Raw genomic sequence first — 288,358 nt, 5'->3', positions numbered from 1 at the left:
GGGTCATAATAATTTTAGGAGTAAGTGTCCTTGTTCTGAGAAGAATGTCACTGGTATTTAATAGAGATTGCATTGAATCTGTATATTGCTTTAGGTAGTGAGAACATTTTAACAGTGTTAATCCTTCTGACACACAAGGATGGTATATCCTTATATCTGTATCCTTTTCAATGTCTTTCTTTAATGTCTTGTAGGTTTCTGAGTACAGGCATTTCACCCCTTTGGTTAACTTTATTCCTAGGAATTATATGCTATTACTGATAGTCTAGCTACAAATAAAATATTCTAGAGGTGTTGGTTATTTCTTTCTGCACTTCAAAGGTAATATTTCACTGTCTTCTGCCTTCCGTTGTAACTTGAAAAATCTAATATCACAATTTCTTAAACATTTGTGTCTATTAATCATTTGACTTTTTCTCTCTGGCTATTGTTAGGATCTACTCTTGGTCTTTGGTGACCAGCAGAATTATTATATCTTACTTATGTATGTGTTTATTTTTTCTCAGTCTACTTAGAATTCTAAGAACCATGCCATTCCTCAACTTTGGGAAATCCTTTACCCTTATCCCTTCAAATTCATTTTTTTTGTTTTCATCATCTATATTTGCTACTTCTATGGATCTGTCTCAATATACCCCATGCTCTTAATCTTTTTTTTATATTTAACTTACATTTTAAATGCATTTATGCACATATCTATCTCAGGGAAATTACTAGTGCAAGTGTTTTTCAAAGATTAAAAATATCACCATGTGTCAGAGAGTAAATGAAATGCTTGACCTTGACTCACTAAATGTACAACTAATGTAGAATCTATAATATGAACTGCTTGAATGATAGTTAATAAAAATGAATTCATCAGTATTACAGAAATTATAAGACAAAATGAAATATATTGAGAATATAATCTTTCTGTGAGCAAAGAGAAAACATCAGCGATGGAATCTGATGTGTAGTAAAAATATGACACAAGTTAGTCATGATGACTCATATTTTCAGACTTTTGTGATCTAAAGGAACATACTTTTTAAAATAACAGGAAATATTCATTTGCATAATAAGCATTATAGAGTGTGATGTTTCACCATCAAATTACTGAATGGAAGGAAGGCTTATTACATAAAATGTTTTAAGTTGGCTCTGCTATTTATAATACTGAGATTCATATTGATAGTTTGACTGTAGTTAATTCATAAAAGCCATGATCAATGTTATAAGAGGGTCACAAATCAGAGCCAAAGAATAAGAGGAGTGTTCATGGTTCCTAATGAATTGCTCTGTGAGCGCTTGGCCACCCTTGCAGGTAATGATGTCACAAAATGATGAAAGAATAGCTAAGTAGCCAACAAAGTGCCAGTGCTTGGCGGAGGTACCGGTCATTGCGTCACTCCTGGCCTAGAGCCTCAGAAAGGTGAACGCAGCTATTAAAATAAAATGAAAATCCTAAGGATGCAAGTTTCAACTTGTAACACTTTTCTTTTCTTTTTTATTGATTTTTTTACAGAGAGGAAGGATGAGGGATAGAGAGTTAGAAATATCAATGAGAGAGAAACATTGATCAGCTGCTTCCTGCACACTCCCTACTGGGTATGTGCCCGCAACAAAGGTACATGCCCTTGACCGGAAACAAACCTGGGACCCTTGAGTCCACAGGCCGACGCTCTATCCACTGAGCCAAACCAGTTAGGGCATGTAACATTTTTCTTAAAGCTAGAGTCTATCAACACTGTAACTCTTAGAACAGATCAATAAAGTATTAGTGAAAAGAGTAGGCATAGCCTCAGCCAGTTTGCTCACTGGGTAGCGTATCGGCCCACGGACTGAAGGGTCCTGGGTTTGATACCGGTCAGGGGCACACACCTGAGTTTCCGGCTTGAATCCAGCCCTGGTCGGGATGCATGTGGGAGGCAACCAGTCAATGTGTGTCTTTTCTCACATCGATGTTTCTCTCTCTCCCTCTCCCTTCCACTCTCTCTGAAAACAAATGGAAAAAAATCCTTGGGTGAGGATTAACCAAAAAACAAAAAAATAGAAAAGGCCTATAGTAGCTACACAGCCATGTTAGTTGACATATACGACACACACCCAAACTTCCACTTCCCAGGCTGTGGTCTGTATCTATGAACTTCACACAAGCTTTTGGAAAGGGATGATGGACTTTCTGAGCAGGTGGACCAGAGGTACTATATTGCAATAAAGCTACTGGCACAACTAGTTAGGAAATGATCTAAAAAAGAGCTAGGAAGGTAGAGTGGAGAGATTTAGAAGCCAATGTACCAGAGAACTCGTCTTCAAAATTAAAACAAAAAACCCCGTGGACCACCGATTTGTGACATAACCTTTAGGAACAACTGAAGAATGCTTCACACAGGAAATTCCCTAGAATGGCTCCGTACATGAACTTGCTCCTGAATTCATCATTCCACTGCTTTCTCCCAACTTCATTCATTTTCACTCCTGCTAAAATCACTTTCTCACAGGCCTGACAATTGCCGAGAACTGGCATATTCTCAAGGCTTACGTGTTCATCTGTTTGCCAAATGGCTGTAATGTAATTCACAAAAGCCCTGTTTATTGAGTAATATTATTAATGGTTAGCATAATACTGTGAAATTGAAGACATTCTTTTTGGATTATGTCCAGATCTTTAAAAAGAACATTGGTTCCAATAGGAAATGAATGGCTTATCTTAAAACATTATTTTAAAAGGAAGGACAATGTGTAAAGCACTTGAGTAAGTATATTTTCAAACTATTGCAAGACAACTTTTTCAGATACATTGAGTCCCACATGTATTAAAATACTTTGAATGGTAACAAAAAGAGAATGCCATGCTTATGAATGTTTTATAAAATCATTTTTCATTTTCAACACCTTGTTGAAAATATAGGACTGAGAAATCACTCAACGTAACAGTCTATTGACTTTTTCCCTTCAGCTGCATTTGCCAAATTTTGCTAAAGTGGAAGCTATTTGTTGCTTTTATATTTATGGCTAAATTCATAAATTATCAAAAAGTGTCAAACAGGAAAATAACAAAAAAAGTCAACTTTTTGTTTTCAAAAGGCACTTTATGTCTAAATAAGAAGCATCAAAATGTATTCCCCACCTAAATTATGGTTAATTATTGCACTAGTTCATAATCTAACAGTCACCACCTGAGACCAAGTGTGAAAGTCCCAACGTGCCTTCTGTAACCAATCCCGAGTTGGGATTCATTTAACGGCTCTATTTTTAAGGGGAAGCATGAAATCACCCAAGAATCATAAAATATTAATCACTTCAATGTGAGAAATTCAAGAGAGAGAAAAGAGGAAATATGGATGGGGCACCAAGAGGGAGAGCGAGGAGAGTGGTGTTTGGAGGTGGGTGGGAACTAACAAGTCAAAATAAAACAGGAGAAGCGCAGAAAACAAAGTACCTTATCAAAGAGCCAGTTTTAAATTTCATTTTAAATTACAGTTAGCATACAATATTATTTAGCCATATAACTTAGATTTATTGATCATCCCAATAAATCTAGTACTCATTGACACGATGCATAGTTATTACTATTTTATTGATACTCCCTATGCTTATTACTTTATACCATGACTATTTTTATAACTGGCAATTTGTACTTTTAATCCCTTCTTTTTTACCCATTCCTCCCAACTCCCTTCCAATCTGGCAACCATCAATTTATTCTCTGTATCTATGAGTTTGTTTCTGTTAGGTTTTCTCATTTATCTTGTTTTTTAGATTTCAAATAGAAGTGAAATCATATAATATCTGTCTATCTCTCTCTGATTTATTTCCTTTAGCAAAATACCCTCTAGGTCTATCCATGTTGTCACAAATGGCAACCACTGCTTTATTCATTCATCTACCAAAGGACACTTAGGTCATGTCCATATCTTGGCTATTGCAAATAATGCTTCAATAGACACAGGGGTGCACTTATCTTTTCAAAACAGTGTTTTGTCCGTCTTCAGATAAATATCCAGAACTGAATTTGCTGAGTCATATGGTAGTTCTATTTTTAATTTTTTGAGAGACCTAGACATGTTTTTTTCAGTTGTTTTATGAATTAGGATAATGCTGATGAAACAAGAAAAATTAAGAAAACCCTCTGGGTTTATTTTTTAAAAAGAAATTTTCAACATTATTGAGGGTTATTGAGGGTTTTTATTTTTTTTCTTTAATTTTTTTCTAAAATAATTGACATTTTTAGATTCTTATCACATATTTTTATTCATACCCAGAAGACAGGCCAAAAGTACTAGTAAGTTTGAAGAATTTATATTCGCTATTTCTCAAGCTCCCCCTCCCCTTTGGGGGTTTCCACGCATGAAACAGCACTCACATGAAGTCCCCTGGTGAAGCTTTCCTGGGAGCAGAGGCACCGATAGGGCTGGCTCGTCATGTCACAGCTGTCGGCGTGACCGTGACACTGACACCTGCGAACAGGAGCATCCATCAGACAGCTACCAGGAAACAGCAGCTCAACTGCTATACGTCTAAGGACCTGGGTATATACCCACTGTGTGAATCCAACAAGGAGGTGAGAGTGTCAACACAAAAACCAACCTCTCTTTAGTCATGTGGATATTCATGGAAACTTGTATATTTAAAAAATTTATTTTCATTAATTTTTAAAGAGCAGTGGGGAGAGAGAGAATGGGAGGGAGGGAGGGAGGGAGGGAGGGAGGCAGGGAGGAAGAGAAAGAGAGAGAGAGACACACACATCAATGTGAGAGCAGAAGGTTGCCTCCTACATGTCCACTACTGGGAAGAGGGGTGGAGCATGTGCCCTGACCAGGATTGGAAAGAGTAGCCTTTTGGTACACTGGACATCGTTCACTGGACAACTGGGCCACGCTGGCCAGGGCTCATGGAAAGTTTTAAATTAATCATGAAGTATTGAAGGAAGTTTCATGAATATCCAAACCACAGTGATGGTGAAGGTAATTTTCAAGCCTACCTGGGTTGTGTACACCTATAAACACCACGTGGCAAACTTGCCCAGAGAGAAGACATTTAATAAAACTATTCAAAACTTATAGTTAAGACTAGCAGGTTTAGAATAAACTGCAGGTAGAAGTTAACAAACTTTATTTTTGTTTATCTTTCCAAAAATTGATTATTTAATAGTATTTTTTTAAATCATGCTGTTACTTAACAAATAAAGCTTATAGACTGGTATTCTGCGTTGGTTTGAAAGATGTACTTTCTTTACAGGGTACAATGTCCTTCCAGCACAACCCAATTCTGAATGTAGTCTATATGTTTACCATTTCCAGACTAGAGAGTATGCTGCCGGGGAGCTCTTCATCCATTTATTTAAACATTGTGAGTCTACTTTTCAATAATGGTCAGACAATTATAAATTACTTAAGGCATATTAGATTATTCCTTTAAAGGAAAACAAATATTCTTCATAAAGTTATGAATTGTGAACCCAGGGAGACCAAGCCCAGTACTTACAAACTAACTGGTAGCACCATTATAACTCAAAATCAAACTCCTTCTGTTTCATTTCTAGAACACTTGAAACTTACAATCCAGAACACACCAATCAAAATACTTGACAAGTTATTATTTTTTAGTCAGATCCAGGTTATCATAACTTCTAAACCCAATATTTTGAAAAGTGATTCTATAGAAATGTGATCTTTTAGACAGAAAAGACTCACATACAAACCTCCCACAAAGATCTTATCGAGTAGGAAAGCATTTTAATACCTGAAGCTGGGAATGTGGCTTGCTCTAAAATCTTAACTACCATAGTTTTAAGTAAGTCTGACAACAATCTGGAAAGCAAAATTCATCGTGAAAAGCTCACTGCTGTGAACCCTACCTGCCAGTGATGGTGACTTCACTGACCGCGTAGTGTCTGTGTCTGAGGCTGGCGGGAGGCTCGGTTGTATAGTACTGTCCATGAAAATGAAGTCTGACTTGGGTGGCTTTTACAAACTCTTGAAGAGACTGGGTGTTATAGAAGTCATTGTATCCAGGACGGTGATTTGGTCCAGGTGCTAGGAGACTAAATGTGACATTGCCACGGGAATATGGAGTAAAACTGTTGAGGAAAGATATTTGCAATCATGAGAAGTTATTCATATTTTTGACAAAACAAATCAGAACACCATATTCCGTAACAGCTCAAATTCTTCATTCTGGGAAAAATAGTCCACAGATTTCATGTGCATATAGGATCATCACAGAAAAACATGGTAAAACATCTCTTTGAGGACATCATAAAAATTCTATTGATACAGATAACTTGCTAAGCAATCTGAAAGTCAGATTATAAAGCACAGATGAGACTGGAAGCAAGAAATAGTCTAACATCTTTACAAGTAAATTTAAACATAATTTAAAATCCAATGTAGGAAGGAATCCTAGACCAATTTGCCTCAAGAGATGGTGGTAAGAGAAAGACTCTACCAGCCTAGTGACTTAAGTTTACCTGTAGGCTACTACTATCCCATAGTCTATGAGAATTAACTCCTCAATGCCTTCCCAGACAATGTTTTCAAAAATATTCATACTCTGAAAGCTGAAGACAGTTGACCGAATCTGAATTTTCCAAATTTCCATTGTTTTTCATCCCGAAAACACTGCAATTTCTAGCAAAATATTGCCAATCTTCCCAATCTAGGCTGTCTTCCTTCTTCCTCTGAATCCTTATTGCTGTTGGTTGTGGACTTAAGAACTGAACGATGATATAAAACACCTGGAAATGAGTAAGTCAATTATTACCATTGTTGTTTTAAGTTTTAACCCATCAGTATAAATCAAACAATGGAACTGGTGCATTCAAATATAATGTTTACTTCTCATAATAACTATAAGTACTCATAGACATTCAGAAATGCCACAGCCCTGCAGTAAAAGCAACACAACCTATCATTACATAGCTGTGCTTCTTCTCAAGGATTTTACAAATTTAAGTGGAAATCAATATGAAGTTTGCAATAAAGACATGAAAAAAAAAATTACTTCCATGAAATAATTGCTATATGTTCTTCTTAAGTAGTTATTTAAAGTAAGCACCTGTTTTTATTAATTTGGTTACTTAACAAAATGAATGTTGCACTATTTCATAGGATTTTTTATAACAATCTCTAAAAATTCATGCCCTGCATATCTACTTTTAGGTATTTTCACTTCATAAATTATAATATACTTCTTTACTGAGGTAATGTTCAATTGCCTAATTCAGGTTTTACCTTGTGGTACGTTGAATTCTGCCCCTAAATAGATGTTCAAATTCTAACTCCTGGTGGCTGTCAATGTGACCTTATTTGAAAAGAGGGCCTTTGAAGATGTAATTAAGTTAGGAGTCTCAATAGGAGATCCTTCTGGATGCAGGGTGGTCCTCAAAAGAGAAAGAGGAGGGAGAACTGACAGTCAGCAACAAGACGACGACCCTGGAACCTGGTGGCAGGGCCTGGAGTGATGCGGACATAAACCAAGTGACACCAGGAGCTGCCAGGAGCTGCCAGGAGCTGCCAGGAGCTGCCAGGAGCTGGGAGAGGCGGGAAGGACCCACCCTTACCCAGAGGAATGATTTCCTCCTTCTGATCTTCAGAGCTCTGAGAGAATAAATGTCTGTTGTGTCAAGCCATTAAATTAGTGGTCATTTATTGCAATACCCACAGGCAATGAATACACACCAAATTGCTTCAAGTTACCTGATACTGTCCATTTTCCAAATCTATTGAAATAGTCACTCCTTCATTAAGCTGGGTGATGTTTGTAAACACACGTGAGACCCAGGAAGTCTCAACGTCATCATCGTTGACAAAGGAGAGAGGGTGGGCCTCGGGGTGCAGCCGGGACACCCTGTCCCTGGTCGTGTCCTCCACATCGTTGGGAATGCAGAACCGCTGGCGCAGGGGATGGACCCGCGGGTGGCTGCCTGGGCAGCGGCAGTGGGGCTGGACATGCAAGGTGGGCAGAGCTCCAGCAGAGATGACCCCAATCTCTCTGTGAGGTCAAGAGGCAGATGATGAGGACAAATAGCTCAACAGACATAGATAGTCTAAGGCAGCGGTCGCCAACTGGTGGTCCGTGGACCCCTGGTGGTCCGTGAGGGCCGAAAGGTTGGTGACCACTGTTCTAAGGGATGTTACAAACGAATACCAGTATGTTGATGTTTTCATTAGTACCTATTTAGCTTTTCTATTTTTTTACACAGAACATAAAACCAAATTAATTCCTGGCCCCATAAACATACTCATTCTCATAAAATGAAACATGCTAATTTTATTAAAAAAAAACCACATTAAATTCTTAAGGACTAGCATTTTCTATCATGAAGCATGCACAATCCCTTGTCTGATTAGCAAGATATGTTTTAAAATAGCATAATATTTTATGGTGCCTATTTGCAAGATGTTTCTTTGAATCGCATATTTTACAGTGCCTACTTGTAATAAAAAGAAAGGTAATATTCACTTAGGTTGTTCAACTGACCACTGAGTGACCAATGATATGTTGAAAGTAATGAGTTATAGATGCGTCTCCAGCTCATCGGCGGGAAGTAAGAAAACAGCATCACTTCATCTGCTGCTGTTTCAGGGGAAGGGCCTCCGGCCAAGACCATTTGTCAACGGCTTCCTGTGACTCATCGGTACCAACCCTGGCACCTAACACGCTTCGATGGCTTCAGTTCCTATGGCAGCTGCCAAGAGCCCAAGAAGAAAGCCAATTCCAGGCAGACAGACTTAACTTTTCCATTAAGGGCAGAATACCTCTTCTCGAACGGAATTCGTCACTCTGTGTGTGGGCATTCTTCCACATGACACCGTTCCTACATTTGAGGTAGGCCAATGCCAGCAACCAGGTCTAAGGAGAGACAGACTCCTTCTCTCAACCCTGGTGGGGGAGTGGCGGAGGCAGGCAGCTATTCCGTTCACTAGATCACATGAAGTCACTTCGTTCGATCTCAATGACATCTTCCAGCTGATATCAGGTTTTAAGTGGGACCAGAAGTGACTATTCAATGACATCTTTGTCCCCAGGACAAACTTTATTCCCGCCAAATTACTATAAGACTGCTCTTCAGAAATGTATTTTTTATTTTATTCTTCCATCACCATTTATCCCCTCTATGCCCTCCTCCACCCTAACATTAATCTTAGTGCTATGCTTACTTAAGTGAATTCAGCATTTATGTTTATACTAGAGGCCCGGTGCATGGATTCGTGCACTGATGGGGTCCCTCGTCTGGCATGTGCCCCCTCGCAATCTAGGACCCCTTGGGGGATGTTGGAGAGCTGGTTTCGGTCCCATCCCCACAGGCCAGGCTGAGGGACTCCACCAGTGCACGAATCCTGTGCCTGTGCATTGAGTGTCTGCCCCCTGGAGGTCATTGAGCATTATAGCTACCGGCCAGTTGGCTGGTCACTTAGGCTTTTATATACATATATATAGAGAGAGAATTCTGGAGCTGTACCATACCATGTCTGCTTACCTGTTTGAAAGTGCCACTTGGTATAATCGAAAATCTTGCATTCTTCCAACAAACTGCTCTAAACCTACAAAATACAATCATGTACATAGTATGAGAAGTCTGATGTTATCAAGCAGTGGCTGACAAATATTAAAGTGACATTCCTTTAAAGCAAAACAACTTTTAATCATGTACGTATCACAGTCTTTTCAAACACTTAAGAGATCAATGTGTATATTGTGCTAATCCCACGTGAATAACATTAACATTCATAGTTATCTCCATAGACATTACAAGACTCAGGCAAAGTGGGTACTTGGGCCAATCTATCTCCTGGCCCAACTTGTGACCTCTCCCCAGAAGTCCCCTCCGCAAGTCAAACTTCGCTCCAGTTTACTAACCTGTAAATCGATCAGCTCATCAGCCCTAAATCTGATTGTCCTCTGCTCCCAAGTGCAATTTTCAGAGCATCTGCAGTGGCAAGGAGACTGCCCACTCTCTCACCCCACCTGAGTGATCTCCAAGCTCCAGAGCATCAGCTCGGGTCCCCTCCCAACGTAGATTGACACCTGGTCTAGGAAACCCCCAATGAATGAGGATAAACTAGAAACCTCCTACTCATGAGTTTGAATTATTCACATGTCAGTGGCATCCTATCATAGTCTCAAAATGCCACCACCTTGTAACAGTTCTTCTAAGACACCAGGTTCCAAGTCAGAGCTGCATTCGATTGGGTAACCTTCCAAGGTGGAGGTAGATATCAACCTCAAACCACATAACATTTCATTAATTCATTTAGCAAATATTTATTTAAGATTTACCAACAGGTAAGTCCAAGAAACTGGGAAGAGAAAAAAAGTAAAACTACCACCTCTATGGTTTCCGTTATGTTGTTAATGAGAAAAACTTAAAAATGGCAAAATTCTAGCTAGAGTTTGAATCATGAGGACACAACATGGGATGGGATGTAATGAATAATGCCAAATCAATAATTAAGTGGGGTTTTTCAAGTATTAAATTTAGACCAACGACCAATTCACCAAACGAGCACTTCCTCAAATGTGTTTGTTTCTTAATTATTCCCTTTTTTAATTTGTCTTATTAATAGAGAACGTGGGAGTGCTCGGTGCTGCAGCTCCTTGTGGTGCCGGGGAGGGAACTGGGGCAGAGTGAGGGCATCCTGATGAATAAGAGATGCAGAGTCAGCCTAGCTCACCAGATGGTCTGAGGCTGCTCTCGCGAGAGCTGGAAGAAAACGCTCTCCAAATGAACTGACATGTGTTGCTTGATATGGTCTAAGGCAGGGGTGGGCAAACTTTTTGACTCGAGGGCCACAATGGGTTCTTAAACTGGACCAGAGGGCCGTAACAAAAGCATGGATGGAGTGTTTGTGTGAACTAATATAAATTCAAAGTAAACATCATTACATAAAAGGGTACAGTCTTTCTTTTTTTTAGTTTTATTCATTTCAAACGGGCCGGATCCGGTCCGCGGGCCGTAGTTTGCCCACGGCTGGTCTAAGGTGTTCTATTTGTATATTTAAAAACCTGCCTGACCAAGTAAGATTTTCCCGTTGGTATTATATGAGTGTATTTCATATACATTATTATGTATGCATTATCATATTATGCATGTATGCATGCACTATGGTTTATGTATTAGTATACATATATGTGTGTGTACCTTACATGTAGACACACAGTATATGTCTACATATTCCATGAATATGTATACAAGGCTCTGTGGAAAGACAAGGCCAGCAGTAACAGGGACTGTCACTGGCAACATATTTTTCTAGAAAGTTATGCCAGGTAGTGATGAGACTTGAAAAAAAAAGTCTGTAGCAGCCAACACACTTGTGAAGACCGGGTGCAGACACGGGGAAACACGGAAGCCTGGCCCTGGTCTCCTCCAGGCCCTCCGTGGAGATCCCAGTGTTTGTCCGCACCTTCCCCGAAGCACAGACAGCCGGCCTGGCCCGCACAGCAGCACCTCTAATGCAGCTCGCAGCCACGCTGACCTCCCCTGAATGAAACCGTCTTGGGCATGGACAAGAGTATGGAGGGCAGTGACTTCACATTTTTATTTAAAGGAAAGGAGCGAGCAGGAGAAAGAAAATGACTTATAGTAAGTCCAGGGGAACATTCTGCACCCACCTCCTTTCTGATTAGAGAGGTGGCATAGGCCTGGCTCATTAGGCAGAAGTAATGAGCCAGCTATGTGCCATCTCTAATTAGAGAAAAGATACAGTAGGTATAACTGTACCTATAAATTGATGGAATAAAGAGAAAATTTATTTTTAAATGTTCTTTTCTCCTTCAGTTCTGTGATGCCTGGAACTTAAGGAGAAAGCCGTAAGAAGAACTAAGTAACATTTGAAATAAACCCTTTTCCAATGTTATATTTTCTAATCAGAAGTTAAATTTACTTTCACACAGTTTGGAAGTGACTAGCACACTGGCTCCGCACCACCCTTCTGAAGCATGGCTCCCACAGTTAGGACCCTGAAGTATGAGCAACTCATTTCAACCCCGGCATGCATCGCGGACAAATTTATGGGGCTATTGAATGCTTTGAGCAATACTTGAGCAATAAAACACTTTCAGAAGTACTAATGGGGATTAAATATTGAAACAAGGCTCCTAAGATTTAATGTGTTATTAAGAAATTCTGAATGCAGAGTACTTTATAAAATTCTTCAATATACTAATTACTGATACAGATGAAAAATTCATCAAACTGGCTCCTTCATATTTATGTGTTATGTTGCATCCAAGTTTACGCCTTTCTTAAAATTTTTAAATATTTTTAATTGTCTATAATGAAAATGTATCGGGCTACCTAAAAACTGGAAAAAAAGACATGCAGAGCATAACATTCTAAACATGTATGAGCTTTTACAAGTAAGTAAGAAATTCCAGAGAATGAATACAAACACACAACAAACGAAATGCAAACGAGAAAGACACGTGGAAAGATATTCAAACTTACTAATGGCCAAATAATTTAAAGAGACATCCGGCAATATTTTTCAATGAGAGAAATGGCAAAGGTAAAAAAAAAACACCAATAATTTGTAAGGTCAGCTAGTGTTTAAGGAAGAAAGTACTTGCCCATATTTTAAAATATGGGCAACAGGAAGTAGCCTGTTGTTATGCATTAGAGCAATCTGTCTAATATGCATTAAAATATAAAATGACCATATACTTCAACCTAACTTCTATGGACTTATGTTAGCAAAGCAAATATAATATTAACAATAGCATTAACTCTCAATATGGTTTCGTATATACAAGGCCCAGTTATAGTTATTCATTTATTCAATAAATATTGAACAACTACTATATGCCAAATGCTCAAAAAATAGTCATGCTTTTCATGATATACCTCATGTGATCCTCAAATGAAACTGTAATATCATTATCGTCGTCATCATCATTTTAAATTTGGAATAACTACATCATTTTAAATTGGAGACATTAAAAAGGTGACCCAGGTCACATGGCTAGTAAGTGAGGAGATGGTATTTGAATTCAGGTACAATAACACCAAAAGTATAAAGTCTTAAGGAACTCCACTATCAGACAACTGCTCAAATGTGTGTGCATGTATATGTGTACATATCATTGTGATTGTATGTGCATATGAGATCAATAGATATAAATACAGATACACCATGTTTTCTATCAAATAACTGCCAATATCAAAATATTATAAATAACATGCTCATCAGTAGAAACAAGTATAAAAAGTTTTTGTTATAGCTATACAATCATACACGCTGCAGCTATTTTAAACTAGAGGCCAGGTGCACAAAATTCATGCGGGGGGGGGGGGGGTTGTCCCTCAGCCCAGCCTGCACCCTCTCCAATCTGGGACATCCCTCTCACAATCCAGGACTGCTGGCTCCCAACCGCTAGCCTGCCTGCCTGCCTGATCACCCCTTAACCACTCCCCTGCCAGCCTGATTGATGCCTAACTGCTCCCCTACCAGCCCGATTACCCCTAACTGCCCTCCCCTGCCGGCCTGGTCACCCCGAACTGACCTTCACTGCTGGCCCAGTCACCCCCAACTGCCCTCCCCTTCAGGCCCAGTCACCCCAACTGCCCTCCCCTGCTGGCCCAGTCAACCTTAACTGCCCTCGCTTTCCAGCCTGATTGCCCCTAACTGCCCTCCCTTGCCAGCCTGGTCGCCTCCAACTGCCCTACCCTGCAGGCCTGCCCCCCCCCCAAACTGTCCTCCCCTGCAGGCCTGGTCCCCCCCCCCAACTGCCCTCCCCTGCAGGCCTAGTTGCCCCCAACTGCCCTCCTTTGCCAGCCCGGTCACCCCTAACTGCCCTCCCCTGCAAGCCTGGTCCCTCCCAACTGCCCTCCCCTGCCAGCCATCTGTGTCCACATGGGGGTGGCCATCTTTGACCACATGGGGGTGGTCATCTTGTGTGTTGGAGTGATGGTCAATTTGCATATTACCTCTTTATTATATAGGATGAGAAGGCATGTGAATATAAAAAGTTGTCTATGGATATATAGAGGGGAAGTATTTATTTTTAGAGGCCTCAAAGAAAGCCTTTGTATCATAATTTCATTTTGGAAAAATTATATTTACAACCATATTTCTAGGTATACGTATTAAAATTTTTTAAATATTATTTTTGACACAGTAACAATACAATCGAATAAATAATTTTCTGAAGGCAGAATCTTACCATTTAAACTCTGTCCTATCCGTGTAGCACCAGAGGCAAAATCTATAACTGAACCACTTAGAGTTTGCACATCAAAAGCTGTGCTGTCCTCCTCCAAACCATTGATGAAGAAACTGATTTTTGTCTGATGCACCTGCAAGAAATTATCACCGTCATTAGTTAAATGGCGTATCCTTTAATTTGTGATAACTACATTTCAGTAGTCTTTCTCAAGTTAATTTTCTATTTCTCAATTTTCTTCAGTTGGTAGGACAAAAATTTATTTGACTGGCTCAATGATGTATGTCTACATATTGTGGTTTTCACCTGTGATGGTACCTATCAGTGTATTCACAGGCTCACACAATTGTTTGTCCCATATATTTAAGAGCTCTGACGGCCATGCTTTCATAAATTTTTGAAGATATGTGGTTTCTTTAATTACTAGGTTAAATGTGGCATAGCCATATTTAAAAATAAACAAAAATGAACACAAAAGTGAGAAATGGTCACAACCAGACATTCTAAAAATAGATATATGACAAAGATATGATTCAATTTAAGTTGCTAATGCAAAATGCTTCATATAAACATTTACTTTCTCAGGTGTTAATAATTCTCAGCTGTACTCTCCCAATATAGAATAAAAATAAATTTGCCAATCTTTTTTTAGGCTAATTATTTTAGCAACCTAATAACTCTCTACACAGGCATTAGCAAACTTCCTCTGTAAACAGCCAGAAAGTAATTTTCTTTTATTTGCAAGCAAATGATTTCGTGGCTCAAACAATCCAGGTCACAACTGTTCAATTCTGTGGTTGTAATAGGAATCCAGCCATAGACCACACATCAATGACTGAGCACAATGTCTCCCAGTAAAACTTTATAAAAACAGGTGGCCAGCAGGTTTGTTCCAGGGGTTCTAGCCTGGTGGTCCCTTGATTCACACCACTCAACCTTATGAAATGTTTGTTTGTGTAAAGTGATCCCTGAGGAGCAATGCAAAGTTTCATACAGATTACTTCACAGATGATATCTCTAGAAAATCCTCAATGATTGCATCCTTCCAAATAAACTGATAGGCTGTTTTGACCTCAACTTTAGTCTCTACAAATAGTCCTGTTTAAGTGCTTTTAAGTTAAATGTAAAAGGAATCACTGACACTCTAATTAGTCCAGGGGCTGACTTGGCAAACAAAAGCTGGTGAGGTGGATGGGGTCGAGAAAGAGAAAGAGAAATGTAATGTCTTGCAGTTGAAATGTTTAGAGGCTGACATTTTCATAAGAAAATATATCAAATCATAGCATTCAAATGCTATTCTATTAAAATGGCCCCACAAAAACTGATGAAAACAAGTAATTCTCCAGCATCTTTAAATCACATGACTGCCTTAAGAACCTTTTGAACAAACCTCTTTCTCCAAAACAAAACAAACAAAAAATCTGAACATTAACAAAATAATGACTTGGTAATATTAATTTATAGAAAGTTTTCTACTCTGGCTTTTCTCCATTCTATCAGCCTCTTTCGTTTACACCAGGTTTTTCTTAAACCCCCTTTCCCCATGTTGCCTTTCACTTCATTGTAACACAAGCCTTAACATAAAGACCTAGACACACTCACACGCCAACTCCTGTGGGTCTGGATGTATACCTCTGCGCTGCGGGAGAAGGACTGTCTTTTTATTTATTTAATTTTTTTGCATCCCATTTTTTACAGCCTGTTACTGTCATTTGGTGTTTGACTGTTATCATTATAAAAGATACCGGCTTTTCTACTTTGTTATTTGTAGCATTATCTCATGTTTTACAACATCTTTGAGCAACACGCGGGGCACATGAAATATCACTCGTGGAAAGTTCTCGATGGTATTAATGCATAAAAAAGAATGTGGTTCCCTCTCCACTGTCTCTGCCCAGCGAAAAGCTGATGAACAGCCAATTTTCCTTTATCACATTAGCACAGCCATGAGGGAAACCCATTTGTTCTAGTCAGCTACACTAAAGATACTATTACCAATCTAACATATACATGTTTTATATCAGCAGTATTCTCAGAGCATGAGCGCGCCGGCCATATATTAACACTAGCATGACAGTTTATTTAAGAAAAGAAAATTGTCTCTGTAGAGGGACAGAAGTTAGAAATGTATGGCGAAAGCTCAGTGTCACTGGTCTAATAAAGGCAATAATTCTCCGGCTTGCTTTATGGCAGGTAACACTCCTGTGACGGTTCTGTCATATCATTCAAATAGAAATGTTGTCTTTTACAAGTTTAAGTGCACCTTTATTTGGAGGCAGATAGAAAGCATGCTTTTGATTTTCTGTGTTCACTGTATTATATCTGCAGTCAAGAGTTCAGGACCTTCTTCTTCCCTTTTTTTTCTTCTTTTCTTTTTTATCGACTCATCACATATTTGCTTAGTGGAAGGATTCGGTGTCACACGCAGTGAATCCCAGGAGGAGGTTTTCACTTCCCTGGTGCTTAAGAAATGATTAAGGATGATCCCAAGACACTCTGGGCCACCATTCCTTCCCCTACCGAGCGCCTTGCTGTAAAGTAGGATGACCTCTTCTTTGGTGCTCCGTGCTGTGTGTTACATGCCAATATTCTCTGAACGACTTTGCAATTCTGGTTCAGGGGCCCATCCCAGGAGAACCGAGAAGGCGAAGGTGGCTTTTTGCAATAGCTCATTCCGATGACCCCCTCGCCAGTTATTTAGGGGAATAGAAATCTATGCGATAGAATCCCTGATTTGTGAAAAGAAAGCCCTTTGCGAAAGCCCTTTCCCACCTATCTCATTCTCCGCCCCTGTGAGAATTAGGGGAGTTCACCGACATTCCTTGGTGTGGCTGGAAGGAACAAAGTGGTAGGATCAGTAGCAGCTGCAGAAAAGCCTGAGACCTTACATAAGAAATCCAAAATCATGCTGGAAATAAAGATACAGGGGAGCAGGAAATTCTCACGCCTTCATTCTCTCGGGATTTCACAGTTTAGTTTAACCTTGTCGGTCCAGTTTGTATCCCTGTGATAGGCCGTACACATTCCTTGAGCACAAGAGTGTATTAGATTTTTTTTTTTAAGTACAATTCCTGGCCATTCTCATGTGAGTGTAATTCACAATTCCAGAAAGTCATACAGTAGATACCTGAGAAACTACCAAGGGGAAAAAAATGCAACCGAGTCCACCTGTATTACAGTCACTGTGCACATCATCGGTGCCACTGAAGGTCAAATCTCTGTTGCTCTTCTACGCCTGCTGGCCTCCCTGCTCTGGCTTCCTTGCCTGGGAAATCGTTTTAGTTTTTCTGTCACCTGTATCCTCCCAATTTACATTTAATTCAATGAGGTCACCCCTGTACCCACATTGGCCCTATGAGTTAGCCCAAGAGAATGAAATCATGATCCTTTCTCTCAAGGAGCCCGTATGTATCAAGAGCAGAGTAAGGCTTCTCAGACTGCCCCTCTGCAGTGCTGTTACCCCAAAATGAGGACCCGGAGGTTCCATCGCTCCAGTATTCTGCTTCTGCGGGTTTGGGGAACCCTTTCGTCTTTGAACTGTGCTAGATGAACGGAAGGATGCCACCTTGGAACTTCAATGCATAAGCCCCAGCTCTAACCACTGAGATCTCACCCAACAATCCGTATGCCTTTTCCATGACAGAGTCTGTGCAGGTGCAAAGAGAGCTGTCCTTCTCCCGTGTCTTCGGGACATATGTGTTTAGTTTCTGCAATGTTCTCCATACGGCATGGTTTGGGGTCTCTCTCCTCTTCAAATGTGGCTCCAGAAATACACAAATCCATACGTGTGGTCTGACTTGCCAAATTAAAACAGGATTATGGCCTTAATCTAATCCAAAATGGCCTGTGAGATTTTTGGCAATGACATCACGCAGCCCAAAGGGATACATTAGGTAGAGCTGACTGTTGGCTAAAATACTGTCTTTCCCGCACTTCACTGCTGAGGCCCGGCGTCCCGCCCTGTCCCCTGTCCGTCGGCTGCTAGCTTTCTGGAGCCAAGGACAGGGCTTTATATTTATCCACCTTACAGTTCATCCTGTTCCATCCAGCCCATCGCGCTGGGCTGTCAAAATCTTTTTGAACGCTCTGTCTGTCAGCTGAGTATTTACCATCCACCCTGATCTGTGTCATTTGCAAATTTGATGAGCGTGCCCTACGTGCCGGGCAGATGCTCGATAACTACAAACTGATTGATTGACTAATTGATACTCCAAAAATAAAACCACCAACACAATCTTCGCTGGGTCACAATTCTGAGCAATAAAAGGGCACCATTTTTGAAGAGATGAAATATGTCACATGGGGACTCTTTGCCTTTGCAGAGTGACCTTGCTCCTCACTAACATGAGTCTTCCTCTAGTTATTAAATTATAAATAAATCCTCCAGTCTATTCCATTTCCACTATTAAGTCATATATATATATGTGTGTACATATGTGTGTATATATATGTGTGTGTATATATATGTGTGTGTGTGTATGTGTGTGTGTGTGTGTGTATATATATATATATCATTTATATTTATACACACACACACACATATATATATGGCTTAATAGCAGAAGAGGTGGTGGCAGTGAGTGGGATATACACACACACACACACACACACACAAATAATATAAAAAACACAGTTGACGCAATTAATCCTGAAGGTTGCTTTGGCAGAAATTAATCACAGGGGCTGCCCACAAATATCTGAGATGCGCACATGTCCTCATTACTACGCTGAATCACTGAACAACTGCTTTTGGCTTCTTTCTCTTTGACTGTAGGAAAGATGTATAGGAAATTGTCTTCATACACAGACATGGTCCTCAAATATGTATCTTATTTGTTTTTATTTTTCATTTCCCATGAGCCCATATATTTTAACACTCAGTCCTCTCCCTGGATCCCCTTCTCCCAGGACTCCTGTCCACGCACCCCCCCCGTCCCTTTCCCCCCGCCCCCCCCCCCCCCACACACACACTTCTGATTTTTCCTCTCTGAGCAACTCAGACAAGCCGGGACTGGGCAGTGATCTATGCCTAAGTGCGTTACATTTTCCGAGTGCCTATGATGCTCTGGGTTTGCCGTTCTCCCTCGGTATCTATTCAAGCTCTCCATATATGACAACTTCCTACCAGCAAGCCTCCAATGTAATCAATCTCTAAAAATTTAATAGAGGGATGCAAGTAGTTTTCTTTGTCCTGACTTGGAGGGATATGAAACTCTCATGACCGCTTCTTCCCAAACTATTAAATTCCTCTCTTCCTCTCTCTACTTCAAAAAAGAAAGGCTATTACTTTACACATACAGATGATGGAAAACCCGGCAATGGTCTGATTTACTGTCCATTTCCTAGGTGATAGAGAGAGACCCGAATCGATTTCTGTAGATACTGCAAATCCAGAGGAGAGGTCCTACTCTCAAAATAGATCCAAAATCCACTCCCTGCTCACCACCTCACCAGCTACAACCCTGGCCGGCGCCACCACCACTTGCTCCCCTAGATTTTTGCACTGGCCTCCTAACTAGCCTCCCAGATACTCTCTGTGAGCCCCAGTCAGCAGCCCGAGGGTTCTTTGCTAAACAAAATGAGAGCGTATCAGTCCTTTGGAAAGAGACCTCCAATGAGTTCTCATCCAGAGTAAAAAAAAAAAAATGTTCTACAATCCCTCTCCAGTCCATCTCCTGTTACCTCTGGCTTATTTCCTAGTAGTATGGCCTATGCTCTCTGTTATGGCTACACTTTCACCTTCAGATATTTCAGGCTCTTATTTTCCTCAAATCCTTGTATTTTTTATTTCCACTCCTTGACATTGTTTCTACAGACACTTGCTGGATTATTCCTTCACCTCCTCCAGATATTTTCTCAACTGTCACTTTAGCAGAAGCTCTCCTCGCTACCCGATCTAAAATTACAGCCTGCGATCCTTGCTAACCCCCTATCCTATGCAAGTATCCTCTTTATCCACACCTAACACACTGCATATTTTATTTATTTTTCTTTTTTACTGTTAGCCCCCTTTCCCTGCCCGGAATATATACTCCACAAGAAGAGGTTTTTCCTTTTCTTTCGCTGTGTTGTTCACTGCTGTTCCCTCATTTTCCAGAATAGTAATAGTAGCAACTTTTAGGAACCCATTAAATTTTCATTTCAACTCAGTCAAGTATGGAAGTGGGAGAAGATAGGGAGTTGTAGGAGAAGGGTGAGACACAAGAAACAAGAAAATGGGAAGATGCTTCAAAGTTACCCCAAGTCTTGCATTTGTGCTGACCACTCCCTCTGTGGTGAATTGTAAACCACCTCTCCCGCTGTTTCCAAATCTTTGCCAGTTGTTTAAATCTTTCAATTGTAGTGATAAAGTTGCATACAATTAAGTCAACTGAAGCCTGAAGAAGGATAATGAAGGTGAGTTTGTTTCCACTACCAGGGCATGAGCCAAGGCCCTGCCAGGATGTGCACTCACTCCTGACCCCACGTCAGAGGGGCATCAATCAAGGTCTCAGCACGTAGATGGACATACAGGAAATCATTCTGTGAAGAGTCCAAAACCTAGCCCGTAACAGGACTCGACTGATGTCTTAAAGATCCTGAGAGTCATTTGTAAGTTGAAATGGAGTCCTGCCACCAGTTAGTTTCCTTTCTTTTATCCCCTTCCCAACAAAACCTGAGATGGTGTCATCAACTTGGGCAAAGATTTGGGGAAAAGAGGTAATTTAAACATTCACATTACCATCTAAAGAACATAGTGCTAGCAATTAGATGACCAGATTCAAGCAATAAGCTTTCAAAACAATAATATGTAGCAGTTACAACAAACTCTGACATCCATTTTTTTTAAAGAAAATGTTTCATTGATTATAGAGAGAGAGGAAGGGAATGGGAGAGATAGAAACATTAATGAGAGAGAAACATCACCAATCAGCTGCCTCCTGCATGCCCTCTACTGGGGATCAAGCCCACAACCTGGGCATGTGCCCTGACTGGGAACAGAACCAGTGGCCTCTTGGTTCATGAGTCAGCGCTCAACCACTGAGCCACACCAGTCAGAAGCTGGCATCCATTTTTTAACGACTTTGTTTCTACTTCCCATTTTCACAATTTACTTGGATAAAATTTTCTTGGATAAAGCTGACCTGATTAAAAAAAAAAAAAAAAAGTCCTTCAATGCAGACCAAATTTTTCTGCATGGAGTATCCCATGCAAATTAGACTACCCAAGACCAACATTATGCCATTTAGGCGATTTTCTTCAGATACGGAACATTATATAATTACTAGAGGCCTGATGCACGAAATTTGTGCAAGAGTAGGCCTTCCTTCCCCCGGCTGCCAGCACTGGCTTCCCTCTGGCACTCAGCACCTGGGCTTCCCTCCGGCACCCGGGACCCGGGCTTCCCTAGCAGCCCCGGCTTCGTCCGGAAGGATATCGAGTCTAATTAGTATATTATGCTCTTATTATTATAGATTATTATAGATGAGACCAGGAGTTTGGGGTATAAGAGTGGTGGGAGTCCAGCCTGCAGTCTCCAGGCAGGCCGAAGCAGGTCAGCAGTTACTGAGGTAGATGCTGCCCCGGCAGAGATTTCAGCAGGCAGACACAGGATCTATTAAGCACTCAACAAGACCCTATGCAGATCCTCAAGTCTTAAAGTCTATTTTAAAGCAACACTTTCAAAATGTGCCACAGGGTTTCCAATGCCCTGTGCTAACAGAGACAGAAGTGAAGGACCTTATTTGAACATTTAACCTGAAAGGACGTCTCCACCCGCCCTCCCTCCCTCTTCCCTCTCCCCCGTTATTACACTGTCTGCATTAGGAATGAGGAGGCAAGATTCTGGTGTGAGAATCCAACGCCAATGTCTCCTTGAGTCCATCAGGCTCTCCTGGCCCTCTGACCTTCTCTTTTGTCCAAATCTCCTGAGAATCAAGCCTGAGTCACACAGTAACTAGCTGTCAGCCGAATAGCATTATGGGAAAAGGGGGAACGTCTTTGCCCAGAATTAACTACCTTCTGGCATGATCTAGTAACCTGGCTTTTTACAGTAAACACACACACACACACACACACACACACACACACACACACACAATTCTATACATTCAACTCAGGGAATATAATTATTACCATTATTCTCTTCAAAAAACAATCTAACTTTCATGTACGATACGGATGCCCAAAGTGTGTTTCCAAGATGATAAGTCAATGAAACAAATGTATGGCAAAGTACTCATAATTTTTCTTTTTTTAAAATTTCTTTATTGTTTAATGTATTACATAAGTCTCCCTTTTCCCCCATTGACCTCTCCCTGGCTGCCCCCAACCCCCAGCACATGCCCTCACCCCCCTGACCCCAGTATGTGTCCATTGGTTATGCTTATATGCATGCATACAAGTCCTTTGGTTGATCTTTTACCCCCCTCATCCCCCACTTTCCCTCATACGTTGGACAGTCTATCCGATGCTTCTACGACTCTGGTTCTGTTTTCGTTCATCAGTTTATGTTGTTCACTATATTCCACAAATGAGTGAGACCCTGTGATATTTATCTTTCTCTGACTGGCTTATTTTGCTTCTAGGAATATATCCCAAGAAAACAGAAACACCAATCAGAAAGGACATATGCACCCCCTATGTTCATAGCAGCACAATTCACCATAGCTAAGATTTGGAAACAGCCTAAGTGCCCATCAGCAGATGAGTGGATTAGAAAACTGCAGTACATCTACACACTGGAATACTATGCTGCTATAAAAAAGAAGGAATTCTTACCATTTGCAACAGCATGGATGAAACTGGAGAGCATTATGCTAAGTGAAATAAGCCAGTCAGAGAAAGCTAAATATCACATAATTTTTCTATAAATGTTTTTCATTCTCAGGTGACCACTCTAAGTGATACTTAAGCATCTCCTCCTTAAGGCTTTTATCTTTCACTGGAAATCCAGTAAAGTTGGGTCTTTTGGTTCTGCTGCTTTTTGGTTCTTGCTGACAGTAACCAACTAACTTGGTTGCTTTTGTCGTTTTGTAATGTAAAAAGTGCCCCACTCTTTCTTTGTACTTTAATATTTTGCCTTCAAATAGAAATGGCAAATGCACAAAGGGATTCCCAGTTACTTAAGACTCAGAGGATGCATTTTTACTGTGAACACAGTGAACAAGAAAATGCCTCACTTCCACCATGAAAGCAGCTTTCCGGCCTGTCGCCAGGCATTTGCACGGGCCGTTTCTCAGGCAGAGCGAGATGCAAATGCCATGTTAACAGAGAGAGGAATCAAAGAGTGACATGGAGGACAAGCCAAGCTACAATCTATCTACATAGTGCTCCACAGTCCACGGCAACGTCTACGCAGCGGACACCCCTGTGAAACTCCCGCTGCTCTTCTGTGAGGGAATGTCGGCCTTTTGTAACTTGTCAGGCAGGACTTTTCTTGCCTCCCAATGTATTCTTCAACCAAAGGGACAGTGAAATCACTCTGTTTAAACACAAATCTATTTGAATTTTCTCTGACAAATTTTCACAAAGCTATATGTGATTCAGTACAAAGGTAAGAATGTAAGAAGTAGAGACACAAGCAGAGAAAAACAATTAAGAGGAACTATGGCCCTATTTTTTCAGCATCTATTACATGTAAAATGAGGGCAAGTTTCTTGATGAAATTGATCAGTTTTAATTGCATATTAAAATCAATAAATTCCAAGGCTTCTACTCCCAGTGCGTGTGTGTGTGTGTGTGTGTGTGTGTATATATATATATACATACATATACATATATATATGGATAATATTGAGGTGGGAAAAAATGAAATAAAATCCTGTGAATACCATTTAAGTCATACATAAATGAATACTACCATTTATCTTATGTTTTATAACTCAGCTGTTACTTACAACATAGAGAAATGGCAAATCACTCTTTAATGGAAGTAAGGAATTAGTCCTTGTATGATAAAAGAGTTAGTCCAGGTTAACCCAACATACTTCTACCAACAGATAACTTGTCACACCCAATGACTTAGCTAACACTTCTTCAAGAGTTACATTTACTAAACAGGACTTTTCTAATTAGCATAAAACAATTTAAATCCTCATTCTAATATTTCATCAGGAGAAAATTCTTAATCAGATAGTAAGTTCTTAACCTGCTTCCTCTGCTCCATTTATAAACTCTCCATTAATTTCATGCTCAAAAGATTTATAGCTAATGGAACAGAAAGTAAATGCACACCTTAAATAATTGCCCTATTTTCTTCAATGCAAATACTAGTCACATCCCTAATGAGAAAAGTATGATATTTCTAAATGCACTAAAGTATTGCCTCTAACACATTTTTATTTACAGAGAACAGTTTTTCTACATATCTTCCCATCAGACCCATTGGAAATCATTTCGTTTTTATTTTAAAATATAGTCAAGCATTTCCACCTAATGCTCAGGTATCAGGTGGACAAAATAATAGTGACTTGCATTTACATCTTATTTCTCAACTGTCAGTACATTTACTAGCTGTCAGTAAAAGAGAAAAAAAATTGACTGTCAGCTTTAGAAAAGAGTGAGACAGAGAAAGTATACCAGTAAATGTGGAGAAAATAATTAATATATTTTTATCAACTTTTGCATGAGTGTTTCTTCTGTGTGAAATGCAAACTATATAATTTGAATTGTTTGATGTCTTAAAGTCTCAGATTCTAGAAAAGATGGAAATGCATGAGTAGAACAGGTTTTCTTTGAAATGACTACTTCAAGGAAGGGTGAGTCTGATGCAAACACAACTCTCATTCGCCGAGTTAAATAAAGGATTCCAGAGCTTTGCAGAGTTATTTGTACAGAACTTAGGCTCAGGTTATAAGATCTCTATGTTCTTTAAATTTCCCAGCCAGAATCTTAATGAATTTAACATAACTGAAAAGTTCGGAATTTAGTATCGTAAGATTGAATTCACACAATAAGTGCACCTCTTCCTGAACATAAAACCCCAAGTCTTAATTATTTTCCCTATCTAAATATTCAGAAACAGCAACAGTTTATTTGTGTGTTTGTAAAATATGTTTCTGTTGATTTCAGAGAGAGAGAAGAAGGGAGAGGGAGAGATAGAAACATCAATGATGAGAATCATTGATTGGCTGTCCCCTGCACACTCCCATTGGGGATTAAGCCCAAAACCTGGGCATGTGCCCTGAATGGGAATCAAACCATGACCTCCTGGTTCATGGGTCAATGCTCAACCACTGAGCAACACTGGCTGGGCAGCAACAGTGGGTGTTTTTTTTTTTAAAGTGTATTGGGTTATATGTATGTTATTGTTCAATAAAAACATTTCAGAATGTTTTTAAAACCATATTCATTTTAAAGGGGTAAGTATTCCTGAAATGGTTAATTCTATCCCTAAGGTCCAAGGAGAACAGAGGGACCTCAATGCCGACAGAAGATAAACAAAGAGCAATATGGCAAGTAGACATGGACATACTTTCTCGCTATTCACAATTACACACCCCATTTTGAAGACTAAGTTTTTAGAGATGTAAGAATTCTCCCCTCACTTGAGCAATTTCACGCTCTGGTGTTGCAACTGCTCATCAAGGAAACACTTTAAATTAATCACCACTGATTGGGTTTGGTGAAATTAAAGCTGGACTGCATGCAAGTTATTTTTCTTAAAACAATGAAATGGAGCCATTACAGCAGTCTGACCAGAGGTAACAAGTGGGCTGGAGAAAACATCAGCTGAGGATATATTTAAATACAGATTTACACATGCCGTATTGGGGAAGGTAAAAACAGAATATGAAATAAACATTAGGCATCAACTCAGAGCTCACTGTCAAGAGCACGCCCAAGCTTCTCGCCACCGAGTTCAGCTGAAGGTAACTATCTGTCAAATGTAATCTGTGCGAGTGAATATGCTTAAGCTGGGGCTATGAATCAACCAAAATTGCTCTGGTCTTATTGACATTCAATTGCGAGAAGTTGCAGCTCGCCCAGCCCACTAGACAGCCTGACAACACCAGGAGTGCTTCCAGTGACAGAAGCTTTAAATATAGATGCAACTATCATCAAAACACACATGGACCTGGACTTGACGATCCTTCATAGCAGCGTTTGAAATTGGTCAGTCAGTCATCACCTGGTCATGGATGCCCTGAGATCGCATCTCTCTCCTCCCAACATCTGCCAGCTTGCTCAGTTAACAAGCCATTATTAATCTTTTCTTTTTTTTAAGTGAATATGGGTTTGATTGGCAGTTGGAGTCCTCCTGGATTAGTGTGAGTTTCTGTGGCATTGTGCTCAACCCTACTTCCTCACTTAGCAGATCTGCCTTTTATCTCTCCTACCATTTGGGACTTGTCCCCGATACATCTTAATAAATAATAGCCAGGCAGCATGGAGGAATCCAGAGGGTCAATTTGAGACAATGCCTTGCGGATATTTTCTGACATGTCTTGAGTTTGCATAAGCACTGCATTAGACCAACAAGAGGAATAAGGTGGTGAGGTTAAGTGACGTGCTTAGAGTTGTCTTCCCTTAGGCGCTGTGACCTCTTGGGCAGATTCTGGGGTGCCCATGTACTCTCGTCCTTGGTCTTAATCCTGTATTGAACAGAATCCCCAGTCATTCCTTTTCTCTCAGTGCCTATCTTCCGCCAAGAATAATATGTTGACTGCCCATCTGCTTGTGACACTGCTCACCTGTTAAATAGCCCCACCCTCCCCGTGACTCAGTAGTCTCATCTGTACCTTCTGCACAGGGAACTCCTAAATATAATCCGTGGAAAACCCTGGACTCAATAGGAAACCGACTGACAATGATATGTTAATTTTTTAAATGATACCTAAGTACTGCCTGTCCCCTTAAGAGCTGTAGTCCAAGAGATAGTAAATAGTTAAGGATAAGTCTTTACAGGAAACAAAGACAAGTACAAAGCTTTCCACTTTATAAAAAAACAACAACACAACAATAAAGAAAATCAATCCAGAATGTAGCAGGATCCTGAGTTATCATGCTAGTTCCTTCTTTAACAACCTTCTTCATCTTCTCTCACCGACTCCCCAGTACTTCCATCAAGACCGACCTTGACCTATGAAGCTACGGAAATAAATGGTCGTGCAATGTTAACTTGAAAAAGTGGAGGGTGGTAGACAGAATTACATATGCACTAAGGAGGCTCAGTAGGGTTTGTCTTCCCTTTTTTCCTCATTTCTATGTATTCTAAAATTTTGGTTCTATAAAGTCTGTGATTTTTTTTTTAAATCTCTCCCTTTTTTTTTTTAATCTTTTCTTTTTTAAAAAATATATTTCATTGATTTTTTACAGAGAGGAAGGGAGAGAGATAGAGAGTCAGAAACATCGATGAGAGAGAAACATCGATCAGCTGTCTCCTGCACATCTCCTAGTGGGGATGTGCCCGCAACCCAGGTACATGCCCTTGACTGGAATCGAACCTGGGACCCTTCAGTCCGCAGGCCCGACGCTCTATCCACTGAGCCAAACCGGTTTTGGCTAAATCTCTCCTTTTATTCAAAAATTATTTCCTTCAAATCTGTACCCAACATCCAACCTGGTTTCTTTTCTTGAGGTCAGGGGCTCTGCCTTCACTCTCTTCAATGCCCTCAAGGCCTCATAACACGTGCTGCGCCTAGTAGGTGTCTGTGGTCTTTTATACTCACAAAGGCCAAACGCCTTAGGCGAGAGGATTTGACTTGTTTACTAGGGAACTGCACATGAGGTTCTCTTCAACTCCCTCCATGTAATCACAGAAGACACCCTGGCCAGTCCTCACAGTGGCACAGGACTGTCCATTAAGCCCACTGTGGGTCCTCTACTATTCGGTGGTAGCTCGTGTCACCAAAGAATACTGAATTAAAAAGAGGCTTCTCCATATGGTGAGAAAACATTTCCTTAACAACCTTATTTACCTCTTTTTTAAAAAGTATTATTTTCCAGCAAATATTTAAATTGAAAATGTAATTTTAAAAAATCCAAAAATACTAAAAGAATACATTAAAAAAAAAACAAAGGTAAGAATTAAATGAGAGTTCTGCGAGGTACCTAAGTAAGACAACGCCCATTCTAGGGGCTGGAATTCAGAACACACTAAATAGGATTCAACATATTAAGGTTTAGCTTTTCCAGGGTTTTAGGTCACTGGTCACATGACTTTTCACTTACTTCTGAAGTTAAAACAATCGTATAGTTTTTGATGTTTTTGTTTTTTCGTATGGAAAGTGGTAATCAGAAATATTCATGGATCAAAACTAATTTTTATAACTTTGCAAATTAGAAAGCACCACCCAGCTCTGATTCTGGCCCTGAAGGAGTAAGCCCACATCAGTCTCTCTCTCTCCCTCTCTCTCTCTCTCTCTCTCTCTCTCTCTCTCTCTCTCTCTCTCTCTCCCCCCCCCCCCCTGCTAATTACAACTAAAAAATCTGGACAGAATACAAAAAGGAACTACCTAAGGATTCTGAAAAATGACCCAAAGCAAATCCACTGTGGAGGAGAGTCAAGACTTGGAGAATTGAAAACATCTGATCTGGAAAAGAAGTGTTGAGAAGTAAAATAAGCTACAGCCCTGGCCAGTTTGGCTCAGTGGATAGAGCACTGACCTGCAGACTGAAGGGTCAGCGGTTCCATTCCAGTCAAGGGCATATTCCTTGGTTGCAGGCTCCATCCTCCTGGGCCCAGGTTGGGGCATGTGCAGGTGGCAACTAATAAGTGTCTCTCTCTCATCAATGTTTCTCTCTCTGTCTCTCCCTCTCCTTTCTACTCTCTCTAAAAATCAATGGAAAAATATCCTTGAATGAGGATTAACAAAAAAAAATAAAAGAAAGAAGACAAGCTACAGACTGGGAGAATATTTTCAATAGAAAGATATGTCATAGGACTTAAGAAAACAGGAAGCAGTACAAAACTGAGTCAGAATACAAGGAAAGCTTGAATCAAACTCTGCCTGTGAAGGACGCATTCTGGGTTTTGTTATGTGGCTCAATAAGCAAACCTAACACCTTTTCATTTATGCTAAATCTCCATGTGCATCTTCTATGATGCTGTTTGATATAGTATCTAAAATGTGTAACTATTAGGATGAGTGGTATCACTATACTTAAAAATTAAGCCAGCTATCATTAATGCTCAGTTACACTAGCGTTAATGATTTATCCCAGGGTATCCAATAGGTTGCAAGAAAAATTAACAAGAGTTCATAATTACAGATGCTAATTTGGATAAGCTCTCACTAATTAATAGAAGAATTTATCCTTGGTATTTATTTTAAACATGATCAAGCATTGCTTATTATTTTAATCACTACATGAGCCAGTTACACATGGTACAAATGAACGTCAAACTACATATGGTAACAGGAGGAACTCCTAGCGAGGGGCTCTGCAAATAGAGACAACTGCCTCTGCATCATAATGACTAGCTTCCCCCATTCACAAGTCAGGTGTAAGCCAAGGCCATGGTGCTTGTGAACATGGAGAGAGACACATCTTGAGGGTTCACAAGCATCTTTTCAATTATCAAGTGGATTCGGGAAGATATACCTGCCGAGATTAATAGAATCGACATGTAAAAGAGTACAAACGGTGTGATCTCCCCTCGCTCCAGAACTGTTTCCTATGAAACATCAACAATTTCTCTTTCCCCTGACGTGTTCATGGCCCTGGAAACTAGCTAAAATATTGACATGCTGATGCCAAGTTCAATGCTGCCCTTGCATCAAGTCTGTATTTATAATTGAAAATTAATCCTCTGCTTGCCCCCTCCCTCCCCTCCCCCTGAAAGGCAAGGCTCCCTGCCAATTGCAGTACTGATCATAACCTCAGACAGTAAAGGACACGCCTTGCTGGCCTGGGTAGTTATTCTACAGGGAACCACTGAGCCACACTGGCCAGGTGGAAGATGCTATCTTTTAAAGAGCAGTGGTGGCCATGTTAGAATGTTTCCGTGGGACTTATTGAAAGGTTTTATGCAGGAACAGGATATGGGGAGGGAGGCGGAGGAGGAAAAATGTATGACCTGAGCAGATTACCTGTCCTAAAGACCATTTTGGTTGCAGTGAAGAAAACCAACTTATATGAGGACAAAACTAAAGGGTCGTGACGTCACTCTCAGGGCCTCACTGAGCTATGGCCACCTTGCACGGCAGTGGCCATGGAAGGTATGCAGAGAAGTGGGCAGCTCGGAGAGCTGCTTAGGAATTAAAATCCAAGGACTTGCTGGTGGGAGAAAGGTGGAGATTGAGGACAAAGGACTTGTTGATAAATCCTAGTGACCCAGGTTTATGGCAATTCTGTATTTTTTTTCAGTTAAAGGTCAGCTGGAATTGTGCACAGAAACTTGAGACTAAATTTAGGCAGATAATTTAACCTCCCAAAGGCTCACTGTTCTCATCTCTGTAATGGGGAAAATATACGCCAATGTCACAGAACTATCATTAACATTTGAAAATTAAGCATTATGATGTTTAATACGGTGCATATAATCCGTACTTGATAATGGCAGCTGTTATTATCATTATTTTTAACTGATTATTGTGAAAAGCGTTGTTAAAGTCTATTGATCTTTACTTATTGTGCATAATTAAAGCTATTCAACTGACTTGGGTGATATTAAGCTGGCAGGGTACAAACAGAAGGCTTTGCACAAATTAACAATGTTTTACAAATACAGACACATACACATAGTTATAGTTAAAAACAATGAACAGTATTAATGCGACGATAGGGATTGGATTTTTCACGGGGTGGGGGCTGACATGGTGTTCCCATGGGAATCCCAGGACACACCGCTCACCGAAGGCTGCACGGACATTTTATGAGCCCCCAATCAATAGAGACATGGAAATAGTTTTACAAAGTGTGCACCTGGGCATATACTGCAGAGATTAATTGAGAGACTTGGTTTATCTATTCTAACAAATGTTGGTTAAATTGCATTTTCTTTTTCTCCAGAACTATCAATAGTTTTCCTTTTTCAGATTGAATACATAAATCAAAAGAACAGATTTCATGAACTACAATTATGAAACTCCTGTGCTTCATCTATCGATCCCCAAAACTTTATTTACCCATGCATTTCTGCCTTCTTTGTAACAGATCAGAACTGCTTTTTTTTTTATGTTACTGTAGTTAGAATCATCTGTGGCTCTTGAATTGTCAGTGTATCAAGTAGCCTTCAGAATAGCACAGGGAATGTGAACAAACCCACTGCTAAACCCTTTCTTATTTCCACATTTGCAGGATCTATCAGTTTCTAATTTTAGTAATTATTTTACTGCATTTCAGCATAATTACAATAAGGTTACCATACTGATAATTCTTTGATGCTATGTACCCCATAAAATGTGTGGAACTAGTTAGGGGAAAACAGTATTTTCATAGGACACTCTGAGGTTTTACTTTTAAATGATATGCAATTAAATATAATATACTTCTAAGCTGCTTTCTTTTTTCAACCAACACATAAGAAACTGCTCAAGTATCATCTCTTACGTATTTCAAACCATTTTTAAAAAAGAAAATCAAAACAGATCTCTTTAATATGCACAGCATATACTGATGTAATACAAAAACTGGGCTTAAAAATATCAGCCAATGCAATCAGTATTCCCTGTTTGATAATAAAAAGATTGAATTGATTTTTTCAAGTTTTAGGACAAAAAATATGACATAACGAATTTCAGCTTGATATAATTTGAAATAACCAATATATTAAAGCCCAAAGTGAAATTTAAATTGGCAATCACGTCAGATTCAAGTCTCTGAATATTAATTTAAAAACTAATCATATTCCAACAGGTGGAGTCTTCCTGATGCTGTTAGGTCCATTACTGTAACCTCCGCATTTTTGTTTAGGAAATTAGACTTTCAATGCTCAGAATCTCTGGCTCTCCCTGGCACTTTTTTTTTCTTCTTTTTTTGCCAAGGGATCTAATTAGTTTAAAAAATAATTTCTTTTTCCAAATTTGGAAAATTAGAATTCTGGTTTTGCTGATAGAAAGCTGATATGGAGTGAACTTCCTGAGGTAAGGTATACAGTGAAATCTATCCATTAATTTTATGTCATCAAGTCTCTGTAAGTTAAATTCAGGTTTCTGAGCCAATTCCACGAGTAAAGATGTGTTTTCTTTTACACACACACACACACACACACACACACACACACACGGGCACACACCCCCCATATAAATTGACTGACTTGTGGACACATTGGAGCATAAGTAAAAATATGCATACACATTAATTACAGACTTACAATTCGCAATTGGACTAAACCCAGACTATCAATTATGTGTTCTAGCCCATGCCTAGCAATGGTGAAAGTCTCTAATCCCAAAATCAAACAGAAAGTGCATATGCTACATAATAATGCAACAGTGAGTTACATTTCATATGAAAATATATTCTTTGCCGTTCTACGGTGAAACGATTACAAGCTGCCTTTGCCCTTATCTTGGCCATAAAATCTACTCCAAACAATGTTTCTGTGTAAATACCGGACAGCATGGGAAACCAGAAAACAGCAGCAGCCTGGTGTGGGCTGCGTGCGGAGCTCGCTGTCGCTTACACCCAGACACCCTGCCCAGCAGCTTTCCACACTTCCATAAACTGTGCCTCACTCCACAGTCCGCTTGTGTCTTTATGTAAAAGTCAAGGAAGCCTCGTTTAGTCCGTCCAGTCCAATCCCCTTATTACACAAGCACAGAAACCGAGTCAAGAGAATTTCTTACGACTACACAGTATGGGGACCCGACTCAGGTTTCCCTACTCCTAATCTTGCATCCTTCCTACTCTTTTTAAAACGTTGTAGGAATGAGCACATTCCTTATTCAATGCCTATAAAATGAATTACTATAAATTTCACAATATCTTCAAAATATTCAGACTGGTGTCCACTAAAGAAACCCTATGCAGATCTCCCATTAAGAATAAATAATTGCGCCTGCTCTCACTTTTATTTGAATCAAGATTTTCATAATGCTGGGATACCCCTGAATCTGTCAATAAAGGCCAGATGAATACATGGCTGATCTGCATGGTTTTTCTCATGGTCCATGACTGTTTACATGTATAGTTTTAACATAAAATGTAGAACGGGGGAAAACATATGTAAAAATAAGTAAATAGAAGTGTACAAATTGGAAAGGACAAGTTTTCTCTTGATAGTCAGGCAGTTAAGAAATAAAGTGGACTCATAAAGTCACAAGTACTTTAACCTTTCCTTAAAAGAAGGGTGAGATTTAAAGATTTATGAAGAAGTTTTGCCTAAACTAGGAAAGGCTCATATTTGACGTGTATTGAGAAGATAATGCTGATCTCAAGAGGCACTCTAAGAGCCTCTTACTCCCAGGAGAGGGACTCGGTCCTGGTCCCCTTCCCATTTAGATGGCTTTTAATCAACTGCCACTGCCAACACATGGCACAGGCTCACAGACAAGGCAACATTTTAACGGCAAGTCAAAAGAATTTTTTTATCATCGTTGATACCAACGTATGAAAACATATTGATTTGACATCTTCTGCAGATTCCCCTTCTTTGGCAGTTTCTATTTGCACATTTTTCACACTATAACCCAGTCCTGTGGTACTAGTCAGTGGCTAGAATGGACCATTTGAAGATATAGGACAGATTAGGCTCCTCTCTGCTAAATATTGAACAATGAGAGGTAAGCTCTGATAAACTGAACCCATCTGCTCTACAGTCCTAACCTGGGATTAGGCATTACCACCCCTTTGCAGGCCCTTTCAATGCTGGTGGCCTAGAAATATGGCTCCCTGCCAAGTGCATGTGCTAAACTCACAGCCTAACTAAAAGCTGAGCAGATAAGGCATAACATGCTGATTGACTATCACTTCACCAATACCTTCCTATAGAAATCAACCATTGTGGCCTCTCTGTACTGATATTTTAAACATTCTTCCCAAGGCTTTTCATGCACAGCTATGCAAACACATGGCATGATTTCATTTACAACCAGGCACAACAAAGATATGTACAAAGTGTACGTATATCACCAAGAACAATTTCTATGCTGAAACAGACTCTAAAACCCAGACCATAATCCTCAAGGGCCTAAGGAAGTCCACTCGCTCCCTGCTGCTGGGTGGGATAAAAATGTGAGAAATCAAATATTATTCTTATTTTAAAAACGGGGATATATATATATATATATATATATATATATATATATATATACCCCCTGGTGCAAATGCGATTCACAAGGACCACTGTCCGGATGCCCCGATGGGAACATATGCTGAGAACTGCACACACAGTACCTCTGGCATGAGAGGCAAAGCTGACTCTTAGCCGCACAGGCCCAGCCAATGCCTTGCAGACACGAAAGGATAAACCCTGTCTCTTTCGGGAACCATAAACTAACAGACATCTCACAGTTCTCTCAGCCTTTAGCAGCTTCTAAGGTTAATACAAACTGTGGCTGACAACTAAAGTAATCATATAACACCTTCCAAGTGTCTTATGTGTCAAGTTCATTAGTCCTAAGGTCAGCATTTTAATGCAACAGCCAAATTTTATTCCCATCTTCAGATGCTATCTGCAAAAGGCAGCTGCGAAAGCCAGGCAGGGCTTTCCACGCTGCCGCGGCCAGTAACGTTACTTCTAGACACGAAAAAAAGCCCTCACGCATTTCTGAACAAGAGAAAACATACTAACCAAAGGCAACAAAAATTTCATGAGGGTATTATTACTCGAGAAAGCATTGTCCTAAGCTTCCGTGGGAGTTTTCCCAGCAATTTTGAGGGGACAATGCTGGTCTATCAAGAGATGCATCATTAGGTCATTTAAATACCGATTCTCTTGAGTCGTCATTTGCACAGGCTTGAAAGCTTAAAAAGAACCCACTTCAGATCCTGTGGGGAAGATGCCATTGAAAGGAAAGAAAGGAAGACAGATTGGTATGTTTAACCAAATGTTAAATATGTTTTATTTTACTCACCTGCACACTCAGATGGATCCATTTCTTCACAAGAATTCTCCCCAGTGTCATTACTTTTATTGGAGGCTGCAAACCATTTACTGTGCGATAATAAAACGTGGTTTCTTTCTCCGATACTGTAAGTTTGAACACAATCTGCCCGTGCGCCATCTTCTCTATAATACACCTTGGGAAGCAACCGGAGAGAAAAAAGGTCAGCATCCGTCCAAAAGACAGGCGAAGGCATCGCACATTTTCAGAGCAAGCTTTATTCCGAATAAGAAGCCCTCTCATTTCAATTAAAAAAATGGAGTTCTTACTGATAATATATCCCTTAGAACCTCAGCACCCTTTATTAGACATTCATGGTGCAAACAGAAGTGGCTGAATCATCCCGCAAAAACTAACATTCAGCTGCTGGGTTCATTAGTTCCTCTGCTATTTCTTTTATAAGCAGCAGCACAATCATATACTGGGTATTGAGTCACCAGTGCACATCTTTTCTTTTTCTTAATGTAAAGAAAATTTACTATCCATAGAGGGCTCTAAACAGCTCCATTTATTTTTAATGTATTTTCATTAATTTCAGAGAGGAAGGGAGAAGGAGAGAGAGAAAGAAACATCAATGATGAGAGAGAATCACTGATCGGCTGCCTTGTGCTACTGGGGATCAGGCCCGCACCCCGGGCATGTGCCCTGACCGGGAATTGAACTGTGACCTCCTGGTTCATAAGTTGATGCCAGGCTAAACAGCTCTGTTTAATTCCCACGGTGAAATGGAGAACTGACCACTATAGTCTTTACCTCCTTGTTGGCCACCGGCCAGAAGCCAAAGCTGGTGTCTGTAAGATGACTGGCCGGCTGACCCTGACCACACAGCCCGTGGCACTGATCTTGGATGACGGATCATCCAATATTTGGAGAACATAGTGAAATAATATTCTGATAAATAGAATTTTCAGAAAATATCTAGTCTTCATTCAGACCGGTTATCAAATTATTATTATTTTTAAATCACTTCTATCCTAATCACAGTGATATTCTTTTCCCATCCCTTTAAATAGGTTTTGGCATTTTTATATTTTATCATTGTTATTTTTTATATTGGCTTATGTTCAATATAAAATTTTTTATATTAATTATATCATTGTGTATTTCTGGCCATTCTGGGTCCACTTAAGCCCCATTCCTCTCTATCATATTTCAACCTCAGCAAGTCAACTTTTTAGCAGAAAACAGATTATGAATGCTTGCTAGTTGCCTTCTAAGTGGATTATTCCCAAAGATCTGCTGTTTAAAGAGCAATATCACACCTGGCCAGGGTGGCTCAGTGTTTGAGCTTCAAACTATGAACCAGGAAGTCACAGTTCGATTCCTGGTCAGGGCATATGCCCGTGTTGTGGGCTCAATTCCCAATAGGGAGCTTGTAGGAGGCCACCAATCAATGATTCTCTCTCATCATTGATGTTTCTATTCCTCTCTCCCTCTCCCTTCCTCTCTGTAATCAATAAAAATGCATTTAAAAATAAATAAATAAAGAGCAATGTCACTGACAGTAGTCGTCATCATCTCCTGGAATGACTAACTGTTGAAGATGGTCATCAGCTTGCATCTCACAGATGAGAACTCAAGAAGGTGGTACACCCAGGTAGGAGAATTCCATCAGGTATTGGAAGAGTCTGGGTCCCTTTCTTCATGCAGCTGCCTCCCACTCGCCCGGACATCTCCATCCTTATGCCTGAGCCCTCCCAGGTCAAGACTGTAGAAGGGGTCTTCCTTTGAGCTCAATTAACACATGGTCCTCCCTCTCTAATAACACTAATCAATCTGTCTTCCTTTAAGATCGTGAGTTTTCTGAGATACGTTAAAGATTGAAGGGGCAAATGAAAGGTTGGGCCAACCAAGAATTATTGCTACAGATGTTTTAAAACATTCCTTAAATAGCACACTTTCACAAACTATTCCTTCTCACTTGCATTTATTATTTCCTAGAGTTTAGACATAAGAGTAAGCTTAGACAACACTTAATAGTCACTATTTTACTGCCATTATTTTATATTATTTTGTACATATATTTGGTGATAAAGTTGAGTAAATATATATTTTGGGCAAATAGATTAAGTTGATATAAATGTTTTATATAAAGTAGAAATAAGGTTTTATAGAAATTCTACTATGATTTAACCCTTCACTGGGTGGTTATTTTTAAGTCACTGGAAATGAAAGTCTCTCTTTATTCTATAATTCCAGGTCTCAAACAATCTAAGAAAAAAGCTGCCTCTATTCCTTTTTCTTGAGTTTCAATCTACATGTTAGCATTTGACCATTACTCAAAGATGAATTTACCAAATGCAGGTTTATTTCCCCAAGCTTACTAAAAATGCATTTCTTAATATGTTATTATCTTCCTTGCTATTTTGTTTGCTTGTAAACATGCTAGCTTTAGTAGATAATGAATGTGAGAGGAAGGCAGGTAGCAAAATATTTAGGAACTGGATTTATTCTGCTCCTGGATAAACAATAATTGGATAATCCGAGTTTTGTTTGTTTTACTTATCTAGTGCAACCACTCTGAAATTTCCCCAATTCCCATAAGTATTTTCATTTTGAGAATGGAAATGACCTTGATGCGTAGAACTCCCAAAACTGTAAGCCATGTGCTATGGCCTCTATAAATACTCCTCTGTCTTATTTATACAAAAGCGATGCCAATAGGAGATGGGTTTGGTACAGATATATCCTTTGGAAAAAAAATACTCTGTCCTACTCATACTTGTCAAGAGATCGTTTTTAAAGATGGTACTCTAGTTACATAAATGGAGTTGTCTGGACTTACTGACATTTCAAACAATAAGAAAGCAGGGTTTTCTTTTAGGGTGACACAGAAATTGAGATGATGGTTTCTGATGATTTTCACTCCCAAATTTTTTTTAATGAAAATATGCCAACTCTCACTTGGCAAATTAAAACCAAACACCCAAGATATCTAAAGCCTATTTGTTTACGAGACTGTAAGACTTAATCTGGCTTATTTCCCAAGTTTTTAGATATTTGGCCAACAGTCTCACACAATGGAAAGGTCACATGGGGAAGAGACAAAGGCCCTAAAAACAGCAGCGGTTCTCAACCTGTGGGTCGCGACCCTTTGGTGGCCGAACGACCCTTTCACAGGGGTCACCTAAGACCATCCTGCATATCAGATGTTTACATTATGATTCATAACAGTAGCCACATGACAGTTATAAAATAGCAATGAAATAATTTTATGGTTGGGTCACAACACGAGGAACTGTATTTAAAGGGCCAGAAGGTTGAGAACCACTGTCCTATGGGAAGACAAAAGATAACAGGCCTCCAGACTGTCCTACTTATTCCAATTTCCAGACTGGCTCTAGACACTGAGGAAAACACATTAGATGTCAGTTTTAGAGACTATTACAGAATGAAAAGCATGTGATCATATGAACTGATAAGACATGAGGTTAAGGAAGCCCCACTCCAAACTCACTGAAGGCATCTCTACTGGGATCCACAACATAATAGCTTTGAGAATCTTTCATGCTTCCCTACATATTTCCTAAGAGATGAGAACGCCACAAGGTAAAGGGCCAAAAGTTATGCCTTTTTCAAGGATGGAGGATTATTCCTTTATTCAACTCCTAACACTGGGCATTTCCCATGAGTCAAACAAACTTCTCTTGGGAAAGCCAAGATACCGGAAACAGACACAGATGTCTGAAGCACTAAGCTCTCAGAGAGCTACCTGCCTAATGACAAGTTCATACTCTGGTAGGAGCAGATTACTTATGCAAACTTCGACTAAAACTTTGAAAATATCAATTCTTTGTACTACCAGCCCCCATGTCCTAAAACTCACTGAGCCTGAATCTGCTCTGACGGCTAAGACAAAGGTGGAGCTAAATGAACTACCAGGAAACCCAGGAGTCAGGTGTGTAAACATGACTGCCTGCAATGAGCCATTTTAACATATGCTTTTCGGAGGCCTCACTTCATTACAGAAAGGAGACAGCACTTGTTAAATTTAGGGGAAATGTTTGCAGTGTACTCTGGAGTAGAAAAGACTACCATCGGAGTTGAGCTTCAAAGGCCTGGGTTTCACAGATAGAGCCTTCATTTCTGGTCTGGAATTCCAGTTGTAAGCATCTTGGCTACAATGGATTTTTCAGGCTCCCAGGAAAGCGTACACTCACTCGACTACTTACATTACACCTTCCCGCTCGGGTTTCAACCACACAGCCAACGTAAATGATGCCGCCAGCCTCGGAGGAGGAGGAGAAGAAATGCAGCTCGTGTGATTTCCGAACATAAAACTCGTGGAATTTTGAGGGGAGTCAGGGCGCAGATCCTGCGTGTCTGCAGCCACGCAGCCCCCCAGGCCTGTGGAGAAGAGGGCTGTGTAGGCTGGGGGTGCAGATCTGTGGGGGCAATCCTGAACGCAAAGCCTCTGGGTGCAGGACTGGAGACTTTCGGCGACCGCAGAGCTATGGCAAAACGTGCTGTGGTCTGGGAGTCCGCACGTGGCGTGGGTTGGCACGATGGACACGGTCTTGAAGGCTCCCACGTTCTCCAGCCTCGGGAAGAGGCCCTGCGAGTCAGCCCAGGAGATGAGCGCAAAATAGGCCACGATCAAGGTCTCCGTAATGCGCAACAAGAGGCCCCAGCTCAGGGAGAGAGCCAGGCCATTCATGTTTACAGAAAAGCATCCTCGTCCCGACAGAGCATCCTTACGTAAGTCAGGAGGCCAACGTCACTCGCCATCAACACACCAACGCCGGGCGCAGTAAGGAGCCTGGAGATCCTGCTTTTTTGGGAAAATGCAGAGGCGGTTTCACCCCGAGGTAACACCACAGACGTCCCGGGCGATGGGCAAGGCATGGGGAGCAGCTGGTGTCTGGGAACCAGAAGCAGAGTGTCAGGTGACAGCCGCATCAGTAGAACTTGAGTTCTTCCTGAGAAAGAGGACTTGGAGCCCGTGACAAGAACCACCACTGAGCTTTTTATAAACCAACAAACACTGGGAAGGACTTCCTTTTGGCAAATACTCATTCTTTGGGCCAATATCCTCATTTTGCTGAGCACATCAGGTACTCTCAAGCCCACAGGGCAACCAGACTTATAAATATATACACAGGCATCTATCTTTATTAATGTTTTCACCACAATAAACCCAGATGGTTACTCTCCCCCCAAGACCCAGCACTACCTGCTGCACCAGGTGAAGAGCCGGGTGGGTTTGCTCTGCGCACCGCACCCTGTGCTGTAACACAGAGCTGACTTGCTCAGGCCAGAATGAAGCCTGCAAAGTGCTCGGGGCCTTTCCCCGTTAGCGCCGCACATGCAGCAACTTTAAGCTCCCAGCAAAGCAGCTTAGCAGCCCAATGCCATCTGTCTGTCCCGGGCCTTAGCATTTAGCAAATGCTTACGCTCCTGTTTCCTCCTCTGACTACGTATGGAGAGGTTAAATACGGACCCCCTAATACTGTGTAAGTAACTGTATTGACAAATAAGCCCAGTTACCATTTCTTTATTGCATCTCAACTTGTCCCCTCAGTGCAACAAATGCTCTTCACAGGACCCCAGTCCCTCGTTGCCTGGCAACACCACAGTGACCCTCATTACTTCTACCAAATAGGCTGCAACGGCAGAAGGGCTGCCAGGAAGCTTTGGCTGCCCACTATGGAATCCGGCACAGCAAACACGGGGTTACCTGAAACAGCGCAGTCAGCTAGGAGGCCCGCCTGGAACTGAGCTCCCCCAGCTGCCAGCAGGTGCCTGGAGCAGGGGGAGGGACCTGGAGGGGCCAGGCGTGCATACTTTTAAAGTAACAGTACACCTTATCCTTTAATCCCCGTTGCCCCTCCTCCTTCCACTTTCATGGTGTCATCAAAATGATCTGGCACTATTAGCAACACAGCAAATAACTTCCGGGGTGCGCTCCCTCTTCTGGATACAAATGTATTGATCACCTACTAGAGGCTTGGTCCATGCATGAAAGTTTGACTATTCAGTTTCTGCATTCATTAGCTTAGATACCCTCCTCTAAATACACACCCTTCTCTACATGACCAGGAGCCTCTGATGTTATCTAAGAAGGTTGCATTTGGACTTGGATGATCAGGGATTTTAAGGGCATTGCAGAAGCAACAGGATGCCTGACTTATTGGCCACTTGATTGGACATAAATATGAGTGCATTTATGAATGCATGCTTGATTTCAGTCAGTTCTATGTAGTTTCTATTACATCCAAACTCTCTCTTTTGTACCACCTGGGATATCTCATCTTAAATGCGAAGTATTCTAAAGCAACTAATACTTCTCTCTCCATTTTTATGTTAAAAATAGAAAACCCATTAGAGAAAAAAATGGTCAATTGTGGTTTTGTTTTCTGGAAGTTATCATATTTAGAGAAATGTTTAGAAGTGGCAGAGATGTTTGTATGGTGTTTCTTGTAAGACAGCGAAACAAACCCAAAGTGACTTCTCTCACATCTTTCTTTAGTTTCTGTGAGAGATCTGAAAGCCACAGCCCTTGTACAGATCAGCTTCATCAATCAGCACAAGCTGCTTCCGGAGAAAACCTGCACCTTGTGTCACACTATCCTATTCTCTACTTGTTGACAATTACAATTTTGCAAGGGTGATAATTTAAATTAAAAACAAGCTTTAATATAAAAGCAGCTAATATGTAATATGTAAATTCGGAGAGCTGGGGAAAATAAGTTTTGAAATATACACATACGCACGCATATATGTTTATCTTCTATACTAATAAAAGGGTAATATGCTAATTAGACCTGGAGCTCTTCCAGGAGACCTTCCGGATGTCCTACTGGACAAAGCCATGGTGGCGGGGCCAAGGCAGAGGAGGTTTCGGTGATCAGGCCAGGAGGGGAGGGCACTTGGGGGTGATCAGGCTGGTGGGGGGGCAGTTGGGGGCGAGCAGGCCAGTGGGGGAGGCAGTTGGGGGTAAGCAGGCTGGCAGGGGGCAGTTGGGGGCGATCAGACCAGCTGGGGGGAACAGTTGAGGGCAATCAGGCCAGCAGGCAGAGTGGTTAGGGGCAATCAGGTAGGCAGGCAGGTGAGCAGTTAGGAGCCAGTGGTCCTGGATTGTGAGAGGGATGTCCAAATGCCAGTTTAGGCCTGATCCCACTAAACCGGCAGTCGGACATCCCCTGAGGGGTCCCAGATTGGAAAGGGTGGAGGCAGGACAGGCTGAGGGACACTCCCCCTCCCCATGCACTAATCTCGTATACTAGGCACATATACACACTAGTATGTGTGTGTGTGTATATATATGACAAGAAGACTTAAACAATGGATTATTCAAACCTACTATTAAATAGGAACTAATGTTTGTCTTCAAACAAGCTATTCAATGGCTGGCTTCTCTTTGTCCCTAGAGAATCCAAGGACTAACTTTATTTTTTTTAAATTGATTTTTGGAGAGAAAGGGAGGGAGGGGGTGGGAGAGAAAGAGAAACATCATTTTGTTGTTGCACGTATTTCTGCATTCATTGGTTGCTTCTTGTATGTGCCCTGACCAGGGATTGAATCCGCAATCTTGCCATGTCAGGACAACGGTCTAACCTCCTGAGCCACCTGGCCAGGGCCTAACGTTATTTTTTTTTTTTTTAAGATCTTTATTAAGCCATTCACGAATCAGCATCCCATCTAGCACCTAGAAGCGCTCTCCAATATTAATTTTTAATTGTGGTGCCTCTGTGTATATTTTGGGTCTCCATTCTGGATATTAGAATTTTCCTACCACGTAACTCCTGCTTTGTCATAGGAAGTCATGACTCAAAATAGGCAATCTAAGATTAGCGACTCTGCTCCATTTCAGAAACGCTGCCTGTAATTTGCAAAGGCAGGCAGTGGATTGACATCTCCCTCAACTTTCGTGCTCAGTACTATCAATCCTGGGGACACTTCTGGTAACTGAACTGGGCGCCAAAAGTTCCACCACCCCAATCAGTGTCTGAGAAATAAGTGCAGAAAAAGAAAAGTACCAGTGTACAGGAGAAAATGTTAGTTAAACATATGTGGCCCTGTGCTATTATTTTTTTAAAGATGTTTTATTGATTTTTAAAGAGAGAGAGAGAGAGGGAGGGGGGAGAGAGAGATCAATGTGGGAGCAAAACAGCGATCAGCTGCCTCCTGCATGCCCCCCATCAGGATGGAACCCACAACCTGGGCATGTGTCCAGACTGGGAATCATACCAGCAACCCCTATGTGCATGGGACAATAAGATGCAGAGACACTGGTGAGGGAGTATTTTTAGTAGACTTAGGGGGAAAAAAAAGGTCAAATGAATGAACCACATAGCCTCCATCACCCAGCCCATCGTGAAAGATCAGACTATTTCATGGTTTAGAAGCTCCAGAGAAAGTCTGGGTTAAATCCTGGTTTTACCCCCTAACAGCTGAGTGTTCTTAAACAGGTGATATAAGTAAGTTCCCTCTGCTTCAGCTTCCTCATCTATAAAATCAAAATATTTTATAGGATTGTTGGGGGATGAACTATAGAGAACACGAAGCAATGACTGGGTTTTCACTGCTAGCTCTCCATTATATATTTCCCAATTTATATTAGTGAGTTTTTCTGTAATTGTATATCCAAAGGCCACAGAGAGGAAATGCTGCCATATATTTCTCTATTGTGAACGTCTACCCAACACTTTTATGGATTATCTACTCTGATCTTTGTAACAACCCTACAAATGAGAGACAATACCACTCCCAAAATGAAGGCAATGAGAACTGGGGCTCACGTGGCTTTCTCAAAGTCACTTAATTAGTAAGCGGCAAAGCCTGACAATCGCCCCGCTGATCTAGACTGAGCCTACAACTCCTCATCCTACTCTGAAGGAGAATTGATCTTTCAGGGAAGGGATGGGTGCTGAATTGTGCCTGAGAGTCAACAGTGTTTGTGGAGAGAGAAAATGAGCATTTCAAGTGACAGGACAACCGAGTGAAGAAAGAAAGTTTGGAAGAAGCCTGCTACATTTGTGGGCCACATCTTTCCTGTAAAAATATGTAGACAGATACCATCCAGCCTCTCACATGAGGTTTATCAGATTTGTAATTTTTTTCTCTGAAAAAGTTCAAAGCTTTAACAAGGGTGTCAATGTAGTAACTTTTAGGAGCCTCCATTTTTATTCACTAAGTCCTAGACGTTACCATTCTATTGCCTGGATCAAAACTCCTGGACACGTGTTCTTATAAATTCTTAAATTACGCAAACTCTCCGATGATCAAAGCATCGTACTTGTCTGAGGCATAAAAGCTTCGCAGTGGCATTTCGGGTTACACTGGGACCCAGGAGAACGTGACACCCCTGACAGCATGTGGCAGGCTACCCAAGGCCCGTGCGTTCCTTCTCCGGAGCCTTGGCGATGGCCCAGACCCAGCCCGGCAGGTGAATTCAAAGGGGATTCCGAGCTCTGCCCCCGGCCGTGAAATAACAGCTGCCAAGCAGTGTGGGACAGGGCATGGCAGGCAAGGCAATGGCTGGTGAGCGGGACAAATGGGTGGGTGTGGCTCTGAAAATGACAATGACAATGACAATGCCTGCAGAAGGACAGCAGGCTAGCAGAGCGCAGGACTCCACTCCAGCCAAACAGGTGATCGGCGATCATTAAGGGTCAAGTTTCTCCCAAGGCCTGTGTTCCCTGAGTGCTGTGGCCCCTTTCACAAAGTGGGAAAGCCTCGGACTGCCTGCAACCCGTGGGTGTATGGTTTCAACATGTTTTGGGCAAAAAAGTGCCCTTATACTGAAAGCAGAAACATGGAGACAGCAGGATTCAGAGGATAGACAGTGAGCTAAGCAGCTTCAGTTGGTGTCAGAAACTCAACCCAGTTGAATCACACCTAAAACAGTGCCATAGAGTGAAAAAAAAAGTGCTACATTTAGAGTGAGACGGAGGACATAAAAATCATGATGGTGCAAAATAGTTTTGCTTAGGAGGAAAGGCAAACTGCGTTTCAAAGGTGTGTTTTTTTAACAGAAGGAAAACATGGAATACGCTATCAGTAAGCTCTGTAATTCTACTCTGTCATTCTCCGTGTAATTTATTTATGTGGTTTATTATTATCCTTTTTAAGTTCAAAAGCCAAAGGCTTCATAAAGAGAAGAGGGGAGAATTAGAAAAAAAAATGATTAGGGTAATAAAACTTGAGCAAATACATTTGCAGAACAACTTCTAAAACATATGGAAGCACGATCATTTTCAGTATAACTCAGTTTGAGAAACAAGAGATTTTACTTGGAAACTGCATAGATCAGGGACATGACGCTCAATTCTGTTGGGACTAATCATTGCTCATGCTTGACCAGGGACCCAGGTCTCCTGATTGGACGCCGGCGTCAGTCCCTCCACACCCATAGATGGAGTTGATAACTGTACAATCAAATCTTCATGAAGAAAGGAGTGAAGGCACAGGAGCATGTGAGCAGTCCTCTGAAGTCGCCACGATCCTGATGATAAAGTTAACCGAGTGCCCAGGATGTCGGGCTTCATGTTGAAAATACTATCTCATCTGACCCATACACAAACCTCAAGCAGTAATTACTGCTACCACTATTTTAGATGCCAGGATGCTGAGTCCTGAATATCAAATAATTTCTTAAATTCTGACAATTAATATTTAGGAACAAAAGCAAGATTTAAATCTAGCGCCATCTAAATATTTTCCACGATGTCAGAGTATTCCTAAAAGCAACAATCTCAGAGAACATTCTAGTGTCCCCCAGTTTCCTATATTCTTAACTTATCCTTTAATTTAGATAAAAGTACACACCTACGGTCTACGGGGCACTATGTTATGCTCATTGATGAATGGATCCTAATCCTAAGAACACTCTAGACATTAAGGACTGGCCTTTGCTTTGGAAAAAAAATAAAGGAATTTATTTTAGGAGGGAATAGAAAGCTCTTAGTTTAACTTGATCCACAGAAGCAGCCTCCTTTGACTGTTGTGTGTTCAGATGCCTCCAATTTTGTTGTTCTAGAATCTAGAACAACAGTAATAGAGCATGCTCAGAAGGATCATCTGAGGAAAGACCGTGAAGATGGGAAAAAAATGAGGAGTTAAGCACAGTTTTGAATAAGCACTTGGTAAGATTGAAGTTATTGGCAGTAAGGGAATCACTTCACGTAGGGGCAAATGAATTGACCATAATTTTAACCTAAAGTACCACTCCAGGGGTTGTAAAATGCTTTCTACTTGGATAAATGCAGTCTATTTGAATTGCAGCTTGCATTGAGAGTGCAATAAAGAGTAACCTAACTTGACAAGACACCAGACCACAAGAAAAGGGGCTCTGTTGTAGGTAGCGCAGGACTGGCCACCAGATTGAAATAAAACCAGGATGCCCTCTACCAAGGACCCATCTAAAGCGGGTAGCGTCCAGAGGAAATGAGTAAGTAGTATGGGCAGAGGCCCAATGCGACACACAATAGGTAAGAAAGTGGCTACAGTGAAGTCACTTGAAGATTGACTGTGGAACTGCTAATATGTTCTCAGGAACTCTCAAAGAGAGGGCCACCAGGTATGGTTGCATCATGTCCAACTGCACGGCAATATATGACTAGTAATTAATAACTTGTTGAATGAATGAATGAGTGAGGGAACAAATGAAGGAATTTATTTTAGGAGGGAATAGAAAGCTACAATACAGCTCCTGGTTGGAGTGCCAACTCATATGCTCAACAGCCATACCTACACTCTAATTTAGCTTTAGGGGGACATAGAGAACCCAGAACTACTAGTATAGCAAGACTAGCTCTGGGAGCTCCGGAAAACACCAAGAGGAGGAAGAGAGAGATGTGGAAAACTGGCGTGCAGTGGGAAAAAGAGAAACCAAAATATTCAGAGAGGGAAAAAAATGTTTAAAGAATTTGAAACAGCCTCCAAAGTTCAAAATGAACTTTTTCAAAAGTTAACATTCTATTCTTTGTGAAGAAGTAAGTTCTGCTTCTTGTTGTCAGGACAAAACATTGAAAACTAAAACCGACTGAGTTCGCCCCTGCGAGGAGAGATGACACAGGGCAGTGACTGCCCTGTGCCTGGCCCTGTCACTGCCTCCCTCCCTACACTCTGCATCTCATGGGGAGCACCAAGTGTTGCTTTTAAACACAAGTTCAAAGATTGCTAATTCTGCAGAACGCCGCAGATGCCTTCAGTAAATGGCTGCCAGTTTATGATGTAGCATCTCTCTGTCAACTTCTTAAAGTCAAGCACTACCTGCTATTCATTTGAGTAGCCCCGGTTTCCTGGCATAGTGCCTTCGCCAGCATTCTATAGCTACTACAATCAACGCCCACCCGAAGGCCTGTCCTCCAATGCTAACCGCAGCTTTATCCATACCAACCCAGAACTGGAAACAACTCACATTTATCCATTCCATGAGGTGGGGAATGGATAAATAAAAAGCAGCACTGCCCACAATTGAATACTACTCAGCAATGACAACGGGATATACTACTAATGCACACAACATAGAAAAATCTAAAAACCATACGCTAAGGGAAAGAATTTGGAAGTAGAAGACTAACATGAAATTATTCCATTATCATGATATTATGAAAAAGGCAACACTATAGAGGCAGAAATCAATTTGATTCCCAGTGGCGATGTGGAGGGCAAGGCATTGACTATAGAGGTACAAGAAGAAGCCTTTTGAGGTTACAGAAATATTCTGATCTACATTTTAATTGAAATAAAGGTTACATGATTGTGTCAATTTTTCAAGGTTCACAGAAATTTTTTTTAAAAGGGTGCATGTTACCTTATGTAAATTATAACTCAACAAATCTGACTCAAAACAATCAATCAATAAACAAACAAGATCACCTAATAACTAAGTACTGGATTCAAATTCTCTCTCTTCTAGTCAATACCTGCCTAAATTTGAACAAAGTAACCAAGCCTTTGCTTCTTCATGTGTAAAAGTGAGAAAATAAAATAGCAATAACTACCTTACAGAGATGCTGGGAAGACTAAATGAGATTACACGTGTAAAGTGTGTATACTGTGTCTGACACATAGTAGTTGCTCACTAAAATAAGCTATTAGGATTACTTAGGCCCAAGTGTAATGAATGATATATAAGTTAAAGGTAAAAGATATGGAAATAACCATTTAAAAAAAATGTGAGTGCTAGCTCTGAGCAGACTGAATATCAGGGTTCTAGCATAGTAGGTATTCACCTTAACTTCACTCTCTCATTCTGCAATAAAGCAAAATTCTTTCCAGCAGCTCAGTAACTGTCAGAAACTGATCTTGCACTGACTCTGGGACATAAACATAGCTTCCTCTCGGGCTGTTTCTTGACCTTGTAACCAACTTGACTGGTCATCTCATCTCTGGTAGCTGCAGCCCCTGCTGTTATTCAATTAAGCCTGGGTACTAGACCTGCGGCTCCCGGACAGAGCGTCCCCAGCCCGGATCCCCTGTGGGCACCGCACGCTGCTCACACAGGCAGAGCACAGCCACGAACAGTTGGGTTGGAGCTTTCTGGTTCACCCTGCACCGCGGGCAAAAGGCAGTGTTCCTCTGGGTTTGCATGGCGTCTGGATGGAGTGAGTCATGTAGTCACATGAAGCAAATAATATCACTTTTTAAATGAGCCTCATTAAACACATTCATAAAAGCGATTAAGATATCACACACAATACCACATGCAGATGATGTATTTTAGAATTGTATACCTGAAACCTATATAATTTTATCAACCAATGTCATTCCAATAAATTCAGTTAAAAAAAAAAAAGATATTTCAGTACCACCACAAAGCATGTATGATGAAACACACAGCGGGCCTGAGCTGGCTGGAATGCTGACTAATGGCTGCGTGCCTGTAAATGCTGACTTCCCCTCCAAGCTCTGTCACATGACCTGGGGAACTGAGGAGAAGCAGACCCTGCTATTCTCAGCACAGACTGACAATCAGTGCTCAATTCTAGCAAACTTGGGCATCTGGGAAAATGCCCACTCACAGCTAAGACTGACTCACCTGGCTGCTCAGAGGAGGAGATAAATGCCATTAGAGAAAGAAGTGTTCTCACCTCTCAGGATCCCTAAGGCTGTGACCCACCTCCACCTTTCCTTCCTCCTCTTCTTTTTGGAAAATAATCATGTGTTCGAATCTGTTTGTTCACTATTTTCTCTAGGTGTGTGCCTGACTTAAACAGGATACCTGTGTCTAACTTTGCAAGGTAGAATAAGGGGCAAAGTATTCACCTGGTATGCTAGGAAAGATTAAAGTGATCTTACCATCTATAATAATAAATGCATAATATGCTAATTAGACCGGACAGGTGAACGACCTTCCGGATGTCCTTCCGGATGACCTTCCAGACGAAGCCAGGGCTGCAAAGGCCAAGGCAAGCTGCCTTGGCTTCGAGGGCCGAGCCCCTTGCACAAATTTCGTGCATCGGGCTTCTAGTAGAGAACAATAGAGCAGCATTCTCAACGTGATCACCAGAGCATCACTGTGTCCTGAGTATTCACTAACTCAAATTCAGTGACACCAGCACATAGTATCACGTGCCGAGAGAGAGTGTTTGGACAGTAGGATAAGTGAAACACTCCAAACTGACTGAAAAAAATTTATATTTAGTAAGTTCAATAAATGGCATCGCTCCAAGTGTCCTGGTGAATGGATAAGAAATAGCCTTTGAATTTCTTCCTGTTCCTCCTTTGCCTCATGTTGTTCTGAACTCTCAGAGTATACTTTTATTTTACCTCCTCTTTGGAACTTCCTGTATATTTTTAATGACCCTCATCACCCCACCCTCAATTTTTTCTTCCTCAAATGTCTGGTGACTCCCATTTCTGTATCCTGAACCCCACCTTCCACGTGTGACTTCCAGACTTGGGTGTTCAACACCCTACAGGACATGTCTATCTCAAATTCCTCAAGGGCCACTACTCTGAACCCACTGCTCAGCCACTCCTCCTCTACCTCCCGCCCCCAATGTCCAATCAACCCACTGGTTCTGCTGGACACCCAGCTCTTTCTCTGCTGTATCTTGGACAAAACTCCCCTTAGGATGTCCGGGGAGATAATTGCCTTGCTACTTCAGAGCACTCCCTGAGCCCAGTCTCTCCATCATTCAGCCCATACACTTGCATCAGAGCTGTACATCTGGTGTCACCATCCTGTTTAAAAGTTTGTAATGACTTCTCTCAGTCTATAAGAGAAGACTAAATAGCCTCAGCATAATAGTTACTCCATCTGTCTATCCATTCATCTATGGATTTATTTACTCAACAATTACTCATTCAACTCCTACTGAAAATCAGGCACTGTTTGTACTGAGCGTGCAACAGGGAGTAAAATGTCCAAGTCCACGCCTTCTCTGAATCCTGGCCCTTACCCTACCTTCCAGCGCCAGCCCCAAACCCATCTCCTCCCCTCTTCCACTTGTGCCTACCTTCCATGCACACCAATTTCCCAGTTTCCTAAATGTGCTCTGTAGTTGTACCTTCATGCCTTTCACCCATCCTAGGCTATTTCTGAATGACCTTCTCCTTTTTCAATCTCTGAATGGTGAATTTCTAACAATACTTACAGACCAAAGTCCAGTGTCATCTCTGAGAAACATTCCTGGGCTGTTTCGGAGAGGGTGGACCTCTGCTTTAGAGCTACCAATAGTTTCTATGATTAGACCTCCTTTCATTAATCAACCTTTATTCAACATTTCAACATAGCCAACAGCTAGGCGCGAGATAACTGACTGCAGTCTATGTATTTTTCTTTTTCTAATTTTTAATTCTAGCACCTCACACAATACTCACTGAACATTAAATGTATGTCAGGTAAAAACAATTTTTTTCTAACCCCATTTTATACATGTAAAAAGTAGAGTAGTTTGGTTAAATGAATAGTCTAATTCTCAAACTGGAGACAAGATAAATAAATCTATAAAAAAAATACTCCTCCCATCTTTAGTGGACACGGATGACAGCCATTCTGCCTTCTGACCATTTCAACTCTTGTTATTGTTGTGATGACCCAGTTAGAAGGTAAATGAGCGACCTACACAGGAAGCGTGACTCGGTGAATGTACTGAGTGCGTCAGGGCTGGAAGGCGGGTGCTGGCCTCCCATGTGCAGCTTTGAGATACTCCCGGAAAACAGTGGGCTTCCCCCAAGTTGCCACCCAGAAGCTGAGGGTTTTGTGAGCAGCTCTCTAATTACAATTTAAGATGTGAGTGCGCGCCGTGACCTCTTTTGACCATATCAGCGGTAGCTGTCGAGTGCTCAAACTGCCACTTCTGGAAAGAACATTAATTTGTACCAATGGCTGCTCTGCACGGAGTTGAGAATAAACGTCTCCATGGTCCCCCAGAGTCACTCAGAAAACTGACAGCAACTTCTCCTGCCCAGTTTCTCCTTTGCTCCTCCACAGCCCCCACCCCCTCCGAGCCCCAAACCCTGTCCAAGGCACCCACATAAAAGCTGACTGATAACATTCTGTGTTCTTCACCGGTAGCTGCTCTATTATCTGAGGCTGGGCTGCTCGCTGCCGGGGGAAGTCCCAGGAGCACTTACTGCTCCAGCGCTCCAAGCCCAGCAGCCAGGGCTGCGGAACAGAGGCGAGGAGGACAGCAAGGGGCTCTCCTGGGGCCTCCGTTTCATGCAGATTCCCCAAAGCCCGAGTCTTCCTGGCTGCTTTTCCTACGCGGGTTCATTCTTCCTTAAAAAGATATGGCACAAGGCTTAGCCCGCAGTACAAGAACTCAAGCTGTTGGATCGCAGAGAAAGGGGGAAGGTGTTTTGTCCCCTTTTGAGATTTCTTTTTAAAATGTGACCAGACATTCATATACACGTACAGACTTCCATTGGAATCAGCAACATGCAAATTGCATATTCATCTGCCTAGACACAGGGCAGGCACTGCTCACAGAGATAGGACTGCACATTATAGGAACAATTCTGGGGAAAGAAAGTCTTTTTTTTTTAAGTGTTGCAGGTGAAATGAAACAAGTGCTATGAAAGCAAATACAGTTTGGGACTAGGACTTCTGAGGTGTGGATCTCATTTCTGGTTGCCTAGTAAAAAGCCAACCAAATTTCTCATAATTGTTTTTAAAATATCAGTACAAATTCCACCATAAGATACCATATGATTAAGGAAGAGGATTTTTAGGGCAACGGAAATACTGTTCTCACTGTATTTCAGCCTGTGCTGTAATTATGGATACACATTTGTCCAGGCCCATACAATGTACAGCACTAAGAGTGAACCCTCATGTAGATATGGACTCGGGGCGATGATGCTGTGTCAGTGTAGGTTCATCCTTGGGAAAAGATGTAGCATTTCGGTGAGCCATGTCGATAATGGGGAAGGGAGGCTATGCGTGTGTGGGGCAACAGGCATATGAGAAATCTCTGTTCCTTCTTCTCAGTTTCCTAGTAAACATAAAGTTGCTCTTTTAAAAAGTCGTTTAAGAAGTTACAAGAGTAAATAGTAATATTTTGAGTGATGTCCTGAGAAATGCCCAAGGTTAAAATCCGTCGGGTCAAAGAAACATGGAGGCCAATAGCTGCAGAGATTACGCCGGAAGCAAAGGAAATAATCCTCACAATTAGGCAACAGAGCCCTGCCATATTAACATAAATGATATTTAAAAATGGGAACATTAAGCCATAGTAAGCATAAGCTCCAATATTAATGGGGCACATAAACTTAAAAAAAAATGGTTTTGTGCTATTTAATCTCAAAATGGTTTAATGACCCTTATCTGATTATGAAAACAGCACAAGCAACTGTATTAGATAAATAGGACATTAAAAATACTGTTAACTGGTAAGCAGCTTGAAAATACCCAAATGAATGTATTTTTAAATCAAATTTAATAGTCACTGAAGGAATAAAGAGATGTCCTGGCTATAGCTGCAACAGTGGCCAACATGCACACCTATAAAGAAAGGTAAAGAAAAGCACAGAAAAACAGCTATGAAAACAAATCACAGAGTGAAAGTAAAGAATTTGGTTAATTTAATTTACTCATGACCCTGGCTGCTTCGTCTGCATCTATACTCACCGCAATAGAAATGGGGAATAATACAGTGCGGTTTTTTATGCATAATTACACCATCCTAACACTACACTCGTGTGGAACATTTTCTTCTGGAATCTGGTTGGCCTTACCTGGGGCCAGCTCTTCCACTGAACCGGGGAGAGCTTAAGAAGCCTCCCCCACACACCCTACTTGAAGCTGCCTCCCCTCTCCCCCACCACTCACCTTGACAGTAAGATTCATGATCCCTAATGAATGACCATCCTTCATCCTTCAGTATTTCAGTCTCAGTGTGTGTGGGTGGGGAGAGTGGATTGGGATGATTCCGGCTTCTATTCTTAAGTGATCATTCATCTGCCTTTCTTCTTTCTTTTTATATATATTTTTAATTTTTATATTTCAATTACAGTTGACATTCAATTATTTTATGAGTTTCAAGGGTACAGCAGAGCAGTCAGACATTTCTACAATGTCCTTCCTCCTTCTCAGTGTTCGTTTGCAGAAGCAGCACCCTGACCCAGAAATCAGCTTGGTGGCGGAGGGCTTGGCCAGGCTGCAGCCCCCTAACCTGTAAACGGAGATGATGACCTCTCAGGCCAGGGGCATGACAGGAGGGTTTAGCAGGTGCCTGGAGGACCAACAAGACCAATGAATGGCACTGGCCACTCTGCATTTCACACCGCAGCTCTAGCTCCTCAGCTCTGCTCACTGGCTCCCACCGCAGGGGTTAACCCTCTGCTGAGGGCCACCTGAGGGCTTCCTGATCGGAGCCCTGGTGCACCTAACTGCTCTCCTGCTACCACACTAGGGCACGTGAAATAGTTATGTTAGATAACGGCTGGAAATACAAAAGGAGACTACGTCACAGAGATAGTCCCAAAGGGGCCAGGAAATTACCCTAAACCATTTGTCTCCATCCCAAGAGCAAAATTAGAATCACTAGACAATCTCAGAGCCGTAACACTCACACCCTAGACCAGGGGTGGGCAAACTTTTTGACTCGAGGGCCACAATGGGTTCTTAAACTGGACCGGAGGGCCGGAACAAAAGCATGGAGTGTTTGTGTGAACTAATATAAATTCAAAGTAAACATCATGACATAAAAGGGTACGGTCTTTTTTTTTTTTTTTTAGTTTTATTCATTTCAAATGGCCGGATCCGGCCCGTGGGCCGTAGTTTGCCCACGGCTGGGCTACAGCCAGGAGGGTAATCTGACTGGTGTTAGCCGGGCAAAGGTTCTGCCTACTATACCGGCCACTGCACTGTAGGTTTTGCTCATGTGCTCAGCTCTGAGGGCGGACAGTGGGGTTGCAAAGAGATCTGAGTCAGAAAGGGCAGAGTCCTCCCTACCCGGCACTCAATGACATGGCACTCCTATATATTCCCGCTGGCCTCACGAAAAACACGATAGCCTTTTCTCTCCCCGCTGATCATGGTCTAACATTTCGCACTGTAATTTGGAGAATGCTGTGGAGGGCCAGTCAATAAATCCCATCATCTGCATATTCCTACAACTAAATGTAAAATTACAGATAATAAATTCAGCTACCTGTGACATCCATCTGATAATTTTGCAAACTCAGTTGTGTGTGTGTGTTTCGTTTCTTAACCTGTCTCTGGAACGACTCCTCCACAACATGAATTTATCCGAGTTTTCAACTCAACGCTATTTCCTATAACACCGTTCACAAAAGGGAGAAAATATGAGACTGTTCCACAAATGATAACTGGGTGTGACACTGTTCTCTTAGACCAGCAGTTGTCAACCTGTGGGTCGCGACCCCTTTGGGGGTCGAACTACCCTTTCACAGGGGTGGCCTAAGACCATAGGAAAACACATATACAATCACATATTGTTTTTGTGATGAATCACTATGCTTTAATTATGTTCAATTTGTAACAATGAAATTGGGGGTCACCACAACATGAGGAACTGTATGAAAGGGTTGCGTCATTAGGAAGGTTGAGAACCACTGTCTTAGACAGACTTTTCTTCTTAATTGACAATTACAGCTACAGTGCGTCCAGAGGCCCCGTGACAAATATCACTGCTCACGTGACCTCCCAAATATATTTGTTTGGGGAAATATAAATGACAAATTGACCTCCAGATTAATAGCTACCGTATTGGTAAAGTACAAATCACTTTTAACAGCCACACTGCTGCAGTAAGGAGAAGCCGACTAACGGCTCTTTAATTAAGTGCACTTAATGACCTTAAGGGGATTAGCAGGCTTGTCTGATAATCAATAAGCATGGAAGATTGCTGCCTCATAAACTGGGGTGTGAGGACCCAATTAATCTGCAAAGATTAGTTCCCCTCTTTGTTTGTTTGTTTGTTTGTTTGTTTGTTTTCCCTTTTAGTTTGATTCCATCCAACCCTTAGGAAGCATAATCCTGGGCAACAACATGGCAGAGATCCATTTATTCTAAAGATATGTTTTTATTTTCGCAAACGTGGTTTAAAAAGAATGCCAAGAATCTAAGTGAGAAACAGCAGCCCGTTTCCTGCAAATCCCTGCCCGAATAATGTTCCGATAAAATCCCCTGCTGCCCATCTTCTGAGTGACTGACTAATGAGTTATAACTAAACGTGCCACTGTGAGGTTCTCCTTCCTCATTTGCAAAAGGAATGAAGGAGGAGGCCTCTGAAGTCCTTCCAGTGTCTACATTTTATTTTTTGAATAGATGATAATTACAGATTTATTTTCTGACTTACCCCCCCCCCCTTTTTTTTTTTAGTCGCAGGTCAGCCTTGTTCAACCAGAGACTAAACTTCTGGACAAACTCTCATTTTCGTTTCCCTCTACCCGCTCAGCAAAAGCAAGCTTAGGAGGCCAAGGAAGAATATTTGAAATGCAGTTTCAAGGCAAAACAGGACAAATAAATAAAAGATGTGTGCAGAGTTTGATGTGGTATGGCACAAATGAAGACAGGAGGAGACGGGCGATGAGGTGGAATTAGGGATTAACAGCTTGGGAGCCGCAGATGTTTGGCTCAATTTTTATAAGATGCACAATCTTAGATAAATTCTTCTTCCCTCCCCGCCTCAGGACCCGCGTACAATGGGAATGAGAGTGCAGGTCATCAGAGTCACGGTGGGTAAATGACCTATGCACATATCACAATGCTTTCCCGACAGAGGCTGGCTTTTCCTATCCCATTCCCTGATGCCTCTGGGTGATCAATAGCTATCCCATGCTTTTCACATAAACAGGGTGTCCCAAAAAATGAGTACACACTTTGAATGCTTATAAAGTCAGTGTCTGTTAAACCTGAAAAGGAGTGAAAATTAAGTGAGTTATCAGTTGTTAAAGTGTGTATACATTTTTTTGAGACATCCTAAAATTCTATATGCAATATATATATATATATATATATATATACATATATATATATATATATATATATATATATATATATATAGAAGCCTAAGCGACCGGGTGACCGGCCCACCGACCAGTAGCTATGAAGCACACTGACCACCTGGTGGCAGATGCTCAATGCAGGAGAGGAAACCACAGGAATGGAAACATGGAACAGACTGATGAATCTAAGAGGGAAGGGGGGAGGGGGAGGGTAGGAAGAGATTAACCAAAGATCTTATATGCATACTAGAGGCCCTTGGCCTGGCCTGCACCCTCTCACAATCCAGAACCCCACTGGAGATGTCGGAGGCCGGTTTCGGCCTGATCCCCACAGGCCAGGTTGAGGGACCTCACCGGTCCTCTAGTATAAGATGCACAACCTTAGACAAATTCGTGCACCAGGCCTCTAGTATAATTATAATGTGATATATAAATTCTACACTTGTGTTTAAGTACCCATCCAACCTTTTGAAATAGGACTATGCTTTTGAGCTATGGTTTTCAGCTCCACACATCAATGAAAGTAAGTAAGTACCCTTTATAATAGTTTAGTGGGGATAGTGCCTTTTAAACCTGTGATATCTTTTGTTTTTATTTGTTTTGTTTTCTCCAGCGAGTGGAGGATACCAGAGCAACTAACCTACCTGCTAAAACTAATGTTTAGTATCTGATTTTTTTCTTTCAATGTGTCAGTGTTATCAGTGTTATGCACATCAGTTTCCTTATACAATAGTTAGGCTCTGCTGTGTCCCAGGTATTATGTGAAGAGTGTCAAATATTAAATGATATTAATCACAGAAATTATACAGGTATTTGATGTGCACATTCATATTAGGTAGGCTTTTTCTGAAGATCTTTCCATAGTCACATGTAACTTCTTACTATAGACATGTTGAATATTATCCAAGCAATACTGGTAAGACTTGCTGATAGGGAGGCTTGAAAGTGCCAAGCAAAACCACCTCACCAGCATGAGACAACCTCCTATTTATTAGGAATATTAAGATAATGTAATGAGAGCTACATTTGCCAGATAATCTCAGGAACTTCAAAAGCTATAAAACAAAAACAGAAACAAACAAAAAACCCTGAACTTCTAATAATATTGCTGATATGCCAGAGACTCCTTGTGAAGAATTGGCTATTAAACTTCTTAACAGTTAATCATCCAAGACACCCTTCTGTGTGAGCAGATTGCAAACATTTACAACAAAATCTCTGAGCAAAGGGAAGAGTCTTCTTTCTCTAGGTATAAGCCCTGTTACCTTGCCCCGTATTCTAAGAGTGCAAAATCCATACGGTTTGTGGTAACGGAGCCCATTCAGAAATTCTTATGTGAAATGACAGATTTTTAGCTTTGCTGCCGAACACGGTTGTCCATATTTTTAGAACCCACTGCAATGCAATATTCCCCAATTACACAAAAGTAGACAGAAAGGTCAGCGTGCCTCCAGCCCTGGAAGAGCCTGTAAATGCTTAAGGACTATTGTGTTTGTCTCCCGACAGCTTGTGTCTAGACAGACGTTTCTGAAGCCATGCCTCAGCCTGCTCACAGGCGCCCCGACGCGGCTGACCACGTGGGAGTGGCTTGGACACCTGCCCTTTCCCTGAGGACACTCTATGCAGCACCTGTTCTGATGAGCACACAGATACCACCGTCTGGACCCACTGCCGATGCCTGGGGACCGACTGTGTTCCAGGGGTGGCTCTCATCTGACCTGATCTTCTAACCGATCTCTAAAATGCTGAAATATGTATGCTCAGGGGGTCACTCAGAGAGCTTGATTCTCAGAACCATGAGCCACACTCTCCTGGAGGTCACCGATTTAATCAAGAGTGTCCTCATAAATCGCGCACTACTGTGCTTAACTGTTTCCCCATGGGCTTGCTGACCTCGGGATCTACCATCAATTGTGGTGGGTCATGAGATTTTCTGCATCTCTTCCTTCCTGAACACATTGCCATTAAACAAACAAACGTTAACCATTCACACTCATAAAAAGTTCCCTCAAAGACCCCTAGCAATGGGATAAAATAACATTTATAACATTATCCCAAATTTCCACTGTGCCTCCCAGTCCAGCCCTATAACATTAAAATGTCCAGGAGAAGTTCATGTGAGACCAAGATTTTATATATATGTCTGTGTGTGCGCGTGTGTATATATATATTTTAGAAAGGAAGGGAGAGGAAGAGAAGCATCAACGTCAATGATGGGAAAGAACCATTGATCGGCTGCCTCCTGCATGTCCCCACACTGGAGATCCAACCCACAGCCCGGGCCTGGGCCTTGACTGGGAATCAAACTGTGCCCTCCTGATTCATAGGTCAAAGCTCAACCTCTGAGCCACAGTGGCCAGGCCAAGATCTAATTCTTGATGTAGGTGAAATAATATCATGAAATATTATACAATTATAGGAGTATGATAGGGTATTATAATTATTAGTATGCCATTAGATGTTTGTAAGCAGTGAGAGAATGAATGAGGATAGAGCTGATTTGGCTGAAGAGTGATAGACCTACTAAGCACCCCTCCTCCTTTCTGACTCTTACACAGGATCTGCCTGATGCTTGAGAAGCATATAATTTTAGCATCATCTCTAACGGCCACAACTGAAAAGTCATGGGAGAAAATGCAGAGCAAGAGAAAAGCACAGGTTTTGCCACCATCATCTCCCACTTAGTCCCCATGTGGCCTTAAGCAAATCTCTATCCTTCTCCAGGCCCCTGTCCCTCTTCCATAACGACCCACCTCACCGGGCTCCTGGAAGAGTCAGAGCTCATCTATATAAAGCATGTAGCATCATGCTTAATTCAGAGAACTGCTTTTAATTTTTTTTAATATATTTTATTGATTTTTTATAGAGAGGAAGGAAGAGGGATAGAGTTAGAAACATCGATGAGAGAGAAACATCAATCAGCTGCCTCCTGCACACCCCCTACCGGGCATGTGCCCACAACCAAGGTACATGCCCTTGACCGGAATCGAACCTGAGACCCTTCAGTCGGCAGGCCGACAGCTCTAGCCACTGAGCCAAACTGGTTAGGGCCACAGCACTACTTTTAAATAGGAACATTAATTTTCAAAAAATAAAAATGGCAAATAATTCAGTGCCCTGAATGGGTGCCCATGCCCATTCATTTGGAATAATTTTATTAGTAGCAAAGAAGGACCAATGAGACCCAAATGGAGAGCAGAAGAGGTTCAGAGAACAAGATTTGTCCCCTGGGGCCACTGGGAATGGGACCTTGCAGAGCTCAGGGCAGCAGGAGGTTAAGGAGGGTGAGCAAGGAGGGTGCCTCCAAAGGCCTTTTCTGAGACATCAAACGGTTTCTTTCATAGATGTGCTCTGCACTAGCTCTGAGCGTAGACAAAGATACTCAGTCAGAGAGCTAGTAAGTGTTATTACCATGAAATGACAGAGTTTTACTTTGCAATAGTCACGTTTTCATTTCTGTTTCTCTCCCGCAGGAAACACGTTACCCTGCTTTTGCTCGAACTGGCATGGTTCTTTCTTAACTCACAGTGGTGTTGGAGGTGCCACTGATGGAACAGTGGACCCGACGACCTCGGAGGCGTGGTTCTGGCCCTGTGATTCTATTGGACATATTGATAAACGGATCTGAGGTCAAGTTGCTGATGCCTTTGCCAGGGATTATAAACCGGGAGCCAGGCCTGTGAAACTCCCTGCCAAGAGCATTCTTTTTATGTGTTTATTGCCTACAAAATGCCAGGAGAGCTTCCAAGTAAGAGCAATCACTGTTAAAGAAAATAGGACATAAAATAAACTGTTATTACCTGCAAAACAGCTGTATTTCCTTTTCTTCCCAGAGAAACACATAAACCCTCTGTCTACCCTGACAGGAAGAAATGGAAGAGAACTTTTATTTCTGTAAACACTAGATGTGTGTTCCTGGATGGGCAACATCCAAAAAAAGAAAGAAAAAAAAAAGTAAGTCTCAGAATGTTATCAGCTGTTCCATGATCATAAAATGAAAGAAGGGATCGCACCCATTGATCTGGTCCATTCTTGGTCTCAGACAGGAGGGTGTCAAGGTTAAGGGCAAGTGCTTTGTACTACGTCAGCCTGAGATCCGATCTTAGCTGCACCTCTTAGTACAGGTCACCTGACCGTGGAAGAATCCAGAAGAGTCTCCTCTGTCTTTGTAGGAGACCATCTCCCAGAGCTAAACCAGGGCACACCAGGGACATTCTCTGACTTCTGGGAAATAAAGCAAAAGGCAGGAGAATTTGAGTTTTGGTTCCTCCTCCCATCTAGCTCCTAACTGACTATAAATGGATGTATCTAACTCTCAGTTGTTTTGCTTATCAGCCACTGTCAACTTTTTCTCTTCATTTCGCATGGATACAAATATTCAAGTGTATTATTTGATTTAAATAACATTCCACTGACATTGTAATTTAATATTTAAAAAGCAAATTAAAATCTTTTTCGACATCTAGCAAGGTTCTACTCAGAAATCATACACGGGTTCCAGAATCATAACATTATAGGAAGAAAACCATTTAATTACCCATAGCAGCGGCATGCAAGCGTCACATGGAAGAAACCAACTATTGCCCCTCTGTTTTCTAGTTTCCCCGATTTTCATCTTGCTTTGCTCGTGCAGTTATTTGTTCCGAGAGGCTACTTGGCATAATGGGTAACACACAGCTTTTGGGGGCATACAGACCTGGATACAAGTCTCATTCCCTCCTACTTGCCCCAGATAATTTTTTTTTTTTCTGTTTTCTAACCTAAAAAAAAAAATGAAGATAACCACAGATCCCACAAGGGCCACGCTAGGAAGATTAATTGAAATAACTATTATTTTTGTTTTCCTTTTAAAAAAAATCCTTTAATTAAAAGATTTCTAGTCCCCTTTCCAATGATTAATCTTTTACTCTCCCTTCTTTGGCGGAAGACCGAAGAGGTATGGCTGTGGTGCGGAAGGTGTTCTACCTCGGTGGTGTCAGTTTGCAAGCAAGGGCGTGACGTTTTGAAAACGGCTTCTTACAGAACGTTATGGAAACTAGTTGCAAGTAAGTAACTTAACGCCTCTCCAGTTCCACTGGGTGTGTCTGCAAAGCGTACGTGGAACAGGAGATGATGCAGAATTACTTTCAAGAAAAATACCTCTGCTTTTACCCCTGACTCGAAGGAACATAAACCTTACACCGAGGGGCGGGGAGTGGGCAAGGGGTGAGGACGAACTCCCCGTCCACGCCAAGCATCTGGCACAAGGAAAACAGGAACGGGGCCAGATGGCTCCCAGCTCTGACACAGGCCCGGGAATGCTCGGCGGACAGAAGTGCCATGCGGATTTTGTGTGAGGAAGCACAAAACACAGTCTTAACAAATTAAAAATAGGAATTTGCGTGGCTGGGTAGAGGGAGAGAACTATTGTTCAGTCAGTATGCTAAAAGGATTGCTTTATAAGACCTTTTACTTATAACTCTATGTCTATGCTTTGCTTTAGTGCAAGGTATGGGGCAGTTTCAGTCTAGAGCCGTGGTCGGCAAACTGCGGCTCCCGAGCCACATGGGGCTCTTTGGCCCCTTGAGTGTGGCTCTTCCTAAGCCTTAGGAGGACCCTAATTAAGTTAATAACAATGTACCTACCTATATAGTCTACGTTTAAAAAATTTGGCTCTCAAAAGAAATTTCAATCGTTGTACTGTTGCTATTTGGCTCTGTTGACTGATGAGTTTGCCGACCACTGGTCTAGGCAGTTACACTGGGAATGAGTCAACGTAGTTTCACCCAATAAAGTGAGGAAGGACCATGAGCAAAGGCGGGAAAGGAGGAAGGAACAGTAGACATTCATGGCTTTGAAGACACAGGCGAGGATTTGATGTCAGGACATTGGAGACACGGCTGGCCTGAAAGGGGGGCGAGAGAGAGAGAGAGAGAGAGAGAGAGAGAGAGAGAGAGAGAACTTAGTGCCCGAAAAGAAATTTTGTGCAATTGTAAAAAAATATATATAAAGATATATTTTTAACTATGAAAGCATAATGGTGAAATGGATGAATTAGACTCTACAAAAATTAATGTCTAGTGGATAAAGACCAAGGTCGAAAATACTAGATGTATGATAGACTAAGAGAAGACATTTGCAAAACCTGAAACTGATGAAGTCAAAATCTTGAATATACAAAGATTTCCTGCAAACGAACAGAAAATCAGAGGCATCTGCATAGAAAAAAAAAAAAAAAAGAGCAAAGATGATGAATAGACGATTCACAGAAAGGAAAGCCTGACCTGGTACAAAAAATAAGAACAGGGATGCAGGGAAATGGAGGGCAAAACAGTAATATACCGTTTTTAAAATAATGCCAAAAACTTAAGAGTGAAATAAAATTATGTGTTGCTGAGGGAAGATGAAACCTGAAGAAACCGCTAGGAGGAGTTCCAACAGATCTGCTTCTATAGAGTAACTTTTTTGGAGTGAAAATAAAATACAAAAGGTCAGTAATTCAATAACCCTCTCCTGGGTATATAACTTAAAAAAAAAAAAAAAGTACATCGATCCATAAAGAGAAACATCCAAACACGTTCATTGTACGATTAAGAAATTAAAAGCAACCTTGTCGTTCATCACAAGGGGAACAGATAGAATATGTTTTTACGCAGATTTCCTCCTAAAAACGTCCTAAAAATTCAGTAAAGGATGAAAAGTAAAACACAAGATAGTCAGCACAGCACTACTTCTGCATATTACGCACACACACCAAGATTACATATTTTCCCAGGACTCACAAGGACACTTGCGACCGAGAAAGGAAGCGAAGGTGATAGCAGCAGATGGAAGGCTGTATTTCGGAAAAAAGCAATAGCATGAATTCAATCCTGCGTCTCCCTGGTTCAATTAAAAAAAAAAAAAAGATGTACTACTACTCAAATCTGAGAAACTATTAAATACAGGATGCAAGTTTTAAGACATGAGGCTTAGGAGACAGAAATGTAGTTGAAACGCGGACTAGCAGTATGGTCCTTGGACAAGTCATCGGACTTACCGGTCTCCTTTTTTTTCCGTCTCTGAAATGAGACATGAATAGATCCTGTCTCCGAAAGCTCCGTGAGCATCCCCTGTGACAAATGCACCCAGAGACCTCGCTCAGGGCCCCGCGCACAGGCAGGTGCTCGCTGCTTTCCAGCCAAACTGCACGGCACACACACACACACACACACACACACACACACACACCCAACCTTGCGCTCCTGCAGCTCTGTCCACGCCAGACCAGCGACCCCGCTGCCACAGGCTCCCGCACTTTGCAAAAGCGGCCTCCCGGAACCTTCCTGCACGGGGAGACGCCATGAAGCGAAGCAGCGAGGAGTCACGTCTAGGCAAGCTTTTCCGAGCGCTCCCAGGCCCCACGCCATGCAGGCACCACGCCTATTGTGCTCCCCGTGATCCAAGCCCGCCATTAAGTCTCACTTGCGATAAGCGCAGCGCCTGAGGGGCGTTTCCCTACCTGAGGGCGCAGGGCGCTGAGGGGGCGTGGAATCCAGCAGGAGGCAGCCTGGCTGCTGGCAGAAGCGCAGGGCCTGGCACCTGGCGCTGAGCTGGGCCCGAAGGACGGGGGCCAGGCCGCGTGCGCGGCAGCATGCGTGGCCGCGTGGAAATGTGTGCATGGCTGCCCACGTGGCTGCGTGGAAATGTGTAACTGTGTGTAAATGTGTGTGTAACTGTGTGTAAATGTGTGTGTGGCTGCACGCGCGGCTGCGTGTGAATGTGTGTGTGCCTGCGTGTGCGCCTGGACGTCTGGCTGCGTGCGTGCGTGACTGTGTGCGTGCGTGGCTGTGTGCGTGCGTGCGTGCTGCCGTAAAGCAGGAGCCCCACGCAAGTCTCACTTTACGCCTCTCTTGTCGCGAAAGTGAAAACTCTCGCGGGATTTCTTTGCATAATGAAAACGGGTGCGCTTGTCGGTCTTGCCTAAAAGCCACTTGGCAGAGGCCAACTTTCTTTTTTTTGTTGTTATTTAACTTACTGGGGTGACCTTGGTTAATGAAATTATATAGGCCTCGGGGGTGCAGTTCTGTAACACGGCCCCTGTGCGTTGTCTGTCCGTCACCATGTCCCCCCTGTGCTGTCCTCCACCCCAAAAACCCTCTCACTGTGGTCACCACAGTGACATGCACGTGAGGCCTTCCTGTTTACTTAGAGAAGCGGGGGGTGCTTGTTCTGCAAAATACCACGCATGCTTTGCCCCCACCCTCATGACTTTGTCGCCCAGTTTCCTTTGGCAAAAAGAAGAAAAAAACAAAAAACGGGGAAACCATGAATGTTTGCCATTAGTGAACAAGGTAAGGTGTTTCCTTAAACTACCTGCTTTAATTCTAATAACAACCCTTTGGTGGTATATTTATTCCGTTTATTGAAGTTGAATAGACTTGAGGAGCAAGGTCACGGAGCTGGTTAGCGGAAGAGCTGGGGTTTGAACCCCGTGGAACTGACTCACCGCCCACCCATGAAACATCTGTCCGTTTATCTATCATGTATCATTGCCCCCGGGCTATTCCAGCACCATCAAGTCTTAGTAAACTAGAGCAAGGAAGTCAGGTGCCTCCGAATTCCCCGAGTGTCGTATCTAAACGTCCTTTCTACACATCATTGTCCTCATGAGCCAGCCCAGAAAGGACGCTCAACCACATACAGGGGTGGGCAAAAGTAGGTTCACCGTGGTGACTTCATGAAAGTCCACGCTCGTATTATTATTGTGTTATTTTCCATACAAACAACTGTACAGGTCCGTTCCCTTTGGCCCACCGCTGCCTCTGTTTGTGTGGAGAAAGGGATTTCCTCCCCCCAATACATACAGTTGACAATATTTGCTATATCTCTGTTTTGATGTATTCACATAAAGTTGATACTCTGGGGCCTGCTCCGCTCATTCTCTGCAATAAAGGAAGACCAAAGGCAGATAAACCAGTTTAGTGGGAGATAACGAATTTCAGGGCGATTAATACAAAAGTGCCTGTAGGGTGTTTTCAAACATAAGCGAGCAGTGCGTTTCATGTATGGAATTACGGAATCACACACTGAAAGGGAATAACGCCAACCCTTGCGTAGCTCTAGACATCGTTTTGGGAAATGCTCTTCTTCTGACTTTGGTTTTCTGAGCCTCCCCCCGCTTTTATTATTATTATTTTTTCAATAGCAGCCAGTTCTTCACTTCCCAGCAAAACTGTGACATTCGCCTGAGCCTGGCCGATTGAGTCGGAGTGTGAATGGAAGGATTGAATGCTCCTGCTTAGTCTGCCAGCGTGTCCCTGTGAGGCCCTTTTAGCGACCCCTCCCAGCCGTGTTTGCATTTCCTAAAACCAGGTCTCCAAAGTCGTCCATTACGAAGCTCACAGGCCACTATGATTTTCACCAAGGTCACAGGCATTGGGGGGGGGGGGGGCATAAGGTCCAATTCTCATTTCACTGCCAGCAACAAAATTTGTATTGACATAAGCTTCACTGTTTTGGAGTCTTCTGTCACAGCTGTGGTATAGGGCCTCCAGCAAAATGGCCCAAATAATTCCGTTTGGCCTAGGACATTCTTTTCAATTCTTTTTAAAAATAATACCGGGAAAAGTATATTGTGTGCGTAAAGAGCCTTTTCATTCATGTTTTTTGGCTTCCACGTTGCTGGCTGAAAATACTTTTACACACACAGTCTTAAGTTTACATTGCGGGCAGATCAGGAGCATTCCCGTTTTCATATTACACAGTGTTTTACATAAGTGTTCTAGACACGCCTTAAAATTAAATAGCCATAGCATTTCGAAGTTATTTATTACATGTTCTTACAAGCGAATCTCTTTTTAAAGTACGATCCTGTGTAAAACCTTTTTTTTTTGTACTCGTTCAAGATAAACTTATCTGGCCACTGGGTAAAGCTAGCAACAAAACTACTAGTGTGCAATGTGTTAAGTTTAAAAAACACTTCTTTTTGGCACAGATTTTCTCATGGCCGAATTTCTGTGGCATGCTATGGCACTGCATTCATATATTGGGATGTTTTTCCTTTTCTACGGTTGTACAATGGATGCCATAGTTAATTACTAATCTGGCTGGCATCTGTAATGAAAAAGGGAGTTTTAGGCCATGGACTCAGTACGTAAATCTCTTGTGTGGCTGCAGTCATCATATTCCTGCAGCGATGGTGTCACCTATTGTAATTTTTCTGCTAATAAACAAATTTGAACTAGCCAGGAATCCTAACTTTTGAGGCTAGTTGTTTATCTCCAATATACTCCAGAGAAATACTAATGCAGTTCTGCTTTGAATTTAATTTAAACAGGAACAGGCAAAACAAATCTCTATGGAGGACATTTGACAATAATAAAATATTTCTCCCAGCGGGTGAGCTGGTAGCAATTGCATTGTTGCAATCCAAGCTCACGTTCCAGTAGGTCATTACCATCATAACAAGCCCTTGGACCAACTGGGATGGACATGCAACATTGAGCCCCTGATGGGCACATTATTTCAGACCTTTAACTTCACAGAGAACATGACAAATACTGCTGGGGAAGGGGGATTATATTTTGAAATTCCTTTCTTTTCTAGTTTGTTTCATAATAAGATGTAGCGTGCAATCAATCTACTGTTACTTGCTTGGTTTTGTTTTGTTTTTCTCCATAGAACCCAAGAGCATGAGGGTAGACTGAGAGATTGGAAAGGGTTGGGAACATTAATTTAAACACTAGTCTATCGACATGACTGTGGAACTATCCATTCAGTAGGTAAAACCACTGTGGGTGAAACAAAAACCTATCTTGTCTTTTCCAGATTAGTCAAAGATTAAATTTCACATTTAGCAAAGTGTACCTGAAGTTGTGACACGGGCCCAAGAGTGAAGGAGTCTACCTCCGTTCTGTCTCATCTCTACCTCTTACCTAAATCACCTTGGAAAATATGGGGAAGAGAGGTCATTCCAAGAAATCAATTTTGTTTCAGTTTTGTTGCTGTTTTTGCTTTTTAGGGAAAAAATGGTGTTTTGAACCACCCCTAAATCCATTTTAAAGCATATGAAAGGACCAAAGGAGTAGCAGTAAAAGTTTTTTTTTTTAAAAAAGATTGTGACCTATTCTCCACGAGTTTTTGAGCAGGTGTCTACTTTTCTATGGGGCAGAAGCAGAGTTGAGGCCTGGGCATCCACCAGCTGTGCCCTCCACGTGGGCTGGAGAAGCAGAGGGAGAGGAAGGAGGAATATGGGGGTAGGGAGTGTGAAGGTCAGAACAATCCAGGTTATTGCATTGCCTTTGGATTTGTGAGTTAAGAGGTTAAGTCCTTTAGTCTCAATACTTTTTTTTAGAAAAATGGTCTAAAACCCTCCGAAAAATTCAAGAGCCAATGTAGGAAAAGTTGTTTTGTGTTGTTTTTTTTTTTTCAATTTAGGATGTTCATGGCTGATTTGAAAAATGTATAAAATGTAAAGCATGGTTCCCTCCTGTCTTCACATTAGAATCACCTGGAGATTTGGGGGTTTTCCTTATTCCAGTGGCCAGGCCACATCTCAGACCAGTTAACCCCCAGTCTGTGGGGTTGGGGAATACGATGGCGTTCAATACTCTCCTGGGGATTCCCATATGCAGCCTCGTTTGGAAACCACTACTTAAAGGAGAAAAATCACTTACAAAAAAACAGGTGCAAATAAAAGTGATCCCTTGGACACACACAACAGAATCTATTGGTCAGAGTTACTCATTGTCTCTGTATACAACCTGATAAAATGGCAAACTCCGATTTTGTTATTTTTCTTTTTACACCACAGGCATCCCTGACCAACATCCCTGAGAAGTCGCTCTGTAATCATTCCAAATTGTAAAAATTGTGAAATGTCAGCAAGAGAATTCTGACATTTCATTTCTTAAAACGCATGTAACATAGATTCAGGGTGTCCCCAAACTGTATACCCACTTTGAATAAATTATTTATTCCAATGGGTTAAATCTGAAAAGAAAGAAACATCAGTTGAGCTATCAGATGCTAAAGTGTGTGTACCTTTTGGGGGACACACTATTTTTAAAGCAGGGCATCCCTGGAAGATTACAGGCATGCCTTTTCCTTTTCGGTTTGTATCTTGCAGAGTCTGTTCCCCCAAAATACTTTGTAAACACCCCCCCAAACACTGTCAGATGCTATGCTGAGCCATTGCAACTCACAGGACATGAACATAGGGGGGAAAAAGACAGTTTTGTTGCTAGCTCCTGAATCTTGGCGATTTAGGTAAATCTCACGCCCCTAAAGCTGTGTCATCGGCTGACTTCTCCTGAGAACTAGCCATCGCTGAAGGGCCAGCAGCACAGTGGGCAGACGCCTGACAAAACACTCAGGAGCTGGGCAGAGACGCCCGGAACTCGCACATCAGCACCTGGGCAAAGGCTGCAGGAGGGGCCAGTGGGCGCACAGCTTACCCCAGGCTGCGAGGGCTGCGACCTCCGGGCGAACCAGGCGAGGGGAGGCCGCTGGCTGTCAGCATTGCCGCTCACTCTTCTGGGGTTAGAAGGCAGCTCCCTGATCTGTGGATTTCTCACCCAGGAAATCTGGTCGGCAGCCCCACGGCTGCTCCAGAAAGCCCGCAGCTGGCTGACGAGCTCCGTGCAAAAACATGATTTAATTGTGGATGGAGGGAAATAATAGGTATCTCTGGTTTTTAATGTGATCTTAAAATAGGGGGGGAAAGTTTTCTGTTGTGACATTGACATGGAGGCGATGATTTTGAGTAATGCGGAATGATGTGGAGATGCTTGGAGATTAAGTAAGAGCTATATAAAGGCTTGTCAGAATGAATTCTAATGTGACACAAGACGCTTTGCATACTCTTAAATATGCAAAACGTCTCTCTGCGCCCTCGGAGTCACTCTGACAAGCCTTTATATAGCTCTTATTTAAACCCCTGCTTTATTTTTAGGAAACAGGTACTCAGAGCCACTCTTTCAATGGAAGCAACAAAGGGCGATGTTTATTGATTTGGTTCTTTCGTCTGGAGGGAAATAAAGAAACACCATACAGAAGAGCAATCAAAAGTGGAAGCTTGTTTAATATTGCTCTACCATCATCCCGAAAGGCATAATAATTTGAGTTACACATCTGAACTGATTGGAGTTACAGAATCATATCTCCTTTTTGCATTTAACAATATATACAATATAAAATAAATACATTTACACAAATGGACATTGGTTGGAGCACACGGTATGGTACACATCACAAAAATATACAATTGATTGCTTTACAGATGTGAGGCCCATCTACAGCTATAGACATGGTTTTATTATTATTATCATTATTATTATTATTCTTTTTACTATTGGCTATAATGCAACTCCTGGATTATTATTATAAGCAGTTTAAATTTTTTTCTTGTCCTTTTACGATCTTTGCACATAAGACTGCCATAAAATGTTTTCCTAGGCAGGTAAACAGAGACGCTTAAATAATTAAAATACAATCACCAACACCCATTTTCTCTTCTATAAGAAAAATAGCAGTTTTAAATTTTTTATATCTTTTATGTTATCATTTAAATGCAAAATAGTGGAATAAATACAACAATCTGAGCTGATTGAAACACAAGAGTAACAGCAGGTAGTCACACAATCATATTGCTTTAAATAAGAACCAACTGAAAAAGAAACAAAATCAAAATTAAAATCATATAGCTAAAACATATACCTTTACTTCCCAAACATAACTTCCCAAAACTTCACATTAAGTAAATGGTCTTGCCTGAAACTCGAAAAGACTTACCTCAAGCGAGGTTTTAAGCGGGGCATTTGCCCTAAAGCCCGTGCAGTACTTTTAAATCTGCATTGTTCGTTGTATTTCCTATTTATGGGTTACGTGTTTCACTTAAACTGAAAACTTAAAATTGTCCTCTCTTCTTTCCACATATCTCCATCTCCTGTTTTCAGTTGGTTGGCTCTTACTTCTGAAGCCCAAGTACTTTAATGTGATACAGTAAAAATGATGTATATTTGTATATATTTCATTTACATATAGTGTGGTTGAATAGTAGCAACTTAAACCCCGCACAGACTTTCTGGAAAATAATCTTTTTTTTAAACACTTACATATATAAATAATCTTATAGAATCAGCACCTTTTTTATTTTCCCAGGAGTTGGATTGTTCTTTTTCAAGGGATGTGCCAATTTCTGAACTCCTATCACAGCTATAAATTTCAAGTTATTGACCATCTGAATGAATTGCTAATGATGATTTATCTAGAATCACACTACAATCACTTCTCTACTGAGAAACCACAATCTACAATATAGTCCCATATAGCTAATGATAGATACACAGTATTTCTAGCATGAGGTTGATGAACCATCAACCCAAGGTATTTTGTTTAAAGCACACCAAGTAGCAAGAGTTTTGGAAACGTATCCGCACCAAAAAAGTTTTGCAACAACACAGAGCGAGTTAATAACAACGTTGTGGGAGAGATGAGTGAGTGAAAGCCATATATATACAGCATTTAAAAATTAGACTTATCTATATTCTTGAAATATTCAAAGTTTTATTTCTAAGCTATACATTGGTATTCTATAATAAACCATTAGAGAAATTATCCCTTGTTTTGAAAATATTATGATTTTTGATGTGGATCTGTTCATAAGGAATACTTGTTTGGAGTTTCAATCTCTTAATTCTTATTATGAAGAACCTTATTACGGGTAAGGAATAGAATATACTACGGTAGTCTCCTGAGGAATTGTACATCCAATATTGTCTCTAATTCTACCCTGTGTCTAAAAGCACACACCACGAGAATCCAAACACCACAAGAAGAACAAGACAAACAGTCTTTGAATGCAACATAAAACTCCGAGAAAGCACAGCAAACATGAAACATTGAAAAGCTGAACTACATCTCTTTTTGTTTGTTAGGATTACAATTTTAATTACATCTGTGTACATAGAAGAAGACTGTTCACATGGTACAGGGAGCAGCTACTAACACTGGTCCATTGGATAGCATCTGATGGAGGTTACTGTTTCTTGGGTATTCGGCGACTGTAGGTTTTGGGGGCATCTAATCGACTCCTTCATTAGATTACACCTCTCCACCGTCGGGAACCTGACTGACTTTCTGGTTGGGACAATACTGGTTGAAAAGCAGCTGTATTGGCTTAGCTCTTGGTTAAAAACCACAGATTAAACATTCCTAAATGAATCAACTCATACCAAGAGGTTTTAGAATTTGGTCAGGCATCCGTCATCTTTGACGGGGTTTTTTGTTGTTATTGTTCTTCCAACTCTGGCATTATTGCCTCTTGAATGAAGGCCGGCTCACAGCTCCTTCCAGGACAAGGTCTGTAACTTTGCAGATAGGCAGTAATGCATCCCTAACCACCGCAGCAGAAATCGTATGGCGATGGCACCTCCCAGATGGAGAGGTGCGCTTCGGAAAATGCTACAGATCTGGATTCCAGGCGCAGTGCTGACAGGTGACCACCCAGAGCCACTGCAGGTGTAATCTCATCCTTCGTGTCAGAGAACATTTAGGGAAACTGGAGCTCGCGTAAAGAACTTGATGTTTGGGACCAGACGGGCACACAACATAAATTGCATCCGTGAGAATATGCACCTTCCCTTCAACTATTGCTTGAGTAGGTTAAATTCCCATATTAATAAATGGCTGAGAAGTGGTAAAGCTGGTACAAAAAAAAATCTCCATTTTGTAAGAAGAAACAAAACGTTTTTTTAAAAAAATCTTCCTTCAGGATTCATGTGTCCTTCATTATTGTCCATAATTGTTCAAAACCAGCACAAAATTGCAGTATTCTTAATTTCTCTTTAGTATTGCGTGAATGAATAAAGCTTAAACTATTCCCTGAAAAAGTTACTTAGTAGCTAAACTAACAAATACCTGGAAGACTTTGAGAAAACAATTCAGGAATCAAATGGCTGTAACTGATCGAGATGGAAAAGCAATGATAAGAAGCAGCCGATGCAAAGTTGCTTAAGTTGTCTGATTAGGGGCTGCTCCCATGGAATCTGATACTGCCCTCAGTCGATCCGTTCATGTTGCACTGTACTTTAGCTACGTTGGTTCTTTCTCTTTGATTCCTTAGTCACGGGGGACGTTGTGGTTCACAATTAAGTTCACTGGCATCCATACTATGGATTTCCTTCCTTTGGCAGGGCTGGCTTCCACCTCTCTTGAATTAGAGACCTCTTTTAAAAGTTCAGCAGCAGATAGGGAGAGAGGAAGAAAGGGAGAGAGTGGGGAGGGAGGGAGTAAGGAAGGGAGGAAAAGAAAGGAAATAAAATGTTTCTTACTACTAGAGCTATTTAAAATTTAGAAGAAAAGGAAAGGGTGAGAAGAGAAAAAAAGGAAGGGAGGGAGCAAATGAGAGAGAGGGAACCAGTAATCAGGAAAGCCAAGAAATGGGGGAAAGGAGAAATAAGAGAGGGAATGGGGGAAAAAACATAAAGAAGAAGAGAAATGAGAAGAAAAAAACAGATGAGAAATCTGAAAGCTGCTTCATAGTCTTGCTGCTAAGTGATCAGTGCAGTCTTTGCTGATTGGGGATGGCGATGACTAAGCTCTACGTTTCTTCCACATTACGCTTGGGTTTATTTTCCCTTTCTTGGCGGGCGTGCAGGAGGAGACGGCGGCCCAGGAGGCCTTTAGTCAGACCTTGGCCTCCAGCATTTCCAAAAAGAGTTTGTGCATGGGCACCTTGCCTTCCAGTTTGATGTTGTAGAAGTGCTGCACGGCCTTGGTGGAGGTCTGCCTGAGCAGCGGCAGTGTCATCAGCATCTTGCCCGCCCTGCGCGGGTCCTCCACGTGCTGGCCGGCTTCGTAGTCCTGCAGGGCCTCGTGCAGGACGTCCTGGAGCTTCTGCACGGCCTCCACGTCCTCTATGTGCATGGAGTCTGCGCGACAAAGCAAAGGACAGAAACAAGGCCATTAGTGATCGTGAGAAGCCGCGTGCAGCAGTCCTGCAAGTTAACGGTTACCCGTCCACTCCTCTAAGCCCTGAAACCTCTAAACGCAGCGTCTCCCCTTTCCGAGCTCTTTGTGGGGTATACATTTCCCTAGAGTAGATAATTTTCAGTGCTTCATAAGAACATGGGAATGAGCCCTCGTTGGTTTGGCTCAGTGGATAGAGCGTCGGCCTGCGGACTGAAGGGTCCCAGGTCCAAATCTGGTCAAGGGCACATGACTAGGTTGCAGGCTGGATCCCCAGTGGGGGGCGTGCAGGAGGCAGCCAATCAATGATTCTCATTGTTGATGTTTCTATCTCCCTCTCCCTTCCTGAAATCAATAAAAAATATATTTAAAAAAAAAGAGCATGGGAATTACTATAAAAGTTTCATTACTGAAAGGGTGTGGGTATTTTTTTTTTCTTAAGGCAAAGAAAGAGAAACCTTTTAACAGATTATGACCATGGCGAGGTTATTCATTACCTCATTCACGTATGTATTCATTCACTCAACAATCATGGAAGGCCATCTAGGAAAAGTATTAATTTCGGTGCCATGGCAGTGAAGTTGTTGATAATCCCGACCTGACCCTGAAAAAGCTCACATATCCCAAAAGGCAAGAAACCTGCTGATGACAGAGATTTTTAAAACTCCATGTATATATCCTGGACCTACAGTGTGTTCCATTGTAGAATTTTCAGTTACTATTCAGGGTGCCTTAAAAGATCCTTACATAGTCTGCTTCTCTGCTGAGATACAAATAACACCTTTAGATTAATGAGTTATGAAATTTCACTTAAAAATCCAATTTGATCAAGCAATGAAAGGGTTAACAGGGTTGCCAGGATTATTCTTGGGAGGGGAGGGTATAAAAGTTACAGCTCTAAAAGAGACACTTAATTATATACAAGTTTGAATCATTTAGCATGTTTTATTGATTCTGATGACAGTTTATCTGTTAATTATACATAATGGGGTCTTTGGGGGGAATTCTGAATGTTTAATAATTCTGCTTCTCTAAGAATACAGAGTTCTAAGATATACGTAGTTATCCTAATCTTTCATATAATTCAAATATCAGATCACATGCATAAAAAGAGAAAATCTAATTTAAAATCAAGTGGCTAAGCGTATGATAAAATTATGGCAAAGTAATTAATAGATTGACTGCTATTGTAAGCGGTAACATGTTTTTAAATTTTGTGTTTTGCTTATTTTTTTCCTTTTACATGGTTATTTTTGAGTCATTTCACAATATTTTTGGTGAGCTATATATTAGGTGGTTAATGACACATTTCTTTGAAAGAGTTTTGAATAATCTGGAATACAGTTGTTTATATGTATTTACTGCTCAAGACTTGATTCCTGCCTGAAGGAGCCCAAAGAAGGAATTCTTCCCCGTTAGAAATGTTCATGTGGTGCCCTGGACTGGAACTCAAGACATTCTCTGCCCTGGCCGGTGTGGATCAGTGGTTGAGCCTCAACCTATGAACCAGGAGGTCGCAGTTCGATTCCTGGTCAGGGCACATGCCCATGTTGTGGGCTGGATCCCCAGTAGGGAGCATGCAGGAAGCAGCCGATCAATGATTCCCTCTCATCACTGATGTTTCTCTCTCTCTCTCCCCTTCTCTCTGAAATCCATAAAAAATGTTTATTTTTTAAAAAAGAGTTGAAATTGTCCTGAACCTGTCTCGTTCAACCTCCCGTCTTCATCAGGAACCTCTATACCACATTTTCACAAAGACATTTCCACATATGTAGAGCGTTCCACTTGATAAGGAACCAAGCTAATTTTTAGAAATGTCTTCTTCATCTTGTCCCCAATCTATCTCCAATGACCAGTAGTTGGTCCTGGGCCCGGCTACTGCGACAATACATGTCCTTCTACGTGGCAGGTTTTTATATCCTTGAAGTCAGGGCACAGTCACTTCCGGGCCCACCCCAAGCCCAACCTTCCCCACTTCTGGGGCCCAGCAGGAGATATATTATAGGATGTCACAGGAAATCAGGCGAGAACAAATAGCAGAGAGCTATGCTCACAAACAGCAATTAAGACTTCAAACTATTCTTTAAAGGCTGTGATTTAGCATGTGAGATTTAGAAATGATTTAATCAAATTACTGTGATAATTTAACTTCCCATTTACAGAAAAAAATTCTAAGTCATTTTAGCTTTGCCCGTTCTCGGATCTGCTAATACTTTAAATGCAAACTCACTAAATCTGAACTATTTAATTAGACCATGATTCAGCTGGCAGGCTGCTGAAGAAAATATTAATCTCCATTAGAGATCCCAGTTCAAGTTCTGGCTCTGTGGCTTTCATCCCTGTTCTGTTCTTTCGGCTAAATTTATACACGCGTGCCAGGCCCAATAGAAACGGCATTAATTTATGGAATTATTTAGCTCTGGTTGCTGGTGATGGTCTCTTTTTAACTTTATGTTTTTAATGGAAATAGCCCCAGTGTTCATGATATTGGAAACCAGCTAAAACTTAATAATGAAAATCATAGGTTTATGAACTAGATGGGGTGATGCTATACTTTTAAAACAATGGGTAAATTGGTAAAAAAAACAACAACACAAAAAAACATTAATATTCTTGGGCCCAAGCCTAAACATATTAAATCAGAAAATTGGGGCTGAATCAGGACATCAGTATTTGTTAAAATCTCAGCTATTCTATATATATTGCCATGGGGGCAGTGGCAATAGTTTCAAACTAAGTCTTAGACATAAACACTAGGACAATCTCGAGAATAGATCCCCATGATATAACCTTACCCAAAAGGCTTGTAGTAATATTTCATTGCATTTTCCACTAACAACATGAAATTAATTACAAAGGTCTCCACATGAAAAAAAAATTCTACACATGAGAAAATTGGTCCTATTAATTACAATGTTAAAATGGCGACTGCAGTTGTACTTTTAAAATTCCGCCTCAGAGAGGTGTGTCAATGATGCTCATCATTGTTGGCACTCAAAAGTAAGAGAATACATATTTTAAGCGAGTCCCTGCATTATTTTTTTTTAACCTTCAAATTTAATTAGAACAGTTATATAGGGTTTCCAAATATTTGAATGGGACAATTACAGTATTAGTTCATGATACACTGTTTCTTTGTTCTTTTTGTCATATACCTGATAATAGGTACTGCACAACTGTTCTGGTGTTCTAAATATTCCTGAATTCACACATGACAGAAACATAGCTACAAAAAATATGACAGTCATTAACAGGAAGCCAATTCCCTGTTTCCCAAGCATAAGCACAACATTTATAATTATTGAATAAAGACAGATGTTTAAAATAAGCTGAAATTTAGATTAATGAGACAATGCTTGTTAACACCTACAGCCACATGGGGAATGCTAAGATACCTATAAATTAAATGACACTGAAATAGATGATTTTTGGGGGGCACAAAAAGTCACTTAAGCTGATCTGAAATTTCTAAATACTAAAAAAGACGACCTATGAGCTTTTCAGGGTATCTAGGAATAGTGTTCAAATATTTTCATATTGACATATTTAAGAGCAGTTTAAGAATCACTGTATCTCAGCAAGATCAAATCTACAGCTTTATCACTGCCCTCCCAATAATGGTAAAAAATAAATAAAAAAGAAATGAATGACATCCTATGCGGTATCAAAGAAAATGACTTTTCTGCGTCATTTATCCCAAGCTAAAATGGTGGAGCTCACAGATTAGAGGAGAAGAGAAAGACCACATTTATATAACACAGTAGAGGTGGCACACTTAGGAATTAAAATGGTCCTTATAATCACTCCTCCTTTTTCAGGATGCTGACTCAACTTCTCTTCGTATTGAGAGACTAAAAGACTGTTAAAATAACAGAACATTTTGTGCCATGGAAAAATTTTCTTAGAAAACACAGTGCTACTCAATACTATAATAAGAGAAAAGGGTGGGGGGCTAATTAGTTATCTCAGGCTTTAAACAAGGAAAACAAACTAACTAGCTCTTTAAATACCCTAATAACCAGTCCCTGCTCTGAAATAGGTCAACCGTAAGCGAAGAGTGGGTGGGATTTGAATAGTTATCTATAAAAATATTAAGGATTATACTTCTCAACAACAGAGAGAGAAATGCATCAATTCAGGCACTCAAACTGTAATCCATAGCCATACAGTATGCCTCCAACTTCTAAAATTATAGATTTCAGCCATTTTGATGACAAAATCTTAGCACTGCTCAGCATTCATGATTAGTTAATTTATAAAAAAGCAATTTGAAGCATAAAGGATACAAAACAGGCTTGCTGCACTTTATAATTATTCTAAGAAATGTTTAAATTTGAATTACTTTGTGATTACCAAATAAAAATTCACAAATCTGCCATCTAATTATGAGAGGGGCTATAAAATGAAGTCTCTGCAAATTAATAAATTCTCAGAAAATTGCTGTCCCAATTTCCCACTTTGGCTTTCCAGAGAGCAGGACCAGGGGCCCTTGATCCTGCAAGAGCAACGCCATTTGTCATAATGAGTCATAATTTACAGTTTCCCAGGGAAACAGCAGAAGAGAATGGTGTGGTTAACAACTAAAAGTGCGAAATGCTAAACTCCATTATAAAGACCGATCGGAAAGTACAACTTCATTGTTGAAAACAATGTCCCTCCTATCCGTCCCAGGATCCGTGCATCAATATTGTAGATGAACTGTTAATGACAAAATCAATTAAAAAATTATTTCTAAACACAGTCACGCGTCCCCCGGCTCTCACGGGGGCAATCTGGGCAGAAGGGCTCATCTCCCTAGGACCGCGCCAAATCACCCCTCCGTCATCCCCAACTAAGCAAAAGCAATCTGGTTTTTCATTTTTCAGCGCGGCTGAGCCCAGCCTGAGATTGATCGTCACATATGGCCCCAGAAAGCAAACTGTCAATACCTTGAAAGCTGCAGAATTTGAACAAATAGCCGTCCGCCCATTCAAGCCACTCACTGCATCCCATTTAACAGATTTTATTGACAGTTTCCTCCTTGTAATTAAAGGGAAAACTACTGGCCGGCAACCAAGATAAAGTTCAAAGATAGGGTCAAAACAAAAGCAGATGGAGGGCCACGGAGTGACTGTCAAAGGGACAGAGCGGCCCGGCGTGTTATCGACGCGCAGGTATCTAATGATCGCCCGTCATTAAGGAGGGATCTAGCCTGCGCTCTATGCAAATGAGGAGACAGACTTAAGACCACAAGAAAGGGTTCAGGAGACACACGGGGGAAACCAACAAAGCGCCAACGATTTTTTTCACACGCCAGAGGTTGCCGCCTTTTAGTAAGTTTCAGTTTAAATGTAAAGGCTCTTCATCCCCATCGTGCTTAACCCTCACCGCACAGGTGGTGCCTATGAGGGGACTAGTCCCGCAGCCCAATTTGACTTTAGAGCACCCCAGAAGGTGAGAAAACAGAGGGTTCTTTGATAACCCAAATTAAAAACAATACTAAAAATGTGTTTTTTCCCAATCGCAAAATGTGCATTTTTTTGAGGAGAAAAAATGGTTTATGTGTATTTGTGACTCTCACTTATTTTCACTTGTGCACACAAGACAACGGGAGCTAATTTTGTCATGGGAATGTCCATGTACACTACAAACTAGTAAATGCATGAGGTGGCAAAAATCCCATAGCTTGCCACACACAGGCAAAGGTAGGGTGTCCCCCAAAAATGTATACACGTACTTTGAATAATAATAAAGGCAGTGTTTGTTAAAAATCATGTCATTTTCAAAATGGAGCTGTGAAGTGTGCATACATTTTGGGGGACACCCTGTATAATAAAAATAATTCCCATCACGTTGATTTTTCTTCCTTATAACTTTTCACCAGAAAGCTGTGATGATTCTGATCTTGCTGATTCATACAGAATTTACAACTGGACCCAGCGGATCTCTGAAGAAGTTAAGGGAAAGGATAAAACTGACATGTGAAAAAATGTAACAAGGACCACGTCAACATGCCAACCTGAATTAGCGAGAGCTATTGCTTTGAGGGTGACGAATTCCTCTTTCTCCAGCTTCATGCTCTTGTATTTCTTCACCAGCTGCAGGATGGCATTATTTAGGTCGAGAAGGCCTGCTAACTTGGACTGGTCTTCATCCATTATATAATCGTCTGCATAGACAAGTTCATCCTCGAATGAAAGAGATCGGTATACGACACTGAGGATCAAAATTTCCATCCAAGCACTCTGCAGGAGGCTCATCTGGTCCGCCAGGGACAGCGTGGAGAAGCCTGCATGGGGAGATGAGCAGATCAAGTTACTCCACAGCCATCATTTCATAAGGACACATTCGTTTCAATGGCCCATGGCCTCTGCATTAGGGCTGGAAATTGTGCTGAGTTTCCATTAGATGCTCTCACATTCCCCCCTGATCACTGCGCGAATGGCAAAGCAAAAGTCACCAACCAGCTCCAACACAGTGGTGTTCTTCCGAGCTTTCATAGACTGGCTGAAAGCAATACAACAGAGAATTCTGTATCTCTCACTTGAGAAGAAAATGCGACGAGATTGTTACATACGCTTGATTATCTGGCGGAAGTCCTAATGGCTCATAGGAAGTCAGATTTTCAACGACCTCAGGTCAAAAACTGCTATTGATAAACAGAATAAAAGTTTCTTTTTTTAAAAAAGCCAAAAAGAGAAAGGAACACAAATAATTTAGGTCATACGATTTAGAAACATTTCTATAATAGTCACAAGCACAGTGAACAATTAGTATGTTTACACTTCCAAGAGCCTTTGCAATTGGATATTTGTTCCCATCCATATTTAACATGAATTCCTTTTAAAAAGGGTGATTATTGGTATAAACGAGAGTGGGGTAATTAGCATCCTGGCCTCCTCCAAACAGAAAAGCAAGTTTGTTCTTCGTATTAAGACCCAGTTATTGTACAAGTTGAATATGAAGGCAACGGGGTTTTGTGCAGAGGACATGAGCAGAGCCAGATCAGAATTTAAATACTGGCTCCACTGGCTACTTACTGGCTGTTTCGTCTTGAGAAAGACAGTTTACTTGTACCTTAATTTTTTACTGGAAAGTATAAGAACCATCCAACAAAGCATGAACTTGTAATATGGTAAGTGTAGCTATATCAGGTATTAGTTTTATCTGAAATACCAGCATGACTGTTTTCAATTCTTTACTGAAACTCTATGAATGCTTATAGTCCCTTGTGAGCTTGCATAAACATATGAATATATATGTTGTAAAAAATGGGGTTCAATAGGAAAAATGAAGGAGTACAATTAAGCCTACTTAGGAATGAAGAGATTTATTTATAGCTTAGAGGGACTAGATCTAAATTTTGAAAGATATGTAAGGTCTTAGTGAATATACCTACTAATCAGCCAAATACTTCTGCGTTTCTTTTTTAAAACTTTACTTTCATTTCCAAGGTTCTGCCCAAGGAATCCCAAGGGTAACCAACCACTCCTGGGGTCTTGGCGGCCCATGATTTAAGGCACGACCACCAGTAATTCTAGAGAAGGGGACATTTTGGGGGCAATGCCACTTATAAAATCTGTCTTTACTCCCCTTCCAGACCCTGTTACCCAAATCAAATATATGCAGCGCTGCCCAGCCTTCTTAGGCTCTCGCTCTGGTCATTGTCCTCGACATTTTTACTCCTATCATATTGTCCATGTCCCATGTGGTATCAGGAGGGACAGCACAGTAAGAAAAAAGGTGAAGATTCCCTGGGCTGTTGCTGATAACTAGTAGCCTGCCATTTGGCACCATCAACTAGGAGAGTTTAATACAATCATCAAGAGGGATTAGGCAAGCTCACTCAGGGGGTCTGCAGGCATCTGTGAAAAGCCTTGCTTTCCTTGGGTAGCAAGCTGCTGACACAGGACCCGCAGATCTTCCTTTGGACCTGGCTGTGTCAGTCTTTTTTCCCCACTCTATGTTTTCGTCTTTGCAAAGTGGGTTACATTACTAATTATCCTCCTAAAATCAGCCATAACCATTGATAACATTTTAAGCAGACATTCAAAAGAGGAAAATAATGATCTGATGGGTCGTTCTGGCTCCATTTGCTTTCAATCAAAGGTTATCCTTAAAACAAACAATATCACTCTTCTTTCTGCCCCACCCCCCACCACCAAGCAAAAACATGCCATGCACACCCCACTAGCTAACTCGAGAAAAGGGGACCACGTAAGACTTTATTTCCTAAGTTAAACGGATGAAAAAATACACGTTCTTCTAGGAAGTTGTGAGCAAAAAGGCATTTTCCATGTGCCTCCTTCTCTCCCTGTTCACGCTCCCGTCTCTGCGGCAGCAGATGGGCCGAGCGCGTGGCCCGCAGCCCCTGCCCGTGACAGCCCCCCTCCCTCCCGGGCTCCGCTGTTAGTAAATAGATTTACACATTCCCCAATCTCCACACATCTTTTCTGCCGAATAATTAAAAGCAGGATGATTAGTTTATTGAGTGGAAGGAGGAACTTTTTTATTGAGGTCCATCCGCGATGTTATCAGGTCGGCCCTGTTCTGGTTGTCAGGAGGGCGCAGGCATCCAATTTTTCTTATCTGCCTGATTAATACAAACGCCGTTTCAGGACGCATTAATTAACAGATACAAATCTGCGTTCTCATGGAAGGATCGATACGGAGAAGAAAAGAGGCATCAATGTGAATTTAGTGCTGATGATGGAGAAGGCGCGCTATCGACAGTTACGTGCATGGAAACTTGAAAGTTGCGCAGGCCCCTTTGTCCCTGCGATGTACAAACGCACTATTTTCCACCCGTCACCATGTTGCACACGTTTCTTTGGGATTTCATTAAGCAGGAAAACAAACTACAAAAAAACAACAATAAAAGTTCATTTTCTAAGGTGGATTCTGCAATTTATTTCTTCTATGGTATTGGCTGTGTGTGTGTGTGTGTGTGTGTGCCTGTATCTTTCCTATAAACCTAACTTTACCCCTTTCCTCTTTTACTTCTTGATATAAAAAGAAGGGGAAAAGCAAAGAAAGGTTCGTTCTCTCTCTCTCTCTCTCTCTCTCTCTCTCTCTCTCTCTCTCTCTCTCTCTCTCTCTCTCTCCTTGGTCAGGGGGAATGGGAAGATGGATCTAACATGAAAGGTTTGACCATTTTGCTTACTTGCTATCTCGAGTCTATTTCAGCCCATTAAAGGACATTTAAGTTTGCAAAACGTAGGGAAAAGCAACCATATGCACTTTGCACAGTGTGAATACACGTGTGGGCTTGTATCTCTTCTTCGTCAAGAAATAGGTGAATCTCAACCCATTAACCCTTTCTGACCTCACCTCTGGCAAGCTGGCAGCTGGCACCCAGGCTCCCCCGCCCCAAGGCCCAGGTAACAGCCTTATTATGGGATGGTCCTGCTCACTGGTCCCTAAGAAGGCTGGATACATAACATTATATTTTCACTCCAGATTTCTTCCCCCTGCCCTCTGGAGTGTTAGCTGTATTTTACACACAGACACCTGGATACAATACTCCTTTTATCAGTAGATCCGAGCCAAGTACAGAAGCATAACTGACCAAAATCTAAATGAAAAACACATGTTTTAATAAACTGTGACTAAGGAATTTTGTAAAAACATGTTTGTTTTATCGGGGCACGTGCACACACACACACAAACACACACACATATCAGAATGGTAATCCCTGGTTTGTGCGTTTGCCAGCATTTATAGTGGTGTTTGCCAGCTAGCAGGCTGAAAGTTAGAGACACCCCCCTCCCCCAAATCTGTAACATTTAGCTCTCTTTGGAGAGAAACCTCTTCCCCAAGGGGAGTAAAATAGGCTTCCCTGTTGTGTCATTTGCACTTCATGTTTTGTACGGCCCGGATCTCAATCTCTGGTGTGTGACAGGTCATAGTTTTAAATGCTCGGCCATGTTACAGCGTTTGAAAATAACACGGGCTGTGCGTGGCCCATGCTTTGCTTCCCTGGCTACAGCCCATTCCACGCGTGTACCTGACAACTGTGATCTCCCTTCGTCTCCGTCCTGGGTTTAAACAGTGTGTCTATCTGCCATGCAGCGGGCTCCCAACAAACCAGATGACAGCTGGGAATAGCATCACCGGGAAGGACCGAAAAGAGGCAGGTGCCCCCGAAGTCACAGGCCCGGAGGAGTGTGTTCTGTGCCCACCCCCTCACCTCCGTCGCCTGGAAACTTCGGAGGATAACAGTGACGCCATGGGCCCTTGTCAAGTATTTTTTTTTTTTTTGAGCCTGGCAAACGGGTGCACTTTGCAGTCCACTTACACAAAAAGGCTAAGCATGTGAAAGTGTGAAGGGCAAGGACTATCTGATGGCTAGGCTTCCAAAATGCACTTTCATTTCAGAAAGCAGACATGTTTATTCCCTGCGAGGGGTGTTGACAGAAATAGGCTGCCGTGCAGGCATTTGGGGTTTAACCCCTGCGAGGCATGTTCCTCTTGGTGGCTCCCCTGCCACAGAGAGCAACCCTATACATCTTCAGGTGGCTGTTCCTATCAGTCCATCAGGCACTGACTGCGCCTGCTCACCGTGTTTGAACGGTAGTTTCTCTGCTCCACAAAAAAGAAATCAGAAATCCATTGGGGGTAGCTGACTGAGCGACATGGCAAAAGTGAGATACTTTCTCTCTCATGCACATAAACCCAATGTGGACAGGGATGGGGGAAGAGGTGGGAGAAAAGATTGTCAATGGCACGAACACTTGGTGCATGACCCTTGTTAGAGGCAAACTTGCTCTGGACTTTTAAGCCAGTTATTTGTTTCACAGGAGCAGACACGTGTTGTGTATGATTTGCAAAGCATACAGCTCTGGGCGTATAGTGAGTGTGTGTGTGTGTTTAGCTGTAGTGATGGACTACATGAACTAGACCTCCAAAAAGTCCAGAGTTAAGCAGCTACAAATGGTCAAGTACCAGGGTGAGAGCTCACATATCTATCTGGTACCAGTAGAAGCATTTTATTTAAAAATCTTCTTTATAAGGGATGGTGGTTATTCTCTCTTGATTTCATCAGGACTTAGGCATTAGATAGGATACCCACAGTGCTACCCTTTGGCTCTCTTACTCTTTTTAGACTGACCGTGATGCAGACTTCAACCATTTAGATTCAATCACAGTTGGTTTGGGTGAAATGGAGGAATACAGAAGAAAATGTAAGAATAACTGCCCAAAGGGGATAGCTCCCTTTCTTGCTAATTGAATCATGTGTTTTTGACTTCTGTTGATTCCTTAGGAAATGTGGTTTTTTAATTGTTTTGATCCTAGAAGCAGGGCTCACAGGGATTTTATGGAGCCATTCTTTTTCTTCTTCTTTTTTAAACCTCACCTGATGATATTTTTCCATTGATTTTTAGAGAGTAGAAGGGAGAGGGAGAGGGAGAGGGAGAGCAATGTGAGGGAGATGCATCAATTGGTTGCCTCCTGCACATGCCCTGACCAGGGCCAGGGATGGAACTTGCAACCAAGGTACATGCCCTTGACTAGAATTGAACCCGGGACCGTCCATTCTGTGGGCCTATGCTTGATCCAATGAATCACACCACCTAGGGCAGTGGAACGCTTATTTCTAAGTCGTGGTTGCACAGGACAAATGTGAAAAGCCGGAAGGCAGAACTCAGATTTGAAATTTACTTACTATCCAGGATGTGGCAGAATTGACCACCACCTATAAAATTTAGCAAAGGAGTTGGGGAGCGGAGACACACTGAAGGGGGTGGAGAACGGAATGGTGAGGTGACGCCTCCCAGTCCAAGACAGAATTATCACTCCTCGCCGAGGCCACTGGTGCACCTGGCAGAGGAGCTTACAATCTGCCTGCTCCGGGCTCAGGGGTGGAAACGGTGCCTCCCCGGCACTGGGGAGCAGCTTTCTTTAGGATCGTCCCTGCTCTCCCAGGCCAGCTTGCTGGAGAAATGAAAAGCATCACGGCAGCTAAGAAAAGGTATTCTCTCGTGGCAACACAGGAAGCCTCAAAATGATGACAAAGGGTCTTCTGTGTTTGTTTCTGTGAGTGGGCGGTTTTTAGCTGCCAACCTTGTTTGGAAAAAAAAAAAAAGGAAGGCCTGGCTATAGGGAAGATGAATGCAAAAGGAGAATGCTGTTTCTCCTGCAAATCCCTCTTCCCTCCCTCTTCTGAGTGAGACAGAGGATCTGAAATACCTCCCTTAGCTCTTCCCATGTTCCCTCGTACATGGCCTCAACTTAGCTTCTTCTTTCCCTTCATCTAAGCCAAGAAGAAAGAGATATTGTTGGACAATATGGAGGCAGGTAGGGGCTGAGCTAATGACCTTTCCCCCGTACAACCTTTATATTTTAGTAGCTGAAAACAAGAAAGTCCTACTTGGAAAAAATCTCCTTTTTGATGTGACTAAAAGTTGACCATCATGAAAAAAGGCAGGCGATGCCGTATAAGACAGGACTCTAAAAAATCTTAGAAAAAGGCATTTTCAGTCTTTCTTTAGGATTAGATGGATGCTGAGTAGGGAAAATCATTGTTTTGAAGCCATATTTCTGATCTGAAAGAACAAGAACCCGTGTTTGAATCTGACTGGCTCTACCCCATCACTGTAGAAGGGGTTAAGAAATACCATAGGTTGTCACAGGCACTGACCAGGAGTCCACGGAAAACCATTCCAGCTGGGGCGTCAGCTATGTGGGCCCTATCCTCCAGGAAATTCCCAAGCAGGCTGCATCAACGTCAGCCTTATACTTGATGTGAAATTTAAGACTCCAAAATAAATGCATACTGACTCTATCATGCACTTTGGGGATTTGTAAAGCTGACAGACAGACAATTCCATAGACATTAAGAGAGTCTGTGGGAAATATTTCATGTCAAATGCCCAAAAGCTAAGGGTTCCCTGTCCTTGAGAGAGACAGTAGTGACCTTGAGGTCTGGAGAGCTGGGTTCTAGTTTCACCGCGTCACACCCAAGGGTGTTAACTTGGGGTTGGACTGCATCTCTCCCAAGATTGTGCGTCTCTCCTAACCCCCAGAGCCTGTGACTGTGACCTTATTTGGAAACAGGGTCTGTGAAGATGAAGTTAGGACGAGGCCATTCAGATGGGTCCTAACCTAATATGATGCAACTTTACCAAAAGGGGACATTTTGACAGAAACAGATGCACACTGAGGGAAAACGATGTGAAGAAACACGGAAGAATGCCATCCTCAAGCCAAGGGCTGTTTGAGGCCACCGGGAGCCAGAGGAAGTATGGGACAGGCTCTCCCGTGTGTGTGTGTGTGTGTGTGTGTGTGTGTGTGTAACATATAACATTTCCTGAGGTAGCACAGAAGGGAAGATTAGAAGGAAAAGATAGACCCTCAATCCAGCCCATCTGATTCCGGAGTGGGCGCTGCCTACCCCAGGAAGGTGGGAGTTCCAGGTTTCTCGCCTCGTATCTGCTCGCAGGGATGAAGGCAGAGTTGCTGGTATTCAAGTCCCAGCATCCTGTCAGAGGAATCTCTCTGTTATCAGTTTCCCAGCTGTGACGGCCCTGCCTACACACATGAACACACAGAACGATGCCGGCGTTGGGAACACCTGGGTGATTTCCCGAGCTCACGGAAAAATTTGAAAATGTTATTTCAACTGCCAGTTACAGAAGAAGGGAGAATGGCCATCTTGTGGGTTCTCCCTGAGAGAACTAAGAACAGATTCCATCTGGGGTCTCTAAGAGAAAACCACTTTTAATTTCCATATTAATTTTCAACAACATGCCTTCAAATCTTTTCACATTTACCTAATTGGTCCCTTGGTATAGAGGCACAAATTCCAACAAGAGCAATAATGATTAGAACGTGGCATCTTTGGCAACAATATTAACATCACCCCTTCTCTCACTGTTACTAGTTGCAAATAAGCAGGGGCGGGGGGGGGGGGGCAGAAAATGCTTCAGGAACGCTTTGGTCAACTTTCTCAAAAAGCAAGACACCATAACTCAGTGTCTCCAACACATGGCCCAGAAGGAGGAGAAGCGGGAAAAAAAATCAGGTCTTCAGCATAAATGCAAGTTCAAGGATTTATAGCACAGACCATTAAAAACAAGGTGTCATATGTATTCATGGGAGAATGTGGAAGAAATATGCCACCCACGAGATGCATGTCACAGATATGAAATTCCGCACGCTGACCCTGAAACTCCGCATTCAAATGATATCAGAAACCCTCCATGTCTGGGCCGGAAGATGGGGGTGCAATCTGTGCTTGGGACCGCACGGCCAAAACTCTCCATTTCCGGCCCCCGAGTTCTGAGGAAAGTCAGCCGCCTGCCCTCTTCTCCTCTGTGGCTAATGAAGATCTGTTTCCGAATATTTACTCCCAAGTTCACGGCTGGTGTTTGCTGGCTCAAGCGGAGCGAAGTCATTAGGGCTTGGCATCCGTTCCACTGGGGAGGCGAGCAGTGCTCTTATTGACAACAGAGACAGCCCCTTCGATTCCTCGCCGCCTCCCCTTCTTTCTCTCCACGCCGCCCCCGATTTGGCCACGTTACAAGGACACAAAAGCAAAAACACGAAACGACACCGCTCTCGGAATGCCTCAAGCACACAGATGCGGAATCGTTACCAGAATAAAAGGCTGCCTGTTGTACGCACCGCGGATCTATAATACACACACCACGCCTGCGTCTCTCCTAATAACTCTCGCTGAGCCACTTCCATTCAAAAGTAGACGGCGAGGGGGAACCGGAGCCGCGGGGAGAGCTCTGGGCTGTCATTCCTCTCTCCTCCCTGAATGAACACAAACACCCACAGCTCGCTCTGCTCAGTAGCCCCCTCTTTGATCGCTTGCAAAGTATATTTATTTGTCTTTGCACCCCACCTACCCTCCTCTTTGCTGGGACCGGTCTGCCCTTTTCATGTCTCTGGGATCTAGTGAATAGATTCAGGAAATCCTAGAAATTCCCATATTAGGTTAATTTAAGGAAATAAGCCAAGGAAAACACAGGGGTGGCCACGGATGAGTCTGTTTGGAAGGCACACTGTTTTCTAACTGAATCTGAGTGGCATTAACGTGACTTCTACAATCAGATACTCTGAAGGTCTGCAAGAGTCCCAAAGAAAAGGGGAGGAGGAGGGGGGAGAAAGGAGGAACAAAATAAAACAAGAAAGAAAAAGAAAGGAACAGAAAAAGCTTTCTGCCTCTAACACACCTAATTAGCCATCGGCAGACTCTTAATTGCATACATTAGGATGATTCCATAGTGGAGATTAATTCTAAATACTCCCCAGCAGCTGGTTAAGATGCCACGGACTGCGGTGCGGACTGTACTTTTCCACTTAATTAGATATCAAAATTAAGCAGCAACAAGCATTTTGACATAACGGGGATCGAGCCGCCGCCCGGCCTCCCCGAGCTGCCGTGAAGTGACCGCTAAACAGAGCCTCACAGATGGAGAGATATTAAATGCCTCACTGGAAAGTAATTTCAAATAATAAAATATCAATATTTACATTTTAATTACCCCAACCGAGAGCGGCTCTGTCATCTTCACGATTGCCGACGCAGCAAGGGGTCCGGGGATGACATTGGGGCTCCGGCTGCAATGACTATTTTGTTTCCATTAAAGAATGACAAGTGTTTTAGAGGCGGTGACACTCGGTGTGTGAACAAGAATGACAGCGGATCAGAAAATTCCCATTAAGGGACTTAAATGCCTCAACAAGAGACTTTACGCCGAGCAGCCGCTGCTCCTTGAAACACGGAATCCTTTCCAAATGTTCTCCTGAAAGTTTATTATGGGGGATGCCCAAGGGGAGCTTTTGTCTCCCATGAAATATTTAGCTCCCCAAAGCGTTCTATGATGATTGTCAATTTAAAAACAATAACACTTGATGCGCACAAATATCCAGGAGTTACGTGTCAATCGCAACCATATTAGGGGTTTCTCTTTTTTTATATTATTATCATTGTTCTTTTTTCTTTCATATAAACAGACAATACCATTGATCATGTTTCCTTGAAACATATCTATTTCCTATGGAATACATGGATGAAAGCTTGGAGTATGGCTCAGAATCATCATCATAAAAAAGACTGAGTTTGTCTGCATGATCATTCCATTAGTTCTTTTATTGCACGCAGCCATCTCCATCAGAACTTCCTTGACGTGGGAAATAAAGCCACGCACGGGTGGCAATTTGCACGTGTCCACCCGCAGACATGTGTTTGTACACTGTCCATGTTCCTTTAGCTTCTGCGATTACTGAAAAACAGCCAATTCCTCGCCCAATTTAATTACTCTTTGTGGGGTGTGAGGATGAGATTATGGAAAAAAATAAATAAAAAGGTATATATTCGAGGTGACACGCTGCACTCTCCGGATAATAAATGAAAACAGTCAAGGCTTCCTTTGGGGACGAATGTCAAGGCTGCGGAGATCTTGAACAAATGTTAATGCCTGAGATGCGCGAGAGCATCTAAGAGAAACCCCACGGCCAGTATCCTGGAGCAGGCTGTTAACTGACCCCCTATCTCCCAGCCTGCATTTATTTAATGTGGAGAGACGAGCAGCCATAAATGTGATAAATGGCCACCGCAAGAGGCTGAATAGAATTTTTCAAAAAGGAGAGAAAAGGGAAGTTGGGGAGTTATAGAGGTGCTTAGCACTCTTCTTACCCCCACCCCCTGCTTTTTTTAAATATCCGTTTTGAGTTTAGAATAAAAACCTTGATAACAGGCATGATATACTAGTGCTTGTTGTTTCACTGGGAGACGTCCCTCTTAGCAAAAAATGGAAGTGCCCAGGAAGTATTTCTTAAGCGTCCCTAATGCTTTTAGGACAAGACAGGTCCCCATTTCTCAGCGCCCAGCACCTTTTAATTTCTGAAAAAGCCACGGTTGAAAATCTTAATTAATTGTTCCATACTGCTTCAGGATCATTATGCAATGTAATAAAGGCCGTGTAATTATGAAATTTTACAGCCATTACCAAGGCTGATGGCTCGTATTTCATCCTCAGCTGGACCCGATAGCTTTTAGGCACCCGGCTGCTCTTTGATGAACTACAGACAGATCTATCAGGCCCAAACAATATCCAGGCGAGGCGGCTATAATAGCTACCTACAGATGAAGCCGCAGATAAAGATAAACTATAAATCTACGCGCACCAATGCGGGAGCACTGCCTGGGGATGACGGAGACGGGGTGGGCCGCTTGGGGCAGGCGCTGCTCCCAGGAAGGCAGCCTCCTGCGTCGCCCGCTCATTCACTCCTGAATGGGTCGGGTTTCATAAAAGACAGAGAAACCCAAGTACACGTCTCATTTCTTACTCTGTATCTCGAAATCAAATGAGCGAAGGAAAGGGTGTGTGTCTGTCCGTGTGCTGTATTTACTGCATTATTTAAAGGGAAGAGACTACTCGGCTATCCCAACATCTATATATATTTCAGTGGTGTGTGTGTGGTGGTGGGGGGGGGGTAGATACCTGGAATGTTCTCCTCCTGAACATAGATAGAATTCTCCACTTTACCCAAAATAAGTATTCTGAAACAAATTTGATCAGAGCCCATGAGTATCTTTCTTATAGATCTTAACGTTTAAAAATAATAATTTGAGCAACAACACACATACCCATACTGAAATGTGGACAGGAAAAATAAAATCATATTCACAGATAACTCAAATGTTTGTAGCTCAGAAGTATTTTCATTTTGGAATTTATGAATTCATAGAGCAGAATCACTGATAAAAAAACAAACAAACAAAACAAAACAAAAAAACAAACTATGGTTGGAGTACAGCTGGTGTGGCTCAGTAGTTGAGCATCAACCTATGAACCAGGAGGTCACGGTTCGATTCCCAGTCAGGGCACATGCTCAGGTTTCAGACTCAATCCCCAGTAGGGTGCATGCAGGAGGCAGCCAATCAATGATTCTTTCTCATCATTGATGTTTCTATCTCTCTCTCCCTCTCCTTTCCTCTCTGAAATCAATAAAAACATATTTAAAAAACAAACAAACAGAAAACTATGGTTCACTTAACATATTTCCAACATGTCTCTTTTTGCAAATTAAGCATTTACGGAGATCCTTTTAAATATCAAGCTACATGGAGAAGGGCCATGTAGGAGGCTCCTTGGCAACCATAGTGCCACACTCCGGGAGCATGCCTTTGTGATACAGCAGTGGCTTCGCAGAGCTCCTGCCCGCAGTCCTGAGGATGGCATCAGCCTCATGCTGGCTCATTTCAATGAATATGACCAGACAGCCCGTCCGGGCCAGGCTCCTCCTGGAGAAAGAGCCCATCTGAGGGTCAATAGGATTCAAGCTGCAAGCAGAAATGGTGGACCACCCAGGGCAAGGAAGAAAAGCAACAGGATGCGTGTAGGTGGATCTGGAGAGTGAAGACTGGCCGGGGGGATGGTGTATGTGTGGGTACTAGGGGGTGCCTATAAAAAAGGATGTAATACTGCTTTAAGCGGCACTCGCTCTTTGGAAAGCTCAGCTTGACACAGTTCACTAAAAGTACAGATTAAGAGGGAGACACACTGGTTGTAGTAAGATCTCAGCTCCTCACTAGCCATGTGACCTTGAGCTAGTCTCTGAATGGCTCAATTTCCTTATCTGCCAAATAAAGTTGCTGCTGGCTGGAGGCGCCAGTCCACAGTGCACTCTGCACTGAACTTCCCAATGTCCCTGATGTTCTCGGTTTGGAGCAGGAAAAAGAAGTGTGAATCCAAAACACACCTTCCCCGCACGAATGGATGGCCTCCCTGCCTGGATCCCTTCCTAGCCGTGGCTGTAAGAATTCTGCCAACGGGACCTCACCTCCCACACTTTGGAGAGATGGAGACTCTTGGATCTGAACGTCCTAACTCACGTCCTCTTCCTGCTGGTCTCTGAGGACAAGGAACTGCTCCTTCTTCCCAGGAAGTCTTTCCTGTTCTCAGTCCCATCAGTTTCATGCTCAGCTCTTCTCCCTTCCTTGTCCTTGTGCCTCTTACTTTCTCCTCCTCCTGGGGTTTTGTGCCTTCATAACCTATTACCATAAAATCTTCCCTCCATACCTAATAGCTATCTCTCTGCCTGTGTCTGTCTGTCAGTCTCTCCCTTCCCACCCCCCCTACCCCTAGCCACTCACCATCAAAATTCCCGACTAACTAGCATATTCACACTTCTCTGCCACCGTTCATCTGTCACCCACTGATGTCCAGGTCCTGTCTCAGCAGCTTTACCTTAATAGAGTCACTGAAATCACCTAAGTGCCAAATCCTAAGAAGATGCTAACCATCTTCATCTTCCCTAGCTTAACGCTAAGCTACTGCTCCATTAGGCAGACCCAAGTCACAGCACAATTGTTTCAAGGCAACTCTGAAAACCTGAAGGCCATGGACCATGAAGTTGTCAGAGGTAGGTTTGAGAGCCTTCTCCCCCCATTAACACTTCTCAACAAAGCCAATGGCCCCAACACTTCATATATTACAAAATGAGTATACACTTCCATATTCTATGCAGAGAGAAACTTTACAGGTGAGTCATTACATGTATTTTCCATTGATTACACATTTTAAATGAGAACAAAAGTATGACTTCAGAGGCATAATTCATGTCTCCAACTGAAGAGTATGTGCGGCCACCAACAAAGGACCTCGTTTAATGTGTTGCCAGATCTATTACATCCCAAAGTAAGGGCTCAAATATTCACTGGATGCATACCCTCCTAAGAGACAGCTGTCTCTATCAGTTCACATCGGATTTGAAGTAATGATGTGTTTCAAACTTTCCATTTCTAAACTCAAAAATATTCAAGGAATTCCTCGGCATTTAAAAATCATCAGTAAAGCCCAGCCTACCTGGCTCAATGGTTGAGCGTCTACCTATGAACTAGAAGGTCACGGTTCGATTCTCGATTACGGCACATGCCTGGCTTGTGGGCTCCATCCACAGTGTGGGGCATGCAGAAGGCATCTGATCAATGACTCTCTCTCATCATTGATGTTTCTCTCTCCTCTGCCCCCCTATCTCTTCCCCCTCTTCCTCTCTGAAATCTATAAAAATATATTTTTACAAAATCAACAGTAAAAATGTAGGTGTAATGTCGCTATGTGCTAAACAGTTCCCACTTCTCTGTGTTCATTCAAGGCCTAGAAAGTACTTGAGTAACTGAACTATAGGAGAAACATTTAAGTAGAAATAAAGACTCATTCAAAGACAATTATATCCCAATAGGAACCTTTCTTCACTCTGGTGCGTTTAGGAAGGTGCTTTAGACAGAATAATTCCTATTGTGCTTGATTAGGATTTTCGATACTTAACATTCAACAGTTGAATAATTTATTTAAAAAATAAATCAAAGACTTTGCTTTTGTATTCCTATTGAAAACTGGCAGTTTTTCAAGAGGTCCCTTTATAACTCGGGGAAATGACATGACTAGTGTGGGAAAGAAACACGGATCCCTTTCTGAGGCAGACACACTAATAAGAAAGATATGGTTCAATGTGCTAGCTATTCTTCCAAGTTTTATTAATTAGGCAGAGAGCCTTTCCCACCGGAATAACGCAAGGTATTTATTAACACTTCTTCCCTCAAACAGAACAAATGAACAGCAAAGGAGGTAATTATTCAATACACCGATCCCTTCATCAACCTGGCAGGGGCCACCCCAAAGACGGTGGTGTCTGATTATGATCTTTTTCATGATATTTTAATTGTGCTTCTTAACCTGCTAAATTAAAAACTACAGGGCAATCTCCCTCCGATCACAGACAAAGGAGATCCTATCAACTTGAAACACAATGTATGAATGCTCCTATCTGCTTTAATTACACCCAGAATTTAACAGGCAAATTCAATAGGCTCACAGAAGGACTGAGAGCTAAATGTTATCTCTTCGCCAATGGCATTATCATCTCCCATACTTTGTTACCCATTATGGAGGGTGAACTTCTGTTTAATAATAAGGTTAGGAAATAATGATGTTTCAGAAAGAGAGGCTTGTTCAGATATTTCTGAGTCTGTTGGTTATGTGGTGATCAGCTACTCTACCCACCCTGACCATGAGAATAAGAGGAAGGATTATGAAAAGCAACGAAATCTCCCTCTGTCTTAAACAAGGTCAGGGTATGGATTCCAAATATGTTTTTGAACACTTAGTATATCCTAGGTCTGAATTATCTTTACAGCAAACTTCTGCCAGAATTTCTCTCAGCCAAACCTTTAGTTTTTCCTCAAACAGACCATTTACTTGTATCCTAAAATCTTCACCCCAAACATTCTGGTGATCCCCAAGTGTGATCACAGTTCCTGAGATTTGCAATGTCTTTATTTTTTTAATTGATTTCAAAGAGAAGGGAAAGGAAGAGAGAGAAAAACATCACTGATGAGAGATAATCCTTGATCGGCTGCCTCCTGCATGTCCCACACTGGAGATCGAGCCCACAACCTGGGCATGCGCCCTGACCTGGAATCAAACTTTGACCTCCTGGTTCACAGGTGGATGCACAACCACTGAGCAACACTGGCCAGGCTGGGTTTGTTTTGTTTTTCTTTCTAGCTACACTCTACCACATTGGGAGCCTAACCCAGGCCAATTCCCTGGCAATAAATTGACCTAAAACATACTCTTTGAAGAGATTCATGAGCTGGATACACTGCATTCTGTGGGTGTTTTATGTGGGGTTTTTTTTTTTGGGGGGGGCGGGCACAGAGATGTTGCTAACTCTACTGATCCTGGTTGATTATTCCCTACTCTTCCTATACGACCTGCAAAGGAAATCCTTCCTAAGGCTCACCCTCTCCTGAACCCCCTTTCATTTCCTCTTTCTGGAACGATTTTTATCTCCCAGACTGGGATCTTCCTGTTTAATCATGTCAGCAGGATTCAAGCTTTTTGCTTTCTCAGGCAATGCACCCCTTTTTGATCCCTTATGAATAGTCCTTAAAAATTAGTGATAGCTCTTTAATACACATAAATGGAAATTTCCCTCTAAAAATATGGTAATTATGGTTTGCCTTTCCTCTTAAATGATTAGAACAACAACTTAAGATTTAGAAAATGCCAGTAAGTGTTGAATTATATAGCATCGTATGTTTGCACATGATTGCCAAAGTATGAATACAACATAATAATGTATTTACATATAAATAGTTTTATATAGACTTTATACAACTCATTGACAAACTTATGACATACCCACCCCAACTCACCATTTCTGACTGTCCAGCTTGTTATGAACATATTTAGAGTTATTCTGATGTTATTTGCATATGTTCATATAAAATATGTCTGCAAAAAATTCCAATGTCTTTAAATATACCCAGCATTTACCTGAGTGCTTAGAGCACTTATCACTTAACATTTATACATTTTTATACACATTATTTACAACTAAATCACTAAGAAAAGGTTTCTGTTCGATGAATACATATTTACATATCTGTCACAATGCATATTGCTTACTTGCTGTGCTGCGACTCCTTTCTCACCATTATATGTGAATATGTAATTAGCCACATAATAAATATCTCCTTTAAAATGTCCAAGAAAGCTCTTAATTCAAATGTGCCATGGTCCCTGCTCAGAGTTCACTGAACTTTCTGGTTTGTTTGTAAACACCAACGATGAAACATACAACTCGGTCACAAAGTGCTGATGCAAACACACCTTGGCTGTCCAATAAATATTTATTGATCTTGTCGACGAAGGGGGCTTCTTGCAAAATGAGGCCTCCTCTTCAGTAATAAACGCACCATATTTATTTATGGATTAACTTATAAGATTTGCAAAACTGAAAGCTAAACTCAAAGACCTCACTGGGGTGATGGTTTACGACAGGTTTCTTAATTTCAACGCCACTGATATTTTAGGCGGAATAATTCCTTGTTGGGGAGGAAGGAGTAGAAGGCCGCCCTATGAATGGTCGAATGTTTAGCTGCCTCCCTGACTATGACCATCCATATTTCTCTAGATATTGCCACATGTCCCCTGTGAGGCAAAATTGCCCCTGGGAGGGAGCCACTGGTTAGGGATGATGAAAAATATCTTTCTCTTCCTATTCTTCATTTTTTTAACAAAATATTTTTATTGATTTCAGAGAGGAAGGGAGAAGAAGAGAGAGAAAAATTAATGATGAAAGAGAATCATTGATTGGCTGCCTCCTGCTCACCCCACACTGGGGATGGAGCCCATAACCCAGGCATGTGCCCTGATTGGGAATTGAACTGAGACTTCCTGGTTCATAAGTTGATGCTCAACCATGCAGTATTCATTATTGAGAATGACAGTGTTACAAATGTCTTGGCCTATGTAGCATTTTCCCAGACCTGACCATACACAGAATTCAACAAGAGGGCCTCCACTATCTGCTAAACTTGTCCCCATTGTCCACCTCTCAGAGCAATACTAGGCCAGCTTCATGGGTGTGCGACCCAGGCAGGGAGTCTCACATGGTTTAATCCTCTATCGTCCCCATCTTGAAATTCAAGATACATTTTTAACGATGAGTTCTGCATTGTCATTTTGAACTGGACCCCACCATTTATTAGCCAGTCCTGTAATAACTATCAAGTCAATATTACTGAGAAGTACCAGTGAAATCTATATTTTGATAGCACATGCATTTGAGGTCCTATTGTGTTAAAAAAAAATCACATGTAGGGAAAAACAAAAAGAACTAGTCTTTACCAGTAAGTTGGATTAGTCTAGTACAGTGGTTCTCAACCTGGGGGTCGAACGACCCTTTCACAGGGGTCGCCTAAGACCATCGGAAAACACATATATAATTACATATTGTTTTTGTGATTAATCACTATGCTTTAATTATGTTCAACTTGTAACAATGAAAATACATCCTGCATATCAGATATTTACATTACGATTCATAACAGTAGCAATATTACAGTTATGAAGTAGCAACGAAAATGATTTTATGGTTGGGGGTCCCCACAACATGAGGAACTGTATTAAAGGGTCGTGGCATTAGGAAGGTTGAGAACCACTGCTCTAGTAAATAAAAATCACGGTTTGGAATCTAATGGATCTGATTTTATATCTCACCTTCGCTACCTTACTGGCTTTGGGATCTGAAGCAAGCTGTTGGATTTTCTCTAAGCTTCCATTTTCTCCATTATAAAATGGTTTCAGAGCCAATTGTCAACTATAGGGTTGCTTTAAAGAATAACTGAGATAGCATTCCTACAACAACAGTGGCCTGGCACCTAATAAGTGCTCAATGAATGTAGTTCCATGAGTATGATGTGGCCTAAATCCAGTCTGGATTGGGATGAGAAAGTAACACTCGATTTCAAAAGCTTCATCGTACAGTTTTTATTGATTTCACAGAAGAAGAGAGAAGGAGGAAGAAAGATAGAAACATCCATGATGAGAGAGAATCATGGATCGGCTGCCTCCTGCATGTCCCTCACTGGGAATCAAGTGTGCAACCTGCACATGTGCCCTGAGCAGGAATCGAACCGTGACCTCCTGGTTCATAGGTGGACACTCATCCACTGAGCCACGTCAGCAGGACCATCATACAGTTTTAAAGGTATATTTCCAAAGTTCAAAATATTAGTCCTTCAGGTTGAATCATACTTGCCCAACATCTTCCCATCGCTATTCACAAAAAATAGTCTCCAGTGCAAATTTTTAAATACGCAAATGGAGACATCAAACCCGGCCCTGACTTTACACACCCGGGTCCAAGGATCCATGGAAAACCCATCAGAATGGGGGCTGCGCGTGCTGGACGTGGATGGTGCCAATGCGTGTGCTAGTACATCTCGTGCATTAAAGATGTAAATTTTATTCTTCAAGCTGAGTGCCAGGTGATTAATTCTCACTGCGTGGTGATCCATGGGTGCAGGTGCTCCACCTGTATTAGTGTTTGTTTGTGTGCGCGTTAGTCGCAGGAGCACACCAATAACACAGGTGTCTGCCACCGAGCGATGCGACCCTCCCTTCCGCCGGCAAACACCGGAGATCAGCAGTCGGATTGCACGTAGCACTGCCAATTTTTTCAATTAGACCCATTATTGATTTGATGAAAAAGCAAATTAAACATACCATGGTGGTATGTAAATTGGTTAGGGCGAGCGGCGGGTTCGGGGACAAAGCTGCAAAGGCATGCGCTGGGTAGCTCTCCTCAGTGGGAACTCCTAGGGGTTCCTGCCAGTGGCTGCTTCCGCTATATCACATGGGCGGTTGGCAAGACCATCCCCTGGGCAGACCAGAGCCGTATTTTAAAATTGCACAACAGTTTCTGCAGAAAGGAAAGGAATGCTGGAAACCTAACTGTGAAGAGATGTTGAGCTACAAAGAGGTGCAGAAGCAACACAATATTGTTTTCATGAAGTGATGGTGTATTTTTCCCGCCCAAATAAATGGCATGTGGAGTGCACACAATAAGGATACTCAGGCCCTAACCGGTTTGGTTCAGTGGACAGAGCGTCGGCCTGCAGACTGAAGGGTCCCAGGTTCGATTCCGGTCAAGCGGATGTACCTTGGTTGCGGGCACATCCCCGGTGGGGGGTGTGCAGGAGGCAGCTGATCGGTGTTTCTCTCTCATCGATGTTTCCAACTCTCTATTCCTCTCCCTTCCTCTCTATAAAAAAAATCAATAAAATATATATTTTTTTAAAAAAGGGTACTCAGGAGACAGGTGAGAAATTGATCATGCTGATTCAAACTGTTGCCCAGCCGGCATGGCTCAGTGGTTGAGCATTGACCTCTGAACCAGGAGGACATGGTTTGGCACCCGGTCAGGGCACATGCCTCAGTTGTGGGCTCAATCCCCAGTGTGGGGCGTGCAGGAGGCAGCTTATCAATGATTCTCTCATCACTGATGTTTCTCTCTCTCCCTCCCTCTCTGAAATCAATAAAAATATATATTTTAAAATGTGTCTTGACCACTAACCTCAGGCTACTGCAGGTTTTCACTGTCTACATTTGAGACCTCCTGGCCTGTTATCATCAGAATGTAATCCGATCTTGTAATGACTTAAAATTTGAAAGACTGGGCTTCTTTCTTCAAGGAACATGAATGATATTCTTCAGTCCTGCTAGCAATGCGGCAGATATATTGGAAATGGACCAGTTTAACCTTCACTATGGGTTTCACTGACAGAGGGAAGTTAATGCTTAACCTAAACTTTACCTCAATACTGCCCTATACTAGTACACTTATCCTCACCTGATCCCTACACAAGAAGCCTTCCCTGACCCCACACTTAGCGTTCCCACCACGATGTACCCGTAGTAGGCTGTCTTAAGATATGTTTACTAAATAATATTCCAAAGAATTTGCTCTCCTCACGTCTTGTTCCGGGTAGGCCAAAGGATTGGCAGTGCCACATGGTAAGCTCCGAATTCAACCGTAAAGAATATGATCACTTTATCAAGACCAACTGGAATCAGTCAATGACTACTGGCACTGCCACCAACATAAGTAGCAGGTGTACCACGGTCATAGAAATATATTATTCATATCTGATTTAGCAACTGACACTGGAGAGAGCAAGTAACTTCCGCAGAAGAGAAAGGGAAAGTACCAAAGTGACGTTAATAACTAGAGAAGGCGAACGTGAAAAACAAAAATCAAAGAGAGAAATGTTGCAAATTTCAAATATCATCAGATCAATGATAGGAAAAATTTTTTTTATTATTAGAATTTGGAAAAAGAAATAGATAAGGGAAAAATATTGAGACAGGGTGGAAAATTATGAATATTGATGGCACTGAAATAATCAAAGAGAGCCAAGAGATGACTGGGCAGGATTCTATACTTGTGAGAATTTCTGCAAATGAATGAATGAATGAATGAATGAGCAATTCTCACAGTTCATCAGAAGATATTGAGCTTTCAAGCAAGCATAATCAGGAAAGAAACATTCAGAGCAGATATCCCATTCAAACAATTTCATTTCTTGTCTTGTGAATTATAACATTTTATACATATCAATATTTCACCGTTGTGTTAAAAATTACCACACTCTTTCTTCCCTAGGCACATGAAGACACTGCAAAAGTGCACAGCATCACAGAGAATGGCTTAGGGGAACAGGTATACATCCCCAAACAGAGAAGCACTAAACACGTGAAACTTAAGAAAAATAACAAAGTTTCTGTTCACTTTTTCCCCCTGGGGAACCTATTCTGTCCAAACAGATGAGGATGAAATAATTCACCCGACGAGTTACTGGTTGCTTTTGTTTTTCTTTATTTTTACGATGTGCGAGCTCACTTTCCTTTTTCATAGAAAACAGAGAAGATTAGGGCTGGCAGTGCCCGCCATTTCTGATGGGAGAAAGCTTATGTTTGCTGTCATGTTGGCAGTGGCTGCCTCGGCCCCATGGAAGCCAGTTCAAGTCCTTACCTCAATGTTGGGGCCACTGGAGGGACACTGTTAGAAGTTGGAAAAAAAAAAAAAGCAATGTCCATTGGAAGCTCGTCTGTGAACTTTGCATGAACCGCTAGGAATAATGTAGTGTGATGACAAGCCGGTTATACCTTCCACTAAATTTGCTGTCTGGAATGAACTGAAATAGTGTTTGGTTTGTGTAATTACGTCCATCTATCTTTATATTCCAGCGGCATATCGCAAATTGAAAATACTAAAAATTGACTGTTGGTTCTGATATTTAATGATTGCCAAAGACAAGACGATGATTTATTGGTTACTTACTGATGTGACACATTTGCATCTTATTAGACGGAGATTACTATTCCTTAAAATGCGGACGAGGCCTGATCATGTCTGATGGATTGATTTGATTTGCAAATGTAATCAAACTAATAAGAGGGAAAAAATGAGCAATAATGCCTTGTTTTTCAACTGGCAATCACTCCGCTGCCAACAAGGCTGATATCCCTGACTAAGCAGCCTTTGCACAGTCTTCCTGTCGCCTCGAATAAACAAAGGGAGGCTAAGAGCTTGATGAGAGGATAACAAGGCAAGTGTGGATGCAACGCGGAGGCCGCACCTCTGAACCTCGCTGTGCGGGGCGAGGACAAAAGTTAACAACAGGAGATGCAAGGCGACCTCCAGGACCTCAGGAAGAGCCAGAGCTGGGTTCAGCCCTGTATTCCATGCTAATTCAAGGTGCATGAAGGACCTCGCGCAGTGAGCAGGCCTCTGCTCATGAGAGACTCAGTGTCTGAGATAGCCAGACTATTTATAATTCAAACGGGTTCAGAAAAACCACCTATGTATGGTTTGCAACAGCATCAGAAGCCTCTTGGGGAACTGCTGGCCCTCGATTTGGTCTGAGGAATAGCCCGGATGTATGGAGCGCAGGGAAATGAGAACCATGATCTTGAATGAGCTGCAGAGCAACGTTCTTGAGACTGGGATTCGGGAAGCTTTTTGAAAGCTGATCATGATGCCTCCCTTGTAATCATAAAGACTGTCTCTTAAGAACAGTTGTGGTGCAAGGACTATGCCTAGCAGGCTCTCGCTCTATATTTTGGTTCGGTGCATGAATGAGTAGGTATTAGCTTGCTACAACAATATATTACACATGATATTTTCACCGGGGAATTGAATACTACAAAGTGTTCAGGAAAATGTCAAACTGAATTTATAGAGCTTATTACCATATTCAGATACTACCTCAAATATTATCATAGTGGGTGTTTGGAAGATAACCCATCACCCACTCTCAGCCCATATAAAATTTATTCAACCATACCAATATGCTATGATCAGATTCAAATTAAATAATAAATAATTCTATTCTAAGTGTATAAAATTACCTTGGAAGTTTGAGTTCAAGTTTCATGGCAAACACAGAGATGTTAAAACCTAAACCCTCACTGAGTGTCAATGGGTTGGAGAACTGACCAGGTGAATTAAAATCCCTAAATTATTCACAAGATAATTTTAACCAAATGTTCTATGCCCCGACCCACCAAAGACATGATTTTCAAAGATCAGTATTTACATAGCAAGTATTCTCAGAGATGCTTCATAAATATAACATTGCCTGTATTTGGGTTATTTTATCCTTCTGTTACCTAGACACTTCACTCTGTGGCAAATACTGATATTTGCAACCACGTGGATGGACCTTGGGAATATTATGCTAATTGAAATAAGTTGGAAAAAATTGAAATAGGTTGGAAAAATCTAAGGACCATATATTTCACTCCTATGTGGGATATGAAACTGAAACTTGTGGACACAAACAGCAGTGTGGTAGTTGTCCGAGGGATGGGGGTTGGGGGGTGAAGAGGGCATAACATATGGTGATGGGTGAAGATCTCCTAACACCTGAAACTTATTTATATATATAAAAGGCTAATATGCAAAGTGTCCCCTTGGTAGTTCAACTGGGAGACTGGGAGTTCGATTGCTCACTATGACATGTGCTGACCACCAGGAGGCGGCGCAGAACAAAGGAAGGCCCCAGGCCCTGATCGCCCGGATCTCCAGCCAGGCCTAGGGACCCTACCAGTGCACAAATTTCGTGCACCAGGTCCCTAGTATGATCATATCAACCAATGTCACCCCATCCTGTCCTCTCATCTCCACTGAGCAAATTTTTAGCAAGTTTGGGCTGTCCGCCATGTTGGCCAACCTTCAGTCTTGGGCAGGGATTTCTCTCCACAGTTTCTCCCAGCATAAAATAGCAGGATGCTGAGCCAGACCTACAGATACCAATCCCTCAGGAAGGGCTCTGATCGGACATATCCAGATAGTACATTCAAGATGAACTAAGATGGGCCTATTGCTTCTAATCTGTGGTATACTATGTTTTTAAAATATACCACAGTCTGACCTGCATGGCTCAGTGGTTGAGCATTGAGCTATGAACCAGGAGATCACAGTTCAATTCCCAGTAAGGGCACATGCCCAGGTTGCGGGCTGGATCCCCAGGTGTGGGGCATGCAGGAGGCAGCCCATCAATGATTCCCTCTCATCACTGATGTTTCTATATCTCTCTCCCTTTCCCTTCCTCTCTGAAATCAATAAAAATATAAACAAACAAACAAAACCACAAAAATAGAGTGACACAAAGTTTCCTCTAGGCATGTTTCTCAATAAGCAAGCAGATTTAAAACACATTGTAAACTCTATCAAAAAAGCCCTTTGCATCAGAATAACAGCCACCTAAAGAAATGGGAAAAGCCTTGAGTAATTATGCCATGTTCTTCCATAAGGTTAACGGGAGCACCACGCACAGGTGAAGCGACCTTCTGGGTGGGTTCCATTTTCAGGTAGACAAGGCTGTGTTAGCGACACCCCGCCACGTGGCCCCGCCACGACACAGAAAATCACAGAGATGAGCGGGGTTGGATCTGTTCTGCCCGAATGTGCTGACCACATCAGGAGGAGGCAGAGCTTCCACGAGCCCCCAGCTGCTCCTTCTCCCTGTCTCCCTCCACAGCCCAGGCCACCATGTGCCCGGCCACAAACATGCTGACTGGCCAGGGGCCCCGGCGCTTCAGGTCATTAATCCTCGCCTAATGTAGGTTAAGCAGGTGTGAAGCCTCCTTCCAGGGAGAGCGGGGAGCTGCTCTGGGGAGACCCCCCTGGAGTTCTGGTATTTAATTGGGCTCAGATGACTCTACAATTGGGTAGCTGTGCCTCCAACCCTGACGAGTTCCCCACTTGCTTCATCTAAACCCAGGAGAAGGAGTTGGTCCTCTCTCCTCCTTGATCTTATTTTATTTTTTAATATTTTTATTGATTTCAGAGAGAGAGGAAGAGAGAGGTAGAGAAAAATAGAAACATCACTGATAAGAGAGAATCATTGATCGCCTGCCTCCTCCTTGATTTTAGAATAGAAACAATTTACAGTTAGGATTTAATGCCATTTCCTTGGCAAGGAAAATGTAATTCCCTTATTAGGAGCAAAGTGGTGTGATTAGCAGAGACTGGTAAAATTTCGGGATTAACTAGGTTGAATTGACTAGAATTACCAAGGGGTGGTATTTATCAATTATGCTTTTCTCTTTCACTAGGAGTACAATGTACTAGTATTTTTAATTCATAAAATGATAATGCTGAACTGCACCAAAAGAGATTCAAGTGTAAAATGAAAGCTGAATAGTGTCTCTACTTGGGAGTTTTGTGTACTTTGTTCATCATTCCTGACTCATGCTGGAGGAAAAAAATACTAATAATCTGGTAAAAATAAAAATAAATAAAAAATAAATAAAAAAATAAAAGTTCTTGATTGCTTCAGAGAGAAAAATATCATAATGGATTCTCCCCATCCCCGACTCCCCAGGGGAAAAAGAGAGACATTTCTTCATTTTTTTATTTTTAAATGTTTTTATTGATTTCATAGAGGAAGGGAGAGGGAGAGAGAGAAACATCAATAATGAGAGAGAATCATGGATCGGCTGCCTCCTGCACACCCCCTACTGGAGATCGAGCTCCCAACTGGAACATGTGCCCTGACTGGGAATCGAACCGTGATCTTCTGGTTCATAGATCAATACTCAACCATTGAGCCACACCAGCCAGGTGAGAAAATGTTCTTCTTAAGAGAAATATCAAGGTATTATAAACAAACAGGGGTATTATATCTGTTTATTATATAGCACACACTTCTTAGAAAGTTTGTTCAGTTAAAGTGATTTTGTCAGGTTAAATAGAATTTTCTAATGGGATTCCTCTAATAAATATCCATTTAGGACGACTGAAAATCGGTCTGAACTGGGGAGGAAGGAGGCTGGCTTTAGGGAAACCGCATGCCTGTGGTCATTCCTAGGACTGTGTTAAGATATCACCTGCTTGGTAAAATCTACTGACATGCACAGCCTGGCTGGCCTTGGACATGGATTTGTTGAAATTAAAGGAAAGGGAATAACAACACACATAGTTAAAGGGCGGGCAGTGGCTGGACTCTGGTGGATCCCAGCGCTGGTTTCACAGGAAAATTCATACTGAGCAGGAACGAGGTCAGTGAACAGCAGTCCCCGCTGTAGGTCCCTCCTCCCCGCCTCCTTCCTGCACTCTGACCACCTCTCAGCAGAGGCGACGAGACAGGCTGCTGATCTCAATGTGAGAAAATACCTCACAGCTCCCATCCCTCCCCAGGTGCCCTCAGAGTTCCGTCCCGCTCTCTCCCCTCTTGGCTTCCTCCTCACCAGCACCGTCTCTTTTCACACGTCAAAGCCACACGTTGTACAATGGTGACTTACACACTGAACCTTGGTCCAACAAGGAAGTAGGCTGACTTAGTCACAAAAAAAAAAAAAGGGCTGGGCCACAGTTGCTCAATGGTTAGTGTTGACCTACGAACCAGGAAGTCATGGTTCAATTCCTGGTCAGGGCACATGCCCAGGTTGCAGGGTTGATCCCCAGTAGGGGGCGTGCAGGAGGCAGCCAATCAATGATTCTCATCATTGATGTTTCTATCTCTCTTCCTCTCCCTTTCTCTCTCAAATCAATAAACATATATTTAAAAAAAAGAAAAACATGGCCAAGGATGACATTCTTGGGGAGGGGGGAGCATACCGAAGAGCCAATTTACATGGCTTTTCTCTACTCAAGTTTGTGATCCCAAATTAATTCAGATGCTCATTGTAGTGAAAAGCTCCATTCTTTCCAACACACACACACACACACACACACACACACACACACACACGCACGCACAGGCACACACGCTCCTACTCATGCCCTTCCGAGTTCACCATTCTCTTATATGTGGGATGACTTGAATATTTATTTTCCCGAGTAATTAGGTTACTTCCCAGTTTTCGGGAACTAAATTTGATATGTACGATCCTGTGTTACGCGGCTATTTTTATCTACAAAGATATAATGGATTGTACCAGAAATTCTGAGTTCAGCTGAGTAATACTTACACCCTCTTTCAGAAAGAAAACTCAGCAGTTACCGTTTTATTTTTGAAGAAATCACTTCCCTCTGTGTGTTTAAAGAGTGCTTTTAAATTGCTCTGGGTTCCACGGAAAACTGCTTCTGTGATGCCTGAAGTCTCCAGCTGCCACACAATTTATATCTCTTTCCTCTGCTCTTTGCTTTTCAGCCATTTTCCCTGAATGTCAAAGTCAATTTAGTGCGTTTCACTTTGCTGAATAAATCAGAGGCGAAATCCTTGCTAAAAGTGAAAATTTGATTTGCTAAAAGGAGCTTAGGGCAACTATTAATCAATATATCCAGAGTGTCAAAGCCAAGGCCGGGATAGACATGCATTCATTTGGAGATTGGCTGAGGCAGATAAAGGGGGACACCAGGGGGAGGGGAGGGGGGAGTGGCACCCGCCAGCAGAGGGGAGGTGGGGTTAGAGTTGAAGAGAGGGTCAGCGAGGAGCCAAGTGAGAAACAAAACATGTTCCCATCACACAGTGCTCATCCCCCTCCGATTCTTTTTGAGGTGGAGACAATTTTTTAATTAAGCATTTCTGGATTATTCTAATCATACCAACTTTTCTTATAACAATCCTCTCACAAGACGCAACAGCCTTTCTCTCTTTAACTCATCAAGCAGCCTTGAGGAGAACTGAACAGAATTCCAGAGCAGAAAGGCATGAACCAGGCCAGGTCTACAGGAAGCCAACATTTTGATAATCCTGAGGTGGGCTGCAGGCTAAGGCAGGCTGCTGAGAGATCATGATATAGAGTAAACGGAATGACTCACCTTATCATGCAAAACAGCTGAGCAATGACCAAGATCTTGTTGGAAATGATAACCTTTTAAGACATGGTACATAGAAATCTACAACACTTGGGAATGGAACATTTTCAAAAGTCCTGGGTCATCTTTCTCTGTATAACTTGCCTCAAAAGGTATGATTTTTGATATTTACAAAAGGCAGTTCCAACCCCATCATTTGGTTAAAAATGTCAATGGCTCCCCATTGCCTTGAGTATAAAATGTGATTTCCTTAGCATGATGGGGCCTTTGCCTAGGTCTCTGGCTCAGTACACCCTTCACCCCCTGCTGTTCCTTGCATGGGTCCATGTGACACTGTGTGACACAGCCTCATCCCTGGGGTACAGCTGTCTATTCATCTTCCTGAATCACCCACTACACTGCCAGGGTCTTACAGGCACAACCTGTATCCATGGGAGCACCCTTCATGCACAGTGCCTGGCAGCTCACTAGATCCCTATGCTGAAAACGAAGGAAGGAAGGAAGGAAGGAGAGAGGGAGGGAGAGAGGGAGGGAGGGAGGGAGGGAGGGAGGGAGGGAGGGACTGAGAGAGTAAGGAAGGAAGAAAAGGAGGGAGGAAGACAAGCAGGGAGGGAGAGAGGGAGGGAGGAGGAGAGCACAGGGAGGGAGGAACTGACTCAAGGTTAAGTGGCAAGTGGCGGGGCTAACGTTTTGATATCTGGTTGGGTGCAAGTCACTCAATGCACTTCTGTTCCAGTTTACCTGTACCTGTCAATCAAATGCAATGCCCAGTGAATCTGCACAGAGTCCGGGAAACCGTCCAATCTCAGCCACTCCTCACTGAAGGACGTTTCCCAGCCCTCCGATGAGCAGCAAGACAGTGATTGCCTCGTTCCAGTCCAATCTGTGGTCGGGGTGTCTAGGGTGCACTATCCATCCAGCACCTTGATTTTTACTGATTTGAAGATGTGTCCTACACTCTCTTTGTTCATTCATCTTCCTTGCCTTTGATCTATTTTGTAAGCGTGAGAGCACTATCATAGACAACATGTAAAGATAGGGCAATGTTTCATCCGGGTAGACTTATAATGGAAGGCAGGTCAGTAGTGTGGTACAAATGGCATGTGGGGGAAGTGGGTGAGGAGATGGAAGGAAGGCATAATGCAGTTAACCATAGTCACTGAAGTGTTCTGTGGGTATGAGTAACAGGATTAATAATGTGAGTCAAACTTCCTGACTCTCAAGTTGACTCATCTATCCAGTGGGGATAATAAGAATAAAACCTACCCACAGAATACCTACAGGATTATTGTGGACTAGAGGCCCGGTACACGCAATTGGTGCATAGGTAGGGGCCCTAGGCCTGGCCCGCAATCAGGGCCATTTGGTGCTTCCGGCTGCCAGCCAAAGCCTTCCTTCGTTCCGCGCCGCCCCCTGGTGGTCAGCGTACCTCATAGGGGGACACTTTGCATATTAGCCTTTTGTATATATAGATACCAACTAAAAGTTTGAAAGTGCTTCATAAACCAGTAAGTGCATGTACATGTATTTATGAAGACATAGATGCATGATCACATCACATGTATCTGTTATATTTCCTATAGTACCAAATGTAGTGTAGACACATGGCAGACACATACTTAAATTGTATCCATGATTGCTATGGTATCATGCTTCCTCTTCGATCAGAGGTATACAAAGGCATGGCTATGTGTGGATGGCAGAAGTAACGCTGGAATAGAGGTCACAGGGCGCAGGTAATTTAGCATGGCCACAGAACGGTGACTTAGGTCACACAAACAATGACACTGAGAGGTAAAGACAGATCTCTGTGAGCATCTGTAAGAACATTTGGGTGCCTCTTGAAGCCAGGTCTGTGTCTAAGAAATCTGGAAATTTGTTTGTTGTTGAAACTTGTCAATACTTTTTTTTTTTTTGAAATTTCTGGCAAGGTTAGCTGTAGAAAATGAAGGCGTCCTTAGGAGATGTTTCTGATTACTTGTTTCCACAGAATATTCCCCAACATAGTAGTATCTATGTCCATATCACAGTTATAGCTTCAGAAACTGATAAGCATTCGTTATTTTCGGTTTGGCCATGAGGATGGGCTAAATTCTTTAGGACAGAATGATGGCAATATCCATACCAGCTCCTCCTGGTTAATAAGCTCACCCCCTTTCTATTACAACAAGTATTTATTCTGAAGGTTTTTTGAAATGGCTTTTATGAACACTAGCTTTTTGGATCACTTGGTTTTAACTGCAACAAAATGACAACCTTTGTGAAGCATCTTAGAGACCAAAATGAACATTCAATATTTTATGTTTAGAACATGCTTGGTAACTTGCAAATAATTATACTTACGTGCATTTCCCCATTTGATTTTTATAATATAAGTCATGGCTACAGCCATTAATAATTTCCAAGTAATTACTCAACTAGGGCAACTCAGGTTTTCTGATTGTACTTGCAGAATCCTTCTACCCTTACAAACCACAGCTCCAGGTACAAAGTATACAACCACCAGATACACTAAATAGAACCTCCAACTATTTGGTAGTGGAATATACTTATAATGTAAGTAGTATTAAGTGCCAGGGCTTTGGTCTTAAATGTATATTTTCTCCACGTTTCTAAAAGTTTTCACAGTTCTGAAACCATTCAGTTACATGCACAAAAGGAAAATTAATCCTGATTAAAGAAGCTGTAATCGCTTAAATTCTTCCATAGCAAAACGGAAATTACAACTACGTGTAAATTTAGTTGAGATGGGGTGGACGGTGGGAGCTCAGAGGCAAGGAAGAGTGTGTTCTGGGCATTTTTTTCAATCCACTAATCAATAAAAACCTATCAAATGCCAATGATACAATCAGAAATAGACTATTAGGTGCTATTTATATATAATTCTCTTAGTCAACAGTGCCCTGTTTTCTACACTTCAAACCATAATCACATACTTACACACATGGAAACATGTTTTGTGTTACAAGTGGACTTTTAACCTTAAGATAATTATTTCCACTACCCTTTCTTGTACTTTTTACACATTCTAATCACTTAATGGTGCTACCAGTTTAAGATAAGTAATGGGGCCCTGCCAGCATGGCTCAGTGGTTGAGCATAGACCTATGAACCAAGAGGACATGGTCCAATTCCCAGTCAGGGCACATGCCCGGGTTGTGGGCTCGATCCTCAGTGGAGGGCGTGCAGGAGGCAGCTGATCAATTAATCTCTCTCATCATTGATGTTTCTCTCTCTCCCTCTCCCTTCCTCTCTAAAATCAGTTATTTTTTTCTTAAAGATAAGTAATGGGAATTTTTTTAAAAACTCTTCTGCAACAATGGTTGGAGGATGACATAATCTTAAAAATTGGCCTCTACATAAAATGCTCCAGAACAATAAATGTATCTTTAAGCAGCGTTATTAGCAACAAATGTTTCAAATTATTCTCCCACAAATGTATACCCTTATGGAGAAGTAGTTTACTCATGTTCTTGGAAGATTTCTGTCATTCCTAGAGAAGTCTGAATATTTCTGTTGAGAAATTTTAAAAGCCAATGAATGAGCGATTTTTTCCACTAAGGTTTTCACAAAATATGTTTCAGAATAAATGGAAAATACTGGCTCTTATACTTTAGATTTCTGTTTATAATGTGAATAACTATGAAAAGACTGTTTTATCTCATTATTTTCCTGGTGTGATTTTCTTTTAGAGCTTAGTATTTCCTGCTTTCATTTTGTCTGAAGCAAAATTATAGGTGTTGTTTTTTTCTTTTTCTGTTTGCTGTCATTACAATAGACACGACTTAAAAGATGTGACTAAAGGGCCCCAAACTTAACCAGAGTGTCCCTTCTTTAGCTGGTAATCATTTCATTTGTCATGTTCAACATAAACAAGCTGAGAAACGTGCCCTATTTGAAAAAGAACAAAACCGTCCAAAATGCATTCATTCACTTAACTGTTCAAATACCTCCCTATGCTGCTAAAAACTGTCAGGCGAGATCCATGAATGTATTTAAGCCACTTAGATAGGTCAGCTCATACGGGCTGTGCTCTCTTAAGGGCCACCTGACTCAGGACCCGCTGCCTCATGTAACAAAGGTACAGAAAATAGTAATATTTTAATCAACGGCAGAGCACAGTCACAGATCTGACTTGCAGGGCCGATAATCGTCTTATCACACCCCGAGAAACCTAGCTCTGATATCTACAAGCCTCCATTACTCCGCGGCCCATTCTCAAACAGGCCGACAATGGCAGGAGAATGAAGTGGAGTGCGCCAGCCTCCGTATCTACATAAAGGAGATTAGGGGCGACAGCGTTCCCTTTTACAGCTCAATCATATTGTGTTAGCACGCGCTTATCCGAGCGCGGCCGGAATTGAAAGAGAAATAAAAAAGAGGCAGGCAGATAGGAACCAGAAAAGCGAGGCGTGAGCAATTTCTAAGGATATAAAAGGATGCTAATGGCAGGGCCCTGTCATTCTTAAGAAGGGCTATTAGGACACCATCATCTGTTCATGTGCCCTGATGCTCCTCTGGCGAAAGTCAAGCGTTTTCTAAAGCCCTTGTGATCTCCCTCTCTCTCTCTCCCTCTTGTATTTTTTTTCCTTTAGATAAAGTATGGTCATGTTTCATAACACACTCTTCCATTTATGTGATTTATTTAAGTTAGTAAGACAACTAATTCTATTTACTGATTTAAAAAAGAAAAGGCCTACTCTGTATGTATTTTTCAGTGAGTTTCTGTTTTGAATTCTCCACTTTTTTCATGTAGCAAAAGCAAACAGGCAAAAGAGTACATTCTCAGTTGTGCAGGAAGATGGCTGAACTTCACTTGGATGTTAACCTTGATCTTTAAAAAGTGTGTGTGTGTCACCCTGGCTGGTGTGGCTCAGTTGGTTGAGCATCGCCCCGTGCACCCAAAGGTCTCCAGTTCGATTCCCACTAGCACATGCCCAGGTTACTGGTTTGATCCCTGGTTGGGGTGTATATGGGAGGCAACTGATCAATTTTTTTCTCTCACATCCATGTTTCTCTCTCTCTCTCTCTCTCTCTCTCTCTCTCTCTCTCTCTCTCTCTCTCTTTCTCTCTCTCTCTCCCTTCCCTTGCTCTCTCTCTCTCTCAAATCAATAAAAATACATTTTAAAGTATGTGTGTTTCTCTGTGTGTCATATTGCACAAACTAAGAACAGGATAGGATATAGAGAGAAAAGGCTTAAATTTTATTATATTAGAAAAGAGGGGTTCGCTAGTGTTATAAAAAAGAGTCCTTTCCTTTCTTTTTAAATTATATTTTTATTGATTTCAGAAAGGAAGAGGGAGCGAGAGAGAAACATCAATGAGGAGAGAGAATCACGGACTGGCAGAGCCTGCAATTGGAACTGAACCCGGGACCGACCCTTCAGTCCGCAGGGTGATTGACGTTCTAAGCTCTGAGCCAAACCAGCGAGGGCTAAGAGTTCTTAATTTAAGACCAAGACTGGTGAGATCTCAGTTCTGATTTGGCTTAAATTCTGGCTCTGACCCAGTTATCAGGTCTGGGTCATGTTATCGAGAACTCCATTCTACTTTCACCAAGGCAGAAATGCCACTTTAATCTTCATATTCTCTTTGTCTTTGCACCCCTAGCCCACACTGCCATGGCTGCTGTGCCCAGCATCCCTGAACCCAAGGTATACCAGCACTCCAAGAGCAGAGCATCCTTCTGCCCCAACCCTGCATGGCACAAAGCCAGCCAAAGAAAGACAAGTATCACATGATCTCATTCTCACGTAGTATCGAATGAACAAAATAAATTGATGGACAAAACTGATCCAGACACATAAAACCAGGGGTCCTCAAACTTTTTAAACAGGGGGCCAGTTCACTGTCCCTCAGACCGTTGGAGGGCTGGACTATAGTTTAAAAAAAAAAAACTATGAACAAATTCCTATGCACACTGCACATATCTTATTTTGAAGTAAAAAAACAAAACAGGAACAAATACAATATTTGCATTTGCATGTGGCCCGCGGGCCGTAGTTTGAGGACCCCTGCATAAAACCATGGAACAGACTGAGGAATCTCAGAGGGAAGGCGGAGATGTGGGTGGGTGGGGAGAGATTAACCAGGGAATTTATATGCATATACGCATAACCTATGGACAAAGACAATAGTGTGGTGAAGGCCTGGGGGAAAGGGTGCAGGGTAGAGGGTGTCAACGGGAAAAAGGGACATCTGTAATACTTTCAACAATAAAATATATCTAAAAATATATACCAGGTATATATTTTAAAAAGAGAGTTTCAGTTGATTCTTATTTTGCTAATCTCTTTCTGAAAAACCAAGATACTCCTTAAAATCATTTATTTTTTTAATATATTTTTATTAATTTCAGAGAGGAAGGGAGAGGGAGAGATAGAAACATCAATGATGAGAGAGAATCATTGATCGGCTGCCTCCTGCACACCCTACCCTCTATGAGAGATCCAGCCCAAAACCCAGGCATGTGCCCTGATCTGGAATCAAACTGTGACCTCCTGGTTCATAGGCTGATGTTCAACCACTGAGCCACACGTGCTGGGCTCCTTGCAATCATTTAAGGCACCCTCAGGGTGTCACAAAAACCCGAGCTGTGAGTCACCACTCCACAGTGACTGGCTCTGGCGTTTACTACAGAGAGAGAATAATGTCAGTGCTCACTAATGCTAAGCCCCCATTTAAGACTGAACACATAATCGTATAGTAATTGCTTCCACCACTGCAATTGCTGTTACTCATAGTTATTTCAAGTTACTGTCTTCCCAAAAGTCACCAGAGCCCCTCTATGGGGACAAGTTCCTGTGTAAGCTGACATTTCTACTTCGATGCATGACTGGTCCCACAATTCATCGCTGACTTTTTCTTACCAGGGAACATCAGAAGGAGATGTTGAGTTTTATGGGGCCCTATCATGGAATGTCTGTACCACACCCAAATACTGGTTTAACACCTCCCTGACACCAGGGAGAATTGGGGAGAGTTCTCTGAAACATAGTGGTTTGGAATCATGGTGACATAGCCTTTCGTGAGAATAACAGTATCATCATTATTATTTTGAAACTAGAGGCCTGGTGCATGAAATTCATGCACTTTGACGGGGGAGGGGGGCCCCTTAGCCCAGCCTGCTTCCTCTCACAGTCCGGGACCCCTTGAGGGATGTCCGCCTACTGGGAATCGGGCCTACGCCAGCAGTCAGACATCCTTCTTGCAGTCTGGGGCTCTCGCAGTCCGGGATCCTTTGCTCCTTACCACCTGCTTGCAGTGGAGGCAGGAGAGGCTCCCGCCACCACTGATGCACTCGCCAGCCATGGGCCTGGCTTCTGGCTGAGCGGTACTTCCCCTGTGGGAGCACACCAGGGGGCAGCATCTGCATTGAGCGCCTGTCTCTTAGTGGTCAGTGTGCATCATAGTAACTGGCCATTCTGCTGTTCGATCAATTTGCATATTAGGGTTTTATTATATTGGATAGTTCTTTCAACCAGGACACCAAAATATCCTAATTCAACTCCAGGAAGCAATGCTAAATGTATGCTTTGAAGGCACAGGGTACATTTGTGGACTGCGTACGTGTTTTCCCCTCTGTCTGCCCCAGATCTCTCTATCTGTGAATTAAGGGTGATAATAACCAATTCCTGGGATGGAACAATGGTTCTCAGTTGGAGACAGCTCAACTTTGCTCCCCAGAGGACATGCGGCAATGACAGTTTCAACATGCGAGTATATATGTGTATGTAGAAAATGATAGAATATATAAATATAAATGGCTAGATAGATAGATAATCTAAAAAAGTATCTAGGGAAACTTCAACAAATGTCTTTTTTTGTTTTGTTTTGTTTTTTTTAAAAATATATTTTATTGATTTTTTTACAGAGAGGAAGGGAGAGGGATAGAGTTAGAAACATCGATGAGAGATAAACATTGATCAGCTGCCTCCTGCACACTCCCTACTGGGGATGTGCCCATAACCAAGGTATATGCCCTTGACTAGAATCGAAGCTGAGACCCCTGAGTCCGCAGGCTGATGCTCTATCCAATGAGCCAAACCGGTTAGGGCCAAATGTGAGACTTATATCTTTTGGCTCTAAAACCCTTCCTAACACTTTCCTTCTGGGTAAGTTTATATTGATCATTCAAGCATAATCTGACTTGACTGGCGCCACAGACTTGACTGGCCACTGCCACTATTCCCAAATGTCTTAACACAATACGTGCGTGCGCACGTGTGTGTGTGTGTGTGTATAATATTTTTTGCTTTTCCTAAAAGTCATATAGATGTGATGACAACCCCAATGCAATGCCACCTATCCATATGATCCAATTCTTACGCTTTTTGTATGCGCAGCGACCCCTGTGTAGGTATCGTCTGAAGAACACACTCCAGCTCACCTATTTAACTAGTTTTGACTTAATTTGGGGTGCTTTATTAGCAAACAGTGTAAGACAGAGTAGCCGGTATAATACAGAGTGATGTTTAAATTAGTTTACAATTTGCTTGGCCTCATCGAGAACAGCCCCGAACAAAGCCATTCAGAAACGTCAGCTGTGTCGCTAACCACTGTAACAAATTGTCGCCTGAGCACTGCACACCTAATGACTTCAAATTAGCTTCCCTGCGATACTGCCTGACAGTTCGTTACGACTGTTAGCAACATAGCTGGCGTATCATGACCAATAAATTGGTTTCAGTGTGGGCTGGGAAAGGGACTTCCATCAATTTGATTAAAGAAATTACTGTAGCATTCAAAGCATAAAGACAAACTAGTTTAAGGAGACAGAAATAAGTTAACTGTAACCAGAAAAGCCCGGCTCACCATTCAAAAACTTCCTTATAAGCGATTTGAAGATCAACACTCAAGCAAACAAAAAATAGTAATTCTAGATGACTAGAATTCTCAGAATCTGTGGTTAGGCATACGTTTGATATGACAGGATGGGTCAAGAAAGAAAAGGAAAAGGCTATTTTAAAAGACTGCTTTGAAGTTACCATAGGAGAAAATTCCAGATGTCAATGTAACATTTCTTTTCATTAATTTCTGTATAAATTCAAGGTGGACATCTCATTGTAAACCAAAGCAAAGCTTGTGAATATGAATAGTATGTGAATAAACAGTATAAATAGCCACCATGAACAACAAAATGAGTTATTCTTAAAAAGAAGGAAACAAATTTACATTAGACTACTGGTGACAAAAATACCTTTTACCATGAAAATAAAAGCAGAAGCATTTCTTTAGAAGAAAGCTCAGAACTTTAAAAGGAATAAAGAACTGTGTTGTTGTTTTTTAAATTATATTGTCTTTATCTTACATTGGCAATAGTACCTCCATATAGGAAAACATAATTAACAAGAGTTCAAGTTGGTACAGATAGAAAAAGGTTTAGGGTTCTATGAAGATCAGCAAAGCTCTAAATTAAATATAATAAAAAAAAAAAAAACAACACAAAGGAAAATGTTAAAAAACAATCCCAAAGAGAAAATTTAGAATTTGCCCAAATGTGCATATACCACCTAGAGCAGCGGTTCTCAACCTGTGGGTCGCGACCCCTTCGGGGGTCGAACGACCTTTTCACAGGGGTCGCCTAAGACCATCGGAAAACACATATATAATTACATATTGTTTTTGTGATTAACCACTATGCTTTAATTATGTTCAATTTGTAACAATGAAAATACATCCTGCATATCAGATATTTACATTACGATTCATAACAGTAGCAAAATTACAGTTATGAAGTAGCAACGAAAATAATTTTATGGTTGGGGGTCCCCACAACATGAGGAACTATATTAAAGGGTCGCGGCATTAGGAAGGTTGAGAACCACTGACCTAGAGAATGAACTACAATGTTTTTCTTTTCTTTTTTAAAAAAATTTGTTTTCAGAGAAGGTACCTGGAATATGCTTGGCCCATCCAATGATCACCACCAGCTCTCGGTCGGCCAAGTCGCACAGCGTGGTGAGGGCTTTGATGTCACTGTCGGGGACGGTGGGGTCAGGCATGGCATAGATCTTCTCCGGTTCGGCCACCAACAAATGGGACACAATCTTGTTATCTGCAGGATCAGACCAGAGCACTGCGAGATCACTAGTAGCATCATCCCTCTTTTACAAACCTCAGAGCACGTTGGGTTTTGAGCAGGAAATCAAATCACCTACAAGAAACCCAGTGTATTCTGCTTAGAGTTCCCTATAGGCACATTAACAAGCTTCCAGGAACACACAGAGCGAGACAGAGCAGCTGCAGTCCCAACAGGTGCGCTCCTGTCTTGTCTTCTCCTTTGCTCTACCTGCCTTGGTGGGACTGCAGCCTCTCTCCTGGAATGAAAACATTTGTAGCAAACTGATAAAAGATAGATGCCCTTTGGGTTCACGCATTGAGTCTTAAGTGGGATTTGGGGAAGCAGATTAAGTCACAGACAACAACTTTAAGATAAAAAACGCACAGTCAGCCCTAACTGGTTTGGCTCAGTGGATATAGTGTCAGCCTGTGTACTTAAGGGTCCTGGGTTCGATTCTGGTCAAGGGCATGTACCTTGGTTGCGGGCACATCCCCGGTAGGGAGTGTGCAGGAGGCAGTTGATCGATGTTTATCTCTCATCGATGTTTCTAACTCTCTATCCCTCTCCCTTCCTCTCTGTAAAAAATCAGTAAAATATATTTAAAAGCAAACAAACAAACAAAAATGCACAGTCAAGCACTGAAATCTGGAATATAATGTGGAAGGCAAAGAACTACCAATGCCCATAGTCATCATGGGCATGAAAGTCCTTAATTGTCTTAATTCCTTTAAAGTAGAGCAATGGTCAGAGTCCTCCTGGTTGGGTGAATTAGGGACTCAATAACTCTATCTTTGTGGGATACACTAAATAGGAACTTTTTTTCCTTCCCCATATCCTTGCATACTAGCCAATCTCCTCAATACAGACAATATCAGTTTCCAGAAAAATAGTTCTATTTAAATGGTACAATGTGTTCTCCGTGGAGTGTCTAATTCTTCAATCCTCTATTTTCATCTGTTGTCTGTAGTTCATTTTCTGGTTCAGATTTATCTGTCTGAAAGTTATGATTTATGTTTTTAAAAACCTTCATAAAATAAACACTGGAGACGAATGAAAAGCATCACATCAAATGTGTTTTACTGCCCGGGGGCATGTGCGGGTTTATGGAGGGGGCTGTAAAGGCTCCCGGACGGAATGGTTTTTCTGCGTGGCCCCATTTTCCATGTCTGTGTGTAGCTTTAGATTTTTGTACTTTCTGCTAAGTGGGGAGATGGAAATGGGTAAGAATAAATATTCCCATGTTCTATGTACTATATGACTCTGGAAAAAAAAATGGGGCACTAAATGGGATTTTTGTGAGCAAAGCTAGTTTCCTCTCTGTTTACTATATCATTTTCCTTTCACTATAACTTTTTAACCCAAATTGAAAGACTTCCTATACATTTGAATTGAAAACATAACGTTCTTTGAATCGCCTTTAACATGATAACAAGATGCATCCAAACTATAAAGCATTTTTCCTGACATATCTTAAAATGTTATTACAGCTCCCATAGGAATTACATATATTGCCAATCATCAACAGAAAACCATTCATTGGCAGTAATATTCAATTATCATGAAACTGCAGATTTAGGAGAAAATATCCCAAAATGCCACGGTTTCTGGTAAACATTAAAGTTAAATAGAGATTCTTTTTTTTCTTTCTTTTTTTTTTTTTTTACTTTGTAGGATCCGCAGAGAATGGCACTGGCTTCCCGTGTGTGCTTAAGAAACAACACCCTGTAGTTTTAATCTCACTTAGAAAAGCCTCCACTTCCCTCGCTCTGACAACCAACAAAACCTTCAGCAACCACTGGGTTCCCAGACTAGAGAAAAATGCAGTGATAAAGGGCACAGACACGGACCCGAAGGAAACCCTGAAACTCCAGTTCTTATTTATTACAGGAAACATGCTGCCTGTTTCCGCCAAGCCAAGGGGCACTGGACTCGGGGTCAGAGAAATGGGGTGGAAGCTTGGAAACGCCCATCATTCCACAGACGGAATAGCCCGCAGCACTGCTTCTAGGTAAATCTTATTTAATGTTTCCCTAATTAGAATCAATAGAACCCAATTTCCACTCTGGGGCTTTTGCGCTCTCCAATCAGTCAGGTTCCAGAAATCTCCCCAGCCACTCTCCGCCGACGGCCCATGCACCGTCTCCTGACACTTATCCGACAGGATCTGAAAATTAAGTTTTATAAATGTTTGTTACCAAAACACACTAATTGGATGGACTCAGGAAAATTAGCACAGAGGCCTTGAGATAATGAGTAATGATTTATTAGGAACCCTCTTTATCTCAGACAAATGCAGCTCAGTGAAATTGCGGTAATCTCCTTAAAGGTACTTGACATGCCACTTCCCAGTTCCTCAGGTTTCCGCCCCAAACCATAGACATTCCTTTATCGTGGGCCGGTGTGCATTTTTCTCTCTGGAGAGGAACTTATCAATGGTTTTGGTCAATGTTTGCATAAAATGAATGAGAAATGGGCACTCTGTGTATTACCGAATCCAGGCAAACTAAACCTCTAATGAAATTAAGCATTAGTGTTTATTGCACTTTATTGTATTATCAGAAAGTTTTTTTTTTTATTATAATGTGCAAAATCTGCTTAATGCAGTCCGGGATTGTATTTGCAGAATGCCAAGGAGCTTATGCAGGCTGTGGAGAAGATGCCAGATTGGACAATTGAAGGTATAATCAACATAATGTTTTTTGGAAAGGCAAAAGGAAACTATGCCATATGTTCACTTAAGCTTTAATTTTATGTAAAACTGGTTGTTTTCCCTTTGACATCGTTGAAATGTCCTTTCGTTTACAGTTCAGGGTCTGTTTTATTTATTTAACCCATCCCCATATGCTCACTGTACGGTGCGCAGCAGCGACCCCTCCTGGAGAGTCTGAATTAGAAGCAGAAGCTTTTTTCTCTTCCCTTGAAAGCAGGTAACAAAATACCCGTGTCTTTTCTGGAACTGCTATCAATGTGAGTGCGTGCTGGGCGTGTCTCCTGAGACAAAGACAGCTGAATGCGAGCACCATCTCCACCAAGAGTCTTCTCAGTGCCTGATATGAACTCTTTGCATAAACCCCCTAAAATGCTAGGGCTGTTGCAGAGCAGCTGTGAACTGATTTTTCAGAAAATGGGATACAGTTATTGCCTCGATCTATATTCTAGCTCTTTTACTTAATGGCAAAGAGAATGGGGCTTGCATTTTAGCACCGTACCATCGCCCCTTCCAATGGCAACCTGGCATTAGGAAGCCACGGGCTCTTAAAAAACAATTCATGATGCCCATAAGGACACCTGAGACGGAACCATCAACCTATGCTTGTTATTAGCAGGGCCCATTCTTGTTTTAATCTATTGCTAGCTAGTGTGTTAACCTTCTCTAGCTCCAAATTAATGAGGCTCCTAATGTATTTTCATGGGGAGGTTGAGCAGTCAAACTCATTTAGTTAGCGACAACTACAAAAATCACTTTCTTGTGAAATCTGAAACTAACAGCTCCAATGAACTAATGATCACAGTATGATCCATTTGATGTACCTCTGAAAATAAAAGGAACCAGTAAATGTAAAATCCGCACTATATAAGCAATGCCTTAATGTGCTTCTGCTTCCACAAAATGACTAGGCGAATACAGGGCAGAGGGAGGAAAAACCATAGGAAAGAAAAAGATCATTAGGTGAGTGGCTGTTGCCTCTCACAGGCAATCCTTGGGATTGGAGCCATGGCCCCCCAACAATGACAAACCTCCTTGGAGTTGGTAGGGATGGGCATGCCAAAGTGATACAGGGAGCCAACAGGAGGGAGGAGAGGGGAGGGGGAGATTCTGAGTGCTGGGCAGCCAGACATGTCTGCTGTACTTACATGGCTTTTTGGCTGGCTGAACCAGCTGGGGGTTCAGGTAGGGGCTGTTCTCCGCATCTATTCTGCGCTTGTACTTCTGCCGGCCTCCACGTACTCTGTCAAGACGCACTCCTGTGGGCAAAGACAGTCACATGTTTAGCATGGAGGTAGATCTCTTCAAAAACCAATTCAATGCATAGACAGCATCACCCATGGGTGCTAGGCAAATGGAGAGGCAATGCAGAATGGTCAAGGGGTATGAGAGGGATGTAAAAATATTGGTGGCTACACCAAGATTGCTAGGGATTGGAATCCAAATCTTGGAGAGGATAATAAACCAGACAGACATTTTATGCAAGGCCATCAAAGTGACATGTACACATCAAAGAAAAGGCACGTTTCATGTGAATTAATATAAAGAAACTGTTTCTCAAATTAAAGACAATGGCCATTTGTATCCTCTATATCAGTTATCCCTGGAAGCTCTATATGTAGGATCAGGTAGACCAGTCGGCCAGCTACCCAACCCTGGGGTTACCAGAAGACACTGTAGAGTTGAATTGCATTGCAAGTACCTACATGCCATGCAGATGAGATCCAGGGATGGTCCCATATTAACATGTCTCAGAAGGAGAATGTTAGCTACATTTTGGGACACATCTGTATTTTCCTTCAAATGTGAGAAAGCTGGGAGTTGGTTTTGACTGAACCCAACAGGATGGAAAGAGGAGCTTTCTGAAAGGATCCAGACTAGGGTGTCAAAGAAGGGGTAAGTTCGCAGGGCAGAGCTGGAGGGAAAGTTAGGAAGCAGGCAAAAGTAGATGGGCTTTTGTAAAACCTTTTCCCAAAGAGTGATGGGTGGGGTCAAGATGCAGGGAGTTTTGCTGGCTGTGAGTTAAGAGATCAATAGCAAAAGCGAAAGGAAAGGGATGAAAAATAATGTTTTGTTTATATGAGGGAGTGGTGGGGAAGAGCTTGTCATTAACAACCTGGTTTCCAGTGGGACTGTAAAGTTTAGAACAGGACCTTATAAAACCATTGTCAAAACAAGGTTACTTGGGAGTAAGAATGAGGAGAGAGCCTCTTTTTTTTTGGTAGTAGATTGTATCTTAATTGATGAAACCGTGTAACATTCTCCATTAATAAATTCAACCAAGCAATGCATAACCCATATTTTGGCATTTTTCAAACTGTGTACAAAATAGATTTGGTTTAATAGCATCATCAGTTTTATTATTTTACTGAAGGGCATCTCAGAGCCTTTAATAAGCAAATAGCCTCTGCAGAACTCTCAGAGGGAGATATGGCCCAGACAGTGCTTTTGCAAACCAATCTAACTAAGGATCCAGTTTGGGGAATATTATTAATACTACGTGACATGTGAGTTGTGGGTTACCTGAGGTGCAGGAAACAGTTTGGGAAAGGCTAATATATCTCTAGGTGAATCCCCAAGGTCAGTATATATACACAAAAGGTAAGGATTATTAGTGATCCATAAAATAAAGAAACAAATTTTTTATATTGCCTTAATAATAAATACTAATTTAAGAGTTGATGTTCTTTTAGTGAAACACACAAACATACACTGGCTTCTCAACAAAGCCTGAAATGTCATATTGAAACATCAAAGCAGAATTTAACTCAAATCAGTAGACAACTTCAAGAGCAATGAAGCAGGTTTAGACAAATAAATATTTTTAAAAACAAAGAAATTGGGTGCACTAAGTATTCTCTGAAAATAATAGTGCATGCCACAAAAAGCTATATGCAATGGCACCATAAATTGTTCCTAAATAGTATATGAAGAGTATGTTTAAAAAATAAAGCATAATTTGCAAATCAGAATGGTTGAGTTTTTTTTTTTAATGACTCTTTCGTTAACTAGCTCTATAAACTTCAATGAGTTCCTTAACTTATTTCCTTTTCCACATATAAAATGGATGGAAAGACAATATCCTCTCCAAAGTTTTGCTGTGATGATCCAATGTTATATTAATATATTAATGCAATTGGATATTATACAAATGTAATACTAAAATATTTTATAAACCTTAAAATGCCAAGGAAAATAAAGTTGTCATTATCTCATAATTTTGTTGAAATATTGCTATATTATCTTATTTAAAGATATTTTACATCATGCTTATTTATTGAAAATCCATCCCCATGGAGTTTGGCAGTCTCAGTTCTGTATGCAAGCAGATTTGGGGTATGATAGAGTGGTAAGATAATTCAAAAAACACAAGCCAAATAATGATACTCTATGATGCCTAAGTGATTTATAGAATTATTTGCTATCCCATTCTATTTACTATTCACTCCTGTCACGAATAATATCATTTATGTATGTGATTACTTTACAATAGACAGAGAAACGAACCCAAATTCCATCAAAAAGAAGAATGTTTTCCCCGAGTTTGCTGTAAGCACACAATACGAATTTGAGAAGAGAACTGATAATTATCCAATTAACCTGGTACACGTAAAAGCCTCAAACTATTTTAGCAGAAACAAATAAACAAACAAAATAACAATATTTGCGATCAGGACCTGAGAAATCCAGATTTGCTCTAAACAAACACCAGTCTAATCCAAATATTTCCATGAAAGGGCAATTTCACATCTTTTCACATCTTTACAATCTTAAACACAAACAGCTTCTGTTTCGATGTCACTGGTAAGCCAGTTCGGAAAAAGTTTAAAAATAAGTTTTCTCTGAGGAAATACGATACCCACTGTATCCAATATTTGACAGGATTTGAAATTAATTAAAGCATCTGGATTTTCCATTCAGGTGGAGACTGCCCTTATCTATTTTGTTTTTTCTAAAAGATTTTAATAGTTGGCATTGCCTACAAGTAGAGCATTTCCTCCCACATTGCTGCCTCTCTCAAATACTGCGTGAGCCCACGTGGCCACAAGGGAATTGCAAATCTCACACACTGTCAGAATTTACAAAATTGGGAACGCAAGACTAGGGCAAGGAGGGAAAAAAAATATGCTGGGAGGCAAATAAACTCCAAGAGACGTAAAGCAGTTCAGCAGCAGGGCTTCTAAGTCAGCTAATTTTAAGTCTGCATTTTATGCCCTAATGCAAATTTTTATATGATATAGTCCAAAGTCAAAAGTATTGTTCGCATTTTTAACAGTGCAAAGTCTGAGGCATTTCATAGAACAGCAAAAGACCTTCCCTGCGGAGAATTACCCAGGATATCCTAGCCTACTTTCCCAAATTAAAAACATGCCTTAGATAATGTTCCCAAACAAAGGTTTGCTGTACACAGGAATTGCAAAGACAACTCCCTCCCCCTGAATACTTAAGATGCAAAGAGTCACATTAAAGTAAAAACACTTTTAAAAAAAGATAATGAAGTGAATGACTACTAAATCAAGAGTTTTATTAAATAAAAGTAATCAGGTCAGCCGGTATGGCTCAGTGGTTGAGCGTGGACCTATGAACCAGGAGGTCATGGTTCGATTCCCAGTTAGGGCACATGTCCAGGTTGCAGGCTCGATCCTCAGTAGGGGTGTGCAGTAGGCAGCCGATCAATGATTCTCTCTCATAATTAATGTTTCTATCTCTCTCCCTTCCTCTTTGATATCAATAAAAATATTTTTTTTTAAAAAAAAGAAACTTGAAATAACCACAGACAAAGTGTTTTGCAGGGGGCACACTGCTGCATGGGGGGTAAGAGCACTTCTTCAGAAGCACAGAGCCCTAATCCATGACACACAGGAGTACAAATTAGGTCATTGCAACAGGTGACATGTTTTAATTGAATGTCTTCTGTCTGTGATTCTGACAAAAGGTGAATGGAAATAAATGAGTCTGGCAAGACGGCCCTGAGCCTTACAATAGCCAATATCTCATTATTTTTAAACAGCTATCTATAAACTGATGCTGACAAGCCCTGAGCCTTTTATTTCTGCTCAAGATGAGGTAGCTGTGAAGGGGTGGTGGGTGGCGGGGAGAAAGAAAGAAAAAAGGGCACGCAGAACATTGCATTAAACATGCAATACCGACCACTATCGCTTCCCGATGTAATTAAAGGAAATCTCCCATTCGAAGGGCACTATTTCTTACTTTGTGTGATGTCAGAAAGAACGAGAGAAAGCATGCTTGGCCTGCCTTTGCTAAACACAGAGACTGCCTTTTTAAAAAGGAAACTAAAAGAGAGTATTCTCTTTCCTTCTTTTTGCCTATTAAAAATTTCATAAACTGCCTGGCTGGTGTAGGTCAGTGGTTGAGTTTCAACCTATGAACCAGGAGGTCACGGTTGGATTCCCGGTCAGGGCACATGCCTGGGGCTGTGGACTCGATCCCCAGCATGGAGCACGCAGCATGCAGGAGGCAGCCAATCGATGATGTTTCTCTCTCACTGATGTCCCTATCACTCTCTCTCTCTCTCCCTTCTCTTTGAAATCAATGAAAATATCTTTAAAAATAATAATCATAAACATTGGGGAAATGCATACTCTCGAGGCCAAAAAGAAAGCTGTGCATTAGAGTGCTGAGCCTGGTGGAGTCCACAGTCCATAAATTTCTTCTTAAATGAGGATGTGCAAAGAGTGTGTGGAAGAATACAGAAAACACTAGTGATATTTCCAGATGCCAAATATGCCGGGTCCCATTGATGGAAAGCCTGGACTTGAACCAGGTCGTGAAGTTCCTGGTATACCTCCTAGGGTGTTGCTGTTACGAGGCGGGTAAGAAGAGGTGGTGTAAAACAGTGCACAAGGTGGAAGGTACCACTGCATCCTAAATGGTGCCAACGAAAGACAAATGCACTTTTACAGTCACAAGGCAGATCAAGACCAGATGCTGGGAGGAAAGCCTCCACGTGGGATGCCCTCATGAAAGAGGAGGTAGAATTTCCAGTGAAAATCTCCTTGCAATTTCCCAAACCGCCTTCTCTTCCTCGTTCTTGCCCACAAGGTCTATTTACATGTTTGAAACGCAATCTGGGTTAAAATGAAATGTAAAGATATTTTATTTATTTTGCATATTCATATTAATTCCACAAAAAATTTGAGGGTTGAGGGCATGGTGAGAAAAGATACTTTAGTTGAAATAGATTCGAAAGATTAAAATTCAGCCAAACGATTTTGGTATATGTATTAATTATATATTACTCACCATGCACATGCCTGTCACTTAGAAGGCACTCAGAGATACGAAGTGAATAAATAAATTTACAATGTGCTTTCTAGCCATGCACTAATCAGGTGTTTTTCATTTGATTGCTTTTCTTTTGATACTTCTACTAAACCCAAAATGTATACACAAAAAGGTAGAAATCTCTTGTCAATAATTCTTGTGTATTGTTTTCCTTAATATACTAGTATATTCTAACTTTAGAAAGGTATACAAAGACTGCACTCATTTATGGAATATAATGAACAACATAAATTGATGAACAAAAACAGATCCAGAGACAGAGAAGCATCGATCAGACCGCCAAACCTCAGAGGGAAGGAAGGGGAGAGGGGTGGTAAGGGAGAAAGATCAACCAAAGGACTTGTATGCATGCATATAAGCCCAACCAATGGACACGGACAACAGGGGATGAGGGCATGAGTGGGGGAGGGGCAGTGGTGGGATAAGGACACATATGGAATACCTTAATCAATAAAGAAATTTAAAAAAGAAAGGTATACAAAACTTGAAGACAACAAAATAGCAGGAAGCATTGAAAAAATGTTGAAAAGGATGACAGCAGAATTTAATTTTTTTCAATATGCATCCTGAATATCATACCAGGAAACCGCGTTTGATTTTTCTGGAAATCCCTCAGAGAGAGATCCTAAGAAAAACTGACTGATGAGAATTAGATTTAGATACTGAATATTGAGCAAGAAAGACCATAGGTACCCATCCTTGGGAAATTTGACAAATGAAGGAAGCCGTTCCCTTGCTGAGGCATTTCTATTGCTCTCCTGGCTGGAAGCAGATGAATGAGTTGGATCACGTGTTGAGCTCTCTTCCAGCTCCGAGATTCTATGAATGAAATGCGGTACTTAAAATGATGGAATTGACCCATGGACTCAAAGTACAACTGCCTTGGCAGTTGGAAGCATCAACACACTTCATATTTTAAATCAGGGAAGACCAGAGCCAAATGGACGGCACTCATCAACCAGAAGGGCAGAAGGCTTTCTGGCACAGGTCTTCGCGCTCCCCTCCCGGTGACCTTGGCCAAATGCATTTCCTTTTGTTCTTGAGGAGAATCAAGCAAACAAAGTGCCCGTGTTTGAAAAATGCTTCTAGCTTATTACCGCATTAGAGAAAGATCGATGCCTGTTGCACATCGCCATGGAGATGAAGTATGAGAAATAATACAAAGCTTCAGATTTGATTTTACAACATATAGACTAGTTTGTGCCAAGGAGAAGAAAATATGACCTAATAACAGGTATTTTGAAGACAACCAATGAGTAGTGAATGGCTATTCTGTTATGTAACTGAATTGAATCTGGGGTTTAAAAATAAAAAGGCATTTGGATAGTCCAGCTGGCTTGGCTCTGTGGTTGAGCATTGACCTATGAACCAGGAGGTCACAGGTTCGATTCCCAGTCAGGGCACAAGCCCGGGTTGTGGGGGCTCCATCCCCAGTAGGGGGTATACAGGAGGCAGCTGATCAATGATTCTCTCTCATCATTGATGTTTCTATCTCTCTCTCTTCCTCTACCTTCCTCTCTGAAATCAATAAAGATACACACACACACACACACACACACACACACAGTAGCGATTTCATTGTATTCTGGTAAAGTAGCATGTGGACTTTGGGGGAGGGATTAGTGAACTGTAGAAAAGAAACAATGTCCCGAGGCTTCTCTGTGAACTTTCATTCCAATAGTTAAAGTGCATGTCTATCAAACCGCTTATGAGGACAAATTTATGAAAAACAACCAAGAGTAAAGCTTGGTTCTTATTAAGAAACATGAATATGTATGCAATTTTAGCCAGACTAAATGAACCCCAAAATGAATACATAAAAAAATAAGGACACTAATTGTCATAAGAGAAGGCTTGTCTCCCTTTCGGCTCTGGGAGCATTTATATTTAGAGTTTCAAAAGAGAATTCACATTTTTTTAAACACAACAATTCAGAGGGAGACAAAAGCAAAGGGATCTAAAATGAAACCGCTACAGAGCAAGAAGCATGTACAGTGTCTGCCCCGCTTGGTAATAAACCTTTTTATAGCAGAGATAGCGGTAGGCTTGCTAGGAACATAATACATGATAGTTAGTGTTCACACAATGGTATGTTATTGCTGAGATGTGTCCATTTCCTAAGCAGGACTCTACTTAGAAAGGTTACAGTGAGCCATTAATCCTAATTTTTCATTAAACATCTTTGGAAACTGCACAAGCTCTGAGCAGAGTAAAATCTGATGTTAGCAGCAACCGTGTAAGCATGAACTGTATCAAAGAGAGTTGTGTGAATTCCTCCGTCTTTGTAGGCATGGGACATTAACATGTGTTCCCCTGGCTAAAGCTCTATCATCAATTAATTTGAAGGAATACCAATACCTAAGTGGATTCCACCTGTGACTCCACCTTTATTTTCAGTCTAATGCTCTCATTCAATGGTGTCCATGGATCATTGGAGATTTTAGCATCTGAAATCAGTACTGTGTGAGTTTAGCAAACTTGCAAATTATGCTGCTGTTATCTTGTCTCCATGGGCTACTGTTTCTTCTACAACCTTTTCATATAGGAAAACCCATAAAATACTCTAAATGTCAACAGAGGTTTTGGAGAGCTTCCAAGTTGATTAATACACTAAGATGCTCAGAGAATGATGTGCCCAGAGAGGACACAGGGGCTCAGGAATCTCCCCCAGACTTTTCCTTATGCATTTCTTCATTTTGGCTGTTCTTCAGGTGTATCCTTTATAATAAAATAATAAGTGAAGTACCTTCCTGAGTTCTGTGAGACACTCCAGCAAATTATAAAAATTAAGGAGTGGGTATGGGAACCTTCCATTTATAACCGCTGGGTCAAAAATATGGGTGGACTTGAACTTGTGATCGGCAGTGGCGGACAGTCTTGTGGGACTAAGCCCTTAACCTGTGGGATCCAACGCTAACTCTAGGTAGGTAAGTGTCAGAATTGAATTGAATTGTTGAACAGCCAGCTGGGGTCTGGAGAATCAGAGAACCCATTGTTGGTGTTAGAATACACTCCAAAATGACAAAAACAAAACAAAACAAACATTCAATATCAAGAACGTCTAGATCTTGGCTTCTTAATGCCACTCTCCACCACAAAGAACTAAAGCTCCTTGGAGAAGCAGCCAACTCTAAGTAGAACATAAACCTCGGTTGTCTTTTTGTGCCAGAAATGGAACAAAGTGAACCAATGCCCTGGCCGGTGTGGCTCAGTTGGTTGAGCATTGTCCCTGCACTAAACGGCAGCAGGTTCAATTCCTGGTCAGCGCACATGCCCAAGCCGCTGATTTGGTCCCCCGTCGGGATGTTTATGGGAGGCAACAAATCAATGTTCCTCTCTCATATAGGTGTTTCTCTCTACCTCTCCTTCTCCACAGGGACAATGATAAACCTATTTTTGCCTCACGCTGTATTAGATAGAGTTTTCAGTAATGCCTTGAGCTTAATGTTTTTATTTTTAACATATGGCTCACTCTCCTTTTTTCTTTCCCTCTCTCATTTTCATCTCTTTTTTTCCCCAGACGCCAAAAGGTGAGTACTACCTGGAAGCAATATTATCCAAATGCCCCATTTGAAAACTGATTTCGATTTTCTTTTTCCATATCCTGAACTTGGATTTTTTCAATGGATTTTAATGGCACTGGAGTTAGTGCAAGTTCAGGACGGAGCTGCCATCTTGGTAACATGTCTCAGAGGCGATCATTGGAAAAATATCTGTGTTCTGCTTTGTGATTTAGGAAGCAGTTCACCTAGTTTCCATCATCAGATTCTCACATCCACTCTGAGAGACAGGAATTGCTATTTCCCGTTTTACAAAGAGGGAACTGAGGCAGATTCCATCCCTGACAGGGTTCCTGGGTGACAGTCAGCACACTGGCAACAGTACCACCTGGCTGCCTTCCTACATACCAGGCACTGTCTGCAGTCCAGCATTATGAGGAAGAAGAAGGAATCAGTTAGATAAAGAACTGCCCTGGAATAAGCCGGTATTGTTCCGTTTGCTCAATGTGGATGAGTAACAATCACGATGCCATCTCAACTAACGCACAGAGGGGCTGCAGTAATGTGTCTTCTTTCCATTGTCGCTTAGTTTCTTAACAAAAATGGACAGTCCTTTATTGTTAATTGTGAGTTTTCTTTTAAAAAAGAAAATGAACAAAATCAATTATAGTTGTTGGCGCCTTCCATCTGTCTGAGGCACAACTTTACTGTTTTAATTAAATGGAAATATAGACCCATTGTTTTAAAGGCATTAAAAAGACCATTCCAACCTTGATACCGCCCCCACCTCCCCGAACCCTGTCTTTTTAACTTGGACTGTGCCTGACAATGAGGCCAGCCACTGTCTAGAAGATTGGATTCTGATAATGGTCCACTGTAAATCCCTGCCTGAATTCTAATTGTGTCCCTACAAATCCTACCACCTTGTTGTACACTTTTGCAAAGTTTGAGAAGTGACTGAGTTTAAAGTTACTTGATAAAGTTAGCAGATTTGAAATCAGAAGGAACTATATGTAAGTTTAAATAAAATTCTAGGATTTACTAGGAGTGATTTCTAGGAGTGAATCCTCATAGTGGTAAAAATCCTAAAACACAGGGGAAAGGTAACACTTACTGGTGGCTTGCAAGTTTAACTTCATGAAACAGGATCAAATCCCCACTCTCTCACTTCCCAGACATGAGATCTTCATCGCTTTGGGCTTCAGCTGCTCATCATGATTAAATGAGAGAATCTGTCTCTAGTACAAAAAATGTCAGCTATTCTGAGTATTTCCCATTGCATTAAGGATACACTTTTATCATACTTTAGAGTTTTAGTTTTTCAAATCCTGTTCTAGAAATGAATGCATTTTATTTTTAATACAACAGTAATATTACTGAATACCTCTTTGAATAGTATCTCAAGTTGTAATAGTTGAAGGATAGCAAAATGTCCACGGATATCTATTGGTTCAATGGTTCCATCAGCCCTACTGTGTGGCCAGCCATCCAGTCTAGAGGGAAGACTTTTCACAAACCTTCTTCTCTCCCTTCCACCTTTCAGAGTGTTCCTCTGCCTCCATCCCACCAGAGGACCACAGCTCTCAGCATCCTGGAACCAGCTGATGAAATCAGCTGATCCCTCCATTCACAATAAAGTCAACTGGAAAAAATCACTGGTTTGAGTTTGAATCATAGCTCTACCCTTTCCTCACATTGTGGCCTTTGTACATTTCACTGACCCCTTGGAGGGCCTCACCCTGTCCCTGGCACATAGCTGACATTCAGTACATCCAGATTCCCTATGGCCATTTTTCTTCTTCCCAGGAAGGATGAACATGGGAAATTGCAACACAAAGAAATTAGTCTCTATTGGGGGAATCTCAGGACTCTATCTTGGTAGAGAAGATACTTTGAACCTGGCCACCTCTAGCACCTGTCCCATCACAACAGGTAACCAACCACTTCATCCATCCTGCAGAGAGTGGGCTGTGGTAGAGGCGGCGTTTCTATAAACCTCTTCAGGAAGAATGCTGCAAGGACTTGTGTGAGAATGGGTAATCTATTTCCTCTCCTTCTAAGAAAGGCGAGAGGGGCATCGTGTTCCAAGCAAGTATTTGAAATACACGTTTGGAAAAAGGAAACCAGTATGATTACAACAAACCATTATGGAGCCCATGAAACAATGTTTAATCACAGAAAACATGGATTTGTGTCTGAGATGGATATTATTATTATGTGACCCATCATAATTAGACCTATTTTCCCATCCCATGAAATATGTTCAGGAAATTTACTGAGAAGAATGGACACTAAAAAACCTATTTCAATTATTTCAGACAATTAAGTCTCAAATATGTTTTTAAAATAAAATGCTAACCAAAAATGCATAAAATGTCAATTTCTTGGAAAGGCTACAGCACAGATTTTATGTCTATTATGCTGTTAGTGCCTTTCTTCTATTCTTGGAGACAAATAACTTTTAACAAAGCCTAACTATCTACCCATTCAAGTGCAAATCAGTGAAAAAACTGAGGGCATTCCTGGCTATTTTATCTCAACTTCTGATTTCTTGGGATGCTGAATTTCTATTGCCTCAAAGCCCTCTGGGATCAAGTGAAGATTTTATTTTCTACAATCCCAGATTGGGGAAAACAAAGTATTCACAGCATTGGTTCTTTGCATAATTTTGGTAGAAAAATGGTAGAATCAAAAAAAAAAAAAAATCTGCAACAACTTGGGTGCCTGAGTAGCACAGAGTAAATACAAGGGTGACTGCCCTATTCCATATGCACATTTTTTAATATCTTTATTGATTTCAGAGAGGAAGGGAGAGGGAGAGATAGAAACATCCATGATGACAGAGAATCATTAACTGCCTCCTGCATGCCCCCTACTGGGGATTGAGCTTGCAAACCCTGGCATGTGCCCTGGTTGGGAATCCAACCATGACCTCCTGGTTCATAGATCGAAGTTCAACCACTGAGCCAAGCTAGCCAGGTCCATGCTGCCCCAAAGCCCATGCAAAGAGCAGCTGGGGATATCTATAGCCACTTCCTCTGGAGAAGCACATGTGTTCTTACATCACCCACCCCCCCGCCGCCCCCGCCCTCCACAAGCCCCTTCCCTGGGGCCAGTGGGCTCACCCAGAAAGATGAAGAACAACATATAACACGATTACTGCGCGGGTTTTCCCTAAATGCCTCGTGGCCATCGCTTTTCCCCCGTGCCCACCGCGTCACATTCCTGCCCAAAGTAATCAAGACTTCTGTCACCCAAGGACTCTTCATCCTCAGAGCGCCTCTCTCTTCTCCTGATAAGACTGCCAAATCCTCTCTGCCAAGGAGCTCATGTGAACACTTTATTTTCGGTGTGAAAACAAAACAAAACAAAACAAAGGGCCCTGGTCCAGCTTCAGAGAGGGAGGGGCTCTGTTCAGTCTTCCAAGTCACAGCATGAGGCTTGAAAGGGATTGAAACTGACCAGGGAGCCTCCCCCACAATCAGGATGGGGAAGCTGAGCCATTAGCTGGCCCAGTGGCCTCATTTCACTTTTATTTTATTTTATTTTTTAAAGATTTATTTTGATTAACCCTCACCCAAGGATATATTTCCATTGATTTTTAGAGAGAGTGTAAGGGAAGGGGAGAGACAGAGAGAAACATCAGCGTGAGAAAGACACATGGATTGGTTGCCTCCTGCATGTACCCAGACCGGGGCCTGGGATCAAGCCTGCAACCGAGGTACGTGCCCTCGACCAGAATCAAACCCGGGCCCTTCAGTCTGCAGGCCAATGCTATCCACTGAACCACACTGGCCAGGGCTCACTTCTCTTTTCTGATGCCTCACTGAGGACTTGGGAGTGGAAGGAGCCAGGGATGGGGAGGAGGGAAGGAAGGAGGGTGAAGGGAGAGGGAGAACAGCACAGCGAGCTCTAAACCAATTTCTGTTTGTGAACATGAAACATTTGCATTCACTTTGGCCAACACCGCCCGCCAATGTCAATGCCGCCGGCCTATGTGTGCTGAATGTTTCACACGTGGGACAGATGGCTGAACCATTACAACGCGGTCAGTTCCAAAATAAGTGAGTCTCGGCTTAGGCTTCTGCATCCAAACAGTAACTAAATTTAATTTTTTTGCAATCAGCGGCATATGTTTGCATCTGCCTAGCGTATGACTTGGACCGGATCTGATCTGGCCAGGGCATCAGGAGTGCTACAGCTACACAAGGCCTAGTGTTGAATGTACTGCAAATACCAAAGAGGGACAGGTTGATGAATTAAGAATATGCATTGCCTTTTGACCTCTTGGATCTCTATACTGTTTGTGATAAAGGGTAGAGCTACTGGCTACCTAGAGAGCTTCCCTGTTGCATTTCTAAAATGTTTAAAAATGTCCCATCCAATACAGTAGTAACAACAACAACAAGAGGAAAACACATTTAATTTTCTATTACATCTCCAAGAGATTAGCCCGGCCGATGTGGCTCAGTGGATTGAGGATCCTTCCGTGCACCAAGAGGTCACCGGTTTGATTCCTGGTCAGGGCGCATGCCCAGGTTGCGGGGCTCAATCCACAGTAGGGGGCATGCAGGAGGCAGCTGATCAATGTTTCTTACATGAGTATTTCTATCCTTCTCTCCCTTTCCCTTGCTCTCTTTCTAAAAAATCAATCAAACATACTTGAAAAAATAAAAGGGATTGGTCTTACCTTTGTCCTAATATATTTGTCCATTCAATTTATTCAAATGTATATAATGTGCTTATTTTGTGCCAGTCTCAGGGTAGGGATGGGGCAACATGAGAGTGCCCTTTCCAGGCTCACAGTCTGTGGGGTGGCAGGCATATGGATAAACAATTACAGCCGCATAATGAGTACTTTCCAGTCAAGGCATGGGCCCGGTCCCTGGAGGAGTGTGAAGAGGAAAATTTAACTTCTCTGGTGAAGTCAAGGAAGTATTGGGGTCCTCATGGAGATAAGATGTGAAGTCACATAGAGAGAGGAAGAGCATGGAAGGGCATTTTAGTCTCAGGGAACAGCAGCAGCAGAGGAGCAAGTGTAGAGAGGATCTGGCACTGCCGTCCAGCATGTAGCCATTCTCATTTCAATGTAAATGAATGAAAACAAAATCTAAAATTCGGTTTCTCAGTTCCACTGGCTACATTTCAAATGCTCCATAGTCACATGTGCCTAGGGGCTTCCATATTGGAAAGTGCAGTTCCAGAACATTCCATCACTGCACCAAGTTCTATTGGCCATTGGGGGCCAACTGGGGAACGTAGACTTTTGAAGAAAGACACGCTAAGAGGTTCGAAATGAAGGAAGGGACATGGTTCTGTCGATCTTGAGAAACCACTCAAAGAAACAGAAGCTTTAGCTTAAAATATGGGAAGAGCCACAGATGAATTTAAGGGATGGGGTAAGTTGTGAGTGTCAGTGAGGGAGAGAGAAATGAATGATTTGATCAGATTTGTGTTTGAGAGAGAACTTCATTCAAGCTACAATGGTAGAAGGTGTGGCATACACACATACACACATACACACACACACTCCACCAACATGTATATCAACTATATGTAATTTTTTCTCTTATTTTTCAGTGAGTAACATTAATAATAATAATAATAATAATAATAATAATAATAATAGTTAACATTTATTGAATGCTTACCATGGACCAGTACTGTCCCCAAATATTTCATATGTGTTAACTCATTAAAGATCAAGGGGTGAAAAGTGAACCATGTTGATGCCTCTGGGCCAATATTTCTATTTAATTCTTCATATATATCGTTTTATGGGACAAGAAATAAAGAACTATGGATAGCAGTAACTACAAAAAACATGTGGACAGGTGGAACCGATGGCACAATTCCTTCTGCCAACCACACTTAGACATTAAGTAGGTGAGCTTGGATCTGGGGGCTGAGTTGACTGTAGCTGCTACGTGTGTTTGCAAGTAGAGAACACGGCATTCATGAAATTGTCAGTAAAAATCTTCTGAGTTGCACTAATGGGAACTTCTCTACATAGAACATTCAACTAAAAGCCCTGATGGAAATTGTTCATATTGAAAACCTACAGTGTCAAACTGTGAGAAATGGGGACCACAACTATAAGCAGGGGATTCTCCAGTGAATTGCATCTCATATACATTCTGCATTGAGGTGGCTGAGTGTCCAGCCAAATCTCAGCTTTCTTCATTTCCTTGGGAAGGATATTTTGCTCACCATCCTAGTCCCTTAAAGTTACACTGTGCCCCACAGTAAGCTAGAAAATATACTTTCCTCTTTCATTAACAAAATCTGATCGAGGCTCCAGTGCAGAGAAAAAGGCCTGATACAGTCTGGGGCCTGGGTTTCCTTCCCATGGCTTCCCTCTAAGTCAATGAGTGGATCAGTCACAAAGAACTAATTGAATGCATATGCTGTCCCAAGAAGTAATCATGGAATAGGAAGAAGCTCAGAATTCTGACACTCAACATTTACAAAATCTAGTTATAAGAGAGAAAATATACATGTAGGAAATAATACAACAACAACAAAATAAAGAATCCATATTTATAAAAAGGATGTTATTACTTGAATCCTTGAGTGCTTCAGGGATTGGAGAATCTATACTAATAAAAGGGTAATATGCTAATTAGACCAGACATCAATCCAATGTCCTTCCAGACAAAGCCACGGTGTCAGGAGCTGAGGCAGAGGTGGTTAGGGGAGGTCAAGCCGGCAGGGGAGAGCAGTTAGGGCAACAAGGCCAGCAGGGGAGGGCAGTTAGGGGCAGCCAGGCCAGCAGGGGAGGGCAGTTAGGAGCAACCAGGCCTGCAGGGGAGGGCAGTTAGGAATGATCTGGCAGGTAGGCAGGTGAGTGGTTAGGAGCCAGCAGTCCCGGATAGTGAGAGGGATGTCCGACTGCCAGTTTAGGCCTGATCCCTGCCAGATCATGCCTAAACCGGCAGTCAGACATCCCCCGAGGGGGTCCCAGATTGGAGAGGGTGCAGGCCAGGCTGAGAGAACCCTCCTCACCCCCTGCATGAATTTAGTGCACTGGGCCTCTAGTTTAGAATAAAGTGATGCATGTAGAGACAGGGGGGCTAAGAAAGGGAGACAGACCACCTGTAGGAAGTTAGTTATAAACCACATCATGAAGAAAATGTCGGGGAACTAAACGCATGGGAAGTTGGGATGTTTATAATGGGTCCCAATGATTTCTTTCTGCTTATTTTATAATAAAGCTGCAACCACAGGTTCTAAAAATCTGAAAAGAAATTTAAGAGATAAAGTATGTGAAAGCTTGTACAGCAGATCCTTGAATAACATTTTCTTAATGTTATTAATTTCATTAATCATTTTCTTTAGCATCATTTGGTTACAACATTGATGAGATGCGGTAGGAACTTAATTAACTCTTGTTTATATCAATGAGCCTATGGTGAAACTGTTTTCCTTATAGTATGGCCTTTCGCTTAAAGTGACAGTACCTATGGACAATTTTAAGTGAGGACTTACTGTACAGGGTCATACGTCGTTTTCCAAGAAAAAAAATAAAAGCACATTAGAAAGTAGAGGCCTTTAACACCTCACAGTAAGAAATAGAACTTTACACCAAGTCCTTCCCTTATAATTTCTCAAAACTTTGCTCTGTACAATTTCTAATATAATTAATGGGATGTTTATAATGCTTAATGCTGAAAATCCTCCGATCTAACTAATTTTTAAAATAAATTATTCCACTTAACAAGGGGAAGAAATCCTTTCAATTTTTGCCCACATGCTGCACTTCTCCAAGAATTCCCCGTTCCCAGCTATTATCCCTGCCTCACAAAGAGCCCACTTAATAATGTTCACTCTAACAACCTCATTTATTTTCCAGAAAATTAACTCAGTTTCAACCCTGATTAATGATTTCATCTAAATGAATCAAATTAAAAATTGAAAATTATATTTCAAAAGCCCACGGAAAAAAAGTTGACCATTTCCAGTTAACAAATGATCCTTTCAAATACTAAAAGATGACCATGAAGAGTGCGTGATGGTAATAAAATCAGGCTCCGGCCTGCCGCTTATCTGGAGGTTTGTGGAGGAGAATGAAAGGAAGGAAAAAGAAAGAAAGAAAAGAGAAAGAGAAAAAAGCTCCCCTGTACATTTTTTAACACCAAAATCCCTTGGGATACACCAAACAGACTGTTCCTTGGGGTTTGCCAGTAATCAGTGTCCCAAAATAATAGCATTTCCCTGTTAATTAACATGGGTTGGGCTGAGGATGCCCTCAGCAGTGGGGGCATTAGGAAGTCACACACACACATTCACATGCACACACACTCTCACACATACACACTCACATACACTCACACAGTCACACACATACACACACACACATACACTCACACAGTCACACACTCTCACACACACTCACATACACTCACACAGTCACACACTCACACACTCTCACACTCACACACACACACTCTCACACACTCACACACACATACAGCCTCTGCTAATAAAACATAATCCTTGACAATGTCATCTCTACCAGGTAGAAGCAGTTCCATAGGAAAAACAAGCAACTCATCACAAAGAAACTTCTTGTCTGACATTGTATTTTTATTTATTTATTTTTAAAATATATTTTTATTGATTTCAGAGGGGAAGAGAAAGGGAGAGATAGAAACATCAATGATGAGAGAGAGTCATTGATCTGCCTCCTGCACATCCCACACTGGGGATGAAGCCTGCAACCTGGGCATGTTCCCTGACGGGGAATCGAACCCTGACTTCCTGGTTCATAGGTCGATGCTCAACCACTGAGCCACACTGGCTGGGCTAATGCTGTATTTTTAAAATCCTCTATGCTCAGGGCTCACAGGGGGGAGGCATGAGCAGGCAGAGCACAGATGACTGTAGGGCAGTGAAAACTATTCTGAGTGACACCGTAGGGGTGGATTCATGCCATAATCCATTGGTTCCAATGCACAAAGCACCAAGAGTGAACCCCCTCGGAAACAATGAACTTTGGGGGACAATGACGTGTCAGTGTAGGTTCGATGGAAACAAATGTACCTCTTGGGTAGGGGAGGCTAATGGGGAGTGGGGGGCGGGGAGATGGCTGTGCACATGGCAGGTATATGGGGACTGCTTTCCATTGGATTTTGCTGTGAACCTAAAACTGCCTTAAAACATCAATTAAAATAAACCACAGAATCCTCCCTACAAGATTCCACTTTCGCGATCTCTAAATCCTGTGAAAAAACTTCAGAATAAAGCATCTTGTAATTTCCAACTAGATCCCCTTCCTTAATTCAATGTTTAACTCTGTCATCAAGTGGAACTAAGAGGGTGTAACTGGTCTTAAAGCCGGGGCGGGGCATTTAACAGACATTCTCCATGTACGCAGGCCGCATCCTGGTCGCGGGCAGATCCCTCACCCGAGCTCTCCCTTCTGTGCAGACTGTTGGAGGTAAAATAGCACCTAAACTGTGAGAGAAAAGCGGCTCTGCAGTCCTTTCCAAGTCCCTGCTGGGACCTGGCTCACATGGGTGGGGAAGGACCTTGCAGAGGCCTCCAAAGCCTGCAGCTGATTGGGGGAGGGGGCATGCCTGGCTCAGCGCACAAGCTCCAGCCACGGCCACCCACAGGCTGCCCACCAGCCCAGATGGGCGCCCAGCCAGGGGTTCTGCTCACAGGATGATGGACGCGGCGGGGGAGGGCGAGGGGGCGCCCTGTGAAGGAAAGCTGGCTGGCAGCCAGGGTACCCGCAGCCTCCCTGGGGCTCCCCTCCTAGCCCCTTTCCAGGGGCTGATGTGCAAATCAAAACCCATGTCAGAGGGAAACGGGGATGCAGAACACGTGCTGCAGTGAAGGAGGGGTTCTCCCCAAAGCCCAGACCCTAAACCAGCAGTTCTCAACCTGTGGGTCGCAACCCCTTTGGGGTCGAATAACCCTTTCACAGGGGTCGCCTAAGACCATCGGAAAACACATATATAATTACATATTGTTTTTGTGATTAATCACTATGCTTTCATTATGTTCAATTTGTAACAATGAAATTGGGGGTTACCGCAACATGAGGAACTATATTAAAGGGTCGCGGAGCCAGCACCAGTTTGGCTCAGTGGATAGAGCGTCGGCCTGCAGACCGAAGGGTCCCGGGTTCGATTCCGGTCAAGGGCATGTACCTGGGTTGCAGGCACATCCCCAGTGGGAGGTGTGCAGGAGGCAGCTGATCGATGTTTCTCTCTCTTCGATGTTTCTAACTCTCTATTCCTCTCCCTTCCTCTCTGTAAAAAAAAAAAAAAATCAATAAAATATATTTTTTAACAAAATAAAGGGTCGCGGCATTAGGAAAGTTGAGAACCACTGGTCTAAACTATAAGGAACACATCAGGGGAACCAAGTGGGGGTGTTATTTCGAACGTTTTCTAAACAGATTTCACTCTCATGAGGCGCTTGGGTCCTGACTCAGAAAAGTGACTTCAAAGTGAAAGAGCAAGGGCACCCCTGGGTTCTGGGAGGAAGGGGGCGTGTCCGGGACACATGTTTAGAACAAGTTAGTATTTCTCTGTTCCTTTCCCCTCAGGGGCATGCTCCCACTTTCCCTGTGGTCGCTGCTGTGCCCACAACCCCTTCACCCATGGGTTGGGGGATTATTTCATTAATCACCAACCACAATAGGAGGCAGGTATTATTGCCGACAATTTACAAGGGGAAATACAGACACAGGAAAAGTGACCTGCATCAAGACCAAAAAAAAGGCCCATGTTATATGGCTCCTTCGCTATTATTAATCGGCCAGTTTCCATAGCCTCCCGCATAAAACTTGAATTGGGCCTTGGGGAGCATTACTCAGATGCCTCTATGCAAAGGGTTGAATGACCAGTCTAAGGGCACACATTCAGTAAATAAGCAAATGATGTAAATATGTGAATGTGTCTGAAAACTTCCTAGTGGTTCTGTGTTCTGCTTACATCACTGGTACTTTCAAATAGAGCAATTGTTCAACACACACGTAAGGCTTTTACCCACATGAGCACGGGTAGCGCTGGTTGGCACTGCATGAGCCTTTGACATCCATAGGGAACATCTAATGATCTGTGGGGACCATGACGAAGGGCCTGGCTATGCTGCACAGAAGATTCCCCACCCATGAAACTGCATTTACCCGAGGAGGTTAAGTGCTCATGGTCCCAGCCCATCTGGGCGTGACCACACTCTGTGACTGTTCTAGGCACGTACAGGCTTTTGATAGAAACTAAAATTTTGCCATGAAAGCCGGTATTCTTCAATATTAAGTATTATCTATGTCTTGGCACTTTTCAAACAATAAGGCTGAAATTGGGTGGGGCGGGATCAGAACTAGGGCCAACTCTAATGAGTGCTAATACCATTTCCCCATGGACCACTGTGTCTGTATAATACCCACTCTGACCGGAAACACGCTGGCCGTGTTAAAGCCACGCCTCCCTGGTTTATCTCTTCCAGTTAAGTGTTCCCGGCTGGGCTGATTCAGGAAAACAGAGAGAAGGTCTGGAGGGATTATTTTAAAATTTACAACAATTTCTCTGACATAGAGTCTCGATGAACCAAGTATTCAAAATTATGCCAATGAATTTCCTCAGCTAAGCAACACCTTGACAGCGTAACAGAACACTGGCATGAGTCTCCTCATGCTTAAGGTTCAAAAAATAAATGTAAACTCACTGTACATTCATTTGTCTTTAAATGAGTACCTGATCAATAATCTGACATTGTTCTCATTGCCTATATGAAAGAAAATTAAGACACAATAATTTCCAAGTATATCATAACTTAGTGTTAACCTCTATTTATACAGCAGGAAGGAAGGCAATGGATGGAAATACTCTGTTTAATTTGATTTCTGTAGATAGCAAATCTGATAATAATGATTTCAAAGCATTATCTTTTTACTTAAATGACTTAATTTAGCTGCTATATTGATCACCGTCACCACGGATTCATTTTCTTGGTCTTACATTTGATATTACTTAAAATCCCATTTTTTATCATTGCTTGTGCTGTATGACATTTTAAAAATAAATTAATCTATGTAGTTTTTAAACATCATTTAATTTTCATTCATTCCTCCCGCGCATGTTTAATACTAAACTTTTTCTTACTTCAAAATATAAGCCAAAGCCCACACTCTACCCAAACTTTTAAAACATTTATCTTATTCATCCATTCTCTTAAAGACCGACACATTATTATGAATGGACCCTAATTTTCACTGAAGCAGTTTGCAAATATTTGCTGTAACTTTATTTACCAATCTGCCTTATCTGGTTTGACTGGGGAGCTGGATGAAGATAAATTTCTCTTTAATCCTCACCATAAAAAAAGACACTATTGAATGCTGAGGAGCCTGTGAACATTCCCCAAAAGAACATTCATTGCATATCGGCTTAATTTACAGACATACCAAAATAATAATAATAATAGTTATTATTATTATTATTATTATTATTCATCAAATTCAGTACATTTCAAACTAGTATCTAAAGCTCTGAGATTTGGGTAAAGAGAAAACAATCTTTCATTTATGCTACAGTAACCTGGGTCCCCCGCGTCACCCATTCCGGCAGCCAGTGGGGAAAGAGGCCGTGCATGAAGAGAAGCAATGCATATGCAATGGGAAAACTGCTGTTCCATAGTCGTCCAGTTCAGAAACCACACCAGGCCTTTCCAAGGGGAGAATTTAATAGGAGACCCCGGTCGGAAGGGTGTTGGCGCATCACAATGACACAAGTGGAGCGGGGATAGCCAGTGCAGGAGGCAAGGACCGCTGTCGTAAATTGCAGGGACAAAAGGCGGAATTCGGAGCTCTCAGGGTCTGGGAGCCCAGGGAGGAGGCCCTTCTGAGGAGCAGAAGGCCCGGGCTTGCTGTGGGTCTTCGAGGTGCGCTGTGGGGCTCGGTTGGGACTGCCAGAAAGAGCCAGAACCTGTGCCAGCTGTCCATGCCAGGGCCAGGGGCTGTGCCGTGGATGGGGGTGGCACCATCAGGAACAGGTCAACAGGAAGCAAACATAAAGATCACATTTCTTCTCCCCCCACCGCCTGCCCTGAGTCCCAGCCCTCGCATCACACACGAGTGTGGGTTTGGAGCTGAGACAATATCTTGATAAAAGGCATGTAGGCGGAAGAGGAGATCATCAAACTTATCTCCAAGAACAGGGACCTTTCTATGAAAGTGTATCCGAGGCCCTTAGAAAGGAGTCGGGTCCCTGTCACGAACCAATAATCTATTGCTAATACCTAGTGCTCACCCCTAGTGCCCACATTACATTTTTTTCCCATGGCCCCTATCACCTAAATTATTGATCTGGTATTCCTGGATCAACATGCTAATTCTTGATCTTTTAACCTTAAAAAAAAAACCACACACACACACACACACACAATGTGTATCGTCCTTTGTCACCAAACACACAGTAGTATTTTTGTGCAGGATGAACGCATCTTTGGAATACACTGAAACCCTAGCCCTGGGGCCTCGGGGCTACTTTGGCTGGTTACCAGGTGGACAGGTGGACGGAGGGGGAGGGGCGGTGCCTGTATGTGAGGGCGGCTGAACGCGTGTGTACAATGAGGCGGCCACCGTAAGAGAAGCACAGCACAGAACTGGGCCAAGACATGGAACCGACAGACAGAGCTCCAAACAGAACTTGATAAAGAAGCACCTTGCTCTTTTTAAAATTTTTCTTTTTTTTTTGCATTCTTGTTTTGGGTCAGACCCTTAATGTTATATAAAAACAGAACTATGGCCTGTGAACCAATTTACTAAACAAATAGCAGCTGCAGTCTGCAGTTGAGCATCTGTTTGGGAAAAAGTAAGTATCAACTCATAAAATCTGATGAAGGCGATGGGGCTGTACGTTCACAGATAGGTGGGTGGCAGACACACGGAGCAGTGTGCAGTGATCAATCATCCCGTTAAAAATCAAAGTGTGAGACAGGTGATGTTATGGTGATGATCTGCTCATCAAAGAAGAATCTAGGAAACCATATGCGAATATTTCTTAGGAGTGAAAGGAATGTTAACGTCTCTTTTGCAGAAAGTATTTTTTAAAAATTATAAACTAGCATTTTATCTAAAAATAATTATATTGTCTATACAATCACCAATAGTAGCATGAGTGGCATCGTGCAATAAGACAAGGCTCAATAAAGTATTAATAACGACGGGAAAGAAAAATTGTGTGTGGAACTTGGGAAAGACATCTGCTCTATTATGCATAGATCTGCCTTATAATTCATCAGAGCAGAGTGATTTGCTAAGATCAATCCTTAGAAGATCGCGAATAAAAACTCCCACGAAACTCTGCAATAGAAAAGCCGACCAGAGACTGGGTTTCATCCTGATGTGCCCAGCGTGGACGACAGACAAAAATCAATACACGGAACTGAAATTAAAAAAACAAAACAAACCCACTTTCTGAAAAGCTTTCTATTTTCACAATCACGGGAAAGCTAGCTTTTTCTTGTTTGTTTCTTTCATACTTTGCTGCCCGTGGTCTCCTTCATTCTCTTTGATCCACAGAGTTTGAGCTAAAATCAAAGAAAGACATAACACACACACACACACACACACGCACACACACACACACATACACACACACAATCAAAAATCACATCCCTGGTATAAAGAGAATCTGAGAGCAGTAATAAATGTCAGGGCTATAAAAGCAAAGGCAGGACCTACACTCCTCTCTTACCTTTCCGCACTTCCCAGTGAAATACCTCGCTGTTATCTGGGTGCCTGCAGAGCCTCCCCATTGTAGATTCAATAACACAAGAGGCTTCTTATCAGCGGCTGGGGTGACTGATCGGAGCTGTGATAGGTTTAGACAATGCGCTGTATTTAACTGAATTTACAGATGCCCCGACTCAGACGCGGTAGTAAACGCCAGAGACTAATAGGAAATTAAACATGTACAATGGACTAACTCCATTTGCTCTCGCGCCGGGTAATGTGTTTAGTTAACTTACTCATAGTCCCACTTTATCTTTTTCTCGATGGATTCCCTGGGATATGTTTCAAATGGGCCAGAGATTAAATCTTCTTTTCAATTTTTGTTACCATTTTATTGCCGCTCTCCCTGATTATTGGCCTCTCTTTCTCTTGCAGAGATAAGCCAAACTCGATGAAGGTCCGGACACCCCCCACACCACCCCCCCAACCCAATTATCAGATAGTCAGCAAGGGTATTAATATTAATATAACACAAGAGGGACAAAAATCAGTCACTTATTTGAAAGCGATGGCACATTTGAGTTGTTTGAAATTGAAATGTGAATTTTAATGTGCCTGGTATGTGACACAGACAGCCATACAGAGGGACAGTGTGGGAACAGCAAGCACAGGTCAGTCCGAGAAGTATTTTAACTCTTCATTGTGCCAGACACTTGCTTATAAGAACAGTTCTAAGTATTCATGGATCTATACCTGTTGAGGGGGGGAAGGGAAGATGTTGATACTCTGGACTATCCACCTGGTTCACAGAGAAAGGTGATGCATTGCTACACGGATCCATGGCTGATCTGCAGGGCTTCTGTGAAAAGAGCTGTCCACAGAGAACGTCCCTCATCATCACACAGCCCCTGAGTCCACACCGGTTTTGTTGTCCTTAGGAAACTACAAAGAGTTTCTACAATCATGAAAGTATATCAACTAGAAAGTGTCAACAACATCTCTGATCTATTCTGATCCTAGTTAGACTCCCCGAGGGGGTTAAAGGCAGTTCCACCTCCACGCTGACCACACCCCGTGACCTTGTCCTTGAGAAAAGTAGATGGAGTTAGATGCCCAAACACAGGCAAGGAGACTAGACCACGGTGCCCTCTGATTGATGTCTGACATTCTTTTATGCAGAAAAGCCAAAATACTTTGGCATCCACCTAACTGACAAAATACTAGTAAAAAGAAGAGAATCCAGAGTGAGCACAATGGTCCAGAAAGTTGGCCAGAGTGGCAATCTGCATCCTTGAGTCTAAAGATTTGAAACTGGACAGAAAAATTGCAGCATAAACTCTACATGCGCCTATTCATACCTGCTCCTGAAATACCCACCCTGGACCCTACCACAGGGCAGCCCCAATCGGATGCACCAGGGGACCCAGCCCAGAATCATGGTCTCAGTATTACCCTTGGCTCTGAGAAGGGTCTTTTCCATTGTCAGTATTCTCAAGTGCGATTTTTACCGAGTACACAGACTGTTTTATCAGAACTGTGTATCTAGTAAGACATAAATACTTAAACTAAACAGAAAAGAAACACGTGACTACACTGGTAATAAGTATCTGTATGTCATAGTCCTTCCAATCAAATTTATTTATTTTTTTGTTAATTCTCCCTGAGAATATTTTTTCCATTGATATTTAGAGAGAGTGCAAGGGAGGGAGGGAGGGAGGGAGGGAGGGGGAGAGAGAGAGAGATCAATGTAAGAGAGACACATCAATAGGGTGCCTCCCACATACACCCCACTTGGGCCTGGGAAAGAACCCGAAGCCCAGGTACATTCATTGATCGGGAATCGAACCCAAGACCCTTCTGTGTGTGAGCAGATACTCTAACCACTGAGCTCACTGTCCAGGGCTCAATCAATTCTTTTGACTTTTTAAACCGAGGCTGGCTCCAAAAGAAAATACTAAAAGCGCAGGTAACCACACAAAACCACTAATAAGAAAGTTGACATAGTTAACCATCCAAAGAATCATTTTTCCCACCCCAGATCAAAATTTTACTCCATGGGAAGAACTACTAATCAGGAAGTACTAATGTCATTTTCATTTAAAAATCAAGTTATAATCAAATAACTATCACTCAGTGCAATGGACTTCCCAGTAATCATTCCTGTCTATAGCTGAGCAGTCCCACAAATGTTACTTCTCTTAATCAGCTCTGATTTGTATTTGCTATATGAGACACAGACAAATCTTTGACCAATCTTTAATTAGTATCCCTGATGAAATATTTATTCTTTTAATTTGAATTTAGAAACCCAATAAAGCCATGTTTGCATCTTTTATCAACTTAAATATTATCTTCCTTTATTGCTTTTCTCATGACTGCAGAATCTGAACATTTTTTCTCCCGAAACAATGAGTATTTCACACAGGCCCGGTCGCCCTGGTCTCATTGCTTTTAGGGCAAATATTTAATAGAGGCGTTCGGCCTTAAATTCATTTCGGCCCACTTTCTGAGGGGATCAGGAAGTAGATTTCCTCCAAGAGTCAAGAGACAAAAGAAAGATATTTTTAGACCTCCTCAGGCCTTCGAAGGGAATCAGAAATTCACCAAATCATAGCTTAATCCTCCTCAGAGCTCTGGTGCCCAAATCACGGAAACGCTGGGCTGGACAACGTTATTGGGCCCTTGTGTGTGGAATGTTCGGGAGATTCTCGTGCCCAGACACTGAACCCAGAAGCCGGCGTGCTATTTTTGGCTCTCCAACTGATAAGCTGCCACCTCCAGTTTATCCCGTCTCCCCAGCCAGAGCCACGGTTCCACAGCTCCCAGGTCTGACAGTCCACGGGGATGGGAGCTCATGAAAACAGGCAGACATCGCCCAGCACAGCATTCAAATCTAATGAAGCAATCAGTTGGCATCTTGTTAGGAAAACACTTTTACACATTTCCTCCAATCCACTAAACACCTCTGAAATTAGTATATCCCAGATAATCCATGGGGGGGGGGGGGAGGAGGGATTTTATCTTCTGAAAAATACACAAATAAATGACATAGGTCTGTATTGTGCAGAGGGGTTTCCGGTACCCGGAATTCCTTCCTAGTTACTGGTTTTGGGTTTTCTTTCACTTTCTCTTTTACAGTTTACAGACTCCAGTGTAAGCTGCCTCTCGGGAAGGAATCCATCAAAAATGGTGTCTGTAACATGGAGGACATTAGATGGACACACAAGCTGTCCTTGTTCACCTGTTACACTGTCTTGGTGACGTCATCTACTCTGCTCCGTAGCACTTTTGCAGTTACATTTACCCATGAGATCATTACACATTCAATTATAAACTTTTTTTAGCCCAGCTGGTGTCGCTCTGTAGTTGAGTACTGACCCATGAACCAAAAGGTTATCGGTTCAATTTCCAGTCAGGGCACTTGCCTGGGTTGTGGGCTTGGTTCCCAGTAAGGGGAGTGGAGAAAGCAGCTGATCAATGATTCTCTCTCATTAATGTTTCTAGCTCTCTCTCCCTATCCCTTACTCTATCTTTAAAATCAATAAAAAGATATTTTCAAAAAGAAAAAGAAAATTATAAACTTTTCTAGGACATGGATCAGACCAGCTTCTGTTTACAATTGTGTACTCACAGCCTAGTACAATGCCTGCCACATAAATATCAATAAAAGAGAACATAGCCCTGACTGGTTTGGCTCAGTGGATAAAGCGATGGCCCATGGACTGAAGGGTCCTGGGTTCCATTCCAGTCAATGGCACGTAACTCGGTTGGAGGTTTGATCCCCAACCCTGGCCAGGTGCATGCGGGAGGCAACCAATCAATGTGTTTCTCTCACATCAATGTTTCTCTCTCTGTCTCTCTCCCTCCCTTCCACTCTCTCTAAATATCAATGGAAACATATCCTTGGGTGAGGATTAACAAAACAAAACAAAAAAAGAGAACATAGACCTTTTCTCAAAGAAGCCAACGCTTACTTTGGTTCCAGAATGCCTTGGATGGAGTCACACTTATCTGACCTGGGAAGCTCGCCTCATTCTTGCTGTAGCTTTTGCGACAGAGCCCAGAATTCCAGATGGGCACAGTCTGATACTCCCACACCCCTATTTCTACCCAGAAATAACAAAAGTGATAACCAATGCTTCACATTTCTGCAGCATCTATGGAAAAATGCAAAGTAGGGTCCCTAACTATTGTAATCAGATTCTATAAAACAGACTACTCTGAGATTCATGAAACAATCTTTGTTAAAAAAAACCAAACACAACACTTTAGATGTAATAAGTCTACTTTTTCTCTTAAAATAATCTGCCTTGAAAGAGACAGGAGACATAGATACAAAAATAGCAGGACTGTTGACACATTAGCTAACATATACGATGTGCACGTTGGCATTTCCTGTCAAAACCTCCATCAGGAGTTAATTCTGTCACACGGAATCTTGACCTACAATTCTATTTGGTGGTGGCTGTCAGCTTGGATTTTGCGCGTTTCAGTATTATTTAAAAGTACTTTTCCATATTTAATATGTGATGGCTTACTGTACCTTTCCACTGGCATTTATCACCTCTCAAGGGTGATCAGTCTCCACGAAAGTGAAGTTCATTGTCACCGAAGGGCCTAGCCCTCATTTATTTTCCCATATAGGATTTGGTATGGAGTGGAGTGTACAACAGCAGGTGTGCCTTCGATTTAGAGGTCACACACTTAGCAGCAGAAATATAAGTTATTAAAATAGACTTTTAATCTTTACAAACCTAAAGTGCCCTGAGAGTCAAGTCTAGATAATTGCACAAAACTCACTGTATATATTTTCCTTTTGCTCCAGGTTCCAAAATCATCCTAAAGATGCTATTTCCCAAACCAGAATTCTTATTGTTGGCAGAATTTAACATTGAATTTAGAAAAACATAAGCTTAGAATATGCCCGTCACCCAACTTTATCCTTGCCAATTTCTCCATCTCTGTAATAGGTTAAGTCAAGACAGCCTACAGAGCTTGAAGGCATTTAAAGAATATTTAGAGGAGTTTTTTCTATGTCATTTAGCTTCAGCATGATAAAACCATCTTATTTTTTTTTTCCTTCTACATCTTTTAACCAATGATTTGAACAGGCTCAGATCGTGAATGCTGCAGAAGGAGGGATTCTGCCATGGAAGAAAAACATTCAGTGCCCAAAGGTCTGAATTTGATCCCCGACCCCAACCCCAACTCTGCTACTGACTTACTAACCCTGTGACTTCGGGTGGGATGCCCCAACATCACGCTCTAAGCCTCAACTTCCTTATCTGTATGAGAATAGCAAGTACAACTAAGACACTTATCTGTTGTTTTTTTGACTGAGCACTTATCCTGTTCAAAGAAACGTCTTAAGTGCTTGGCCTGTATTAACTCATTCGTCCTTTACAACAGCCCCATGTGGGGACAAAACAGAGAAAACAGAAGTACATAGTAATGAAGTAATTTCCCAAGTTCACGCAACCAAAAATGGCAGAATTGGGATCTAGCTGTTGTAATTCCTCTGAGAGGCATGACTGAGACGGCAAAAAGCAGTTAGGACAGGGTTGGCACACAGTAGGTCCTCAATATTAACGGTAAGTCCTTCTGGCTCTATCTCTGACTCTCTGTTTCTTGTGTTTCCTTTTTACATAAATCACAGTCAGAGTCTCTTAAAGTAGCCTGAAGGACTAATTCAATTGGTGTAACAACCCTACCAGGGGGTCACTATATACTAAATATTATAAGAGTGTATATAGAAACTATGCCTACTAACAAATACAACACACATATATGTAAGTAAGAACACGTGTGCGCGCACACACACACACACACACACACAATGTTAAGTAAGCCGCCAAAGGAAGTCATTGGAATACCCACTGCCAATGAGTCTATCATCAATACTGATGGAATGTGAACTAGGGGCGCAGACACTTTGCTAGATTTAGGGGCAGGAGGGAAGAAGGTCAGACAAGAATAAAACATATTGTCTGCCCTCAAGAGCCCAGAATCCACTGGGGGATGCACTGTAATGTATCAATAACTCACTGTAATATATTGTGCACTCTGCTAGATGTACGTAAAAAGAGAAATCCTATGGGAATGGAGAGCGAGAAACCATTCATTCTGCCTGAGGATTCAGGAAGTCTTCACAAAGGGAAAGTGACTTCTTCTAGGTGTTGAACTTCTCTAGGCAAAGCTGAAGGTGAGAAGGGCGAGTGAGGTTGGGAGAATGATCCAGCAGAGATCTGAAGGCATGAAAAGCAGGCTATGCTCATGCTATAACCGTGAGATGAGCATGGTGGCCAAAACCTAGGGAGCCTGCAGAAGGTTCAGGAAATCAACTAGGTCCTGATTGTACATGGCTGCTTTGCGACGGCTGGGATTCTGGAGTTTATTCGACCCAGTGCAAACAAGGGTGGGAGGAGAAGGCACTGAAGACATACAGGCCAGAGATGGTCATTTCTGTGGCTCAGGTGATGTAGGAAAGTGCTCTGTACTCAAGCAGTGGCAAAGAGGATGAATAGAGATGGAATGAAAGGATTCGCTGTAGGTAGAACTCACTTAACTTAGGAACTCAGAGAATTAAGGAAAAGGATGAATTCCAGGGCCTGTCCAATGATAGTAGTCTTTATACCTGATGCTCTTAAGATTTATTCTAGCTCAAAAAAAGGAAGGGGGGGGGAGGGAGAAAGGAAGAAAGGAACTTGCCTTTGAGGAAAAAAAATTTTTTTTTCAATTCCTGGGTGCCATTAAATAGAAGTAGATGAGCCTAGCAAGCAAGCGTGGCTCAATGGTTGAGCATCGATTCATGAACCAGGAGGTCATGGTTTCATTACAGGTTGGGGCACATGCCCGGGTTGCACGCCAGTAGAGGCCATGCAAGAGGCAGGCAATCAATGATTCTCATCATTGATGTTTCCCTCTCTCTCTCTCTCACTCTCTCTCTCTTCCTTTCTCTGAAAACAATAAAAACATAGTTTTTAAAAATGGAAGTAGATGAGTAGATACCTTGGGCTACAATGAAAGGTACCTTAAGGAGCTTGTTGGGGCCCTTCACCAATTCCCCAAACATATACATAACACTGTGCTCTTCCTTTCTGTGCCTTGTGTGTTCTACCTCCCCCTCTTTTCCTGTCTCACCTCCCTCCTCTCTGTGGTCTGCCCAGGCACACGCATCAGTCCTCGGCCCTACCAGGCCAGAAGAATTCGTGGAATCTGCTGACTCATGCCACTCACGCTGTGGTCAGTGCCCAAGCACAATTCACGCCACACTCCTCAGAATGCCGTCATCAAAATTCAGGTTCTCCCCAAACTGCATTGGGGGGCTCATTTAACCTAAAAGCTCCGCCATGTTTACCTCTGAGCCTGCATTAGTGCTGTGGAATAACTTAACACATAAAAGTGGGGGAGATATCTATGCGAATACTGCTCAGCAAACCATTAATGGGAACTATGGAGGCAAGAGCCAATGAAATGCATGGGCCAGAATAAGCAGGGTGACTCCACTGGTCTTCAGGGGCCTAGTCCTCTGCTGGTAGTTTTATTAGACCCACTGCCGGAGAAGAAATCTTAGCTTTTTTAGTTAAATTCGAACTGCAAGTTGTTTCCGCTTTCTGTGGTACCCTAAAGGAATTTCAGGGGGAATTTTTCTTTGCTTTGTAAAATGATTCCCCATGGACTGGGGGAAGTCTTTTGGAAATTTCTGGGTTACACTAGGGGATTTTGTCCCTGAAATTCATTCTTCTTTAGAAATAGTTTGATTATTAATTTAAAAAATATATTGGGGCAATTTTTGTCTAAAATTGGTAGGATGCCCCCCCCCAAGTTCCTATTGACAAGATTTATAAAAATGCTATTATAAGGATAGCATTTCATAATGGTGGAAGGGTTTCTACTGTTATCAAACCTCTATTACTGTTTTAATCACTGCAGTAAGAAGTCATTAAAAAAAAAACACTACGAAACACATATTGTGTTTTTGACAATTTTCTCCATTACCCAACTTATTTTTGGCAGAAGTGCTAGAAAGTGCTTCCTGTTTATTTATAAAAATATATTATTTGTGATTCTGGGAAACAGACTATGAAATGATTTGGAAAGCACCTTAAAGTGACGATGGGACCACGTAAAGGCTCACAATAACTGCTTTGATGTAAGGCTCACTGTGCTGAATCATCACATCATTTATTTTACTTAAAAGCCCAATTTTAACAAAAAATCACCTTTTACTGTCCATGTCCTCCCTGGAAAACTTCAGGCCACACTCCTAGCGGTGACCTCTCACAGTGGCACTAATCAAACTCCTCTTTAACATTCTCCTCTGGCGTTTCTCTGGCAGCCAAAGTTCAAACACCACCAACAGCATGCACTTGAAGAATGAGGGAGATGAACCCACGAACGGTTTCTACTTTGCTGAGACCGCTATCTTACTATGCTCACCAGCTTGTATTTCATTGCTGACCTGTTCACACAAATACCTTTCCTTCCGCTATAGTCCCAGATTTCTAAGTTTCATGAGCCTATTCTCTCGCTTTGCAAACAGGACGGGCCACCCTGTCCAGGCAGCACAACATTTCAAGTCCCCTTCTCCCCGAGTCCACCCACACCCTGCCTTACAGAAACACGCCATTTGCAGATCAAAGAGAGGCGATTGATGCTTTCATCCCGCTGACAGACGATTAAATTAAAACAGATCAGCAGTGCGGGGCCTGGGCAGGTGGCTCCCCACACCACTGTCGGCCTCAGAGCGATTAAATCGTGGCGGAGACGAAGGGCCTTCCGCTCCCATTCCCGCAGTTACAGATCACACGGTGACAAATGAGATGTTACTGCTCTTGTAAAGCAAGGCTACAATCTGTCAAAATCCAACATAATTTGTGACCCTCTGTGACATCCTCTTTCTCTCTTCTCTCTCTCACTCCCCTTTTTTCTTGACATTTGAATACAGTGATTGTACTCGAGTCAAGTCCATTTCAGCGAATATAGTCACTTCCCTCTAAACTAGGAATACAAGACTGTTAGCTCCAGCAGTGGTAGCGGAATATACATCGGCAGAGGACTCCGGTGACCCTTTGTGTTAAGTACATACCATTAACAATGCATTCTGATTTTTCCCCAAGTTATATAATTTGATATCTTGACAGCCCAGACACTTAAAGCACTACTATTTGTTTTAAGTGGCTTTATTTTATTGTTTAAATGTCAGGATCAAAATAAAGTAATGCATATAGCCTTGTCAGGCCCCGCGCAAGGGGGAAGTTCCTGTTGAGAAGAGTCTTAAAAGAGTTTGTTCTAAAAATGGACTCAGAAGTCAATTGCGATGTCTCTTGGCTGAATTCTTAAATGACTCATGAAACATATTTATACCGCATTTTCTGTTCAGCTGGTGCATTTAATAAGGCATCGAAGCAGAAACGGCAAAGGAAGCGTGGCATCTTAACTTAGTGAACTTGACATCCTTGCCAGTTTTTTCTTTTAAATAAAAATAAAACTACCGACTCTGGGAAATAATTGAGGGATGCTTGATGGAACCCACAGCCGGGATAAATGAGCAGACCTCTGGGTGTGCTTTAATTGTATAATCGGCTAGATTACTGCAGTGGCTTCGACTTAAAGGGAGAAAATAAAAGATTCGAGAGACCGGTTGAGGATTCTTTCTAAGGTTTTTAACCAAGAGGATGGCAGAAGAAATTGATTCTCTCACGCCTCCACTCTGCTCAGACCTGGGAGGGGGCTGGGGGGCTTAGGAACCTGTCACATTTCAGAACAGGCATCGACTTTCTACTTCAAAGTGGCTAAAGATCTCTCCCCAGTGACTGGTGTTGACCACAAACCTGTTGGCAAGGCAATGCCAGCCCTCAGGGAAATCGCTCTGAAATAACTTTGTCTACAGACAATCAAAGTATGTGCAGGTTCTCTGAGCACTTTCTCTCTTTAGGGTTATCCTTTAAGGCTCTTGGGTATCAAATGGTGTTCTACTGCGGAGTTCACTCCGTGATCTACCTGAGTGGGTGTACCCAGCCTGGTTTAGTTCCCAAACTGTGCACTTGTTTGCCCAAAGTTTTTATTGATTTTTAAAAGATATCTTTTTAAAAATTGTTTTTATTGATTTTAGGGAGAGAGGTAGGGAGAGGGAGAGATAGAACATTGATGAGAGAGAAACATCGATTCTCTGCCTCCTGCATGCTCCCTACGGGGGATTGAGCCCACAACCATTGAACTCTTGGTTCATGAGTTGATGCTCAACCACTGAGCCACACCGGCTGGGCTGCACACATTTGAAAGTGTCCCTCAAAACAGTCCCACATGATAGAAGATCCCTATGAATGACTTCGCTTCAGAATCCCAGCTGCCTCCTGAGCTGACCACAGGCATTTCCAATAATCAGCTGGGACAGAGAAATCACCTCCGTTTTTGGCACATGGCATTGTGACATGGACGGAACTTCTACGATGGACCTCTGTATCCTCCCCAGCTTTAACGCCTGTCATCGCCGAATCGTTACCCCTCTGTGGAAAGAATGAACATGATGCCTAAGACCTACGGACCTTGACTAGGAGAGGCAGGATCTCAACCTTAGTCTGAGCACATCAGAGGAGTCATGCATTTGCCCTCTATGCCAGCAAGAGGTATTTCACCCCCAGAAAGGGGTCCAGGGGCAAAGGCCAGCAGCTCCATTTGCTCAGGGGTTGCTAAGGGGGTGCTGCCACGGATGCCCACAGAAAGCCCTTGGGTTTGGGCTTCGATGCTGTGTGGCCATGGTTCCCTAGAAGGTAACACAGAGCTACTCTGAGCTTCAGGGTTGTGAGAGGTTTTGTTATCACTTGAAGCCTACCAGGAGGCCGGGAGTCGATTGGAAGTACTTTATGTGCCGCTCCGATGCGGTCGGAGAATAGCTATGACACAAAAATGCAGATGTGGCAAATGTCCTCTTTGCGATAACCCTTCCCAAGTTACAAAGTGCCATGTAGCCTTAGCCAGTTTGGCTCAAAGAACTGAACATCGGCCTGCAGTCTGAAGGGCCCGGGTTCGATTCTGATCAAGTGCACATGCTCAGGTTGTGGGCTCAATCCCCAGTAGGGGGCGTGCAGGAGGCAGCCGATCAATGATTCTCTCTCATCATTGATGTTTCTATCTCTCTCTCCCTTCCTCTCTGAAATCAATAAAAATATATTTGGGGGGGAAAAGAAGTGTCACGTGAAAAATTTTTGAAAGGTTAATTTTTTCTTTCCTTTCATCTTCTATTTCTATGCATTGCTCATAAATAAAAATGTGTGACGTGTTTGCTGACAGTGCGCTGTGATAACACACAGCCCACTGACCAGCCTTTGCTAACAGATTACTGTACTTGGACTTCTTGGGAGTCCGCCTGCCTCGTGTCCGTTACACCCTCTGCAGGTAATCCAGGCTGCCCCAGCCCACCAGCTGCTCTCTGCCTCCTGCCCCCTTTCTTCCCTGCTTTCCTGCCTGTGATGCAGATTCTCTGTTAGACACAGGGAGACAGGCAGGATTTCACCTTTGCCTGCGAACTCACGGGGAGGAAGGAGGGAAGTGGCAGCAATATTATTAACCTTAAAATCTTCCTCCTACCTCCAAGCAGAGGATAAATGCTCCCCAAAGAGTCCCTGAGATACGCTCAGACAGCTCGGCCCCCATGGGACTCTCCTGTCACCTGGGTGGGCTTTTTCTTTTCCTCCTTTTCTTCTGTAAATGGAGAGATCTTTTCAAATAAAATTTCTGCATCTGTCAAATGACACTGTCATAATATGAAACTCCCCCGATCTATTTCTTTGCAACTTTTCCAATGTTTGTTATACTATGTCGATTATATCTTAACCTCCTCACCGCTACCAATTCCCCTGTGTTTCGTCAGATGGGCTATAGCTAAAACTCACACCCCTCCCACTTCACTGTGCAAGCCCAGAACAGAGTGTGTAGGAGTGGCTGATGTCATCTGAACCAAAGGCCACTTGAGATGCCTCCAAAAGAATCGTGGCTGAAGTTTATAAAGAGGTGACACTATTTATAAAGCATCAACACGATGTTTCGTGCTGTGTAACATAAAGCCCGAGCCCTCATATTGTTCAAAACCTGGTCCTGTGCCCAATGTCTACAGAAATAGCAACACGAACACTGTATCATGAGCTGCTTTGTGTGGTGTCAAGCTAGTCACAGGCGTAGGGGTTGAAACCCTTCCTACTCATTGCTGGATGCCTTTAAAAATAAAAGTTTTGGGGGGATGGGGAGACTTACACGGTGAAGAAATACAGTATCACAGAGCAGAGTTCAGAAGAATCCAAATTATTTGAACAGTGAGCAGCGATCCTATATTGTGGTCCTCAAGTCTGACAATAGCATTTTGATAACAGGAATTCTAGACTCTTGGCCTGGACCTCACCCATCCAGCACTTGTTACCACTCAGAGATTAATGCTATCTCTCTATTTCAGTAACCCACACAGATGTCCAAAATTAGACTGCAAAGCAAGGGCCTTCTTGGCTAGAGTAAAATGGATTTTCGCATCAATTTATAAATACTCTGAAAACGTAAGTTGCTTGGCTTCGGCTGGATGACTCATGCGTTACAAGATTTTGGGAGACGCAACCCTTTGAACGTCAGAAAGATTTAAGTTCAAATCCACATACATTTATTCTATGGTTATAGCCATGTGGAAGGGTGATGGCATGAATATTTTACAGTAATCTTTCAATATTAAAACCCCCATATTGAGATTCTGGAGTAACATACACATTATATTTAACCAGCAAAAAAATTCAATGAAGTTCTTATTAGAGTATCAATAATAACAGTCATTAAAATTCTATGATCACTTAAAAGAACACTAAATAAAGACAGTTTAGCAGATGCCCTATTTACATATTTTAACAAGACTTACATAGAAATATAAGAATCCCATTGAATTGGAGAGTAAAATTAAACTTGCCCTCATAAGCACAGATGCATTATGGATATACGCTAATAAATTTGCTCCCCCCCGCCCAATAGTGGGGTGAGCTGCACTGACCCATTCCCTCTGCCTTTTGGGATCAGCTGCATATTGTACAAGATATGCCCGAGGGTCAGGGATTCAATATATGGATTAATATCAGAATTAACTAAACAGGCTGAGTAGAAACTGAGTCCACAACCTTTGCCTTATTTAGTACCATGTCCTGTTTTGCTCAGCTAAACACTTACACCTAATTTTACACATAAATAAGTATAATAACTTATTAATAACTACTCCCACACACATACACACATGCAGCTCACTTCCATTTAAAATTTTTTATAACACTATGTAAGTTCAAGTCCTTAAGCATTTTGATATATAGACTATTTAGTTGACTTTTCACAGCATTTTAGAATACTTATATTTAGGAGAAAATACTTTCAAAATTGTGACCCTCATACTTTGCACAAATCGAGTGTAGGACATAAAACTAAAACTATTGGTGACATTTTTTTAAAAAATCTTACATGTTTAAGGTTAAGAAGGATCACTATGATTCAGTGAGCTTGAGTACACACCAGACCACTCACTAGAAACTCTCCAAGAGAGACAGATATATGTAGGCAGCTCAGGAAGATGAGTGGCCTGGGGTCAACAACCAGGCCATCTGAGAACAACCGGGCCATTGACAAGGTCACTTTGGTTTGCTTAGGACGAATGATTTACTGGCAAACTGGTCCACTAGAACCCTTGAGGCTCTGTCAGAATTGGAGACTCATGGCTGGCAAATTCATTTGGCAAAGCATGGAGGGCCACAAACCCTGACTAGGAAAATACCTTAGACTGGCTTTAAACTGAGATGCTCATTCAATGTGCATGAGCGGAGCCCTGAATATACAACACTGACTCAACAAGACTTGGTCCTTCCCAACGGTTCAAAAATTAAATAATAATTCCTTTTGATATTAAAAAGTTCTCAAGCCCAGCCAGTGTTGCTCAGTGGTTGATCATCGACCTATAAACCAGGAGGTCACAGTTCGATTCCCAGTTAGGGGTTGTGGTCTGGATCCCCACCCAGTACGGGGTATGCAGGAGGCACCTGATCAATGATTCTCTCTCATCATTGATGTTTCTATCTCTCTCTAACTCTCCCTACCTCTCTGAAATCAATATAAAAATACATATTTTCAAAAAGGTTCTCCATACATGTAGAATATAATATTTCATGTAATTTAGGAGTCCTCCACTCTATAACAGTGTATAGTATAGCTTTTGAAAGTCTGGGATCAGAAGTCAATTTCAGGGTTTGAATCCCAGCTCTATAATTATCGGACACAAGATGTGCACATGCTATTTAATACCTCTATTTCCCAATTTTCTCATCTACAAAATGGGTTAAAAATAGTACGTACTCCATAGTGTTACTCTGAGGATGAAACGACCTCATACACATAAAGCTCCAATTGCAAACCATCACGATCATCTAATACATTTCAGATCAGTTCATTGCAGGGCCCATTCGCTAGTTTAAAGGCTATGCTGCTCCCAGAGAATCCTATTTACCTATTCAGTCCTTTATTCAAGCATTCATTCAACTGTTCGTGTTCTCGGAAAGAGTTTGGAGAAGGACACACCACTAAAGGCATGGCAAACAATGAAAAGAACACATTAAGGCCCACTCTTGAAGATAACATGAATTTTGGTAGGCTGGAATAATTATTTAAATTGTATAAGATAATCCTTTCACTAATTCTAATTCATTCACATTACACTGTGGGCACAAAATAAATAAAGGATTTAATCACTTATAGGTGACCCAGGCAAAGGTTTATGACACATTTTATTTGACCTCAAGGGGGGAAAAAAAAGATATTTGCAAGAATGTACATTCCTGCAAGATGGTGATCTTTCATCCATGGTTCTTTGATCTATGGCTGTAATCACCATTTGGAGCATCTATCCACTTATATGTCCTCCATTTTCAGAAACAGTTCAATGCAGAGCAGTGTTTTGCCCTATGGAGGGCAGGGGTCTGGTCTCTGAACATGTTTGGCTCACCAATCTGCAATCTCCCGAGCCCTGAGATAACATCAACACGGACCTTCAGTTTGGACACCAGACGTCAAGACGCAGGGTGTTTTGCGATGAAGCCTCCCATCATATTTTGCTTTTCCATCAGCCAATGAATAATAATAAGACCCTGAAAGCAGCCCTCGATATGTATCCAGGGCAGAAACTTAATGTAAGTGGCATATAAGTGATATTTATGGATAAAATGTTGCTTACTGACTCTAGCTGAAGCACTCAGTGCACTAACCTTGACCTAGCCTATCAAAGATGGGCAAAAATCCAATTTATTATCCAATTAAAGACTTTTCCTTATGTTTCACTGGAGAATTATGCTTGCCTACCTCATGGTACTACTGGGAAAAAAATAACCACACAAAAAACACAAACCATCCTAGGGATGTGTGCTTAAAAGACTTTTGACAAAGAGGTCCAAATTCGAGGGTCACACCTGGTAATGATTTTTGTCAATTCCATACATTCAATCAGAAGGGAGGGATGGGCTGCAGCCTTGTGTTTTGCTAGTAGGTGAGGGAAAAGGAGATGGGGGAGATCTCAACCCCCATCCATGGTCAGGGTGTCTGATGATAAAGCCACACTCCTTCCAAGAAAGGATTCCCTCAGGTATTCCTCATCTTGAGTCAACATCTGAAGTTCTCAACAAGACCATCCGCACATGGTGATCTGGAGGAAGCAGAATGTCCCGTAATTAACTGAACCATTGGCGGGCAGGTCATCAACCACAGGAGACAAAATTCCTCTCCACCAAGTCATCCTGGCGTTGCTGCTGAGAACGACAGATTGATGGTCTGTCGGGATGAACCTGTGGCAGTAGATGCCGCCCTTTCCCCGCACTGACTTTTCTGATGAAGTGATTAGTGCTCCTTTCACAATATTCCCAAATCCAGTCAGCCACTAGGACAGGTTCCTTCAGCCTTTAAAATGTTTCTCAGGCCCATCTTACTGACACCGCTCTCATGGGGACCTTCACTGACTGACACTGAAATATCTGCAGTGATGTGTTCTCTGGACTCCATGCCTGTCCCTCTCTCGATTCTTCCATCATAGACCCATGGGCACCTGCGACCTCCCTTCAGGCACCAAAGCCTTAACTGATGTCTACTTTCCACAGAATGCAGGGCACACAGTGGGAATTCAAGCAATACCGTCCTTGCCTGGGCCTTATCTACTTCCCCATCCTTATCTCCAAATTCTTGTCTTTCACACGATTTGACATAGTGTACCTTGCAAACAACTTCTCAGTTATTTATACCTGTGTGTGACTTTGCTGACAACAATGACTCCTTCGAGGAAAGCCCTTCCTTCTGACCTCTGAAGGTCTAAGAACTAACATTTCTTTAAGAACAGTAGAGAGTTCACTTCTGAAGGACTACTTAAAACACCCTGGTCATCTTAAATCCATTCAGGAAGGGAACTCTGATAGCTAGAGCCTACCGTATTTATATGGGACCTCTTCTTCTGGGCTCTTATAAATTGTTAATTTTCTTTTAGGGGTTCTTTGATCTTTCACAGCTAAATCATCAGCCCTTTAGGGGCACAGACTTTACACTTGAAATTCCCTGTTCATATCAGAGTGACCTGTACATCTTGGAAAAATTGTTCACTGTGATATTAAAAGAAATATGTGCTTCTCCCTTTTATTAAATAGCTCCAATGGGAAACAGAGAAAAATTATATATATACATATGATTACATATTATATATATATATATATATATATATATATATATATATAAATTTATATATTTCCCCATACGATGGTACACAGAATGGTTTCATTATTAAGCTAAGCTTTCTATCAGTGTTTTGCTTCTTGTAAACTCAATATGTAAGGCCAGAATGTTCATGAGGAAGAAATTTAGATGCATAAGAATCACTCTGGTTATAGGTTTCTTTATTCAAAACACTCTACATTGATTTGAGCCTTCTGAAGTCTCACAATAAATAAATTACTAGTGTCTTTGAAAGAAAATCTGTATTTCTAGATGAGATTGGCACTTTTTAAAGACATGGAAATGAAGAAAGAGGGAGATGAAGTCTTGTGAACTAATCAAAAGGCTTCCTATAGAAGATATCATTGTTTACCAATATTCTCCTTTTAAAAAAAATTTTAGCCCTAACTGGTTTGGCTCAGTTGATAGAGCAGCCGTGGGCAAACTATGGCCCGCGGGCCGGATCCGGCCCCTTTGAAATGAATAAAACTATTGAAAAAAAAGACCATACCCTTTTATGTAATGATGTTTACTTTGAATTTATATTAGTTTGTTCCGGCCCTCCGGTCCAGTTTAAGAACCCATTGTGGCCCTCGAGTCAAAAAGTTTGCCCACCCCTGGGATAGAGTGTCGGCCTGTGAACTGAAGGGTCCCGGGTTCAGTTCTGGTCAAGGGCATGTACCTTGGTTGCGGGCACATCCCCAGGAGGGGGTGTGCAAGAGGCAGCTGATCAATGTTTCTCTCTCATCAATGTTTCTAACTCTCTATCCCTCTCCCCTCCTCTCTGTAAAATATCAATAAAATTTATTTTAAAAAATTTTAATTGATTTTAGAGAGAGAGGAAAGGAGAGGGAGGGAAAGAAACATCGATCAGTGGCCTCCTGCGTGTGGTGTGCCCTACTGGGGATCAAGCCTGCAACCCAGACATGTGCCCTTGACCTGACTGGGAATCAAACTGGTGACCTTTAGGTGCATGGGATGACACTCAGCCAACTGAGCCACACCAGCTGGGGGCAATATTCTTCTTCTTTTTTTTTGGTCTAGTTTTAAATATATCTTTATTCAGTTACAGTTTAATCAACTTATGTCTAAACTTATCATCAGTCAGAATCAATGATTTCTACCTTTTAGAAATGGGGACTAGGAAAGGTCTTATTGGCAGCATGATACAGATTAGCATTACCCAGCCAGGTGAGGTTACTCTGCAGCTAAATTCCAGCAGCTTAGGAACAATACACCCCCGTGTGGAGACCGGAAAGTGCTCCTGTAAATACTGCCCGTCCCATTCTCCTAGCAAAGCAGGCGGAGTGCCAGCGACAAGCTCGCCGGGCTACTGGATGACTAAGGAAATTGAAGAGTTCCTTTGACAATGTTGGAGGGTTTGGGAATGGACAGAAGAAAAGTTAACAAGAGTCAGAGGCTTGCAAATGCTGACAGAGATAATTAGACCATGAAGCACTAAAAATGTGCCCCTGTCCCATTCAACGAATGGCCTGGTAGGAGGCATGACCCTCTGAATGATGTGAAAGTTCACAGTAACTAAGTATGAGCTACACCCTGAGGATGCGCTATTGTTGTGTCCAGGCTGTGATGGGCACACATGGTTTGTGTGCACATGTGTAGCAGGATGCACAGAAACACAAGTGAATATGTAACAAAGACAGGTCTGCATAGAGAGTAAACATGCATGGTGCTCAAGGGTATATATCCACGTCGCTCAAATATGCTGTTCTAGCAGCATCATCAATTTATGACAAACTCCAATAGCCAAGTCCGTATCCTCATGCCAACATTACAGTATTTGGGGAAGATCTGAAACATTCTCCCTTTCCCCCAAAATATCCTAGACCAGTATCATCTCCACTAAGACCCTAAGAGGCACAGAAACCCCATGAATGGCCACCAAATTCTAGCCTCGGTCTCTTTTTTCCCATACATCCCAGGCAGGAGGGTGTGGAGCGGTCTCTTTTTTCCCATACTTCCCAGGCAGGAGGGTGTGGAGCGCTAAGACTCTGAAAAGGAATACATTCCCAGACCATGAACAGAAACTCGCCTTTGCACATTTCCAGCAATCCTGGGAGTTTCTGTCCCAGTGTTCGCTGATCATCACAGAGATAAAACGTCCTTCAGATACTTAACAGTGTCTAATAATAGGAGGCGGTTTAGAACTGAAATCATTCCAGACGTCTGAGAAACCTGTCAAAATTTCCCAGAGGTAAGAAGCGATGACCTACAGTCAACTGCGGTCATGACCTCGGGGTCCAAGTGCTCACTCTAAAAAATTGCCAGGAGGTATCTGATGGCAGCTGATCAAGACATCACTTCCACGGCCTATCTGGACCAGATCCTATGCACTGGAATGAATATTCAGCACACCCACCTTCAACACCGCATGGGGATTCAGAGACTCCAGAAACATTCTTTTCCAGTTTGGGATCTCCTTAAATAGACCTACGGCACAACTCTCACCACTGGGCCACTGCTCTCAAACTAATATCTCCATTCCTGAAATTCTCACCCGGCTCCCAGCTTCACAGTTTTAATGGCTGTGAGTTATCTTGATTTGGACACCTTGATGTTACCTGAAACCCAGCACACCTCAATGAAATTTGTGATGATTCCATGCTCAGGACTTATCAGAGGGGTAGACTCTAGGCCAGGAAGAGACTCAACCAGTATGTGTTCAGGGCATTGTTATTTCTTCTCATACCAGTTTCCACTCCCATATTCTCCACTATTCTCCACTATTCTCCGCTGTTCTCTGACCACTGGGTCCGACTTTGCTCCTCCGAAATGACTGAGTCTTGTAAAGTTGTTCCTCTCCCCATTTCTCTCTACCTCTGGCTTCCTGTGAGTACCACCTCTGAATTCCCTCCCTTCTTCCCTTTTTTTGTGTGAATCACACTGTATCTGGTTCCTACTTTCAGGCCAGGACAACTGGTCAACACATCCCATTTCTACTTAGTTCTGTTTCAACTCTGCTCCATCTAGTGGAATGCTTTTATGTACAGAATGGTGCCAACTTAAAAAACACACACATAATGTTCTATTTTGATGCGAAGGTTAAGAAATAAACATAGGAAACAATATCTATATAAAGGTATGAAAACTTTCACTTTGGTTAGATAATATAAGTCCCATTTCCCAAATACCTGAGGCAGAAACCTAGAATTCTGACAGCATGCTTATTTGAAGAAAGCAGAAACGTATTTATTCCAATAAAAGCACAAGTATTATGTCTATAAGGGCTAGTCTGTCTAGACATGAGACAGGCAAATGATTATTTTCTCTATTATGGAAGTTTTGTTAGCAAGGTACTGTTATGTATAAATTATTGATAATTTTGAAATAAGCTCTAGAGACCATTAAGAAATTTTGTGGTTGATAGTTTTACATACTAGGAAAATAAAAATATTCCTATGCTCTGTTATTTGTAAGGATTTTTATTGATTTTTTTTCTAGAGAGAAAGGAAGAGAGAGAAACATCAATGTGAGAGCAGAACACCAGTAGGCTACCTGCTGCACACTTTCCATTGGGGAATGAGCCCACAACCTAGGCATGTGCCCTGACTAGGAATAGAACCAGCATACTGTGTACTGAAAGGAATAGAACCTTTCAGTACACAGGGCGATGCCCAACTAACTGAGCCGCACTGGCCAGGGCTGCTTTGTTTCTTGTATTTATAGAATATAAGATCTGCTTGGAGTCACATGTAAATTAGTTTAATCACAAAGGCATGGGTAGGGTTCTTTGGAAAACACGCTCTCATCCTCTCTGAGGACAGTTATTTTACAAAGTTCATGGAAAATGAACTGCACAACAAACCTAGAGCCTGGCGCGTGCTTTCTTCATCTGTGCTCTGACATTCTCATGATTAGGGTCATGGGTTTTTAGGGCTGGAAAGGATCTTCAAGTCTAGAGCCACAACGTTCAATTCACACCCTTTCCACATTCACCATAGACATTGTGTTTGTGAATACAAATAACTATGTGGAGCCCGAAAGGATCCAATCTGAAAGATTCCAGCTCAAAACCAACTTGGAGCAGGCTCCCTGCGGTCTTACTTCTGGAGACGAGGAGCCCATGACTGAGTCCGGCCTGAGTATGACCACCCTATGAAGGAAAATTCCTACTTCTGAAGGTGATGGGGGAGAAAAAGATCATAAGCTGGAAAGAAAATGAGTAAAATTCTTCCTGGAAATGACAGCCAGGTGTTGGCTCATTCATTCATTCATTCATTCCCCAGGCGGTAGCCTCAGCGTTCTTCCTAAAACATAAATCTAATCCCATCCAAAGCAACAAAGAACCAAACCTTCAAAACCCCTCCTGAACCTCAAGTAAATCAAGATCCTCGGTTATCAAGTCCCTGACTCCGTCTTCATCACCTTGAACCTGACTCTTTGCACCTCCCATGGTCCTTTAGCCACAGGGAACTCTCACTTCCTCCGAGGGACAAACCTCTCCAGGCCTCTGAGCTGAGGCATCAACTGAGCTCTCTACTTGGCACTCTGCTCTCTCCCCCTCCCCCACTTCACTAGGTGCTCAATGTTCTGGTGTCACTTCCTACAAAAATCATGACTATAGCAGATGTCCCCCCATATCACGTCTTCTCATCACAACTAGACAACCAACTATGACTTCAACTACTACTCACTGTCCATCTTCATCACCTACAATCCTGCTCAGAACAGAGGAGGAGGTTGACACCCCTCTGTTGAGAGACTCAATGAATACACAAAGGAATGGTACCATGACCCCAGCAGATCATCAGCACATAAACCAAGGAGCTGCCAGTGGGCATTTCAGGGGTCACTTTTATTAAACACAAAGATAGGAAGGTAAGATATTTCCCCCTACGTTTAAATGCCAAATAATTTTGCTCACTGGGTGTAGATGGAGAACAGACAGCAGTGTGAGAAGCGGATTTAAGACACAGCTGGTTCAGTCAGAATGGAATACAGCGGGCAGGTAAGTAAAATTTCCCTATTGGATGCATTAGCTCTAATATCTAAGTCACTCCCTGGGGAGGATTTGGCTCTTAGGAAAGAATGCTAACTTTTCTTCACCAGAGCGGAGTCTAATCAAGTGTGTAAATGCCGCAATACAGCAAATGGCAGGAGAGAATCAATGTTCCCCTTGTGGGTTCCTGACGCCTCGCCACCTGGAAGGAACTCGGGCCCCAAACAGAACAGGGACCGTGAGAAACAGTTATGCAAAACGTACGCTCTAGGCAAAGGTCAGCATGTGATGATCTTTCTCTTGGTTCCCCTTGGAGAGGAGACTTAGGGAAAATACCAAATCTTGCCCATAGGCACAGCGCTCAAAGCCAGGAAAAAGAAAATTAGCCCGTTTAGAATTCCTGTGGTTGTCTCCTGTTGGCTTCCAACACCACTTGGATAATGTTATCTTAGTTCATCTCGTGAGTTAATTCTTCTTTAAAAAAAAAAAAAAAGCTACACAAATGAAAAGTCTGACACCATTATGATCAGCAGAGTCCAGGGAACAATGGGCAAATAAGCTGAGTTTTAAGCACATATTGCACTTGTACTTTTAAGTCAGGATTAAGAGGGGCGCTAGGAAACACTAATTTGCCCCCTGACTCCCACGCTTCTGAATTTTGGTGTGTAAGTCATCAGATTCTTTCATCCTCTGGGACTCTAACGCCTCTGACACCCTAAGTCATGATCATCATGATCAGCTCAAATTCAGTTTCCTTCCCAACACAGAATCGCCCACTGGTTTCCAGTAGGGCTTCGGAAGCCCCGTCTACCTGCTCATCCAACTACATTTTGGCAATTTATGGAAAACTGTTAGCAACACCAACGAGCGCGCGCGCGCACAATTCAATGACGGAGGAAAAGACTTCTGCCTCTGCTACGTTTCGGCCGGGAGCACATCTTTATGGACAGCTCACAACCCCACTGAAAACGGGGGTTGATAATGGAAACCCTCCGGAGTCTTTAACCACAGTGTGCGCTGCAATAGAAAGAATTAATGCAGTCAATTTGTCCTCCTGATCTCCGAACAAAAAACCCTATTCCCACCCCAGTCCTTTCAACAGCTGATTGGCAGCCCTGTCCATTTCCCCTCGACAGTGTTGTCAGGGCTCCTCAACATGATAATGAGCCTGTCACCATATTCAAATAGCCCCGTGACAGCGAGTTTTGTGAGTGTGACGTCCACGGCAAAGGGTCTGTCACAAAGCAGCTTTCAGGAAATGAAAAGGGAACGCTTCCCCGGCGATAAAGCTAATTTCTCCGCAGATAAAAGAGGGAGATTTGTCATCAGATGTTGTCACTGTTGTGTTGCATTTATCTCCTCAAAGCCTCCTGTTTTCTTTTTCTTTTTTTCTTCATATACATACATTTAGATTTGGCAGTGATGGGGATAAATGATGATGAAACACATGCTTTCTGTGTGAGAAAGCTGAGTCCCACAGAGGAAGAGGGGGAAAAAGAGGGAAAGAGAGGGGGGAAAATCTGATGCTTGTTGTTGTTGTTTGTTTGGTTTTCTGTCACATAGAAAAACAAGCGAGAAGAGAGGGGGGCTCACCTGTTATGAGTTGTGTAATGAACTTCCACGAGTGGGACTCGAGTTCTGTGTATTTCATTCATTGAGGCTGACTGCTACTCCCAAACCCCTAGAGCAGCGGTTCTCAACCGGTGGGTCATGACCCCTTTGGCGGTCGAACGACCCTTTCACAGGGGTCGCCTAAGACCATCCTGCATATCAGATATTAACATTACAATTCATAACAAATGAATCAGTGTAGCAACATTACAGTTATGAAATAGCAACGAAAATAATGTTATGGTTGGGTCACAACATGAGGAACTGTATTTAAAGGGCCAGAAGGTTGAGAACCACTGGTCTAGAAGCGGCTGAGTGAACGTCTCCCTACCCCATTACTTCCTCAGGACACCAGGGAGTCTGTGACGTGTTCACAGTGGACAGCAAGACCCTCGTTCAAGGTTGGAGGGTTCTACGACCTTGGGAAATTGTGCAGGTTGGCTGAGTCCTGGGAAAACATGCTTTCATCCTATGTCAGTGCATTAAGGACTGTTGTGTGTAACTGAGATATTAAAAAGTACTACTGTTAAGGATTCATTTTTCTTCGGTTGTAAAGAATTATTTTATAAAAAGCCCAGTTTTCTATAGCAGCGAACGATGTCCAACCTTTTTCCTCTCATGGCACACATAAACTAATTACTAAAGTTCTGTGGCACACCAAAAACTTTATTTTTTTTTTCTGATCTGACCAAAAACATAGGTATAATTTTGATTGGTTTAAGAAATAATGATAATAGTAATTACCTTCCCTTTTTACTTCAAAGTGACTTTTTTTAAAAAAAATCAGGTGCCTATATTTACATATAGGATTTCTGGTAACAGGACTTAATCAATCAGATGCAACCTTATTATGTGATGTGACCAATAAGATGCAACTCTATTATATGATCTATATATTTATGGTTCAAGACAGGCATTCACACCAGACAGCTATTTTGGAGTTGGCTGATGTCATTTTTTTTATTTGACAATCTAAGGGAAGAGAGGCCAGTGCCGTGACTAAATAGTCAGGTATTGCATGTTTTCAAACATCTTGCAGCACTCGGGTTGAAAGTCACTGCTCTGAGGCCAAAACTCTGCTCCCCACCCAGCCCCTGGAGACAAAAATGTCAGTGTGCCGAGTTAATAAAAAACCTAATTTAGGTATTTTTTTCAGTACATTTACAAGTATGTATATGTGTGCATGTATGTGTACATAAAATATATATATTACATACTGTGTATATGCATTATACATGTACAGGTATATGTTGTATGCATATAAAATACATGTGCATAATGTATGTATTAAATACATATAATGCATGCACATGTATAATACATCTGTGCACAGTAGAAAAAATTCCTGAGTATTACTTTTCTTGAAAGTTCGTGGATCAGCCCAGACAGTGTGGCTCAGTGGTTGAGTGTAGACCTATGAACCAGGAGGTCACAGCAGGATTCCTAGTCAGGGCACATGCCTGGGTTGTGGGCTCCATCCCCAGCAGTGGATGTGCAGGAGGCAGCCGATCAATGATTCTTTCTCATCATTGATGTTTCTATCTCTCTGTTCCTCTTCCTCTCTGAAACCAATAAAAATGTATTTTTTAAAAAAGGAAAGTTAATGGATGAGATTTTAATGAAACTCACACAGGTGTGTACACCAGCAACACTGGGAAGCACTCTGGCTTTGTACAAAGGGGGACAGGAAGCCCGCAGAGAACTGCCATTCATCCCTGAGGTGCCCTGAGTCCCACCGTCACACACACAAAAGCCCATATGGGTGGTCCCGAAGGCTTCAAAGAAAGAAAACCTGTGTAGGAATTTAACTCCAATGCCTCCTTTACGTCAGGCTATGTGACAAAAAAATAACCTTACCTCCTAGAATCCATACGGGCTATCATAGGACTGCATTCATTAACAGGCCCGTATTAAACTACCTGCAAACATTTAAGAAAGGTACTGCATTACAACACATACACGATCCTGTGTCCAGACCCTGAGTCTAGCTGCTGCTCCTCTGAGGCAGGTTTCATTGTTAAAGCTGCGTTTCCTCTCCTCCTGATCTTCTGGCAGCCGATGTCTCTACTAGTGTACGTGATGGCAGCTTTGGAGAAGTCCTTTCGCTGCTCAAAAACAGGGGGACCCCTGTAATTTACATTCTCCAAAGTTAAAAAAATTGCAGTCCTAGTCACGTCTCATTTGGGTTGAGGTCTGGATAGGCCAAAGGAGCCAAGTAATTAAAGATAATGATAATTTCATGGTTTTGTATGTAATATATAGAGAGAGCCGAAATGACTAGAGAGTTTTCTTAATCAGAAAGTAATACTTTTTTGGGGGCGGGGGGGGGGGGGGCAGGGGAAAACTCAGTCAATCCTTACAATAGAGGGTATTCTAAATATACCAGCAAGGATGAAAATGGAAAACACAAAAGAGAGGGGTTTAAGAGATTTTTAAAGCACGAATCATCTTTACTAGTCAACAATTAGTAAAGCTAAATTATTGAAGAGTTTCTATGGTTTTTTTGTTTGTTTGTCTGTTTAGTTCCAGAGAAAGACAAGGAGGCAAAGAGGAAAAGCAGGGTGGGGAGGAGGATGGGGTCTCCCCAGTATGGGCAAATCCAATCCCTGAAAGAAGAGAAAAGTAACTAATTAAGGATCAGCAATAAATGTGACTGATTTTTAAGTTCGTCGGTTGGAGGGAACTCTCATGAAGCCAATAAACAGGGAGGCAGACAGCTGGCTTTGTCTAATACCCGGCTCCTTCGCCTAAATTTTGAAACCACTGATTTATCTGGGATTAAAAAAAAGTGAAAAATGAAATCTCCAACGAAGCCATCCCCAACACACAAAGCAAATTCCAGCATCTTGAAGACATTCCTTGGTTCTGAAAGTCACTGTCCCCGCCCCTAATCCCCTCATTAAAGCCACGGAAATGCTGGGATGGCATGAAAATGAATGCAAACCATTCGCAGCCATCCCCTGCTCACGCCGCCTCCAAATGAAGGCAGGCACCTTGCATAATCCAGGCAGCGAGCGCTCCTGACAGGTGGATGATTTATGCTCATAGTCAGGAGAATCGGGGGTCCTGCCGGGGAGACAGCATGAGCGAGGCGTTGGCGAGACAGATGCTCTCAGTGGGCTTGCGGGGGCTGGCAGGCTCCAGCTAGTTCAGGTGCAACCTGGACACTTTCAGGGCTGCACTCCAATCGCCTGGATTCCAACACTCCCATGTGCCGCTTGCAATCTTCTGAGCAACGTACACAGCGCCCGGCAAGCAGCGTGCACAGGCGCGGAACCTACGCCGGGCCCAGCACCCAAGTGGGAGCAGACCCATGTCTGCCCGACGCGGGTGAGAATGCAGAGGAGGCCAATGTTGTTTGAGAACCTTCGGTCCGGGAGATATTTAGCCTGGGGAGCGTAGGTGGAGAGTGACAAGATTCCCTAACCATTGGATCGATGCTCAAGATTGCACCGCGGGATTAGGAGAAACACGCCTCAGCAGAAAACCGACATTCCTGTCAATTCTATTAATTATTTTTCAGATACGTGACACGCGTCCGTGGCATTTCCTTCTGCAGAGGCGTTTGAATATGTGAGAGGGACATGGACGAGGGAGGGATGGCTAACAGGGAGGGTCCCCTCAAAGGGCTGAATGGCGTTGAAATCAATCCGTGAAATGGTGTGTTGTGTGTGTTTTTTCCGGAATTTCTCTGCCTGGCCCCCAACAATAACAATCTGGCAAAGAGGATGGTATTGGGTAAAAGGGTAGATAAACCTAATTACAGCTATTGATGGCAATGACTGCTACTCGGATGGCCAACAGGCGGAATTAGCCAGCACTTGACTGGCCAGCAGTGAGCACCGATGGAGAAACTCGCTCCCTGGCTCTCCACGCATCGCTGTTTCCTGCTCAGCTCAGGGTCCGTGAAGAGCATGAGCATCCAAACGTACCAGCTTCGGGTTATTTTGGATGAATGTGACTTTCCTTCCACCCCCCCCCCCCCCCGCCCCATAGTATAGGGTCAAAGGTAACACTGCCAAGGAGAGTTAAAGACGCAGGCATCCTTTAATTAGATACCAACATTCAAAGACTTGCCAATTCCCAAGAAGCCACTTTGCAAAGCAAGAGGTACAGGGTTCTTTCTTCTTTCTTTTTTTATTTTTTATTTTTTTTGTTTTTTAGGGGGTGGGAGGGTGGGAGGAGGGAGGGAGGGCAGCCGGCTTTTTTCAACTCTGCACCAGCAAGAGAGAGATTTTTTGAAAGAACAAAATGGAATACGCGGCCAGGAATTCAAACTGCCTCCAGACTTTCCAGTCCTCCCCGGAGAAAACACTCAAACAATCTGAAGTCTTCACAAAACTGTATGCAAATCCCTTTTCTAACTTCATTAAGCTCCAGTGCTTAAAGATCGTTCAGAGCAAGTACTTTAATTAGAGACAAGCCGGGGAAGAAACCAGCAAGGCAGGGCGTCCCCTCCCGAAACCAGACTGCCCTGCGGTCTGGGGGGGGGGGGGCGGGGGGGGCTGGCCTCCTCAGCATTCCGCCAGGTTCCCACTGTACTACAGAGAGGGAATGGAGAACCTGTTAAAGAAAGCAAGTTATTTAAGAGAAGCAGGGAACGAGTCATCTGGTGAGCCTGTTTTTGCTCCCCCCCCGCCCTTCTCACCTTTTTCTAAAAATGTATGTTTTGATTGATTTCAGAGAGAGGAAGGGTGAGGGAGAGAAAGATAGAAGCATCATGGATCCGCTGCCTCCTGCACACCTCACACTGGGGATCAAGCCCGCAACCCGGGCATGTGCCCTGACCGGGAATTGAACCACGATGGCCTGGTTCATAGGCTGATGCTCAACCACTGAACCAGGTCGGCCTGGCTCCCCTCCCACCTTTTTAATCTTTGCTTTCTCTTTCCCTCTAGGACAAGCCTTCCTACCCCAGTACTAGGGGCTGTAAGCATGGCCCTAAGCACTGCAGTACAGGGCACAAAACCAGCATTCAAGCGTGCAGGCGCTACAGAGCCCGTGATGCTGCCATGTGCTTGATGCTCTCGACAACCCAGGGATGGACCTACGAGAGCAAGTCCCCTGTGGGAGGAATTCCCGCTCGCCACTTCCTGTCTGGAACCATAGCTTCCAGGCAGCACCTGAGAGGACATGGGAAGAACCACAGGTTCCCACGACCTGCAGCAACTGTAAACCCAGGTTGTTCACTGACCTAAACACACAAGAACCTGAAACTGAAACACAGTTTCTCAGGGATAACATACTTGATTAAAGATCTAGGGGAGCCCTGGCCAGGTGGTTCAGTGAGTTAGAGCACCACCCCCATATGCCAAGGTTGCAGGTTCGATCTCCCGTCAGGGTACATAGAAGAAGCAACCAATGAATGCATCAATACATGGAACAACAGCCCAGCCTGTGTGGCTCAGTGGTTGAGCATCAACCTAGGAACCAGGTCGTCACAGTTCGATTCCCGGTCAGGGCATATGCTCAGGTTGCAGGCTCGATCCCCAGAGTGGGGCGTGCAGGAGGCAGCGGATCAATGTTTCTCTCTCATTACTGATGTTTCTATCTCTCTCTCCCCTTCCCTTCTCTGAAATCAATAAAAATATATTTAAAATAAATAAATACATGGAACAAATTGATCTCTTTCCTCCCCCTCCCTTCTCTGTAGCTGCCTCCCTTCCTCTCTCTCTAAAATCAATCAATAAAAGAATAAAAAATAAAAGAAGGTCTAGGGGAAGTTGAGGTCCTTTCTTCACTCACAACTTGTATCCTGTTTATCCTGAAAAGCTGAGCTGCATGAACACATTAGCATCGACAAAAGGAACTGCACTTGGGCAGAAGTGAGCACTGCTCTGGATGAGGCGTGATCCCAGGGAGTGCGTCAAGGTCATTTGTTTCTGGTCCGTGACAGACGTCCTCGCTGTCCCCCCACAGCCCACGGAGGGGTCCCTGTAATTCTGGCAGGTTCTGCTGACCCTGCCTGTCACCTGCAGCTCCCAGGAGCACAGGCCAGGGTCTGGGGCTGGAGTCACACTGAGCTTGAGCGGGGACCTCTGACCCCGGCGAGTCATGGAGAGCAGTGGCGTGAGGACAACCCAGGCCTGCTGTGAACACAGCACTCGGTCATCTTGGGGAGGGGGCGGATGCCAGAAAGATGACATTTGAGACCAAGCACCACCGAGCTGTGTTTGATTTCCCAAGGCAGCGTCCGAACACCTGGACAACAGAATAATGACGACGATGCTGATAGGAAGCAGAGCTTACATTTCCCGAGGATGGACATTTGTCAGACATTGTGCTAAGTATTTTAAATACACCATCTTCTTTAATCCTCACAGCAAACTCTGTAGAATATGCATTATGATCATCCCTATTTATAAAGAAAAGGCAGCTAGAAACATTAAGAAACCTGCTAGTGATTGTCAAAAAACAACTACTCAGATCTGCCTATTAGCAAATTCCATAACCTTAATAATATGCTATATAGAATAGTGAGTTTATAATACATTCCAAATACATTATCTTTATTTAGAAAATACCTACATTAAGCCTGTGACTTTGTAAGATATTATACTAATAGACTTTTGTAATGTGAGAGGAAACTAACAATTCATAATTGAACCCACCTCTACTTCCCACAGGCCTAAATTTCTTTAAAATATCCAGCCACAAAGAAAAATGAAAGTAAATTAAAAATAGTAATAATAATAAGCCCGGCCAGCATGGGTCAGTGGTTGAGCATCGACCTATAAACCAGGAGGTCACGGTTTGATTCCTGGTAAGGGCACATACCCAGGTTGCAGGTTCGATCCCCAGTGAGGGGCATGCAAGAGGCAGCTCATCAATGATTCTCCCTCATCATTGATGTTTCTATCTCTCCCTCTCTCTTCTTCTCTGAAATCAATTAAAAAATGTATTTAAAATAATAATAATAATAATAATAATAATAATGTGCAGGTGCCTTAGCACTTCATGTTACAAGACTTTTTGACAATGATGTCTCTCGCTAGGATGGCGAAGACCCCAGGCCTAAGCTCAGCGTCCCCAGCCCATTAGCTGTTGTCCGATATGCAAATGACTGGTCTCCCCGGACTGTTTAGGAGTCCAGCTGACTCCAGCACTGTCTCCTTCTGGGCTTCCATTTAAATCAATGCCTTCACCGAGGCCGCTCCTTAGATCCTGCGGCTGCACGTTAAGGGAGAAAAGGTGAGGAAGGGAAGACGCCCCTGCTTTCTGAGCTTGGGAACTCAAGGAGGCCAGTTCCCGAGTGACATCCAAATAGAAACAGAATTACTACCTGGAAGAGCTGGGGATTTTGTTCTTTCTACCTGGTCAAAACTCCTGATGGATTTTCCCAGCTGGCATACATAACCAAACAGTTAGAGATTTGTGAGATAACCGGGGGGCGGGGGGGTGGGGGGGGGGCGGCTGGGGGATTGCTAACATTTCTTAGGCACGTGCCACTTGAATGAAATCCGTTCTTTTTACTTTGTCACCATTAGCGAAGCTTTATTTTTGACACTCTCCCCTCCAGATCCTAATGAATGACTTTTGGGGAGACCTCCAGACGCAAGCGGAATCCTGGAGAAAATGCATCGGTTCGCAGGCCGCGCATCCGGACCTGTTGCCTGTGGAGCATGAAAGGGATGGAGCAAATTGAAAATGAAATCATCAGACAAGGGCCACGCGCCTCTCGGGGCAGACGCTCCGGTCTCTGCCGCTGCACAGTCGCCTCTGATGGCCCACACGACAGGGAGGGGCACCGCTCAGAAATCTGAGCAGCTCCCACATCGTCCAAGCCCTTTCTAAGACTGGATAGAAACAGCCTATGTAGAAACTTCATGAAATAATATGGGGGTTCCACAGAGAGCAATGTTTGCAGAAATCAAACCGCATCCCTGTTCCGGCCTCGCCCTTTTGCGTTAGGGTATCTACAATGAAGAAGGATGCTGGAATCCTGGCAGCTCTGGTCCCAAAGGCATCCCTTGAAATAAAGGTCTGTTTGTTCACAAAAGTTATAGACACCAGTGGCTTCCATGTAAAGGGAATCACAGTTCACCTCTCCACACGCTGGAAAGATTAATTCACAAAGAGGAAAATCAAAAGACTTCATTAGGCATGTGTGAGTGTCGTTAGTAGACGGGCTCAGAGTCTGGGAAATTTGGACTGAACCCTGGCTTTACTTTTTATTTTTTAATCCTCACCAGAAGATATTTTTTTCCCATTGCTTTTCAGAGAGAGAGTAGAAGGAGGGAAGATGGAAGGGGAAGAGAGGGAGGGAGAGGGGGGAAGAGAGAGAAACATTGATGTGAGAGAGAGAGACACATTAATGGGTTGCCTCCCACATGTTCCCTGACCAGGGGTGGAGAATAAACTGGAAACCCAGGTATGCTCCCTTGACCAAGAATCGAACCTGAGACCCGTTTGGACCGATGCTCTAACCACTCAGAACACTGGCCAGGGCAGGCTTTACCATTTATTTGTTGTCTGATCTTAGCAAGTTATCGATATGTTATGTAAAATAGGCCTTAATTTTCTCATTTCTATTCATCAACTTATCAAATATCGAAGGAGGAGGGAGATATAAAATAATGCCAATATAAATTCGATATAACATGACTGCTGAAATCAAATCCTGTCATGGTCACACACATATATAGAGAAAAATGTAGAAATAATTTACAGATGATGATAGCCTCTGACTTATTTCTAATATCGTTATTTACAACAAAATTATTCTACACTGAAATTTTCATAATGGAACTAAAAGCTAAAAAAAAGACAAAGAATCATGCTATATTTTATTGAGCACTTACTATGTAGGTGATGACTATGCTAGGTCTCATGGAGGTCAGAAATATAAGCAGCCACAGTCCCTGTCCTCAAGTTGTCTATGCTCCCCTCTGTGAGGCACACTACGTGACTAACCGAATACTAAACCTTAACACTAACACAGGGTTTTCTGAGTGCTGGTTGTTTGCCGGGCACTAGGCCAAGAATATGGCAGCTGTTAGTTCCTTTATACCCCAAACCACCCTCTGGCTATATCATTAGAACCCCCACTTTACAAAGAAGGCTTAAAAGGTGCAAAGTCACTTGCTTAAGATAACACAGCAACTAGTCAAGTTGTGGTTGAACCCTCTTTTTCTGCACTGTCCAACAATCACCAGCCACGTGGGACTATTTCACTAAAATTAAAAATTCAATTCTTCAGTTGTAGTAGCTGCATTTCAAGGGTTCAATCAACAGTCACAGACACCGTCTGATCTGAGAGACCAAGCTTTTATCACTGCAGTCTACTTTCCTCTTGGAACACATGAAGTTAGAGTGCTCTATTGTCTGAAACAATAGAAATGCTGGTGACATCCAGAAAGGGGCGAAATCTGTATGGTTGTAAGGAATGAGGCTTATGATAAACTCCATGAGGGCAGAAAGCTGTCATGTTCACTTTTAATTTGCAACAGCTAATAAAGTCAACTGTATAGAGCCATGCCTCAAAAAATCCTCACTCACTGAATGAATGGATAAAGGGTGGATGAGTCAACGTTTAGAGATGGGCCTGCGGAATCTGTATCCTTTTGACCCATGAGTAGCTACAGAGCAACTCCAGGAGGAAAAACCAGATTCAACTCGAGATGTTATAAAGAACAGGGCCGAAACCGGTTTGGCTCAGTGGATAGAGCGTCGGCCTGCGGACTGAGAGGTCCCAGGTTCGATTCCGGTCAGGGGCATGGACCTGGGTTGTGGGCATATCCCCAGTAGGAGATGTGCAGGAGGCAGCTGATCGATGTTTCTCTCTCATTGATGTTTCTAACTCTCTATCCCTCTCCCTTCCTCTCTGTAAAAAATCAATAAAATATATTTTAAAAAAAAAGAAAAAAAAAAAAAGAACAGGGAGGTCCTGGCCAGTTTTGCTCAGTGGATAGAGCATCAGCCTTCAGACTGTAGGGTCATGGGTTTGATTCCCAGTCAAGGGCATGTCAGTCAGTTGCAGGATCCCCAGCCCTGGTAGGGGCACCTCATGTGCAGGAGGCAACCAATCGATGTGCCTCTCTCATGTCGATGTTTTTCCTCTCTCTCTTTCCCTCTCCTCCCTCCTGCTCTCTAGAAATCAATGGGGGGAATAAAAGATCAGGGTGTATTTTTCAAACAATACATAGAAATATTTACACAGGTTAGGCCTGGAGGCAAGAATCCACTTTCCTTCCCAATATTTCCAAATTATGCAGGAATTGATAATAACCTAAGACTGGCTGAGGTCAGAGTAATTGCCATTTAATTGGCTTCACATATTCTAATGATGATGATAATGTTGACACTGAGGAGAATTACAGTCCTGGAGATGAATGTCAGGGAGAGCAGAGAGGTGAGTGGCTGGAGGGGGCCAGGAGGGGGAATTTTGGAGGTTGCAAGCTTAGGAATCACCAAGTAGTCATTTGGGTACAGGTGGGAAGCAACTTTGCTTTAAGAAGAAATTTTAGAACAAAAAAAAGTTTTTTGTGTTTTTTGTGTTTTTTTTTAAAGGAGAGAAGGGGAATGGGAGGAAGAGGAAGATGTGTGGCCCCATAAAAGTGGTATGTGAGGGAGACGTTTTGTTGTGGGACATTCATTGGACAGTCCAGGGAGAAGCCACTAACTGAGGCTCAGGTGGCTTCCAGGAAGACATGGGAGCTGAGATCTGAGAGGCTGGCCAGGGACAATGGCCTGAACTTCCCAAGGGTTGAACCCGAGCTGGAAATTAGTTCAGATCTAGGCACACACACATTCTGAGTTCAACCAGGAGACGTGCATGATCTCATTGTTATATATGCTACTCCGTAAATTCCCCACATCCCCAATATACCTAAGCACTCGAGTAAGATAATCCAGGCATCTTAACGTTATTATGATTACACAGCCTCTGCAGAAAAGATGTCACAGTTGAAAATGAATAGTTGAAGAAAACAGGGAAGGGATTCTGATCCTGGATTCGCTTCATCCTTGGACAGGTTAACCAACAAGCCACTGCTAAGAAACCCCCCATTTGGGTTTTGCCCTGGGTCCCCCTTTGCTCACCACAGTCACCTATAAAATAAGAGCTTGTTACAACTGGGGCTTTACAATAGCACAAATCCCACCACCCCCTGGCAAAGGTCTCTAATGCTTGGCTTCCCCAAAACATCTCCACGCTGTGCTCTTTCAATGGTGTGGCTCAGTGATGTCAGGTAAAAACAGATCTGTGATGTGGAAAATGGGCTGAAAGGCATCGCACCCGAGTTTCCCTCCATCCCTGCCGTTGTACCTGGGCTGTGCAGTCCACCTGGGTACCACGGCTGAGTGGGCGTGGCAGGTCCCTGAGATTTGCTCCAGTGGCCACAGAGCCACACTGGCTCTCACAGCACAATCTGCCATTCACTGAAGGCCGGTTCGCCAGGAAGCCCAAGGATGGACTCCCCACCAGAGCCAGCAGGCCCGGGGAATTTGGCGAGCACGGGGCACGCCGACTTCTGCCAGCTAATTGGCTTTGGGGAAGCCGCTGACCTACTCTCCACTGAGTAGATTTTGTGGACCTGGAACCCAGCCTGCCTCCCATCATTGATCAACCTTGGCCAAGCCAGCTGGCTTGTTCCTTTGCAGACAGCTTGCCTCGGGGAAGCTGGTTGGTGGCTCCATAACCTACTAAGCGAGAGAGACACAAAAGTACAGAACGGCCTCTTCAAAAATGACCAGCGCTTGATTTCAGCTTTCATTTTGGGGGTGACTTAGGAATGAGCAAAACCATCTAAGACACCTGACAAAACGTGGAGGGAACCGTCTTAACACAAAGGGTGATTAACAATTAGGAATGGTGCCCACGTGAAATACAATCACTAGCACTGCATTCAAGGAGCCTTATTCACATGTCTACCAGGATTCCCTTACATTAAATGTAAGTCCCATCATCAGTGCCACATTGATATACATGTGCGTGGGTGAAAAGGAGCAAAAATCTGTTATCTGGAGGCTGATGGGGAAAATTCCACATCCGAGTCCTCTGTGGCTGGGGAGCCCCTCCCCCCCATCACTCACCGGGGTGTCACGGGACTCTCAGTGCATGAGCAAATGGTGAGGCAGGTTTCCCCCATCCTGGGGGCGAAATCCATTGGGGACTTTCTAATCCAAAAGGAATAAAAATGTGTAGTGAACTAGATAACTGCCGGCTCCCTATTTCAAGTTCACAAATGGAAATGACACATGGGGATAATGACATAAATGATTAACTTTTAATAGTGTTCCAAGGAAAGCAGGGGGAAGGGGCTGGAAGAACAGCTTCTCATAATTGCCATCTTGCTGTCCCCTCTCGCGCACATGCAGCGAGGGGAGACATATTCTGCTCCAATAATCTGTGGTGCTCTCTTTGGTGAGTTTACATGAGACAGCCCACTTCATTTCCAATGGGATTGCTGGTTTTGGAGAATATGTGCCTGCACAATTGCTTCAGAGAACCAGACGCGCACAGGGAGCATGCGATGGCCGAAGACCCACATGGATCAGATGCAGAAGCATGGACCCGTCTTTAAAATATCAGTGCTTTGACCTTCCCCATTCATAAAATCGGTTAAGACTATCATCCCCCAGTGGTACCTGATGGCCTAGCCCAGTGGTCAGCAAACCGCGGCTCGGCAAACCGCGGCTTTTGAGCCACATGCGGCTCGCTGGTCCCTTGAGCGTGGCTCTTCCACAAAATACGGGCTCTTGGACAAAATATCGACTTCTGCGCATGAGCCACACTGAAGGGGCCAAAGAGCCGCATGTGGCTCGAGAGCCGCGGTTTGCCGACCACAGGCCTAGCCTCAAAATAACTGAGGTACAGAGTCAGAGGAAAAACTTATAAAGAGTATGGTTCTAAAGGCACTTTATTCAAAGTTTTTATTGATTTTAGAGAAAGAGGAATAGAGAGATAGAAGCATCAATGATGAGAGAGGGACATCGATTGGCTGCAAGTAGTAATCTCTCACTTCCATTCCCTCTGTGCAGTAGGGAAATGCCCGCTCCAGGGGTCATTGCAAGGCTTAGAACAAAAAAATAAAAACCCAACCAAAGCGCACACAGCCTAATGCATATGAAGATATGAAGCTCTCAAAAATAGGTTATGACTTTTACCTGCAAAATCTTTGCTATTCATTTCGAGACATTTCATATCAACAAAGCATGAACAACTTGGCCGGCCTGGCTCAGCTGTTGAGTGTTAATCTATGAACTAGAAGGTCATGGTTTGATTCCCGGTCAGGGCACGTGCCCGGTTGCGGGCTCGATCCCTGGTGTAGGGGGCGGGCAGGAGGCAGCTGATCAGTGATTCTCATCATTGATGTTTCCATCTCTCTCTTTCTTTCCTTTCCTCTCTGGAATCAATAAAAATATATTTTAACAAACGAAGCATGAACAACAACAACAAAATCACCGACTGGTGTACCTACTTAAAATAACTTTTTCGGTGGCACCTTAAATATACTCCCCAATGGCTCAGTGTCAAGACAGCTCACAAAAAGGCACTCTTTGCTGCTGCTGATCTGATAACTTGGGAGTTTTGTCTACCACTCTGCATTAATGAGGGAGCTTCTTAGGATAATATTACAACAGAGAGTGCAAGAAATACCAGGGAGGTCAACGCGGTTCTATTACCTGTCATCTAACACAGAAATATTTCCCTTGAATACCATTAAAGCTTCCTCCTTCTCTTTGTTCTGCTTTTTGAAGGCGGTGAGAACCCGAATTTCCCTACCGATAATTTCTGTTTTCGACTTGGCAACATAATGATATTAGACTTCAGGGGGAGAGAAAAAAAATTCACCTTGGCAATGTCTTCTTCGGGAGTTTGTACAAAAGAGATTTTGTTCGGATGCATTTGCTAAGCAGGTTCTTTAAGTAAGCAAAAACACAGCTGCTTGCTACTAAATGACTGGGGTCGCTTCATTTTTTTTTCTTTTTAAAGAGAACCTACCTGGAAAATGCTACACCCTTTACATAACATTTTATTAAAATGGAAGCTATAAACAGAAGGGCAATTAGACCGAGAAGTTGCTCTTTGCTGGCCTGCTGATAAGGGTGAACCCAGAGGACTGGGAGTCCCGCTGCCGTATATAAATCAAGACGCAAGCTGTGAAGGCAGCAAAAACAGTTCTGGGATCATTTTTTCTTTATGTCCTGGGGGTTCGAGACAACTGATTGGGGAGATGTCATGGCAGCGACATGAATAAAGCCGTGCTATCTCATGCACTAAGGATGCTCTTCCAGGAAGGATGTGGCTGCCTCCTGATACACCCAGGTGAACTTGAAAGTAACAATCTACCCAACTGATCATCGGAGCCAGCCTAGCCCACCTGACATGTGCTCAGAACACTTCCATCAGCCCCCCGTGGGGCAGAATCACCTAACACACTGGCTACACTGCAGGGTGTCCTGGCTGACCCTGGTCATCACGGGGCTGACCAGGAGATGAGCTCAGGGCCGCTGCCCAGCATCACAAGAAAGCATCCTACTACCCATTGCTCACCTGGGAAAGGATCAACATTCAAAATCCGAAGCACGATTCCTATGCGGTGCATATCCTTTTGGTACCATCGTAAAATCCAGAAATATTTTGCCAGGACTTGAGTCTAAAACTTGACCCTGACTGTGTCCAGCAACAACAGCTGATGTTGATCTGATCCTTAACCTGAGCCACACTGGGCGACAAGCACTTAACCTACATATCTTCCTAGACACAACACTTTATTGGCAAACACTATTATTGCTACCATCATTTTACTGATGATGACACTAAAGATTAGAAAGGTTAAACCCTAGCTGGTTTGGCTCAGTGGATAGAGCAATGGCCTGAGGACTGAAGGGTCCCGAATTTGATTCCGGTCAAGGGCACATACCTCGGTTGCAGGCAATCCCCAGGGCCCATGCGGGAGGCAACCAATTGATTTTTCTCCCTCTCACATTGATGTTTCTCTCTGTCCCTCGCCCTCCTATCCACTCTCTCTAAAAATAATCAATGCAAAAATATCCTGGGTGATTACCAAAAAATAACAAAATAAAATAAATTTAACAAAGAAAGGTTAAAGAACCCTTCCCTTTTTTTAAGGCAAAGTATAAAAGCCCACTTTTTCCCATGACATAGCTAAACTGGTCCTCCGCCCTTCAATATGCAAGCATGCCATACTGTGCATAAAGGTGGGTGTCTTGCTCTCATTTGCAAGAGTCCAAAAATAAAAATTAATAATTGAGTTGCCAAGGTGAAACCCATCACGGCAATAAACAGCAAAACACCCTTCATCCTTTGATCAGTGAATTCTGTACCTAAGCAAAATAATTACTGCTTTCATAAAATGTCTCTCTTTGCCACCGACAGAGAGAAAACTGAATGCATTGGCCCTGCAGTCATCTTTAAGCACCCAAGGAGAAGGATCAAAATAAAAATAAATCTTGGCCAGATTTATGGGTGCACCTTGAGGAGGTCTTGTTTTCCCCCTTCAAATACACAATACCTGCAAAAAATGAAAGGCGAATGTGGAGACCAGATATCTTGTAACAGATGGGTTTTCTCTGACATACAGTATGGGATGATGCCATAAACATCATGCTGGCCCATCATTCCTGAGGCTTACCAGCAAAGTAGAGCCCGAGACCGAAATAAAAAAAAAGGAGAATTCTTCAGGATGCGGAATGGTGTAACCACTCAGATTTGTAGAAACTATCATTTTTTAAGTGTACTTCTTGGAGTTTTGTTATATTGCGGTTTTTTGTTGTTTCTCCACACATCTGTTTCATGGCTTCAACTAGTAACAATTTTTTCATTCAAAAATTCTAACTTTAAAATCAAATGTCATTCATTCAGATACTATTCTGGTGCTGGCTCATGAGAAGGCATATCTGGTAGGAATTTGATTATATGCAATATAACATAACTGGAATTGGTCACTCACTGAGCCATCACTCCCCTTTTGCACCTCAGGTCGTTAGCAGAAATTGTGATCAAACCCTGGCTGGTTTGGCTCAGTGGATAGAGCTTTAGCCTGAGGAGTGAAGGGTCCCGGGTTCGATTCCAGTCAAGGAATCAGTTGCAGGCTCCTTACTGGCCTGGGCCCTGGCCCGGGTTCCTGCAGGAGGCAACCAGTCCATGTGTTTCTCTCACATCGATGTTTCTCTCTGTCTCTCTAAAAATCAATGGAAAAATATCCTCTGGTGAGGATTAACAAAAAAAAAAAAAAGGAAATGGCAATCAATAAAGGATTATTATTTTTAAAGAGTGAAAGTCTCATTTTTCTATAAATCGCCCTTTGGAAAGAAACTTCATTTCCCTCAGGAAGGCGTTATCTAAGATGCATTTGGCTAGTTGACTAAAGAAAATACCTGTTAAAGGAAAGAAGGTCCCCATCAGAGCTGTGGAAACCTGATTTCATTTCAGATTTGAGAACTAATGTTGTTGTTTTTTGTTTAAATAGATTGTGTCTGTCAATTTCCAGACCCGCTGAGCCACCAGCCTGCGTGGACCGCCGTGGTCAACACGGGGGTTGTAGCAGCAAATTTTATTAGGGGCTGGTAATTGAATTGAACAGGTTTACATTTGAATAGATTTACTACATCCTGATCCCTGACACACTGCCTGGGACTCAACTCCCTCTCCATCCATAAAGACACACTTAAGAGGGGATCATTCTCTCCAGGCGGAGAGGGCTGGTCTGCAGTCAAGGCGATGGCCATGCAGAACTGTGCATTTATATGCCGGACGGAATGCCGTTTGTCACTGCATTTTGTTTTCAAGTACAAAAATAAAAGAGCATTCCGTATTTGCTCATAACCATTCCATCCTCCCTCTTTGGGGGAAGGGCCTTAGAGAACTGGTATTTGCCCATCAAAGTAGGCATAAGAGGGTAGAGGAAAATGAATTATTACATGAGTAGATCAGCCACAGCAGCCATTTCCTTGAAGAGAGACCCTCTACAGCAGGGGTGGGCAAACTTTTTGACTCGAGGGCCACAATGGGTTCTTGAACTGGACCGGAGGGCCGGAACAAAAGCATGGATGGAGTGTTTGTGTGAACTAATATAAATTCAAAGTAAACATCATTACATAAAAGGGTACGGTCTTTTTTTTTTTTAGTTTTATTCATTTCAAACGGGCCGGATCCGGCCCGCGGGCTGTAGTTTGCCCACGGCTGCTCTACAGGCTCGAACTGAAGAGGCATGAATATTACATAAGCACCACACCCATTGCCTTTCACCAACAACATTTAATTAGACACAATTCACAGCTCTTGAGTCGCTCTAAGCACCTTTCAAGATGGCTCCTGCTTAAGAACCACAAGAGGGTAAAAGTATTCGGGGCAAAATACTGTTTTCTATCCTTCTCATACCTGGAAGGACACACAGTCGTGTAAATCGCAGCAGTAACATCAAACCTATCAGAACATTTCTATCCATCTGGAAATGGAGGTGTATCCAGTGTGCTCCAGATTGTGAAAATAAAATCACTATCTACGACACATCAACTCAAAAGTTGTTAATTCATGTATTACTTCCATAACACTTTTAAAAATGGACTTGCTCTTTGAAAACAATGACTTCTCAGCTCCCGACTCTTCATTAAGCATTTTTCTGTTCCTATCAAGGAAGGAGTTCATTCTCACTGGACAAGCCACAGAGAAACATGGTGTGAATTCCACACCCCCACCCCCAAATGATCTGATCTACTCATTGTCCTATCATACTGCTCCAGGGAAAACTCGTGGAATAAGAACAAACCAGGAAAAGTGATGAGGTGGGCAATGCCACACCGAGTGAAGCTCCGGTTCGTTCTTGGGGAACACACGTGGATCTTTAAATGTGGAGGTTAAAAAGCCAGTGATCGCCAGTAACAACACAACAAACTCACAGAGCCAACCCTAACGAGGCAGTCTCTGACTTCGCAGAAGCTGTACATTTAAATATTTACTTTACCTCATTTTCTCTCAACTGTCAATGACCACGCTTTCATTTTGTTCCTTTATAAAGCTACCATATTTAGTTTAAATTCTGACAAATTTTCTGAAGAGAAGGAGATAGTATAACTCAAAGGCAGTATGTAACACGCGCATTTACAAAGGCATTCCTATGCACAAAGATACATTAAAAAAAAAAACAAACCCACACACACAGCTAAATCTAGGGTTTTCAAATTAAAAAAAAACACACATACAAATTTTCTCTGAGCTAGAATGTTAGTTTCACAGATATGCTGAGATACACAAATATTTCAGGACCTTTGATATGGGTGGGAGTTGAGCGAATTCTAGAATCTGACAATTTGCTTCTAGTTCCCGGCTGTGTGAGCTTAGTCAGTGTGTTCAGAGCAGAGTACACACTCGCATGGTCATTATCTTGTGTATGTTGCTCTTCTCCCCAACTGAGAGCAACAATGTCAATGTCATGATCCCAAGTTCTTCATAATAGAAAATCAATCCAAAAGATAAGATTAGAAGACAAAAAACTGTGCTTTAAATCTAAGATTAATTAAGCAAGAAGAACATGGTAGCTACATGAAGTGATGGATATGTTAATTAGCTACATGATAGCAATTATTTTACAAAATACATGTATATCAAAACAGCAACCTGGGCACATTAAATATATACTCTGTCAATCCTAGCTCAATAAAGATGGGAAAAATCTCTCTGCGAACCTGATAAAGAAGAAATGCAGAAAGACAGTAACAGTCGCCTCCTGGTTGCTCTCCATCTTCCGCCTTCTGGAAATTTTAAGGATGAAGAAAACCAGAATTGCCCAAACCTACCTGGTGGGTTGAGCCAAACAACAGGTATGTCCTACCTTGTCCCTTCCTGGCGATGTCAGCAGCTAGCCAGGAGGCATCAGAGCGGTCAGATAAAGAGGAGGCGCTCCGCCCTCAGATTCGGGCACATACTGTGACCCCCATCTTTTCCTGGTTTCTCTCGCATTGTGACAATTCCTTGTGCCCCCCCCCCCACCTCCCATTCCCAGCCTGAAGCGCAGGGCTGCCGCCCAGGGGCCTTACCTTCCTTCAGCATGCCCACTTTCAAGCACTTCATGAAGCGGCAAGCTTGGCAGGATTTACGCCGGCGCTTCGTGATTTCACATTCGTTCGTAGCAGGACAGCTGTACTCTATGTTCCCTGAAACACGGGGTCGGGAGGAAACAAGCCGTCAGATGGGCAAGACCCAGGAAATGTGAGCGTCCCCAGGCAGTGGCCGACTCCTGTCCCCTTCCCGCAAAATGAAACAGTAGGCACGAGGAAGTGACAAGTGTCACGAGGCTGGATGCTCTGTGACAACCACTGAAGACACATTGAGCACCGAGAAGCTATCTGGTGCAGCTCTTCAAAACTTCCTGTTCAGAATGAGCCTTTCACTTGATGCTTAGCTCACCCGGGCCAAGACCCAGTCTTCCGGGATCTCACGATCCAAAGGCATTTTGAAGCAGATTATTTCTATGAAACCTCAAGCATCACAACTATCTTCTTGTATCGTCAAGTCTGGATTTCTCTTTTTTTATTAAAAAATTTTAATGCTGACATCATTTCAGTTGTTCCCTCTTCTCCACCCTTTGCCCACCTCCATCCATCCACCCCTTTCTCCGCCTTCCTAGGCCTTCACCAAACTACTGGTGTCCGTGGGGCATGCATCTATGGTCTTTAGCTAAGTCTGGGTTTCTTCGGGTGACTAATGCTGGGATGCATCAAGGCATATTGTCTTTTTTTCCCCCAATATGTTTTATTGTTGTTTAGACAGAATGGAAGGGAGAGGGAGAGAGATAGAAACATCCATGAGAAACATCACTGATCGGCTGCCTCCTGCACTCTCCCTACAGGGGATGGAACCGCAACCCAGGTATGTGTCCACACCGGGAATGGAACTGGCAATCTCGTACTTCCTGGTCTGACACTCAACCACTGAGCCACATCGGTCAGGCAGGCGTATTGCCTTTTTGACATAAACTTCATTGTAGACAATAATCGGCGGGCTCATTTGGGACTTTGCAGGAAGCTCCTAGAGGGCAGCCATGCCTGAGGTTCCCTGATTCTTGCTGTGGCCTGAACCACAGTCTTACAAAACAACTCGGTGCTTGGTAAATGCTTCTTATTGGTAAACAGTGATTCTCATCTTCATCATCACCATCCTCATTGCCCTTGTTACACCACTTGCAGGAGGAAATGCAAACCCCTCAGCCCCATGAAAGTGTTAGGGGTAAGAACACACTGCGGCGAAATTGTGTTTTTATCATCTGAGTTTACATTTAGTGGTAGTGCTGACACATTCCACACGGTATGTAGCCGGAAGAAGATCCAAACTTCATCTGGAATTGCTTTTTCCAATGAGTGGCACTGACGGCATGTGGGAGGCACCCCGGGCCTGCCCCCAGCTTTGCCAAGAAGCTGCCTTTAGAATAAAGCCTCTCTCCCCATCAGCTCCATCCCAGGGCCCTGGAAGGTCTCCCGCTCCTTCCTAACCCTTTCCCCTGGTGATTAAGTGCATTAGTATCTTAATGAAAATGCATCCTGTTTATTGCCCTCTTGGGAAGGGGGAGGTCATCACACCAGATGCATAAATTGTCATCAGAGACGGTCTCAGCATAATTGCAATTTTGCTGCTCTGTGTCTGCTGTGCCCAGGGTCTGTCCGAGTCCCCTGAAACTAGGCACAGAGACTAGTAATTAGCATAGAGGCTGCCTGGGACTGCGGCATTGATGAAATATTTCAGAGTTAATCACACTTTGTCAACACTGATTTATATTGACTACCTTTCTCCAGACTGATGCCTCCTCGGTAAATATCACATTAGTGGATTGCAAGACGGTACAGACTCAAATCCTCAGCTACCACTAATTCCACAGGAAGGAAGAACTCCCCGCTTATAACCACTGAAAATTGGCTCAGTGAGCATGACTTTAAAAAGGGGTTGTGCATTATCGCTTGAGATAAACCCATCCAAATAGTTTGGCTAAATTAGGGTTCCAATCCAGGGTACAATAATAAACACAACTTTTTACCATAAGAGGTTAAATAATAAGAGTAATATTAATTGCATCCAAAGAAGCATACCCATCACCTTCTTCGAAGACATTACTGATGCAACAGACATAGAAAACCAAGTCAAAGCAACCAGACTGTCTGAGCCATGTCTGAGAATAAAGGGATTGAGAATATGAACTTAGATAAACCATTTTTCCCTGCAGAGTTTCTTTAATCATCACCGAAAATTTGACATCAAGAGTGTTGCTAGTAATTTCCTGGGAGTTACTACTAGAACCTTCCATCTACAAGGCCCTCCCCATCCTTATTTGAAAAGAAACCCAGAGCCAGTGAGGCTCAGTTGGTTGAGCTCAACTCATGCACTAGGACAGTGGTCGGCAAACTCATTAGTCAACAGAGCCAAATATCAACAGTACTTCTTCAAAATAGACTCGCCCAGGCCAAAAACTGACTTCTGTGCATGGGCCACGAAGTTTCAATCGCACTGTATGTGCGCCCGCACGTGGTATTTTGTGGAAGAGCCACACTCAAGGGGCGAAAGATCCGCATGTGGCTCATGAGCTGCAGTTTGCTGACCACGGTGGAGGCTGCTGGTTCGATTCCCAGTCAGGGCAATGCCCAGGCTATGGGCTCAATCCCCACTGAGGGCCGTGCAGAAGGCCACCAGCAGCAGATCAATGATTCTCTCTCATCATCGATGTTTCTGTCTCTCTCCCTCTCCCTTCCTCTCTGAAATCAATAAAACATTTTAAAAATAAAATAAATAGAAAGAAACCCAGGTCCCTGCTCCCTTAGGAAGACAATGACTAGTGAGAAAGAAAATAAAATAAAAAAAAAGTTTTCCAAACAGTATTTCTTCCCTTTCCTATGCCTGGAATGTCAGTACGAAGGCAAACTTGGCCCACGCTCCAGTATGCAGGTGTGAGCACTAGGGCCACCCTCTCAACCCAGTGCTGGCAACTTCTACTGGGATGATCCAACATCCGCACCCCAGCCCCACTCTCCAATAATCACCTTTCCTTTCAAACTAGTTCCTCTTCCTCTTTGAAAAGTATACCCTTGTCGTTCACAATAGTAGACTTCCGACCGGAACCTAAATGGGGCCTGCGTGAGCTCACACCTGGACTATGGCAGCGATCTCCAAGCTGGGCACGATGCCTCCATCCAGTCCTCATCTAATCCAGGCCGCATGCCTCCCTCCTATGCCTCTTCCGATGACTGCTTTGATCAGTCACCACCCTACTTTTGTAAGAAAAAGTCCACAGATTCCTAGGGCCTCCGAGATTAAATACACCATGTTAGACTGGCTAACGAAGCCCCGCCAATGGGGCGCTCATGGGCTTTCCCAGGTTTATGGCCATTATCACCTCACATGAACTTTCTGATGCAGCCACTGTGATTGATTCTCCTTGGCTGCGTCCTGCAGGCTTCCCTGAGAATGATCTATCTGTGGCCCTCTTTTCTTCTTAAAATTACTTCCAAGTCTCAATGTTCAACTCAAATCCCAGCCAAATCGCTCATGAAAATGGCTCAGCCCAGCCTAGCAGAAAATGATTTCTTGGTCCTCATATCTCTTTAGGTACCTGCGTCATAGCAAGGCATGCCATATTTTGTTACACCTTTTCCCGTGCATATTACCCATCTGAGGGTAAGGTCCTGGAGGCAAGGGACCTTTCTTGGGCAGCATAGCAATCCTATATGATAAAAGCATAGTATGCAAATTGTCCCCTTGGCTGGAAGGTCGTCCGGGAGTTCAACCAGGGAGCAGGGCCGGCGGGGGGAAGGGAGGGAGGCCCAGGTTGGCAGCTTGCAGCCTCTAGGGACCCTAACAGTGCACAAATATCATGCACTGGGCCTCTAGTCTTCCATGAAAAGCTAGTACATAAGCAAAGGAATACTCTTAGAACAACTTAATATTTTCATGAAATCTCAAGGTCATCTTGATGAATAGCAATTACTGTGTTATAATACAGCCATGTCCACAAGGTCAAGTGAGTGGGCTATCCTATTAGGAGGCAATTTTAAGGACACTAGGAAAAACATCCTCCAAATCAGAAAAAGTAGAAGAAAACTGAATTAATTATCAAAACCCTGAAAAGTAGCTTTGGCAAAGATGGAAATGCACAGCAAAACAGGGAGATATTACCAAGAAATGAAAAACAATAGAATATAAAAACTTCTGGGGAGGAAAAGGTAAAAAGAATGTAAGAGGCTTTAAAGAAAATAAAAATGCATCTTGATATGAATATGATAAAAATAAAATGAAAATATAGAATACAGAGAGAATTAGTTATTTAATTTCTATCTAATTATAATACTTTATTGTTTAGGTACTGTGAGAATTGCAGCCACATTGGAGAATATAGTTAGGAGTGATTCAACAACAGTAGCTAAATTTATGCATAACTGTGTAAAGATTTTAAAATTTCTTCAAACAATAGAAACTTCAAATAGCCACAAGAGCGTTCGGTGGTTGAATGTCAACCTGTCAACCTGGAGGTCACAGTTCAATTTCCGGTTAGGGCACATACTCGGGTTGTGGGCTCCATCCCGAATGTGGGGCATGCAGGAGGCAGAGGACCAATATTCTCTCTCATCATTGATGTTTCTATCTCTCTCTCCTTCTCCCTTCCTCTCTGAAATCAATAAAAAAAATATATTAAAAAGGAAACAGAATTTCACTGTGAATAGATGAAAAAATAGAGTGGGGTCCTGAGTGTTTTCCAAAACATGTAGTTTCAGCTTAAATGCACAGAAATTGTTTAGGATGAGACCAGGTATCCTTCAGCCAAGTGTCATGTTTCAATAAATGTCTTCACATAGGTGGACAATAACCTTGATTTCACTAAGTAACACCTTGGTTTACATCTGGAGAAAAACAAAGCAGCATCATGCTAAGGAACTTATTTGCTGGAGGAAAACCTCTCTCATGTCCGAGCCCTCCCATTGAGTTGCTCGGTTCCTTGTTGTTGGCTATGATCACCCACCCAACCAAGTCTTTGATGCATCTGAGAGTCTACAGAGCTGCTGCCCTTGAAAAACCTTCCCTGGTGCTTTTACTACTCAATAAAGAAAGCATTTATCCAAAAAATCAGTGCTGCCCCACGCCCCTGGGTAACAATGTCCCATCTATTTTGGTAATGGCTCAAAGACACGGCTCCCAGACGACCCACGATCTCCATGGGGCACCTGTTTTCTTCGGTTCATGCAAGTGAAAATGAGACAACAATATTTCCAAGGGCAACTGTGGGCGCCTGCAATGCTAACCCTGGATGGATGCTCAGGATGAGGCAGAAGTCACTGTTCACAGCCCCGGCTCCTCATTTCAGACACGGAGATGTCTTGCATTATTGTTTGCTCTGATTTGGGACGCATTTGTCCAACGGCACCGGGACCGAACTGGGCAGCTCCTGATGACAGGAGGGGAATTTTCCCAGTTTTGTCAGGAGCTGGGGGAGTGAGCTGTGCTGAGAGGGAGCCGATCAACCTGGAAGCTGTAGGGGTTTTTTGTTTGTTTGTTTTTAATACTCACCTGAGGATATTTTTCCACTGATTTTAGAGAGAGTAGAAAAGAGAGGGAAAGACAGAGAGAAACATCAATGTGAGAGAAACATATAGACTGGTTACCTCCTGCATGTGCCCCGACCAGGGTTCGGGCCGGAAAGAAGCCTGCATCCAAGGTACCTGCCCTTGACCACAATCGAACCTGGGACTCTTCAGTCCGCAGGCTGACGCTCTATCCACTGAGCCAGACTGGCTAGGCCTGGAGCTGTGGGCTTTAAAGCTGGCTGATAAAAATGATGGAGCCAGGTATCACATACCTCCTGGCGACTTTTCAGAAAGTCCTGGGCCCCGCTTCCTCATTGCAGACTCTTTTGTACAATTAGTGTACAGCTGTATAATTTTCTCACTCGCTGCCTAAGAGAACCTCACAGCTAGAAGGCGGGGGAATGACAGGGTGGATGCAAAACTCCAGCCCGGACTGCCGGTGGCTAATTTGTGTCTTCCTTTCACTTAATGGACTTTTACAGTTTGGCAGTGGAAGGGCTGAGGGATGTAAATTAGCCTGGCATCTCAAAATAAAAGTATATGACAAGTCTCCTCTCCAACTCCCATGGCTCACACATAGGCCTGCTATGGTTCCTGGGAGGTACCCCCTTGTTCCCAGGTGCAGACATCACAATGATAACACCCACTTCCAAGCATCCCCGTATCTCCCCCAATTGTTTTAATTTTATTAACAGAACCAAGGGGGTGGCGATGACCCGCAGGGCATTCCAAGCGGGGATTATCCAATTGCTTTCCAACAGTAAGTGATTTAAAAATAATGGGATTTCCTGAGTATACAATTACCGAGCATTGCAATAATCTGTAGTATTTTTGTTTTAAACGCCCAAATCAGAAAAAAAGAACAAAAACCCCCTGTCTATGGTAGTGAAGGTTTTTCCACACAGAGAGATCACTTCCCCTTCTCTCCTTCTCTTTCTGGTTTTTAATGCTTTGTTTCTAGCTACTTTCTGCTCATACCACTAGTAATTAAAAACAAAAAACACATGGGGGGGGACAGCTGGGGAGAGATCGATGGGGGAAAATGGAGACCTGTGTAATACTTTAAACACTAAAGAATTTAAATTAAAAAAATAATAATAAATTAAAAACACACACATACAAAACAATACTATCTATAGCTGGGATTATAATGCACATGTAAGTTGAGTGCTATCTTTTTTTTTTAGGGGGGGGGGGCGTAATCCTCACCCAAGGATATTTTTCCATTGATTTTTAGAGAGAGTGGAAGAAATGGGGAGAGAGAAAGGAAGAGAGAAACATTGATGTGAGAGAAACATATTGACTGGTTGCCTCCCACATGTGTCCCGAGCAAGGCCAGGGATGGAACCTACAACCAAGGTACACCCGCTTGCCTGGAATCAAACCCAGGACCCTTCAGTCTGCAGGCTGACACTCTATCCACTGAGCCAAACCAGCTAGGGCTACTCCAAATTATTAATTTTAAAAAAACCTAAGCATAGTCAATTACACATAATAAAACTCAAAACAATCCACCAATGGTGTGTCATTTGGCAAAAAGCAACACAGATTTATAAGATATTAAGCTTCAAGGAGATCTTACATTCCAGTTGGTTCCGCCCCTTGGTTTCGTGCAGGCCACATAGACATATGGACGAATATGTACTGACCTACACCTGACCATCTTTACAAGATATGGTCTAGTTAATAGCAAGAAAGACTAAAACGCAAATACCCTGGCATCCAGTCTAATACTCCTTAAAAGAACCCACTTACTTGTCAGTACCTAGAATAAACATTAATAGTGCCAGGCATTCATCTATGTACTTCACATTGTCGAACCCCCATTCTGCAGATGAGAGAATTAAGGCACCAAGACAAGAGGTAACTCACCCAGCATCACATGGTTAGCAAGTACCTGAGCCAGGACGGGAGCCCAGTCACACTAGATGCAAAGTCTGTGCTCTTGACTGATACTTGCCAGAGGGGAGGGGCCTTGGGGGTTGGGTGTAAAAGGTGAAGGGATTAGTAGTACAAATCTGTAGTTACAAAACAATCACGGGGATTGGTAAAGTACAGCCTAGAGACGATCATCAATAATACTGTAATAACTATGTTTGGTGCCAGGTGGGTACTAGAAAGACCACGGGGAACACTTTGCAAAGTACATGATTGTCGCCCGAGCCAGTTTGGCTCCGTGGATAGAATGTCAGCCTGCAGACTGAAGGGTCCCAGGTTCGATTCCATGCCCAGGTTGCAGGCTCGATCCCCAGTAGGGGGCGTGCAGGAGGCAGCTGATCCATGATTCTCTCTCGTCATTGATGTTTCCATCTCTCTCCCTCTCCCTTCCTCTCTGAAATCAATAAAAATATATTTTTAAAAAAGTATATGATGGTTTAACCACTGTGCTGTGCACCTGAAACTAACACAAAATAATATGGAATGTCCGCTGTCATTGAAAAAATAAGATTTAAAAATAAATACATAGCTCCATGCTCTGAACTATGATGCAACACTGCCTGGCTCTAATCTTTTGAAAGTAATTGAGTGTTGCTTGGCACAGAGATAGAAAATGGAATTCCTATCTGCTGAGAGAGAGCTGTGTGGCTGCCGCCGTTGCTATTGCTGATGGTTGGAAAGGAAGTTGTGATGCCCGGAGAAGCAGGGTGAGGGTGGATCTTGGCATTGTCTTTGGCTGTTGTCAGACTTACGGAGCAGGGGCAGCTGTGGGAGAGGATAGGGTTGCTTTTAAGAGAATGGCATCTCTCAACACCTCCAAAAGAAATCCCTCAACTTATCTCGGCACCACCGTGGTTTGTGGCTGTAACTGCACAGAAACCAAACAGACCTGTCGTCAAAGCAACAGGTGTCAGGTTGTAAACAATATAATTTAAAGATCCCAAAATAATGCTATTGTTCATGATAGAAAAAATAATAATCCGCCACCAGGAAGGCAAGCTCTGAAATGCATTTCAAAGAGAATCATGTGTATAATAAAAATACACTCGCTGATGAAAATGATGGAGAATATCAAGATCTCTTATCCAAGTTCCGCAGGAATGCAATGTATTTAGCTTTGGCAGGATGCTATCTTCTTGCAAAAGACACTGTGGTCCTGCAGTGTGGGATGTCCCCTACGTGATGTGTACAGTCTCTTCATTTTTTAAAATGTTTTATTAATTTTTAGAGAGAGATGGAGGGAGAGGGAGAGAGAGATGGGAACATCAATGAGGGAGAAACATAGACTGGCTGTCTCCTGTACCACCCTACTGGGGATTGAGCCTGCAACCCGGGCATGTGCCCTGACCAGGAATCGAACCAGAGACCTCTTGGTTCATGGGCTGAAGCTCAACCACTGAGCCACACCAGCAGGGCCTTCTTCATTTTTGAGTTCTTATAGTGTGGGGATCCTGTCACAGGAGTCTTCATAAAAGACCTCAAAGATGACCTGTCACAAGAAAGGTATTATATCTGAGCTAACCCTACCCGCCCCCCACCAAAATGTGTTGTGCTCAGTATCCAACATCAACTTTTCAATGTTCCTTTCCTGCTTACAAATTTTAAACAATCTGATATGAGTTTGCTTATATCTCTTTTAAGACATATGACTATAAAAAAGGGGGGTTAGGGGATTGTTAAAAAATTACCTGGTGAAAGAAAGAAATGTTAAGTCTCATGCAGCCACTACCTTTGGATAGAAAACATTTCTATGTGTACATTTATTCCAAAGGCCATTTGGATATTTTAACATCATTCAAGGGCCATACAAAATGACCAACTTACAACATCAGCCTGCTACATTTAGTCAAACATTTAATTAACTAATGGCTTGGCAGGACCAGAGCAAATAATTTTGAGGGCCTTATATGGCCTACGGGCCGGACATTCCCCATTCCTGAAACTAACAACTGAAAATCCAGTGGCGAAATGAGGGTTAGTGGGTAACATCCAGGGAACTGAGACAGAAAACTGGTTTACTGAAGAGTCAACTCTCAAACTTCATATGTAGGGGATTTCTGAAAAGTGTTTATAAAAACATAAAATATTGTTAAGACTTACTTCTGCCCACCCCCTCTTTATAAACCTTTACTATCATTGAACTATAACTTTGGGAACATTCTTACAATTCACTATGTTGAAAAACTGAAAATTTGACCATGGCCCTGACCAGTTTGGCTCAGTGGATAGAGCGTCGGCCTGCGGACTGAAGGGTCCTGGGTTCGATTCCGGTCAAGGGCATGTACCTTGGTTGTGGGCACATCCCCAGTAGGGGGTGTGCAGGAGGCAGCTGATCGATGTTTCTCTCTCATCGATGTTTCTAACTCTCTATCCCTCTTCCTTCATCTCTGTAAAAAAATCAATAAAATGTATTTTTTTTTAAAAAAATTTGCCCATGGACTAAAAACCTCTCTAGAAAAATTAATTCTAAAATTATCTGATACTTCAAAAGCTTTTAAAGTCTACGAGGCCAGGTAGGAGCACAAGCCTCATCACATCATTACATTATTTGTGGATGTGAGACTTCAGGCACAGAGAAATAACCACTCAACATGCATGGCACATTCTAAAAACTAACAGATCCATTACTGTGATGATAAATGAACAAATTCTTCATCTATTACAGGTACAACAAAGGCATTATATTAAACTCAAGAGAAGGAGAACAAGGAGGAGGGAGAAGAGGGGAAGAAAAAAATAGGTACAATAAGCACTCGAGAGGATGCAGAGAAGTTGGACCCCTGTTGGTGAGGTGGGAAACGGTGCAGCCATGGCAAAAGGCAGTATGGTGGGTTCTTACAAACACTCATTCATTCCAAAGAGTGGGTCTGCTAAGTTAAAACTAGGAAAAATAAAACTGCAAATGATGCTATTTCCTGAGACATCCATTCACATATTGTACATTCTCAGCCAACAAAGAAAGTCTGTGCCCTGGCTAGTTGGGCTCAGTGGATAGAGCGTCGGCCTGCAGACTGAAAGGTCCCAGGTTCGATTCTGGTCCAGGGCATGTACCATGGTTGCGGGCACATCCCCAGTAGGGGGTGTGCAGGAGGCAGCTGATCAATGTTTCTCTCTCATCGATGTTTCTAACTCTCTATCCCTCTCCCTTCCTCTCTGTAAAAAATCAATAAAATATATTAAAAAAGAAAGAAAATCTGCAACACTAAATTTTACTATTGAAATAAACACTGAAGATAGCTGTTAAAATAGCAGGCGTAGAATAATAGTTCTCATTCATAATTTAGCAACATTAATGAATTTCAAAAAAACTAGACATAACTGGCATCCAATGCCAGGAAACACACACACACATGAAAATGTCAGACTTACAACAAAAGCAAGCTCTGAGTTAACGCAAATGAATTCTAGACAATATTCCTTTTGAAAATATTACCTCAATATTTAATTGAGTACTGCATCTGCCCTTATAAATCACTGAGACTCTTCAAGTCAACTGAGGCATTGCCATAGTATTTTGGATTTTCATTTTAGAACATGTTAGAGGTTTAAAGCCCCCATGTACAAACCAGGCTAATTGCTTCCTCTGAAAACAAAGTTAAATAGAAGTTAATATATTATGTTTCCTTGGGAAGATCCTATGATGTAACAGACAATGTGTAAGTACCCATTTCCTCCTGTGCTGCACACATTCTATTCTAAGACCAAAATAGCTCTGAGGGCAAAGAAAAGGCAACATCTAGGAATGAGGCTCCAGGAATACCCACCGTTCAGGAAAGAGTCATTAATTCAGGGTGGAAAGAAGTCAGGGACATCAAACCCACAGGCCATGCCCATGGCCTTTAGCATATGACTAGCAGGCAAATGCTTAATCTTTTTTTTTTAATATATTTTTATTGATTTCAGAGGAGGGAGAAGGAGAGAGGGATAGAGGGAGAGGAAGAGGGAGAGAGAGAGAAACATCAATGATGTGAGAGAATCAATGATCGGCTGCCTCCTTCATGCCCCCCACTGGGGATTGAGCCTGCAACTCAGCATGATCCTTGACAGGGAATCAAACTGTGACCTCCTGGTTCATAGGTCCACGCTCAACCACTGAACCACACCGGCCAGGTACTTTCCATATTCTTATATAGAAATAAAAACTTCTGGGAGGCTAGGGTTTTGTGTATTAAAAAATGTGTACTGACTTTTTTGGATATAAAGATATTTTTCTTTTGCCTCCATAGCAAGGGTCCAAAAGATTAAAGAAAAGAAAGAATTTCCACTCATTTATGAATTGAGGCCAAAACTAGCATTAGAAGAAAAATCAGAATAAATTAATAACCCTAGGAGAATGATGTTGAAATCATTGCCTCTATTGTAACCCTGTTGGATGATAGGTTAGAACTGTCAAAGTTTTCTAAAAAATGATTGGTCAACAGAAAAAAAAACAAAGAAAAAAAAAAAAAAACTCACCTTGATTTTTACCTAGCTATGTGCTGACCTAATTCAATCGTTGTCCAATGATAACTTGAAAACAGCCAATAAATAAAATGTGGCTTTCTGGTTGACTTTCACTGAAATCTATAATTAATTGCCTTTCACAACCAGAATATCACATCCAGCTTTGAAAAGAACAATTCTCATTACTTTTCTCAAGATGCGCTCTGGATATATGTTCTTTTGGCTCTCAGTGTAAGAAGTATTTTTCCCAGCTTTTAAAATGTATATGCTTTACATATTGTATAACCACCCTTAGAAATAAATTATTACAAGAAATGAAGATCCTAAGGCGGAACTATGCCCTGTGACAAGGCCTTTGGGCGCACATGTTCCTTGGTCAAGTCAATGAGAGTCGAAAGCCGCTTACATAATGCCCTGGCCACAAGGGCTGGGAGAGCGTGGGAAGACTTGGTCTTAAGGCGCGTTGCATAATCCTGTCTCATTCTCTGGAGCTTTTTAAAGGGGGAAGGAGAGAGGCAATGATACGTCAAAGATAGTTTGGCTGCAATCCTGCCCGAAGGCTTGACAATGGATTCAACGGCCATTCCAAAATCTGGATAAGAATCCATGATAAGCCCTATCCAGTTTGGCTCAGTGAATAGAACTTCGGACTTCGGACCAAAGGGTCCCGGGTTTGATTCCGGTCAAGGACATGTTCCTGGGTTGCAGGCTCCTCCCCGGCCCGGACCCTCGTCATGGCCCATGAAGAAGGCAACCAATCGATGTGTTTCTCTCACATCAATGTTTCTCTCTGTCTTTCCCTCTCTCTTCCACTCTCTAAAAATAAATGGAATATACCCTTGAGTGAGGATTTAAAAAAGAAGAAAGAATCCATGATGATGCAAGAGATTTGGGCCACCTTCAACATCTTTGGAGTTCAGATGCCATCACTGTTTGGCCACAGAAAGGAGGGGCTATTCCATCTTCCTTATAATTACTGCCCTGATTATTACATTAGACTTTCACAATTTAATCCCTTTATGTGCCTCACTGCCTCTCCGGGGCGAAGTAAGGACCGTGGTGGGTCGCCTGCCGAGGGAGCTAGCCACGTGGCCTCACCCAGTGCGCCCAGCTGCCAGCTCCAAGCACAGCCAGGTGGGCAAGCCCAGAGCGCTAATCTGGACAGTGACATCTCTGTCTCCCGCTCAGAGCCCTTGCAAGTTGCTCTCTCCAATACGGAGCGGAGCTGAGCATACACATCAATGCCAAGATCAGCCCGGGCCCCGCTCGGCGAGGCTCCTGGTCACGTTTCAGCATCTGAAGGAAGACTTGGGCACAGAATTCCCACTGCTTTATCCCAAGGATTGCTCAGTCACTGCTGCAGAGCTAATAGCGAAGCCAGTTGATTTGCTTAAACAACTCTCGGGAAAATGTTTCAAATACTTGTTCTATCTTTAGGAAACATACTGAGGACCAAAGAGTGTAACCCACCTCCCTCCCCTGCCAAAATACCTGTCTTTCTCTCAAGACATTTGTATGAGGAATTTAACCCCAACCCAACCAACCTTTGGAAACAATGTTAACATAAAATGTAGATAAAAAATAGAAGTCCAGCTAGCAAGTGGCCTGGCACACAGTAGGTTCTCAGAAATTACAGGGTGTCCCAAAATAATGTATACACACACTTTAAATAATTATAAAGGCAGTGTTTATTAAAATACATTTCATTTTCAAAATTGAGCTATCAGCTGTTAAAGTGTGTATACATTTTTGGGGAACACCCTGTATTTGTTGAGAAAGCGGGAATGTTTTTCATACTGAGAACTTCCTTCATATGTCAGAATACACAGTATTTGTCGATTTATCCCAAATTATTTGCTTATCTTTATGCAGCTAGATCCAGAGCTGTGTATTCCAAGTTATCAAAATCAAATCACCAACATTTAAATTTTAGCTATTCTGTGTCCTCAGTATCCTAACACTGTGGACAATGGCTGATAAGGACCAAAGACCTGAAGTGTGCTTCATTACCGAGTTTTGCAGTTTTATAAATAGGCTACAGAGATGTTTCCAGCCCAGCCGGTATTGCTCAGTGGCTGACCGTCAACCTATGACCCAGGAGATCATGATTTGATTCCTGGTCGGGACATATGCCTGGAGTTGCAGGCTCAATCCCTAACTAGTGTGGGGCGTGCAGGAGGCAGATCAATAATTCTCTCTTATCATTAATGTTTCTCTCTCTCGCTCTCCCTTCCGCTCTGAAATCAATAAAAACATACAAAAAAAAAAAAAAGATAGAACTACAATAGTGAAACTTGACGAATAAGGATAAGAACCAGGGAAACCAACCAACCAACCATCATGTGAGGTTGGAAGAGGGTAGGGGATCCCCAGTTCCCAAACTAACCTTGAATCGTCCTCTTAAAGAACGCCTTGCAGGCTTCACACGACGCGACCCCGTAGTGGTACCCAGAGGCGATGTCCCCGCACACCAAACACAGTCTCTTGGGCATGGAGTTGAGCATGTATTCACACTTGGTCTGGGGGTCCTCCACGATGGTGCTGGAGCAGTCGTCATACAGTTTCCTGACGGGCCCGCTGCCTCCCAGGATGGGAGCGGAAGGGTAGAGAGGCGGCGAGTCAAGTCCGTTCTGGTGGCCATTCATGGTTGAACTGTAGCTCCCACTGGCGTCCGAGGAGCCGCCTGGGCTGTGGTGGTTGACGCTGTCCGTCAGGGAGGCCGGGCTGGAGGGTTCCGTCTTGATGAAGGACGAACAGCTGGAATCAATGTGTCGATCTTTGTTTGACATTCTGCAGAGAAGCCTGGGATTCAGGGAGAGACAGACAGAGGGAGAAAGAGGAGGAGAGAGAGAGAGTCAAACACAGCGACCAAAAGAGGTAGAAGCAAAGAGAAGGTAAAAAAGTAAATGGAGAAAGTGAAAGGGAAGAATAAGAGGAGGGAAAACGAAGGATTCATATGGTAAAGACATTGCCCCTTGTGGGAGCGCTGCCTAAGACCTAGGGATTTCCCATCATGCCTTCTCTAGTCGGTATCTCTTGTTCTACAAGAAGGGAATCAGCATAAGGCCACGTCAGGGCTGCATAAAAATGCCCAGGCAGCCCATGAACAAAAGTTCTAACGGGTCCAATTCCTTTAATTGTACTTTTCTCTTGGCGAACAACAGTCAAGATCTAAATCAACTCTCTAGACCAGTGATGGCGAACCTATGACACGCGTGTCAGAGGTGACATGCGAACTCATTTTTTTGGTTGATTTTTCTTTGTTAAATGGCATTTAAGTATATAAAATAAATATCAAAAATATAAGTCTTTGTTTTACTGTGGTTGCAAATATCAAAAAATTTCTATATGTGACACGGCACCAGAGTTAAGTTAGGGTGTTTCAAAATGCTGACATGCCGAGCTCAAAAGGTTCACCATCAGTGCTCTAGACTCTAAATGGACCCATGGAAGAGGAGTGATCTGCAGAGTCCGCATCATGTCTAGAAGCGCATCTATTTTCACTCTACTTTTCCCTTCCACTTTCAAATCCTGTGATCATTTTCTTAAGAGCAGAACCAAACTTTTATTGTCAAGGCTGAACCGATGAGTGTGCCTCTGTGATTACTATTTGTCAGCCCTCTTCCATGAGCATTGCTGTGCTTTTTATTGATCTGACACACATAGGAAATGTATCCTCAGTCACTTTGCTTCTTTATTCAAACATGGACCATTGTAGAAAGACATCAAGTATAAAATGTTAGCCGATGTTTAAAGATTACTTCCTGGAGCCCAAAAATGTTAGTGAAATCATGACCAGCACTGATGAATAAATGTGTGTGTGGGCTTGTGCATGTGCATGTGTGTGTGTGCGTGTGTGTGTGTGTGATTTGCACTGTTGGAGAGATGAATCAGCAGAAGCCATTTGAGCCTACTGTATACTTGTGCCCACGCCTATAAATCTGATACTTTATATTCAGCAAAGTAAGAAGGCATCAAATTTTGTGATGGGGAGAAAAAAAGAGATTTGTGATGGTCCCCTTTCCTCCCCATCTTGTGGTCTTTTAACATGAACCCTCCTGGAAACAAATGTGGACATCTATGGCGACAAACTCTCTTATCTAGAAGGAACATCCTGCCGTCTCCCTTGGTTGGGCCCATCAGCGATTCAGTTTCTCAAAAGGTAATTAGATGAAAAGATATAATGGGTCCTATTTTCCTCCTGCTCAGCCATAGTGCAAAACCCCTTTTAGCGAAGCCCCTAAGAACCTTCTGAGAGCCCACTATAGGAAGGAGAGGTGACAGTTGAGAAAGGGACTTAGATAATTGCTTCCCAGTGGAAAGTTGATTTATGGGAATCCCACAGAGTAATGGTTACTCGCCAGAATTTGGGGGAGCAGCCAAATGAATGCAATTATCTCTTTCACTATAAATCCAGTCATGTTTGATCACTGCACAGATTTCATGCTTTCCTCCACACCCCTCCCCCACTGCTCTGTTACTTTAAAGTGAACAAAAATATGCCCTAGCCAGGTTGGCTCAGTGGATAGAACACTGGCCTGTGGACTGACGGGTTTGATTCCGTCAAGGGCTCATATCTCGGTTGCAGGCTCCATCCCAGCCCCCGGTTGGGGAGTGTGCGGGAGGCAACCAATCAATGTGTCTCTCTCACATTGATGTGTCTCTCTCACATCGATGTCTCTCTCTCACATCGATCTTTTTCTCTCTCTGTCTCTCCCTTCCCTTCCACTCTCTCTACAAACCAATGGAAAAATATCCTCGGGTGAGGATTAACAACAACAAATACAATAATAAAGTGAACAAAAATATGGAATTTCCTATCAGGAAATGTTAACTGTCCCAAGAAGACCAACCCAAGAGCAAGCATTTGCCTCTTAATCAATATATTGCATCGTGGACATTGTATTCTGCTTCCTAAAGTTAAGCAGGATCAGGGCGTGAGAAAAGCAAATGGGAAAGAGAAAGCCCCCCTAAGACCGTGCTTGCGGCCCACCCGCCTGTGTTGTCCTTTCACAAGAACCAGAAGAACGAACCACCCCCTCGCCAGCCTGCACGGTGCCCGCTCCCCGGCATGTGCGGCCCGTCCCCGTCACTGTAGTCACGTTAACGAGCGCTGTAATTAATAGATCGCTCTCCTGGCTCCCCGCACGCACTCGGGGCGAAGCACTTTTCCTCGAGTCAACGTTTGAAAGAAAGCGGGTCGGCGCTGACTTACAACAGCCCTGCAAATCCCTTTTAATTTAGAGCACTTACCCCACCACACTCCACTCATTACCTTATAATTACTGGACTCTTCGCACATACATTACGATCTGAGACCAGAGTTAGAAGTTATTAGGGTATTAAAACATGGCTGTTCCCTTTCCTCTCTCCGGCTCTGAATTTCTCACAGCTATGACAATTAACTCTTTCAAAACTGCCCGGCAACACCATGTCTTATTTTGTTTTTTATCTATATTTTTACTGATTTCAGAGAGATAGGGAGAGGGAGAGAGAGATAGAAACATGAATGATGAGAGAGAATCATTGATCAGCTGCCTCCTCCATGCAACCTGGGCCTGTGCCCTGACTGGGAATCGAATTGTGACCTCCTGGTTCATAGGTTAATGCTCAACCACTGAGCCACACAGGCTGGGCTCAACTTATTACTTTAATTTTAATTATTTTAAGTGGTCCATGGTTCTTTTCAGACATGAACAACCTCCTTCATGTACACCTTCTGCCCAATTAAAATCATAATAGCCACGTTGTCATGTATCAAGTGCTTGTAAGGTGCCAGGCACTAGTCTGAGCACTTCACAACATATTACCAGATTGAATCCCCAAGACAACCTCGGGTCTGACTCCAAAGCCCAGTGCAGCCATGTCTTGAAGCCAACAGACATTTTAAAGGTGTGCACTGATTTCTTAAAAATGGCCAAGCAAGTGCAGATGTCTCATGGAGAGCTATTCCATCCTCAGCTCAGCCATGAGCAAAAAGGGGCTTTTGGGGATAGCACACTGGCTGAGGGGTGGTCCCTGTAGAGCCCCTCTCCAGGGTGATAGCGACACCTAAACAAAACTTCCAAAGGAACACAGTTGACTCCTAATGACGCCTTAGCTCATTACACTGAACACTTCCTCGGCCCCATTACATTATCCGCGAAAACTACGGCGGGTCTTAATTCTCTCCCTCTCTGTCTCTGAGATTCTATAGCTCTATTATTCAAGCCTGAAATATTCACAACTATCTATAAATTCAATTGTCAGCTGGTGGGTTTTATTCTAGACTTCACTTCAATCTAAAATTAGAGGCACTAAAATTCGCATTAACTCTAAGAGGAATGTAGTGAATAAGACTTTATTTCAAAAGAACACCTTTTTGTCAGAAAGAGCCATTTTCAAGATGATGGCTTTATCTGCAGCCAAAGAGAATAAGCCCAATTCCACATTGTGCTGTTAACGCAGAAATTTCAGGTCACATTGGATTAATAAAAACCTGAATTTAGTTAAGAATTATGCATAGAAATAGCGTGCTGAAAACTGTGGGAAATATTTATTTTAAAGCTTAAGTATAGTTGCTTTATTTTAAGAGAAATGATGAGCCCTGGTTGGGTAGTTTAGTTGGTTAGAGCATCATCCCAATATACCAAGGTTGTGGGTTCGATCCCTAGTCAGGGCAGATATAAGAATCAACCAATAAATACATAAACAAGTGGAATAACAACTTGATGTTTCTTTCTCTCTCAAATCAATTTAAAAAAATAAAATGATGAGTAGCACAAGGGAATAAGACTGTGTTTTTCCAAAAACTTTTTCTGAGTGAATACCCTGAAATCAAACCAGGGGGGAAAATAATTATGAAAAAACAAACAAACAAACAAAAACCCCACAAACATTTAGAAACTATATTTGAGGGGTTTAATAGCCTTCCTGAGACCAGGAAATGTCAGTGCTTTGAAAAGCATTTTCAACAATTTGAGATAAGCCACAAATAATTCTAATTTCCACGCTTCATCATAGGAACTCATTGCCTAGCCTTGCTTAAGGGTCCGAGAAGGTAAATTTTATCTTTGGTGTTAGACACTAACGATCAGGCAAATAAAACTTCCTGGTTGCAGAACCACATAAGAATGTAATTTTTGAAAATTAATTAACGGTGTGTCTATGTGTGCCTGTATAGAGAGGAAGAATAAGAATCTAAGATAAACTGTAAGTTACTATTCAATTTACATTATAATCACCGAGCAAGCTTAATTGTTTTCAGAGTCTAGCCAGATCCAGGTAAATGTGTGATCTTGAGTGAATTGCAGTGAATTTTCTCAGACCTGTGTATGCATCTGGGGGTTGCATATTTCCCAGATAGGACTAAAGCATCGCCAATATTTTAATTGTCAAATGCTGGAATATTCCACTCATTTATATATTATTATCCCAGTCATCAAAATAGTTCTTCACAAATAGATATATTTCATATGAAATTCAACTTTGCTACTTTTGTTCCCTACGTAAAAATTGGTGCATAAAATTCTCAGAAGAAACATATGCACAGGTCTTCTTCAGTCATCCTGATTGTAACAGGAGGCAAGGATTTTTGAAACTTTTACTATGTCAGTGACAGACACCTTAATAGGCTCAATGAATGACAACTAAACAAGTCACTCTATTTTTTTTCTCTTCCTTGTCATCCTTAAGGGCTGAAAAAGGTACCCATCCTTACAAATTCCAAACACATTGTCAATTTATATTCAAAAATTGTATGCAAGTTTACAAATACAAGAAGAGAAAGAATGGTGGAGAGAGAGAGAGAGAGAGAGAGAGAGAGAGAGAGAGAGAGAGAGAGAGACAGAGAGAAGACCTTAGCTCCCTCACTGAATCACAGAATATCAGAAGGTTACCAGATTCCACACCTAAACGCTTACCTATTCACAATAGGAATGAATCTAGGAGCACTGGATTCAGAATCTTCCAACTTCTGAAATCACCAGATTAATGATTTAAGTAATTATGTTAAAAAAAAAGCTTTACTTACTTAATTAATTAATTAGTTTTCTTTTCATGCCTGGGGTGGGGGATGGGGGGGAGGTTCTCCAAGACTAAGGAGCGAGGCCCAGGCTACAGAGACCTGAGCAGCACCCTCGCAGCCCGAGTTACAACTTCCCGCAGCTACTTTACAAGAGCTTTCAACTAATCGCTCTCCCAAGTGGCAAAATGCGAATCGCTTCGGAACAAAACGGGCAGCAGCTGCTATTGTCAGAGCACCGTGATGGCGAGGAAAGGGAACGCGGGCGCGTGAAGTGCCATGTCAGGCAGCCACTGTGCAGCGTGTGATTTGAGCAAACATGACTACTTTGCGGAGACAGGGTGTCATTATGGCATCACAGTAATACGCTGCTTTGACAACTGTTGGCTCTAACATATCATCATTGCATTAAGGTACACTGGCTTAGTTGGAGAAGGAAGAGAAAGGATTTTTTCTTTTAATAAGAAATATCTTAAGGTCTGCCTGGTTAACCTAACGGAAGGAGATCATTAGTTGTAAAGAAAGAATTGTAAATCCAAACCCACACGCTCAGAAAGATTGAAACATGCGTGCACATGTATGTATACACACTTGGATATAATTTTAGGCCTTTTAATTTTTTAAAAATTTTTTTTGTTAATCCTCACCAGAGTCTATTTTTCCATTGATTTTTAGAGAGAGTGGAAGGGAGGGGAGAGACACACAGAGAGAAACATTGATGTGAGAGAGATACATCCATTGGCTGCCTCCCACACATGCTCCAACCAGGGCCAGGGATTGAGCCTGCAACTGAAGTACGTGCCTTTGACCGGAATTGAACTCAGGACCCTTCAGTCTGCAGGCCTATGCTCTATCCACTGAGCCAAACAGGCTAGGGCAGTGATGGCGAACCTTTTGAGCTCGGCGTGTCAGCATTTTGAAAAACCCTAACTTAACTCTGGTGCCGTGTCACATATAGAAATTTTTTGATCTTTGCAACCACAGTAAAACAAAGACATATTTTTGATATTTATTTTATATATTTAAATGCCATTTAACAAAGAAAAATCAACCAAAAAAATGAGTTCGTGTGTCACCTCTGACACGCGTGTCATAGGATCGCCATCACTGGGCTAGGGCAATTTTATGCCTTTTAAACTAAGTGTTGAGGCCCATCTATTGAAACAGATTTCTACAGAACAGGCTGCTTCTGATCCTTTGCACAAGTAACTTATGCATTTTGTCTTAAAGGCTCTTTCCAACCAACTCCATCACAAAGAAGAGGAAGCAAAGAGTTCCCGCCAAGCTGGTGCTTGCCTTGCTGACAAGAGATGTAGCTAAGCCATCTGGGGATAAGGGACCAGCTCCCTAAAATGACAACTCAGAGCATCTCTCAAAGCGGAAAGCTTTCCCAAGTCTGTGAAAGGCTGTGCACTACACCAAAAAGGGACATTTTCGATAAATACCCAACAGACTGGCAACTCATTTCTGGCCAGTCATCGAAAGGAAAGCACCCCGTGAGTGCAGGGTTTACAGCTGTCAGTATGCGTAACACAGGGTTTATTCCCGCATTATTATTTAGTAATCACTGTGTTATTTTCCATGTTGACCTACTTTTGCCCCACCCTGTAGAACTTCATCCTTAATGACAATGGAGAAGGATCCCTCCTAGACCCCCAACTGCTTTTCGGGTTCTGGAGTTCTGTGACCTTTTCTCTCTCAATCGATTTTGCTATGGCCTTAGGTTGGTCGACTGTCCTGGTTTAGTCACTAACATCCCGTGTCCTGGGAACCGGTCAGTTTTAGGCAGACAAGGATGGTTGGCCATTCCATCCGACGCACAGAGAGACCTGTGGAAGCATCTGACCCCACCCTTAGCATTATATCTAAAACAAAGGAGGGAAATGGAGAATATTCGTTTTCAGCCATGAAAGCCCAGAACGAGAGCATGAGAAATGCACTAATAAGAGCCTGCACCCTAATAAGACTGGGGGTGTGATAAGCATGTAGGTCTTAGAAAGTCCCTGTAGAGCAGTGGTTCTCAACCTTCTGGACCTTTAAATACAGTTCCTCATGTTGTGACCCAACCATAAAATTAGTTTCATTGCTACTTCATAACTGTAATGTTGCTACTGTTATGAATCGTAATATAAATAAATATCTGATATATGGATGGTCTTAGGCGACCCCTGTGAAAGAGTCTTTCGACTGCCAAAGGGGTCGCGACCCACAGGTTGAGAACCACTGCTGTAGAGACATTTTACTACACCCTAGGCACCAAGGCCACTGCTGATTGCCTTGTGAAGCTACCCAAACTAATTTATCTTTTAAAAATTTGTTTTTATTGATTTCAAGAGAGAGAAGAAGGGTGAAGGAGAGAGAGAAACATCAGTGATGAGAAAGAATCATGGATTGGCTGCCTCCTGTATGCCCCTACTGGGGATCGAGCCTGCAACCTGACCAGGCCTGTGGCCTGACCAGGAATCAAACCTTGACCTCCTGGTTCGATGCTCAACCACTGAGCAGCACTGGCCAGGCCACCCAGACTCGTTGAGATACAGAAAACTGGTTGCTTACATTTGTACGGCCAGCTGATTTCTGATGCTTCCTGGTTGGTAAACATTATTAATGGGGCAGGGAAATGGTCCTGGGGTATCGCACTGTGTCATTGTACGTGATGATGGTTGACAGTTTCTGTCTTCAAGGATTTGATCTGAGGCACAGGTGCTTCGTGGTGTCGTTTATCCCCCACTTGTTTTCCTGGACCCATTTCAATCTGGGGGTGAGCATCTCTTGTTTATCGCTCTAAATACAGTAAGTGAGCCGCTGCCAGATCAATGAAACTATTAAATGCATAATAATGCCGGGTAATCACATACATGATGTTTTATGTAATTAACTGCCTGAGCATTCCTTTACTGTAATGGGCACTCATGAAGTATAGAGCAGCTATACGTCTGTAAAATATACACAGTTTATAGGCACTGTGATTCTGCTCAAAATTCCTACTAATCATCCACATCACATCGGCTCTGAAGGGAGCGCTCTCCTCCATGGCCAAGTTCAAATCAATTCTTATGACATTACTTTATAACTAACATGATATTTAACTGATGGTGGCCATTAGCTATTACGCAGATTGCACTCAAGGACTGTAACAGTAGGGGGGAAATACCATTTTGTTTAAACAAACTTCTGCCATGTAATCGATATTATTGAGGTGAATTAAGTGTTCTAACAAGTGTGTATATTTGCCCTAATGCAACTTAATTAACTATATCCTCACAACTTCCCAACTCCGTGACGCCAATGGATGTTAGAAGAAAATGTCAAGAAGTGCCTAGTCAGGCCCAGCTGGCGTGGCTCCGTGATTGAACATCTACCTATGAACCAGAAGGTCATGGTTTGATTCCTGGTCAGGGCACATGCCCAGGTTGCAGGCTCCATCTCCAGTGTGGGGCGTGCAGCCGATCAATGGTTCTCTCTTATCATTGATGTTTCTGTCTCTCTCTCTTTCCATCTCCCTTCCTCTCTGAGATCAATAAAAATATATTTTTAAAAAGTGCCTAGTCAGAAACTCAGATGTACAACAGATGTAAAACAAGCATTTTATCTCTGAGCCTTAAGAACAGTCCTTTCCTTAGACAAGCTACTCTCTTGGGACCAAAGAAGGCCTTTGGAATAGTGGACCCTACATCAACGGACTTGGGTAGTAAGTGCCTCAGCGTGGACCAGGCCACTACCCCCAGGGCAGGGTGACCTGGCCCTGGGCCCGAGGTGGGGATCCCTGCTGGAATGGAAGGTGAGTGTGGGGTAGAAACTACATGGGATAAATCATCAAAACGAAGCTCCCAATCTCTGCTGAGTGTAACCTTTATTCCATCGTAGAGATTTACTATGCCCTGAGCAGCCCTCTTCGGCAGTCAGCTTTCTGGAGGAAAGAACGAGTCTCCTACTTCCACAAATCTCTGGTCTTTCAAACAGAAATATGGATCAATAAAGTTTGCTTGTGTTCAGACAATTCGGTGTTCAAGCAGTCAAGGAGAGACTGGAAGGAAGAAAGCCAGCACGCCAGGAGGGGACTGACAGCTCAATGAAGGCCTCCCCGCCCCCGCACCCCCCGCACCCCTCCGTCATCTCATGGGAGGAGACGTAAACAGACAGCCAACTCAGCGGAAGTCTGTGCCCTGATCTTCCTGAATCACAATGGAGCATAGATGCGTTCCACACACTCTCCGTGATGGAGTCCACAAATCAAATCCAGGTCAATGCAAGCCCGGGCTGCCTGCATCCCCTTTCCTATTCTGTTTGCTACACGGAAGCAGGAACTAAAGAGCGCTATCAGGTCTTGATGGGAAGATATGGAGATCGGAGTATCGATGTCACCTTCTACTCATTAAGAAAATGTTTTGCCAAAGCAATTACAATGACCAGGAAGCCAGCTGCCTCGCTCGAGACAGGCCAGGTCACTTGGACTGGAACTTGAAAACGTGCCCTGAAACAGGGAAATGCAGTGGTGAGAGAATCTCAGGGCTGAGGAGTCCTCGTTGGAATGAAGGTTGCTCCAGCCACAAATGGGCATTTCTCTTGTGGGGAGAGTCACAGTGCAAGCAGGGATCAGAAACCACACCTCGGCCTGTCGGAGAGCGTTTGCACTATATTTATACTTTGGACTTAAGAGCTGAGTCTGCACTAGTGCACATCTGGATGCCAGCACAGCTGGTCTGGGCTGATGAACAGAAGTTATGATTATATTCTCTGGCTATCAGGGGCTGTTCAGCCGAAGTAGAAGTTGGGGAGGCATTAATCCTAAGACTTCTTCCTCTGATCTCTTTTTCTAAACATTGCAATGAGCTACATGAGCCACTATTTGCAGGTCTCTCTCTCTCTCTCTCTCTCTCTCACACACACACACACACACACACACACACACACACACACTTTAATTCAAGCCGTGGAAATGACAAAGGCTTTGCTCTGTGGCCGACCAGGTTTTGTAAGAAGGATTATTCAGCAGTGACACAGCACCCAGCGAAATCAATGGAAGCCACAGACAATTTCCGATCAGAAACAGTTGCTGGTTGTTTGTCATTCAAACGTCCCCAAACAAACATGCAGAGAAAATGTCTAAATCTTCTCTGCAATTTAAAAAAAACGATTAAAGAAGAAATAAGCACTGCACCAGAGTTCCCACAGCTCGCATGCCTTTCTTGTCCCTTCCCTGGAAACCTGGCCTTGTGAACAGCACTGGATGGAGTAGCAGACGTGGGCCAGCTCCGGATCCCGCACTGTGGGCCCCGAGACAAGTCATGGCACCACTCTGACCCTCAGTATCTTCATCTCTACAATGAGAGGATTCACCTACATGCTTTCTAAAGTCACTTTCTGCCATTTTTAAAAAGCTGTATTTTACTCAAAAGAAGACCCCACCTGCCTGTGACATTAAATCGCATTCCCCAGGCTTCCATTTCCTTAGGGGTTACTGTACTCAGCAACCATTCGGAACCATGGCAGTGTGGGTAGTGTGTGTCTGTGTATGTCTGTGTGCATCTGTGTGCGTGTGCCTGCATATGTGTGTCTGTGTGCATGTGTATCTGTGTGCATGGGTGTCTGTGTGCATGTGTCAGTGTGCATGTATGCCCGTGCACCTATATGCATGTGTCAGTGTGCATGTATGCCTGTGTGCCTATATGCATGTGTGTGTGCATGTGGTCATGTGTGTATGTGTGAACAACATAAAAATGAATCATTACAGAAACAACTTGCTACATGACAGTGAAACTGCAGCAAACACGTTGAGCTGAGGAATCCTGCCCCGCGGGCTGCAAACGGACAAACGGAGCAGGGATCCCTTGTAGGGAGTTAGGGAGCAGGCCTCTTGGTTTTTCCTAGAAATGGCTCTCCTTTTGCTCATTACGTGGCTTTGGTGGGAGGCGTTGGCGGAAAGGGCAATTCCCTGCAATCAGTGTTTAAGTGAATGTTTGTCCCCGTGCGTGACACCACGCTGTCAGCAAGCAGCGGGGAGCCCGCGAGTTGTTACATTTGATTTGAGTGCCAGTAGGAGGCCTCATTTCTACCAACTGTTCGTCGCTTGCTCAAAGAATCCTCTCTTCGTTTCTGGAGTGATTTCCCCTCTCTTCTATTTCCTTTTCCTTGATATGTCGGAAGGCCAAATGCCACGTGGGCTGGTAAAGAGGAGACCTCGGTTCTCGTCTCTGAGCTTCTCCGACCGGAGGGCCTGGACATAACGGGCCCAGGCAACGTGCTCTCCTCTCTCCCTCGGAGTCTCCGCATCTGAACTCTGATTTCCTAAATCATCCCAAGGTCAAGGCAGACACACACGGGCTCTGCCACGCTGTGCTCACATCTTTCTGCTGGGCGGGACTTATTTTAGCTGATGGAGCAGATATTTCTATAGTCTTTATTATAAATTTTTTTTAAAAAGTGTTGCCCCTCGCCTTTTTGGGCAATTTTGTTGCAATCCTTGCTATTGGGGGGAGGGGGTTGACACCTTTAAAATTCTTTCTGATTGATCATTATATAGCAGCCCATGAAAGTCCTCCTTAAAGATGATCATCTGGGTAATCAGGATTCTCAGAGTGCCTCTGACAAATACCTTCTGGTAATGAAAAGCATCTTTAGAAACAAAAGTATAGAGGGGAAAAAGGAGGAAAAAACCCTCAGAGATATGACAAAGACTCATGCTGAATGGAAAAGTAATTAAAACCAAAGAGCTAACGCTGTAATTAAGCACAAATTTCATCAGGGGGTCGGGGGGCCATGGGGCGGGGGGAGGTGACTCTGCTTTTCCAAATATGACAAGGCGCTGCGTGAAAATGAAATGGGAGCAGGTCTCGGTGAGTGGGGCAGGGAAGCCGTGTCTTTAACCAGATCAAATTCTCGAAATTGGCTGTCAGGACGGCGCGGTGGTGATTTATACCCGTCTATCAAGCGCGAACAGGAGAGACGGAGGGCACGAGGCAGGCTGCTGTCGCTTCCATTCGCAAAGAACCTTTAATTTCCCCCGCGCCATCTGCTACCAAATCTAATTCGCATTCCCCTTTAATCTGGTTTAGTTCCATAATACTAATTCTTCCCCAACCCCAGGAACACAAGCCACCCACGTAAATAAATAAATAAACCAACTAGCAACAACCCAAACAAAACCCACGCAGGCTCTGGTTCTGGGTCAGTGGGAAATTGAATATTACAGAGTTCAGGTGGTAAGACGCCGGTGACTTGAGTGACGCCTGGCCTTCTTTATTAAAATGTATTCCTGGTAAAGGGATTTATTTTCCGCTAACACAGAGATATGAAATTATTCGCATTTGGGGTAAAAAAAATGCTGATATAAAAGTAGGCCAGGGACATAAAAGCGGAGGTTGTCATAAAATCCAATTGTTGTCAAGTTTAGTCACTTTCAGAACTGGCTGTAAAATCACTTTGTCATGGTTTTCACATAGAGAAAGCCTGCAATTGTAATTTTGTTCAGGAAATTCAAGAGAGTGATGTATGTATTCAGAGTGGGGGGGCGGAGGAGGGGGAAGGGAAGGGGGTATAGGAGAAATGGGAATGGGGAAAATCATATGTAATTTAAAATAAAGACATGTAGCCCTAGCTGGTTTGGCTCAGTGGATAGAGCATTGGCCTGCGGATTGAAGGGTCCTGGATTTGATTCTGGTCAAGGGCATGTACCTTGGTTGCAGGCTCCTCCCCAGCCTGGGCCCTGTCGTGCAGGAGGCAACCAATCGATATGTTTCTCTCACATCAATGTTTCTCTCTGTCTTTTTCTCTCTCTTCCACTCTCTAAAAATCAATGGAAAAATATCCTCGGGTGAGGATTTAAAAAAAAATAAAATAAAGAGATAGATACAGGTCAACACAAATTCACTCCCTCAATATAAGATGCTATTAGCACATTTCTGTTCCCTGTCACTTCTACTCTAAGCCAAAATGACCAGACCATCCTCTCCAACCCAAGACTCACTCATAGATGAGCAATGCTTAGCGACTGGTAACTGCCCATGGCAATGGGCTTTCCCTGCTCTCTGGAGCGCACCTCCCCCTCTTCGCCCCATTAGCTGGCTAGCTTGCGCTCCTGAGTTCAAGATTCATGAGTTCTTATGTCTCAAGTAAGTCTTTCCTGACACCCCACTTCTCCTTCATGTTCCCATAATTCCATGAGCCTATTTCTACAATGGCACTTAACACCCTGCTTTTATTTTTATTTTTATTTATAATTTAATTTTATAGATGAGGAAACAGAACTGGGATAGAGTCAGAATGTGCACTTGAACTTCCTGCGTCTAAATTCTGTGCTCTGAACTACAAAATAATAACAATACTTCATAACAGCCAACCAAATATGTCAACTGTGACTACTAACACTTCACTCTTCTCAAGGTTTTAATTTTCATAAACAACCGCATACTCAGTAGTTGTTTTGATTTTCATAAACAACCGCATACTCATGTATCTGTCATGACGAATTGAACCCATGATGACAAAATTGGGACCAAAATCAAACAAAGGGGGGGGGGGGAGTAGCTTACTCCTTAAGTGACCAAGAACAAAGAACAATCGTGTTGAAAAGTCAAAATTACAGAGTAACTTAGAAAATACTAGATGATTCATATCATAAAAAGGAAAAGGCTAAAGGATGTTCTTGTTTAGTTGGTAGAGGATTACAGCGTACGGAAAGGGGAAACTGACTTATTTCACAGTATCTGAGGTAAAGAAGTCATGCTAGCTGTTTGTATCAGAACTGGAAATGCATGAACCCACATATCTTTGGCGAGTAGTTACTACGTGCAAGGAGCGGTGGTGGCTCTGAAGAATAATGAGGTCTTTGTCCAAAGAAAAATGTGGTGAGTTTTTCTCCACATTTGCAGAAGATCAACATATCCATGCTGGGAATTAAGGTTCTGTGAAAGTTATGTAACACACTAACGAGGTTAGAGTCCTCCATCAGATTCCCTGGGGATAACAATTAATGTAACACAGGTCTGGGGGGGGGGGGGGAAGGGAAGGGGAATGTAGCTAGAGATAACTTCCCAAACGGCCTACCTACATTCAGCCATCTCAGTCCCTAACCAAGGAGAACAAGACAAGATCGTGTGAATAAACCTAGCTCTCACCACTTCTGGGGGGAAAGGTGCCTATGGAGAGAACCCTCGTCTTCATGCCAGAACCACGGGAAGAAACTTCTCTATGGAGTCGCTTCAGCAAGGCAAGTATTAGTTCCAACAGCTCCCACCGTCAGATGCTGCGGGCACACACTCAGGGCCCAAGTCCCTGCCTCCTCCCTTGCCACGAAGGCGAGGCTCGTCCACGAAGTTCATCTGTCCATCTTCCAGAAGGTGAACAGGGCGGGGCTACTTCCTGGTCTCCTCCAAAGTGCAGGTGGGAATATTGAGGGGAAAATGATCGCAGTCCCTCTCATGAACCACTTGGCCAATGTTATCAGTAGCTAACTGCATAGATGTATGAGATTCTGAGCCTCCTCTTGGAGCATATATGTGGTCATGCAAACTCCATGCTCATCACTGAGCCCGTGTGTTTACCGGGGAACCACAAATGTCATAGTAAGTGATGGTCAGTGTGTAGGCATGAACTTTACTGATAAGGAAACCAAGGTTTATAGAGAGACATGAATGGGGGAGAGGGTAGATCCGAGAAAGAAATGGGCAATGGGGGAGGAAGTTTGGTTTTATCACTTCAGAAAATTCTGCACGTGAGCTGGAATACTGCCTCTCTCCCATGCCTAAGGAAGCAAAGATTCAGTGACTCCGGGAATTGAGGCTTAGAAAAAATAGGTCCCTTGAGTAACGGTCACTCTTGGCCTAGCCTTCCCCCACATGTACCTATTTCTCCCCACTCTCCAAAATTCAGCTGACAGATTAGAAGCCCAGATAATAAAACTGATGGATGCTGGGAAGTTCATTCATTCATCCATTGTTCTACCCATGGAAGCTCATGAAGCCAAGGGCTGTATCCTGAGACCATAGCCAGCACATAGATAAGGTCATCTGCTTACGTACCTGCTCTGATGTATCAAACACACGGTCAGATTGAAACGGGGCAATCTACCAAAATTTCTGTCACAAGAAAACAAAGAATGGCAGTCCAGTGATGATGTGTGATTGGCTGACTATACTGCGTATTGGGGGTGGTTACCCTCATAGTTTTATTAAATATGAAAGCCAAAGATTTATGTTATGGGTGATAAGGGCATGAATGCTCTAAAAGTGAGAAAATATGGCAACAGTGTGCTGTACATCACCAACGGGATAATTATTTATCTAAAAAGTTGGCATTCTCAGACTTCCAACATGCAGTGTATGAAATTCATATATTCAAAGGAGACATCATAATAACCTGCCGGCTGCCGGTGATGGATATGTTTTTAATCCAAATGACCACAATCTTCAGTCTGCCTGTCATGGAGGACGGGGGAAAAATGGGATTTTCCTTCCATAACTCTCGATGCTGAAAGAGGAAAAACCTGGAAGCGTGATAAGTGGCTCATTCCGATGGACAAATGGACATGGAGCTGGGAGGACGCGCGTGAATAAACGTCACCGTTCCTTAACTAATGCCATTGTCACTCGTTACCCCTAAAAAAATGGAGCAAGGAATGATTTCTGCCTCCTTCAGGTCTGCCAAGCCCAAGTTCGAACTGTCACAAAAGCTAGGCGCTCTTTTCCATCGTGGGAGTCCATTTACAAATGACCCCCTGCTGGAAAAAGTCAGGGGAAGGCTGGCGGGATCTTTGTCTATGAGCTAAAACTTACTGTACACACACAGCAGGCAGAGTTGATGCTATAGCCGCTTTATTGACCAGAAGGCCTCGTCTATGGATTTCCTCCTCTGAGGTTTAAAGGAATTCCTATTTCTCATTTACAGTCTATCAGGAAAGGTATATGACCTGTATTTTTTAATTTATATAAGTCCACCCAGTCAATCAGCCTGGTCTGAAATGTAATGGATGTATCCGTCATCTTTGGTCCAGGGAGAGAGAAAGAGATGCCAACGCCCACCAGCCCATGTTTGTTTCTTACATTCCACCTCCTCCCACCACCACCTTTTTTTTTTTTTTAACTCATCAGCTCAGATGCCTCTCAACAGCTAGTCTTTCGAAGCCATTGTTTTTAAAGGGAGAAATCTGAGTAAAAATAAACGGAAGGAAATACAGGAAGACCCTCTGGCTATTCAGGTTGTGAGGAATCTTCCCTTTCCCATCTAGGGGAAGGCAATTTTCTTACATATTCAGCGAATTTACAGGAACAAGATGTTCCCCTGACAAATTAATCACTTTCCAAGCATTTTATCATATAAATAAAATATCACCACAGGAGAGTAAAAGCAGTTCCACCAGCTGATTTAACCTTCTTCAGGAAACTTGCCTGAAATCGACACAGAGGACCACCTCCCAGACACCCAGTCTCTCTCTCTCCCTCCTACCCTCCCTCCCTCCCTTTCTCTCTCTTAAAAAATATAAGCTGGGCACTCATACTAACAGTAACAAGGCCTTTAGGGGCGTCTAACTTCAGAAGCCAAATCACAGTGGGAATGGATTAGCTCCAAAGAGAGGTATTCCAACGCTTTTTAAGAAATGGGAGACACTGAGGACAGGGGACTCTCTTTAAATATCTTTTATTTTTGTAATCCTCATCCTAGGATATGTTTTTATTGATTTTAGAGAGAGGATGGGAGAGAGAGAGAGAGAAACAGAGAAAGAGAGAAACATTGATGTGAGCAACATTGATAGGTTGCCTCATGTACCCATCCCAACCAGGGATCGAACCTGCAACCGAGGTATGTGTCCTGACCTGGAATTAAACCCACACCATTCGTGGTGTCTGAGAGGACGCTCCAACCAAATGAACCATCCGTCCAGGGCCTCTTCCAATATCTTCAACCCCACAGCCACCTGCTAGAATCTACACTTCCTCCTTCGCAGTTTTATTTCTACATTTCCCCTAATAACAGTAGGTAAACATTACACCTTGTTCTAGTCCTAGCCTCTCCCTAGCTCTCTAGGCAGGGGAGAAAAGTGCACGGGGCGAGGTTTCTGTCTTTCCTCGGCTTTTCCCTTTGCTAATTTCAGAGAGCGCATCCCAGTTATTAGTAGGAGGCTGATAGGGAGGCACACACAGGCAGGAGACGTAGGTGCAATTCAAGCTTCCATGACTAATCCTTATTATGACTCACTGCGGCTTCAGAACTTGTCGGTTGAGGTAAGAAGCCAATTTGGCTTTGAGAAGTGAAGTCTCAGTTTGGTACTTTCCTTCTAGAGCTACTGACAACCCCGCTATTAAGAGCAAAGAAGAAGGGTGCAGGAAAGAGCCCTCGAGTGCCCATTCTCACCGAGCATTTTTGCATGCTCTTTTATTAGTTCATTAAACTTAACGTACTCGAAAGCAACTGCATACACTTCTCTGGCTTTCAAACCCATAATCTATATCATTGTAAATGACATCCCAAAATAAAGCACATTATATTTTAAATATATTTTTATAGATTACAGAGAGGAAGGTAGAGGGAGGGAGGGAGAGAAACATCAATGATGAGAGAGAATCACTGATCGGCTGCCTACTGGGGATCGAGCCCACAACCCAGGAATCAAACCGTAACCTTCTGCTTTACAGGTCAACGCTCAACCACTGACCCACACCAGCCGGGCAAAACCAAGTTTTAAAAACAAGCACAGGGCGTTGTGGTAAGTGAAGGCCTGCTACGGCAGTATGTAAGAAGCTTGCGCGTCTCACAAAGGTATATTTAAATTTTCCCTGAAACAGTTCATGACTTTGTACATTTATAAAGTCTCTAGACATCTCTGTGTGTTCCCTGAAGTTGCCCATTGAACCCTGAGTCAACTCCTGTTCTGATAGTTAATCATGACCACGGACAGGTACATGTGACTTCGGAGGAATTCACACCGCTGTCACCTGGGCCCTTCTTCCCCTTCAGGAGTCGTCATTGAATCAGCAGCAAAGGGTAGCCAAGGGGCTGGGGGAGGTAGAAACCGTTGCCCAGGACAGGGTCATGGAAGAAGAGTCAGCAAAAATCCCTGACACTAATTCTGGGGAAATATAACCTTTGGGCGGTGGGGGTGGTCAGAGTGGGGCTGGGGAGAAGGGACCTGGGAGATCACAGGAGGAAACAAGGAAGGGAAGCCAGACTGGGTGAGGGGGTGGACTTGGCGGTGCCTAACTCTCCTGAACTTAACTCCCTTAAATGTTACGGAGTGCCTCGGCTGAAAGGCAAATAGCTCATTTTATTTGGTGTTGGAAAATGGTGTCAGATAAAAAGGAAGCATGCCCAATACTTTTTTGGAGAGGGACTGGTGATAAACACGTTTTCTTGAAATAAAAAGCAATTTATTGGAACAAACAGGAAGTGGGTCACTGGTTATAACTGGAATTAGGAATGATTCGTTCTCACGCCTATTTGGCTGTAGATAGAGTTGCCTATTTCAGTAAAGGCTGGAGCTCTGCTGGCTGAAAAGAGCAGACCCGTTAAATTTCCTCTGCAGCCGAGCTGAATCGAGTAGGGTGGCGTAAACACACTGAAGAATCTGGCCCCTTCCAGAACTCAAATAGTCACAAACACCTGGGCTTGCAGTGAAAACATAAACAGGCCATTCATCATCCCCACCATTACCCACTCACCTGTATTAATCTGTTAAGTAAAAACAAGAGGAATGTATAAGGAAGCATTCATTTAAATGAAGCCCCTATTCCCTCCCCACATTATATCCTCCCCTCAATGAATCCCAGGACAGAGACCGGGTCTGGAGACTACCAATTCCATTCGTAGTTCTAGCTCTGCATTTACAATTCAGAATCATTTTATAGAAACTAGAGTTCAAGGACAATGACAGGCTTGGAAACCTAGTTTGTTAGCTACAAAATGACACCAATAAGTCTATTAAAACCACGTTGCTTAAGCTTTCCTTATTTCAATGAAGAGTCTATTTCAGTATGAATGACTTAACTCTGATTCACCATTTCTTCAAATATTTTGTTTTTCCATGAACCAGATAATTCCTAGGGCATTTGTACCTGCCCACATGGTTTATTATCCAGACCCCCAAACATACAATATCACATGCAGATTTCTCTGATGGAAAGTTTTCATTTCATATTTAGTATATATGGATGTGTATGCTGAATTCAGTAAGTTTTGTACACAGTAGCTATCTAAGATCTTTTTTGCCTGGAGACAAATACAATTAAATTTTTTGAATGTTTTCTATCTAATAATAATAATAATAATAATAATAATAAAGCCCCCAAGGATAAATCACAATTCACTAAAAAATCAAATGTGCTGTCTCCACTCAAAAAAAAAAAAACACACCCCAAAATAAAAATCATCTATTTCAGAACGAACACACAGTGGTTTGACTCCTGCTAAATCAATGCCTAAATAGATGACATTTCATCAGTTTCACTTATGCCGAAAGTCCCCAAGGTTCCCTCCCTGACGCTGGCCATATTTTAAGCGCAAAACAGGCTGAGCGCTATCTACATCTAGATAAAACTCATTGGTGTGTAATCTGCACTATGATCTATACATCTACATCTATATGCAAATGAGGTGCCATGGCGCATCCTAGCCTCCTGGAGCACCCAAGGGCTAGCTAAGGGGGCAGGAAGGTCCTGCAGACCCTCCTCCTGCTCCTCTTCCAGCCCCCTCTGTGTATTTATACTGGCTACCAAACTAATGCACACCGCCTGCTTCCCAGCCCGCATGCTCCTCACAAGAGCCTACAATGAGCTACTGCCGTCACCAGATGGACCCAGGAATGCAGCAGGTGGGGCAGATGGCAAGGCGCCCTGTCTGAAGCTGCTGGCTCCGGCAAGGGCTGCCTTTTGCACCAGGTACCTGATCATCATCCTGCGCTGAGCGCCATGCAGTTTGGGGGTGGGGAGTGGGGGAGGAAGGGGGGCGCTGGCAGACCCTTTACAGGCACAACCAGGAGACTCATAAATTACCAGCCCCCCACTCCCACCCCCAGAAAGTCCTGATGCTTCAGGCTGTTGCTTTGTTAGTGGTGTGTGTGTGTGTGTGTGTGTGTGTGTGTGTGTGTGTGTGTAAGACTAAGGTGAAGGTTTCCCAAAGCATTCTGGCATTATGTGGATACAAAAGGATGCATCCATTTTAACATCCCAGCTCAGCTCAATAAAGAGAGAAGGAAGGAGGATTCAAGGGGCGTGAGACCAGGACAGTCGGGAAGACTATGGGAGGAAAGTGTATTTTCACAAGTAGTTTGCAGATGAAAATGTGGGTGAGATGACTCAGCTAGTGGCTGCGATGCTCTTACATAAAGGTACGCTGCCCTCTGCCTCTATAGGGCGAGGAGAGAAATACTATATTTTTCTAGCCTTCTGGTGTGGCAGGAAACAGTAGCTGTATGCAAGCTGAGGCAGTTCTTTATCTCGTATTTGTCGTTTCCAAAATGGGTGGCAGGCATTCCCTTTCCAAAGTTTGTGATTCTATAGCATATAATAACCACAACAACCACAAAGCATTGCATTATCACTTGCAATGGCAATTTTGCAACAATTTTGATGCCAACCTATCGGGAGACAATCACCCTGTAACATATGTAGCATCAATTTTAATCGAGCATAAACACTGGACAAAAATTCTCCTGAGGGATTGCTGGCATATATTCCGACTGGCAAGGGTACCGGGATTGTAAACTTAAACAGTGCCGATATAAATCCTGTTACCTAATCATCAAATTATAAAGTTCTAAAAGTGCAAAAAAACACTCATTTTCATGGCCTGAAGCAAAAACAGTTGGTGTCATCAAAATAAGTAAATAAATAAATGACACTCTTTAATAAGAAAAAGGAAACACAGGAGAGATGCTATAGAGAGAGAGGCAGACAGCTTGAATGCTGTTAATGCTGTTTGGAGAGATGCTAGAGAGAGACAGAACCACTTTGAATTCTGTCTTCCAGTTTCTCGGGAAAACTGAATCCCCAGGCATTTGGGAACTCTACCAGGCAGTTTTGTAGGAATGCTGGACAAAGACAGTAGCTGGGAGATTATCTCAAGATCAAGAACAAGGTTTCCTTCTAAGAACTATCTTCCAATAGTCATTTACATGGGTGAGCATGAAATGGCTAAGTCAGACCTTCCCTCACCGTCAAGCTGCAGAAACCTCGAGTTCAAACAATTCCTCTTTGCTTTCTCTACCATCTGGGATTTTTTTTTTTATTATATGATCCTTTAAAGCATTTCCCCCCTTTCATTTCCAGCCAAAAAACAAACACACAAACAAAAAAAAAACCCAAAAACATATCCAAGTAATTTAGAGCATTTTAAAGTATAAAGGCAACCTTGGTGATGAAATCTTCAAAGATGTCCTCAGGAAGGAGTGTCAGGCCAGCTACTTAGCAGGGGGAGCTCACGTGAGACAAGACTTGACCCCCAATCCCTGTGGCAATAGTCAGACCCTGATGTATGATTCCTACTTATGTTCATGATGCTAACTTCATACCGGCTCTAAAAAGCCCAAACCACCTTCAGTTTGCTCAACTTTTATGTCAAACCCACGCTGCCTAAATTCCTGAAGTTTTTTTTCTGAATCGGACCCAAGTTTAAATCAGGGGCTCAGGTACAAAACGTCCCATTTTTAAGGGTTTTTTTTATATATATATATTGCACTCAAGATCATTTTATCATTTATTGCAAGATCTTAGTGCCCAGGCAGGTGCCTGCACGGAGTCTAATACTCTTGAATGAATAACCAAGAAAATGCAGTTGAATGCACTAAATTGATGAATGATTTAAAAATATTGCAAAGGAATGCATGTCATCTTTTTGATGCAATAAAAGTGACTAGAAGCAATCAATTAGACACCCGAGAGTTGGTTATAAAAAGTGCACTCCAAAACTCAATTGAAACTAATATCTTCTAAACTTGATTTCATTAGCTATCATTACTCTGCTTGCCCACAACCTAATTAATGTACATAACTAGAGGTATTTAATAATAGTAAACAGAAGGGTCTGGGCATTTCTTAGAGGGAAATACATTATAAGGCAAATAGTAACAAATTAACTTTTAAAGATTACGTAACTGTGGAATTAAAATATAATTTTAAGAATTTATGTATTTCATAATGACTTGGATATTCCTGGTGTATTTGGTGTATGTTAAGATTGCCACAATTAAACTGGCTTATTCTAAAATGAAAAGAGTAGCAAAGTCTACTAAAAAATCCATTAAAAACAAAACCATAAGTATAAGCGAAGTGTGAAGGAATGGATCAGTCATTTCAAATTAAGCCCCAGATAATAGATAATAAAGGTAATGTTTGTTATAAGATGTTGCTGAGAGTAGATGATAAAATCTTGATTTTTGACATTTCAAAATTCTTTTAGTAAAGTCTCAAGAGAACCAATAAGATTCCATCTTACGTAAATGTCTACATTTGCACATGTTTTTGGAGTTTCAGAAATCACTGTGATGGCATTATATAAAAATGCAAAAATAAATACGTGCTTTGCATGTGTTTAAAAAGGAGTCAGTGCATGTGTGTGTGTAGGTGTGTATATGTATGTGCACCTTTGTATGTGTGTACAAAATACAATTTCTTTAACTGATTGCACTATTATTTCCTCATTTCATACCCCTTTCTGGATGTGTACAAATCTTAAAGTTTCAAAATACAAGTTAGTCTGAACCTAATAAAGAAGACACAGTTACATAAATTTTACTCTGATATAAAATATATACTAGAATTAGTATAATATAAAGAGAACCATATTTTAAAGTCACCTTTTTCTTTCCTAAACAAAATATTGATAAAATGACTCAAATGCCATAAATTCAATGCAATGCCTAATTTGTTGTCCCCTATAATAACTATGATTTTTTTCTGGCTTTCTTATTTCCTATGTAGGTAGCACTGATAGAAAAAAAAAGGGGGGGGCGAGCTTGTTATCTCCTCTAAGAAATTACTTATTTGACTTACATGTATATACTTACCTAGGTGAAATATGAACTAAGTCACACAATTAAGCGCCCCCCACCCCCAAAAAAATCTTAGAATAAACCAACCAATATTTTTTAGAGATGGAAAGTACAGCACACTGAATGACTATCAGTTTATAGCTTGTAAGTATCTTTGCAATATTAACCTGTAATGAGAGAGAGAGAGAGAGAGAGAGAGAGAGAGAGAGAGAGAGAGAGAGAGACTGCAAGCCCTCACATGCCTCCCAGGCCCCTAAACAGAGCCGTTTGCATAGCCCATTGAACACCGTTTAGTAAATACAAGGGCACAAGACCAGGGCGGCTCTGTCCCCCTGTCCTGCTGTCCTTCCCCAAGCCAGGCGGGGGCTGTGTTTCCAGTACACACTCCGGTTCCGTGTGAATCCTGTTTGATGTTGTTCACACCTGCTGCTGCCTGGCCGCCTGCTGGTGGCCGGGGCTCCCGCTGCTCAGAGAGAGCCCCTGAACCAGGAGCCCACAACAGCTCTGGCGCTGACCTGGCCACACAAAGCCCAGCAGGGTCCAGGGGCAGGAGACCCCGCCGGAGCTTCCTCCTGCTGCCCAGGAGGCTCTGGAACCCGCCACCCCCCCCACCCACCTCCCCACTCCGTCTGCCACCCAAGGAGAAATGCAACCAACTGTTCTTTTTTTGGAAAGAGAGACTGCACCCCATTGGCTGATTTATACTCCTCAGCCTTTTATGGTTTTGTGGGGTTTTTTTTGTAAAATTAATGCCAATCCAATAAACACACAGACACACACACACACACACACACGCACATGCACCCACGGACACGCACACACACGTCATTCTAACCAGATGTACATGCCAGCCACTCTTTGTGTCTTTAGCCAAAGCATCTGCACCTGAAACAAACCTAATCACTAATTTTAAATCCTCTATCACTCAGCTCCCTGCTCCTAGAAGTTTACATCCCAAATGAACAGAGATACGAAATGTATATTCTTCCATCAGTGGCCACTGTGTGTCCAGGACAGTGACCTGGACGCTAAAACCCCTCTCCCCATCACCACCCCTCACCTCCCCCCCACTCCTCCCCCCACCCCTGACTGCATGTGCCTAATAGCAGACATCAAAAGGAATGACTCCTTTTTTGATCTGAGTGCCGGTGATAAATCAAATTCAGTGGCACCGACAGGGAGGAGTGGGCTGCTGGGGGGAAGCTCCAAGACTGACTGACACGGACCAGTCGGAGGCTCTGGCACAATCAAGTCCCAGGAAAAGGTGCCCAGACTCCTCTCTCTGAACAAGGTAGACGCTGTCAAAGGCTCACCCAGAGGAGAGACAGTTACCCCATTGACCCAGTCCTCACGTGACCCCAGGATGCATTTTGTGCTGATATTTCCAGCTGGGCCCCTCCCTCCAACCTGACAGAGCCAACACCCTTCCTATCTGGGCTGGATTCTGCCCTCAGGTAGGCACAGCAGGCTCCCATTGGCCAACTCAGCACACAGCTCCCGCCCTCCGGGGCCACACCTCTGGGGGAGGGGGGGTCAAGTGGAAGCCCTGGGATCATTTTATTGCAGCTCCTGAAAACACCTTCCCTACATGCAATAAGGCATCATGGGTGCCCAGGCCAGCTCGGGGCGTTCCGTACCTGCCTTACCCCCAATGGCGCACAGATTTAATGGAGCACAGACTGCATGCTTCTCTGGGGGAAGCAGGAAACACACTGACTAGCATATTAAGGTCCTGGTAACAAATGAAAGTGAGTATGAAATATTGGAGGTGTCGGCATCTTTTTCCCAATTTGCTTCCTCACTATTCACCCTCAGCCAAGTGCACTGTGGGGAAGGTCGGACTTGAGTCCACTCCGGGTTGGACCACACTCGTCCTTTAAAGAGGACACATTTACCTGGATGCTCAGAGGCAGCTTAGCTGCACAGGTGAGAAGCCAAATGCACGCTTTTCCAGCGTGCGTAATACTGGATGTTTGGGAATGAATGGTACAGTGGTTCTCAACCTTCGGGCCCTTTAAATACAGTGCCTCATGTTGTGACCCAACCATAAAATTATTTTCGTTGCTACTTCATCAATGTAATGTTCCTACTGTTATGAATCGTAATGTAAATATCTGATATGCAGGATGGTCTTAGGCGACCCCTGTGAAAGGGTCCTTCAAAGGGGTTGTGACCCACAGGTTGAGAACCGCTGGTGTTAGGGGAAAGGAATCATTGTTAAAAATGATTACTATAATATACTTAGCATAACTGTAGATAGAATTCATCTGTCTCCCAAAACCTCACACAGCCCATCATAAAATAAAATAAAATAAGAACAACAGTTGTCGCTTTCAATTTGTTTATGGAATATGGACAGTTTAGCGGTAAATTTGATTATTATGTTGAATCACATAAAATTGCTGATTTTTGACCATTTTTTGACCTACAAAAATGGCATTTTCATGTAGTTCAACCTAATCTAATTAACTCCTCTCACTCACTTTCATGCAAAAAAAAAAAAAAAAAAAAAAAAAAAAAGGCCTGGTCTTGTCAGGGGAGGTCATGATTCCCAACTTTATCTCCCTACCAATGTTCCCTGTGAAAGCCATCTCTATTGTGTTTTGTTCTTTTTCGTTACTATCAGAATGAGGGAATGTACCAAGTACGTGTCTAGGCTTGAACAGGTAAAGATTTGGGGTACCAGGTCATCAAAATGTCATTGGAGCCCAGGTGGTTGGGTTCAGTGGTTGAGCGTTCACCTATGAACCAGGAGGTCATGGTTTGGTACCCAGTCGGGGCACATGCCCGGGTTGTGGGCTCAATCCCTAGTACGAGGTGTGCAAGAGGCAGCTGAGCAAGGATTCTCTCTCGTCACTGATGTTTCTGTGTCTCGCTCTCCCTCTCCCTTCCTCCTTGAAATCAATAAAAATATATTTTAAAAAATTTCACCAGAGGTCCAGTGGGGCATCTGGCAACTTTCACGCATTCAGTGGAGGGTTTAGGGTAACAAACACCTTTCTGAGAAGCAGCTCAGCGAACCCATGTTAATGGAAGGGCAAGTGCCCCCCGCAAGTGCCAAGGCTGCACCAGGATGGAACCTAGTGGCCACCCCTATCCCTGAGCTCCTTTCAGAGGGACCCGCCCGACACAGGGATGCTTTTCCCCCAGCCACTTTGTAAGTTTGCTTGGGACACAAAGACTGCGGTACACAGCAGCGCTAGCGGCTTTCGGATCAAACGATGCTTAGTGTTTTGCATGTAGCATCGGCGGCATGATGAATAACCCCTCAGATAAGAAGAAGAAAAAAAAGGAAGCAGCCCTACTCTGGGTCAAGGTGTTTTACCTGCGGCTGCTGCCCAGCCCCCATGCCCGCCCCCCCAAAGCATGCCCACTCCTGATGAAAGTTGACTTCCATTGCTCTCCTCAGGCAGGAATTTTTATTTCCCTTAGAACCTTAAACCATCACATTTCCAGTGATGCATTTTTATGTTTACAACTGACATCTTCGCAAGACAGCGAAAACCCTGGCGCAACAGCTCAAGGCATGAAGGTGGCCTGCAGTGAGAACTGAAATTATTTTACACCTAAATGGAGCCCAGTTGTTTTTAGTTAAAATTTAATAAACCTTAAACCGACGACCTTTCTCCCGCAGAAAGGGCCCGAGTTGCAAAAAGCGAACTTTCCAGTGAAATATATTTTAAGGAGCGACTCCCGAACAAAGGGCTATTTAAAGCTGAGCGCTTTGTCAATTTATCAGCTTGTGAACATTTTGTCCCCGAAGTCCCCGTGCTGCTGGACGCACGGAACGGCCGGGCCTTGCTTAATCGAATACTATTGATTCGAGTGTGTCACAGTGATCTCATTGAGAGTAATCAATAGTAATCCAAAATCAATCCATCTGCTCTTGCACTATCATTCATCAAATCTGAATACGCCAAATTATTTGTAGGCGTCACATTACAAAGGGGAGAAAATGGGAGAGAAAGTTCATGGTTTATACTGATGAGCAAAACCAACATCTCTCCTTTTTTTTTTTCTTTTTTTTAAGGGGAAGTGTGTTAAAAATGGACTCACTTGGGCAAATCCATTTCTCTTCTCATCCAAGTATTCCTAAATTTATAACAAACCTCATTCCATCCCTGAGCAAAAAAAAAAAAAAAAAAAAAAACACTATTTCTTGTACAGGAGTTTGCTGGGTAAGCAGATGATATAAACTCACAGATGTCCCTAACTTCTTAAACTGCACACCAGCTTTTACAAGCCTGTCACCCACCTGCTGCAAAACAAGGAGACGCCATTGAGATAGGACCTAACTGCATCTCCTAACATCAGAAACGATGCCTAACAGAACCGGAGTGGGTAAAGGAATACTTAATTTCTCCAGAGAACGTACAACCGAGACGCACCAGCTTATCAAAGGAGCTGCTGTTGACACGAAAGGTTCTTTTATCAACGTATTCACCTGTAATTTCGCCCAGGTAATAAATCCTCCTATTCATTACAGCTCCCTCCAAAAGCGCTCCTGCTATTTAACTGGAATGAAGGGAAAAAAAGGCTCCGAGTGTCTAAAACATTTACTTTTGCTAATGTAAAAGTGCTGGCATTTTCCTTCACTCCTGATAAGCTGGTGCCAAGAGAAGTGATTATTCTTTTCTTATTCAGAGCCTATCAGCGTTTGGAAAAGCTCTCTCAATCTTATCAGGTGTAGGAATGGCACAGTGGCTGAAAACAGTGTGTGCCCGCTGTTCGTTCTCTTTCTCTCTCTTTTCCTTTCTCTCTCTCTTTCTCTCTCTCTCTCTGCCCAGCTATCTGATCAACTCTCTGCTAATGAACTGTATTTACACACAATCCAACGTAAGTTGAATCTTCCATACCTGACAGCCAGATTCTACCCTGCCATAGGTTTCCCTGCTTCGACATCAATTCGGGTGCCCCAAACTGACAACAATCAAGAAAACACTATAAAAGCACTCAACTAGAATGCATAACAAACAGAAATAAAAGGACAACAAATATGCAAAGTGGAAGGCAATGTCTTTGGAATTTGGGGGAAGGGGGATGTACTGTGTGTACAAATGGGGCTGAAGATCAAGCACTAACCTTTTCCCAAAGTAAAAGATCTTTTTAGCAAAATAGGGGAGTAGAACAGATATATTTTTTTAAAATGCTGCTGGGATGGAGGGGGGCCAGGAAAGTTTTTTTTAGAACTGAGCACACGCACCTCCATTTCAGGTTATTTCAACGCGGAGACAGAGGGGTTCTATAACCTAAGCAAAGACGATAGACAATATCCCCGAACGTACCCCATACACTCAAGACAAGGTAGAAAGCAAGGCTGTCACATAGCATGACCACATTCTCATGACAGATTCCCCAATCATGAAAGCCCTCAAAGATGCGCTACATTAAAGTTGTGTTCACTATAAGAAAATTTTTTTAAAAAATAATAATAAATACAATTTGAGTGCTGGAAACAGAACTCATAACCCAGACTAGCATGCACAGATGATCTGCTCTCCATTTCTATCTATTAAAAAATGCTTAAACCAGGTTGTGGTTCCTAGGAATTGAGAGACAGACCTAATCATGAGTGGGTAGTTCTTTGGAGCATGAAAGATAACAGTGACATTTCTAGAATGACGAGGAACCAAATGACTAAATAACAAATCCCCAGCCAAGAACCTCTGTTGGGCTTCTGCGCATACACCATCCGCTTGCCCCTCACCTTCCTTTGCTGAGTGGCTAGGAGAGAACAGGAAGAGGCAGCCACCCGCACCCACAGGAGCCCAACTCCTGATTCTGCCCAGACTCCAAGAACCTTTCCTGAGATGCGTAGGGCAAGAAGATGAATGAGTCATGTGTGCAGTTTAAGGCTACTCAGCTGATGGTGGCTCTTCCATCTGTGCCTGACTCTATGATCCCAGACCTATGAGGCAGTCTCACTGACATCTAAAAGGGATGCATCGGTCATTGGAGGGGACCCAGCACCAACTGTATACAGTCGCTTTCTCGTAAGAGGAAGACAGGATTCTTATCAACCGCACAGGGCGGGCAAAAGTAGGTCTACTGTTGTGATTACACAAAACAGTTTATTATTGTATTATTTTATTTATTTATTAATGATGGTATTATTTATTTGTAATCTTTGTCTTCTCATTATTAATGTTATTGCTATTATTTCGTATCCTTACTTATGATTTGTCATTTAGGTCAGGATGGCTGGTAATTTAACCTGCTGTTGCCCACGCCTGTCTGTATGTATCTTTCCCTTTCCTCGGTCATGAACAGTCGGTTATAAGTATGATATTCCTCCTCAAAATACTTGATCTATTGGAATAGATTCATGGATGGGAAGAAAGCTTTGTCAGAGCATTTCTTCACCTATGAAAATGAATACAATTTAACATGGTCACCTTACATGCTTGGGAAGTTCAAGCACTATGGCAATTTGGAATTACAGAGGGCAAAGGGCAACGATTCAACAACCTCACATTTGAAATTTTTCTCTGAAATGAGTACCAGAGTCTATATAATTTTTCATATTACCCACCATTTTGTTAACGCTAAGTGTAACTGCAGACCTTTTCAAAGCAAAATATAAAAATAAAATGCAATAACATATTAACTGAGAAGCACACCTTTTAAAACATTTTAATTTACATTGTATTAAAAGGAAGTACGTATATTTATTTAACGAGTCCTTTTGTTTAAATTCTCTAAAGACATTGCTGATGAGTGACACCTCCCTAGAACAGAAGAAAAAGAAATTGTCATGTGCAAGGAGACCCCTCTGATGGTGGAGGGGAAAGAAAGAACTTAGTGGACTTCTGCCTATTTCTGTGCCTTAAGTTCTTGTTTTACTTTTTAAATTTTTTTTCATCTTGAATAAGCCATACTAAAAAAAAAAACCCAAACAAACAAAAACAACAAAAAACAAACAAACAAAAACATACGTATAAGGTTTTTGTCTTTCTCAGAAAATGTCTGTCAAGTACCACAGAAAAGAGATGCCCTGTTCAAGGTGGGTTGACATAGCTCCATCTCATCTGCCTTCTTACATCTGCATTTACCACTCAGCCAAGAACTGAGGGCGGCCACATGCAGCTTTATGAAAATTAACTTCTTTGTGCCATGACTGCTTCTACCACAGTAGAAAGATTTGCACAAGCTCAAGTTATACTCCATTTAAAACTCACAATGATCTCTGCTGTCCTCATTCCCACAGTTAGAGTTGGAAAGAGAAGCAAGCAAGTAATCAGCCCGGTTTCTATCACACTCCTGGTAGCCATCAGTCCCTGATATAACGTGAGAATGTAGGGGCAGCTTCCCCTTTATTCAGGACCAGCTTAACCAACTGTTTGCCGAAAAGGTGTATGATGAAGCGAAGTTAAATTGACACGTCTGTGATGTGCCCGACAGCCCTCAGGATGCCCGATATTAATTTGTTTTCTTTGGCTACATTAAGTGCTGCCAAAGCATATTACCCATTATGTGCACTTCCAATCAAAATGATGGAAAGTATAGATGCTATTTTGTTACACTCAAAGCCATACCAGAAAGCACAGGGGAATGCATATGACAAAGACTGCCTTCTATAATTAAAATATAAATTTCCTTTTAAGGTTTGTTTATTTTTACAGTGTAATCTAATCTTAGATAGGCTCTCCATGAGGTTAGCACTTTAAATAAGTATTTAATAGATGTCAAATGCCAAAAGCAAATGCTTTCATTTATCATATTGTGTGAAAGAATTCCATAGGTTATATTTTGATGGTCAGTGCTGCATGTTACATATCTATATTCAAATGCACATATACATCTGTGCCAGGGTATTAAAATGGATCTGAATTAATCAGTGAGAAGCCAATTTATTTAAAACTGTACCTTTTCTTATATTGCTTTGCCTTAATGAGTTCTCTTCCAAATATACATGCATTGTCATAAATTAAAAAGGCATAACATTTGAACAAATCAAAACATAAAAAGCAAGTTTCCTCCAAACATTTAAATCTATTTTCTTAATTAAAAGGGGACTGGATGAACCTATGCAAACACGACACACACGAAATCTAAATCATCTCAATTTGATGGTTTTGCATAATTGATTAGAAAATACATTTGGAAAAATATTGAGAAATATTGTCCAATCAGAGGAAAAGAAACACCTGGCACAGCTGTAAAGAAAAAGGAGAGACGAAAGAGGTGTTTGCTAAAGTTCTAAATGAAAATTATTTTTATTAGCGGAGGTTCCCTAGACCTTTGACAATCTACATCTAAACTAAACTTGAAACAAGAAAAAGATGCCAGGTAAATCCTTCAAAAGGCGAAAGACTGTCATTGATCAGCCTTAGATAATAAAGGAGCTCATTTTGATCTGATGGATTGACAGAAGGAAACAGCGGGATTTTTCTAAAAAACACAGAAACATTAAATTTGTGAAAGTGCTATGCAAACAAATAAAATAAATAAATCTAGGAATTTAAACAGAGAAGAATCAGGATAGAAAGAGCATTTGGTAAGTGTTTCTTCCCAGCCCTCATTCAGATTCACTAAGCAAAATCACAGCCTCCTAAAATTACCTCTTGGGGAAAGAATTCAAAAACTCCAAATTCTATGATGTACTTTATACAAGCAAAATAATTATTCATTCTCTATATTTTCTTGTAGCAGAAAAAATAAGCTATTGACATATTTATATAGTGCAGAAAAAGAAATTCATATTTTGCATTTATTTGAAAGCTTTCATGTTTACATTAAAATATATTTGTCAGATCCAATTGTAGAAGAAAAGCATGTAGCCATGAGCTTATTCAAAACTGTTTCTTGGATATGGGCCCAAACCATTAAAGTATGCATTTAATATAAGTAGCTTATTTCCTATTTTACAAATTATTTATGATGACTAGATATTGAATGTACGAATGGTACAAATTAAAAATTTATAAAAATCAGAAACAAGTTTGCTTATTAGGTTAGCTGGTCACCTGTCTTTTATATAGTAGTTAAAGCAATTGAGTTTAAAATCAGATCTGATAAATACCTGAAATACGAATACCAGGTTAAAATTATGCCTGGCAAATTTAACTGACAACTAACTGATCAGAAAAAAAATACCTGGGACCCACTTTGTTACATACATGTACATGGACACTGTTAGCAGTATCCCTATAGTATATACTTACACCTTTTCCCTCTATATGCATATTTCACATGCATATTACACATACAAACACACACACTGGCACATACATATGTGCCTTCTATCTGCTGAACTGCATTTTAAAGTATCTTATTGTGTATTTACTTATTTGCAATGGCACAGACCACATATATCCAAATACACGTGATGATGAAAATAATAATCAATGGCAAAACATACAAAATGCAGTAAGAAGCATGTCGCCGGCTGAGCTGCTGGGTGTCATCCCTGCGCGATCCAATACACACAGAAGTCTGATTGGAGAGAGAGAGCCTAAATATTTCACTGTCAGAGAGTGGGGAGGGCAGCGATTCATTTCCATCTCCCGTGCTTTAGGACAATGACAATTTAATACAAGGCCAGTGGATGTAAAAGAGATAAAAACTGAACAAACTGGGCCGGCGTAATCAAAGATTTTCTCCAGAGAGCTGGCTCGGGCCGGAGCTCAGATGCACTTACAACAGATCAACACTGTATTGTTTCTCTCTCCCATGAATTTGCTCTGAAGCAAAAATCAGGGCAAAGCTTATCTGCTACAGGCTTTGAAAGTTCCACTGAGGTACCTCGGATGCTCTTCTCTCATTTCTAAAAGCCTGACAAGCTGATTCTGCAAGCAAGTTTATTTCATATTAAATCCTTGGTTTCTTAGAAACTGTGGCTAGTCATTGCCACTGGTGTGACACAGTTAACAATCCAACGCCCAGATTCTCAATGATTTTATGCAATAATAATACAAGCAAAACCTTCCATGCTGAACAGCACGGGAGGGGTCATGCAAAGGAATATTTTGTGTGAGTCACGAGGCTAAGACAAATGTGGAGGGATTTTTCACCAGTGACACGGACTTGAGGTTGGGCATTCTGCCTACCTTTCAAAGGCACGGGTCTTCTTTGTCTGGAGTCTGGCAAGAGTGAGTTCTTGGGAAAGTATCGTGAAACAGACTCCGGGAGAAGTTACCTGCCCTGTGTGATGAATAGCGCCATGAACCTAAAATTAATTGCAAAAGTATGGCCTGGCTAATGAGATGGCCCTTATCTTTTTTCTGCACCGGAAGCAACGGGATTCTTCTGCTGGCTCAATATTTGACAAAAAAAAAAAAAAAAGTCTGAAGTATGATTAACACTAACTAAAAATCTGATAAAAAGACCTCAGAGATACAAAATGATCATCAATTCTAAGATCTGGGAAATTTGGAGTGAAAACTGATTTCCTGCCTTATTTTCTTTTTAAACCTTAATTCCTTGTTTGTTTGTTTTTGTTTGCTTTTTTTATGTTGAGACAAACAAAACATATATATGTATATATTTTCTATGGCCTCTACTAGCATTTTTTAAAGCTGAATTGCAATACCATTCTTCATAAGATAATATATATATATATATATATATATACACATATATATAATTATATAATATATATTTAATCAGGTCAGATTAAATCAAAGAAATCTATCAAAAGCCGTCCATTTAGGGAAAAAAAATTTAAAAAACAGGACAATGACACCTTATTGGGGAGAAAACACTAGAAAAATGACCCTCCATGCAAGAGAATTAATGGATATCCACCAGGGCTTTGCTAATAACACGGGTTAATTACCGCTGCAACATGCTAGGCTCAGTAAATAAAACAGCAGTGCCATAAACACATTAAGATGAGAAACCATCACTCTAAGAACCGACCAGCACCGTCACCCTTGCCTCTGCCCTGGCAGTGGGAAACTGTATGCCAGCCCTTGCTACAAAAGGACGGTTTCTAAACTTACCACCAAATGTGCAGGGTGACACATCAATACAGTGACACAAAGGGCTGGTGAAATGCAGGGTCCCATCACCCACTCACCACTGCCATTCAACCCTTACTGCATGAACTCAGAATCACTTTCTTTTTTTTTTTTTTTTTTTTTGCTTACTCCAAGGAGAAATCATATATTACATAATATCCACTGTCTGGCACTCGGGACTATATATAGCTCAGGATACATATACAAATAGCAGTGGCTATTTAATTTTTAGGAAAAAAATAGAATGAATCTGTTCGCTTCAGTGACGTGAGGGACTCGGTTACTAGACTACAGCTCAAGAACACTCCCCCTCAGTGTAGCTGGTTGTCATTTGCAGCTATTTACAAAGAAATCATCTGAAAACCCCACCCACAGTTAAGGTTGCAGGTATTTTTAACAGATTTATAGAGAAGAAAAGGGAAGAAAAGTAACAAGGGCTCCGAGTCTGGAGTTTAAGTGTTCTTTCTTAGAAAAATAAACTTCGTGTCTGTTCATAGTTATCAAATAATATCACATCTAAATTTGCTTAGGCAACCTCCTGCCTTTTAAAAAAAATTGCATCCCTCTGATTTAGGCTTCTTGTTACTGTTTATATACATTTTCCTTCCTGACTTATCCCATATATTCTGACATTATAGTCTTACTTTGGGATAGTTGTATTTCAATTTACTTTAGCTCTGACTAAGGAGAGACGAGGCAGAGAGGGGGGGAAAAATCAAAACCCTGAAAGAGACAGAGTGGACTATACAAAATAGAACTTGCAGGGCTCCAAACAGCAATCTCAAAACCCCAATTTGTCTCATTGTCGACGCCTGTATTTCAATTGATCAGGCTGAAATGTGCCGGACTATTCCCTCCTCCCCTTGCCTGTTTTGGAGCGTTTCAATTGCCTTTCCCTTTCCCAACAGCTGTGACAACTGTTAAAACAGTCAGTAAAATTAAGTCCGCTCCATAATCCTGTAGTCAATGTTACATTTTAATCAGAGGTTGAAAGGGACTCGTGTGATGAGCACACTCATTTAGAACGATTAGACTGACACATATGTCAAAGTGAACAGCGATATTATTTTCATCTATTTACCCTATCAGTTATTCCTGCTATGAAATGTGGAACAAGCTTTCAAGTATTATGTTCCTTAATGTGCTGGCACACTTCCTAAAATAAAAAAAAAATACATGGTTATAGTTTAATATCTTAGGCTCTCCTTATGGTCAATGGATTGTACGAACCTTTTTCCACAGTCTTCCAAGCAGAAATGGTCCAATATTTGCCTCTGATACGGCATTCCTGGTTTCATTTCTATGTATATACACACACGTGATGGGGTTTAACCCAGCACAATTACTATGAATATTAATAGCGTGTATAAATTCTGTGGTTTATTAATTGAGACAGAGAGGCAGATGCGTTGCTCAGCGTCCGGTCTTTCTGTCTGTCCGGTGAACCACGTAACCATCAAAACTGCATCCAGACAATAAATCTGGATTTTTTTAAAGATGACTTTTAACGAAGCCAAAAAGAAAGCTAGTTTGAATCTTGCGCCAAAGCCAAAAGGACAGGTGCCCTGATTTCATTTACATGCATCTCCTTTAAGAGGCTTATCTTGACTAATGATTCAGATGAGCCCCAAGAAGTTAAATTCAAGGAAACCGCTTTTAAAAAGCAGTCTCTAGGGGATTTTTTCAAGTTTGTTTATTTATTTAAGAAAGAAAGTTCAGACTCTGGGTGAGCTCCGATAAGGTGTCCTTCCGGACATGAAGACAGTTCAAACTCCCCAATTCTCCAGCCTCAGGTCCACTAACCTTCAAACTCCACTGGAGGGAGGAGGGGGGTGGGGTCCTACCTTTGTTTATTTTTCATTTGTATTTTCACACAATTTAAGGTTGTTTCTGCCTTTGAGGGTTTCAAACTGATGGATCCACAGCCTTCCTATCTTTCAGTTCCTCCTAAGTCCATCTCTTGGCTAACATCCCCTGCCCCGTGAGTGTGTGCGAGTGTGTGGGTGTGTGAAAGCATGCATACACACACACACACACACACACACACACACTGACAGGCAGCCAGGGAGACTGCAAGTCACTTTCATTTCTTAGTTAATTACGGAGCAGTGCAAGATGCAGGCTCTAAGGACAGCTAGTGGACATGCACTATAGTGCACTAGCTCATCTTCTGGACTTTTACATTTTCTTAACAACCTACAGAGAAAATGCTGGCCAAAAGCACGCTTTTCAGAATTATAACAGTTGGTATTAGCGTAACGTGAAAGGCAAGCAACAAACAGACGAGCCAGTCACAGCTCCCGTGACATACTAATATTTTTATCTTAACAGTGGATTGAAATTAAGTTTATGATCTGCTCATTTACACAAGAATGCTTAATGTACTTCTCCTACCCCCTGTGTGCTTCTCCTCCATTTTCAGTCACCCAAATACACAGACAGACCCACGTGCATAAAGATATTCCTAAATATGAATTAAACCGCGTGTAAGAACTAAAGTACTTTTCTGTGTTTTCTGGACAAGATGCACGAAACAAATCCACAATCTCAACACTGTCTATTCAAAGGGAAATTTTAAAAAGTCACGACTGTTTCTTCTTCTGTTTTTTTTCCCCTCCCCTTAAATATTTATAATGTGTGAAAATCTCATGTTACTTAAATGGACTGATTTGTCAGTTTAAGTGCTGACTTGAACGCTAACCATGCAAATAACATTATTCTAGCCCCGGATTGCAAAGGGCTAGTTTCGAAATTGTTCTCCGAAGGAGCATTAGGAAATGTGCAATTTCGCCGCTAACTCTGCCGGGGCACGAAATGACAGGGAGCCCCAAGTATCTGTCAGGCTGCAAATACAGAAGCAGCACTCAGTGGTACACATCACCGTGAATATTGTATTTTAAAACATCTTTCCTGGGGGAAAAAAATGGGTCCCAGTCAAAGATGCATTTTAACAGTTCACTAAGCATGCGTGCCAAGTGCCTATTCTTAGCACCTGAATAAGAAGTGACTGTCACACAGCTGTTTCGCTGACAGTCCCTGCGCTTCGCCTCAAAGGTAACATTGTAGTCAGAGAACAATTCTCCACTTCGGAGAGCACCCTGCACACAACAGGCACGAGACAGACAGAACGCAAACAGGCACTCCACTCCTGCCCGCAGAACACCCAGGGTGCTGCTACCTGAACCGGGGTGCACGGATACATTCTCCCCCCCGCGCCCCCTCCACCCTCACACACGCACCCCCACCCCACCCCACCCCAGGCCGAGTTTGCCAAGGAAAAGAGAAAGGTACCTACTCTTCCTCGTAGTGCAGGGGAAAAGATTCAGGGAGGCAAAGTTCTACCGAATCCATGTGCGGCCGGCAACCATTATGTGCGCACCCGCCAGCAATAAATCAAAGTTTCCTTGGCAGAGCGCGGTGCAATTAACACGCAGGTTCTCCCGGCGACAAGCCCTATAGGCGCAGCCAGTTGGGACCAAAGCTCTCGCACTCTCCTCCTAATCAAGGACTTAAAGCCCCGATTGGAGCTTATTAATATGAAGTAGGGCTTTGCATATGCAGTGCCCCCCCTGCCCAGCCTCGCAGCCGATTGGGGGGCCTCTGCCCAATCAGGACCGAGGCGAAGGGAGGCTGCGGAGCGCGCAGCCAGGCAGGTGGGAAGGGTGCAGACTAGCCGCGCGGGGGTGCACGCAGCGCCGGGACCGCAGCTCCACATGCTCCCGCTCCCTGTACACACGGTGCTTTTTCCTTTCTTTCTTTCTCTTTCTTCCCACCCCCTGCAAAGCTGCCCAACAAACCCAACTAAGTTAACTCGCGGGAGGAGGCACTGGTTTCTGACCTCAGGTCTCGTTTTGCCTTGAGAAGAAGAGCTCACCACGCAGACTCTCAGTTAATCTGGGGAAGGATTCTGCGGAAGGTAGAGAATGAAGTTTGTCCTGCCCGTTCCTTGTCTGTGTTTTATCCAGCCACGGGGCCCCTTGGCTGCTTGTGTAGTGCTGTAGTCTCTCGTGCTTTCGTCACTGTGGTTTTTTGTTTTTTTGTGGTTTTTTTCCCTCCCCCGATCATTGATAGATTTATGTGCATATATACTGGGCGTTTTAAAGAGTCTAAGGGCATTCTTCTCAATTGTTGGGGCATGTGAGTGGTGATCTCATCTTTGAGGAGGAATTCAGTTTTTCTCAACTACAGAAGAGGAAGTAGTGCCTCTGGACGAATGACATGAGGGTGGATATTATCTGCGTAAACATTGCTTTACCTGCTGCTGTCTGCCTGCCTAGGGAAATAGGACACATCGCTTTTCCCAACTGCAGGACTCATTAGCCTCTCCAGTTGAGGGGGGGGGGGGGGGCTGGGGCTGTAGGGTAAATACTATATTTAATGTATCTCAGTGCATTTGGACAAAATAAAGACTGCATATTTGGGACAGCCTGCACTCGAAATATTCGGTGTCATATACTTATTTCAATACAAGCTTCCAAACTGGGAGACAGACACAAGTATAGATGATTGTACCCCACACATCAGCGTCCCAATAAAATGCAGGTTACCTATTTGTTCCTGCACATAACACATCCTGGATGCTTTTCAAAATCAGCTCAGAAACATTTTGTAAGTCATTACACAGTCTGGTCAGGATAAGGACTCTTTCCAAACAGATAATGTACAAAACTAAGAATTCTCCATCAAAAGTTCTGGGGTGTATTTTTTTAAAGGATATAGGAAGAGAAGATGTTTTGCCTCTAATAGCGTGTTTCCTTATACTAAAAGTTTTTCTTAGTCCTATTTAAAAAAAAAACAGATTTTTTTATATATAAGCAAATGCACTTGGAATAGATACCAGCTATTTATAGCAAAGAAATAACTGCTACCTTATGGAGAATAGAAGAACCACAATTTTGATATAATCCATCTCTACTGCTTACCAACCTTTTGTACTGTAAGTCTACATGATATAAATAATATAATCTTTGAAGTCAAAATAAATTAATTCAGATACTCAGTGTGTATTAAATTCACTAAATCAGAACTCTACTCTTTTTCCCAACCCTCTCAAATTTTCTAGGTCTATAAAAAACAAAACACTGAAATAGAACAGCCCCATTTAAATTCAGAATATAAAAGTGACAGACATGATTCGCCCTCCCCCCCCCTCCCCCCTACAGAAGAAAGCAATTTGCCTACCCTGTATTTAGCCATATCTAAGATTTGGGCCTGATTCCTTTTATTTGTGGTCGAAATGCATACAAGTTTCTAGATGGGAACTCCCATAGCAAAAACTGTGCCTGAGAAATCTGTATAAAAGCAGGTAGTAAAAGCTTAATTACCAGTAGCATTATGCTGTCTATATTGTTAAATGTGAACTCTGCAATTAAGATGTAAATTTGGTTGTGAGCAGTGAATTAAAAGAGCTTTGAGATGTGGAAGAAAACCCAAGCATTCTGCAGACAGCCGGAAAAAAAAGAAAAAAGAAAAAGAATTGTCTCTTCAGTCTAAAATGAGACATGTAATCATTTCATAATTAAAAAAATAAAAAGACATTTGAAAAGGAAACATGTTTTCCCCCCCCTAAAATACAATATGAGGATGATAGGAGCTAATAGGGAATTAGGAATACAGTGTTAAAATATCTTGGATTGAAAGATGACTCTCTTGATTTCTGAATAAACTACGATCCTCAGGGTCATGCGTAGAACCAATGGTACATATTTTTAAAAGATATGCAAAAAAGTTTCCTTCTTATTTTAACCAGAGGCCTTTTTAAAAATAATAATAATGATGATTTCATGCACTCAGCGCATTCAGAGTTTGCACCTGTGCAGAATCCTGTCCTGTGGTCCGTTGCTCTGCACTGCCTGCTGTGACAGGATTTTTAAGGACAAGACTTGTAGTCAATTATTTACTGATAGACCTTAAGTCACCATGGTGCATAGAAGTTATCTTTTCTTTCCCAGACTTTTTTTATTCCCTTAGGATACTTATGTGACCCACTGAAGGCATGAGTATATATTTTTAAACATATTTAGACCCAGATCCATGCGGACACCCTTTTTTCAGTGCTCACAGAGATCTGTGTACCAGCATCCACGGTGGAGTCCCCACTGAGCTTTCACTGAACATATTTCATCCATGCAAGGCACCGTGCACACCGAGCTGGCTGCTTTCTCAATGGCCAGAGGTACGCAGGCTTGTAGAGCTGCCTGCTTCCCCCTCGGGATCAATGTGTCACCTCTGCAAGTCAAGGACCTGAGATTACACCTACTGTCTTGCAGCCAGCTTAATCCATTTAAATTTTAAAATAATATCCACGGCACTCAACTTGCCAGACAGCTTCCAGGATATTTTATAAACACAACCGCTTAGTCATCTCCAGAATCTCCCCTCCTCACAGAGTTTTCTCCCCTTGAAGGAGGAAAGAGTGGATGATCACAGGAAATAAGCACACCACCAGCAATATGGGTAAACCTTTAAGAATCTCAACTCAAAGGATTTGGAAGAGGGGCAAAAAAGACCAAACACCAAATAGATAAACAGCTGAGAATAAACACATATGGCTACTCAACCTATACACTTCACAATCTTACCACCAGGAGTCTACCCAAAGCAGGATACATGGACCAAACAAAAGGATCTCTTAGGATGGTCTCACAAAGAATATTAATAAATTAGTTCAGATCAGTCGAGTATGCATCAGGCCCCGAGTCCAAGCATAGTTTCAACCTCTTCCTTAAATGATGCAGTCACAAATACCCCAAAGACTTCATTCTCAGACCCGTGCTACCCACAGACACCACACAGCAAACACACTTCATTTCCATTTGGAAAAAAAAAATCAACAAAAACAGAATGGCAACAAACAGAACTAAAGTGGAGCAGAAGGTAGGTTCCCATTGTCTATACCAGCACTTTTATGGTATTTTAATCAGAAACATTTCCTGAAACATCCCAACAGCGTGTTCTTACACTGCTAACAGGAGACGAGAAAATGCTTGGCCTTGCCAATGACTGCAGAGGAATGGCTATTTTAGGTTCCCACCTCCCTTTTCTGAAAATTAACAGAACGCATCTGTTTTAAAATGTTTATAGTTGCCACATTCTTTTGGGAGCCAATTTTGATTCTGAATTGCACCTTTGCCATCGGTGAAATATTTAAAACTCAACAGAGGCGCTACAGATTTAGATCCGCAAATCGCCGTGCAGTCTGGCCACCTTTGCTGGCCTGTCCTGGAGATCAGACACCTTAGAAAAGCTGTGTAACTTTCGGCACCACCTCCCTGCTGTCTGGATGCATCGTGTGTAATGCAATCTACCAGAAAGCAAACCCAGACTATTCCAAACGGCCATCTTCCACTCCACAAGAAAACCCACAGTGAACATCCCTGGACAAAGGACCATGAAGGGCTGGCCGGAGAACTAAACCTCACACTCCCTTCTGACCCCACATGGGCTGAGTGGCCTTGAGCAGGTCACGTCCCTTGTTCCTCGTGGGCACCTGGGATTTCTTTGATGCCGGAAACCGGCTTAGGAGCACACCTTTCCCACCGAACAGAGAGACTTTTTTCGAAGTCAGTCTGATACTTTCCTATCACCACCAAACCTCTATCAATTCATCATAGCTCATTTTCGGTTGCCTTTCATTTCGAGGGCACAGGCTTTGATATTGAAATTATTGAGTTGATTGGCAAGAAGCAATCACTTTTTTCTGCAACCGATCGCTTCCACAGAAGCACTAATAAAATCCTTTCCTTCTGACAAACCTCTTGTCCTGTAAATCCACCCCATTCCCAAATTACTGAGTCTGTGTAAAAAACAAACAAACAAACAAACAACCCCACCTATTCCTGGAGCGTTATTACATCACCTCCATAACAAAACAAACTCTTTTCCTATTGGGTTTGTGAAAGGGGGAAAGAAAAAAATCAAAGGAAGACAGAGATCCTAATAGAGGTTTCTGTTTAATTAACTCAGGATAATTTCACTTTCTTTTTCTCAAGCTAATAACATGACACAGTGAAATGCCACTAAAAATGAAATTATAAACGACAGTAGCTCCAATGGGCAAACGGACTTCAGTTCTGTTGTCTTTCCAACAGACTCACCGTGGCAAAACACCAAATGCAGGTGGGAGTGCCCTACACGCTCTCTACAACCTGCATGGCCTGTATTTACAGAGCAATCGTTAACATTTTGAGATTACACATTAATACACAAGTTGCAGTTATACTCTTTCTTGAATGTTAAGCACCACGAGCTAAATTGCAGAAAACATTCAAGGTCAGTGTCCCGTTTTAGACCTTTCCAGGCAGCTGTAATATTATGATAATCAAGCTTAAAATATTCCTATAGAAAGAGTAAATTAGCCTTTTCACTTGAAAGATGATTATGATAAACAATAAACCTATGAGAGGACAAAATCCCTATTTTTAAAAGCCATAAATTGTTGACTCAATCATGTGTGTGATCGTCTTGTCCAAAAATAAAGGGCGGCTGAACTCGGAGAGGAAAGGGGGAGGGGAGTGGAGACAGAAAAGGAGGGTGCAGGGAACACCAATGACAGATTTCAGAATAAGCAACACTTGCTCTGATACCAGAAAAATGATCAATTATCCACCCATCTAACATATAACATTTTTGAAGCTAATACATATATATGTATATATATATATATATATATACCCATGAAATATCAAAAAAAGCACAAAGTATTTTTATTCCTAATGTATATAAATTTTCAACACTATCTGAAATTCCTCTCTTCATTTAACCCTTTTGCCAAAATTTTCAAAGGACCAGTAAAAAAAGAAGTGAAATATTTACATCTGGTGTCTAGATAAACAGGCTTAAAGAGATTATTACATGTTTGAATATATATATATATATATATATATATATATATATAGAGAGAGAGAGAGAGAGAGAGAGAGAGAGAGAGATTTCAGAGAGAAAGGGAGAAGGAAAGAGAGACAGTAACATCAATGATGAGAATAATTGATTGGCTGCCTCTTACACACCCCCACTGGGGATTGGGCCCACAACCCAGGCATGTGCCCTGACTGGGAATCGGACTGTGATCTCCTGGTTCATAGATCAAAGCTCAACCATTGAGCCACACCAGCTGGGCAATGTGTGTTTTTGTTTGTTTGTTTTTAATGTTAGAACTTTCTGACACACTTCTAAGGTTCTTTTTTTTATAAATGCATACATTTGATGACATCCTGCTTCCCAAACTGGGAATTAATTAGAGGCGGGTGTGTGAGTCAGGCCCAGCAGAAGTGAGGAGACCAGAAGGCCCGACAGTAAGAGGCGGCATGCCTTGAGCTCAGAGGAGGCTTTGGATGAGAGTCACTTCCCGCATCTATGCCTCAGTTTCTGCCTCTATTTAACGGGAATAACAACCATGACAATATTGTAAAACTGTTATGGGGATTCACTGAGTTAAGCCAATTTAGCACAGTGTCTGGTCCTAGCTGGGAGAACCATGTGACCCTGTGGGCCACGGGCAATCTGACTTATGCCAGTTGTCCTAACCCTAAGACTGTACAATATTTCCTCCTTATAATCTCAAAGTATCTGAGTCTGGATAAAAATTTATCATTCTGCACATAATGAGCTTCCTGAAAATATTAGCCATGTTATTTATAAATCTCTTTATTTTTTAATATATTTTTAATTGATTTTAGAGAGGAAGGGAGAGGGAAAGAGAGATAGAAACACCTCGGCTGCAACCTGGGCATGTGCCCTGACTGGGAATCAAACCATGACCTCCTGGTTCACAGGTCCATGTTAAACCACTGAGCCATGCTGTCCAGCCGAGCAAAGATAAGATGACTTTAAAAAAGAGAAGAGAGGACAGGCCTGCTAGGTACTCTAGCACTTAACTTCCACTGATTCTCTTATTTATTTATTCCACTGTATACAGAATACTTTTAGAAAAAAAGGTGGATTTCTCCTCTTATAGGAGAAGAAGAAGGGAATTAATCCGCAGAAAAAGACAAAGTCTTGCATTTAGGCCACTCTCTACCTCTGCTCACTGCCTGTCATGCTTTAACCAAGTCCTGTATGTTCAAGTCCGTGGTTGCATTCCAAGAGCCAGGCTCTGCTGAGAACACATCACATCAGGGAGAGGCCCGGAAATGTTCTGGGGGAAAAAAAATCACACTTTGGGAGCAAAAAAAAAAAAAAAGAGTGAGAGAGAATTCCTTCCCTGCTGCCCTGGGAGATTAAAATAACAGAAATGGTGACGGGGAAGGACAAGGAGCCTGGGGACACTCCCAGACGCTGACTCCCGGAGGCCTCTTATCTCACCTGGAGTCTGTCACTAAGTGCTCAGCTATTTGTATCCGGAGCTTCCTCCCACCCAACCTGGTGCTGCTTTTCTAGCAAGTAACATCCTTCAAGACCCTGTGTTTCTCTAGCTCCGTGATCACCTTGAATGAGCAAATGGAGTCAATGAAAGAATATTTTCATTAGTGAGAAAGGAAGCAGGTTAATTCATCTTTCAATAAAGAAGCACTCTAGCCTGGCTGGTATGGCTCAGTGGTTGAGCACTGAATTCAAACCAGGAGGTCACAGTTTGATTCCCAATCAGGGCACAGGCCCAGGTTTTGGGCTCAGTCCCCAATGGGGGGTGTAGAGGAGGCAGCCGATCAATGATCCTCTCTGATGGATGTTTCAATCTCTCTCTCTCTCCCTCTCCTTTCCTGTCTGAAATCAATAAAAATATATTTAAAAAAAATAAATGAGAACTCTAAACAAAGAGGTAAAATTTAACAAAAGAGTAAGATTTTGCAAACTTTTACATTTTTAAAATCAGCTACTTAGAAAATTTTAAAATTATAATTAATAAGTAGAATATCTAATATTTTTGCAACACTTCAACTTGAACAAAGCAGTTTCACACATGTATCTTTTGTTCCTCTCAACAACACTGCGGGGCAGGTCGAAGCTGTATTATTATTATTATTCCCATTGTACAGAAGACAAAACAGAAGAGGTCCAAAGAGTTTATTGGATGGGCCAAAGACATTAGGCCGTTATGCTGCAAAGTCAGGACCTAAATGTCTTGTTTTTTAAATTCCACATCGTTTGCACTCCCAATCTCAAGCTGTTCCCAATAAATCTTTTTGTATCCCTTTCAAAGACATGCAAGGAGCACAGAAAAGCGCTCCCCGGTATGCATTTTTGCGCACCCGAAATTGTTCTGTTTTAGGAAAGGGGAATAAAACCGCATCTGATCATTACATGCCCGTTTCTTCCTTTAATCTAAACAAATGTTCCCCTTTAGGATGTCTGTTCCAGTCAGACCCTGTGTAAGTTCCCTGGGAAAAACACATACAAGGGAGAACTGGACATACACAACAGAAACAGGAGGTCTGAGCGTCGCTTCTCTGTAACCGGTTTCTCTGTAGGAAAGGCTGGGTGTAGCACCCATAGTTGAGTTCCCTTTCCCTCAGTTTCACAGCAAAGCCACCATCGTCTAATCCTCAGGTCTCGAAGCCAAAGAACAAAGAGCCCTGAGGAGGCACAAAACCATTCTTCATCGGGACAGAGGCAATGATAATTTTTAAAAATTTAAATTAAATTTTAAAATCACCCTATTGGCCTGGAATTTCTCCAAGACTTCTTCATTAATAAAAAAGAGAACTATGATCGACTCAGGTAATGGAACAGCTTTATAACCCCGTGTTCCCTTCAGAATTATTCAATTCCATCTTTCCAGTCTCTCCAGAAGGCTGTGGGAGGGGACGCCTTGCTCAGTGCCGGGTGCTCTTGGGCCTGGGTGTGTTATGGCAAAGATATTGGAAGGACGTGAGGCCACAACTCGTTTTCTCTATTAGCAAAGATGATTAAATGAGACAATATGAGCTTTAATGGGCTCTTTCTGTGGTTAGACTTTTCCAGTTTGGCCCCACCAATGGCCTCGTGCCCATCGATTGAGCAGTTACTCCTACTCAATTATTCAATCCCTGTCAATGTGTTGAAATGCACAGAATGTAAAGGTAAACATTTTATTTTTACCAGACTTAATTCATGGGGTCTTACTGTGGGGTGGGGGGAGTTACATTTTATAAATAGACCATGTAGGGTTACAAAGAAAAGGCTCCTTTTCTTGAATTATAGCTGTAATGTTTAGTGACACAATCCATAGAAACCCCTTCCAGTATTCATTTTAAAAAAATATATTTTTTATTGATTTCAGAATGGAAGGGAGAGGGAGACAGAGATAGAAACATCAATGATGAGAGAGAAACATTGACTGGCTGCTTCCTGCACGCCTCCTACTGGGGATTGAGCCCGCAACCTGGGCATGTGCCCTTGACCGGGAATCAAACCATGACCTCCTGGTCCAAAGCTCAACCCCTGAGCCATGTCGCCTGGGCAACCCCTTCCCATATTTCCCAGGTGACTGAAATGTCTCGTCCAGGAGCCTCCTCCAGGGGACCCCAGGGGGGATCAAGGACTCTCTCCTGTATCCCATAATGCTTTGCACTAACTGGTCTACCTGGTTTGTACAAGGAACCTTGGACTATGTCTTTTCACTCTCCCTTTAGTAAGCACCTTGATGGTCTTTAATCATCAGACTGTGCCCAGTGCTGTAATCTGGACATTTCGGGCTCTTGATAAATATGGGCCAAGAAATTGCTGCTTTGGAACCCTCCCGCAAAAAAATAAAAATTGTTACATCCACATTGTCTTATTTGCAAATGAGTTTCAATGTTTTTCTGAGGAAATCCTGTCAGTATCTCAATCACTATTTCCATAATTACAATCACGTTTTCATAATTAACAACTCTCTTACTGAAACTGTTTTTGACTTGGGAGGGAAGGAATGTGGTCATGGTCGGACCCCTTCCATCCAGTGGATAAGAAGAAAATGTTGACTACACTTTTCAGTATTCGTTTTGTTGCAGTGATGGCAAAACCCTGCCCTCTCGCCACCCCTCCCCCCAGGAGAACCTCTGGAAGAATTGTCTACTAGTTTTGAGTACGTAAAATCATATTTGTAAATGAATCTCACTGGAAATTGCCAACTACAGTCTAAGTTGAGGACAAGAGGAAAAGGGTAAAATTAAGCTTTAGGGGTGGGAAACGGGAAAGCATCTGGGGGCCTCAGCTTTACCGGGTGATGTAAGGCTGAGAAGCCACACTGTCACGGACCCATCAGTTTATGACATTTAACTAACATATGTGCAGTGCTGCCAGGCACCCAGGTGAAAAAGTGACCCATGAGGTGTTATCACTGAGGTGCTGTGTGCTCCAGCCCTGGTTGGTGTGGCTCGGTTGGTTGAGCATCATCCCATGTACCGAGGGGTTGCCGGTTCGATTCCTGATCAGGGCACATGCACATGCCCTGATTTTGTGGGCTCAGTCCCTGGTAGGGGGTATGCAGGAGGCAGCTGATAAATGTTTCGCTCTCTCATCAATGTTTCTTTCTCTCCCTCTCCCTTCCTCACTCGCTAAAAACAAAAAAAAACAATAGAAACATATTTTTAAAAACTAAAGCTGTAACCCTGTGCTTCAGAATAAGAACAGATATGGAATATTTTGACAAAATATTAACGCGGTACCGTAAACAACAGAACTGAGTTGCTTTCCCTTTTCTTCCTTATATTCCTAGGCATTGTTTGAATGGTGTGATAATGAATGAGGCTAATTTTTCTAATAGATAATAATAATCAAATAGCATCAGAGGTGTGGGGGAGTAGAAGAATTGGGGTGTGTGTGGGGGGGGAGAGGGCAAAGTACTGATGGAGATACCAGATACCAGACCTGAGAGGTAAAAAAAAAAACAAAAAAAACTGGCGTATACATTAAAAATTCTAGAACTTTCTAACTCTTGGCAGATTCCTGAACACACACACACACACACACACACACACACAAAATTCACTGTTTTCTGCCTTTCCCTGTTTCTCCCACTTAGCAAAATCCTACTTATCCTTAATATTTAGTCCACACCAGGGGGTCAGAAGAGGCATCTTATAGGACGGAGCCGGCATCCCTCCATCCTCCCCATTAACCAAATGCTATTGATGTTTCCCCGCCATTTGTTTGACTCCCCCATGACTATAAGCTTCTTGAGAATAAAACTGCATCCCGCTCATCTCTCTAACTAATCCCAGCTCTTAGGACAAGTGCACAAAAGATGATCTCTAAAGACTCATTAATCGGAACTAAAAAGCCGCCTGGCTGTGGGAAACAGGCAGGGATTCCCGAAGAGGCAGGAATAAGATGTCACAGAGCCGGAGCTTGATTTGTTTAAATCACAGGTAGCCAAGAGGATCCCTGTACCTGACTGTCCCGGGTGATCTTTCAGGCTTTCCACCTGAGCTTAAGTGACACAGCTGCCCAGGGCTCCGGCCCAGTGGATTTCACTGGCCAGTTCTTTGAAATGCTAATGTGTGCTTCTCTAAGGACAAGGAGAGTCTCTACCAGGGTTTTCCAAAGAGAAGCACGGTGCTACCTGGAAATTGCTCAGTGTACATTCTCCGTCCCACCTGGAGAAACCCTGAGGGTGCTCCGGACACCGATGTGTTAGCAAATCATCCAGGTCATTCTAATGCAGTGGTTCTCAACCTTCTGGCCCTTTAAATACAGTTCCTCACGTTGTGACCCAACCATAACATTATTTTCGTTGCTACTTCATAACTGTCATGTGGCTACTGTTATGAATCGTCATGTAAATATCTGATATGCAGGATGGTCTTAGGCGACCCCTGTGAAAGGGTCGTTCGACCGCCAAAGGGGTCGCGACCCACAGGTTGAGAACCGCTGCTCTAATGCATGCTCAGGTTTGAGATGCTGTCCAAACGCAAGGATTTAAAAAAAAAAAAAAAAAGACAGAAGAAGAAAGAAGAAAAAGCAGGCTCAGCGTTCAACCTCTTTTCAAAGTGAATTTCCTTAATATGCCTCTTCGACAAGGGTCGGGGAACCCCAAAATCTGAAGAGCAGGTGTTTCAGACCAAGGCACAGGGAGATTTAAAGATGTAAAATCCTCACCTCGCGCCCCTGGGGAGAACGAGGTTTAAGATGCACATGACAGACAAGCCTGTCCCTCTTGTGGTGTCTCTCCAGCCAGATGCTTCAGACTTCCCCGTTTTTCCCTGGAGATGGCCTTGGAGATGCGGCCAAGGCCACGTCCCAAGTCCGGAGTCTGACTCCTGACCTCGGGAATGTGACTCCCTCCCCTGCTAAGGGCAAGCCTGTGAGTCACTGGCTCGCTGTTATTCTACGTTTAATAGGCCTGACCTGTGCAATATTTTCTAATCTGGCTCCAGTCCTATCTCGAAATTCTCTGTTTTGAATGAATACCGATTTTTGTGACCTGGAGGCTGCTCCGTAATGAAATGCAAACAATGAAAAGGCTAAATCAGTTTACCAAAAAATCTATTTGTCCAGCCGCGTGGAGACGTTCCCAATTTAGTCGGGTGCAGCCCAGGCGGCCCTTGATAAGGGAGTTAAACAGGGAGCTGCTCACCGAACGAAAATAAAGGCCTGGGCACTGCCGATATATTGTCCTTTCAAGAGCCTTTGTTGTAACTTGTAGCTAATTAAATGCCCTCACACAAGAGATGTACACACGCAGCAAAACTGGAGCTTTTTTTTTTTTCAAGGGAGCTTGGACAAGGGAAGAGAGAGAGACACAAGCTTCCCACGTACAGGTCTGTACATTACATTTACATTTCTATACGGCTTCATCAGCCCCGACCAAGAAAAGGCACACGGGGAGGTCTTTTTTGTTCCATTTTGGACTAGAGAGATTTCTAAACCCTGCAAAGGAACGTGCTTACCATTAAAAAATAAAAAGAAGAAGAAGAGGGGGAAAAAAAGGAATAGTCATCCTTCCCTGTGCTTGTAGAAAAATAATGCGCACACCTTGCTAAATAACCAACAGAGGAACTGTTGTTAAAAATTACCAAGTCCTTAAAGGGCTCATGTTTGTATTTGTGCTGCCCTGCTCACTCCTGAAGTCCACTTGCAGGGAGAGGGGTTCTGTATTAAAGCTGACATCTATTGGAGTGGCTCTGAATTCACCATGTCACATTTATCAATATGGGATTTTACACAGATTGACATTCTTTAACTACCCCCCACCCCTTCTGAACTTAATTGCTGCATAGGGCAGATTTAAAGTGTTAATTTTCAGTTGATGCTTTTTTAAATGTCTATGAAACTGATTCTTAGTTCCTAACCTGTGTCTTCTCCCTTCTTTCACAAACCCATCCCCATATGAGAAGGCCGTCCAACCTAACAGAGTGTCACTGGATATAAAAACCGAACATGGTCCAAACAGAAGCACTAGTACTGGAGAGTTCAAAGCTCTTTGAGGTTCGTGCAATTTATATTATACTTATTTTTTTATACCTGTTCACAAGCCTATGTCACTACACATATGGACCCCTCCAGCTAAAACACCATCTCAACCCCCCTGTACCCGCCCCCAAATCTCTTATTCACCTGGAAACTCAGAAAGATGGCCTCTTCTTTGTAGGCACCTTTATCATATCATCATTTTGTGTTCTCAAATCAGTTTGTACATAATTTTATTTCTCCCATTAAACTGTGAGCCCCTTGAAGGCAGAAATCCCATCCTATTCATCGCGAATGCTTGGAACACAGCTCAGGGCCTGACACGGAGTAGGTTTGATAGCGGTTGATTGAATAAATGAAAGAAAGAATTAAAGAACAAGGCTCTGCCTTCTGAGCTTTGACTTCTTACAGTTATGAGAAAGATTAATTTATAGTCATCAAAATAAACCACCACATTCTTGCATATTAGTGCCCCTCCCCCCCAGGAATGGATTATAAATTTCTAAGACCTATTGGTTCTATTAAGTCATCTCTTTATTTTCAAAGTTCAGTTTCAACTGCCCGAATCTCCCAAGTAGCAGCTTAACTGTTCTCCATCCCTCCATTTGTCTGCTTCTTTCTAATCCATGTGATACACCATCCAAACACTTCACTCTGTATTTTTTCAATTTTCCAGGATTTGTCACCTAAAACTCAAGTCTGTTCACAATCTGATCTCTATCTTCTTTTCTAGCATTTCCCACAATTCCACTCCAAGCAACCCAAGTAGCATCATCTCCACTTAGCTTGAACATATTGAAATGCAATCCCATTGCCAGGATTTTTGTTCTAACTCTTCCCACCATCCGATACTGAAAGTCTACCCAATTGCAACGCTCTTCATAGATGCCCTTCATAGGTACGTCTTTACAAAGAAGGTTAGAGCCTTAAAACAGGACATGGCCAATTCTACTTGGGAGAAGGGAGAAAAGACGGGGAGGAAGGGTTTGGAATAAGTCAAAGAGTCTTCAATGACAAGAAGAGAAGCATAGGATTATATTTTTTTCAGTGGACTGTAAGTTCCTTGAGGAGAGCAACTTCCTAGATTATTATAATAGTACCAATGGAGTATTGTATGCAAGAGTGCTTGCTTAATGAATATCTCTTTAATGAGCCTTTATGCATTCCGGTACTTACTCCTTCAAAATCTTTAATGTGGTATCGTGCATATAGTAAGTACTCAATAAATACCAGCTAAATAAATAATTTCTTAACCTTTCGGTTCTTTGAAAAATGCAAAAAAGTAGGGAAAGGGACAGAGTGAAAAAAAATTTTCAGTTCCTAAGGGGGAAAATATTAATAAGAAAAATGAATGTTTATGAACACAGAATAGGCTCATTTTGTTTACACAGCAAAAATAAACTGTAAATCAACACTAGTTAAAATGTTGTATTCACATCGCCCTCTGGTGTTGGACTCTCCCAGTCAACAAAATACAAACTTAATGTGGAGGGGGATTTTTACCTCCAGAAAAGAGGTCTTTCCCTTTCCTGACAAATGCGAAACCAGCAGAGCACCGAATGCGAAGTCCAGCCTGTTTCAACTTTGCTTCTGTGTTTAAAGATGGAATACTGAGCCCCAACCAGGTTTGGCGCCGCCAGTCTATTTGCTTAATGGAGGGAATCTCTCCTTTTGTCAAAGTCAAAGTCATGCCCGGAGAGTCATTAGAGGCCCATGGCGTGAGGCTGCTAGAGGAACTACAGGTCTTTGTACAAAAGGTGTGCATTAAAACCCAAGGAGAGATGAGTCTGCACCAGCAGCAGACAATGCAAGTCTATCCCTTGGCCAAATTTGCTACATCTGGGGGAAAGTTGTTGAGTAGAAAGCAAAGGTTACCATGCAGGTGCCATCTATTCACTGGCTATTGGCGGTAGGAGTGTGCCAAGATGGCTGAAATAGAACAATAGACCATCCTCAGAGTGACCCTTGGTATGAAGGAGAGAACACTGGAATAAATATCTCAGTAATAACATCCTTTTTCTAGCGATGGTCTATAATTCAGCAAAGCTTCCACACTAAAAATGCAAAGTCTCCAGGGTAATTTAACTCAGAGAGTGGGTTGGCGTTTTCTAAAAACTAAGAGCATATTTGAAGGAAGTTTGAATCCCAGACACATAAACTAGGAACAGGTCTTGGCATGAGTTCTTCAAAGAGTTTGCCTAGCAAGCTGTTAGCCACTACGTGCTCTCCCCAATGTCACCATCACCACTGTCACCATCACCATCATTACTGTCACCGTTAAGGGCATGGGTGTTGTCACCATGGTCATTGTCGCCCAAAACCGCGAGTTTACAATGTGCTAGAACCGGGCTCAGCGTTTTCCCTAACGGAGCCCATCTGAGCCTCACATCAGCTTCATAATAGCTCCATTTTACTGATTAGAAGACTGAAGCTGCATAACCGACAACAACCGGCAGGAACTGCTCTATTCTAATCTCACTCATGGAACACACCCTGCGTTCAGCACCATTTTTTTTTAAATATATTTTTATTGATTTCAGAGAGGAAGGGAAAAGGAGAGCGATAAACATCAATGATGAGAGAGAATCATTGATCAGCTGCCCCCTGCACGCCCCCTACTGGGGATGAAGCCCACAACCTGGGCATGTGCCCTGACCAGGAATCAAACCCGGGACCCTTCAGTCCACAGGCCAATGCTCTACCCACTGAGCCAAACCAGCTAGGGCATCGGCACCATTTCTTGCCTTAAGGACCACACCTTCCTTTACTGTAGTTGCTCTGAATATGGTGCTGCCTAGATGTGGCTCTGCTCATGCATGGGCTGCATCCCTCTCTGTATCGAAGGCTCTGCTGGGAAGGCTGGAAAGGGTTAAGTGCTTTAAGAGAACAAAGCTAAAGAGATCCATCTGGGGTGGACCCTGGACCACGTGGGAGTGAGGAATGCATTGTCCGCAGGAGTCTCTTTTACTTTGTGTTGGGACAAATGGCTGTAAAGAATGCCAACCTTCAGGGCATCTGAGTATTTATTTCTACTGTATCTGGCAAGCATTTATCACACGGCTGCTAGCACTGCAGTAGGCGCTACACAAAATATTTACACGCAAGAGCAACACGAGCCCATATCCTTTCCTTAGGAAACAGCCACTGACTGTACCCTGTTCATAGAGTACCTCACTGGACGCTTTCATCAAATTGCTCATCTCATTTGAGTGTAGGCCTGCTCACTTGGATACACACACACACACACACACACACTCACACTCACTCAACACACTCCTGAAAGCAAAGGTTCAACAATGTCAGAAACCCACCGATGCTAGTTGAAGACTTTCAAAATATAAAAAACAACAACACTTGAGTTTAAGAATTGCACACATCTAGGATTTACAGAGGTTATTTCCACATCTCCCCATCTCTACTCCTGGCCATGCATGCTGTGTTACCTATGAGTTGTCCCTTTTTGGCTAAAAATGTGCCCCAAGGTCCATCTGTGCCCACGGCCATCGGGCCCACCAGCCTCATGATGTCCCTGCCTATGCTGTCCCTAGTGCCCACGGGTTTCGCTCTCCAGGTGGGAGCAGGCCGGGCTACTTCTCTGTGGCTCTGAGCAGGTTTTAATGGGGATTCCCTCTTAGCAAATGTCGGTGCTTCTGCTCTGTGTACGGAGGCTTGCAGCTCACTTAGCTAGCGTCAAAGAGAGAGCCAGTCTCCAGTTCCTCAGGAAATTGTTGACTGAGCTGTCAGGGCCTTCATGTTCCTTTTTTTTGCATCCTCACCTGATAATATTTTTTCCATTTATTTTTAGAGAAAGTGGAAGGGTGGGAGATGTGGAGAGAGAAAGAGAGAGAGAGAGAGAAAAGGAACATCGATGTGAGAGAGACACATGGTTTGGTTGCCTCCCTCATGCACCCCAACTGGGGCCGGGGATCAAACCCACACCTCAGGTACATGCCTTTGACCGGAAATTGAACCGATGACCCTTCAGTATGCAGGCCGAGGTTCTAACTATTGAGCAATACTGGCCAGGGCTAATTTTCCTTTTATAACCAGATGTCATTTAGAGGTGTGTCTATTAAACATTTTACCGTGAATTTTCTCTTCTTCTTTTGAACGTTTGCTTTTCCTTCTTGCGTTTATTTAAGAAAGACGTCTGCAGTTCTGAACCCTACTCAGCCCAGGAGTCTTACTCTCTTGGGCTGAAGGCTGGGGTTTCCCCCCAACTTTTCCTCCATCAGATAGTTCACTACGTCAGCCATGTGGGCTGGGTCGGCCACTTCCTAACCAGGAGACAAGTTTCCAAGTTAGCTCTGTCCCTTACTAGGGGTTCGTCCTTGGGAATGTGAATTCACCTCTCTCTCCTTATTTCTCTATCTGAAAAGGACACATTCAGTAAACAGTGATTATTATTATTTTTAAAATATATTTGTATTGATTTCAGAGAGGAAGGGAGAGGGAGAGAGAGATAGAAAGATCAATGATGATAGAGAATCATTGATCGCCTGCCTCCTGCACGTCCCCTACTAGGAACTGAGTCCACAATCTGGGCATGTGCCCTGACTGGGAATCAAACCATGACCACTGAGCAACACCAGCTGGACTCAATTCTTTTTTTTCTTTCTTTTTTCTCTTTTAAGAGTGGCTATTGTTTTTACTTGTATTATGGTTGACATATTTATATGCCAGCCTGCCTGGTAGGGCAATTCCCTGGGTATTGAACACATTCTGTCAATTATAAAGCAGTGTACAAATACAAGGTGGTATGATTACTTAGCATAAGGTTTGAAATGGGTTTTCTTGAAGAGTGTTGTCAAAGAGAAACAGGAAACCTTTGTTGAGCTCAAGCTGCCTGTTGTGCATATATAGTTTTTGTTCTAGGTCACAAAAGTTCAACGCCTTCATTTACTATGCAATTGTCTAATTTAATGTAAATACTATATATAAGTAGATGTTAGGATTCCATTGTATGAAGAAAGGAGGAGAAGAAAACGAAGCTTCAATATTAATGGTGCCAAAAAAAACCCGGCGGATGAGTGACGGAAGCGGGATATGACCTCAGGAATTTCTGTCACCAGAGGTTACGATGACTCGCTTTTCCCGATGACAGGAATGCGAGACAGGCCCCGGGGGAGGCTGGGGCAAAGGAAAATAACCCCAAACGTATACAACACGGATACGGATAGCAACATGCTGCCATGGGTCCAACATCAGCTCCACGCGGACAGTGGCCTGCATCCCAGGCTGGTTTCTACGTAAGGACAAGATGCCAAAGTTTCAGAGTTGACTTGGAAAAGAATCCTTTGCCCCAGCTCTTAACGTTTAAAGCAGGTATATTTTGCTTGGTCCTAGGACAGGAACTGTGTCAGATTTGAACATGCAGGCAGATTTATGAATGTTTAAAAATATCACTTGGAACACGATCACCTGTATTTGCATTCTGTAGCTGACAACCGGCCCGGGGTACACGGACAAGAAAGTATGAAAATACACACTGACTGTCCAGCTGGTGTGGCTCAATGGTTGAGCATCAACCTATGAACCAGGAGGTTCAATCCCAGGTCAGGGCACATGCCCGGGTTTCGGGCTCGATCCCCAGTGGGGATCATGCAGGAGGCAGCAATCAATGATTCTCTCTCATCATTGACTTTTCTATCTCTCTCCTTCTCCCTTCCTCTCTGAAATCAATAAAAATATATTTGGAACAAAAATAACACACTGACTCTCCATCCCTCCCTGGTGATCTTAGATTGGTGTCAGAGGCTAAATACACAAAAATGGGTCCTTAATTCTAAAAACTGTCTCCTTATGCCCTGGCTGGGTAGCTCAGTTGGTTAGAGCATCATTCTGATGAGCCAAGATTGGGGGTTCAATCCCTAGTCAAGGCACATACAAAGAGCAACAAATCTCTCTTGCAAATCAATACATTTTTTAAAATGTTAAAAGTGTCTACTTATCAGATAAATAAACTTAAACTGTGTGTGCATTTGCATGCACACATGCAGGCCAACAAATACACACACGCACACACACACACACATTCTGCTTGCTTTTGTGTCATACCTATTTGTATAAAATTCGGAACTTTCTCCTCAAAATCACCTAATTTCACTTAAATTTTTTCTTCTTCAACATATTCCAAAGCCTTGGATTGTTCACAGGAACGATCAGCATGACTTAGCCAAGGAACCTAGTCTCAGAACCCAACACACAGGCTTCACGGAACGGACCCATGTTATAGGAGGTGTGTTCTCTTCATTTCCAGCATAAACACAGAACTTTGCTTCCCAAATCCTAGTCCACACATACTCTCACCTAGTCCTTTCCCCTATTTGGGAGACAAACAATGTCAGTTTTCCGATTTTACAGATTCCCATCCAGAGATTCGGGAGGTTATTTAAATTGCCAAGGCACGTATCAACCTGTCTGTGACAGAGATAAACTCGAAAGCAACGACGGCAGTCCCGCCAGGCTTCCCCTCTCTGTTGAAGCATCCCCCCCCTTCTCACCCCTCCCTGATTGGCAGCACCACGTAACGGAAACCACGGTGCTGTGCATATACCTGTGTCCCGGGGGGGGGGGGGGGGCGGGGTCCTCACAGGTCACTCACAGCCCAGCAGCACACAGCCCAGCCCCTTCAGGTCACCACCACAGGGTTCTGAAATGGCCCAGTCCCTTCCCACTCCCTGCCGCCCCACCTGCAGTTTCTCTCCGTTTCTCCAGATGCCCCGGTCCGGGAATGCAGCCTAACTGGATGTCTGGGCCTGATGACTGCATTTCCTTCTACGTAGATATTTTGATTCTGTCAAGCAATGTGTAAACACACCACCAGAGTAGCCTCTCTGGGTAGCGTCTCTTCCATTCTGGCTCTGCCGTGAACAATGGGTGCGACGTTGGGCAAATCATTCAATGATCTCTTTAAGGCTCAGTTTACTGGTTTTACAGTGAGAGGAATGGGCCAGTTTATACCAATTCTATTCAACCCCCCCAATATTATTAATCTCTAAAAATGGCACTTGATACGATTCAAGAAACTCAGGAGATCACAAAACATGATTAATGAGTGGAGTACGATAAATTTCCACTCTGATTTGGTGTCTAATGTTCTCCAATCCATCAACCCTGGCTTGCTTGTTTCCTGCTACTGAACTAAACACGCGGATTGTGTAAAATTAATTCTACGATATTGAGCACATGCATTTCAAAGAGAAAGTACTTCTGAAATAGAGTCATTACTCTTAAAATAAAAATCTTCCTTGTGCATGTTCTGTTGAGACTGTTTGGGGTTATAATTATTGATTAGCACATTTAGTTTACAAGCGCTGGGACTGCACAGAGTGTGAACTCGTGATTCACCTGGAAATGTACATCCTTGATCAAGAACAGGTCACCTGCTCAGCACAGGTTACAAGTACCACAGCTTTTAACCCGCTTCTCCCAGATGGGAAAGAAAGGGACATTCTGTGATACCAGAACAGCCAACTACCCCAACTGGACTGCAGCCTCACTTTTTTATCCAGAATTAGCAGAATAAGGGAAACATACACAATAGTCAAATGTTTTCCCAGCTGCAGACGCAAACACTTTCCCAGTAATTTCAAAGAACTTAACATGTGGCCCTCTATGTCGCTCTCTTTTTTACTATCAGCCCCAAACCAAGAGTGTGAACATGAAAAGAGCTGTCACATGGGCTGCTTTCCTCCTAACATGGATTCCCCACGTACCTTCTGCAAGTGGCTCTATCTGAACACACGGGACCCTCTCCGTTTTTGTCTACTGCTCGCTCATAATCCCTGAGTCAATTCACAATTTCTCTTCCTTAAGGGGAATCCCAGTCACCCCTGTATTTATAAAGTGGCAGGATTTGGCCCCAGCCAGTTTGGCTCAATGGATAGAGCATTGGCTTGCGGACTGAAGAATCCCAGGTTCAATTCCAGTCAAGGGCACATGCCCGAGATTCAGGCTTGATCCCCAGTAGGGAGTGTGTGAGAGGCAGCTGATCAATGATTCTCTTTCAACATAGATGTTTCTATTTCTTTCTTCCTCTCCCTTTCTCTCTGAAATCAATATATATATATATATTTAAAGTGACAGGATTTGGAAGGGTGTTGTAGGGTCAGCCAACTGTCCAAGCTCATGTTAATCAAGGGTCAGTATGGAGGCAGGTGATTCAGAGCAAATCCACAGGTGAAGGAAGTGGGCCTCGCTCACTAGAAATGATCACGAGACTAGGATGAGTGTGGTCTGCTGGAGTGAGCCAGGTGCCCTCGCCAACAAGAACAGAATGTGACCCCGACTCTATTCCACGACGTCTTTGCTTCCACGGCAGCATCCTTCAGTTGCCTATTTTCAAGATCAGCACCTGTTTCCACAGGCTCTCATCCCTCGTCATTCTGAGCTGGTACCTGCCCCTTATTCCAGTCCATTCTGTTCCTGCCTCTGTAGCCATGATATGCCTAGCAGAAGCCTGTTTGCAGCCCCTCTCCCCCCGCAGCGAAGGTGTCTGAATATTGCTTGCACTGTTAGAGCATTACTGAAGGATCCATCTACCAGCCCCCTTGGCTCACAGCTGCTGGGCTGGTGCCACCCTGTGCCCTCGGCCAGACAGATGCTGCAGATCGGTGGTCCCCATGTTTGTTGTGTCTCTCAGGTTCCCTAACGCCCTCTGGGTGGCACCTGTTAAAGCTGCTTCTGCTAAGCCGCGCTGCATGTGTCCGGCTGGATCTGGACTTCCTGGACCCCTGGCGGCACACAGAGGGGTAAGAAAGCCCCGTGCTTGGCAACAGGAGCCACGGGAGCCCGCTGTGTGCGGGCCTGGAACACAATGTGTTTGATCTGCGGAGCCCTAAGCAGGGGCGCCCGGCTGGGTCCCCGGGCTGTGGACGTCAAAATGGGCTTCGTCGGCTGCTTAACAGGAGCTGTTTCATGCGATTCCAAATGGTCCACTTGAATGGAGGTATCATTCCTGCAGGAACCTTTAATTTAGTAAAACACATCACTGAGCGCTATTCATGTGAATGTTCTTTCCGTCCAAAAAGTGATTCCAGCGGCTGTGTTTCCCATGCCGACAGCATGCAAACATCATGGCTGAGAAACGGAAATGGTGCAAAGGAGAGCGCTAGACACCAGCATCAGTACTTTCCTATCAAAGTTCAATGCTGATGGGGTAAAAAGGTAGACAAAACCCCAAAGGAAGTACAATGAAGCTAACAGAGCTTTACATGACTGAGTCTGTCCCCGTCATGACTACACGTGAACTGCAGCTTTCCTCCGAGAAGCACTCCTTACGATAATGCACTCAAACAGCTAGGCAGGAGAAGAACTATGTAATTCACTTGATGTTTTAAACAGTTGGGCAATGGGGCTCAAATCAACAAAGGTGAGAACAAATCCCTCCTTCCTTCCCTCCCTCCCTCCCTCCCTCCCTCCCTCCCTCCCTCCCTCCCTCCGTCTTTGTCTTTCCTTCTCTCCTCTACTGATTACCATCAGCCACACTTTGCAGGGAAATGTGTTTCCCAGGCAGAGATGTCCTCTGTCTCAGGCATGTCTGCAGTTCCCTTGCGAACAACAGAGGGCACTGAAGCTTCTGATCTGGCAGCTGCATTGCTCTGTGCGAGAGCAGCCATCGCTCCTCTCCTGTGCCTGGCGCCCAGCTCGCCCACCGGGGCCCACATCCCCTCAGAGTGGGCATTCTCTCTCTCTCTCTCTCTCTCTCTCTCTCCCAAGAAAGCTGCCTTGATTCTTTCTCTGTCAGTCCATATTCATCTTCCAGTGTTCAACGTGTGTGTACAAAGCCGTTCTTCAGTCAGAGTGTGCGATCTCCTTTCAGCATCTCCTGGCTTTCAGATTATGAATAGCTGTTCTCAAAGCTTTTCTTCTTCTCTGACCGCTCGTCATGCTAACCTCATTTAAATGTCATTCAATCAGAGACGGCTCTACCTGGAGCATCTTGGCTCAAGGAAATGAAAGCTCCACAGGCTCTGACCCTTTAAATAGGACCCAACCTCCTGCTGTCCACGACCCAGGAGCTAGCAAATGACAAAAAGTGACCAAGTGACAGACAGCAGGCCTCCACCTGTGCAAGAACATTCCACAGATACAGTTATGTTTGTTGTTGTTGTTGTTAATCCCCACCCAAGGATATTATTCCATTGATTTTTAGAGAGAGTGGAAGGGAGGGGGAAAGACACACACAGAGAGAAACATCGATGAGAGAGAGACACATTGACTGGTTGCCTCCAGCACATGCCCCGACTGGGGTCAGGGAGGGAGCCTGCAACGGAGGTACATGTCCTTGACAGGAATCAAACCTGGCACCCTTCGGTCCGCAGGCCGATGCTCTATCCACTGAGCCAAACCGGCTAGGGCTTTAGATATAGTTCTTTACTAAAAAGAGGTATTTACTTTTTTTTCTTTTTTTAAACTCAAAGCCACAACAATTTAAACTGTTTCACTTGAACCAAACGAGACGCAGCATCCATTTGCCCGATCTGCTTCCGGGAAAGAAGAAAAGCATTCGCAATCCCCAGAAGGAAAGTAGGGGAGGGCGGGGGTAAGGGGAAGAGATCAACAGAAGGACTTTTATACATGTATATAAGCCAAACCAATGGACATGGGCAACGGGGGGATGGGAGCATGAGTTTGTGTGTGGGGGGGAGGTCGGGGGTTAAAGGGGGGGATGAGGACACATTTGTAATACCTTAACTAATAATAATAAAAAAAAAGAAAAGAAAAGAAAAGCATTCGTACGAAGTACCTGGAGCGAGTGGTCTGTTTTAACCATTTGCTCGCCGTATGAGCGAAGGTCACCTCATCAGGTGAGACTCCCTCATTTTACACGGAACGGAGCCTAAGAACATACAATCCCATTTAGTACCCCGGCCTGCTGTCATCATCTACCCTTTTAAAATGCTTACCCATCGTCCCCTTGGCTATTCAGAGCCCCAGATGGGCTTGTCACCCAGGAGCCAGGAATCTTGGCTCCCCAGACTGAAAGCGTACCCGACACCCAGGGGTGCTCGGTTATTCTTAGTCTCCGGACACGCCTGGGAGGAAACGGGGCCGTGGTGTCTCTATGTCAAGCAGAATTCTTTGGAAACTCTGACTTCAGCTGCAGCTGGGCGAGCAAGGCCATTGTCATGTTAGAAAAGGAGCTGAGAGCATGGACGATGGGAATTTGAGCTCCAGTCAAAGAGATGAGGGCAAAATCTCAGAGATTGTGGGATTATCTTCATAGGCAGCATGTGTCTAATGGTTTTTAAGTTTCAGTTATGGACATTAGAGAAATCGTGCCAATATCTTTCTTTTTTTAAAAAATATATATTTTTATTGATTTCAGAGAGGAAGGGAGAGGAAGACAGAAACATCAGTGATGAGAGAGAACCATTGATTGGCTGCCTCCTGCATGCCCCCTACTGGTGATCAAGCCCGAGACCCTGGCAGGTGCCCTGACTGGGAACCGAACCCGTGACCTCCTGGTTCATAGGTTGACGCTCAACCACTGAGCCACCTGGCCGAGCATGCCAGTGTCTTTTGATGACTCTGACTTCTGGTGGAAAAGGTAGCTGCTGATGTGGGGTGGGGATATTTTGCCCCAGCCCAGCTGTGCAAAACGCTTGTATTGTTTCTTCTTCCTTTCATCCACTCTTTATCCTCTTCCATTTTTTCCCTCCCTCCCTAGGCATCAGAGCCTGGGAGACAGGACCGTAAGTTGCAAAAGTGGCCACAAGAGTTGCTGCCTCTTCCTGGAGAAAGTCAAGAGAGAAGGTCTCCCTGGATAGCCTATCCCAAGTATCCTTTTATAAAATAAAAGTGGGCCCAGCCCGTGTGGCCAGTGGTTGGCGTCTGCCTATGAACCAGGAGGTCATGGTTTAGTTCCCATGAAGGCACATGCCCAGGTTGCAGGTTCCATCCCAAGTGTGGGGCATGCAGGAGGCGGCTGATCAATGATTCCCTCTCATCATCATCTCTCTCTCTCTCTCTCTCTCTCTCTCTCTCTCTCTCTCTCTCTCTCTCTCTTTCACTCTCACTCTCTCCCCCTTCCTCTCAATAAGAACCTATTTTTAAAAAAGAAAAATAATTAAAAATTGGAATTGTCTTTGTTAGTCTTGTGTTTCAGACTGTTCATCATGTTAGGTGGCTGGGTATCAGGTTGATGATCTTTTTCTCTTCCTTTTGAAGGAAGCTGAGCTCACGCTGGGCAGAGCTCTCTGGCAGTCAACAGTGCCTGTGATTAGACGGCTACTCCATAAATTACAAACCACCAGAGTCCCAGTCATTATGCTGAATGGGCTCCACCATCTGGTCGTCCACTCTCAACATGATGAAGGCCATCATCCTGCTCTATGGCTTGGTGACTTCAAGGAGCCCTCGGCCACAACGAAAGAAAACAGATGTGCCCTGACCTGGAATCGAACCCGCAACCCTTTGGTATACAGAGATGCTCCAACCAAATGAGCCCTCCAGCCTGAGCATAGATTTCCCTAAGTTCCATTTTTTAAAAATCTAATTCCAGAGATACATTTCGGCTTTCCGCGTATTTTCTAGTAGTTGTGCAAATACATGGAAGTGTATCTATTCTTATATTCACGTGTTGTAGTCCAATCATACTTGGCCTCTTAACCCTAGAGTGTCCAGGCACTCAGAAAGGCAATTCTTCCTATTTAACAGATGGGGAAACTGAGAAAATAAAGAGTGAAGTGTTTTGCTTCTAAAGAGCTTTTAAAAAATCAAGGAGAAAAAAAGAAAGAAAGATGGACTAGTTGTTTCAATAACAAAAGAGAAAACAATCCACTCCTCCCGCCCCACGCCTGCTCTCTGTGTAAGAAAGTTCACATGTATTTCATTTCCCTTTTCTGAGAGGTTCTATCCACGGAAGTTACAGGTGCACGAGACAAGAGAGAACAGATTTCTTATTGAATAGGTAGGCACTTTGCAACAATTCATTCCCGCTGCCGCTGGGGAAAATACCATAAAAGATTTTTAGTGAAGCTGATGAAATGCCAGACAGGAACTAATTCTTTACTTTTATGTGTGTTTCTTTCCCCAAGCAAACAGGAGAAACACACCTCTCTTTACTTCTGGCAAGTGGTCTGGTATATGCTGCCAGAGGTCCTATTCTCTTCAGAAAATGCTGCTGGGCATTGAAACGAAAACTGGCCAAATCAAAGAACTGGTTAGCCCAGCAGGCCTGGAAATGATGGGAATTACTCAGCACCCTAGGCTTTTATACTTCCTCCTTTTTATACATATGTTTTTCTTATGTCACAGTATATATATATATATATATATATATATATATATACACACACACACACACACACACACACACATACATATGTATGTATATATATACATATATACACACACACACATATGTGTGTGTGTGATTGTATGTAATATGCAAATCGACTGTACAGCAGAACGACCAGTCGCTATGATGCGCACTGACCACCAGGGGGCAGACGCTCAACACAGGAGTTGCCCCCAGCCCCCAGATCCTGGATCACCAGATGGAGCCTGCTGACCAACCTCTGGGTCCCTCCCTCGAGCCAGCAGGCTCCAATCACCTGATGGGGAATGGGAAACAGGGAACTGAGGGTGGGTGGCAACAGATGCAGGTGGTGCCAAGCCAAGGTGGGTACAAGCGACCAGGGCAATCCCACCAGTCGCCCCACACACAGAGGAGGGTGGGGCCGGCTGCTGGCAGCCGGGGAAGATCAGCCTTGATTGCAGGCCAGGCTAGGGACCCTACCCGTGCATTAATTCCGTGTGTCAGGCCTCTAGTATGTGTGTGTGTGTGAATGTATTTTTTTTTTGGGGGGGGTGAGGGCTGTTACTCATCACCCAATGATTCGATTTTTTTCCACTGATTTTTTTTTCAGAGAGAGTGGAAAGGAGTAGGAGAGACAGAGAGAGAAACACTGATGTGAAAGGGACCCATCAATTGATTGCCTCCTGCATGCTCCAACAGTGGCCGGAGACTCAGCTTGCAACCAAGGGCTGTGCCCTTGACTGGAATTGAACCTGGAAATCTTCAGTCCATGAGCCGATGCTTGATGCTCTAACCACTGAGAAACTGGCCAGGGCTGTCACAGTATTTTAGAAGCACAAGAGCACAGTGATCAAGAGAATGAATTCTGGAGCCCACGTCTGGGCCCCAGCTACGCCTCTGATTGGCTGGCTGGCTTTGGGAAAATTAGTCCGCGTGGGTGGGCTTCAGTTTCTTCTATCAAATGGGTGCAGCACAGTAACTGTTTCACTGGTTACTGGGTGACTGAAAAGAGTGAATGTGTGACAGTGCGTAGAACAAAGCTCTTCCAATGAGAGTCTTGTGCTGCCTTCGCGCTAAATTGTATTTTCTCTACAAAGCATTATAGTAGTATAATTTCTCTACAAAGTAGTATTAATTATACTACTAACTGCTTATAGATTTTCCTTTTTTAACCCGCACCAAAGAATATGTTTTTTTTAAAATTGATTTTGAGAGAGAGAGAGATAGAGAGAGAGAAATATCAATATGAGAGAGAAACATTGATCAGTTGCCTCCCATACCTGGAATCGAACCCGCAACCCTTTGGTATACAGAGATGTTCCAACCAACTGAGCCATCAGGCCAGAGCATAGATTTCCCTAAGTTCCATTTTTAAAAAATTTAATTCCAGAGGTGCATTTCAGCTTTCTGTATATTTTATAGGAGTTGTGCCAATACATGGAAGTGTATCTATTCTTATACTCACATACTGTAGTCCTTTAACAATGTCTGTAGGTATAATAACCTGAATAAACGTAAAGCATACACATTTCCTCGCTGAAAACACGGCTCTTTGGAGATAGTAAAGATCATGTATCATGACTTCATATCCGAACGTAAGAAACCCCACTTTCTAACATCACAGGCAGGTGGGGGCGGGAGCGCTGAGAAAGAAGCCGTGAGTGAGTGGTCCGTGTGCATGCTCTTGGGAACAGGAATAAAACCAGTCCCCGGGGAACCGGCACACAACATAAAGCCGGCTCTCCCGGGCCTGGGCCGCTCAGCCGTGACTCGCTTCGTGTTCTCGGCTCCGAGTGGCATCCGCTCAGCCTGCCGTTGTCGCTTGCAGGCCTGTGGTCAGAAAGCGTGCCCGCTTTACTGCCACTTCTTTCTCCCCAAAGCACGAGAGCTTTCAAAAGTAACGGAATGGGAAGCAGCTAGACATTTCTCAAAGAGAAGGGGGTGGGGGGCTCCTTCCTTCCAAATATTCTGAGACACAGGCCAAGAATGAATGTGACCTTGACACAACCTGTTCCTTTTCTCAAGGGGTCTAGACTAGGGAACCCCTATCCTCCCCTCCCCCACCCCTAAGCTGGTGCTCATGCATGAATGGAAACACACATGTTCACATACGTGCATGCACATGTTCACACGAGACAGTCCTGTCCTGTAATTCACTTTTACAAAAGGACACAGCTCATATTGTTACTGGAGTCCAGTATCAGAAAACACTCCCTAGAAAATTTAACTTGGGTTTGTCCCTTGAGAAGGTGACAGTCAACTTTGTTTTAATACATTTTTATTGATTTCAGAGAGGAAGGGAGAGGAAGAAAGAGAGATAGAAACATCAATGGTGAGAGAGAATTATTGATCAGCTGCCTCCTGCACACCCCACACTGAGGATCGAGCCCACAACCGGGGCATGTGCCCTTGACTGGAATCAAACTGGCCTCCTGGTTCATAGGTCGATGCCACTGAGCCAGGCCGGCTGGGCAACTTTCATTGTTCAAAATCCTTTGGGGGCATTTTTTTTCCCTGCTCCCTTAGGTCAAGTTGACCAATGACTATTTAAAAAAATTCTCCTCTAAACTCTGTATGGGGACAGTGAATTCGGCCTAACCTATTGTTGTTATTATTCAGAGATGAGCACTCAGTCTCTTGGCTGTACCTAGAAGTTTGTTCAAACCCTAACTCAGAGTTTGATTCCTTTTTCCCTGAGTGTGTAGGGCCAAGAAAAAAAGAGAAAGAAGTTGTGTGTGGCCACGTTGGCCACATTTAAATCAAGCTGGGTAAAAGATCTGCTGGGAAACTTGGGATGTAACGGCACACATGAACTTTCTCCGTGATTTGTGGATTTCACTCTCCAATGTTCCTTTCCTATTTCAGCTCCATTATAATGGATAATTGAGAACCGACTACACAGATGGGAATGCACCCATCCATTCATTCAACAAATATTTCAAGACGGTGACAAGGACATCAAATGGGCTAACAGGTAACCAGGCCTCCTTAAAGAGGCAGGTGACGACAGAATGTGGAAGAGCTGTAAATCTTTTTTGTTTATATATTTCAGGGATTCTATGCACACGTTTACAAAAAACCACAAAGAGAAGGGAGCTGCGTAAAGGGTATTTCATGGGCTTCCCAGCAATTCCTGTCCTTATCACTTCTACTATTTTTTAAATGAGATAATATATTCTTAATAAAATGTGACTTTTTTTCTCTCAAAGAAGTAAATTGGAAAATGTCTGTTTTGTAACTTCCTAAATTACTGTTCTTCTAATGAACTCTCACTATTAGCGGTAGCAAATGACATGGCTTATCTTCAAAGCAGAAAATAAATTGGGAATTTCAGGTCATGGTTTGTCTTTATTCCATCTAGACAAGAACCCTAGACCATAGAGCCCCCCGAAACCCAGGTAATGACTGTCATTTTATGAAAAGGGAGCATGTGAGTACATAAATGACTAAATGAATCATTCAAGTTACTGCATCATGCATCTTTCATACATAATTTCTTACCCTGAATTATTGATAATGCATCTATAGGTATCTATAGATAGATAGATAGATAGATAGATCTTTATTATATAGAAAAGCATATTATACTGCTGTTGGTGAAAAGAAAAATTGATTTTCAGCCATATTTACTTATATTTACCTCTTCGGTCTCCACTTATCAGGGCAGAATGGTCTTTAAGTCAGCCCACACTGTCAATCCCCGCAGGAGCCAATCTCCAAATTCTGTGGATTCTCAGGCCGCACACTGAGTAGATGTTTATGGAACTGAATCCTCTCTCTTTAGTGTAAATGACCAACGGCCCAGACAGCAAGAAGCTTTATCCGATTTTATGCTAAGGATTTACTTTGCAACACAGAATGTTTAAGAAGCCTTTCGACTTCTGATGGGCCAGGGGCTATTTGCAGGGACTAATTTCAAGATTCTAATTAAGGGGCATTTTCCCCCTGGAGGGTGAGCCCTACACTCAGTAATTCCGAGACGCTCCCTGACTCTGGCCCCCACTGGGGGTCTGGAGGAATCTAAGACGACTAACTTGCCCCAGAACCCAAAGAGGCTGTGATGCCTGAGGAGGGTGCATTGCCAACTCTGAGATACCCGATAAGTCTGCTGCCAGATCCTAAGGAAGCCTGTGTACTTTAATGTCCTCACCCGAAAAATACGGATCCTATCTGCTTTCTTGAACTTATAAGCATGTGTGAAATGAATGCAATAAGATGGAAAGCGCTGGCATCCCACTAAACCAGCCGTGGGCAAACTACGGCCCGCGGGCCGGATCCGGCCCGTTCGGCTGTTCTATCCAGCCCGCGGAGCCGAAAGAGCAGAGGGTTCTCTTGCTCTCCCCTCCGCTCCTTCACCAGCAGCAGCGTTAACATGTATTAGTTCACACAATCACTCCATCCGTGCTTTTGTTCCGGCCCTCCGGTCCAGTTTAAGAACCCATTGTGGCCCTGGAGTCAAAAAGTTTGCCCACCCCTGCACTAAACCAATTCCCCCATCAAAATCAAACACCAAACAACAACAAACCCGGTGATGTATAAATAGGGTTTTCCTCTCTTTTCCTCTGTATTCTAGGTATCACAATGGTGACTTATGGTGGACAGGCACAAAGATCCCAGATATAGGCCCGTTCTTGTTCCTGGAATAAAAGAATGATTTGGAGTGGAGTGGGGGAAGAGAGATGATGGTCGTCAACAAGACTTTCCTAGGCCTTTATCTGCATATCACCACAATCTGGACAGGGCAGGCGCTTGAACAAGAGGAATTTGTACTTCTCAGAATCAAGAAAATCAGGTTCTACCTCTGACAGAAACAGCTCTCAGAATGGGTCTGATAAACCCTAACCCACCCCACCCCACCCTCTGGGACTTGAGAGAGAGAGAGGTCCTTTCAGGGACTTTAAAGGGGACAAGGCAAGAGAGGGAAACACGGGGGAGATTTCCAAAACCAGGGAACTTGCACCTACCTACAGAAGCCAGTGTTTATTTCAAGAAATGAAAGAGCGAGCCCAGCCGGCGTGGTTCAGTGTCTGAACATTGACCTATGAACCAGGAGGTCAGGGTTCGATTCCCAGTCAGGGCATTTGCCCAGGTTGTAGGCTCAATCCCCAGTGTGGGGCATATAGGAGGCAGCCAACCAATGATTCTCTCTCATTATTGATGTTTCTAGCTCTCTCTCCCTCTCCATTCCTCTCTGAAATCAATAAAAATATATTTTTAAAAAACAAAATAAAAAACAAAAAAAGAAATTAAAGAGTGAAATAAAGGCAACTAAAGTAACAAAGTTTAAAAGAACACTCACTACACTTCATGAAGGCTCTTTAAATGTGTGTAACAATTTTCCAAGGAGCTTCCCCACCCCCCCCCCCCCCTTCTCCTCAAGGCACAGCCTCAGGTTCAGGAACTCCCACCTGACAACTCGGTGCAATGCTTCGCTCCAAACAATTCACTAATTCAAACTGGAAATCTTTATCTTGAAGATTTCCTTCTCCTAAGCAGTAATTCTCTCTGCTCTGGTGGGGAGAGAAATGATCTGTGTTTTTTTTTTCCTTCCTGGTTATTTATAAGATATCTACTCTAGATTAGTCCTGCTTGAGTGACACCCTAAATGGCTCATTCCCAGCAGTACTCTGCTTCTGACGGCAGGCTGACAACCTCTACTTAGGATGTCTTTCACAGCGCACGACGAAGTGTAAAACTGTTGCCGAAAGCCCGTGTTTCAAAACAAACCATCTCTGTAATAAGCACTTAAAACACTTTTCATTAATATATTTCTTTGTGTGTAAAACAAAAGCTTAAGGCTGCAGCATGGCCTTTGACAATTTTTCTTTTAAAGAAATGCTATTTCATTTTTTAAGCTGGGCCTACAGGAGGGAAATGCAAGCCAGGCTTCCTTGAGATGTTACCCACGTGCCATCTCTTCATGCCAGTGTGCTCAACCCAGATGTTGAAAGTTCCATCGAAATCCAGAGGCCAAGCCGGAATGAGTAAACACAGAATCTACCGAACTTCCTCTCTCAGGTATTAGCAGACACCTTTGGTCTGGAGAGATAGCCCTGGCTAATCCTTATCTGAATTTGCAATTAAGACTTCAGAGCTGCGCATATCGGTACAGTTCTGCTCCCTTGATTTTAAATGACTGGACCTAAATCAAATCAGGCTTCAAATGCATTGAAAAGTAAATGTCTAATGTCTAATTGAACTAACAGATAGCACCCTTTTTAATGCAGCCAACGCTGGGCACCAGCTTTAGGGGTGGGAGAAATGAATAACTGATAGCATCAGAGGGAAGGAAGGAAGGAAGGAAGGAAGGAAGGAAGGAAGGAAGGAAGGAAGGAAGGAAGAAAAAAACACGCAAACTCATATTGCTTCTCCGCTGCCCACCCCCTTCCAAACTAAAGGTTCTTGAATTATTGTCCCATTCACTCCCATCACCTGTCACCTCCAACAGAATCTTCCCAGAGCCTCAGAATGAAGCACTTAGGAGTTTTCTTTTTCAATCTCCAGTGGGCTTCTCTCAGTTTATTGCCAATGAACAATCCTATTGCAAGGGGCTCCCTGTTTAATGTCATTAGCAATTGTTTCATAAAACAAACAGCAGCTCCAGCATCAGCGGCACTTAATCTTAAATCTAAATGTGGCGGCACTCGCTCGGGGAGGGCCTGGGCCCGGCCTGTTCGCACCCAGGCAGGCCCCTTAATCTACTGCGAATTCAGGAGCTTATCTCTCGGCTCGTTCAGGGATTTCTTTGTCCAAATACTAGACCAAACCCAGTTCACACTGTGGGCCCAGATTCTTTTATCTTTTTTTCTTTTTAATTCGCTGGACAATTTTTTTTTACAGCGACTTGAAGTCTACAGTCTATTTATTTATTGACTGTTCTATTTTACAAATATTTTCCCAATACCGACAAAGTCAAATTCTTTTACAGGTTGGCGCCTAAGAGCCCGCCTAATCAGTGAGTTTTGGAGTCCCACTAAAAGGTTCAAGTGAGAATAAGAACATATTAACAACCCAGGGAATGATGGGTACTTGGAAATTCAAAGACTTCAAAGGGGTATTTGCCCCAGGAGGGTCTGATTATCCCCATTCATTAGGCTCATTATTATTATCATCTTAAATAACAATATTATTTAGTACGTAACTTGTCATAGGCATGGTCTTAAAACTCACTGGATATTAATCATTTTTCTTTCATTCAGCCAAATAACCCCTGAGAGGTCATCTCCCCATTTTCAGATAAAGTAACTGAGGCTTCAAGAGGTGGAGCTATTTGTTGAAGGTCACCCTGTGGGTGCCAGGCAGAATCATACTATATAATAAAAGCCTAATATGCAAATTGACCAAATGGCGGAACGACCAGTAGAATGACCAGTCGCTATGATGCACACTGACCACCAGAGGGCAGATGCTCAACACAGGAGTTGCCCCCAGCCTGCAGGCCCCAGGCCAGCCAAGGCGCGTGCCAGCGGGAGCCCCCGATCGCCCTGCTGGTTGCCCCACAGATCGGCCCTGATCGCCGGCCAGGTCTAGGGACTTCTAGTCATTTATTAAACACGGTCTAACTGGCTTTCAGCATATATTCCTGGTCACAAGGCCCTAGTAGAACTGGTCACCAGGCCGAATTGCAATTTCATGTCTATGGTGATCATCTATTCTACAGGGGTCTGACTTTGCCAGATAATGTGTTCTGGATTTTTAGTGGAAAACACCACCATGGTCCTAGCCTACAGTGTCCCAAAGCAGAAGGTCACATGAGCGTTACCATACCAAACTACCCCATCTCCTCACCAGAGCCTAACAGAGGGGCCTGGCCAAGTCCACGCAGCCTCCACAGGTGGTTCCTTCCAGGATACCTGCGCACCCCGCCAAACCCTCAGCGTCTCCGCCAGATACCACTTGGACGGCCACCACTCATTCGGCACGTAATCCCTGGCTGCCCTTTGGTTGACTTCTTGTTCTATTTTTACAACCCCTTTGTTGTGTTAACTCTTTCACTGAGCCCATAATAAAATGAAAAGACACTAAAAGGCAGAAATCTCCAGGACAGCGTTGCTCAGTGGTTGAGCATCAATCTAAAAACCAGGAGGTCACAGTTCGATTCCTGGTCAGGGCACATGCCTGGGTTGTGGGCTTGAGCCCCAGTGTGGGGTGTGCAGGAGGCAGCCAATCCATGATTCTCTCTCATCATTGATGTTTCTATCTCCCTCTCCCTCTCCCTTCCTCTCTGAAATCAATAAAAACATATTTACATAAATAAATACATAAATGGCAGAAATCATTTACCCATCCTTCCTTCCTATTTTTGAACTGGAATGACAACTGGCACTTGACTTGAGGTGCACCCAAGATGGTGGTGTGGCCAGACCCACAGGTATCTGGAGAGAGACTTCAACATGGATCCTGGGAGTTGCTATTTTCCATGCTCAGTGACGGGGAGTTAGTGGCCTCCTGATGCTTTGGAAGAAGCTGCTCCTACCACCCGGGCACTGAGCTGATCCCTGGGCTCAGCAGAGCTCCATGTGCTGCCGGGGGACAGCGTTCTTGTTACCCACATGTGGAGAAATACGGGTCCCTGGATGTGTCTAGCCTTTTGTTTCTTGCTCCTGATACAACTTTTTAAAAAATATATTTTATATTGATTTCAGAAAGGGAAGTGAGAGGGAGAGAGAGAGAGAAACATGAATGATGAGAGAGAATTATTGATCGGCTGCCTCCTATACGCCCCCTATTGTGGATGGAGCCTGCAATAAGGGCATGTGCCCTGACTGGGAATCAAACTGTGGCCTCCTAGTTCATAGGTCGATGCTCAACCACTGAGCCACGCTGGCCGGGCCTGATATAACTTTTTACAGCGGTAGCAATAAGAATACAAAATGAAAATATCTCAAGGCAGCCGAGGTAAAAATAGAATGTCACACTCAAGCAAGGCAATCCTCGTCACCAGTCTTGTAAAGCAAAGCTGTTGGGTTTGATCTCTTCTGGCGGCAGGCTTGTCCTCACAGAGGGCACACACATGGCAAACTGTCACAGAAGAACCCAAACCCCATTGCTCTGTTGGTGGGATGCCTCTCTCCCTCTGACTTGGTCAGTTCACAGCCCATCACCCACTAGGATGAAGGTAACGGCACGTCCCTTCGGATAGCCCAGTTCGCAGCGGCTCCTTCCGGGGCTCTCGGGAGGTACACGACGATGTCTGTGTGGAGAGAGTCCGTGGAGAGCAGGGAGGAGGAAAATGCTATGAGACAGTAGACCAGTGCTTCTCAACCTTCCTAACGCCGCGACCCTTTAATACAGTTCCTCATGTGGTGGGGACCCCAACCATAAAATTATTTTCATTGCTACTTCATCACTGTGATGTTGCTACTGTTATGGATAGTAATGTAAATATCTGATATGCAGGATGCATTTTCATTGTTACAAATTGATCATAATTAAAGCATAGTGATTAATCAGAAAAACAATAGGTAATTATATACGTGTTTTCCGATGGTCTTAGGCGACCCCTGTGAAAGGGTCATTCAACCCCCAAAGGGGTTGCGACCCACAGGTTGAGAACCGCTGCAGTAGATGAAGAGAAACCCTGACTTTGGCTCCTCGCCTTCCTTCCGTCGTTTCTTGTTATTCTCACAACCCTAGTTCAAAATTGGAGATACTATGACTAAAGCAAAAGTCATGAGGAAACCACTCATTCATTTGCTGGAATTTCTTTCCCAACAACAAAGGAACTGCTTGGGACAGCACCCCGTTCCATGGGTCTCCGGGTAAAACATTTGCTCGCCTTGACAATCCATACCTGACGTGGTAGGGAAAATAGTGTGCTGTTTTACGACACGGTAATGAGTACTTCATTACATAGCACGAAGAAATGCAGAATGTATTCCAGAAGCAACGCCATAGACACCGACCTATTTTCAGCCTTTGTATAAAAAGAGAATCAGAGCTCCCTTAGAAGCCTCTGATTAATCCACTCCAACCTCTCTGGAGTCAGACATGACTCAGACCAGATGCCTCTGGCGGTAGCTGCAGCCTTCTCTGTCCATTACCCAGTGAGTGTGGATGCTCTGAATTTGACTGTGGTTATTACATAATCTCCTTTCTGATCTAAACCAAGTTCTCTTTCCCTCCAAATAAACCCCGATGAAGCTCAAACCACTTCCAGTCACTCAATGTAAGAGCCAGAGGGGATCTTCAAATCACATCATCCAACTCCTTGTCCTAACAGATAGCTCGGGCCCAGCCACGGGGAAGACACTGTGCAAGGTCATAAGAAGTAGCGAGCCTGACTCCAATGGTTGTTTGATTTGGCTCGTCATGCTGACTCAGCAAACTATCCCAAGTTAACAAGGTTTGCCTTTCTTTCCTCGTTCCTTATATTTTTAAAGTCACAGTGACTTCTAAAAGAAGAAATCACATACAACAGAGTGGGTACCGGTCAACACTGCCAAGATAGTATTTCTGAAAACATAAGGGCATTAAAAAAGAAGGGGAGGGGGGTTTTTGAGGCTAATACGTAAAAAGGCACCCAGATAGGTTAATCATAACCCAGTCACATGCAATGTTTATCGAGGGTTATGGTAACAATGACTTTAAAGCTATTTGAAACACATGATACTGAGATTTTTGTCAGCTATAGCTCCAGGATGTCTGCAATTTTCAGTCTATCTCATGGTGAAAAAATATAAGCAATCATTGAGCCTTTGATTTGCTGCTAGTACAGTTTACTTAAATAGATACATAATTTATACAACGCCGAGCAGATAGCTGAGTAACTGGAAAGTGGTCACATGCCCATGGCTGTGTGAATACCCAGATGGCACGGGAGCCTTTGGCATGTATTGCCTCACTGTGATAGCTTAGATTTGTTCTGGGCTTCAAAAATTAAGTATGCATTTTGATCCTGGGGCGAGATAGGCAGGGAGAGTGTGGTCTATTAAAAAAAGAACCGATTAAAATGTCAGTTGACTTTGTTCACAAAACAGTATTTCCATGAGAGGATTGTACACTATTAGGGAGTTACACTTGAGACTGCTGGCTGGAATAAAATGTTAAAAGTCAAGGTAAAAAGTCAACAAAGTCTTTGCACTGACCCAAATTGTCAGCATGCTTTGTTACTGAAGGTGGCCCATGCTGGGCTTGGCATTTAACATATATTGTGTCTGATCCTCACCGAAAACCCTGTATAAAATGAATGATAAGCCCACTTTCCAGTTGAGGAAATAGTTCAGAACTGTTTTAAGAGCAGGGCAATGCCATATAGCTGACAATTACAGAATCTACACTCAAATTCAGGAATTGCTTCAAAGTGCAAGCTATATCCTTGAACTCTGCTACCCTGTCACAGTCTATATAATACCCGTCTGCCATTGAAATGACATCAGGTGAACAGGCTATGCTACCATATCCTGATAATAATCTGTAATATCCTAGGACTATTCTTCTTTAAAATATTTTTTTTGAAGAAAGGAGAAATCACTTTCTCTGTTGTTGTTGTTGTTAATCCTCACCTGAGGACATATATTTTTTCCCATTCATTTTAGAGAGAGTGGAAGGGAGTGGGGAGGAGGAGGAGGAGGAGGAGGAGGAGGAGGAGGAGGAGGGAGAGGAGGAGGAGGAAGGAAGGGAGGGAGGGAGGGAGGGAGGGGGGAAGAGAGGGAGAGAGAGAGAGAAGCATCAATGTGAGAGAGACACATAGATTGGTTGCCTCCCACACACACCCCGACCAGGGCCCGGGATGAACCTGCAACTCAGGTACATGCCCTTGACTGAGAATCAAACCTACAACCATTGATTGGTGTGCAGGCCAACACTCTAACCACTAAGAATGCTGGCCAGAGCATATCCCACTTGTATTTATTGACTGATGATACTCTTCTGTTATGTACATTAGTTCAGCACACAAGGAAGTTCAGTGTCAGGAACGTTACTATCTTGTCTGGATCACACTCTACAAAGAGCAGAAGCCAACAGCACAATCCCACCCCGTCTGGTTTAGAGCCTAGGCCAGTGATGGCGAACCTACGACACGCAAACTCATTTTTGTGGTTGATTTTTCTTTGTTAAATGGCATTTAAATATATAAAATAAATATCAAAAATATAAGTCTTTGTTTTACTATGGTTGCAAATATCAAAAAATTTCTATATGTGACACGGCACCAGAGTTAAGTTAGTGTTTTTCAAAATGCTGACACGCCGAGCTCAAAAGATTCGCCATCACTGGCCTAGGCTGTAACAACTGTATTTTAAGCCTCAAAATAGAACTGACTTACGTTGAACCATGTTTTTACCAGAAAATCGTTCCACAGATGCCTAACATATGCTGTTGATATCAGCAACGTGAGTAGATGCTTTGGGAAGTGAAGAGAAAAAACATGATTAAAATATTGCCTCCTGATCTTAGGACACTTGAAAATCAGTCAGAGAACTGAAAAAAGTGATAAAGCCATTGTGACAGAAAGTGTTCAATTGGTGTCCAAATAAGAGTTGAAGAGAGTGCAATTCCATCTCAGACACAAGACCACTTCCAAACGGAGTGATCAGGTAGCTTCCTGAGGGTGTCCTGTGAAGTGGCCTTTGAGTCATGGATTTTGACTACACATTCCAGGTCCAGAGAATGGCATTAAGGCACCGTGGGTAACAGGGAGAGAGGGGTTGGGCCAAATCAGCTTAAGTATGTTGTCCAATAGCATGGATGACACTGGAAAGGTCATCTGTGGCCATCAAAAGTCTTAACTTCCATAAAAAATATGACCAGTGTTGCAGGGCTTGGGGAACTACAGAAATTATACAATGGGAATAAAACAAGTCAGGTTATACACAAAGCAGCCATACGTACACTGGCCTAGAGTGTTTAAATATTAGTCAAGAAATCAGTTATGAGGCTACTTCAGTGGAGTAAGTGTTAATGCCAACTACAGTTCTGTGTAGGTCGGCCGACTTGCAGTGGAGTTGGAAAGAAATGACAATATCAGGAAGTGAGGCCAAGGATGAATTGCCAGGAACTTTCACATGACTAATAGAGGAATAGATTTTGGACACGTTGACTTTGTTTGAGATGCAGAAGGGTCACCTGCATTGAGGTTTCTAATAGACATTTGCAAATATGGAAATTTAGTGGAGATACGAATTGACTTGGAAATTATGATTTTGGGCTTATTCTGCATAAAATTGGTGGAGAGAACAGAGAAGTAATAGAGAGGATTATCTCATCTAACCTCTACAAAACAGTTTGAATAACAGATACCTGATTTGTTTTGGGATTACATTTTCTACATAACTGTGCAGTAATTCCTGCCCTTTCTTAGAAAGCTGATAATAGATTAAGGACCTGCTATAAAGACCTATTCATTCACCCATTTATCCACCCACCCATCCACCTATTCTTTGATTCATTTATTCTTTCATTTATTCACCAAATATGCCTACTCTATGCCTGGTAATGAACTAGAAAACAAAAACAAAACTCAGCCCTGAAATATCACCCACTTTGTTCACATAAACCAAACCCCATATTTCAATAAGTGGGAATTTTTAAAAGTCCAGATCAATAAGAGAAAAAAAAAAAGGGTTCTTGCCTTTTACATGAATTTTACTCATCTAATAAAGATGCTCAATGGTTCTTTAGCATAAAAACACATATGCTTATAGCGGTCTGAAAAAATTCAATTGGAAAATTTAAATTAGGCACATTTCTAATTTAATGCCTTATTATCTTCACCATAGCATGTGCACGCAGTTATCTAATAAGCAAAATGTGTAGAACAAGGAAGAAGAGCCCTGCCCTCAGGGAATGGATAATATATTCTAATGTATTCTAATGGTGTGTGAAATATACATCTAAAGTCAGAATTTGTCAAAATTTCTTAACTGGGAGATGCTGATAACTATGTCCAAGTATGCATTTAAAATATTCCTGCCATAGGGGGAAAATATGTCTTTATTCATTGATGCTCATATATTGTAGTTAAACGCTTCCTTATGTATTGCTAGAAAAATAATTAATAGGCCTCTACCTAGAAATAATTAATAGGCCTCTCCCTAAAAATATGATAAAAGAATGGGCACAGCCCTGTTGAGCTTATTTTTTGTATTGTGTTTTGTTTTGTTTTTCCCGGTGATATCATTAGATAAGCGGGTGGTAAATTTATCTACAGTATCTGTTTCTAAAGCTGTGCGTTTCTTTATTTAAAAAAAAATGATATAGCTGCCCTAGCTGGTTTGGCTCAGTGGATGGAGCATCAGCCTGCAGACTGGGGGGTCCTGGGTTTGATTCTGGGTCAGGACACATGCCTGGGTTGTGGGTTCGATCCCCAGTGGGGGGTGTGCGGGAGGCAGCTGATCAATGGTTCTCTCTCATCATTGATGTTTCTACCTCTCTCTCCCTCTCTGAAATCAATAAAAAAATTTTAATAAAAGAAAAGATATAGCTGCACTGGCGGCCTGTGTGACTCCGTGGTTAATGTGTCAGCCCAAGCACCAAAGGGTCATGGGTTCCAGTCCTGGTCAAGGGCAAGTACCTGGATTGCAGGATCCATAGTTCAATCCCCAGCCCTGAAGGGGGGGCATGCGAGAGGCAACCAATCGATGTGTCTGTCTCACATCAATGTCTCTCTCTCTTTCTCTCTCTCTCTGTCTCTCCCCACCCCTTCCCTCCTTCTACTCTCTAAAAAATCAATGGGAAAAAAAATATCCTTAGGTGAGGATTAACAACAACAGAAGATATAGCTAATGGGGTAAATTTAAATGTCAGACCCCCAAATGGTGTGGTCATAATGACCCCGCTCTGGCACTCAGGGGACCGAGTTCTGGTCTTAGCTCTCCATGACCTTAGGTGAACACCTGTCCCAGCCTCTGAAACCATCCCCTTTAAAGGAGATGGACCAGCATAACCTGAGGCAGGTCTACAATGGTGGCAGTCGCAGAAGTGCCAGGGCCTAGGGAGCCAGGCAGGTGCCAGGCAGGGTTAAGCAATATGGAGTGATGGGATCCACAGTGACTTGTAGAAAAGAGGCCCTGTCCAAATGCATCCAAAGTCTAGTAACTGTCCGATCAACAAAGCAACAAAGCATAGCTGCAGCCCATAAACAGCCAGCTGGCTCAACCTGCAGGGGACGACTGAGGTGATTTCTGGTTCTAAAAGGGCGGGCCTTCCCCAAATGGTGTGGCTCAGTGGTTGAGCATCAACCTATGAACCAGGAGGTCACGGTTCGGTTCCCGGTGAGGGCACATGCCCAGATTGTGGGCTTGATCCCCCCTGTGGGGCATGCAGGAGGCAGCCCATCCATGATTCTCTCTCATCATTGATGGTTCTGTCTCTCCCACTCCCTGCCTCTCTGAAATCAATAAAAATATATTTAAAAAATAATAAAAATAAAAGGGAGGGTCTATGGTGTTGGAATGACCCCCTTCCTCTGCCCCTTTCAAGCCCTCACTCTCTAGACTCTAAAATCCCAGAGGAATTCAGCAGCTTGGGCTGAAGCTGCACATGACTAGTCCCCAAAGATTCAACTGCACAGCATTTCAAACACATACAGCTTTACCCAGTCCTGCTTTTCTCCAGTAGCTAGAACTCGACTTGAGACAAACAAGAATTCTGACAGTAAGATACACACACGGAAGTGGTTACATTTTCTCTCTCCCACATAATTTCTGTAACTGTCAAAACATATTGTCATTCCTCAACAGTGAAAGGCAAAAAAGTTTAGCTTGACTAATACGTGTTATTTGCCAATGATGCCAGAGAAAGTTGGTTTAAACAAAACAGAATGACATACTGTGTTCTTTTTCGCTCACTCACCAACAGCTTTGGCTCCAGAGCTAGACTCCCAAATAGCTCAGTGGATCTGACCCGGGGTCAGATTACCCAAAGACAGGCTCAGACATGTGCTAGGGCAGCAACAAAGCAGGAGCCCTAATACATTTTTTAAAAAAATAATCTGATATTTGATGTTTCCAAAAGAGGGGGGGAAAGTACTCTTTGGTGAAAAAAAAAAAATCAAAACTTTGCTATTTTCTTACACTACCTTGTAGTTTGGTATTGTTTTTATTTTCAGATGAAGAGGTGGGGGTCCATTTTAGTCCTTGACATGGTTTCTAAGGGTCATTGGCTGTTTTTTGTAAATATATAAATATATTTTTTGTTGATTTCAGAGAGGAAGGGAGAGGGAGAAATAGAAACTTCAATGATGAGAGAGAATCATTGATCAGCTGCCTCCTGCACAACCCCTACTGGGAATCGAGCCTGCAACTCAGGCATATGCCCTTGACCAGAATGGAACCTTTCAGGTCCGCAGGCTGAAGCTCTATCCATTGAGCCAAACCAGCTAGGGCCATTGCCTGCTTTTGATGTGACTACTTGAGTGGACAAAGCAGTCAAACAAGCAAATCAAGATGTGTGTGTGTGGGGGGGGGGGGTCTCAATCAAGGAAACTATGATTTTAAGCAAAGAAAATTTAGACTTAAACAGCATATGGTTTTCTGTAATATTCCTAGTAAAAGAGAGTAAACTAGTTTTGTTTCCAAGAGACAGAAGGTAGAAACTTGGATAATTTACCAAACAGATAAAAAGTTCACTATGGAATCCATGCCTTTTCCATGCAGAATCAACTGATTTTTGGTTTAAAACTCCCATTAGGAATACAGGGATCTAATTTAAGTAGCAGAGAGTTTTATATACTCCATGGACCACTGGGATGTAGGTACAGAATTTTACTTAGGGAATTTATTTCTGCATTCCTGGTCCCGCTGGAGATTCCTAACAAACACCTTAGGGATGTCCTCAATTTTGATAAGATAGATAACTGTGATTAAGCCTAAAAATGTTTTAATATCAGTGGTGTTTGATAGCCTAACCAGAAGTAAAAACAAAAAAAGAAGATATCAGGGCTTCAATAAATACCCAAAAGAGAGAAAAAAATTCAAAAATCTCCAACAAGCACCCCTAAGTTCTTTCCTGAAGGAAAAGGTTAGACTCATATAAGAGAAATAGCCAGACTTGGATCTTTTTGAGAAAATGGCTTGTTGTATCAGCTTATTTTGAAGCTTAAAAAATAACACGAACAATGGTGGGGGGTAAAGGCTAGAATTGGCTCGTGCAGTTTTAAAAATGAGAATGGCTTTATAATCCATGCAGGGCAAGCCTCTGATATGTTCCTCAGCACAGATACTGTTCCAGATGCTATTCCAGTCACAATATGTCAAAGGACAAAAGGAGTTTTGTACATAGAACATAAGGATGAGATGATTATAATAATAAAAATAATAAAACAGCCCGGCCAGGCATGGCTCAGTGGTTGAGCATCGACCTATGAACCCAGAGGTCACAGTTCAATTCCTGGTCAGAGCACATTCCCAGGTTGCGGGCTCGATCCCCAGTAGGGGGCGTGCAGGAGGCAGCCAATCAATGATTCTTTCTGATCATTGATGTTTCTCTCTCTCTCCCTCTTCCTTCCTCTCTGAAGTCAATAAAAATATTTATTTTAAAAAATAATGAAACGGGAACTAATATCAAAATATGAGGTCATTTTCTACATTATTTCCTTTCGTCTTCATAACAAGTCTATAAAAGGGATATTTAGCCATAACGTAGAGGTGCATGCATTCACAGCTGTAAGGACCACATAGCTTATGAATGGTCAAGCCAAGAAGTGAACCCAAACACACAAGTTCTGACCTCAGGTCCAGTGCACTTTAACTTCTAAGCTTCTTTGGAAAAGCTGGGTCAGCATCTGCTCTCAAGGCAACAGAATCAGTGTTAGGTAGCTCCCCCTGGCTTCCTCCTCTCTGTGCTTTGCAAGGAGACTGTGTAGGAAGGCACAGGTTTGGGTTCCCTTTAAGAGGATGATTCACCCCGTGTCACAAGTTTGCAGCGGGGGCCACAGCGCATCTCGCCGGAGAGCCCTGCCCATGTCACGGATGTGCAGGCACATGATGTTCCCTCCCAGAGTGAGGTCGGGGGGTGGCAACGGCAACAGCAGCGCGAAATCCTACACTGACTCTCCTTTGCACATCAGTCATGCTGGGCCCTTCTCAAGTTACTCTCTCACTTTATGAATGAAAATCCTTGTCCCTGCGCCCTCCAAACGCATCTCTTTTTCTCCTCCTCCTTTAAGGAGAGTCCTGTACACCCTCTTAAAGGCGCTGCTGGGCCTCAGGGCCATTGTTCCTAAGTGAGGACTGAAGCCATGCGGAAAGTGCTGGTAGGAGACGGATGAAAAAGGCTAGAATGAAGTGCTGTCATGACACGCTGATGAAAGTGTCTAAAAACTGGGCATGAGTATGAGCCAGCTCTTAAAAAACACGCAGCCCCAGCTGGCTTGGCTCAGTGGAGAGAGCATCAGTGTGTGGACCAAAGGGTCCCAGGTTAGATTCCTTTCAAGGACACATAGTTTGATTGCAGGCTTCTCTCCAGCCTGGGCTGTGGTCAGGGCTCATGCAGGAGGCAACCAATTGAGGTGTTTCTCTCACATCGATGTTTCCCTCTCGTTTCTTCTCTCTTCCACTCTCCCTAAAAATCAATGGAAAAATATCCTCGGGTGAGGATTAACAAAAACAAAAAAAAACACAATATGCAGACAAAGGCGTGGGGTGTGGTGTCCCTTGATTTCTTTCCTTTTCATAGTTTGTAGTTGTTGCTGAAGATGTGATGGGCACTGTAGTAAAAATGTGAACATGGAAAAATACTGCCTTATGTTCAGGTTGCCTTCCGCACCTGTTCTTCTATTTATTGCGTATAGCGGGGTGGGTGTCTGGGTTTCAAGATCATCCGCCTCTTAGATTTCCCATTCCTCCGGTGTAAATTCATCCATCCCATCCCTCTAATTATTTATGATAAGGGTCTTTGTTGCTAGCTCTTGAGCCCTGCCACCATATGACCGTGGCCCAAACGGACACATGACTTGATTGTCTCATAGGGTCCAACGTTGGTCACCCTTCCCCATACCAGGTCCTCACCCTGGTCAACCACACACTCTCCACCCAACTGTGCAAACCTGAGCCCATGGAGCCCTTCCTACAGAAATAAAATGTCGGGTCTTTTTAAAAATGTCACTCCCATCTCCTTGCCCATTGCCACTGTGACAGCAGAGGCTACCCTCCCCTCTCACCAACACCATTGCAAAAGGCCTGGTCTCACCTTCGTTCCACACAGGGAAGCCAGAGTGATCATTTTCAAACCACAAACTCTTCCTGCCACTCTTCCATATAAATCCCTATAACAGCTTCCTGTCATTTTTCAGGATTAAGGTCAAACTGGTTCAGATATCTATAAGGCCCCTGTGACCTGACCCAGGCTTACATTTAGATTCCTTTCTCACTGTGATCACCTCTTCCTTCCCTCGCCACCTTATTAGTACCTGCAACCAACCATAATAACCCTGATCCATCGCTTATAGTTCTCCAATACTCTGCCCCTCGCACAATTTGACAAACTCTGCCCACTCCACTCCCAACACACACTTCCCCTGATTCATCCCAGTGTCTGTCCTCCAGGACTTTGCTCAGGTGATCCAAGGACCCTGGGACTACCTGCATTCTAGCACTTTCCATGCTCTATTATAATTGTCTGTTCCTGGGTCCGCACTCCTTCCCTAGACCTCAGACTCCGTAATGGCTGGGACAGTGTCTTACTCATTGTGTGTTCCCTAGCACAGTCCTGCTTACAGTTGGTTATAACATCAATAAATGCTGAATGGTAATTTCTAAAGATCAAGTCCTACTCAAATATCCAATGTATTAGCATAGACAACATTTAGATAGATTTATAGATATAAAATCTCTATAATTTTATATATAGACCCCTCCCTATTGGTGGTATGGATTTTACAAAGTTCAGGAGGGAAAGTGATATTCCATGAGTTCCAAACAGACACTATAAAACAGGGGGGCAAATTCACCAAATCCTGCTGAAGGAGGAAGCGGTGATGTTCAAGGCCACCGATGAAGGATGAGAGGCCCTCCTAGCAGCCTGGGGGGGCAGGGGCGGCTAGGGAATCCCAAATGGTCATACCAGTTGGGCAGAGCATGTTCTGGAGGAGGTGAAGGCAGAGCTGAGAAGTTTGAAGATGAAAGAGGCCACCTTCTGGAATTTTTTTTCTTTTTTTAATGTACTTTTATTTATTTCAGAGAGGAAGGGAAAGGGAAAGAGAGAAACATCAATGATAAGAGAGGATCATTGATTGGCTGCCTCCTGCAAGCCCCCTACTGGGGATTGAGCTCACAACCCAGGCACGTGCCCTTGACCAGAATCGAACTTGGGACCCTCCAGTCCACAGGCCAACACTCAGTCAGTCCACTGAGCCAAACCAGCTAGGGCCTGGCATTTCTAACTGTAGCTTCGCCTCCACACCCAGCAACTCTTAACCTCCTGAAGTACATCCATCATTGTTCTGGATTTATCCTCCTCTCTTCCCCGCCAGGCACGACTGGCATGATCTATGACAAGGGGCGTAATTCACCGGTGTGGCTTGCCCACACAGGTCGTAATAGGCAGTGACGTCTTTTGTGACAGTTCTGTATAAAAGATGAGGAACGTAAATAAAACGCATTGTATATTACGGGGTAATAGAATATAAAGCACCACAGAGCTGCTCCTTGGCAGACAAGATGCTGCTAGGATTTAAGTCTGAGAGAGATGGCATTCCGAGGGAAAGCTGAAATCCTGCTGGAAGCTCATCCCCTTCCGATGTCACCCAGCCTCTAGTCATCAGCCGACTCACCACGAAGACCTTCCCAACAAGAGCTAATGAGGGGTGGCCACAGATATTTCCCACCTCGAATCCAACATCCAGAGAGGGACTTTAGTTTTTCTTCGACACATTATCTCACGGAGCCCTTATTTTTTCATATGTTGCAGACCAGCAAAGATAGTTGATAAGAATCAGCAAGTTACTAGTAAAAGGACAACACTCCAGAATCACATCTAAGGCTGAATTCTGACTCCACTGCTGAATAATTACGGTAAATCCTCACTTCATGTCAGTGAACTGTGGGGAAACGAAGTGCGATAAAGTGTGAAATTTAGCACAGACGAATTGAGATAAACAAGAGTTGAGTTCCTATGGCATCTCATCAATGTTATTAAGACACTATATTGAAGGAAATGACATCATTGGAGGAGAACTGCTGTATATTATTATTGGCTAATCATGGGAACTCAGTTTCTTACTCTTGAAAATGGGAATCTTGTCTCATGCATTTCTGAAGTTACAACATCTAACACACTGTGGAAGTCCTATTGCAATTATTCATGTCCCCTGACTTAGAAATACAACCAGGGCTGGGTCAACAGCCAACCCCAGAGTGGTTTGCTGTCTAGAATTCCAACCATAGCTTCCTTCACCCACCTCGTACCTGTCACTGTAAACTAATGAACAGAAGAGCAAGGGGCTGAGACCAATACTCATGAGTATGTACCAAGGAGCCATTTAGGGGTTTCTAGTATCAGATCTGGGGATGTTATCAAACTGACCCAAAAGAGAAATCTGTTGGAGGTTGTCTTATGTTGACTCCTAGAGAAATAGATTCTGGGATTTGTGTGCACGAGTTCTGTTAGAAAGTGCTCTTAAAAACCATGGGGACAAGCCGAAACCGGTTTGGCTCAGTGGATAGAGCGTCGGCCTGCGGACTGAAAGGTCCCAGGTTTGATTCCGGTCAAGGGCATATACCTGGGTTGCGGGCACATCCCCAGTAGGAGATGTGCAGGAGGCAGCTGATCGATGTTTCTCTTTCATCGATGTTTCTAACTCTCTATCTCTCTCCCTTCCTCTCTGTAAAAAATCAATAAAATACATATTTTAAAAAAACAAAAAACCATGGGGACAAGCCCTAGCGGGTCTGACTCAGTGGATAGACCGTGGGCCCACTGACTGAAGGGCCCCAGGCTTGATTCTGGCTAAGGGCACATACCTTGGTTGCAGGTTCCCCGGCCCTGGTACGGGGGTGCATGCAGGAGGCAACAAATCAATGTATCTCTCTCACATCGATGTTTCTGTCTCTCCTTTTCCCTTCCATTCTCTCTAAAAATCAATGGAAAAATATTCTCTGGTGAGGATTAACAACAACAAAAAGACACACACACACACACAAAAAAAACACCTCAAAAAGCTGTGGGGACAAGATGGGCTGAGGGAAGAGTGGCGATTGGATGCAGTGGGTGCCACTGGAGTTGAATGGCCCTTTGGATTTGTCTCCATTGGAGGCAAGGGAGCTGACGGCCAGGTCTATGGAGTCCTGAGTCCCCTGGCTTCAGAGCACCAGCCTCTAGCTCCTTTCCTTAGCCCACCCAGAGGTCAGAGGCTGGTTCCCAGTGGGGCTCAGGCAGTTTTGGATAAGGAATCCCGGCAGGTCCCAGCAGACTGTAGACACACAGAAGAGGTGTACCTTTGGCTGAGACATGTAGTCTGCCCATCACACAATTGTAACACTTGGATTAAAAATGAGGAATCTTCCTCTGCTTTGAGGGTCACTGAGATGGGATCAGACCCATAAAGAAGAAAAGGCTAAGTTCACATTACAAGGGTAATACATTTCTCCGATTCACCTTCAAAAGACTTCTGCTACCTTTACAAAATACTATTAGTTTCGGTCTTACTTTTTGAACCAGAATGGATTTACAATGATCTCCACACATCTTCCTAACGATCTAGTCACAAAGGTTCAGATAATTAGAAGTACTTTTGAGGTCAGCAAAAGGGAGGTAAAACTCATCTAGGCAGATTTTAGAAGAACGTAGTAAAAGGTTAGGATTCAGCACTTTGGAAATGGCCTTGGCCAGTTAGCTTACGGTATCTTTCCCTGAGACTCGGTAGTTTCACCTGTACAATGGGCACAAAGGGCACAAATGGCACCACTAGGTGATGTTAAAGAACAGATGAGCCACCATATGTAAAGTGACCAGCATCCAACATATTACATGCACCTCACATGGAACAATGTTGGTTTCTTTTGCTCTGTCGTCTTCTCCATTAACCCACTGAGGAATTTTCTAAGAATGAGTCTTACAACTTAAAAAAGGCGTATGATGGCTAGAGGGGGGAATAAATGGTGATAAAAGGGACTTGACTTGGGTTGGTGAATACACAATGCAATATACAGATGATGTGATGATGCACCATAGAACTGTACACATGAAACCTGTATTATTTTCTTAACCAATGTCACCCCAATAAGATAAAATTAAATTTTAAAAAGGCACATGATGTTTCTATAGCTCAGGTTGATAACCAAAAAAAAAAAGGTACATGAGGAGGCCTAGTGCAAAGAAACTATGACTCATGAGCCACAGCCAGCGATTAAACCTTAATACAACCTGACAGCTTTAATTTTTATATAAATACCACCAGGGCCTATCACTCATATTATGGATTTCAGACT

At 42.7% G+C, this 288,358-nt stretch overlaps 2 protein-coding genes across 2 annotated transcripts in view; both read right to left on the bottom strand.

Moving 5' to 3' along the window:
* The window catches only part of USH2A (usherin), a gene marked incomplete at both ends in the record, with an annotated part of 391,806 nt that extends 352,026 nt beyond the window's left edge, over positions 1–39,780 (bottom strand). Inside the window, 8 exons of the mRNA XM_081114388.1 lie at positions 4,346–4,439; positions 5,840–6,061; positions 6,534–6,718; positions 7,680–7,974; positions 9,464–9,527; positions 14,149–14,281; positions 35,094–35,259; positions 39,296–39,780. Coding sequence (XP_080970514.1) covers positions 4,346–4,439; positions 5,840–6,061; positions 6,534–6,718; positions 7,680–7,974; positions 9,464–9,527; positions 14,149–14,281; positions 35,094–35,259; positions 39,296–39,780 — 1,644 coding nt within the window. The remainder of the gene's footprint in view (positions 1–4,345; positions 4,440–5,839; positions 6,062–6,533; positions 6,719–7,679; positions 7,975–9,463; positions 9,528–14,148; positions 14,282–35,093; positions 35,260–39,295) is intronic.
* A 29,736-nt stretch (positions 39,781–69,516) lies between these two features.
* Positions 69,517–238,765, bottom strand: ESRRG (estrogen related receptor gamma; the record flags this gene model as incomplete). The annotated part of the gene is made up of 7 exons (XM_081114534.1): positions 69,517–73,384; positions 79,420–79,689; positions 116,876–117,037; positions 120,899–121,009; positions 186,571–186,687; positions 200,861–201,276; positions 238,710–238,765. 7 exons carry the CDS (start codon positions 238,763–238,765, stop codon positions 73,140–73,142), a joined length of 1,377 nt encoding a protein of 458 aa, XP_080970660.1. The 3' UTR covers positions 69,517–73,139.
* Between the last annotated feature and the right edge of the window lie 49,593 nt (positions 238,766–288,358).

The sequence above is a fragment of the Myotis nattereri genome, assembly GCF_964212035.1.
Source record: "Myotis nattereri genome assembly, chromosome: 20".
Classification (NCBI taxonomy): domain Eukaryota; kingdom Metazoa; phylum Chordata; class Mammalia; order Chiroptera; family Vespertilionidae; genus Myotis; species Myotis nattereri.
The sequence above is the reverse complement of the archived record's forward strand: the minus strand, read 5'-3'. Positions and strand labels throughout refer to the sequence as shown.